This window comes from Perognathus longimembris, chromosome 8 (genome assembly GCF_023159225.1).
Source record: "Perognathus longimembris pacificus isolate PPM17 chromosome 8, ASM2315922v1, whole genome shotgun sequence".
NCBI lineage: Eukaryota > Metazoa > Chordata > Mammalia > Rodentia > Heteromyidae > Perognathus > Perognathus longimembris.
Window position 1 is genome coordinate 74646821 of NC_063168.1, and position 284402 is coordinate 74931222.

Below are 284402 nucleotides of genomic sequence, written 5' to 3' on the forward strand. Positions count from 1 at the left end.
CGTCGACGCAGACGCCCACAGATGACAGCGGAGGAAGTGGCCCGCACGTCACGGCGTCGTTCCCCGGGGGCTGGATTATGCACGTTTCAGATTCAAGGCTCAGAAGCAAAGGCCAGAGCCCACGCCTCAACTCGTCACCGCCAGGATCCACCTGGCTCTCCCCGCCATGCCCCGGTGCCTCTTAGACACAAAGACGGAGCACTTGAAGGGCTCAAACATTAATCAAGAGCCCCATCCCGTCCTCTTCCTGCGGCTGACAGGGAGCACGAGCGGCTTGATGGAATACCCACTCCCACGGCGGTCGCCAGCCTCACTCTGACGAGAGGGACGGGTTTTAAAAGAATCTTGTTTGAAGAGAAACAAAGGGCATTTAACAGCCTGCTTTCTGATCCCAATCTGTCACCAAGAAGGCACATTATAAAAACATTAGCACTCCACCAAGGCCTGGGCAGCCCCCGATTGCACGGCAGGGGCGGCGAGGGGGTTTACCCGAGGCCGGGCCCGCAGCCCGGCACAAGCGATTCCCCACAGTCCCAGAGCCCCCACCCTTGGGTGCCGCCGGGGTCCGGAGCCTGACATCTCTGCATATGGCGTTAGAGGGGTGAGTCACAGGCCCGGCTTGGGCGAGAGCGATGGGCTGAGGTTCTGTTTCCAAAGCGAGCAGATGGTGCAACCGTGTTCCATGTGCGGGAGAGATCATGCCCAGCGCACACGAGCCTTTTGACAGAGCACGGAATCACGCATTTATCAACGCTGACACGCTCTCTGACAGCCCGGCCTGCCGGCCCCCACCTCTCCCAGCACGCCGGAGCCTTCCAATTATTGAGGTCACAGATGTCAGAGCCTCCCTAGCACATATTCTAAAATGTCAAAACCACCCCAGGCATCTCTCTCTTTGTTTCACTGAAATAAAACTTTAATCTCGCATCGCATAACCCAGCCTTCACGGGGAGTTTGGGTCTTTGGGTGAAAAAAAAAAACCAAAACCGAGTGCCATCCCTCTTAGCTTGGTGTGAGCTAGTCGTGCTTCTGGGGCACGAAGCACCCCTTCCCTCCTGGGGAACGGACTTCCGTGAGAAGCAGTAGGGGCCTTCCCTGGGAATTAGGAGCCCCAGACGCTGCCGGACACTGGCCTGTTTGCTGAGGAACGTGGGAGGCTGCTTCAGCTTGAACAGGAATATACTTGGCTAAGGTGGCGCTCAGTGGTAGAGTGCTTGCCTAACATGAACCGGACTGTGGATCCCGTCCCCAGCACTACAAAGGGAAATTTTAAAAAGCCATAGATGTCACGGAACTTGTCCGGCTTTCCACGAGGAGCGCCACAACCACTCCGCGCCACAGGAGACAAGCTGAAGGAGGGCAATGGCTCCTCAGGAAAGGGCGAGGCCGGGTCCTCTCCGGCAGATGGCGAGACGGGCGCAGGGGCCGGCCTTTCCCTCCTGAGCTCTCAGGGCAGGAGTCGGCGAGCAAGGAGGGCTTGGGAGGAAGGCTGGGCCTGGCCAGCATCAACGGGCACACGGCTAGGATGAAGATGTCCAGGACGTGGCGTGAAGAAGATGTGGGAAGGAAGGAGGGCGAGACGGGGGAGGGAGAGGAGAGACCGAGCCTGGAAGCACTGGGCCCATGGCGGAATGGGCCCTGGGCCTCTGCCTGTGCAGGAGGGGTCAAAGGTCTGGGCCGCCCCAGACTCCACAGAGCCAGGCCGGAACACGGTGCTTCTGCTGGCACGGGCTCTGCGGTTTGTGCCCGCCCCGCCTTACTGCCTCAACTTCCTCTTAAGACATACATTAAGCATCCTTGTTCAATGCCATGTGTTTTGTGTGGTTGCATAATAATATACACCTACGGTTCAGGACATGTGCATCTCATACGTTATTAGGCACGTTGGATAGGTGTTATTAAAGCTATGCAACCCTCTTCATTGTTCCATTCCACGCGTGTCTATAGAGTGCCCGGATCAAAGGCCCCTCCGGGTGACTCGGCCTGTGACAGCTTCGGTGGTTTCCATCCTTCCGATTCCGCACACCGCTCGGCACGCTTCTCTCTGGCCAGCCCCTCCCCCGCTTCCCTTCAATCCCGTCCCCCCCCCCCCCCCCCCGTCACATCCATGGGTGCGCAGGCTGGGGGTAGGTCTTTTGGTTTCTTTGGGGTTTTTCCTTTAGATCTAGAGTTGGCAGTGAGAGGAAACAGACCTAGAAGGAGGCCAAACGCCCGGCCCCCGCGTCTCGCTTGGCTTCGGCAGCGGTCCTCACCGGGACGCAAGGACACAGGTCCCCAGTGACTTCCTGCCAGGCACAGGAAGTCCCGCAGGCCCTGAGATCCAGCAGTAAACGCGAAACGAGGACCACATCCCTCTCCGTGGTCAGAGTGTAACAAAGTTCAGCGTGCTGATAGTCTGTGGTAAGTACTTGATGAATCTTTGTGGAAAGGAGAAAAGGTAGAGAAAAAGAAACGAAGACGGGAGAACTCACGACTGGGTTCCTAAGGGCAGTCCGTTCGAATCCTCCCTGCCTCTGCCTTGTCAGGGCTGAGTGTGTTTACCCCACAGAATATAGGTGTCATTACTGTTCCAAAAAAAATTCAACCAAATGTTTTGTTGTTGTTTTTCTTAAGGCAGGAAAACCAGATGTAAATACGATCTCCACCAGACCCTGGTGAGAAAAAAGAAAATGGAGAAATGATTCAACTTCTTTAAGCTTTAATTTCCCATCCACAATTAAAATAGCAATGCTCCTTCCCTTTCTCCACAGTTGCTGGCATGAGGGAGAAACTTAGATCTCCTCTCCGCAGCCTCCGCGGTCTGTGGGAAACCTCTGACTGGCCTGTGGCTTCTGTGACATTTAGACACCTACCCCTTGTGTTAGTTCCGTTACAGATGGACAAGGGAGAATTCTTTATCATGCTACAGAAGGTGCAGCTGAACTGCCCAGGTCATCCCCTTGGTAAGGAAGCCGCGTCAAAGTCTCCTCATCAGTCATTTCAAGAGAACGAGCAAGGCCAAGATGGCTCCAATGCGGAGCCCCGCTTCCCTCCTGGTAATCGTGGCTGCAGCCACCGTGGATGGGGTGCAGGCAAGGGTCTTCTTCGTGTCCTCCATCTCACAGACAGTTTCAGAGACACGTGGGCATCGCCAGGCTGGAGCAGGCAGGAGGGTGTGGACAGCCAGCCTCAAACCCCAATGCATGGAGGCCGAGCAAATGTCAAAGGGGCGGCGCAGGAATGCCACCTCGGCTTTTCCTTGAACTGTTTACTCTCAGATCTGTAATTTGATTTCCATGGCATTTCTCATCTAAAGATTACAAGGGCCCTAATAGAATCGTTCTCTAAATGTCACCTTCCTGAGTAGTCATTTTGAATAATCCAGAACCTTTTGACTTTACTTTGTATAGTTGAAGGTCTGTCTCTCAATACAAATGGATATTCAATAGATGTGCCCTTGCCGTAAGCACATCTGAAATTAGTCTTAGGGGGGAGCAGAGCAGATAGACCATTTGTAAATGTACATTTTCATATGTTTATTTAAATGCCACTAGACGTTTTAAAGCACAATAACATTGTGTTCTATTTATGTATAACTTAGCTGAATATTTACTAGTTAAAATGAGAAATCCCATAGTTTTAGATACCAAAATAATTTTCAATGTATCTATGTCAAATCCTTTATTTGGCACTTAAAAAATTACTTCATGGACCTTTATTTCAAAAATCATTTTAAAATGATTTTGTGACAAGTAATTGGCCAAGCCAAGAATAATGCCCTCATTTATTATATCAACATTTTTCTAGAGACCAGTCAAGTATAAATCACAAAACAGGTTCCCTTCTATGTATTCCTTCAGTAATCCTTAAGAATATTACTGGGTCATCGTAGTTCTGGTGTTAACCCGTAGCTCAGTGGTTACATCACTCACACACACACACACACACACACACACACACACACCCATGCACATACATACACACAAATACACATGCACATGTACACATACACACAAATACACACATACGCACACACATACGCACATATACACATACACACATATATAAGCAGAAGTCTCTAAAACAGATATTCCCTTCCTGAATCCCCAAATTCTGAACACCATTTGATATTACAGCAACTAAATTTTATTCCCTAAGTCTTATTGTGCCCCTTCTCCCCTTACTGCATTGTGGAAATGTTTTGGCAAGGGACATCTTTCTTTCTGTATCCTTGAGAAATACTCGCCTCTCCTCGAAGAGAGGTGGCCAGCTCACCGGACTGTCACTCATTGCTTACTTCAGCCTCCAGGTGAGAAAACTGAACATGTATATTATGGACAGTTTCTGAGGTATTAAGGATCACAAAGATAGCAGAAACGAAAAGCTCTCTTCTGTCATATCAGTAATTTTTAGTAGGAATTTTATTTGTCCTGTTATTCGTGAGGCATTCTAAACAGGATTACATCATCATGGTATTACAATGGGGTGATTATGATTGTATTGATTAAGCTTGTTATTTTGAAAACCACAGTTTTCAAAAGACTCAGTTTGCACTGAAAACACCACCATTTCCAGCTCTGACTTTGGTTTCTCCTTCCAAATAACCCCGATCTAATCGTGCCTTGCTCCCCACAAAAGATACACCCCAGAACATCTAATTATCAATTGCCTGTCAACCATCTTACTTTCCCGAAGCAAATGATGCCGAGCAGCCCTGCATCACTGCAAACCTTCACAGCCCTCTCCATTACTGCACCGCATTCTACAGACTGGACACCTGAGGTGTCACTGTATTGGAAAGTCCGTGCTGCACATTTTGCTCAGTTGGAAAAGACCAAGAGAGGGAGGAGGTAGTGCTCCCAGCATCTGCTCAGGTACACAGGGATGTCCGTGACCCTGTAATGTGCTCCCTGCTGGCAAAGACAATGTGACACTTTCCCATCCACTCCACTGAAAACAGTTAAAAATGAGACATATTACATCTCTGAAAGGCAATTTCTCCACATTGTATTGCTTCTTTATCCTATCCAAGCTGCCCACACAAACAAGCAGAAACCTGTTTTGTTTGATTTCTGCAAATGGAAGTCTCTGCCCCCTGGAAACAATAGGCGCTCAGAGGGAGCCGACGGGTTGAGTTTGTACAATACCCATGCAGCCACCGGAAAACAGAACCACATTCGGAAAATAGGCTGGCAGCTTTGTCTTCTTCTTGATAAACCATTGCTACACTGTTGTTTTCACTGAATTGACAGGATTGAGTGGTGCTTTTCTCTATGTCTATTCATGTTCAAGAGTTGGTTCAGAATGAATGCTTCGTCTCCAAGCAGCCTTTAGAGAAAATTTCTAGGCCCTCGCCCCATCAAATTCCCAGTAACTCTCCACAACCGCTCCTGATGAGATCCTCCACCATTTGCTCAACTGCTACTTCTTACAAGGAGCCAGTCCAATTCCCAAATTACTGTATTTCTAACTCTGTTACAGCTCCAGTGTGTTTGTTGGCTTTCTGTTACAATCTTTACTTCCTTCCCACTATATTATAAACATTGCATGTTTGCCTCTACTAGGTCAGGAGAAGCAGTATCATTTATTACATACATGTTGATGGTCAGTGGCTATTTACTTCACTAATTCCACAAAGCTAAGAAGTAGGAAGCTAGAAACATTCTTTTGCTCCCCAAGGAAAAGTTGCGCTTGGCTCTTTCTCAGCTTCTCAGCACTTGGCTCTGCTTGGTCCATACATCGCACAAGGTCTCTACGTGCCCAACTCTGAAGAACTCAAAGGGACCCAGAGCCAAACAGAGCTGCTTTTGTTCGTGTGTGTGTGTGTGTGTGTGTGTTCATTTGTTTGGGTGCTTGTGACCCACGCTGCTTGATGATAGGTAGATATTGCGTTCCTGATCGGGTCTCATCTCCGTGTTGAAGATCTGAGGGCAGACGAGGCAGCTACATCAGGACAAAGTGGCCTAAAATGCTCCAAGAGGGAAAGGAAGTAGTACATAGAGTAAGAGTGTATAAATAAATGCCACCTAGTTGGAAGAGTCATAAGGATACCGTTTTCAATACTTTTCTAGACAATTATTTCTTTTCTAAACTCTATTTTCTTCTGGCCCTCCTACCACGTCCATTTCTGCTGCTACATGGCAGGGTCGCCTCAGCAGAATTCCTCTCTAAGCTCTGGCGTGAAGCAGTGGTTCACAGTCTTTTAAGGGAGCATGTCGATTTGCTTATTTGCAGAGTCATTTTCTCTAACTTCTGTGATCCAATATGCTGGAACTAGGTGATAAAAATCCTTCATGTCTTCCTTCTGAGTCACACAAGATTCCAGGGTCCTGCTTCCCCTTCCATCCCGGAGGCAAAACCTGGTCAATCTCACGGGTAATGAACGTCAATGGTCTTAAGTTTCTGATCGTCGCCCCTCCTTTCTTCTTTTCCTCACACATCTGTGTTCTTCCCTGTGTCCTGGCACTGGCATTAAGCCATGCAGGCGAGAAACCTAAACACCAGCCTCAATCTCCTCTTCTGTCCTCATTCCACCTCTGATAACCACTTCCTATTGACCCCCACGACACACGTGACTCCCTCGTGTACCTTCTTCTCTTTACAGGCACAAATACGACGAAGCTGGGCCCCCAAGGATGGTTTGTCTAGAGTCCTGTAATAATTATCTCCTCTTCTCTGCTTTTTCAGTAAGCTGCCTTGCGAAAACGGAAGAGTCTCAAAGTGATTCGCATAATTCAATAAACCTCCAGGGGCTCCTCTGAGCCCATTGGGTCAAGCCCTAACTCCCTCGGAAGGTAGACGAGATTGACCACAGTCCCCCATCCCCAGAGCCCAGCCTTGTGACAACCTGGACCACCTCCAGTATGAGAACATCCGGATGCGATCTCATCTCCTCTCTTCCTCTGTGCTTCCCGCTGTCTACATACTTCTGTTTCTTTTATTCAAAGTAAATTAGAAATTCAGGGGAGACGGGAATGGAAGACTCGTAGGACAGCAGAAGCTGTGGGGATGCTGAGGAGGGAGTCGATAGGAGCCACGGTGCAGAGTTTAAAACGCCTGGTGAGCAACCTTTACAGGTAAGAAAAGACACACTGTTGTTTGTGGTACCCATAAGAATTGAGCGTTGGGAGATGGATGAACTATGTTGTCCCAGTGGCGCAAGGAAATGTGGGAGAAGATGGAGCTAATCCAGTGGCTACTCTTCTGTGAGTCACTGTTGTCTTTGTCACACCATGGTGGTGAATCACAAAACCGCCATGGAATTCCTGCGTGACCAGGGCAGCCGTCATCGCGTCAGCCTTTGCGGGACTGCAGTTAGCACAGAGCACAGAGTCCTAGCATTCTGGCTTTTGGAACTGGGTGCGGTGCCCATCTGTTTCGTCAATCACAGAACAGATGCCAGTGGAAGGAAGAGGAAGTATGTGGCCACAATCTGAGATAATAATAAATATTTAAATGTGTATCTGTTCTTTGCAATAGATTTAGAAGCTGAGGATGAACACCCCCCCAAATCAATAACAACAAGGACGAGATGCCTTTATAATGGATTGCGTGTGCATTTGGGTTTATCTTAAGTGCGGAGCCTTCAGTGCGTTGAATTTCTTGCTTGAATGATGTGGAACTCCCCTTGAGCGAGGAGGAGGCACCGCCGGCCTGGCCCCTGGGCTCCCCTCTGACTATAATTCCGCAGGGATCATGCAGAATGCCATGTTCAAGTCCTCAAACCTGGGACCCGGAGAGAGACTGCAAGCTCCCTGCTTGGAGAGAATTCCACAGCTCAAAGTGTCCTCCTGGGAAAGTGCTCCAGCAGAACATTGATTTCCAAGGAAATCGAGGAGGGTGGGCAGGCAAGGTTTGGAAGGGGAAAAAAATGTGTGATGTGGACAGTTTTAAGCATGGTGGTAGGAGCTGAGGATTGGCAGGGGTGCATTGTTCCTGTTGTACTTTACATTCAAGAACAGTGAGGCTCTGGGGGGATCATTTTTGCCATCCATGCCTTTGGAGTGCAGGTCCGTGTTCTGGGAGGGGTGGGGGTCACTGGGACCAGGGCCTCTGCAAACCGGGGCTGGTGCCGTCCCCATAACTATAAGGAGGAGACACGTGTGCACCCAGCTTTGCCTTAGGATACAAATGATACCGGGTTTTAAAAAAAAAACAAAACACAAAAACCAAACAGTATAAGTCTTTTGCCGCCAGCCCTTCTGTCCTAGTTCTCCTCAAAATAGCCAGTCCCTGGTGTCTGGTGCATATGGAAGCTTCCAGAGTGGAGCCCTACAGCAGACGCGCACATGCGTACTGCGGAGGCGCGCCACGCGGCTTCCTGGGCTCACATTCATAGCCGCCATTCAGAAAACGGTCACCGAAGACGCCTTTGAGAAGAAAGGGCCGACCGCTGCCATCTTTCCCCAGATCATATTAGCAGCGAGTGACGCTCATTGCAGAGGGCGCAGGCGGGCCACAGGGTTTCGAGTACAAAGTCTGTTGCTGGTTGTTGTATTTTTAAAATAATGCTTGAGTACTTGAGCCACACCCTCATCCCCTTTCACTTGCATCGTTTTGCACATCATTTTATTTTTAACTAAGTTTTTTTGGTTTTATTTTTAACCAAGATGGCCCCTTTGAATCTGGCAGGTTTATTCTGCTGGAGAAGAATGTGAAGCGTTTTGCCTCAACCTTAGCAGCACGCCTTTCTTTCAGAAGTTTTTTTGGTTGGGTTTTATTTTTAACTGTATATCTCTCTCTCTCTCTCTCTCTCGATAATGGGGATCGAACCCAGGACGTTGCACTTGCTAGGCAAGTGCTTTGCCACTGAGCTACATCCCAGCCCAGACGTTTTGGGATTGGATTGGATGAGAGAATCTGCCTTCCCCGAGCTCCTGTCCAGCGGGTGACACGGCAGACAGTCAGCGGCTTCTCAATTCCTTCCACTCTGCAGGCTTCTGTGTCACTCACCAGCTCCTCCGCCAACGCTGGCCTTTCGGTTTTAACCTCTCCTAAAAGGACCACTGACAACCCCTCGGTCTGTCTCACTCCCTACTTGCTGCAAGAGACGGGATTTCTAAGTTCTGGAGGTTCTGCCATTGACCTGAAATTTCAATCAGAATGGAGGAAGCTTTTGTTAAAAATAGTAGCTGTTTTGAGCTGCATCAGAACGGCCCACAGTGAGTAATTATAATCAAGTCCCCCCCCAAACGGCTGCCAGATTCCAGGAAAACCACTTCAACTTTTGCATGAGATGTACTCAGGCCTGACATTATCAAGATATCTCCCATTTAGTAATTTTCAATAGAATTCACTCGTCAGGGGAGAGCTGGAAAAAAGTCAAGTGCAGCTGGAAAAAGAAAGACCCAACACTGGTCAGCCTGAATACCATCATGGTGCAGGGAGAAAACAGATAACCACTTCCAGCAAGGTTTATGAATCCGAGTGTTACTCCAATGCTAGTAACGTTGGGGCTTGCGTTTCTGAAAAGTAAATGTGGAACTGATAGTTGGCTGTTAAACCTCACTTCACATCCCTGAGGGGTGAGCACTAAGATTGATTCCATCCTTCTTTTTTTTCGGAAGGCAGGAGGAAGACAGGGGAAGGAAGGGGGGGGCGGGGGACAGCCCTAAAAAGAACCACAATGGGTAGAAGGAAGAATACCTGCCCGGGTGCTTTTCTTCTGCGCCAAGGACTCCCAGGCAGGAACCTCACGACAGGGAGTCCAGTGAGTCTCGGCTTCCTACTGAACTGAAGTCCTTTTGCACACACACGAAGTGTTAGGAAAAGCTGAGGTCTGTCTGTGGCCCCCGGAGAGTGGGGAGGGAGCGGAGTGTGGTCAGCCTGGAAGGGGGAGGGTGCGGGGTGCGGTCAGCCTGGAAGGGGGAGGGAGGGGAGTGAAGTCAGCCTGGAAGGGGGAGGCCTCTGGCCCTGCAACGTGTGGAGTAGCTGAAAGCCTGGAAAGCAAAGCATCCTTTTAGCAGGGAGCAGTGTGGACCCCACAGTACATGCATCTCATGGACTTCCAGACCACCCCCCCCCCCAGCTGCTTGCGCACAGCACCTCTCACGGGCCCCGCTCCTGGACCCCTGTTGCGTGCCCAGGCTGCGTCTCCCACACGTGCACCCAGAGAATCTCATCCAGGGGGTGGGAAATGCAGGAAGCCCCCGAAGTCTAAGTGAAACCCCTAAACCTGGAATGGGGTTCTGGAAAACTCCAACCGAGAGCAGTGTGGCCAGAAAAGCTGGTGCCCAGGAAAGGGGCCCCTCTGTCCACAGTGCTTCCTCCTGTCCACTCCCTCCTCTGCATTCAGTCCTCCAACGAGGCTATGGTCGAGGACGGTCTCCGCCTGGCCGAGGATCGGCCTTATTGAAGCCCTTGCCGCACGGTCTCCTTACGGTGACACTGTGGATTCACTCCGCCGGGTTGTGCTTTGGCTGGCTCGCATGGCTTGGCGCGGCTGTGCTGTGGATTAGGTTGGCTTGGCCTGGTTTGACTTGGGTTTGGGTCTGGTTTGGTGAGACCGGGTCTCGCTGGCCTCTAAACCCCATTCGCAAGCAGACCTCCAGCCTCAGCCTCCCGAGCGGCTGATTCTGTAAACCATTGCCAGGGGAGCAGCGTGTGACTATCTTGGACAGTTGTTGAAACCATCTCCTGTGGTGTTGAGTCTATGACAGGACAACGCACTTTTCATGACATCTCTCAAGCTTAGCAAGAACACTTTTTTTCCGTTTTTATTGTTTATTACGTGTCTGACCAGATCTCTAGAGTGACTTTAGACTGAAAGAAACATAAGGCTTTTTTTTCTCCCCCTGCACCTTAAATCCTCAAGCATTCTCAGAACTCAGCTAATTTAGAGCGCTAATGTCAAGGGTTAAATTCAGTTTCCCCTCGTGCCTCCCCTTGGCTTTTCCAACTCCTCCCACTGGGTTTCCAAGTCCTTGGCTGTAGCTCTTAGACAGATTACAGGGAGGAACTGGGTCCAAGTGGAACAGAGCCGGAAGAGGACCTCGTCCCCCAGACCTCTGCCAGCAGAGAAGTCTCTGACGTTCCTCAATGGCGTCTTCTTTCCATCGCTACTGAAAATCACCAACTGCTCTCTTCTTGGAAATTTAGGTTAACCTTAGCACAGTGTTCTGAGTTTTACCCCCGGTACCAGATAAGTGGTGTGTGGGAAGAGTGGGTTAAATGCCATGTGTTTTAAATAAGGTAATAGAAATTGTGAAAATACTTCAACCTTTAAAGAGGCCACTTATCCGTGGTCCAGATTCATCCAGCAAGCACTTGCTGAGGATCACCTATTCACAGGCCATTGTGTTAAATTCTGGGACTACAGAGAGGAGTGGGGAATGAAATCCAGGATGTCAAGATGAGGTTAAGGCGAGTAAATTCAACTAATTATCCCGATACATTTCTCTACTCCAGCTACACTGTGTCTCCTGCTGGAGCTATCTGCTGGGTGCCATCCTTGCCAGCCTACCTAGAAAGTTTCTACTTTGAAATACAGCTCTTCATCTGTGAGGCAGCCTCTGATTGGCTGGATAGATTTGACTAACTCTTCCTTCCCCTCCTTCCCCCCTTTCATCTATCATAGCTCCTTAGAATTCACAAACAGGAAACTTAGTCACAGTTAAGTTTACCAGGATCCTCTTGAGGGAGAATGTTTCTTCTGAGCATTATCAGGCGGTGTCTGCAAGACTCCCTATATTCTCAGTGTGTTTTAAGGTTCATTTTTATAGACACCATGTTACCACTAGAGATGAGAAACAAGCTCTGGCATTCTACTGCAGGGATGGGAGATGATAGTTTTAGCAACAATGTCCTACACATTCCCAGAGTGACTTCTTAATAATAATTATCAAGTGACTGACTAATCCACTCTACTTGGGCACTGAGTTGCAGGCACAGAGTCACATGTATGCATTCCTATGTGTGTGTCTGTGTGTGTGTGTGTGCACGCATGCACACGTGTGCAAACATGATGTGGAGGGTTCTGGGAGTATACTTACTAAGGGTTCTAAGTAATAGATTTTATTCAAATGCTTCTTTTTATCTCCTAGAGAAAAATCTCGAGAAATCACTTAAAATAGTTACAAAAGAATAGAAATACCTGGATCTCACCTCAACATTCAACTTCAGTATTCCCTCCTCATAGTATTCTTATTAGATTGTTAATTTGCCTCTGCTACGAAAGCAATATTTGACACGGACACCCTCATGTCTGCGGCTGCACCTGTGTGAGGCTCTGGTGAGAGATTTTCCTTCCAAGGCTTGGAATTCATCTCTGATAAACTGCTTTGTGCTTAGCAGTTTCCCGACTTGAGCCAGTCTGTACCCCTGTTTCACCTGCTTCTTTCTGGACCTCCTCTATCCAGAGTTCAGGCGCCGGAGATCAAACACAGAGACTCCCAGCGACCCTCCCAGGCCACGTCCCGGGCCGCGTGCTCCACCTCAAAGCCAGAGGGACCCCAGCTCCGTGCCCGTGACTCCCCCCTTCTGGAGCTGAAGGAGAGGCAAGGGTGGGGATTCTCTCTGAACGGGAACTCGGAACCTTTCCACAGATGCCTTCACCTTTGGAGGAGTTTTCCGGACCTGAGGACAGAAGCAGGTGACCTGGTTAAGCAGGACTGAAGTCACTGGTGACTTTGGCTTGCTTGTGATTATGAATATGAATATCGGAAAGAGGCGATTCCTACTCCCGAGGACTTAGGTGGTTTGCAAGGAGATTCAATGCTCACCTCCCACCCCCCTTTGGGTCTTACTTTCTATCTGAGCCCCTTCTCCCTTCTTCTTAGCACAGGACTGTCTCCTTGGGCCCCGCTCTGCTGTTCTGGGATGTTCTGTTCACCACTCTGCCGGCCCTCTAGGGGTCCACAGAGGAATGCACCCATACAAGTGTTACCAGGGGCCCCAGAGTGACCAATCCCAACCCCCAGCCACGGCCAGCTCCTCCCCACACCCGCCCCCAGGGGCACCCCTTCCCTTCCACAGTGGCTGCCTGGAAACCGTCAATAATGTTCTCCTTGCACGTCCTTTGTTTGCAGGGAAGGCTGCATGCGGCACACGGCTCTCCGGACAAGCGAGTCAGAGCCAACTCAGCCTTAGCCATCACCGCGCTCAGTGACACACGAGAAGTGGAAGGGCTCTGGATCTCAGGGAGAGCCCTCTGAGGCAAAGGTTCCCAGAAACTCCTGACACAACAGTGCCCCACAATAAGCAGAATTACAAAGAAGACATTAAGCAGGAGAAACAGCAAGCCGCACACGAGCACATGGAAATGCATTTTCAGAGGAGGTCTTTAAAACACAGAGTGGCTGAGGACAGTGTTTTGGAGAGTCCTGCCAGGGACACTTTGGTCGTACGCTGGCTTGAACTGTAAGTAGCAGGAATATCACGCCCCATCGAACATCAATATCAGGGGGCACTCGTGGACAGCGATGGGGAGGAAGAATGCGTCTGGCTAGAGACCCCCATGATTAGCCTCTCTGCTTGGGCCAGCCCAGACGGGGAGGACCGCACGCACTGCTCCGAGTGGCCTCCAGGGGGCGCTGCATACGAGGTCGCAGGCTGTCCGGGAGAGGATTGGAAACCTACATGTTCTTTCCCATGGGACACGAAGAAACATCTCATAAAGGGAGTGGGGGACAGGGAGAAGAATAGGCAAATAATTGATGGTATTAATGCACCAGGGCTTCATCAATACCCATCATCAATACCCAGGACAGTGACCCAATGGGTGAGAAGAACGTAAATGTCTTATTTCATCGGATTCTGAGTTAGAAATAATTTTAGCTAAAAGGTCAGTCCCTGCCTGACTCATTCCCTGTGTAAATTGTTATCCATTAAGGACATAATAAAAAATGTAATGCTAGCTGACTGGGCTGAGGTTGGCACTCAGAATGAGTTATCTGGTTCTTCTGGAAATAACTGTCAGGGCTCTGCCACACTTCCAAGTTACAAAGGTACTTATAGCTACAGAAAGCACTCTTCTATTTAACCTTAATTTCCCTCAATTATTTTAAATTCCTACTTCACCTCAGAAAAACTACAGGACTGGTACGGAACATGTTCTTTCTAGCCCAAGATTTAAATTGTTGCCTCGGTTTCTCCTGCTTTGCCTTTGAACCCATCGTGGGTCTTGTCCTCCCATCCACCAGCATCCTGGAGTCTCCCTTCTCCACCACCTGACACGGAGAGGTGGCTCAGCTTCTATGGAGGTGGATCATTGGGAGGATACAGAGTCAGTGTACACAGAGAATCCTTTACAATGAGTTATGACCTCCAAGTTTTATCACTTAGAAAAATCCGCTCTGAGCGCACACCTGTAATCCCAGCCACTCACAAGTCTGAGCTACGGAGGCTCGCAAGTCCAAATCTGCTCCAGCAGGACAGCCCACCAGCCTCTGTCTCTAACTATCCAGCCCCAAGCTGGGCCGGAAGTGTGCCTTAAGATGGGAAAATGCAGGCGGAACAAGGGTGAGACAGTGAGTCCAAGCCTCCGTAGTGACTGAGAAAAAAGGATAAGAAAATCCACCCTGTCCCTCCCTATAAATATGGGCCTGTATCCACACTCACAACCCAGCTGGAAGGTGAGGGTGGGGGACACAGCACCCCAAAAGCAGCACTGTGCACTTACCCGCAGAGCACTTCACCCAGACCAAGTAGTTAAAATAGCCTGTAACTGTCATGCCACTCAACTGTCATTTTCAAGACTAGTTTCAAGGTATGCATTTGTCTTCGACCTCCTTTCATGTTTTTGAAAATACTTTAAACTTTTAGTTCGGCTGAACACGGCGATCTCAAGATTCCAAAATTAATGTGGATGTTCTGTTGCGTTTGAAGGCGCTCTGGTCTACAGATGTCTGCAAGGCAGCTCCGCCCTCCTCTTGGAGAGGAAGTGGTGAATGACGTAGAGGCCATGTTCTCCTATCCAGTTATGGATGGAAACTGAGACTAGGTTTCTCCACGCGTGAAGTGGGATAATTGTAAGAGTTACAGCTATTATGTTTTCATATCATTGTCTTTATGACTGCATACTTGTAGTTCCACAATCCTCCATCAGTCATAAACTTAGGGACTGTCCTTCCTTACTTTATACTGAATTTTGAATAAAAAGTGTCATCATTCCTTCTCTGAATGCGGCTCCTTGAGCTACACCCCTTACTTACACCACCATTAAGTATTTGATCTACATTTTCCCCATCCATTGAAGAGCACAGGAAGCATAAAAACCAGTCAACCCTTGCTAGGATATTGGCTTTGGCTGGGTTTGGATTGGTGTAGTTTTATTCTGCAAATGTGCCAGTTTTGTAAAATCACATAAGTGTATGAAAGTAAAAGATAAAACATATTTTGACATGTTTTGATATGATATGAAAATGAATGTTAAAATTATTTGGTCATTCCCTTTCTTGGTATTCACATGTACAGATGTACACATAATTGTACTAATATAAACATATTAGTATTTTATTATATATATACATAAGTATTTCCTTTGCTTCGGGGAATAAATGTCAAGTGACCTTATTTTTTAAAAAAAGAAAGAATTTCCTTAGCAAAATGCAAGCCAGCTCTGGGTCTCTGAAAGCTTCTTCGCAAAACTCTATTCTTTAAGGCTGATTCCTAAAGACTGCTCTAAAATTCAGAGACTGTGTGGGATGGTAAAGCAGGAAATGGAGGCTTTCTGTCCTCTCCTCTAAGAAACCCCCAAACAGAGGTCGAAGTCACCTTGCCTTTGTCAAAGGTGAGCCCTGGGCAGACGCGGCGGCTTCGAAGGAGAGGGCGGACACTAGAAACTTCTGTGGGCATGCGTGTTTGCACGCTCACAAACCCCCACGCTGAACTCTCAGCCCCCAAGGGCAAGGGAGTTGGGGCTTTGGGGGTGACTAGCTCCCAGGAAGGGAAACCTCACAAATGCAATGCTGTCTTCACAAGAGAAGCCGAAGAAGCTCTCCTGGTGCTTGATCCTCAGGGAGGACACAGCCCAGCCGGCAAGCAGCCCCACCCAGGAGGCGGGAAGGAGCTCAGCCCCGCCTCCGTGGGTCCTGGCTGGCCAGCCCGCAGTCTACAATCCTGAAACACGCCGTGTGCGGGCGTCCGCTTGGTGGTTTTGTTTGTTAGGTCGGGATGGACAGATGGACGCAGCATCTTTTTCTGATCCTTCACTTCCATTGATCTGTTGCTGTTGTTTTTAAAATATTAGGTGGAATTCTTTATGTCCAAAGACTAATGATCTATTCTCTGTGTCCTGACTTCAGTAGGAGGGTCCAGAGTGAAATAAGGAGAAAGAATCCTAAATGTCAAGGCAGATACAGTTCAGGAATGCTGCTTACTTAGATAATTAGAAATGAAACAAAGAACAAAACTCCTAAATCAGAATTGCCAAACTGGAAGAAAAGACTAAACTGAAAAAAATAAAATAAAATCCCATCGTGAGATTGGGCACATCAGTTTCTCTTCATCCACCTGTTCTTTTACCACCCCAGTCCCAAGCCCTTGGCCTGCCTTCTGGGGTTGGGGGGGGGGGGGTGCTGGGCGGTGAGCTCGTGTCTGATGATCTCTCCGGGTTTTTTCTAGGCACTGCCATTCGCAGGCTAGTGAGGCTTCTGGGCTGCCAAGCGTCCTGGACACCGCCACCATCCCAGAAGCCAAGAACGCCTTCTGCCCTCTGACGGGGGCACAGCAGGGGCCTCATCCCTGGGCCGGGCGCCTCCCCTCCGCCAGTCCTGCCTGGGCCCGCAGACTAGCGAGCTGCAATCTGGTCTACCTGGGGCTACACCTGAGACCATATGGACCTTCAGCTGCCGCCATCCAGGGCCTGCCTGCGGGAAGGCGGGACCAGATGGAGCCGCAGATACCTGTGTAGGGCCGTCTGACTCCGCACTGCTGGGGACCCGGTGTGCGGAGAATGGCAGACTATAAACATTTAAATAATAATGCTACAACACATGTTGATTGTTTTCCACCAGGAAGGTAAAAAAAAAAAGAAGAAGAAGAAAAAGAACTTCCTGGGAAAGATAAACTTATCGTGGAGCAGGAAGGAAGTTTCCTTTTTCTCTTTCGCATAGTGTAGGAGGCCAATGATTAAACCCAACCGGGGATCTTAAATGAGGCCCAGGGACAAGCACGAGGCGTGCAACAGCACTGGTGGATGGGGGAGACTTAAGGGGAAGAGCTAGCAAGCTTGCTGTAATGCAGGCTACTTTATCTTACCCATGCCTCAGTGATTCTGCCGATGACCTTAGGGAGTGATCAATGTGATCCACCATGCCTGGTGAAGGAGTTTGTGGTGGGGCATAAAATAATGCACGTGAGATCATCGAGTCTATACACACACACACACACACACACACACACACACACACAGAGCTGAGCTCATCATTGTATCTAATAATGGGGCCTTGTGGTTTGACACAAACGCAGACAATAGATTTCTGGTAAGATTACTTGAAAAATCATGCCAATGGCATAATAGGTTCAGTTGTTCTAACTCCAAGAGGTTCCTGTGAAACATGGTCCTTGACTTAGAGCTGCAAGATGGATTGAACATCATTAGATAAGGAGTTCAAGACCAGTAAGCTGGAAGAGAGGGAATCCCAGCTAGGAAAAGGGAAAGTCATGGGAAGATAAAAGCAACACACGCAAAGATGTACATCACATTAGTGGTGGTGGTCATGGGGCTTGAACTCTGGGCCTGGGCCCTGTATCTGAGTCCTTCAGCTCAAGGCTAGTGCTCTACCACTTGAGCCATAGCACCACTTCCAGTTTTCTGGTAGTTAATTGGGAATTAAGAGTCTCATGGGATTTTCCTGCCCAAGGTGGACTTTGAACCATGATCCTCAGATCTTAGCCTCCCGAGTAGCTAGGATTGCAGGTGTGAGCCACTGGCACCCGGCTTTATTGCTGAATTCTTAAAGTCTACGTATAGAATATGAGAATGGAGGAATTCTCTAGGTCTCTATAGAAGACCTTGATTTCTAAGCAGAGAGGAGTAGAAAACCCCTCCAGGAATGGGCTATCAGATGATAGGAGGCTAAGATCAGGACAATATTTTAGATCTAGCTAGGCAATGCCTTCATGAACAATAAATCTAACTGGAAGGTAGTGACACAGTGTCTTTGAAGACAGAGATGGTAAGACTGTGAAGTAAGAAGAAAAAGTAAGCAGACTTATGAAATAGGAAATATTTCAATGGACTGAATAGTCTGCCCACCACCATTATCTACAGTACCGTGTGGGGACAGCTTACACACTGACGGCTCTGTCAGTCCTCCAGCTCCAGCTCCGTGAGCTCCTGTCATGGAAGGAAGCCTCCTCTGTGGAAAGAGGAGCCTCACCCTTGTAGCTGCCCTTCTCAGGCAGGCACGACTCCATTCCTTCGCACCTGCTAGCTCACGCTTTGACCGCCACTTCTCCTTCAACTCACTTCCTCCGGTACGCTGCCAGTCTTGTCACCCCAACGTGATCATCACCCCCACACCCCGACGGTGACCCGTCTCTCCTTGTCCCTGATTCCACAACCCGTCATGATAATCACTGGCTTTCCTTTACCTTCGACTCCCGCCTCCCTCATGACATCATCTTAACTGGCAAAACCACCCATTCCCCTCCACTCCCACGCACTACGGCGTCACAGCTAATCACTCCGGAAAGCAAGGCTGCAGCCAGATTGACTGCTCTCAAAGGTGTCCCCTGATTGCTGTTTGGCCATCATGCCAGAGTCCCGTAACCTCTGCACCCTGGCGCCCCTCTATTTCATATACTCCCCTTTCACCTCAAACGTTGAACATCTGCATTCCCACTTGTGCTATTAGCGGGTGGATTGCTCAGTATTTTACTGGGACAATTTCAGCAAATGAAAGCAAATCTCCAAAAGCTACCGGCACCAAATCTACCAGTGAGGCCTTAGCAGCGTGAGTCTCTGAGCACCCTAACTACTCTGAGTTACGATTTCCCAGCCCGTGGTTGAGGGAACCCCTCATCCCTACACCCCGCTCCTCCCCCTCCCCCTCCACACAAGAGCATCACGCAGATGAGAAGTGTTCTTTCCCACATCCTGTCTTCACACACCACTGGATCATTGCCATGGTTGCAAGTTTACTACTATTGCCTTTTCTGATCTTGCTAAGAAACAATAAAAACTACGTTTTCTTTCTCTGTCTCTTATAATACCGTGTACGAAACAGGCTAAACGTTTATTATCTATTTATTCTTTCCAATGCTTCAGCTTCCATTTTATCATTGTGGCTTTCCAGTAAGCATTTGGTATTACCACTCCACTGAAATGTCTCTTACGCAGGATACCAATGACGTTTGCATTGTTTTATCCCAAGGTCAGATCTTAATCCTGACCTTTTAGAATATGTGTTCCATTTTTCAGAAATCCTTTCTCCCTCCATCCCCCACCTCGCCCCTCTCCCTTTCTGTGTGTGTCTCTCTCTTTCCCTCCAAAAGGACTATCGTGCTGAAACTTTCACCATGCTTGGGAAATACTCATGATGGTTATTGCCTGAGTTTTCTTGGTCTTCAAAGCACTCAACATTTGGGGAGCACCCCACTCCACATCTGATCTGTACATGGCGCGTGCTTTAACTGCCAGCCTGGCAGTAGCCAATGTAGAGAAATGTTTCGGTTCTTTCACTCAACACTCGTGTGATCCGCAGAAGGAAAACCACCTGCAAGATGATGATCAGTTACGCCCCGCCCAGTCGACACGATGCAGGCCGATCACAACCTTCTGCCCTCTGGTTGTTCGGATTTTCCCAAATCAGAAGTAGGCGCTGCTTCTCTCTGTGCATCCGGCCTTTGCCCTGGGTGCCAGCACTGTCAGCCACACTTGGCCTCCTCGCCCCTCCTTGCTGGGCTGCCCTGGGCTACCACGACTACCTCCTACCGGTGCCTGTCTCGGTCAGCACCGGGGTGTGCCAACAGCCCCGGAGGCTTGTGTCCTAATAAATCAAAAACAGAGTGCAGGTGCATTGCCCTTCCAGAATAAGCCCGGATTCCCCATGACACAAGAAAGTAATGCATAAAGCAAACGTGGGGTCGCAAACAGAATATATTTGCTTAAATTTTTACAACTCCTAAGTATTCAAGATGCACATTCAAAATTAGAAACATGCTTGGGTGAGAGAGTCGTGTGCTCCTGCTGGGTCATGGGATTCTCCTCCCAGAAACTTCTGGCATGGGAGAACTCCTCCACGTCTAAAACCATAAACACACACGAGGCTCCTTAGGATGAACCAAAGGATGAAGAACCACAACGGGCTGAGGGTCTTGTGGAATTTGTTGAAGGCACTCTGGGCGCGCACGCCGTTTCGTTTGGCCTCTGCCTTGCTCTTCTTCGAGCATGTTCAGGGAGAGGCTCGACGTGTCCGCCCGGCGGGCGGGCGTCCCTCAGTGGAGGACTGCACGGGTTCTGCCTCTGGGTGCTCTTGCTGTAAGAGGGCCACACGGCAGCTTCCTTTCGGGTGACTCTGCAGCAACAGGGCTCCCGATGAGCACAGGCTGCAGATGCACACACGCGTGCGAGATTCCTCCAAACACCCATATCGCCCAGTCGTTTTCCTTCGATCTTTTGAAATCCGCCCACGGTTGGTAAAGCGGTTTTCTCTGCGGGAGGAGGGTCTCCGGTCATGAGCGTTCCCCCAGACAATGACTATTTTTCCTATCTTACTTCGGAAGACAAGGAGTTTGGCTACGCTTTCATTGACTCAGCTCCCATCAGCAGTTAATTAGAAACATGATTTGAGTCCGCAAAATAATTGTGTTTAATTCCCAGCAAGAGGAAGATAACGTAAAGTTAGCCAACGCCTTTCAACAGCCCAGGAACGCGTGTAATGGAGGCAGCGTCTCTCATGCATTTCAGACCACAAACGGTTCATCCCGGACACAGCGCTTCCGTGTTCACACGGCTTTCATTTGTTTCTGATAAATGAAACACATTTCTTCCCAAACACGAACACAGACATGTTCTCATTGGAAGCAGTAACCCCTCACTTGGTGGCTTACATGGCCCACAAATCATAAATTTCCTGGCAAATAAAGTCACTTTATAAAACACTAAAATATTTTTTAAGGTGCTACTAAGAACCTTGTGAGATTTGCTGAAATGCTTCAAGATAGATAGATAGATAGATAGATAGATAGATAGATAGATAGATAGATAGATAGATAGATAGATGCATTCCATGTCCCTGAGAACAGGAATGTGGTAATAAGCTCCTAAAAACTCAGATATGTGCCTTTTGTGGTAGCAGCCTTCTCTCTTTCCTTTCTCTAATCAGTAATCAGTTCCTCTCGAGGTTCATGTGTTCAGTATGTAATTTGATTTTCCTCCCTGGCAGGCTCTTACATAGACTGATACAGAGATTAAAAGTAAATATATTTAGCATCAAAAAAAACCCATCATGTATGTTTCTGCTGCTCAACAATGCCAGGCGCCTGTACATTAATCAAGGTAGCAGGCTTCCAGCAAGCTCAGAGAAATAGTTGATTTCTATCTATATAGTTGAGTTTCAGTGTCAGACACAGAACAGGGAGCAGACGGGAGCTGGCTAGCGCCTACCCAAGGGGTTTTCATCTTTGGATGAAAGAGATCCTCTTGAACTCCCAGCCCTGAGCCTTTAGGAAGACATGAGAGGATGAGGCAGATCTATTCCATGACGCTGACATGCAATTCTTGGACTCCTGTCTAGTCCTAGAGATTGCCCTCTTTATTTTTTTTTCCTTTTCTAATGGAGCTGTATCATTAAATGCAGACTCTAGACTCTGTCTTAACACGAACCACCTGTTCGCATGATACTGACTCGGGCACTGTCTCTGCTCTCTCTGAGGGAAAGCAGTGGCTTGACCTGGGTTACAGTGGCCTTAGAATACAGAGCACTGGGGCTGCAGATGAGCGGCTGGGAACCGGTTCCACGCCATTGTAAGCCGGTGTAACTTATCCAATTGACTGACGAACAAAGCACAGCTAAAACTAAGCTTATCTTGATGATTAGACCTGAGTAATAAAACGGCACAAACCGGAATGATGTGTATTCATGGGCAGGCTATGGGGTTTGTGGGTTTTTTTCCATATAATTTAAGGTTGAGTTTTGAACTCATCAGATGAACCAGATTTGTCACTTTCTGTAACAGAGATACTGTGTGTGTGTGTGTGTGTGTGTGTGTGTGTGTGTGTGACTCGATGATCTCATGTGCTCAAAGCTAGTACTCTTAACACTTGAGCCACAGCTCCACTTCCGGCTTTCCGGTGTTTTTTTTTTTTTGGAGATAAGAGTCTCATGGACTTTCCTGACCAGGCTGACTTTGAACCGCAATCCTCAGATCTCAGCCTCCTGAGTAGCTTGGATTACAGCAGGAAGCACCAGGTGCTTGGCTGAAATGCATTATTGCTCTTCTGAAGGAGTTGTACAAAGGGGTTATAATTCCACAAATTGGGTTATGAGTACAATGCTTTATGGACAATGTCACGCCTTCTTTTCTTGTCCCCTAGTTTCCTGAGATACATTTTTTTTAAAGACCTTACTTAACAGGACGCATTCTTTCTCTCACACGTGGAAGTAGGAGAGAGATTTCCCTGGACGGTTTCTCTGAAGCTGAGTTTAAATGCCAGGGCGCTGCGCTAACCATGCCTGAAGAAACCATAGGGTTAGAAATGAAGGAGGACTGGGTGGGAGCCTGAACGGGGCGGCACTGTATTCCCGAGCTGCTCGGTTGAATGGCAGCTCCTTTGTACGACCACCTAGAGACATTCAAATCCTTCCAAAATAAATGGAGTTAACCGGAGACATCCCTAGGGGTGGCGGGTACCCACGGGCAGACCTTTGCTTTGTACTTCACCCACACTCACGTGACCAGAAGAGAGGCGTGTTGCACAGATGTCATCAGGATGCCACATACAGAACCGTGTCAGAGCAGCCGGGGACCCCGGGGGCCACCTTGGCCGCACCCTCTGACCCCTGTGTGCAGGTGACCCTCTGCTGCGCCCAGTTCTGCCCTGGGGAAAGACCTGGGGAACTGTTCCCTAACTTCCAACAGTCCTCTCTGCAGGAAGACACACAGCGGCTTCCGTAAAATAAGTAAATACGTTTCCAATCAGCCCAGCTTCTCTTCAACACGCGCACGTAACGCATTAGAACCATTCATTATTACAGCGCAACTTTAGACCCCATGAAAATAAATCACACTGGTCCTTGTGATCGAAGATGAATGAATATCAAGAAAGCTCAACAAGACTCTCATGTGCTACAGCTAAACAGGCTTGACGGCTCTGGGTGCAGAAAACGCTGGGAAATAAAGGAAGATCGGGGACTATAAACAGCAGCCAGCTGTGGCGGGGAACTCAGTCCACTCCACGGAGTCCAAAGCCGTCACTGGGGTCTCAGGGGAAGACGAGGCCTGCAGGCAGGCCGTCAAGGAGGTCCAGGTGACAATGGAATTTGGGGTATCTTTAGCATCTTGTCCAGAACCTGGCAAATGTATGCAACCCCGAAGTCCTGTGAAGCCAGCACAGAGAAGTCGACCTATGCCCCCGTAGGGAACAGCTTCATATCTGTGAAGAGCAGGGACCATCCCGTGGCCTGGTTGAGGGTCACCGGGGTCAGGGCCCCGGGGAGTGGGCACAGGAAGGCCATTCCAGAATGAAAGCTGTCCCGGTGGAAGCGCTGAGGTGGGAAAGTTGGCGCTAGCGAACAGGGGGTGCGGGATTCCACTTAGCGAAGGACGCAGCGCCAGCCAGCGTCGATCCTTCCTCTTGGGGCAGGGGGTGGGGGGGGCTGAGACGGAGCCCACTGAGCGGCCTGATGACAGATGACAAGAGCACAGGCGGAGGAAGGCCGGCTTTGACTCTCTGGTGTCCCCATCGTCACCAAGCGAGACAGTCACATCGGAAGAGCAATGTCACCAGCCCCGGGACGCACAGATTCCCGGACAGTGGGGAGCCCTGGTGAAAGACGGCAATGCTGAGGGGTGCCCGCAATGCTGTCTAAGGGCTCCGGGAGCCTGAGACGGGTTTCGGAACAAGTACCCACTCCAGGCTCATGATCTTGCGCAGAAAAGCTGGGAAAACAAATGGAAACGGTGGACGGAGAGGAGAGCGGAGGAAAGGCAGGAACGCGTGCAGACCTGTGAACAAGGAAGGCACCCCCACACACGGTCTGGGCACCGGAGACCCCAGCCCCGAGCCTGGAAGCCAGGGTGCCACCCAGACACCTGCCCCCCGCCCCAGCTGCCCGCCTGCCCCACGCTCCTGCCGCGGCAAGAGGGGAGCGGAACATGCACGTCTCCTCGTGCCACTTCCAGCTCTAAACCCCGCCGTCGAGTGCTGGGCCGTCCTCAACGAAGCCCGAGCTTCTCAATGGCTGCCTGCCACTGGGCCAGGCCTGGGGCTGGCCTTCCTAACCTGCTTGCTTTTCCAGGCTCTCCTTCTCCTTGTCTACCCCTTTCTCCTTTGACTTCGCTTCCCCTTCTCCTTCTCTTCCACCTTCTCTTCCTATTTCCCCTTCTCTCCTCTCTCGCTTCCTGCCTCTGTCTCTCTTCCTCTCTTTCTGTATCTATCTCTGTCTCTCTCTGTATCTGTCTCCATCTCTGTCTCCCTCCCTCATACACACACACACACACACACACACACACACACACACACACACACACACACCTCTCTGCTCAGTAGTCATGGTAGGCTTACAAGTTCCTTTGCTTTCTCTTTATATCTTTCTGTGTGTCTCTTACTCCAGGTTCTTTGCTTGATTGGATACTCCAGTCCAAAACATTGTTACCCATTCTTCCTCTGCTAATTCTTTCTTCTTTCCTCTCAGGTCTCAATCTCACCGCCGCGTCCCCACCACGAGGCCCCTTCAGAACGCTGGGTCACTTACTACCCCAGCTAACTTTGCCAAATTTGCTAATGCATATGGTTTCTCCTCCGCCAAATTAAAGCAGCGTAGCTGTAGGGAGCAGCTTCCGGTGCAGGGGCTGGAGGAGGGAGGCATTTGATAAATACCGGATGGGAGGAGGGAGAAAAATAGCAGGGAGGGAAGGAGCCAGATTACAAAGGTGCTGCTCTTCCCATTGTGCTATCATTCGTGGAGAAAACGGGGCAGAGGGCCTGATTCCTTCCATTTGAGAAACGCTATTTCTGCAGAGGGTGATGTGAAGTAAATGGAACTTTGAAATGTTTGCGGTATAATAAGGTACGACTACATTTGGTATCATGCAATAACAAAGCAAAACCTAAGAAAACAGTGACTTAAAACTCAGTATGTAACTTCCTCAAATGATGGAAGAGTCGGGAGTTGATTGGCGGTTCCAAGGGACAGGTGTCCCGCGTGCCGCCATTGCCTCCCTCCAATGGATCATCTTCCTCATCTCCCGAGACCCACAGCTCCTTCTCCCTAGGACAGGGGAGGGAGGGAGAACGTCTCTCCCGCCCTGCAGAGTCTCCGGCAATACGTGGCCATCCCCGCCAGAAGAAAGACTGGAAAATGCAATGCTCTCTCAGGCACACAATAAAACAAAAATCAGCTCCGTTCCCAAGGAATTGGAGCAAACAGGTCTAGATCAACACGCGATGGCTTCCGGCCATGGTGGCTGGTTCTTCCCCCACCGCAATGTGAGGATTCTCTTCTACAAATCTCCAATAAAAACAGAGTCCCAAGAAATGTATCCAATGCCTAACGTATGAAACTGTAACCTCTCTGTACATGTTTGATAATAAAAATTTGGAAAAAAAAAAACAGAGTTCCAGACTCTTCACATTGAAACCAGTCTCAACCGCAAGGCTACAAGGAGCAAAAGGAAACAAAAAGAAGTAAAATAAAACAGAAATGGAAAAACCCAAAAGTGCAATCCACAGAGAGCAGCCACTTGACCCACAAAGGGACACGACCATGGGAAATGCGTTCCTGCGGAACCTGCTGTCACCCACAAGCACCCGCTCCTTCTAATCGGGAAGCACTACCCAGGATCAAAGTTATGCACTGCCCGGCCGTCTCGGCCAGCCAGTCGCCCGTGTGCCAGGCTTCCTGAGAAGAGCAAGGATCTGATCGATCGCCTCGCCTGGCGCACGCCGAGCCGAGCCTCCACTGCCACGTCCAAGCCTGGCGACGCGGAGTGATGCTTCAGCGCCGTTCCAGGGAGGGGGCGCGGGCGGGCAGCCCCAGAGGCGCCCGTGCGCTTTCTCCTCACTTCCCCAAACGGCTCCGCCAGGGCCAGGCAGCTGGGCTGATGGAGTTCTGCGGCGCATTCGTGGGGATGGATGGCAGAGTGACAGAAACGCGAGTGTCACAGGTGCTGGGCGGCCGGGGCCAGAGGTCTGAGAGATGGGCTGCGGTGCACCATCTGTCTCCCGGGGCAGGGATGTTCTCCACCTGAGCCGTGCGAGCTGCCAGGTCTCCACCGGATGTCAGACGGCCTGTTTCTTTATTTAAAAGAAAAATCACCGGGGCTGGGGGCCAGGGAAGAGGCTGTGGTCCCTCACGGGCAGCCAAAGGAAAGCTCATTAGCTTCATCTTCAAGCATTCGTGATCGAAAGCCAGGCAGTTCCAGAGAGAAGGGCGGGCTCTGCTTGCCTCCTTATGGCCTAGGACGCTGCCCTTCTGGGAATTTCTACCTGGCGCCTGGCATCTAACCCCTTGGTTCAGACTGACGAGCCCATGCCTGCCCCCCTGAGCACACCACCCTTTCCCTCCCTGCTTCTGAATCCCATTGTTGAATATTAGAACAGCCAGTCTTCGTGACTGCCTATGCGTAGGGCAGCTGCGGTGTACAAACGTGAGCTTATTTGTCGCTCTCTGTCAAACCCATAGAACAAGCAGGCATTTAGGAGTCGCGTAGGCGTTGGCTTCAGGGAACGAAGGGCTGGCTGCCGGAAGCCCTCTGCTTCCTGCCTGCCTTCCTCGGCTGCGTTGGAACAGCCCTCGGGGCTGCACTTCCTCTCAGCCCAGCAGCCTCTCTGGTGGCGCAGGTGCATGAGGAAGGTAGAGGCCTGGGCCCTGCACTCCGCCACCGCCCGCAGGCCCCCTGCAGAACCCATCGTGGAACACAAAGCTCTCCCCACCAAGCGGAAGCCCACTCCCGGCACACACCGGCTCTTCCCGTAGCCCTTAGCACCTCTCTTGCCAGTAGGTGATCTTGCAGCCATTGAACCAGGCAAGCTCCTTCATGATGGCAGCACCCGGCTCACTGGAAGCCAAGAGTCCTGTGCCTGGTGCTTGCGACACAGTAGCTTAACCCACCGGTGGTGATCTGGCCCCAAAGCGTGGGCTCTCGGTGAGAAGAGAGGTCCCTGTTTTCTCCAGCCTTGACTCCTAGTCTCTGTAGAAGAAGATCCGCCATGTTGCTCTGGGACAGCCCTGGGGAGAAGTGGGGTGAGGGAAGCTGCCCTCCCCGGGTGCCAGACAAAGTCAGCACAAGAACTTGGGGCGTCGTCCTTCTTTTCTGTTGTGGTGTGTGCCACATCTCGTGGTAAAGGTGTGCTTCTGGCATGGCGCAGCTGGGTGGCCGTGGACACAGACGGGGCACGGACGCGCGGTGGCCGCTGGTGGTCAGTGCGTCGACGCCTTTCCAAACGGGGGTCCTCTGGTGTCACCCCACGAGGAGTTTGGGTGACAGACACACACACAATGGTGGGCCAAGAACCAAAACGCCTTGCTCCTCAGATCTGTCAAACTGTCGTGGTGGGGGGCCTTCTCCTAGGAATGGCGTGGAGCTGGGAGGCGGCCTGGAGACCCCCCAGCCATTAGCGAGAGCCCCGACCTGGTGCAGCACGGAGGGGAGGGACCGGCGGAAGCCAGGCCGTGGTTCAGAGCCAACCTCAGACCGTCCAGTCACCCTTTGCTGCTCACCTCGGATCCCCACACTCAATAGGAGGGCCATTTTTCTGACTTTAAATACATGCTGATTGGGGATGGAAGGGGAAGAGAGGGAAAGGGATCCCATGCAATCAAAATAACAACAGCAGCGCACACTAAATGCTTCTCCGTATCTCTAATAGAAAGAACCCTTTTCGATACTGAAAGACTGGTGTGTGGTAAGTGGAGAGTTCTGCTGTTCCCCCAACAGCCAACAAGCATTGATTTGGAAAGACGATAAGGAAGACCTAGCTGTCAAGGCGCTGCGTTACCCCGACATCACTCTGGGGCGCTGCTGTGCAGGACCGGCCAGGGCTGGAAGGACGTCCATGCGGAGTAGCAGGTGGATCACAAAATCCTGTGCAATCTTATCTTCTGTACACATCCACCACAGCCTTTCCACACCCAGAAAGTAAATGAAACCCAGACCCTTCTGACCCAGGATTGGGTGCTCGGGGTGCCCAGGACCGCCCTCAGAACACAGCCCATTGGCTCAGCCCTGCGCCAATCAACACTCCTCACTAAGAGACCTGCCTTGGAGCTGGCCAGTGTTCACCAAGCTCTGACCCCATGGGACTTAAAATATTGCGTCAGCCTCCTGGAAACTGGCTCACGCTTACGTGTGTAAGGCTACAGCGATAGCAAATTGGGGAACTGAGATTCAAGCTGAGATAAACGAGAGTCTGGTGGGTTTCCTGCATAACCCCACCGAAGCACCCCTTCCCACCGCCGTGATGACCTAGCCCTTCGTGCTGGGGTTTCCCTGAGAGAGAAGCCCCGGTGAGTGGCCTTCTGAGCACCCCTGAGCACGTGGTTCCGCGAGGAAGAACTGGGCATCCAGTCGAAGCCAAGCCCTGAAACGTGGAGACGCAAGCATGAGCTTTTTTCCTGAAGAAAGCTGGCCAGTCTGTTAAGATCCCAGAGAAGACCTACAGCCCACCACACTCTGGAGGAGGCTTAGTGAGTCACAGCCTTCACGTCTCCTGTAGTGCAGACATGATGAGCCCCACGGGAGGAGAAGGAGCTGAGTCTCACGCCACCGAACCAAACGCTGTAGAGGATCCTCAAGAACGGGCAGAGATTCACATTCAGGACTTTGGGGTCCGGGTTAGGAGTCTGTCTTCACTCACCTCTCACACACACAGGATTGTCCCGGGAGAAAGACCATAGTGTCAGAGAATTCCTGAGTGTGGAAACACCCCTGCACAATCGCACACAGTCGACCCAGACACTGGCCATGTGTGAGCCACTGTCGTGGGTGGTATCTGGCTCGGGGCACTGGCTGCTCTGTCTGAGCTCACCTGCAGCTGCTGCGTGGGGCCAAGAACGCCACGGTTACCTTCCTGCCCCTCGGCTGACCGTCGAGGGTTACGAGGTCCCACCGCCCCTTCCGCTGAAGCGGCCCCTGTTGGCCAGCTCCCAGCAGAGTCGCCCCTCCCACGTCTAACTGGAGCCCACCCGGCCTTCCTGATGGGGACCTCACCGGCTCCTCTGAGGGATCTCCTGGTCCGGGCCTCTCATCCGCCCCGTTGACTAACCAGCCATGCACGTCCCAGGGGTCCCTGGGATGTGTCCTCGGTGATGGTCAAAGGAAAGCCGCAGTGACAAGTCCTCCCCACGCCTCCCACGAGCACCCACGGCTGGGCCTGTGACAGGTCCACCCCACCACTCAGGCCGCTTGCCATGCTGCCTTTGCAGACAGCAGAGGGCCCACCATCACCTTCAGGGACGCGAGTCCGCTTTCCTAGCAACCAAGCTCCTCCTCGGGCAGGCAGGTCATCTTGTTCAATCGTCCCAACCACGTGACGTTCTTCCAGCCCCACCCCATTAGTCCCACTCCTCACGTTTCTTTCTTTCTTTGTGCACGCAGTGGGGCTTGAACTCAGGGCCTCACGCGCCTGCTTGTCTTCCTCTCTGATTGGTGCTCTGCCGCTTGAGCGCTAGCTCCCCTTGCTCGCCCTACTTTGCAACGAAAACACTGAGTATCAGAAAAGCAAGGGCCCACTGGTCTGCGGGGACCCCACGCGAGGAAGGACATCACCATAACGAAAGTAGAACGTGGTAAGAAAAAGATTGTGTTTTCATGCCTAGCGCCCCAACAGCGATCGGGATCAGCATCCGAAAGCCACATCACCCGTCAGTCACGGGAAACGTAATAAATAAAAATAAAACGTGGCCCACCAGGCATGCTGCACCACCTCTTATTCTGCACGCCTCTGTTCCTGAAATACAAAGAAACAGAGAATGTAATGTGTTGCATTAAGATCAACATCTCATGATTTATACTGGTAAGCCCTGCTTTGGGACTAGGGTTGAAGTATTTTTAACCTTTTCCTATTTTTACAGATGACTAACATCAAGCCTTGTGCAGAATAAGCCTTTAGGTTTTGGCTCCCATTTTTCTTTTTTATATCTGGGAAGATATGAAACAAAAGCAACAACAAAACCCGGCGCAGTGCTGTGCTCTCGGCCTTGGAGTGCGGCCTTGCGCTGGGGAAGCTCTGTGTTACGCATGGACACAGGCTGGCGAGGGGTGATCCAGTCTGTCCGGCTTTGCTGAAGATAGTTTCAGGGTAGAGACTGCGTAACGTTTATTTAAGTACACATGAAAACCAAATTTCCTTCCACCGCCTACCTTTCCCAAGCAACAAAGAAATGCATTTTCACTTGAGAGCTGATCTCACACTCGGTTCTTTCTGCACCACTTTGCACTGGGAGGTTGGGGGGTGTCGGCCAGCCACGGAACCGGCATCCCCGGGGCTCCCGGTGCCCACCAGAGGCCCAACAAGCCTATTAGCAAGAGAAACGTCAACACATATCAGATCCAACAGACACACACCGATGCAAAGGCCTTGCAACCAGTCATCTTGAAGCTAAAACATGCAGTGGAAGGTCAGAGACTCCCGTCTATCTTGGATGCTAATTGTCGTAGTAAGTCTTGCAATTTTTGTTAAAAATCAATAGCTTTATAAATCCTGTTTGGGGATCCTGTTTGCACCAATCAAGAATGAGGCTCTTCTTTGAGAGTACTGATTTTATTTCTCAGAAGCATAGTTTATCCTCAAGTGGAAAGGCTTTGATTACGAATGGATCGTACCACAGAACAACAAAGAAACTAAAAAATTTAGACAGTGAAACAATAACAGATGCCGGTGAGGATGCGGCCGAAAGGCAACTCTGATACACTGTTGGCAAAAATGGAAACTTGCCCAACAACTCTAGAAAGCATTCTGGAGGTTCCTCAAAAGATGAAACATAGAACTACCCTATAGCCCAGCAATTCCTAGACATTATCCAAAAGATCACAAATCAAGACTCAGTAAACCAAGCATAACCATGTTCATTACAGCACTATTCACCATAGCTAAGGCATAGAATCAGCCCAGATGCTCCTCAATGGATGAATGGATCAAGAAAGTGTGATGCTTCTCTCTCCCTCCCTCTTTCTCTCTCTCTCTCTATATATATGCATATGTATATCACATTGTGTATATATGTATGCACAGTGGAATTTTACTCATCCATTAGAATAATATTGTATCATTTTTAAAGAAACAGAAAGACTTGGAAAAAAGTCCTATTAAATGACTTAAGTCAGGCCCAGGCCCAGAGAAACAAAGGTTGCATCATTTTCCTCATATATGCAATGTAGAATTAGCCCATGATCCTGAAGGTAAACATGTGGGGTGGTACGCAGGTAGTTACAAATGTATTGGAGATAATTGCTTAGAAAGGCAACGTCAAAGCTCCAGAAAATAGTCACCAGGAAATGGGTACTTGCAAGAGATAGAGTGCGGCTAAGGGGGGAGCAATAGACAAAGCAAGAGGAGAGAAGGGGGAGGAAATGTATTCAATGCATATACTACAAAATTAGGAAAAGTAAGGGAAGGGTTGGGTTAGGAGGGATGGGTGAGAATGTTGAAAGGGGTAACATGGATGAATCCGCATCATATTCATAAACTGCTTGGTTACATGGCAACTCCTTTGTACAACTAGCAAATTCAGGCACTGGCATTTTCTACACACAGGATTCTGCATTTCTTTATTATTATTGTTTATCAGGAACTCGTTCATTTTAAGCTAAATTCACCCTTTTCCTCTACATCAAGTGGGAAGAAACAATAAAATGCCATTGAAGAAAGCTAACTACAAGCATTTCTGGGATCGTGGCCACAACATTGGCTTTCTTTCCCCCAAAGCAGAAACCAGCTTATATTATCTTATGCATGTACTGCTATCTTAACTTTGGAGGGAAGGTTAAATTATTCCGAAAGCTATGAAGCATCTACATATTTATTCTTTTTAAAGGTTCTGTGGTGTGTTAGCATCTGTATTGCCAGAAAACAAAATTTTCTTCAAAGTTATTCTCGGGCAGGGCTGGGACTCAACTCCTATGTCTCCCAGCAAGTGGCAGCTGGAGGCTTTAATTTCTGTGAATCGTTCCAAACTCGGCTGCCATGCGATTTGGTTGGATGAATGTGTGGCGCCACCTAAGGGTAGGACCTCAGAAGCTCACCCCCCTTTATCTAAAGGGAGCCTTTCCAGTATTTCACAAACAAGTATTTCATGGTTTTTGAGAGTCTTCAGTGTTCTAGAGTGTGTGAGTGACAAATAAAGAAAGCACTGCTTTTATCCATTTATTTTTCCCTGCAGTCTTTGGAGAAGAATTTCTCTTCTGCTTGGGCCCTTAGACCGGGTGAACTCATGGAAAAAGACAAAGGCGTGCTTTCTGATCTCATCTAGCCTCTCTGAAATACGTCCCTCGTCCGTCCCCGCCTCTCGGAGCTACCTCTTGGGGAGGTGGAAAACGGGTCTGTGCTCCGGCTGTTCCGGAAGAGAAGGGGATCAGGTCAGGAAACGATTAGTAATCTAACACAAAACAGTGAGCAGTGGGGTAGGCTGTTCTCGTCCTCTCACTTGCTCAAATATGTGGAATGTAAAAAATCCCCATGGATAGAAGCCGAGGGAGAATTTCACAGCACGCTATCCTCACACAAGAACGAGCTTCCAGAAAATACTCACAGCCCATTATAACCTTGGAACTCGGAACCATCCCCAAACACCCTGGGCATACGCACAGGTGCACACACACACACACAAGCCCACACCCACCACCCCTATACACACGGCCGTTTACACCATGTCCTCGCTCCTCCCCAGTTCTCTAAGCTACTATAAGCATCCAGCTGAGGAAACAACATGGACTTTTCTTCTTTAATGAAGAGGAAGAGAAAGCCAATAGAAGCAAAATGCTGTTTCCATTGACATGAAGCACCTTGAATCATACCTTCCTTCACGTCTTTACAACAAATATCGTGGTGTGTACATACACTATCCACACTTCAGAATGCATGCACTACATGGTTCTAGTGTTTGCATCGCAATAAAGCTTTCAAAAATCAGGCGTTGGATGGCAAAAGGAAATTATTTTTGATATTTCTGTTAAACCCATCTGCCCAAATGATGGCCATCTTTTTTTTTTTTTTGCCTTTTTCTTTCTCAATCCTCCACATAACAAAGAGCAGTTGGGCAGCTACTGATGGCAAAACTCAGCAATCAGCTATCTTGTAAATTAGAAGCTGTGGCTGTAAAAATGGATTTGTATATCACCGGGAGTGGCAAGTGTGTCTGTCTTGTAAATTTAATTAAACAGCAGGTGCAAGAATCAGGTCATATGGCTTTGATGTGCCCCGTGCGAGGATGACAACTAGACAATGATTCTAATATGGAGACATTTGCATACATTTGCATTGGATTGCAGGGAGCTCCGCGGCTCTCACCCACTTTTCTATTTTATTTCTAGGAAGTTGAATAAGATTTAAATGAATGATTTCTATTTAGACACTGCAGAAAAATGAAAGCAAGGTTTGAGCACTCAGGCAGGAGACCAGGATAAGGCTCCATCCTCCCAGGACACAGTCCACCCTGGCGGATACACGGAGAACGTCTCCAAGTGGAAGCAAACAGACAGTGGGGTGGGGGGGAGCGGGAAAGTCCATACTGTGTGGACTTGCACCTAGGGTCTCGGTAGAAGGTGTAACACAGAACGAGCTCTTCCTCTAGAGGATTTACCCGGGGTGGGGCACAATTATTGTCTTTGCTCCTATCATCGGAGCTGCAAATTCTGGAATGTAAACACTTCAGATACAGCAGTTGGCATCTTGCAGAGTTTTCTTTCATTAAAAAAATATAGCATCGGGGCTGGGAAGGTGGCTTAGCGGTAGAGCACTTGTCTTGTATGCATGAAGCCCTGGGTTCGATTCCTCAGCACCACATGAACAGAAAAAGCTGGAAGGGGCACTGTGGCTCAAGTGGCAGAGTGCTAGCCTTGAGCAAAAGGAAGCCAGGGACAGTGCTCAGGCCCTGAGTTCAAGCCCCAGAACTGGTAAAGAAAAAGTAAAACACATTTTTCTGCAAGTAGCCTCTTTCACGCCTCATGTTCTGTTGCTCTAGCATTAGAACAGAGTAAAAATACCACTGCCCATGGGTGACTTTAGCTAAGGCATTGTGGACCAAACCTGACAGGTGCTGCAGTCCTGAGGAATGATCTTCAGAGGAAACCACTCGGGAGTCTACTTGCGTGCGGGGTCTTCTGCGTCGGATTCCCTCCTGGTCTGCAGGCTCACAGTCCCTTGTCACAAACCCCCATCCCCTCTGCTCTGACACCCACCTCCTTCCCGGACCTGGAATTCCTAAGGCTTCGCCAGGCTGATCCCCACAGTCCATTCCCCTTCTCCCGAGTGGAGCCTTTTCACCCACCGAAGACACGGCACAGATCTTCACATTAATTCTTCTGGGCATTATCAGAAGACAGGATGTCAGAAAAAAAAAGATGCAACTGGCTTTCTAGCAAATTTGCTTTGGTAACCATTTATATTGTAACCAAATCCTGTTGTTGGGGACAGTGGGAAGGTCAGCTTTTGTATATGTATCACTTAAACTGTGACATTATACAACTTATGAGTTGTTCTCATGAACTCGCTACTGGTTTCCAAATGTGGTTTTAAAGAAAATCTCTTAAAACGCTACATGTTGAAAGCGGAGCGACCTTTGCTTTTACCGTTTTGCATGGTTCCATTTTTTTTTTGTTGTTGTCTCTGGGTAGTTGAACAAAGGGTTTTCCATACAGTCTGTCAGGTCGTGAGCACAGCTGCATCTTGATCAAAGCCACCCTCCCCATCCCTCTCCCCATCTCTCCCAGTCCCCCGACCCCTTCAATTTTCCTAGATCCGACTTCACGTAGGTACACTGACTATGGTGACCGCATTCCCCAGCCCTTCTCTCCTCTCGTCTCCCCGTCAGGTCACTGCTCAGACGCTCGGCAGTCTGCCTTCTAATTGCATGCCAGGTTGGAAGGGCCCGTGTTGCCCGCTGTGTGGCGGCTCCCTGAGGGCAGGCATTGCTCTGTGTCACTGCTGCCTCAGCCTTCAGCCCAGTGTCCGGGGTGTGGTAGGAGTCGATAAATAGAACTGAGTAGGAAAAAAAATGACAAAATATTAAAAATATAATAAGAAAAACTAAGACTAAGTGTAGAGGACAGGCCTCTGAGTAACAGCTTATCCTGGGTGCAAAGGACACAGGAGGAGGTGAGTTCAGCCCTGGGAAGAGCGAGTCAGGAGGACTCCACAGTCCCTGCTCCATGGAGGACAAAGCCACCAGGGAAAGGCCTGTGGCCTGCGCGTGTGCCAATCCCCACGCGGCTGCTCAGGAATGGTCCAAGACCAGCTATGCTGACAAGTCTGAGAAGAGATGCACCTGCCCACCACATTCTCAGGACTAGAGGAGAGGCCAGCCGGAGGTCCAGAGAGGCCCTTCTCCATCAGAACAAGGCCTGGCGGCAGCTAGCTATACCCCCACCTCACCGCAGGTTACTGTCTGCATCTCCCAAGAACTGTGGCTATTTTGATGGCCAGAATTGTACCCCCCCCCCCCCCCCGCCTAAGACAGAGCCTGGCACAGAAGACATGCATGGTGTTCATCCCATGAAAGGCTAGACTCAAGTCATGACAGCCACAAACTCTGAAAGTCCTTGCACAGTCCGGTGATAACTAGAAGAGGCCCCGCCACATCAGGACCACAACATCTACCCACTATCTCCATCAGGCCCGGCCACAGCAGAATCCCCCCACCATCTCCTTCAGACTCAGACCAGCCTTCTCAGGAGCGGGAAAGGTGTTGCACACCCCCTGGAACAAGCCGAGTGGCCTCTCCTTCCTTCACTGTCACTCTCTTTGGGTTCGAAGTTGTCTCGCTCACATCTCCGTCCTGGACTCCAGCCACAATGGTCCTTGGGCCCCAGTCCCTCCCATTTCACTGACATCCTTTTGAGAACGGGACCAAAGTGTCCCCTGACCTGTGGCTTCTGTGTGGAATCCAGCATCTGTCTGAAGAATGTGGGTCCAGCTGGCTCGTGTGGACAGCCAGCAGCAGCGAGTCCTCTCTCCCTGCTTCTCGCCCGCAGAGCCTCACGAAGGAACCCACCGGGCGTCTGGCATCGCGCTCAGTGTGGCCTGATGGTCACCCTACCAGCTGACAAGGGCAGCAAGAGGCCAACGGGGACTCAACCGGGAGTTTCCCTCTTTCCCTTGCAGAGCACGATCCCCATTCCATTGTCTGCCCCCACGGTGACCGCGCACAGCGCTGGAAACCCTCCAGCATCCTCTCTCCTGACGGTCAGTTGCAGAGGGGCGGCGTTCACTTGGCGCAGCTCCTTCCCAGACACTAACAGATTCATTCTGGAGAGACGGGGGCCGCGGTGCCGTGCAGAACACGTCACCCGACTTCGCTCCAAGGGGAGCACGCGCCTCGCACACAGCAGGTGCGCAAGCCGGCGGCTGGATTTGTGTCTGGCTTCCGGCCGTCCTCCCAGCCCTCCCAGCCCTCCCTCGGGCGGGCCGCGTCCTCCGCCTTCCCCTCACGCGGTGGGATGGGATCCACGCTGCGCACCCACCTTCGCTCGCTGCAGTCCTCCACAGAGCCCGGGACGGATCCTAAGGAGCTGCGAAGCTGCTGCGGTTCGGGGCGGGCAGGATCTGAAGGACGAGCCGGCCCCCCGGAGGAATGCCGCCGGCCGCGCCGCTCCCCGGCTCCCTCGCCAAGCCACGGGCTTGACAGCCGCGCGATTCAAGGCAAGTGAGGCCGGACAGCTGTGTTCAGGCGACATCCTCGCGTCCTCGGGGTGTAGCCGTCTCCTAAGGAAGCACAGTCCCTCCACGGCCTTGGATGGACGCTATTGTCCTTCCCCGAGTCCTCTGGCGTGGGGAGTTGGGTTTTCTTCTTTCTGGGGCCCGTCTCTTCCAGGGGATCGTGGACAGCGCAGGGAACACAGATGCCGGTTCCCCCTCACCCCCACCCCAGTGCTGTGTGATGGACAGCTCTGCTCTCCCGAACTCCACCGGCTGCTTGGGGACCCCGCGAGTGAAAAGGATAGCAAGCAGGCAACGTCCACGCCACTGCTCAGAATGAGGACTTCAGGAGTGGTTCGTGACAGACCCACCCGTGGCTTGCTGCACGCTCAGTGCTGCGACCGGAGGCGGTGGGAATGAAGCGGGAGGCGGAGGGTGTAGACCAGGAAGATGCATCTTGTTGCGGACTGCAAGACAGGTGTTGGAGAACTTGACTGTTGTGAGTAACAGACAAGAAAAACACAAGAGAGACAACGTAGGCCCCTACAGCCTTTACACCATTCCTTTTAGGTCCTCAGCCTGACCCTTACTGCTTACCCAAACTTTGTACGTGTCAGTCATTACAGAAATGTTTCCTTCTGCCAGCCCCTGCCTCCCACCCTGATCTGAATCTGCTCAGAGTGAGCGTCATGTGACGTAGAAATGGAAAATGTGTTACTAGTTATAAGTGGACCCGCTTCTAAGGCAGCAGCCTTATCTCTAAGCACTGGAGAAATGTAAATTAAAACCACAGTGGGATATGCTTCACTGCCGATAGGTTGGCCATGATCAAAAAGACAACAGATAAGAAGTGTCAGTCAGGATGTGGCGTGGGGGGCAAATGCAAGTTAATGCAACCAGTATGGGAAATAGTACGGAGTACCCCCAAATCTAAAAATACAGTTGCCATATGGTCCCAATATAGGGGTGTGTGTGTGTGTGTGTGTGTGTGTGTACACAGAGAGAGAGGCATTGAAACTTGTATATTGCTGAGACAACATGAGCACTGTGATGATGGAGGCTTATTTCATCTAACGTAACTATTATCCTTCACAAAACACTGTAGTTTCAGGGACTTGTCTTCTATTTCCCACAGTAATGTGTGGGTAAGTGTCTTGCAGGTAGACATTGAGCAGAACCAACCATAGCAAAAGCTAATACGACAGAATAAACTAGTTCTTAACGATAAAGTAAAGTCATGAAGCTAAAGACCTGAGAGAATGCCGGTAACGCTGCCAGCTGTCCTAGGAGTCACAACAGCCAAGGCACAGAGTCCATCTGCGTTTCCACGAACAGATGAGTGGATAAAGAAAACGCCCGATGTACATGACCTTACGATTACAAAGGCGATCCTGTTACCTTCCGCAGTGTAGATGGATGAACGTGAACTCGAGCCTGGAAGGCATCATGTTACGTGAAATAAGCCAGGCATGGAAAGGGCCATCCTGAAATATGTTCATCCATGTTGGACTTGAAAAAGTGGAACTCATAGTTCAAGGATGGACCAAGGAAGCCCTTGGCTGACAGCACTCAGGGCCCCAGAACGGCCACCGAGCACAGCCATCAGAGCTCTCCACCGCCTCCGCCTGCACCCAGTCTGTCCACTGCCCGTGTGGTGAAGGCCCAGCATGGCACTGGGGGGACGTAGGGCCTTGACAGAGGCCTCCGGCCATTGGAGGCCTGCCCTCGAATGGGACCCCAGCCCCTTCTGTTTGTATCCTGGCCATGAGGTGGATGGTTCTGTTCTCCCGGCTCCCAACCATGATACAACCCTGCTACAGGACCAAAATGATGGAACCGGACTCTCCAAAAACACGAACCACAACACACCTCTTCTCCTTAGAAGCAGATTAGCTTGGAGACTTGTGAAAGCGTCAGAAAGCTAACACGCCAACGGATAACGGAGGGTCCACATGACTACCTGCTATCACAAGACAGTTTGAATCTTTGACACATGTGTGATTGGTTTCAGGTGCCTCAGCCACTCAGACCTGCTCATCTCAGTACCTGCCCTTTAGTGCCACATTGCTTTTCCCTTCTTCTTGTTGCTAGAATACCAGTGGGCGTCATGTTTATAGATAGATATCAAGCAGTTATCCTGGAGGAGAACTGTGTTCGACCAACCATCACAGCTTCCTTTCACCAAGAGAAATGAGCATGGCGTTTGAGTCAGTTGTTAGGGGATCCTCTCAGACAGTGTCTGTCTGTGTTCATGCTACTTGTCGCGGTGTCTGACATGTGAGCTAGTTTCTGAATGGCAGAGAGAAGTGAAATGCATAGCATTTGTGCAAATGAAACTTGAGCAGAGATCCAAATGTAATGGCAATATAAAGAACGCCCAGGAAATCTGTCTCGTTGGAAAGCACAGTACTCCAGTCCAGGGAACAATGCTCCCCCACTCATTCCTTGTTGCGATCCACAAGGCTGGGACTGTAGAATAGACTGAAGAGCTTTTTTATGAAGCATTTTATTTTAACTCAGCATTGGATTCACAAAATACAACATGAAAATAGTCCAGGAACCATGTAGGTGCCCCGTTCTTAATTTCTCCGTTATCAACATCTTATCTCAGTGTGGTGCACATTTGATGCAACTAATGAATTGCAATGAGCCGACATTAACACACTATTATTATCTAGTTTATTTAGATACCCTTAACTTGACCTCAGTGTTCTCATTATACAGGATCTAGGGGAGAAAATCCTAAGATTTCCATTTATCACATCTTCTTAGACTCGTTGGAAGTGATACCTTCTCAGCCTTTCCTTGTTTTTGATGACTTAACCCTCATAATTTTAAGGAATGCTCGCCAACTACTTTGCAAAGTATCTCTCAATTTGGGCTTTTTCTGATTGTTTTTCCCATGACAAACTCTGGGCTTTGAGAAGGAAGATGGTAAGGATGAGATATTGTCTCATGTCACTGTGAAGGATAAGTGCTTTCAGCATGATTGGTTATTGTTGACGCATTTTTTCAGGGGGTGGCGTTGTTTGCCTGTTTGTCTCTCTTGGCATCTGGGCTTGAACTCAGAACCACTCTTTGAACCATTATCCTTCAGATCACAGCCTGCCGAGTAGCTAAGGTCATGGGTGTGAGCCACCTGTGCCCTGTTATGGTTTGTTACTGTTGATGTTCACCTGATCAACTGGCCAAGGTAATGGCTGTCCCTCTGTAGAGTTTCCCTCTTCCTCTTTTCTGAAATGTACTCTCTGGAAGGAGTTCCTCTATGAACCCATATACAAGCATTGGGGACTTGTCCCTCATCTGGGGGTAATAGATCTACAAAATAGATCTACAAAACTCTATAGATTCATCTCTTACCCTTTTATCTATTCATCTACCCATTTCTATACTCTGTATCAGTGAGTAATATTCACTATTAAGTTATGCACATTCATTATATAACATGCATATCAATTCATATTCACCAGTACTCTATAATACACTACTAATTTATTTTGTTTTTCAACATTCTACAGATTTCAGAGTTGGAAACTTTTTCATTGGACTTTTAGGTCTGTTTTGGCATACTCTTATCAGTGTGGGATCTTCATGTGTTGTTTTGGTTCTTTACAAGACTGGACTCCAACTCGGTACCTTACACGTTTGCTGTCCTTCCTGAGAACGGAGGATGCACAAGGCAGAGGAATAGGGATTTAAGAGGAAATGGAAATAGATACCTCGTTCCTTGTACAAATAGAGAAACATTGGGCTTAGGAACTTTTCGCTGTCCCCCCCCCGCCCCCCGCCACCAACGTCTCTCGAGAACTGCCAATGTGAGCATGCGATCTACCATGACAGCTCACTGGAGCCCCAAGTGCCCTTGGCACGGGAGTCCTTTCCCACGTGTCTAACTTGCCAGGTGGAAGTTCAGTGAGCTCAGTCTCGCCCTCGAAGCTACCGCCCTTCGCATGTTGCTGAATGCTTAAATGGCTCTGCACTAGCTCTGTGGCATTTTCTCTCATGCCCCATCTTGCTTTGTAATCACTTTGCCTTTAGGAAAGAAAATTCCCAAACAAGATACATGCGGACAGTGGAAAGACTTTATGCCCAGGAGTCAGACAACCAGTTTCCACTTCTATCCCCGTTGTGACACTGGATGACCCATGTGGAGTTTCCATCTGGAGGTCATGGTCTGTCATATGACGAGCAAGAAGAAACCCTTTCTGTTGCAACATTTTAGATATTCTGAATAGCCAGCCTGAGCAGACATGAGTGTGTGGCAACCCCAATCCCCCTGAATCAAGAGAAACACATTTTCTTTCTCTACAAACAAGAAGTCCGGTTTTTCAAATGCTGCACTTAGGTTTCTGTGATTTATTGAAATGCTATGGAGCCTAAATATTTGCCCATTCTTGTCTACTTTCCATCTTGGAGCTGACATAGTGCATTTTAAACACAGGCTCCCCAAAGTCTCCCCTCCGTGCTCAAATTAGCTCTCAGCCATGGGTCCAATGCCCCACTCAGATTCTTAACATCTAAATGGTTGAGGTCTTCCTTATGCCAAAGAAGCCTCTTGTCACTAATGTGACAGAGCTTTTCAGTTCAACACGGGCCTGATCTTAGAGGCAGTAGCCTGGAAGTTGGCACCACCGACCCCCAAGGAGTTAGTTCACTTGGCCTCAAAACTTCCAGGCTGGTAGTTGGTGGATTCCTCAAATCCTGTCCTGCAGTTTCTTCAATTCGCCAAGAAGAGAAAAACTAATAAAGAAAAAAGCAAAAGAATGAATACCAGTACATAAGAACAAGATGATATTCAGGTCATCTACTTGCCAGGTAAGTGTTTAGGTACTGAAGTGGGGCAGGGGACCAGGGTAGGAGAGATGATGTATAAGCTAGGCACTTCACTTGTAGTTGTAAGGAGGGTATAAAGGTGGAGGAGCTATGGAAAGGGTTGGAACTACATTCAAAGGAAAAACTAAAAGACAAATAATAAGTTTCAGATGTGAAGGTTTGGGGTTAAAGGGAATGAAACACAAATTCTGATGTTAAATAGGAGGGAATAACTGGTTGTATGCTAGAACTGCTACATCAAGAGATTGAAAAGTTCCCAGATGCCCTCAGTAGATGAATGGATCAAGAAAACGTGTTATAGTTTCACAGTTCTATGCTTCCATCAAGAAGAATGGCATTGCCCCATTCTTAAGGAAATGGAAAGACTTAAAAAGTCATATTGAGTGAAGTAAGCCAGACCCAAAGAAACATAGACTCCATGGTTTCCCTCATTTGTAATAATTAGTGTATGTCCAGGATAGTCCTAGCAGAGGATCATAATAGCTCAATAGCTATGTACATACAACCATATTATAAGATGATGCTAATCAAAATGAACACCAAGATATGGAAACAAGATATTTTTCTTTGTTGTTGTTGTTTTTAATGCACTCTGTGAAGTTATTTCTTTCTTCCTTCATTTTTCCCCTTTCCCCTTTCCCCTTTCGTTTATCCCCTGTTGTCATTGTATTTGATTTTGATACCCTGTGTCTTGTGTATGCCTTTATCTGATTTGGGGAAGGGCAGGGAACAACAAAACAGTAAGACAAAGGATAAAGAGTGAACCAATGCAACAGTGATACTCACAAGACAATATGTTGGAAATGAACTTTACAACTTGTCGGGGGGTGGGGGTGTTGAGGGTGAGGGAAAGTGAGAGATAAACGAGGGAGGGGGTAGCAATGTTCAAGAAATGTACTCATTATCTTATGTATGTAACTGTAACCCCTCTGTACATCACCTTGACAATAAAATTAAAATTTTAAAAAAGAAATTGAAAAGTAAATGGTCTTTTTCTAATCAACAGATGGATTGACCATATTGTTAAGCAAATATGACACTCCACTCAAAACAGTTGAATCAGTCCAGGAACAAAGGCAAACAGACAGACATATAGTAATGGTGAATTTTTAGTCATTCTTACTTGTCTATATGTAGTACATTTATATAGAGACTTCTTAGCAGGTTTCAGTGGCTTTAGACCAAACACACCCACTTTGCTTCCCTCTGAAGACCTTCCATGGTGGGAAGACGTCAGACTTCAAACGGATGGCAGATGATGGACAACTGATGTCTCTACCGCTTGGCTCAGTAGAGACTCAAAGACACAAGGCTGCCAGGCAAGGCATGGCTGGCTCTAGGGAGTGGCAGACTCTGCTGGGCTTTTTTGAGCTAGCATAGCTTAGTGGCACTCCCCACATTTGCTCTGACTTTAGAGGCCTTATCACTTTCTGTAGTGGGAACAACCACTCTGGAGCCTCTGATCTCCCTTCACTGGTATTCCCAGGCTATGGTCTCCCTCAACAGCCCCCATAGGTGTCCGGAGCTTCAAAATTGGTGGATGTGGCCTCATTTCCTGCAGCTTACACTTTACTTGCTCTCTGAAAGCCATTTGCTCTTCTTTCCCAAGCCTCTTCTAACTTATCTTAAACAAGTTCTATGGCAAAGTGCCCTGTGCACCACCAAATTGGAATTGCCCTTTATCCTTGAACCTCTGGTATTCCTCCCAAGCTGGTGGCACCCTGCCACTTCCCAGGACGTGGGGACACAGAGCAACCCACTTCCCATCAGTCCAGCCGGTCACAGAAGACCAGTCTCTACCTTGCAAGTCCATGGGATAGTGGCAAACTTGCGAGAAAAAAAAATGAAAAACTGGGATTCTTAATAGTTTTTATCTCTCTGGATGTGATATGATCATGCATCCCTCTAATTTATGATTTTATTTTTGCGTCCAACTTTGTCTATTGGACCAGAAAAGTGATAAGATTAACTTTTTCTCAGATGTCAGAAAGCATTATGAAGTTGAGTATGACCGGAGGAAGTTTACCAAAAGGGTGTAATCTGCCAATCCTAAAGCCAGGTAAGGAAACGAAAGGCACCAAAATATCTCTTCCATTATACTTTCCATGGAAATGGAAGTATTTCCTCTGTGGATGTTTTATCCCAAAAAGATAATGTATAGCTCTTTCATTGCAATCAATAAAGTAACCTACCTTGTGTCCCATATTTGTTTGTTTCAAGCTGTGCTGAGAAAACTTCCATTTTCAAAGGGCTCCAAAGAGAAAAGAGGGGGAAAAAAGAGAGAGTGATGCCAAACAAAGTTAAACTCACTAAAACTATTGTGCTTCCTCTTTTATTTTAAAATATTTTATTCTCACATTTCAAAGCAAAATATTCAGAATTCCCCAGGTGCCTATACAAAAATATATATTATTTGTAGACTAAACAGAAAATACCCAAACCCTTTTTGCACAGAATATTTCAGGCAATTTTATTTTACACTCTGATCCTGAGTTGAGACAGAAACTATGGGCTAGATACGAGGGACTATAAAAGTGTTCAACAAGAACATTCACTGTGACACAAGTAAATGGAACCAAAGCCAGTTAGCACTTTACACTTTGTGTCTAAAAGCTCCACCCATAAATTTAAGGCCATGGAGAGTAAAGATCAATGAAATATAGTAATTACAAAAAAGCTCTTATATTTTATAATTCTCAGGACTGTAGTATTTAATTATGCATAGGTCATAGTGCCCCTAGTATAGTACAAAAGCCTGCACAATTATGTTTGGGAATGTGTTCCCTAAATGGAATGGGTATGCAGAAAGGATGAGGGAGGGGTTATCCTATAGTGCCTCAATATTGAGCAAGAATGAAAAAGAATCTTTGCATTTCTCAAAAAGATAGTGAAAGGCCATTCAGTCTAGGGAAAAAGAAATAAGCTGTTTCAAACCCTGGCTGTGGACTTTGAGGCAAATTAACTTATCTGTCTTTGTTAGTAAAATGAGGATCATTAAACTAAACCCAAAGAGAAAAATGTGATAATTGTGAGATAACCATTGTGTTAATTTTTATTACTATATGTGTGCATCACATGCATTAGAATAATATTGATAATAAGCAGTGTTTAGCACACTGTAGCAGTTATTCATTCATTAATTCTATTTTCTCATTGCAATTTGTGGCTACTTCCTCAACTTAACTCACATTCTTCCCTGCTGTGCCAAGGCTGCAAAGTTCAAAGTTTATTTACTTGACTCTCTTGCAGCTATGATGTTAGCAGTGAGTGGGTTTCTGCCAGTTGGATGCTACTCAGGAAATGCTCATGTAAAAAACATCTTTCTAAACTGGATGTGGTGGTGCACACCTGTACTCCCAGAATTTAGGAGGCTGATAAAGGAGGAAGATGAGTTCCTGTCCAGCCAAGCTATATAATGAGATTCTGTTTCAATCTCCTGCTAAGAATAATGAAGCTATTTTTGTATTCAACCAGTGTTGCACTACCATTTATGAAAAGAAAGGTAAGCTATCTAAAATTATGTTGTGGGGTCCCTGACTGAGAAGTATGTGACAGCAGAGAGTCTTGTGTTCCTGGTAAATACACCAAGGCTCTATTGCATCTGACAATGACATGACAGGTAAATATCTGTGAAGGATCTGGTGATAAAGCCTACACTTTAGGTTCCTGCAGTGATGCAGGGACATGTCTAGTTGTCTAATAATTTAAGTTTTCTAGAATTCATTTCAGTGAAAAGTGGCTTAGATGTTTTGGAAAGTATCTAGGACATGCATTTCTCCAGGGGTTGACACTGAATACATTTAAATATTTTTAGTCAATACCTCAAACATGGGGAGGAGATGTGTCAAACTTGGTGTCAGTGTGCAGCCTTCCAGGTAAGGGGTACTTATTGAATACGCAGGTGCTTCTGATATGCCTGCTGGCACCCCCAAACTTTCCTGAAAACGGCCTTTGAATAAAAAAAAGAGGTAACTGAACTCCCTCCCTTTGGGCTGAAGGGTGTTGGCTCCCAAAAACACAAACATCCAAGAAGATTCCTGTGTCTCCACACCACAAGTAAGTACCCTCGACCAGGTGAGAGAGGCCCAGTTCAGTCTTTTTCCAGAAAGGACCAATGTACACTCCCAGCTAGTAAGGACCAAGGTCAAGGATTCAGGATGGTATAAATCCTTCTTTAGCTTTCCCTTTGTCTGACTTTCAGACAATGCTAGATTTATCTTTCATGCTTCTCGGATGTCTTCCCTTCCAAATCTTCCTCCCAGCCTCAGAACCTCTTGTCACAGCTGTCAGGTTCCGGAGTGCTCGGTGGGTTCCATCCTCTGCCCAGGGCCAGGTCTCACGCCCTATTTTTGTCCTGGATCCTTCAATTCTCCAAAATGGACTCTATAAAATATCTTTATTTTGTTAGAGAAGAGTGCACTTCCCTCAATACTGCTCAAAAGAAAAGTCTTCAATATGTCAATGAAAGAGACAGAGAAAACAGAAAATGAAGTAAAGAGGCCCAGAGTGCCATATAACCTCTTATTACTTTTATTTTTTGAAAATACCAGAGTTTGAACTCAGAGCATTACCCTTTTGAAGATGGCACACTATCGCTTGAGTCACACCTCTTTTTGTTTTAGTTTTTCATGCAGGATCTCATATTTTTGTTTTTCTTTGCCTGCACTGGACTTGAACTGTAATCCTTCTATTTCCATCTCCTAAGTAGCTAGAATGACAGAACTGTACCTCTTTTGATATTCTCTCTCTCTGAAGCTCTTTCATATTTCATTCCACTAGAACCATGGCCCTCTATCCGGCCTTGGCTTCCTCTGTGTATCCAGCCCCCTCCCACCTCCAATGCGTCACGCACTCCCCTTCTGCACGTGCTCTTCACTACTCATCTTTGAGGACCCTGTGGAGTCTTGAGTTCAAAAGTGAAGTGACTATATGTGATTAGGCACTGTGGACAGGCCTTATAGAATCCATGTCAGATGTGAAGCACTTTAAACCCTGTACTGGAAGCGAATCCCAAGCTGTGACACCCATGACAGGACAAATGATGGGGAAGAGCTGAAAACCAATTCACTCCTGGAAGCAAATGATAGATCCAAGCTGGCCTCAACATTCCTCCTGGACGAGGCTGTGGCTCACAGCCGTTGCCCTCAGGGCTCCATCTCCATGTCTGGACACCACTCTCTGAGCAGCCTTAGCTTTACATTGCCCATGACCTCCGAAATCAACATCAGGTCACCAACCAGGCACCTGCTCTTCCACAGGGCATTTCATCTTCCATGTCCAGAAACCAGCCCTGAGAACCTTGTTCTGTCTGCACACTTCCCTCCCTTTCCCATCCATAGAAGAACTCACAGGAAAAACAGAAGGAAGAGAAAATGGTTGGCTCTAATCATTCAACGGGAGTCAGGTACACCCAAGTCCCACCTGGCAGTGGTGACCTGAGTGTCCTCCAGGTCTCGGGAGCTGAAGCCCGCAGAGAGGCCTTCCGAATAGCCTGGGGGTGGGGCTCAGCCCCAGCTCGGCCACCTTGGCTCTGACCCTCCTCCCTCAGCCCTGACCCTCCTCCCTCAGCTCCGACCCTCCTCCCCGTGCTCTGCAAAGGCACTGCTGCCGCCTTGGATGTGTTTCCATTTCAGGCACAGCAAACATGTGTAAATACTTTATTAAAATTAAAAAAAGAGCCCAACACATGAAGTGAAAGCTGTTCCCCTCTGATTGATTTTTCAAAAGCTCCCTAGACTGCTTCTGTACAGATGTCTGCAAAATGATTGGATGCAAAGTGGGTTTAATTCATAAAAGCAATAAAACGTTGCTTATTGACTGAACAGATGAACTAGCTGAGGGGGGATAATTTGGAGTTCTTATTGGAAATGCTTTGAAGAAGTGTAATGATAGTGGAGAGGCAGAGCCTTATTAGCTGTGGTAAATATATTTTCCTGCAGAATGCTTAGGAGATTTTGACAGAACTAGGAAACAACCCTCAGATCCTCAGTTATGCCGACTTTGGGGCCGAACATGTATCAAGCAGTCTCATAAATCACAGCAACCCTTGATTTTCCCCCATTTAAAATCCTTATATGAATTTCTGGTCTGTTGCTCCTTCCCCATTGGTTCTCAAGCACAAACACGAGATGGGGAGATGACGAGCAGAGCCGCGTGGCCGGGGCACTCCGAGGCTGCGCAGAGAGCTGAGCTTCTCTGAAGAGCAGCTCTCCCTAGAGGGATGGGTCAAGTCTGCTGAAGCTGAGGGACGTCACGTTCCTCCGGTGTATCAGGAAGCTGTCTGCTTTCCCCGGTCTTAGGGCTCCATATTTAAGAGTAAGCTGCTCTAAAAAGCTATGAATACTGTAGTTGCAAGATAACTAAACCTGTGTTACCTTGCGTGAAAACAGACCTTACACGTGAGAGGTCTGTGGCGAGTGTTCAAGTCTTCCTGTTACGACAAGGAAGACAAAGGAATGCCAGTCCCTTTGCCCTACTTTCCCAGTCTTGAATTCAAATAATGCCATTTAACTATTTTAAACTCTGTTTTTGTATGTCAGTAAGCAGGAGCACATGCAGTGAGTACAACTCAGAAAAGGACCATACTAAATATGGATCAAATAGGTGACTAGACCCATGTGAGCCGGTCTGTCTACAACATGAGAAGGTGTCAGGAGAAACATGGTCCAGGAAGCCTCTCTCCGGATCCCGTGACCTTTTCCTGCAGCGATTTCTGCACGCATTGGGTCTGGAAGACTCACTTCCCCTTCCTGTGCAGTTTTAGAGGTGGATCCAAGAGTAACATTAGACATGTTGGCCCCCTTGAAGAACACATCAACTGCTGGGATTTGCATGCCCTCTGCCAAGGAGACATACGCTCGCCTCCTCTCTGCTTGTCACTGCTGGAGGGTCTTGATCTTCGGGAAATGGATCAAGAGTCCACCTCACCTCTAGAACGGAGTCCTGGGCTTGCTTTGTCAGTTTAGCGCTTAAAATACAGCTTCATTGTCAAACGGAGGCAATGAAAATATTGGAACAAATTGTGAATGAGTTCAAATGTTGGTGGCATGGATACTTGCACCAGATTTTATAACACATTAATACCAGCTTGATTTCCTAGTCTCTGACACATGAGTTATAGAAAACACATCTGGGTTGGGTAGAATACTGCACACACATAACCCACTCTTGCTGCAGGCTCTGTTCCAATGGTCTGCTTAAGAAAAACGAAGTCACTTTAGCCATTCTCGTGTACTTCCTGCCACCTTCATTCTCCAAGAGATGCCGCAGCCTCTCACAATGGCTGCTCTCAGACGGTCAGCTGGGGGGCCGTGGTCCTTTTCTGCATGGACCACCAGGTCAGCAGCTCCTTGAGGAACATCAGGATGTCACAGAACCCTCGCAGCTTGTTTCTACTTCTTTATGCAATCATACTCTGAGGATAATTCCTTCTTAGAACATCAAACCTGCCCTGCAAGTTCATCGGGGAAGAGCTTTGTAGCCCTTCACCTATGAGTCTAAAAGGCTTCATCTTTGCTCAACTCAGGAAACCATTCTCTCTCTCTCTCTCTCTCTCTCTCTCTCTCTCTCTCTCTCTCTCTCTCTCTCTCAGTTTACTTGCCGACCTTCCTTTATTCCTGTTATCATCTGGTCTCTTCTGTTTATTTTCTACCAATTATCTGTCTATCTATCTATCATCTATCAATCTATCATTTAGCTAGTCCAGGAAAATTCTCGTCTCTTTTGCTCCAACTCTACTGCCTTATTTCCACAAACAGAGGCTTTTTCAGTGACCTTAATTATTTGAGAACATACTAACAGGAAATCAGGTAGATTCTTTCTGTTTTCCTCCATATAATAAAAAACCTCATGTGTTCCAAATTAAATCTTATAAAGCGAAACACACAGGAAAGAAAATATCTCCAACATGCAGTTATATTTCATGGAACAAAGAAATGAAGGAACAGTCAGTGCAATGTACCATTAGACTGGTCCGGTCAATTAGACAATTAGACTGGCCCACTTAATGATGGAGCTGACCTTGAAAGCCAGCATGGCTCATGCAGTTAGCTTTTTTTTTTTTTTTTTTTTTGCTTCATTTTAGGACAACTGTGGTCAGTGTAGCTTGAGGTTTATGGAAGAGTTTTCAGATTCATATCTTAGTTGTTCCATTCCCCCAGGACTATGGCACTACACCAATGTTCCGTGGCCCTGCTTCCTATTGAGCAAGTAAGAATAACGTTTTTACCTCCAGCCAGGCATCAGTGGCTCACGCCTGCAATCCTAGATACTGGGAGGCTGACAATTAAGGGTTGCAGTTCAAAGTCAATGTGGGCAGATCAACCAAGAGACTCTTCCCTAACTAACCAACCACGAGCTAGAAGCAGAAGTGTGGCTTGAGTGGTCGAGCACCAGTCTTGTGTGAGGTCCTGAGGTAGAGCTCCAGTACCGGCACAGATTATTTTCATGACTTATGAAATGTTCATACAGTATTAAAAGCTCTTCCTTTATAGCATCTATTATATGTCTTGATAAATAGTGTGCTTCCTGACATAATGATGCACCTTATACTTTTAATGTGAAAAGAAACATCTGTATATACACTTGGTTCTGAAGTGGTAGTCTGGAGTTAAAATGAAAGAACATGCACTGATTTGGTTGTGCAAGGTCTTGGGCATGAGAAAAAACACCTACTCCTCCATGCTGTTCAGAATATCTCTCACAGAAAAGATGCTCAACCTTCCTGCCTCTTCTCAACTGGGCCAAAGTGCACATTGGTTCAGGCAGTGGGTACCACTTGGTTGACCCAGGAGATGGTGTCTTGCATCGAGTCTACAGGGGTGACAGGTACACATGAACTCCATAAGAAGAGAAAAAAAAACCTAGTGAAATATAAACAAATACCATGATAGAGAGAAAATTGAAAGTGATCAGCTTTTAAAAAAATAAGAATTTTCCCTTGAAATTAGTGTACTGAAATTTCTGAGGTGCTAATTCTACAGTAATTTTAAATAAGCAGCCATGTCCCCTAATGCATAAGGCTCACCCCCAAAAGGTTCAATCCAGGAGGCAGAGTGACCGGAATACTTGACTTTTTGTAAAGGTCTCATGGTAATCTCAGTATCTGGCTATGTCAGCAGATTCCTGGATGGGAAGGGATTTTGAAGTAACTTACCTTATCAAATACAGTCTAGATTTTTGAGTGTTGCCATTTATCTTATGAGATTAAAGATAACTTTTCTTATATGGTATTTCCTCATATTCTTCCCAAGTCCCTGTGAGGCTAGGTTTAAAGACCACCAGCCAGAGCAGAAAGTGGAAACAGTATTGGGTTGGCTTAGAACCATTTATTTCTGGTCTTCTATCTGCCACCAACCCCCGATGCATTATGACAAAACAAGCACAAAGCACCACTTTCCTCATCTATAAATGGGATATTTGTTTCCTGGTTGCCTCCATGGTCTTCCAGGCGGCCCGTGAGCTGGGTAGGATTGTGCCTGATAAAACGGAGCGGGAAACAGGAAGGTCACCTTTAGTATGTGCAGACAGCCTGCTACTTGCGTTTGACTCCTTTGAAGTTGAACAAAGACAGCAGCTTCGGAGCTCTGAAATAGAGCATTAGTCACAGCCAGAGCATAAATGACAGCTCCCTTCCATTCTCTTCACCAATTTTAAACAAGTAAAATGAAGAGAGTTCCGTGTGTTTAAATCTCTTTTGAAAGTGTTTTTGCTGCACTTCCTACTGTGTCCAGCTCTGCCTTGGGTCAAGCACCCTTCTGCTACATTTTCCATGGTAATGCTCACTACACGATGAATATTCATCTGATTAATATTTTCAGAACCACGAGTTAAAAATAAAATATCTATTCAAACACAATAGGCAAGTTATTTTATGAGATGGACATATTATGAGATCTGAGTGGTCTATGACAGCATGCGTCCCTTATCCATTCTCATGTAAGAGACAAGAAAGAAAGAAAATCAGAATCAGAGGTCAGCCTTTCAAAAATGCAGCTACCAGAATTTCAAACACTCCAGCCAGCAGAACAAAGCAGAGAGAACAATGCACCTTCTTTGAATGAAGGTGGATGGTTTTAAAGATTGTCTTTGACTCTGAAAGAGTAAATTGTTTCCAAAAATGTGGGATAAGACAATTGATCTCAGTTGTAACTATTGGAGGTATAAATTTCTATAACACTTTTAGTGTTCTTACAAAAGTAGACACAGAGGAAAAGAAAGATATTGAGGATGGGTGGGGCGTGGAAAGGACAGGAGAAAGAACGTGTCAAGACACTTTAAGCAGTACACAGCATTTGTGGAAGCAAGAAAACGCTTCTTTTTTCAAAAAAAATGCACTTCAAAATTGTTTCTATACATTATTAGTGCTACATGAATACTAACATGTAGGCAAGCACATTATTATATGGAGAGATAGTCATATATACATTTGCATGCTCAGACTATCTATAAAATGAAAACATTTCTTTTAACCAGAATGGGACTTCGTGCACATGCATCTATCATAATGGTGTGCATGCCCAGATGGGTACACGTGCGGTTCACATAAATAACTGGCCTCAGAGGACAGATGGCCTTCTACTGCAAAATCTTACCCCAGTGAATTTGTAGGAACTGGGTGTGGACCAGAATTAAAGACTCCTAGAAGGGATAACCTTCAGGAGAATCCCATACTCTTCAGTGCTACCCTAGGACCCTACCCTGTTATCAAGATATAAATTATCTAAAAAGGAATCCCTTGTCTTCTGATAGAAAAAAAAAAGGATAGAGAATAGGGAATACCCAATGAAGAGGGTTCTCTGTGTATTTTTAGATCTTTTAACAAAGGATTTCCCTCAAAAGAAACTACTTTATCAAGGTCTAACATCAGTGGCTTTTATTATCGTCTACTTGATATGGGAGAGGGAAAGTATCCAAGTTCAAGTCCCTTGATGCAGTATTCTTGCCTCAATTAAGGGACTGGTGAGGGAGTAGGGCCCAGAAACATTAGGAAATAGACAGGCCTAGGTTCCCTAAAGCGCCTGGGCTGGTCATAGCAACAAGAAAGGTCTCCCCTTCGCCGTGCCTCACCCGCCCATGCATTGAACACCTGTCACACAATTGCTTCAAAGTAAAGACAATTAAAATAGCAGTGACTAACATTCAAAGGACTGCAACGAAGAAAATGTAGAACACTCAACAACAGATGGATTATGTAAGCAGTAGTTGGAAATTCTGAGGAAGAGCGAAAGGAAGAGCTGGAAATCAGGAACACTGAAATAGCCGAGAGAACGCCTTCCGAGGGGGTATGAGCAAATTGTTTGGTCCAGGAAGGAATCAAACATCTAGGAAACAGGTCGGCAGAAGCTTCTCATGCTGGAAGGAGAGAGGTAAAGAATGGCAAAGGGGAGGGGCTGCAGACTTCCCTACAAATGCTGGGTAATTACGAAAGATATAGCACCGTTGTGACAGGAGCATCAACAAGAGAGCAAACGATTGAAAAGGTGTTTCAAGCACTAAGAACTAAAAATCTTTCCCTAAGTTAATGTCAGACACTAAACCACAGATAAAATAAACACAGAGAACAGAAACTGATATCCAAAGTTTTACAAAATCTACAGTCAGGTGTATGGCATTCAAACAGAATAAAGTGAAGGAAAAAGAGAAAAAAACTTGAAACAAGCCAGGGTCAGAGGAAGAGGATGAAATTCGCATTAGCTTTTTCTTAAGATCCTTTGCAACCAGGAAGAGAATGGAGTGAAGTATTCGAAAGAAAAGAAACACTTCATGAGTTCTATATTCAGTGCAAGTATTCACTTGAATTGAAACTCAAATAAGGACTTTTTAAAGCAAACAAAAACTGAAGAAATTAATCAGCAGTAACTTTGTGAAAAGGGGAAAGGTGTTTGAGGGTTAAATGAAAGTAAAATAATACTACAATAATACTTCTTATTTTTCTCATTTTCAGTGGGTCAAACAGATTCGTTGTTCAAGGTAAGTTTAACCATTTGTTTTTGCTCACAGCTTATGGGTAGTAAAGTAACTAATACAAGAACCTGGGAATATTCTGTTATAACTTACAAATCCTAGAAGCAGTCATGGTGCTAATAGGAAGTAAACTGAGATAAACTATAGATGTAGATTACAAAACCCAAAGTCACCACAAAAACTTCAGTGAGTCTAAAACCTGGTCGTGTCCATTTCCTTATCATTTGTATATGAACGTGTGAATTGTGCACTTGTCAAAAACTGAAGACAACGCATGCTACGGGATGTACTTTAGTGCAAGTTCACTAACAACGCAAAACTCGAGCCAGATGTCAAGAAACCCAAAAATGGAACACCAAACGTCCAACGAGTCTGCCTGCTATTCAGATGCAGGAGTCACTCTTGCTAAAGGTGTAACAGGTGCTTAGAAACTGCTTTTGCTACAAAGCTCCAACTCCTGGCCCATGCCTGCGCATGTCCAACAGGTCACAGTGAGCAGGATAAGAGCTATGCATCTGTCCACGCCGAGCTGTTCACGCTGCCGTCATCTTGGAGCCATCTCGAATCCAGGAAGGACAGGACTCTCACCACAGGACGGGTCAAAACTCCAGACACCAGAGCTTTGTGCTTAGATGCTGTCTGACCATCCTAACACAATTACCAACCGGACCACATCTGTGGCCAGTACTATTTCACGTGTGTGTGTGTGTGTGTGTGTGTGCACATGCCATGCATATTTGTGCAAGTACTGGTAAGCATATTCACACATGTGGCCCGGCTCTGCCTCCGGAGAGGCCCTCGGCAGCTGGCTTGACTGCGCACAACGTTTCCATCTGGGTTTCTCAATAGCCGTCGGCTATAAGAGGAGCCAGGACTTCCAGGAGAAGCATGTGAATCTAGGACAGGGCTGGGGAATATACAAAATAAGCTTATGGCAGCTCATTGCAGAAAATATCAGTGTTCAGTAAGCTCAGGAAAGGATAGGAATATACAGGGCCAAAGGGAAATAAAAGCTGACCCAACAGAGCTCCCATTTATAAAGCTAGAACCACTGTAGCCCCTAAACCCTACCCTACAGGTCAACTGCTCATGGGTATCTTGAAGCTTGTCGTTCTGTAAATCCCCCTTTGGCCTAGTTGAAAACTGTGTTCCCTGGGGTGGCCCTGGGGGTGGAGGGGACCTCATGCTCCAATCCCCCAAACTTCAACAATTACCTGTGTCCGCACGAACATACTTTGCACCCTAGAGAGGACAGTCTGTGGAAAGTATTTTCTTTTCCCGATAAACTTTTCTATCTCTGCTTGCGAGTTGCAGGAATTGGGATAGCGGTGCTGAGTTCCCAGTAACAAGGGATGGAATCCACTCATGAGAAATGCGTTTCACGAAACGTCTGGCCAGCATTCCTCCAGCCACCAAAGCCATCATGGCCGTGGAGAGCCTCAGGAAGTGCGACAGGCCCGACGAAGACAGAGAGCGCACAGGTCAGTGCCCCGTGGAACCTTCCCCATCCCACGTGGAACCTTCGCCACACCCCCAGAATAGGAAATGGCCGGCAATGGACACTGGTGAGGTCCAAAGGAGGAATGGAGTTTAGGCGTGGGTAGTGAGTCCATACACATTTTGACTCTTTTTTTTTTTAAGTTTTCAGGGGAAAGTTTTAATGTGAGTATATAAAACCGCAGCGATACAATTAAACTTAACCATGAAAATAGGAAAGTTTCTGTTACTATACCTGTGCACCTGCACTGTAACAAAAGATAAAGGCATTTTCCCCTGCCTTGATTCTGTGCTTGGGGTACGCACCGGATTGCTTGTCTTCTTCCAAGTCCCATCATGGCTTTGCCACTGGTAAGCCAGCCCAGCAGTGAACCTTGGTTCTTGTGGCCGAGGAGAAGAGAATTCAAGCAAGATGAGAAAGGCGTCGGACGTGGTGGGAGACTTTACTGTTTCGTCGTCTGCAGGGGGCACGCGAGCACGTTGCTGTTCCTGGGTGAGACGCTCCGGGAGAGGAGCCCCCCGTTGGAGGCCCGCCTCGGACTCCCTTGTGTGTGGGATGCAGCACTGAGCGGGACCTGGCCGGCAGGGGACCGTTAACGTATCCCCCCCATGGGAGAGTACTGGGACTGCCCTGTAACCTTTCCTTCTGCCTCTGGGGGGGGAGGGGGGGTGTGAAACAGCCAGGGGTCATTGGATGGCATTTGGGCACTTCTTCTGTCTGTCTGATTGACAGGTGCAATTTAGATAGCGGATGTGCACTTGCACTTGGCAGGGCTTGTGGGGGCCGCTCAGAATAAGTGTGCAGGCTTCTTCTCACAGATGGTGCATGGACTCCACTTGAGGTCCTGAGCCCTAGGCGGCCAAAGGGCATGGCGGATGCATCGTCCTTGTCCCCTGTGTGAGTGCACTGGCTGGGGACTCCACGTGGCTGGGGAAATTCCCTGGTTATTGGGCCATGGGAATCAGTTTGTCTGGCCCTGGGACTTTGAAGCACCATGTGGTGCTTAAAGGTCAAAGGGAGATGGAATAGGTAGACACAGGGCCAGCCTTCACTAGGGGTGCCAGTCACCACGAAGAGTACACGCTGCCTAGAACCCTGGAGCCCATGGGCCCGTCCCGCCTGCCTGCCTCATCTGGCTTCTCGGAAAAGACAACTCTTCAGACCCAAAAGGGTTAGCGTCCCGGTACACTTGCCAGCTCCAAAGGAGAGTTTGAAATATGGTGTAACAGTGTGGCCCTGCAATTCCTATGACCTCCCCTGGAAAACACTGTTGTTACTCCTCTTCTCAGTAGTAAAAAGACCCGACTGCGTTCTTTCTTGCGCCACACATTTTTGTGAGCGTCAGTGAATTGCACAAAGAGGTTTCATTTGGACTTGTCCATCTGTGCCTGTAAGGCGCTCTCATGAGACTCGCTCCCCCTCAAGCCCTGGATTCTTCCTGTGAACAAGCACACAGCGATGACCAGCCCAGACGTCTCTTCCTGGGACAAAGTTCCTCAAAGAATGACTTAGAAGGGCTGGGGATATGGCCTAGTGGCAAGAGCGCTTGCCTCGTATACATGAAGCCCTCGGTTCGATTCCTCAGCACCACATATACAGAAAACGGCCAGAAGTGGCGCTGTGGCTCAAGTGGCAGAGTGCTAGCCTTGAGCAAAAGGAAGCCAGGGACAGTGCTCAGGCCCTGAGTCCAAGCCCAGGACTGGCCAAAAAAAAAAAAAGAATGACTTAGAAGCCATTGCCTATTGACAGTCTTGAGGCTGTAATGGTGGGGCTGAGGAGGGTCTAGATCTTTCTAAGATACCCGAGGAATCTTCCCTTCACCCATGGGCAGTGTCCCTCACTTCCTTCTAACGGCCGTAATCTCATCAACAGTCCCTCTTTTCTTGGTCCCAACTTTCTTTTTTTTTTGCCAGTCCTGGGGCTTGGACTCAGGGCCTGAGCACTGTCCCTGGCTTCTTTTAGCTCAAGGCTAGCACTCTGCCACTTGAGCCACAGCGCCGCTTCTGGCCATTTTCTGTATATGTGGTGCTGGGGAATTGAACCCAGGGCCTCATGTATACGAGGCAAGCACTCTTGCCACTAGGCCATATCCCCAGCCCCTTGGTCCCAACTTTCAATAGGCTCCGTTTCTAACTCAACCACATATTTTGTTCACATTTTGCCTTTCACTCCCAAATCTCTGTAAATGGGGCCAAAGGCAGTCAGTCATCACTACTCTGCCATGGTGTGGCTGCCAGGCTTCTGAGATTTACTCCTCCTTCCTGCACTGCTGTTCAACCCGGCCTCACTGGAGCTGAGGGCACAGATGTAGGCAACTCCTGCGCCAGAAGGAAACATGCACGACCTCAAGTCAATTCCGAATCATGTCACTTGCTCCCTAGGAAACCATTGCACAAGAGTCTTTACGGGTCCCCAAGGCCACAGGCCTTCTGCCCTGTGTTCCCTGCAATCACCCCCCGGAGCTCTGCCCCACACTCTCAGCTGGCTGGAGCTCACGCCTCCAAATGTCCCCGTGTTCCTCCCATGTGCCAGTTCCCAGGGCTCAAGAACCACGCCATGGTCAGGTGTTGTCACCGCAGTGATTCCTTGTCTCTGACACCCACTTTCTGTCGGCTGTTCCGGCATTGCTATGGTGAAGCCCTGGGCATGGGTGGCTCCACTGTTTCCGGGCCTGCGGGTGAGGCTCGGAGCCACGGTGGGCGTGGACGTCCACCCCCACTCCACACTCCCGTGGACACTGACAGAGGCACTTTGGGAAAAGTGTCACTGAGCTCATTGCTCTTGTTTCACTACACAGGGGACATTTGGATCATTCATTAATAAAGCTTATAATGCGTTTCCTTGTTAAGGGAGAGGAATAGAAAGCTCAATTTACATCCCAGTGTTACACCATGTGTGTAACCCAGGTTCACTAATATACATGTGTGTATATATATATATATATATGTATAAAGAAGGATTAACAGAATATTAAAATTCTCCCACCCCATTCTCTCCAACTTTTTGCCTCCCATGCAGACTGCAAAGATGCTTCTGGAGTGAGGGATATCTTGTTTCTTAGCTGCAATACAATTTCACAGAACATGGAAATGAGAGACAGGAAAGACCTATGAAATCATCATGTCTGTTCCCTGCCGGCACAGGATTGCTCCCCGCAGTCTATTTTCCGTTGCTTTGTCGATGTTGAAATGGCTCAAGCAAGGAGGTTCCTATCTCCTCCCACAGGAGACTTTTCAATGGCTTAATGGCACTCGCTGCTATGATGGCTTTCATTTTCCTTCGCTCCATTTTCCTTTGCTTCATTTTCTTCTGTCTTTTCCAGTTACACTCCCATGCCTACGCTCCCCACACCCCGGCACTTTGGGGGGCGGCAGCCTGTGTTAGTCAGCCAGGGTGGGAGTGTGGCCCTTGTCATCGCTGCTCTGAAGCCGGGCACTGCGGCTCCCCTTTCCTTGGGCACAATTTGACATGGCGCCCGTTAACACCAGAGCAACTTAAGCAAAGTAGAGTTACATTATTTGGATTCCATTTATTCCAGAACTCCATGCCATAGGCTTTGTAGATATTGGGATAAAAGTGGGCTCTTCTGTAGTCATTTTTAACATCTGTGTCATAGCCAGCGATGAGCTGAGGAGAACCACAGACTGCTTTCCTCCAGATCTAAACACCCAGCTCAATATATCGCAGGGCAGCCCAAAGGGCATGGACAGCCCTGAGCTGACAAACACGCTGATTAGAGGCAAACCAGCTTCTTAATCATGCACACATGTCCATGCTTCTCTTATATAATTTTAACAGCATATACTGTTGCTTATTTTAAATAAGTACAGTGTAACGTGGCTACAAATGTAATAACACATTCAGTAACGTTGCCTTTTGATATTAGACACTTAATTGTGATACTTACCTTTATTTGTGTTGCTAGGTGAGTACCCCACCACTTGAGCCACTCCTCTAGTACTTTCCTGTGTTTAGTGTTTTTCACTAACTAGAGTCTTGAGTTTTACCCAGGCTGGCCTAAAACCATGATCCTCCTGTCTCTACCTTCTGGGTAGCTGAGATTACAGGCATGGACAGCTCTCCTGCCCTTCGAGATCTTTGTACTATGGAAATTAGCAGCCTTATTCTTTGAAGGATTGTGAGCTCTGAGCCACCAAAAACTGAGCGTTTGCCTGAAGCAACTGAAGTCGGAATGCTGCTCAGTTCTTGTTCCCTTTCTTTCATTAGTGGCCGTAGTTGCTGGAAATCTTCTCTGGGATGGAAAGGAGGAAAATGTTCAACGTGGAAACATTTCTATGTAAACCTATCTGTTCAACTGTCAAAAGTCTGAGGGCTAATTATCCAGTGTTGTTGACACTTGTGCCTATTCATGTCTTCACCCTAAACGAATATGCTATTTCTTATTTATCTTGTGTTTCGTTTGGGGAATGCTTTACTTCCCCAAGGAGGACCAGTGGAATCACCTAGGCCTCCCTGCAAACCCATCTTGGCTTTTTAAGATCGTGACAATGGACTCACACCTGGCCTGCACCACGGCCAAGGTCCAGCGACTGGCCGGGGTGGAGGGAGGTCCTATTTCTCTGCCAAGTGACCAAATGCAGAATCCCAGAGGTGTACCAAGATAACTAAGGGATGAAATCAAGAGATCATGGTTTGATGCGTCACTCTAACCCTGGAATTATTACAAATACTAATAGACAGTAGGTATTACCTTAAGAAATCAAAATCTAAATGGCCTTCTCTAATTAATAAATTTCTGATCTGCAATCTAAGTGACTTTCCATCATCAAGACTTTCTGAACTAAAGACCTACCCTTACACACACACACACACACACACACACACACACACACACACACCACTACTCACCATTAGCTGATGTAATTAATGGGACTGGTTCCACTGCAGCAGCCCCTATAAATCTAGCACAAGGCTCTTTGCAGAGTAGAAATCCAAGTATGTATTTGATTTATTTAATGATTGGATTTATTAAGAGATTAAGAGAACCAGACAGTAATCTTCAGGAAGCTTAATAAACAAAGAGCCCCTACTCCTTAATTGCTACATTGGACAGACTCCATGCAGAGATGGGGGGGAGTGAGAGGTGGCAGCTGTTTTATTCCCCCTGCAATGCTGTGTGGTTTGGGGTCTCTACTTGGCCTTGGGTCTCCTGTCCTTGAGCGTACCATCCCACCAGAAGTGTACTACTGGGCCAATCATCCCATTTGTTCCTCGGACCTGGGCAACAAATCATGCAGAATTACTGTCAGCCTCGAACCCCACCAGAGGTTCCTTGAGATGCCATCTGGGCTGGTGTGACTCATCCAGATGTATGTCTTAAATCTTTAATTAGCAACAGGTTTTGCAGGAGGACAGAATGCAACCTCTGGGCTGCTTCAAATGCCAGTGAATCTCCTGGGAGGGAGGGCTTGGATCCAAATGCCTTCTCCTCATTCCCTCCCTCCATAAACATTCTTTGTTAGAGATAAGAAAATAAAATAACTTTCCTGGTGCCCTGGAGAAGTCTGCAGGTGAAAACCAATATATATTTGTAGGATCCGCACAATTTCTTCCACAGATTCAGAGACTCAGGACAAGGACCATGAACCTGCTGGTCGCATGAGTACTTTGGTCAATTTTTGAAAGAGGGAGATTTAAAATCTCAGACAATCTTTCTTAATTACTTCTCACTGTAGCTCTTTCAGCTTCTCAATACTGTTTTGAAGTTGTGCTATTAGGTATATTATATAAATTAACCTCATGAAAACACATGCTTATATTCTCTAGATGAATCCACCCTTGCCTTGCTCCAGTAATCCTTCTTTCCTCCAGAATATAATTTCACTGCAACTATAATCACTCCAGTTTTCTTTTCCAATCATGTCCATTCTGATCTACTAATATTGTTTACACTTTAGGGGCACAGAAGCAATGAAAGTCAAGCCAGATGTATTTTGATCTTTTTCTCAATCCAATATGACAGTCCCTATCTTTTCATTGATTGTTTAGACCATTTACATTTAATGGAATATTTACTAACATTTGGTTTAACTATGTAAGGTTATTACTTGATTAATCATTGTTCTATTGGTCCTAATCTTTCTTTTATTTAATCTTCCCTGCTCTTTAATTTTCTTTTTGTTACTACTTTTGAGAAATTTGACCATGTTGTGCCTTGATGTGGCTTTCTTCATGTATCTGGTACTTAAATCTCACCAAGCTTCTTCTGTATAGCAAGTTATGGTCACTGAAAATAAAACCAATTATATGTACATTTACTAATGTTCTTTCTACTTTTCTTTCTTCTCTGACTGTTCTTTCTACTCTGATCCAATATCTTTGCCACCTCAAACTATCTTCCCACAAAGAAGTGTATTTGCAATTCATTTCTCCCCTGTGAATAAAAACTATGCACAATAATATATATTATATAATTTGAATATCATTCTTTTCCAATTTGAAACTGAGTTAGTTCTGACCAGTTTTTTGTTTGTTGATTGGTTTTTCTGTTTTTTTGTTTGTTTTATTATTCCTTTTCTTTTGCTCTTCTTTTGTACCAGTACTAGGACTTAAACTCTAGGCCTTGTTCTATCACTTGGCTCTTTTTGCCCATAGCTGGTTCTCTACCACTTAAGCCACACCTCTACTTCTGTCTTTTTTGCTGGTTAATTGCAAATAAGAGTCTCATGGACTTTTCTGTTCTGCTGGCCTTGAACTGTGCCTTCTGAGTAGCTAGCATTATAGGTGTGAGTCACCAGCACCCAGCTCTGTTTCCCTACCTGGAATTTAGCAGAGCATTGTCACCAAGTCTGGTTCTAAATTTGAACATATCTACCCTAGCACCCACCTGACTCAATGTGCCATTTCTGCTTCAACACCTTTTCTCACTCAAATATATGACTCAATAAATGGCTGAAAAAATAGCGTAGTAGTAAACCTCACAGCTGACTGTAACCATTGCCTGGAAATGTCAGCTGCTCATGTTCATGTGCACAGGACATGCATAAAGGAGGAACCTAGTACTTTGTCTCCTGAGTACATCCTTGGGTCCCCAAGGAACCAGCCTCTAAAGATTTAATTCTAACTCCACTCCTAATCCAGAACTTAATAGGATACAATTGGAAAAATGCTGCTTTTAGCTATCCCAAAGACATGCACAGACATTAACTTTCTGCCAAACATCTTCCTTCACCATCCACCAGGAGCTAACCTGCGGGGATCAGCACTGGAGGCTAATGACCAGTGGCTGCAGAGAAGTCACGGGGTGCTGAGTCTTCACATCTTTTCAAGCAGAGTTTGTCAACAGCCAGGAAAGGACAACACTAAGTCCAGGGATCCAGGCCAAGCTTTGCTGGCATCAATAGCAGTGTGGAAACAATACCACTGCTGGCAGAAGAATGAGTGTGAAAAGGCTATTTAATGAAGACAATCGGGTAGATTTCCAGTCCTCCCCTTCTGTGGAAGGAAGCTGAAATGCTGACGAAGAAAGGGAGGAAATCCACCTTCGATTTCACATACTTGATTCTAACATCTAGATCATGTTTGGCACTGCTAATGGCCCTAGAACTTTATTATAAGACTTACCAAGAAAAAGAAAGGAAAAAAAAAGAAGGAAGGAAGGAAGGAAGGAAGGAAGGAAGGAAGGAAGGAAGGCTGGCTAAATGCAACACAATGTGTTTAAAATCTGTGAGTCTTATTTCTGGGTTTCCAAGGCAGGACTAGAAAGCCTATGTTCACCCTGTCACATCTCCACAGGGGAGGCACAACATTTGACTAACACCCCGTGCACAGGCTTCTGTTTCTGCCACGTGGAGCCCGCATGGTCATATGAATTCCTCCACCCACTAAAGTGTGAGGAGTGGGCATCAATAGCACCGGTGTGAGTTCTGGCCTGCAGCGACCTTTGGCTCCATTTCTCAACAACGTCGCAGACCATGTTTGATCTGACAGCTTCATGGAAAGAGAGGCAAGTGCTCATATGAACATCCCATAAGAGGGACAGCTAATGCCCTTGGAATCTGTGATCCCTTTGTTCCATGGTATGCCCTAGCCTCTCCTGACTGATGACCTTGTCTGCAGACTTCTACACACTACCTTACCAGACTACAAAAGCTGTCTCACCATGACCCCTCCCCTTCCATTTCTTCATCAATGCTACTGTCTATATGGATGCAAGTGTGGACCTTAGGGAATACAAACGTATCTGTGCCTCACTACAACCATTCCTACTACAATGTAAAGTTAAAATCTTTGGCATTGAAAACCAGCCACAATCTGCTGCCTGCCATCAAATTGGCTTTTCCTCATCTCCCTACATGGACAGCACCTGCTAATCGTGCCCTTACAGCCTGGGTGGACCGCCTCCATTTGTATCATCACAACTTGCTCCTGGGCTATCCTCAGTACTTCCCGCTCATGGCTTATCCTCAGATTAGAGGATCGATCTTCCCCAGTCCCTTCCACAAAGCCTTGCTGATTCCCCAAAGCTCAGCTCAGATCCTTTCAATTCTGTCAAGTCTTCCCCTGGAGTAGGCAGCCCTATGATCACCACTAACACTACCAAGGCATGGCATATAGCTCAATGATCACACTTGGCATTTAGTTTTATGGGGTACTTATCAATCACCTTATGAAGAATACATGTTCTTTAAAAACACTTTTCCAGTTAAGAAAACATGATTCAGATACCAAGTGTCTTGCTTAAGATTAAGCAGTTCCTAAATTGCAGCATTACAACCAGAGCCAGATTGTCTAGCAGAGGGACTTCCCTCTGCCCCCTGCCCCTTCTACCTGAGCTTGTCCTGCACTGCAGGCTCTGCCAGAGCATTGTGTCCCCTGATGCCGGACTGCATGACACACTTGAAGGCAGAGTACGCTCCCCTTTCTTCATGCTTCCTCCTCTATTGTCACGTGATCGGCACACACAACCCACAGGGTGTCCTTACCGGGCCAGGGGGAATCAGGAAAAAGCCTAGAGATGTTAAGTCTCTCTTTCTGGTTGTTCCTCAACAAGACTTTTATGGATTTACATCCACATTATTTTATGGATTGAAAATTAATTGGGGATACCATTGGGGTTCCCAAGCCCTTTGCAGTAAGGTGGAATTCATGGGAGGTCTTTCTCGAAAGATTTCTATCCCAGTACCTTCCTAGAGCAGTCACTGACTAGGCGGTGCCCAGGGTCTTACCTTTGTCATTTGGGTGAAAATAAAAATAAACTTTTCTTAAATTGTCTCTTATAATGCCAATATCACCTTGCTGTTCCACAAATAGCCAAAACAACAAACAGCAGAACCTTTCTTCAGGGGTACTGTGCACAAGGTCTCAAGGTCAAATCCAAGGACCTGCTTTGTGAGCATTTTAGTCTGGGGTTCTCATACAAAGGCATTGTTGAGAAAATGCATGTGTTTTTCTCTCCTCCACCGCCCTGTCTGTACTCCAGGTTGGAAACTGTGCAGCCTTGCTGGCCTGTTGATCGCCGTGGGCCCCTCGGCGGCTCCCTGTCGAGGGACTGTGGGGCAGTCAGTGTTTTCATGCTGCGCACAATCTTTCAAAGAAAGTTCTTGCCGGAGACAAATGTTCTGCAAAGGTTGTAGTTAGTAATTTTCTTCCTGCTAATAATTCCACACGCATTGATCTCACAGCAGCTGGTGATTATTTGGCACAAAACACGCTAGAAAAAAAAAAGAAGAAGAAGAAGAAATTTGCTCCAGTACCTGTTTCCCACTTGGGCAACTCCTGGGGAAACGAGAATGTTCCAAATAGCTTGGTGAAAATGGCAAGTGTTCTCAACAGCAACAAAGCCTCAAACTTTTTATCCACCTGCCCCCAGGAACAAAAGGAAAATGTTGTTGTTTTTTTTTTTTCTATTCAACTGAATTCCTTTAAGCAGTTTCAAGACTAAAGCCATGGATTGCTTCATCCCGGTGCACGGAAGCGCACACCACTGAACCAAGGCAAGTGCTTTGCAGGACCAGCTTCTCTCCCCGGGCCTTCACAGCGGCCCACCCCCCTCCCCCCTGCCCCGGTGCCCTGCCACGCGAGCCTGAGGTCTGCGCTGGGAGCCGCTGGGAGCCGGAGAAGCCTCTCCATTGGAGCAGCGGAAGGGTGGCTGCTGCATCTTCAGCAGCTGAGTCACTGGGGAGACAGTAGGCGCTCAAATGTGACTTGTCAAGCAAACCAACATGAACTTCTTGGACAAACATCCTTAGCCCTGGTCAAATATCCAGAGGTAAGTCGAGGTGTTTTCATATAATTATCATCGCTGCTTTTCCAAATCGTCTGAAAGGACATTGGGGGCTGGTCAGCAATATCATACCCGGATGGGTTTCCTGTCCAGTGACCCTGCTTTCCGCTAGCTTTATCAATTTGCCCCACTCGCCACCTCCAAACCGGGGTGCAGCTTGGTACAGAACGAACTCATGGCAGGGATTGTTTTGTTCTGAACCCGTGAAGCTCCCCGGCTTCTCAAGGTGAATGGAAACTCCAAGCACCGAAATTATCCCCAGCCAGGCGTCTCATGGCCCGAGTGCTGCACGGGCACACGTTTATCTCGTTCCAGAAAAGCCTTCTCGTGCGACGGTTTCCATCCTCCCGGAGGTCTCTCCGGACAGGGACTCTCAGAAGCCGCCGCTGACCACGGCAACGAACGCCGTTCCGCGGCCTCCCAATCCCAAGGAGCCACCTTCCCTGTTCATTGGGGTTCAAAAAGTATGCTAACGAAAGTAGTCTCAGAGAAACCAAGGGCACAGATTCTTTCCTCATAGGTGGAAGTCATATCTAAGTTACAGACATATATAAAAACATATATAGGGTCATGGGCATAGAAACATATTATTAAGGTTTGCAGTGGTGTAACTCCTTCAAATAGCTGACTCACATTTAACAAAATAAATACCAGGAAGCTTACATATATGTTGTCAGGAAAGGGAGAGGTCAAGGGAAGGGAGACTGAGAAATACAGCGAGGAAAGGTGGGCCAATACCATTGTAATTCAATGTCCCCATGTGAAAATGGAACCAGGCAGCGTAAGAGAACAGACAGGGTTGGGAGAGATGGGGGAGGGGTGTCATTGAACAAGACGGACTGTACTCCTAAAATTACGTGTTGGATGGAAATCCTCTTGTACCACTACTTAAAGGTAAGTTAAATTTTTTTTGAAAAGCATACCAGTTATAGGAAATAAAATTCAGTCCTAAATATGGCTCTTGGACAAACATGGCGGCGCCACACCTTTAACGGTAAGGTGTGCAAGTGTGAGCTCATCCATTACCCGAACAAAGGACTCTGACCGTTTCCTCCAGTCCTGCTCTCAGTCTCACAAGGACCTGGGATCGAACCCGAGTGAAATCGACGTGCGTCTCAAGCATCGCTTTGGCTTCCCACCTGCAGCCTGCGGGGCTCGGGCACAGCGACGGTGGGGCAATGAGGTGAGGAGCGGTGTGCCAGGGGAGGGATTTGGTCCTTCGCGGGGACAGCACGCCTTCCAATCCACTCTACCATGACTGTGACCAGGACGAAGGACGCACTCGTGGGGAAACCAGGAGCCCCTCGCGCCCCGGAAACCCATGCGGGGGATGGTGACATCCTCAGCAATGCCAGGCAGGTTCGGGCCATGACGAAGAGCGCTGCGGTGGGAAGGACTCACCGGGAGAGAGGCCCCAATAGCGGGGAGACCTCGCGGCACGCTCAAAAGGAGCTTTGCCACCCTTGTGCACCTTTCTGGTCCATTTTCCCAGGCTGACCTCCAGCTTCCCTGCTTCTTACTCCTCGTCTGTGCTTTGTTTTCCACTCTTGAACTTGACACAGAACCTTCTGGTCCCCAATGCAAGACCTCCTTTCCATACAATTCTGGAATCACTGCACGTCTCAGATCTCTTTTATTTTCAGATACAACCTTATACGTACCCCACCCACAGGAAAGAAGTACCTCTCGAAGCTCTGGAAACCTAAGTCAGAAGTTGGCCAGATTTTCTGTAGGGGGCCAGAGATAAAATCTTTTAGCCTCTCTGAGCCACCGCGGGTCCTGAGGAATGAGTATGTCTTGGAGTTCCTTTGTTTGAGATCATGGGTTCGGGTGCGTCCATCGATTGAAAACCCCACCGTCGGCGGCTTTGGCTGCGGTTTCCCACACTCAGTGCTGCCTTGAAGCTGCAACCTGAACCCACGTCTGCCAGGTGAGCAAAGGTTCTCATGTTGGTGGCTTACTCTGTCACTATGCTTATCTTTAGTTTCTGGGTGGTCCTTACTTTCATTTAATTATTCCTATAACTGAACGATTTTATAGGTACCTAGGCCGACCATAAACAGATGCTTCTGGGAAAATATATCTTTATGTTCTAGTCATTTAAACTAATCAAGATACATACTAATGGGATCAAATCTCAGCAGTAAGTAGGTCAGTGGTCACGTGCCAAGGTGAGCTCCTGGCACCACATGAAGGATTGTTATTGAGTTAAGACTAATGGCCACTGTGCGTGAACATTTTGTTTGGGAATGAGGCTACTCCTGTTTTTTTTTAATATATTATTTTCAGATTTAAACAGTTGCTAACCCAAACCAGCTACTGTGGGTTGGATACGGTGTCACCTACTGAAAGAAGTACTCTTGAAAGGACTAGGTTTTAACTCTGAAGTTTAAGGTCATTTGCCTTGTGATATTCAAGCGCAGATGTTAGCCAATCTGTTAGCTTGGGCTCAGAAGAGAAATGCGGGCTAGAACCATAACTGTGCAACCCTTTGGGACGAGAGGGAGGACAAATATTTCACCTTGTCAGCTAGAGAGAACTGTGGGCTGTCACACCTAGAGAGGAAATGTTAGCAGAAATTCACCGAGGGTTGCAGGAACCAGAGACTCATAGCGACATTTGCATATAGCAAATGTATGCACACTCAGTAGTAAGGTTGCTCTAACGGAATTCTGACAGCAGGCGCACCTGAGAGGTGGGTGAAGACAGAGGTATTTGTTTACCTCATTATCGCCTTGCAAAAAAAATGGAAAAAAAATTCAGGATTCACTTTATTTTCAAATGGTATGATGTTGTATGAGGTTATTTAATCTTCCCTTAAACAAACAAACAAAACAAAAGGAACAGAAGGTAAGTACCATAAACAGAAGCTGGAGAAAGCTCCAGAAAGGTAGTGTGCTGTACTGTGAGATGTTACCTGGTCTTCTTTAGCTAGCTCAGCAACAGGTGCTGCCTGGTGACACCTGCCGAACTCCAACCTGACGGAAGAGACCACTGGAGCAGAGTCTGTGTCCAAATGGGGAGGTCCGCACCTCAGAGTAGGGGTTTCCTGGGACCCAGCGTCTGCTCTGCAGATCCGGCAGTGCCCGCTGGGGTCCTGTGACCCAGCACTTCCCCGTGGGCCCAACCAGAGCTGGCACCGTCCGTCTCCACGTGGGGCCGGAGATCCTGACCGCTACCCAGCTCTTCTCTCTCACTACGCCCAGTCATACTCTGCCTTCTAGACTGAAATTCACGCTTGGTTCCTTTCCCGCAAACGTTGCCTCCTGCATCCCACCTTGGGGACTGAGGCAGCCTGGATGTGGATCTCGCCGTGGGCCAAACAAAAGCTCGCCATCGCTACTAACCGCCCAGAGCTACCCTGGAGCGTCTCACTCTCCTCCACGCTCTGAGTTCTGAGGATCTAGAGTTAACCCAGCAGCCAGATCCTTTCTGCTCCTGGCCTCCCTCCTCACAGCTCAGCTCAGGCCGTCGTCCTGTCTGTGTCCCAGGCATGCCCAGGTGGCGGAGGCACGTTGAGGGGGCCTCTGTTCCTGGAAAGAGGGAGGTTTCTAGAGAATTCCTCAATCCCGTCCACAGATATTTTGTGACATACTACTCCATAGCGGCAAAAACAACATCCTTGTACAATCATCATGACATCCCAATAGGGTTAGAGCAGGAGGGGATGGGGAGAGAAAGCCAATCCATGGAGCCTGTCCAGTGGTATTCACTGTCAAGAAGAACAGCAGAGCGAGAACGGAGAGGAGGGATGTTCAGGAGTGGTGAGGAGGAACGGCACACGCCTCATGTCCAAGGATGTACCCCTGTCCTTCTCACTGTGTTCACACGGAGATCTGGCTGGACAGAAGGAGCCATGGAAGGTCTGAAGGCCACCCGATCCCTCAGAGAGAACCCTCGTGTGAGGCTCCGGGGCTGCCGGCGTGGCACATTCAGAGAAGAAAGAGGACGGCGTGGTGGCCACAGGGAGCCGTGCACCTGCTGGGAGCTGAGGTCCAGGCAGCACCGCACTGGGAGCTGGGAGGCCTGGAAGAGGCAAAGGAGGGATGGACCGCCCCCGAGAGGTGAGAAGCAGCTCTGCACAGGGAAAGACAGCTGCCCAGGTTGGACACCACAGGCCCAATGCTTATCCGATGTCCAGCAGGACCTCTGCCCAGAGTGGACACCACAGGTCCAGTGCTTGTCCAATGTCCATCAAGAACAGCTGGCCAGGGTGGACACCACAGGTCCAATTCTTGTCCAATGCCCATCAAGAACAGCTGGCCAGGGTGGACACCACAGGTCCAATGCTTGTCCAGCCAGAACCTCCACATAGACAGACACAAACATTCAGAGTTCGGGGCAAGACACAGAGGTGCGTCTGAGATGAGAGACGCCATTTAATGCAATAGACAGAGAAGAACGTGCAAGAAAAGGAGTAAACTGAGAGGAAAGGAAGGGGCTAAAGGGGAGAAAGGCAAGACAGCCACACTGGGCACTGCTTTGAGCGGGGGCCACCTAAAAGGGGAGTTCATGGTGGAGTTGAGGCCCTACTTCTATTTTCAACAATGATTGCCACCATTGTGGAAAGCCTTACAGCATAATGTTTCCACACACGGTAATGCCAAAACACCGCATTTCACTGCATCTTCCACCATTGCAAAGGGGTTCTGCCTTGGACATGGCCGTTTACTGCTCACCACCTTGGCTTCTCCATCTATAAACTAGGATAACACAACAGCCTGACCAAGCTTGGGGGTTTGCCATGGCGAATAACGTGTCAACATAGAACAAGGCTCCAAGTGTGCACTGTCAAAACAGACATTTTGTACCTCGGGGTTATAGAAACAGGATCCCTTTGCCTGATGCTGACTGCACACACCTGTAATCCTATTTACTCAGGAGGCTAAGATCTGAGGGTCGAGGTTTGAAGCCAGCCCAGGCAGACACATCTGAGAGACTCTTATCCCCAATTAACTAGCAAAAAAAAAGGTCAAAAGTGGCATAGTGGCTCAAGTGATAGATCACCAGTCTTAAGTGAACTAGCCAAGTAAGAATGTAATGTCTTGAGTTCAAGCCCAGTACTTACATATGAGAAGGAGAAAGAGAGAGCGAGAGAGAGAGAGAGAGAGAGAGAGAGTCAGATTAGATAGACAGGATCTTGGATCCCTTTAGGACAACAAGGTTGAAGGTTGAAAAGAAGTTTGCTCATGAAGAAGGCTAGTACCACCCTAAGCAAGGGTTTATAGTCAAAAGTAAAATATGAACTATATATTGATGACTTATGCATTAATCTTTGCAGGTAGAAAAAGGGTATCTTAATATCAATATGACAAAAGAAAAAAAATAAGTCACACGAAGCATCTCGATTGAAGAATTTTGCTCTTGATAAAAATGGGTAATGTAAATTGCTTGTAAATGTATGCGGCATAAGTCTGTCCCAAAGGCAAAACTGACAGTTGAGTGTCTTTGGGGGTAAACTCTAACAAGCATGCAAACGAGCCCAATGAACATGTGCTGTTTCTAGCTCTGAGAATCTTTTGTTCAGTAGAATCTATACTCTCTTCTGCTCTTCCTCATTTCTTTGTTGAAGAAGTGATTTTTTTTCCCCCAATGTAATCCTAGACTTGGGCAGGTGCAGCTTCCAGAATCAGCTTTGGGGTCAGGGAAGGGAGCTCAGAGAAGACTCGTGGGCAAGGAAACGAGCTGGAAAGAAAATACACCTCGCCCAAGGCCATGGTCAGAACAAGGCAGGGCCAGGTCCCGAACTCAGAACATTAGCTCTTCCCCACACATCATTCCCACTTCAGAGACTTATCATGCAGTGTTTCTCATCACATTCAATCAGTTACACTACCCTATTTTCATAAAGAAATACTAAAATATCTTGGAAATGTTCTTTGGTAATACATCATGCTGTCTTTACCTTGAAGATAGAACCAGTGCAGTGCAACTCTTCAGAGTTGAACAGGATTCTGACAGAAGTTGATGTTTGGGCACGTGTTTTCAGTCTCAAGTTTGCCACAGACAGGCACACGGTCCCATGTGGTGCTGAAGAAAAATTCCAATTTTTAATCTAGAAAGGTAAGAGCCCTCATCTACAAGGACTCCATTTTGAACTCCAAAGTAAAGCTAACAAAAGTAGCACATTTTCACAAAACTGCAGAAGCTTGATTTAGTCAGTGAGAATTTTTCTTTCACACAGATCTTTGTCATCTCTCAGCTCCAGGGGGAAGGGGGGTGCTTAATGACAAATTAACAAGGTGCTACTGTCTTGAAACTAGGAGTCATTTTAGCACATTGGCATTCAGCATTGTGACCTGCTTCTTGCTAGACTGCTAATTAATATTAGCACTGGCTACAGAATTAGCTTGTTTTTCAAAACTATTTCACATTCACAGACAGCCTCTAAGCAAAGCAGGTTTTTTTTTCTCTTCATTTAAGAGCCAACTTTAACTTTTTTATTAATATTTATAAGAAAAACTAGTATGTATCAGTTTTTGCTAGACCAACAGGCAACCTGCATGCTTTATCTCAAGTGTATTACAATTGAGCAAGATAAAAAATAGTGCTTCCATTTTGTGATTTAGTAGATTATCTTTAAAAACTGAAATAATTTACTCAGGAACCTCTAGTTGGAGAGGGTTGGTTATACTTGAAAGTCAGATCTTCTCTCTCAGTGTGAAGATGTTAGGAAACTGACCTAGTCATCATCACCCCTGAAGGTCTACTCCACACAGAAGTCCCGGCCCATTAAAAACATCTAAGCATTGCCGGGGCCTCTGGCTCACACGTGTCACCTGGGCTGCTCTGGAGGCTGGGATCTGGAGGACCTCAGTTTGAAGTCAGCTGGGGAAGAAAAATCCAAGAGGTTGCATCTCCAAAACAATCAGTAAAACGCAGACCGAGGTCTGGCTCAAGTGGTAGACTACTAGCTTAGCGAGCAAGCAAACGGGCCAAGCACAAGGCTCTGTGCACAATCTCAGGTATCAACAAAAAACAGAAATGAATGCTCCCGCTGTTAACTGTTTTATGCCATGCTAGCTTCATATATCGAAGCTTCGATCCCCAGTGTGATGAGCAGAGGGCAAACCTTAGGGAAGCAAACGGCCACGGGGAAGAACCTACGCCTGGGATTAGTGCCCTTGCAAGAAGAGAGAATGAAGAGCACCATCCTTCCCATCTCTGAATGTGAGAGGAGACACCGGGAGAAAGCAGCCAGGAAGACGGCCTCACCAGCCATCCTACAACCAATGCCTTCACTTCACTCTCCCAGCCCCCAAACCTGTGGGCCAAGAGTCAGTCTGCCATGCAGTAGTCTTAGCAGATAACCTGTATTACTATGGTTTTCGTTCTCTAAGAAAAAAAGAAATAAACTGCTCTTCACACCCAAATAGTTTAGCTGGGAGCTATATTAGTACAGCAGATCCCAGACATCCCACGTGCATATGCACATTCAGAAATAATAACTCTTCTTTTTCCCCTGACCGGCATTCATTTCGATTTAGTCTGTGCTCTAGCATGAACCCCACATCAGATACGTTGAAGAACCCTTCAAAAGAACAGGAATGTCTCTTCCAGTGTTCCTTTGTGGACACAAGACAGCTTTCTTAATATCAAGAGAATGCTGTGGAAAACATGAGCATGTGTTCTATCTGATCAACTATGTCTTTGTAAAAGAGCCACAAAGTATAATCACCGTGGCTCACCATAGAAACTCCTCACGGCTACCAGAATGTTAGCAAAACTTAAGGTTACTAGCATATATTAGTTGCATAAAGGGTAGTTTGCTATGACATTTCCATACTTGCCTACAATGTGCCCCTATCAAAGCTGACCCCCTATTCCACTCCCTCATTTCACCCCACCTTTTTACATATAATTCCAAGAGGTTGTATTGCCCTATTTGCATATATGTAAATAAAGTGCTTTGAGCATATTTAATCTCCATGTGGCTTTAGTGTAGCCTTGTTCGTGGTCTACTGGATAAATGCCCAGAAATGAGGTTGCTGGGCCAAAGGGAAGCTCTGTGTTTAGTCTTTTGAGGAACCTCCACACTTCTTCTTAGATTGGTTGAACAAGTGTACAACCTTAAATTGATAAGGAAATCAATTTCTTTTTTTAAAGAAAATGTGTTTGCATTCAAGTTGACATCTCACTTATTTTTTTTTAACTTTCATTACTGTAGTATATAGTTGATGAACACTTAATTGGAAAAATGGGAAGCATAGTAAAGGGAAATGAGACCTAACCCCAAGTAATGGGGTGTTAACATAAATTTGCTTTGACTGATATCAACCCAATTTGGAGGAGATTTAAATCTCATAACATATTTTGAAACTTGCCTATTCTAAGTTTCCTATTAACTTCCAGTATCCCTGTGTGCAGTAGACAATGAACCACACTTCATATGCGATCTGTAAGTGAATCCGGTTTCCAAATCGGTCAATACGTATCTTATCCTTAGTTCAGTGGCTGCGCTGTGCTATCCAGCCGCCCACAGCCACTGTTTGGCTCTGATTATTAAGATGACTGCTGGACATCATCTGCTGTGATTTTTGGGAAAACATTTTGACGTGCAGGTTGAAACTTTCTAAGTAAAGATGCAGAAGCACAACAAATCAAAGAAAGGCACAAGAAACGGAATTGCATCCATCTTAAAAGCTACTACATGGCAAAGGACACAGATAACAAGCTAAAGAGAAAGCTCGCAGAATTGGAGGAGATTTTTACCAGCTATATGTCAGGGAAGGGCCTAATATCCAAAATGTACTTAGAGCTCAAAAATGTAGATCCTCATATTTCAAACCTTCAAAGAAACAAAAACTCAATTAATAAATAGGCTAAGGCCTTGGAGACGTCTCAGAAGAAGTAAAAATACCCGGCAGACCCATAAAGATATGCTCAACATCTCCGACCATAAAGAAAATGTAAATCAAAGCAATGAAATCCAGCCTCACCCCTGTTATAATGGCCATTATCAAGAAAACAAACAATAAAAAAAAAAACGCTGGGGGCGGGGGTATGTGGACAAAAGAAAACTCTACACCATTGGTGTGCATGTAAGCTTGTTCAACCACTCAGGAAAGCAGTATGGCAGTTCCTCAAAAAACTAATCAAAGGGCTCCCCTATGATCCAGCAATTCTACTCCTGTGGATTTATTTATTCACTAGATCACAAACAAGGTTACAGTAAAGCCCATCAGCACAACCACGTTCATTGCAGCACTCTTCACTATAGCCAAGATATGGAATCAGTCCAGATGCCCCTAAATGGATGAATGGGTCGAGAAATTGCGGCATATATACACAATGGAATTTTATGTATCCATCAGAATGATATTGTACCATTCACAAGGAAATAGAAATACTTGGAAAAAAAGTTTTATTAAGTGAAGGAAGTCAGACCCAGAGAAACAAGGGTTGATGGTTTTCCTCATTTGTGGTAGACAGGATATGCATATAAACCTGTAAGTAAACATGCCGGGTGCTAGGCAAGTGTTTACAAATGGACTAACTGAAGCATGGTAAGCTCTATGGAGATTGCAAGTAGTGAAATTCTAGGAATACAAAGCAAAAGCCCAGCAAAAGAAGCACTCAAAAAAGGTACCTCCAAGGTGGGGGGTGGCTTGAGCCACGGGGAGTGGAGTAGAGAGATGAAATGAAGAGGGGAAGAGGAGATGGCAGTCAAGAACCATTGCATATAACACTGAGGAGTAAGGGAAAGCATGAGTTGAAGTAGGTTGAGAACATTAGAAGGGTGACCAAGATGTACTGTATTCATAAGCTGTTTTGTTAAATGGCAACTCCTCTGTACAGCTATTCAGAGAGAACAATAAAAAAGAAGCAATTCAGGGACAGCTCTCAGCCCCTGGGTTCAAACCCCAAGAAAGCACCAAAAGTGAATTAATAAACCACTTTGATGGGTATCTCTGTATATTGGTATTGAGGTATCTGACTAATTTCCTATGATAAATCCCAATTCTTTTTAAACTCTTGATGCATTTCCTAGAAAAGTGGTTTTCACAGAAGCCACAAAAGAATAAGGCTTGATGTTATCATCTTAATTAACCTAACAAATTTCAATCTATATCTGACACACATTTAAAACACAGCACGGGTTTCCAGGATATTTGGGTTTTAGGCTGGACTTTCATGTAATGTTTGTCCTTACCAAGTTTATCCACTTTCCCCTATGAATGCCTAACGTCTCCTTCCAAAAGATCCCAGAGAACACACCACAAGAACTGCCTGCTTCCTGGAGCTCTCTCTTCCTCACAAAAACAGAAACTGCAGAGCATCCAGCCCTCAGGAATTCCTGGAAAAAGTCAGTAGGAACGCGTGACTCCTAAGCTTCTCCGTGGTGAAGATCGCACAGGAAAATGCAATGGTGGACGCCACCAGCAGTCCCACGGGCCTTTTATTGGTCATCATGACCTGATTATCCATTCCAAATTTCTTATTGGTAGTTTTGAAAATAGTCTCTCATTTTCCAGATTAAAGCACTGGGGCTGGCTGACGGAGACGCATGACCCTTGCTCTATCTAGACAGAGTTTCTTCTGGGCAGGGTGTTTTGATATGACTATCTGTCCCCATGCTTGGTTGGGATGGCCAGTAGATACCACCACAAATAGAATTGCTACATGCTCTAGTCAGTGAGTGCCTCAAAACAAGGTGGGCCCTTGCAATGGCGCACTCCTGCTCCCAAAGAGAGTGACTAGAGATACGTGGTGGAACTATGTGATATCAAACCCCTGGGGTATCCCGAGCGGGCTGTTCCTTCCTAAACAGGGTACACAAAACACGGCAGGTCCATGCTGAGGCTGTCTGTGAGCAAATGTAATCCTGCTAAATAATGACCCTCTGGGCTGCTTCAACCAAAAGAAAGGTAATATCCAAAGATGGTACAGTTGACGCTTGCCACCTACCTTGCTTCCTATGCTACCTACGCTTGCTTCCTCCCACCTACCAGATCCCCCCTTAGTGGGGAGTTAGCTGAGCTAAGCAAAGCAGAAGTAGGAGAGGAAATCTTTTAGCATGTTGATGACAAGAATAGGGTACTTAACGGTGACATTTGAGCAACTAAAATGACAAATCAAAGACTTTCTAGACATCAGGAAGAGAATACAGCATTCTTACACACACATTGACATGAGACCAGAAGGCTGGTCAGCAAACTGACCAGCAGAACTCATCTAAAGAGCAAGCGAAATCTAGATGAGACTTTGCACACACAACTCTCTCCATCACATTTGATTATAGAAATTACTGCAAGTGGGCTGGGGATATGGCCTAGTGGCAAGAGTGCTTGCCTCGTATACATGAAGCCCTGGGTTCGATTCCTCGGCACCACATATACAGAAAATGGCCAGAAGTGGCACTGTGGCTCAAGTGGCAGAGTGCTAGCCTTGAGCAAGAAGAAGCCAGGGACAGTGCTCAGGCCCTGAGTACAAGCCCCAGGACTGGCCAAAAAAAAAAAAAAAAAAAAAAAGAAAGAAATTACTGCAAGTATTCCAGCACATCAGTAAAAACTGTACATGAAGAAGTTGTCTTCCCAGCCCAATGTGTGAGTCTGACCCCTTACCAGCAATTGTTTTGCTATTTGTAGGAATATCCCACCCAGGGATATTGTTTTAAAAAATAGAAATTTGATCTCTTAGAAGCTGAAATTTAAACCACTGTAGTCAGAGCAGAATAGGGAGAGAAAGAGGACTAATGAAGTAACCAGACCTGGTGCTGTGGTTTTGCCTGGGGGCTTGGTTCTTTGGGCTGACCATGGTCTACTTGTTCATTCCGCCATATGCTGGAGGCTGTAATTCCTGGAATTCCTCGCCTCACTAAATAACAGGAAGTGAGATGGTCTCCATTGCAATCCATCCTTCCTGCTGCTGTAGCCACAGCTGAGTTTGAGTGAGCAAGACTGTGGCGTTTGAACCTGGACTCTATTAGTTTCCACTTGGATACCAGAATCTGCCTGGCTCATTGAGAACAAAATCTGCCTCAAGCTATCATGAGGCATCGTCAGTTCCTTCCATCCTGTCTTGAGTACTGACTCTCTGAGATGGCCACCTTAAAATATGGGTGTTTGCCCTAGGGAAAGGCTTGACCTGACTTTGAGTCTCAACTCACACCTGCAGAGTGTAGGTCAGCATTTGGGGGGACATGAGCCCAAGCAGTCACTTCCCCGGGGTCGTAGTGGGGATTCTATGAGCCTCCATCCAACCATGAGCCTCTATCCAACCATTGCTCTCCCTTACCATTCTAATGGCCATAGCAGATTTCGCCATGTCCTGGTCTATGCACCTTGAGGGTACAGAGAAGGTAACTACAGAAATGCCACACTGGAGTTAGGGAAGCGAATCGCCAACTCAAGCCACAGGTGAAAACAATTAACATAAGCCTTCTTTTACATGGCGCTTTCTCACTCCAGTACTGAAGAGCAGAGACCGTGGCAGAACTTGATAGGGAATGTCCTGTGGAAAACCTAGAGAGGGATTTGGACTGTGCCTGCCACCGAACCAGCAAGATAGCTAAGGAGGCTCCCGACTCCTCTGGGTAGAGAGGACTGAGGGTGTGGCAGGCACAAAGCCTGGTGCCTGAATTCTCCTTTCCGGGCCTTTGACTGGCATTGATATCTAAGATCAAAATCTTTCCTGAGTAACTGTGTTTGGGCTCGGGGTCCTTCAGATAACATCCCTGCATGCCATTAATCCTGGAGACCTCTGTGCCACAGGGCGGGACTTCCTGTTGCCTCTGACCTCCACACTACAGACCTCAATGTCATTAATCCTGGAGACCTCTGTGCCACAGGGCGGGACTTTCTGTTGCCTCTGACCTCCACACTACAGACCTCAATGTCATTAATCCTGGAGACCTCTGTGCCACAGGGCGGGACTTCCTGTTGCCTCTGACCTCCACACTACAGACCTCAATGTCATTAATCCTGGAGACCTCTGTGCCACAGGGCGGGACTTCCTGTTGCCTCTGACCTCCACACTACAGACCTCAATGTCATTAATCCTGGAGACCTCTGTGCCACAGGGCGGGACTTCCTGTTGCCTCTGACCTCCACACTACAGACCTCAGTGCATCAGGAGCTAGGACATCTTGTGGCCTCTAATATGTCAGCACCCCTCGGCCATGAAGATCTGTGTACCCAGAATGATTAACTCGTTTAGCTATTATTAACCAGACCTAGTTAGCATGTATCATTTGTTTTATATAAGTAAGTAGACATATTCAGTCTCTTCTTTATCCTTATAACAACTTCAACAAGTAGGGGGCGTTATGAATTCTCTGTCTGTCTGTCTGTCTGTGTGCGCCCATTCGTGCATATGAGCACTGCCCCTGGACCTTAAACTCAGAGCCTGGGCACTGTCCCTGAGCTTTTATGCTCAAGGCTAGTGTTTTTCCACTTGAGCCACAGCTCTACTTCTAGCTTTTTGGAGACTAGAGTCTCACAGACTTTCCTGCCTAGGCAGGCTTTGAACTGCAGTTCTCAGATCTCAGCCTTCTGGGTAGATAGGATTATAGACGTGAGCCTCTGGCATGAATTCTCTTCCTCATCGGGGAGGGAGATGGGACTAGGAAAGACCAGATGACTGACTTGAGGCTATACAGTTATCCAAGTCCAGATCAAGTGGTCAAAGCTTGTCTTTGGGAGTCTGCATTCGGTGCTACTCATACAGTATTGCCACCGTCTCCTAGAAAAGAAAAAATGGGTCTGCTCCTGTTGAGGAATGCCCAGCACCTGGGAGGCTTTAGTGAACAAATAGTGTGCTTTCTCCTTCTTTGATCACAACAGTCCCTCTGTCCCTGAGGAAGGGTGTCCTGTGTATGAAGAGTAGCCACCCTACAGAACAGCACCCACAGACCCACCCGCCACCCTGGCCTTTCTATCCCAAATTGTCTGCATCTCTTTTGTTTTCCCTTTCTGGCTACAATATATATGTAATATAAAGTGCATGACCAACATGTCAGCACCTCAAATTCTACGTACTGATGCAGTAAGTTTCCCATCGTGGCTTGAAGTTTTATGAACTCTGACCCCTGGGTAGCATTCCACGCTGTTGGAACGTTCCATTCGCGAGCACAATGGCGAGAGGGAAGTACATCCCACACTGGGCTTCTTGGCCTGGCTGTCCTGAGCGCCCCCACTGCGAGTGTCTGAGCTACATTCGCTGTGCCTGCAGATCTGGGAGAAGCCTCGGCTTCCTACGTCAAGGGCCTGTGGTTCGATCTACACTCGCCCAAGCTCAGAAAGGAAGAGTCAGGCCTGCCCAAGGATGGATAGCTGTGCTTCTGGATTCCACTGTTGCACTTGAATGTCCTGTAACTGAGTTCTGTACTGTTTCTTGCTGACACTGTCCACAGGATATCTGGCTCAAGAACACAGAACACCAGCACACCCACACACGACAAACCCCCTTGTATTCCTGAGCTCTGTGGTCCAGGGACGATCTCAGGTCCTATCTTCCTGCATGAGGGAGGACAGCAGCCTGGACCCGGAGATTGAAATTGTGCCAAGATGGCTGTAAGGCCCTTAGCAGTTACCAATTGGGCCCGGTGTCCCTGCTTCACGCAAAGGAATGGGAACTCAAGGCCAGGGCGCAGCGTTTAAAGACACGCTAATTCATCAAAGACGGCCTTTAATGAGGTTTTGCGTTTGTCCCTGATTTCTTTTCCCAAGGGTTTGTCTCCCTTGGGCTTTTTCTCCTTCAGGTGGGAATGTGTCTGGGGGTAGTGGGGTCCGGGACACTGTGGGGATTTTCCTGCTGCAACAGCGACACCTGCTGCTGAGAACCAAGTTGGCAGTTGCTACAAACAACCACGCGGCCTCGTTTTCTTTTTCAAATTTTTATTATACAAGTGATGTACGTAGGGGTGATTGTTCCATAAGTCAGGTAATGAGTACATTTCTTTGTGAACAGTGTTACCCTCTCCCTCGTTTTCTCCCTTCTTCCCCTCCCAACTCCCCTTCCCCCATAAGTTGTAGAGTTCATTTTCAGCACAGTGTCTCGTGAGTATCACTGCTGAATTAGTTCATCCTTTGTCCCTTCATTTCTGTGCTTATCCTTACTTACCCTCCCCAAGTCAGAGAAACTTGTGCACAGTACAAAAGGTACAGAAATCCAAAAAAGAGCAACAAAAGGGAAAAAAATCAGGAAAACAAACCCACAAAATGTAAAGAAGAACACCTCTTGTTTCCATGTCTTGGAGTTTCTCCTGATAGAACGTGAGCTGGTCTACAGCTCCTTCTCAAGGCCACAGTGAGAATCAAGCTGATTATTGGTCAAAAAGGCATTCATTCGTGCAGAGAGGTAAATGAGTCCTGTTTCAAAGGAAAACGATCATTTGACTTCCTTCGGCCTCCCCCGTCCCAACTATAAATTCAAAGGTTCCCATTGGGTGATCACGGGTGAAACGTTATTACCTCGCACATATGGTAAGCAGTCGCTCCCTGCGCCTGTTACAGCCGCTATCTATGGCTTCCAGCTCTAGCTCTAGGACAAGATGAAGAACAAGCGTGGACAGATTGTGGAAGCCGGCTACCAGCGGGTACCACGTGCTCCTCACCGAGGTCCCACGATTCCTGGTGAAGGCTCCATCCATCACTCCCGCATCCTCGCCAGCACCCACGGTGGCTGCGAGCTCTGAAGGATGCAGTCATCCTCGTGTTCCTAGAGAAGAGTCGTAGCTCTTTCCCTGCGGGTGAAGCAGAGCCTCTTGCCTGCAGAGTCCCACGCTGTGTGCCATGGGAGAAAGGCTGTCCTAATACACCGGGCCACCACAGAGCGCCGGCCTCTGTAGGCAGAGTCCCCTCCAGGCGATTCCTTAGCCCTCCACCGAATCTGAGCAGGCATCTGCAGGGCTCTGTGGGAATGTCCCCGGCCCCCAGGTGCACTCGGGCCCCCTGGGGACGGATGACAGGGAGGGGGGGGACTTCATTTCCCCCCTCTTCCAGGCTAATTTCACTGATCCCCCTTTACACTCCTGCAGGTTCCTCCTCACTGGCATCTGGGCTGCAGGCTGCACCCCACACGCGGAGACCAAATTACAATTTAAAAGGAGAGATCGCGTGCACGGGAGAGACAATCTAGCCATTTCAGATGGAGCAGCAGATGGAGCTCTTGGCACTTGCGAGGGTTTAAGCTGACCCTGGGCGCGGAGCTGGGGAGGGCCCGCCGTCGCTGCCCGCCAGCCTTCCCCTCCAGCCGCAAGGCCGCCATTCTAGTTCCACGCCCCCCACCGTGGGAGGGAACCGTGGACGTGGACGGAGTGGTGTGCGGCCGCGGGCCTCTGCCCCTTGTCGCGGCTGCTGACGCGGCCCGCTCAGCAATCTGCACACAGTAGACGTGCAAGCCCTGCGGCTCTCCTCCTTCCCGCTTGTGTGCACTCATCCACAGTCGTGAATGTCTCCTCGGGGCTCAGGGCTCTCACCCCCGGCGAGGGTCCGCTGAGCAGCGCTGCCCTCCCCCTGGGTGGCATTTACAAAGTGGGCTCGGGCTACACGAAGGACAAGGGTGGTCAGCGCGGGAGACACGAGAGTCTGAAACAGTTCCACGTGGGCATCTTGGCTGACCTTTGGTCTCAAATCTTGAAGCACTGTGCTCCTGTCCAAGGATGAGAAGGTGAACTACTCGTTTTAATCACCATCATCATAAACCTGCCTCAAGCAGCTCAAACTCATTGCCTCTGTTACTTAAAAGCAGTACATGCCAAAGACGGCTAACCTAGTCCATCGTGACCGTTACACATACCGTCAAATCGAAGAAAGGAAATCCCCCGGGCAGCGCGTGAGTGTGAACGGAAGTAGTTCCAGTCAGGCACATTGTGACGGAAGCATGAGAAGAAGAGAGGGGACCCAAGACACGAGCCACGCTAAGCCCTCCCCTCCCCCCCCCGGGCCAGGGCAGGCCATGACCCCAGCACCACCCAGCACTGACCCCAGGCCGCTCCCTGTCACGATGAACACGCAGAGAAGGAACTGCGTGGATGTTTTCCTTGCTCCTCAACAGATCACCGGCTGTCTCCTCCCTCAAGACACTTAAGGAGTGAGGGAAGAAATAGCAAATCGTACATAGAATGAAATACAAGACCCCAGCACACGGGAACTTAGAGGAAGAAAATCACGCTGGCCCAGTCCCTCCGCCAGGCTTCGTGGAGAGCAGCGTGGATCCGGGCTGCGATGGGTCAGCCGCTGCAGTGACGGGCCCGCATCTCACCGCGGGGGGCCCGCGTGCTGTCCTGACCCCGCCTGGTTCTCCTTTGCGCCCCAGGGTGCTCGCGACCCCCCGGTAGTGCCCCTCACGCCCCTGGCACGCGACGGCGGCTCACCCGTGTGCCTCCGGGACGCTCTGACCCACCCCTGGGCCTGGGACGCGTCTCCCCCTCAGCCTGGAGAACACCGCAGGTTTACGGATGTCCACTGAAATGCCTTTCCAGAGACGGTGGAGGGCACGCGCGCTGGGGCTCCTCGGGGCTCTCCGGGGAAGTGTCGCCCCTTTGCAGCGTGGATCAGGGCCCCATGGCGCCCCCGGTGGGCGAAGCTACGGGAGGGCCAGGGAAGAGCCCCCGTCGGTTCCGCTGTTGGTGCCACGGAGCCCAGCAGAGCAGGGCTGTGCGCAGCCCAAGCCAACGTCTCCACCACCTGCCATTGCAGGGCGCAGCTCCGTGCACGTGAACACCGTGCTTCTCTTCATTCAACTTCTCTCCAGGGGACTCTTCTATGTTTGGGGGGGGGGGCAGGAAATTGCCTAGTGATCTGTGTGTGTGTGTGTGTGTGTGTGTGTGTGTGTGTGTGCGTGCCGGCCTTCAGGAGAGAAGACTGAGAGTCCAGACGCCCAGCACCGGCCCGAGTTCCGTTCTGCCACCCAGAGCAGCAGAGGGGCGGCTGGGCCCCCCCGTCTCTGGGCGCGCTCTTCCCCGATGCGGGGAGGAGGAGGGATGGTTCTCCCACTCCCGTTCACGCCAGCTGCCGCAGCGCAGCCACCGAGGCTCGGGCGCAGGGCTCGGGCGGGCTGTAGATCACCGAGCGCCCCTGCTGCAGATGGGCCGGCATCTGGTCTGGAGAGGGGCTGAGCCCCCCCTCCCCCCCACCCCCTTCCCCCCTCCGCCTCGCCTCGGATTGACGAGGCGGGAAGCAGTCAGCCAAAAGAGCCAACCGGAGAGGACCCCATGGTTCTGATGCGGGCGGTGTGCGCGTCCTTCCCACAGCCCACCGGGCGGCCGTTAGACCCCAGCCAGCCCCCGTGTCCTCCCCCTCTGCCGGGAAGCGCGGCCGTCGCGGCCTGGGGCTGCGGGCTCCAGCGCGGGAGGACGGCACAGAGGCCCTCCCCCGGGGGCCCCTCCGGACTGGAGACCCCGGGTGCGCCCGCACGGTGGGCCCGGCGCCGACAGCCCCCCCCGCGGGGCAGAGCCGGTGCGCCGCCGCCCCTCGAGCCCCGCTCGCTCTCCTGACCTCGGCCCCGGCTGAGCCCCCTCGTGGCCCCCCACGACGGAATCCCAGAGGTGAGGCCACCCCGTGAATCCCGGGCTCTCAGGAGGCTGAGACGGGGGACGATCCTGGCTCCGGAGTCTGGGTAAAGCACTGATAGGCCCTCGCCTCCATAGAAAGGCAGGGGCACCCTTGCCGTTCCCGCCGTTCCCGCGCGAAGCGTAACTCGGTGGACCGCGTGGGGGGAGGGGCGTACACGCAGGACCCTGCGTGAAACACAGCTAAACCCTAAGCAAAGCTGCGGTGTGACCCCCCGCCTGCTGGAGCCCCGGCCCAGCAAGCACAGGGCCCTGAGTTCAAACATCAGCCTCCAGCCTCGGGTTCTCATGGGAGGAAACTGAGGCTCCCAAGTCCCAGCTGCGTGGGCCCCTCCCAGGGCGGCTTCGAAGCAGGGTCGAAGCAGGGTGGACTTCCGTGACGCGACCGTCTCTCCCGTCCATCCGTGGGCCACCCCTGGAAGGGACACGCGCGTTCTCGGTCCCCAGCGCCCTGCCCCTGCTCGGAGGCACGAGTCGGAAGGCCGTCCTTGGTGAAGCACTCGCCCGACGGACAGAGGCTGCATTTGGGAGGAGAAACGCGACGGACAGAGGCTGCATTTGGGAGGAGAAACGCGACGGACAGAGGCTGCATTTGGGAGGAGAAACGCAACAGCTCTCCGGTTCTTTATTTCTAAGTGCGAAGGAACTTTGCAGAACTTTTGTCTGGATATCTGAACTTGGGGGGAGGCGGTGGAAATGGGGTGTCAGGAAGAAGTTGGGCTACCGTTCCTCTCCTCTCCTCTCCCCTCCTCTCCCCCCTCCGCTCCCCGCCATGTATCCTGTGCCCAGCACAGAGAAAGCCCTTGCCAATAGTTCTTGAATAAATCATAAATGAATAAATATTTGAAATTACACATGCGGTTCTCCATCCCTCAAGTTCAAGGAGGGTGTGTTGTTGTTTTTTTATTGGTACCTGATGCGGATCTGAAAGTAACCCCGTGCTACGGAAAACGACGTGATGTGCCCACCACGGGGTGGAGCAGTCTCGCTCCGTCGTGGTCAGCATCTCAATCCTCTCACCAGTGCCCCAGGGGCGGGCGTGGGGCTCAGCCCTGCTGTTGGCAAGGTGCTCTGGGTGGTGTGGCCTGGGCCTGTGATCCTGAAGCTCTGTGGATTCTATGTCGCTGGGCCAGAGGCATGCACAGCCCTTGTAGGAAGAAAGCATGGGTGCCGGTGCTGGCGTTGGTGATGGTGCTGGCGTTGGTGATGGTGATGGTGTTAGCATTGGTGATGGCGTTGGTGCTGGTGTTGGTGATGGTGCTGGCGTTGGTGATGGTGCTGGTGTTGGTGATGGTGTTGGTGATGGTGTTGGTGATGGTATTGGTGATGGTGTTGGCATAGGTAATGGTGTTGGTGCTGGCGTTGGTGCTGGTGTTGGCATAGGTGATGGTGTTGGTGATGGTGTTGGTGATGGTGTTGGCATAGGTGATGGTGTTGGTGATGGTGTTGGCATTGGTGCCGGTGCTGGTGTTGGTGATGGTGTTGGCATAGGTGATGGTGTTGGTGATGGTGTTGGCACTGGTGTTGGCGTTGGTGATGGTGTTGGTGCTAATCTTAGTATTGACATTGGTGCTGGTGTTAGTGATGGTTGTTGGTGCTGATCTTGGTGTTGGTGTTGGCATTGGTGTTGGTGCTGATCTTGGTGTTGGTATTAGCATTGGTGATGGTGTTGGCGCTAATCTTAGTAATGACACTGGTGCTGGTATTGGCGTCGGTATAGCTGCTGATCTTGGTGCTGGTGTTGGCGTCGGTGTAGGTGCTGATCTTGGTGCTGGTGCTGGTGTCAGTGTTGGTGCTGATCTTGGTGCTGGTGCTGGCGTCGGTGGTGGTGCTGATCTTGGTGCTGGCGCTGGCTGCAGCAGCTCTTTTCTATCACCCCCCCCCCCCCGCAAAGCCCAGCTCACACACTCAGGTTGCTGCTCCCGGGGGCTCATGGGGCAGCTTGTAGAAGCTTGTGAAGGGCAGGCACACAGGTCTAATGGAACAGGGAAGATCAGAGCAACCTAATCCTTCAATTGGCTGGCACCAGTGAGCACCCGCAGCTTTTCCGTGTTCACACTGGCCCCTCCACACACGCAGGAGGTAAACACATACACAACAGCCCCCCAAAATAAACAACCAGATCCTCGGGCGGCAGCACCAGCACAAAGACCCTGGCCGAGGGGGTCTCAGCTGGCTGCCCCGCTGCACTGGCCTCTGGGGCTTCCGTCCGGGATGCCAGCGCTTTCTGCACAGACTCGTTTATTCTCCCATTAGCCCCAGACACAGCTGCAAGCGCAGGGGAGAGCACCTGCTTTTAAAGGCAAATGACTTTGTGATCATTAACCAAGTCCTAATAAAGCGAAACCTTTAAACCGGCTGCGGAGAACAGATGTTTCCAGGGCTTAATGAAAGGGAATTATGCACCATCATAGCACGAGGCTGACCTCCGCGGCCCCCGTCCGAACAAGGCCACCCGTCCTTGCGGGGAGTTTGGGTGCGCTCGGTGGGACCGGCCGCGGGGGGCTCCCCGTGGAATGGCACGCACGCGTAGACGGCAAGCACGGTGCGCTCAGAAGCGCACACCCGGTGCCGAACGCCTACACACGCAAGCACAGCTCAGAGCTGCCCCGGGGCAACGTTCCCATCAACACAACTCCATCAATAACCCTCCCCAAGGAACTGCTCCCTCCCTCACTTCCAGAGGCCGCCATGGGTTTGGGACGTTGTACCAAGGGATCTAGAAAACAGGAACCTGGCTTGTCAAGATGAGGGCGTCCCAGCTCCCCTTCTCCCTGCTGCCTGCTGCTTCACACTTTCACCTCTGCCGCCGGTCACAGTGCTCCCTAGCCCGCTGGACCCAAAAGTTCTAATTGCCAAGAGCATGGGAGAACCACCTGGCCATGTCAGGTGGCTCCCCTGGGGTGCACTGCTAGTGACTTCCTGACCATCCACCGTGACAAGGGAGCCAGTGACGCCCTTATTGGAAAACCTGTTCTACACCAGGACCACTGCCCAGGCAAGCGATCCAGGTGCTCCCAGCTGCCACGAGAGAGTGACACACACGTGCTCATACCGTAGGGCAGTGTGTGTTAGCACATGTGCACACGGTCGTGTCTACACATAAACGAGAAAGCGCCTCTCTCCCAGTTACCCCTCCACGGTTCTCCTGTTCTCCGTGGCTTTTAAGCTGGCGCCATGAACGCCACCACCTCTTCTAACGTTTCTGTCTCTCGTGATGGAGGAGTGATACTTCCAGAGCTTGCAAAACGTGCCAGGCCCTTAGACAGCCGCGTAGCCTGCGCGGTCAGTGACACTACCCGAGCGCGGCGGGAGGCTTACTGTGATGCGCCAGTCTCTGACAACCTCGCAAGCGTGATCTCGTTTAACGCACAGAGCAGGATTAAACGCTCAAAGCAGGCATAACGGAGTCACAGCGTGCCGGTGGCCTGCGGTCACACTCACGGATACGAGCTATGATACAGCTTGCTCGTGGCATCATTTCCAGCCCCAGGTGGGAGGCTGCCTCCATCCCACAACTTGGAAGGCCCTGGAGACTCTGTAAATGCATACTTCCCTGGGTAATAATAGGTTCGCCAGTGACTTCAGAGTCCTACCTGCCACCCGCAATGCGGTTCCTCTTAACAAGGAGGCTAAGCCTCAGGGCACTTTCTGGAATGGAGACGTGCTTTCTCTCAGCTCCTTTGATCATCTCCCAGAAAGTATTCTGAATTAAATCGGAAGGGAGGATGTTAGAGCACAGAGTGTAAGGACCAAAAAAAAAAATATCTATGACTCATGTACAAGTACACACACACACACACACACACACACACACACACACACACACACACAGAAACACAGATGCAAACCACAGGAAGTGAGCCATAGGGCCCCAATACTGGTTAAACAAAGTGTTGGAGTACCATCTGCTGGTCGCTGTCTGGTACTGCACGCTGGCGCGACACCACCACCACAACAGCTTCCCACTCACTTGTCCTTTCAACCTCTATTACGAACTTATCTAAAAACAAGAAGCAGACAGACCTCAGGCTCCTGAAAAACGCAGTTCAGCTACCCGAAAGTCTTCTGAAGGCAGAGTGACTTCATTTAAATCTCAGCAGAAGCAACTTGGCATTCTCACTTAGCAGTCTTGCTGGGTTGGGAGCGTGGCATCCCCTTTTCCCAGGTCCGTTTCTGGCTTGTCCTCCTCGCCTTTCCAGGCTCCATGCTCGGAGATCCTGGCGGGATTTACACCACAGAGCGAGGCGGGTACCACCAACGTCTGTTGAACTAATCCCATGAAGCGAAAGCTTGCAGGATAAATCCTGGTCAGTGGGGTCTGATGACACACCTTAAGCTGAGAAGTCACAAGTTTCATGCTCTGTGGAGGACCAGCAAGTAAATATTCCAGATCACGAAAGCCACCGTGGTCTCTGGCCCTCAGTCTCCTGAACTGTGGAGAAAAAGCAGTCCTGGATGAGGAGTGTGGCCGTGCTCTGGTCCTTGAAGTTTCAATTCCGCAGAACGTTTGTGTGTATCAAGTTGTCCTTTGACTTTTGTTACGTGTGTGTGTCCATACTGGGGTTTGAACTCGGGGCTTAGGCGCTGTCTCTGAGCTTTTACTTAAGGCTGGCACTCTGTACTTGAGCCACAGCTCCACTTCCAGCTTTTGATGGTTCATTGGAGATTAGAGTCCCATAGACTTTGCTTCCCTGGCTGGAATGACCCGCAGACCCCAGTTCTCAGCCTCCTGAATTGCTGGGGCTACAGATATGAGCCGTGGCACACGTGTCTGGCCGGGTGCCGCTTTTTCAAACAGGCCAACCATTCTCAGTGCTGCAGGATGCCCGGCAGCTTCCTTACAGCAACAGCCTCTATTTTACTGATGAGGAAGGTTTGACCACTCCCATTTTTATGTGTCTCTATCCCAACCATCCTGCCTCCAGTAATTAGCTTAATGGGACATCTAAAATGGAGCAGCCTGCAGCCTTGCACATTTTCGAGATTGTGTTGGTTGTTCTAAGGAGAGCAAACAGGCACAGCTGAATGATGTTAGGAAAAGAAAACAGCCTGGGGGGGGGGAACTCTCTCCCAAAGAGTCCTCTGGTATTCACGCTTAGTCTCAAAATAGGATTGATTTCTTGCTATGAGTATGAGAGGGACCAGATGCTGCACAGCCCCTCCCGGGCCTTCCTCGGGCACCGCCTTCCTGATCAAGTGCAGGAGGCAGCTCTGGCCATTGGGCAATGGCCTGGCCACCGGCGCGTGCGGATTCAGCATCCAGCCCCCCAAGCTGAGTGCCCAGTGGCCACACCCAAAGCCTTGGGCTATGGGGGCTGACTGAGCTGATCGGCTTCCCGGCTGTGCCACTGTGACCTAGGGCAACTTCATCGGTCCCTTGATCCCCACGTCTTTCCCCTTGAAATAGAGACAGAAACTACCCCATGGGGTTGTTCTCAGGGTGCACCACTTTAATCGCATACGGAAGGAGCCGGTGCCGCCGCGGTCAGGCCCAGGAGGTGCCAGGAACCCTGGCCTGAGTGAGACACCTCTGGTGACATCAGCATCTGTTCCGGGAGCACAGGAATCTGAGCACGCTCCAGGCCCATCTCTGGGTTCCGGTGTCTCCACTATGGCGGCACTGCCGCCCCCCCCCCCCCGCCCCCAGTCCCTGTGGGTACGCCAAGGTGAAACCCCCTCTCGTCCCCTCCCCCACTGTGCCTCTTCCAGCCCCTCCCTCCCTTGCTTGGAAGAACTCCTGGGCCTGCAGCTCCTGTTGGTGTTTTCTCCTCCAGCTTTGCTCATCTGACTCTGTCCATCCCGGGCCGCCATTTTGGAATTCTCCTCCTCTCTCCCAGGTAGCCCCATCTAGGCCAAGACTCCACCACTTCCTTTACTCTCTGGCCCTGTGGCTCCCAGTGTCAGTCAGGAATTCCATCCTCCAGGGCTGACAAGGAGCCTCCTGCCCAAACGAACCTACCAGGATTCGTGGTTGAGGACAGACCGAAATGACCAGCCTTCGCTGCATCTATCAAGCCAGCTTTCAGGAGGGTGAAGAACATCAAGTCTGGATAATTCCACAAACATGGAAGCCACGTTGTGGAGTGAGTTCCCAGGTTGGACACAGTGCTGTATGGAATGCACCACAGAGGGTAACAGGACACAACTGGGAACATCATTTTTTTTTTTTTTTTTGGCCAGTCCTGGGCCTTGGACTCAGGGCCTGAGCACTGTCCCTGGCTTCTTCCCGCTCAAGGCTAGCACTCTGCCACTTGAGCCACAGCGCCGCTTCTGGCCGTTTTCTGTATATGTGGTGCTAGGGCCTCGTGTATCCGAGGCAGGCACTCTTGCCACTAGGCTATATCCCCAGCCCCGGGAACATCATTTTGTAACAAGCTTTTGATGAGAATGTGCCTTTTCCAGGTACAACAAAGCAACGTTCAGCGACTAAGCTTTGTTTGAGGGAGCCAAGGAAGTGCCTTGGAGACAAACACTGCCCTGGCCCTTGTGTGTGTGGCTCCCTGACCTGGCTACTGGCTTGCCCAAGAAAATGGCAGTCTCTTCCTCAAGCCCAAGAAGTTTAGGATATTTTAAGAACCTAGTGTTATATGGTGAGAAAACAGAGAAGGCACATTTTGAGAGGTCCAATTTTGGAGTCTTCATTAAAAGGCTGGAGACTGCATGGTGGACTCCTGTTTCAAAGACCAGCAGCCAGCAAATACATTTAACACTGTTAGGAAACTGTGGCATGAAGGCCAGAGAGGAAAGAAAGAACAAAAACAATACTGAGACACCAACTTAGCTCCAATGGAGAGCCGAACTGGGACTTCACGAGGACCGGAGAAGAGCCTGGAGCCGGGACAGGAACATGGAGACACATGGCATGGCGTAATGGCACCTGAGCTGGTGGTCTGGGTCTAAATAGCATCAGGTCAGGGGCCAGGGTCGTTGGAAATTCCCTCTCAGTCTGGACTATCAGCCAAGTGCCTGCTCATGCCTGCAGGGATTCAGGCATCCCACACCTGGCAAGGGGGGCGGGCTCCACTTTCCCCCACCATGAAGACAAGATGTCAGACCCCATCCTGGCCAAGATGGCGCCAGCCATCACTAGGAAGAGAGGAATCCACCATATTCTACAGGCCTCGCGGGCAAGGTCCGAAAGTTTGTTTTTCTAGTCTCAAGTAGCTTTTCAAAAATGGCCAGCTAGCTGTGGTGAAATACACCTGGAATCCTAACACCTGGGAAATTGAGATAGAAGCATCTTGCGTTCAGGACGAGCTTTCGCTATATAATGAAAGGCGTGTATGGCAGGGCGGGCTTTGGAAAGTCTCTCTGTTAAAATTTTCTTATGAAAAATTCCAGCAAAGCAAACTTCAAGAATTCCTCCGTGGTGAACTACTTACTATTCCTGCGGCACTTGGGGAAATAGTCAGGCCACAATTAATGAGATGAAACTTATTTTGCAAATCAATCAGTCCCTTGATTATCTTTGGTGGGAATGAGGATGATTGTAGAGGAAAAATTAGATTGCCGAAGAGAACTACTGCGCACCTGTTATTTAATTCTAGCCCAGCTACTTGAATTTCAAGTTTTACTATTTCTTACAAACTTGGCTCCATCTTGAGTTCCAGGTTTCTGCAATATCTGGTTACATTTCTCCAAACCGATACTTTCAGTTTTCTCTACCCTTTTAACTTGAAATCATTGGGGGTGTAAGGTCAGCCCCCGGGAGGGCTCCATGCAGATGCCCCCCACCTGTTTAAATCTGTGCCCCGTACCTGAGTTACCTAGGTAACTGGCACACCTGGAGGCAGTTACCTCCCCCTTCTCTGAGGTCGCATCCAATCCACCTGGCCACACCTCCCGCCTTTCCCTATATAATCTGACTCAACACGAGTCCTATTCTCCCCCCTCTCTCTCCATTTCTCTTCTCTTCTTCCTTCCCCTCTGTCTTCTCCACACCTCCATCTTGTGTGGGCTGGCAGTTGGCTCTCCTTCCAATAAAGTCCTTTCTCCTGAACCATGTGGTAGGTTTCCTTTCCAGTGAACCTTACAGGGGGGAAACGACAGCAAATAAAACTTCCCAAGCTATTTAAGCTGAAATGTGGCGAGCTGAAACAGACTTTAGAGACACCACCCCGTTCCTGTCCGGACCACTCTCCTGACGCGGAAGCCGCAAGCCAGGGAAATCCATCGCTCTGGCCATCTCTCCCACTACCTCTGAAGAAGCTTCCGGGCCCAGCACCTAGAAATCTTCCTCACTGCCTGCCCTTGAGACTCAGAAACTAGGGCTCCAGCCATCAGTCACTTGAGAACATTATTTTCATAGAAAGCAGCCCTCATGAAGTGTCGGCCTGGTGATACAAGCCCAAGGAACATCCTCTGCTAACAAGCCCCAGCAGAAGATGCGGCTAGTGCCTAATGAAGAAATGCTGCCAAATGGGAAAATGGACCTGTGGTAGCCAAAGGAAACAGTCATGTCTCTCAGAAAAAGAGGGGCGCTTACAAACTTTCTCCTCAGGCCCTTGGACCTTCTTGTGACATTTTTTCATAAAATGATTTTTCACACCTCTGAGTAGTTGTGCAAAAGGAGCTGCCCTTTTCACAAAGCAGTTCATGAGCATAGTGCATCTTGATCGATGTCACTTCGTTCAACCTTCTCCCCCATTAAAGCTGACTTTTATGAAGGATTCTTGCAGTTACGCACGTCTTTGGTGTCTGGTCACTCTCAGTGTCTGACCCATATCCTTTTCCCCTCACATCTTCATGCTCTGGTAGCCCAGGAGTCTTGTAACACAGAAGCAACACATTCCACTGAACAGAACTTTGTCCATGCAGACTCTAAGCTGACAGTGATACTGTGGATACATTGTTCTCCTAAGCTGACAAGGTGACTGACTTCAAGCCTCTTCTAGAACCACCTAAAGATAATAAAAGAGAAAGGAAATACAAAAGGCTTTGGATTCAGGCTAAGTAGCCCATTGTAACTGGACTAAAGGCTGCAATGTGGCAGGTCCGGAGTTACTGCAGGCTCTGGTCAGCAGTGGAGGATGGGACGGGCAGAGCTTTGGGGGGGGGCTGATGTCTTGGGAGGGAAAGCATTGGTCCAGCAAGGGGCAGGGGGAGGGGGAGCCAGACAACTCAGCACTAAATTGGGAACCGTAATTTGGAGCCCCAGCAAAACACGGTGGCCTTTCCCTCCCTCCATTTGATCTCATCTCCGCTCCTAGCTGCCGTCTTGGCGGCAGGGAAGGCTCTAGGCGCTAGTGTTGGCGCGTGAGCCTGTCTGGATCCTCAGGCCTTGGAGGACAGGGGCGCGTGCGGCCGGCCGCCCTCCCCCTCCCGGCACGTGGCAGTGGTTGCTCTTGCCTTTCGTGGACAGCAGACTCCACACGAGACCCCGGCCGGGGAAAGCACACCAGCCTCGCCTCCCGCAAGCCTAGACTATGGAAAACACCAGGCTCCTTGGTCAGCTCTTTAAGAGGTCTGAGGAAAGCATGAGGAGAAGGGCTGGAACACAAGGGGGAGGTGAGGAAGAGGAGCGACGGGACAAGGAGGCACAGGCCGCGGAATCGAGTTCCACACAAATTCACTCCGGAACAGTCTTTTTCCCTTCCATCTTGTTCTGATAGGTTGAACCCCCAGAAAGTGGAAAGTGCTTCCAGACCGTAATGCTTCCCGTGGGCCCGGTTCCCACGGCAACAATGCAAGCGCTGACCACCGCGGAACACAAGCCCTCCCGTGCAGACATCGAAGCAACGTCCCGTGGCTGCAGGCGGGGCGGGTGGCTTGCACCTGCAACCCCAGCTCGTCAGGAGACTGAGATGAGGATGGTAGGTTGAAGCCTCTCAGGGCTAACCAGCAAGAAGTGGGGAGCGGAGGTGGGGCTCAGGTGATAAAGCAGTTAGGGACATTGCCCAGACCCTGCGCTCCAGCCCAGCACTGACACTCCATGGACGCAGCCACTCTACTTGCTCCTCCAGCCTCTGGCACCCAAGTGCAGGTGGGTTGACTCTCACGGCCCCTGGCCGGCAAGTCGCTGTCATCATGGCAAACGTGGGAGTCCGTCGTCGCCATGAGAATGCGGGTATCTTTCATGACCCAGGGGCAGGAGATCAAGTGACATCACAGCAAATGGTCAAGCACCTGTAGTGAGCCAAGGACATGCACGCAGCCATCCGCTCCAAGCACGCAGGTGACCGCAGCGCCCACGGAACAGCTGGTCTGCAAACACACGGGTGCCGGCCATGACCCGGGACACGCTGGTAACTGCCGTGCCCGCAGAGATTCAGGTAACTTGCATCATGCGTGGGCATGCTGGGGACAGCTGCAGAATTCCTGGTGGCACAACAGCTTGGGAGCGTGCATTCCACACCAAAGCACACGCTGGGGGGCGGGGGGGGAAGGGATACCCCAATCTACAGCAGAACGTTGCAAGAAGAGGAGAGAGAAGAGAAATGCATGGCATCAAATAGATAGGCACAACACAAATTGCTCTGTTTGAGCCTTTCTAGGATTGTGATTAAAACCAAGTCATGTAAAGTCTTTGGAGTCCCAGTGGCAACTTAAACACTACAGGCGTGTACCATGAAGAAACAGTTAAGTTTCTTAGATGGGTTAATATTAGCAGAGATATGCTGAAGGAAGAGGAATCTTTATCCCTCAGAATCCTTGAGATTGTTTCAGGACTTCGAGGTTGGAGGGCACGTGCGGGTGGCTGTGGTTTGAGAACATTGAACTTGGGGCAGGGTGGGGGGGATCAACTCAAAGAAATTCCCCCGACTATTCTCTGTGATGCTTGAAATGTTCCGTAGTATGAAGCATCCCGTAATGGCTGCCTTAGGAGACAGCCTTTAACCTGCTGTCTCACAGTTGGGTGCTATTGCTGCCCGGATCACGAGGATATAGGTTATGATTCTCCTCCTTCCTTCTCTTTTTCATTTAATTCCTTGTTTTTACTCCAGTCTCAGCCCTTGGGGCTGCCCCCCAAGCTCCCAGAACAGGCCGCATGAGTCTGTAGCTCCTGCACCAGGGAAGGTCTGCTGGGTCTCGGCACCTGAGCTGCCTAGCACGCTGCCCGGTGCTGGCCTGCTGACACGGGGGAGATCCGGATGTTTCTGCCCCAGGGAAGATGCGATAGCACTGCGGAGCACCACCCAGCTCGCACTGGAGGCCCAGCCGTGACTTCTCCATTCCCCCCGTGCCATTTCCGGCGGCCTGTCCTGTCCACATCCACGCCCCACTGTCTCCCTCCAGGAAGTCGGTCAGAACATCTGGGACCGCTGGCACCTCCGCTGCCCACACCCATCGTGTCCAGTGACGAGTCCCTGCCTCCTGCCTGGCGCGCCAGCCCGCGGCTGTGAGAGACTGGGCTGCGCATCCGGTCCCTCCCCATCTGTGCATTCCAAGAGGTTGTTCCAGTGCCGGTAGGGATGCTTCCAAGCCAGTTAGGGATTGTACAACCTTCATTCTCCATTGGATAAATGGAACTTCTCTCACGCTCGCGTGCGAAAAGCAAATCAGCTTCCCGGCCAATGTCAGCCAAGAGAACGGGAATTACTTGCACAATGAGGCCATGGAAAAACTGGGAACAGAGAGCATGCTCGTTCAAGTTCATGAAGCTAGTACTTGCGCCAAGGACAACCCAGGTCTCCTGACTTCTCATGGACACCCAACTGCCTTCAGGCTAAGAACTCTTCCCCATCCAGCTACCCTCTCATTGTGCTTCTGGAACAAAGCATAGGCCACTCACCCACAGGCTGCTAGCAGGCACAGGAGAATAGAGGGGAACCATCCAATAGCCTAGAATCTGTTGCAAAGAAACATCAGCCAACTCCCTTGCACTTCCTGTATAGTATGGATGTGTCTCTGTACCTTAAACATCTAGCATGCTGCCTGGCACACCAGCCAGTCCTGGGGCTCGGACTCAGGGCGAAGGCACCGTCCCTGATTTTCTTTTGCTCAAGGCTAGCACTTGACCACGTAAGCCACAGCTTCACTTCTGGCCTTCTGTAGTTTATTAAAGAGTTTCACAGAATTACCTGCCCGGACCGGCTCCAAATCATGATCCTCAGATCACAGCGTCCTGAGTAGTTGGGATTACAGGGGTGAGTCGCCAGGGCCCAGCTACGTGTCATTCTCTTTTATAAAGGACACAGAGGACTCTCCAAAGCACAGAGACAGCACCGCGCAGTCCCAGACCTCTTCGTGGCCCCCACCTCCTGCTGGGGTGTGAACAGCTTCTGCCATGGCGAAAGACCACACACCGCACAGGGACGGCGGGATGTGATGTCCTCCTTGCTGCGAGGGATGTGCGGGGGATCGTGCCTGGCTTACAGTGGTCCCCACATTCTCACCGGATTCCGGTCCCTGGGTCCAGAGGTTAGAAGGTCCTCGTCTTGTCAGAGGCCTAATCTCCCGATGTTATCCCGTGCTGAGCCACTGGTGATCGGAGGGGCCCCGTTCATAATAAACGCAATGAGGGGGGGAGGGGGACACTTGAAGGAGGCTCAGAGTGGGGTGGCCTCGGGGGCACCGGAAGGGACACCTGCACAAGAGCTGCGCGGGCGGTGGACACGGTGGCGCGGGCCGGGCCTCACGTGGACGAGTTCTCCAGGGACGCCAACTGCGGGCACGTCAGAGGCCAGTGTGGGATCGGGGACAGCCACCACCCACCTGGCGGGCCATGTCACGGGCTGTCTGATGTCCGAGAGGTGAAGCACCGTCCACCATGCTAACTAACATCAGCTTGTGGAGGGCCATGCCTGGCCACCCCGAGCCGAGCTGGTGTCAGGGGGAGAGAGGCGATGCCTGCCCCTATCAGGCTCCACCCCAGCCAGCAACGCCCCGCCCTCCCAGGACACGCCCCTCCGGGACACGCCCCCACCAGGCTCCACCCCAGCCAGCACACGCCCCGCCCTCCCAGGACACGCCCCTCCGGGACACGCCCCCACCAGGCTCCACCCCAGCCAGCACACGCCCCGCCCTCCCAGGACACGCCCCTCCGGGACACGCCCCTATCAGGCCCCACCCCCGCCAGCACCCGCCCCTCCCAGACACGCCCCCACCAGGCTCCACCCCAGCCAGCACACGCCCCGCCCTCCCAGGACACGCCCCTCCGGGACACGCCCCTATCAGGCCCCACCCCCGCCAGCACCCGCCCCTCCCAGACACGCCCCCACCAGGCTCCACCCCAGCCAGCACACGCCCCGCCCTCCCAGGACACGCCCCTCCGGGACACGCCCCCACCAGGCTCCACCCCAGCCAGCACACGCCCCGCCCTCCCAGGACACGCCCCTCCTGGACACGCCCCCACCAGGCTCCACCCCAGCCAGCACACGCCCCGCCCTCCCAGGACACGCCCCTCCTGGACACGCCCCCACCAGGCTCCACCCCAGCCAGCACACGCCCCGCCCTCCCAGGACACGCCCCTCCTGGACACGCCCCCACCAGGCCCCACCCCAGCCAGCACACGCCCCGCCCTCCCAGGACACGCCCCTCCTGGACACGCCCCCACCAGGCTCCACCCCAGCCAGCACACGCCCCGCCCTCCCAGGACACGCCCCTCCGGGACACTCCCCCATCAGGCTCCACCCCAGCCAGTACACGCCTACCGTGTCCCCGCCCCCACCAGGACACGCCCATTCATGTCCCCACCCCTCTAGGACACGCCCCCAACAGACAGCCCACCCATGCCCCGCCCCCACCAGGCCCCACCTCTGTCAGCACAGGTCCACCCATGTGCTGCCCCCACCAGCACTTGCCCCGGCCTTTGCCAAGCCTTCCCTTGCTGCAGAGGCTTTGCTTGCCTGCCTTTGCCCTGGCTTCCTGCCCTCCTGCTGTTCCCGCCCGCCTGCTGCCACTCCTTTCTTGCCTGGGAGTCTCCTCTGTCCTCCCTCCGGCTGGGAGCCACTCCTGGGGCTCCCACCGTGCTGCTGGAGGGCCCGGGCGGCCCTCGGGATTCAGGGTCCCCGCTGACTCTGGTGAGGGCCGAGACTTGGATCTTGGACCGTGTGCGTGCGTTGATCCGCCCCCTGTGTTGTCAGGCCTTGAGGAGGGAGAGGGGGTTTCAGCCCTTGTCCTGCTGAGAATCGCAGTGGGTCCTGCTGCCCCCGGAAGTCAGCTCCTCATTTGCAAGGTTCTGAAGGAGAGGGGAAAGCAGGCCATCCTGCCCTTGCAGAAGAATAGAATAGAAGCCAGCTGGCTCGCAAGCCTGCTCTGCAGGGGCAGCCGCGGCCCTGGGGGTCCTCCTTCTAGGGGGACATACGTGTGTATCTCAGGACTCCCCTGCGGCCGTGAATCCGGGTACCAGAGCACCGCCAGGAGAGCCCTGCAGGTGAGCTGAGGACCGGGCCTCCAGGAGGAGACCTCCATGAGGTGGTAGAGGAAGGATCTTAGAGGTTGAGAGGAAGAGCCTGGCTAAATCTCACCAGCAGTGGAGAGGCCTCCGGGACTTCTAAGAGGACAGCAGCCTACAGACGGCTGGGGGCAGAGGAAGCAGAAGGACCAGTCAGGAGGCACAAGAAATGGAAGCGCATGTGAACCCAGGCCCGATTCGAGCTTGAAGCCACATCCAGCTTCCAGGGTGCCACGAAATCAGGCGGCTTCGTGGTGAAAGCATCATTTTCTGCAGGAACTGTTCCCGCACTGGGAACACCAGAGCCTGGCGCTTCCCAAATCAGCTGCCGCGGGGCTGATTCACTGTAGGTCTTTGTGGGTGGCACCTGATGGGTTTTCCCACTGCAGGCAGTTTTTTGCAGGTGCCTTTGCTTGCATTTTGCAAAAACAGAAAACTTGCTTTGTGGTAACTTTTTCTTCTTTTGTGTCTGCCTTCATTGTCTGCATCTCCTAATTGGTGTTTGTAATAACTCCCAGTTTCATCTTTTCTTCGAGCTTCGTTCACATGCTGATTGCTCCATTGTCATTAATAAAAACACTGAATTATTATTTAACATTCATTGTGTGCCAACAATGTATTAGGGCTTGTGCAGAATGGACAGCCTAGTTTTCTCGTCCCAGGAAAGTTCTCCTCAAATAGCTGAGCACAGTGGAGTTTTTGTCCTTTCCGGATCCCAAGTGAGTCGTAATTGAGGACTGGTATGTTGGCCGGAATCAGCAAACAGTCTCCAGAGGTTCTTTCTCCTGATAGCGACTCGTGACTCTAAAGCAGCCCTTCCCATCTGCTGCTCTTACTGTTGGTCATGAATATATGTCCTGCCAGTGCTTCTTCATTCCCAGACTTCAACCCTATGAACATACACCTGCTCATTCAAGGAACACACATTAGTTAAGCCCTAACCATGCGTGCTCTGCCATTGGGCACCATCCTTCCCATCTCCATCACCACCTGAGTACTCTTCATCCATAACACTTCTGCCTTTGCACTTGGAGCTTTCCCAGACCCTGGCCCACTCCAACGTGGCTTTCATCCATCCCTCTGGCTGCAGTGGGCCTTCGTTTCCCTCTCATTCGGAGTGTGATCGTCTACTCTACACCCTGCCAGGCTTTGAGCACTGCGGGCACAGGGGCCAGGGAGCACTACAGCTCTTTATTCTGGTTGTCATGGCGATCTGCCTACCAGGTGTCCGCAGGGGAGACCTCGGCATCCAGGCCAGGGGGCACTCGTTCCTGATCTGAGGTCAATCCAGTCCACAGTGCTTGTCTGCACTCTCTTCTGTGTTTTCCAAATTCGTTCTGGCTCACTTCTATTCTATTTCAGGTTGTGGGGCATGTCAGTTTCCAGAATGGTCCTTTCCTATGAATGTGTTTGCTGTCATGGAAACACAACTAGGAAAGGTGCCTTCTCTGTGCTCAGTCCCTGCTGCCCAGACCGCAGCCTCTCTAACACGGCTCTGCAGGGAGAACTCCGAGAGTATGATGTTCAATGATTTGGGGTGTCTTGTGTGTGTGTGTGTGTGTGTGTGTGTGTGTGTGTGTGTGTGTGTGTGTGTGTTGATTGGGGGCTTGGGCTGTGATGGTGGTCTACCAGTTGCTTGTTGTTGGGCAAGGCTCTGAGATTCTGAGCCTCGAAGGACTGTGACAATAATAGTGTCTTCCTCCTCAGGGTGGTTGAGAGGCAGTTCCTCCTCTGGACAGAATGTGGGCCCAGGAAGCAGTGTTTTTCCTTCAATGGGCACCTCTCCTGCTAATGCTGGTCCAGAAAATGCTGGGGAGTGCTGAAGGATCATTTAGGGGTGGATGGTACTTAGTCTACAATACCCCAACGGGAGTCCTTTTTCTTATTCCCTCCGCTGGCTTTAAAAGAGTAGCCTGGCATCTTTTGTCTTCTCAGGCAATGTGCTTTACACAAAGCAGTTTACACAGTCCTAGGCCAGAAAGCAAGCCATCTATATGAGGACGAGGATGGATCAGCAGGTCAGGCGGGGGAGTCAGAAAAGAAAGGTCAGAAAAAGTGTAATGGAAAAAAATACTGGGCCAGCAGCAGGCGGACCTGGCGCCCCCCCCACCCCCAAACCACTTGCTACCGATGTCACTGAGAGAGCTCATTTGCTGTCTCACTGAGGTGGAAGTAGGACTTTCGGGCCTGCCATCCCTAAGCACAACCCATGCAAAGTAGGAAGCAAAGGGTGGCTTGCCATGTGTTCCTCACACAGACTGGGATTATCTTCAACCTACCACGAGGCCTCTGCCTGTTGGCACATCTTCACCCCAAGTTTAATGCTTGCTTTTTGTTTTATTTAGTGTCTGGGGTTGTTTTCTTGTTTACAGGAAGAATCCCGAGTGACAGACCACATGCCCACTCTCGCCCCCACTCCTGGCCAGAGTTTGAGCTTTCGGTTTGGTCGTTGGTGACCAAGATGAGGAAGTCACAATCACCCAGCGTGAATTTCCTAGGACTTGCAAATAAAGCAGACGAGGCAGTCCAAAGGTCAGGAGCTTTTCACGTGTGTGCCCTTTTGCACGATGGACCTTTCACCTGCGCTGCAACGAGCTGGGAAGTAACTGCCATCTTCCTTGTGCTGTGGGAACCACATCACGCGCACAGTGGCGTGCGCCTGGCTGACGGCCCGTGGGGAGGGCAGTCCCACATCAACAAATGACACGCGGGCACATCCGAGAGGAATTGCAACGGAAGAACGCGCCTCGGGCAGCTCAGGGGACGCAGGGCGAAGCCTGCGGCCCGGGTTCCTCACTGGGTGAATTCGGGGGGATTAAATGGCCCTGGGACTCTGCCGTGAATTTGGGGCGTCTCATGGTGGCCCGGAAGCAAGGTGCGCGAGGATGCGCTCAGCGGAGGCGCAGGGCCTCTGCGGTGCCTGGGGGGCAAGGGGCATTGTGGGAAACTCCGGCATCCATCCTCAGTACCGCGCACGCGTGGCTCATCGCCCTGAGCGCGACACATCCTGCGCATGCGTGGTCCACAGCCCGGCCGCAGACGACGGGAGTCGACTGCATGCGCGCCCGGAGTGGATTTTCCACGCCAGTGACAGAAAACAACGTGTGTGTGTGGGGGGGGGGGGGGGGGGGAATCCATGAAAAACAAATCGAAATGACCCAAATAGTTAATTGCCTGGCAAGATGTGTTCCTTGGGGTTCTGGTTGTCACCTAATTTTCCCTTAGATATATTTTTAATCTCTTTTGCAAATAGGGAAAGCAGGGCTGTGCTGGGGACGGGACCCGGTCCCGTGGTCTGCAATGCCAGCAATGCGATCCTCAGGACACCTGCAGACACTGAAGTCAGCTCCCGGAGAAGCCTTCCTCAGAAGCACAGGAAGGAGCCAGGGCCTCCCCGCCCCTCCCCTCCCCTCCTCCTTGTAGGAACCTTGGAGTCTTTAACATCGGGAACCACTGAAGTAATACACCAGTTTTCTCTGCCCTCCCTTCCTTCCCTCCCTCCCTCCCTCCCTCCCTCCCTCCCTCCCTCCCTCCCTCCCTCCCTCCCTCCCTCCCTCCTTAACTTTGACATCAAATGCACACACACACACACACACGCACACACACACACTCCTTTTGCTTTCCAGTGGAGAACTTTCTGATGTAATCCTTCTAATCTTGGCGAGCTCAAGGAAGAAGAGTGTGGCGGGGGAGAATTATTTCTGGATGTTTCCTGCCTTCCCCACCTCCAGCGCCATCTGCAGCAGGGCAGCTGACCCTCTCACCCTTGGTGGGGGTCGGCTTGCCCTCCGCATGGAGAATGTCCACTCACAGACCATGATCGCCACGCGGCGCTGAAGGGGATCCCCCCCCCCACCCAAGAGATGCTGAAACTCTGTTCCCGAGACCCTACGCATTATTTTATTTGAAAATAAGTCTTTGTTAGTGATCGAGTTAAAATGAGGTTATCAGAGTGGCCCGAATCCAATGTCTGTCCTAGTAAGGAAAACCATCCGTGACTCCCACAGGGGCGGAGGATTCCCTGGGAAGGCCGCAGTCAACATCGGGTGCTGGAGATGCAGGTGGGACAACACCAAAGATGGCCAGGCTCCACCGAGGAATCACACGGGCGGGCCCCTTCTCCCCCCACATCAGCTCTTGGACCCCCCCCCCCCCCATGCCTTCGCGGTTGAAACCGCAGCCTCTACTGTTGTGACTCAGTGAGAGCCTCTGTTCTTGTCACCCTGGGCCGTGACGTTTCCTTACAGCAATCCCGGGAGGCCGACACACTCTCTCGGAGCCTTCATAACGGGGCCTCCACCAGAGGCCTCCGGCAACCCCACCCCAACCTGCACATCAAACTCCTTAACACTCACCTGTTGGCTGCAGCCATTTCTCAAACCGCTTGCTTAGCTACGATCTAGCCATCTACAAGCCTCAGCTCCTGCTGGGCAGCATGCCCTGGACCCTCGCTGACCTTGTGCACTAGCTAAAGACCCAGCGTGGCGCCCCCAAAGATGGCTGCACACGTATCTACGACAGCACTGGCCGCTGCTCGTCGCAAACGGCTGTCTTCTTGGTGCGTCCTTCGGATCACGAGCTCCTTGAAAACAGGCATACTGAGTCTCCAGAGCCCACATGGATCGCCACTTAACCACTCCTCTCTGAATGTCCCTGGCTGTGCCTTAGGGAACTCAGGAGACATCGCTAACGCCACACGCAACGCCTATGCCTAGCTTGTAGTCTCGTTCAGCGACTGGGGTGTTTATTCCCCAGCGAAGTTGAGAGGAGGCAATGTGAATGGGGTAAGGCACTCTGCTCTTTGGTTTACCCTTGCAGTGGGTCCTCAGTAGCTTCAGGTTCTGCATCCATGCAGCCAAGCAACTGCACGCTGCAAACACCAGAGGAAAAAAATCAAGGTTGCGCTTGTTTCCCTGAAGTCAGTCCCGAAACAAAACAGTGTCACGACCCTCTACATAGCACGAATGTTGGTGCAGGCTTATGAATGGCCTATAGATGATTTAAAGCCTATAGTAGGGCCGGGTGCTGGTGGCTCATGCCTGTAAATGGTAGCTACTCGGGAGGCTGAGATCTGAGGATTGTGTTTAAGGATAAGACTCTTATCTCCAATTAACCAGCAAAAAGCGGAGGTATGGCCCAAGTGGTAGAGCACCAGCTTTGAGCAACAAAAGCTAAGCAAAAATGCAAGGCCCTGAGTTCAATCCTCAACACCAGCACAAAATGCAACAAAATAAAGCATAGCCTAAGAGTGGTGTAGCTAGCTTACATATATTGCACTTAGGACAGTATGCAAGGGATTTGAGCATATGAAAGCTTTGGTCTCTGAGTGGGGCCCTGGAACCAATCAATGCTCTGTGTATATGGAAAAGATAACTGACTTGGTTAAACCAGAAGTAGCCATGCTAATTCTGCTTTCCTCTCGCAGTATTGTCACGGATGCCATGATGTCCCCTGTAGAGCAGGGCAGGTGTGTCAGGAGCTTATCAGCGGAGGGAGGAAGAATTCACATTTGCCAAAGCGGTAGCACCAAACGGCACCAGGGCATGGTTGGACACGGTTGAGTGAGCTAGATAGTTTTGGCATCAAGGTGGAGACCCCTCTTGGCAGTCTCAGAACCCCGAAGCTGGGTTCCCAGTGGTATACCTCCCCCCTCAGCCTTCCTCCGGCCTATCCCCCTTGTGATGTTCAGGCTAGTGGTCACGTGAGTGTCATCTACAAAAGACAGAGCCAAGCAGGATTTACAAAAGTCACCTGTATTCCAGCCAAAATAGCCTTAAAAAAGAAATCCCTTCGAAAGGGGAGACAAACTACGTAAGACACCATACATTTAAAATATGTATTGAAATTACAAATCAGACTTCTCCATAGGATTCCAAAGTTACAAAACACAACGTGAAAAGGCATTCAGTCTCTTTATACATCACAGTGTGAGTGGCACAACACGTACTGACATCTCAAAAAACACAAACCAAATTTGTTGCTGTTGTTGTTGTTGTTCTACCACCATTTGTCAAATGTATCTACATATGCATGGGTCCTTCATGCATATTTGTATCCAAGATTCAACTACAGCCATGGCAAAGTGAGCAAAGCACAGACAGAGTCAGGTGCGTGGCACAGGGCGACCCCTGGCGGAGGGTCGTGGAATGGCAGGAGACAGGACTCCACGTCAGGCAGGCGGGGGGCTGGGGGCACCCAAAGGGCCTGCGCCCCCCCGCATGGGGAGCAAGGATTAGATTGTAATGCAGGTAACAGGTGCCTTCGCTCCACTTGGGGGTCTGGGCAATCACCAGTCATCAATCCGTTTTATTTAGCTTCCTAAGGGCTTAGGCTAATTCTATGGAATAAACAAGCTTTGGCATTTTGCTTTTTACATGCAGAACGTTTCCCCGCCCCCCCCCCCCCGATGGTTTTGTGGTGATTTACATATGTACACAGGTGTCTGGACCTCTGAATGGGAATCCAGGAACCATACGGAGCCCACCCTGGTTCTTTCCAATCTCATGAGTTTTAAACATTACCAAGGGGAAATTTTCTCTTCCAATTGGGGAAATAACCTTGACTTTTTGTAACAGACAAGGATAAACTCATCTGGAAGTTTTGTTTTGTTTTGTTGGTATCTGACAACTCTGCTCCCAGCGACCAGGTCCCGGGTTCTACCAAGTGCTGGCCGGGGTCTTGCAGCATCTGTTTGATGGAATACGGAATGCGCGGTGACCGTCCGTCTCCGCACACACAGTGCTGGAGGTGTCGCAGGCGGGTTCTTCCGTCTGAGCTCCTGGGAGCTGAGGAGGAGGAACTGCTGTGGACCGGAGCTGGTGCAATTCGAGACTTTGCTCTTGCTAGGGGTTCTAAGTCAGCCTCCGCTCTAGGAACTCCCTCCTTCACAGCATTACGCCCAAGAGGAGGCAGCGCCTGGCTGGACTACAGGATGTACAGCAGAGAGCAGACACACCCAGCGAAACCCACCAAGGTGGTCTGCTGCTAACGGGTCTCAGGGACCCTCCGGGTCAGCCACGTCTCCCCGCAGGGCAGCCCGCAGTGGCCCCGAAGGGCTCTGGGTGCGTGAACCCCACGGGCTTCCCCTGGGCGGGGTGGAGCTCATCTGTGAAAGGTCAGCAAGCCACGCCGAGCGGCAGGAGCGAGTGTGTCTGCTCAGCTCACGCCTCCTCGTGCTTCCCTGGGACGAGACAAGACCCACCCAAGTGTGCAAGCAGGGCCATCCTGCCACGTCCCTGTACATTGCTCAAGCGAGGACCCGATCTGACCCAGTGCCTCGCTGCCACAAGTGGCTGTGGCAATAAGACAAGGAGGCCCGTGGAGGAAATGGGGCTGATGCCCTCAGTGCGCCCTGGCTGGTGCTCCTGACCAACCCGGACTGAGCAAACGGGACCGCGCCGGATGCAGCGGCTCAGGGCAGGGGGGAGCACGTCCGATTGGCCCTAGGTGGCCCCGGCATCACCCTGTCCCCGCCTGGGTGGAGACGTGTGGCTGGGGACTCACTGCAAGGAAAGGCACAGCATGGTGGGCCAGAGACTCCCGTCAGGTACAAGGCGTTTCGCTCCTTACAGAAAAGGGAGCCCAGTTCCAGGCACGCCGGCTCCTCCGAGGCTCCGGCTCCTGCCCCCGCGCCCTCGGGACCGGCTACCGTGGAGTGGACTCGCGCAGCGTGCAGTGTGCAGTATCTACCCTAGGTGGGAGGCCCCCGAGCAGTGTGAAGATTTGCCCCAAGGCACAGCTGACAAAGGGCCAGGCTGACCACAGGGCCACAAGCAGCCAGCCATCCTCACAAGTGACAGATCGAGACCTCTGCCACCCCCTTGAGCTGCCACCCACTCCGGAAAAGCCAACTCGTTCCTTCTCAGTGTCTCAGGGACTCGGGGCCCGAGTGTCACCTGTGAAGACATACGCAGGCATTCTTACCCGATTCTTTTGTTTGTTACTGGGCTTTGAACTCAGGGCCTCCCACTCTGCCTAGACCCTTTAGCTCAAGGGGGAAACTCTACCTCTTGAGCCACACCTTCCTGTCCGGCTTTTGTGTTCGTTTGTTTGTGTTTTTTTGCTGGTTAACTGGAGATAACAGTCTTGTGGACTTCGCTGTCCGGGTTTCAAACCTTGATCCTGAGATCTCAGCCCCCTGAGTAGGTAGGATGACAGGGATGAGCCACCAGCACCCAGCTTCTTATCCAATGCTTGATCTTTGAAGCTGTAGCTACACAGAGAACATTTGGACCAAAGTTTTGACACAGGTTGGATCTTCAAAATGGCTTTAGTTTCATAAGAAAATGGGTTTCAGAGATGGAAAGAAAAATGGTTGTGTTTCTCCTCAGCTATTCACTGTCGAGAAATGCAGATGACGTTTCCAGCCAGGGAGGACCTGAGACGGAACACACATGTGGAGTCACCTACACACAGACACACGAAACCACATTTCAAAAAGGAGCTCGCAAGGAAAACAGAGCAGATTAAAAAGGATTACGCGTTCATTTTCCTTCTTTGCAGATTCCGCGGCAGGTCTTCAGAAACCCCTCCATAGAAACCCTGCAGCGCCTCCTTCGTGTTCCTGGAAAGCACACTTGGCTCTGGGAGTCAATTCGCTTTAAAGAAAGCACTTTGTCCACCTTTCAAATTCCAAGGACGGAGGAAAGCGCGTATTCTTATTGGTCCATGCTTTGGGTTCCCATGGAAACAGCCCCCCACAGCCCTGGGAAAGCCGCGTGGTACAATCCCTCTTGGAAAGAGCTGATTCTGCAAACTAGAGGGTGATGGCCCAGCAAGGGCCCGCTGGTTAGCTACGGGGCTGGGTTCGAATGACACGAGACACAGAATTTCTCCACATAACAACAACAACAAAAAAGTGGAAATCCAGAAAACTCCAGGCCAGCCTCTAAGAGGAGCCCCTCAGACACCGGCTGCAGACCACTTCCAACCGTGTACTCGGAAACCAGAGCCGAGAGGCCAAATCAGTGAATCGGAGTAGAACTCTTTACACACAAAATAATTTGGTTCAAAGATACTGAAAGGTACGCCATGTTGGTGGGCGGGGGAGCCCGGCGAGCTGAATCCCCAAAGAAGAAAGGACGAAAGGCAAACCTAAATGGAGATGTCGATATTTTCCAAGGGACGTAGTGTACAGGACCCACATTTATAAGAGTACACAGCCTACAGCATTCAAAAGTTATCACAGCAAGTTTCAAGAAAAACACAAAGAGTGCATAAGGCTTTCTAAATCTCCTGAACACGGGTCAAAGCCAGAAACGTCGTCTAACTATAACGTCTTAAAATGCACATTTCCAGAAAGGCATAGGATGGCGTGTATGCACCTTGTTGATTTTTTCACTACTCAGTTGGGGGTCGGGGGAAGCCTCCTAAGAAGAGTTTTACTAAATGCCATTACTAATTTAAAAAAAAAAAAACAACAAAACAGACAGCTGTCATAAACAGAGTGCTTGTCTTGAGTCGGAATAACTGGATTCCATCTGAAGCGAGTCGGAATCCTTAAGACTCCGTCTTTCCGCAGCGCGACGCCACCTTGAAGCCAAGGAGGAAGCAGACAGAGCTCTGTCTCCTCGGAGCGCTTACCCCCACCAGACACCCCCGGGGCCGCGGCGGAGGGTGGGAACCGGCCTACGCCGCCGCCGCCCGCCTCGTCTGCAGAGACGGGACCCGCGGGATACCCTGCTCCACCTCGCCTGCCTCCCCGGGGCCCCGACGAGACCCCGGCATCCAGCCCGACACGGCGAAGCTCAGTGGGGCACGTAAGGCAAGATACACGTTTAGTGAGAAGAGGGCCGTGGGGGCCGGGGGGGGCCGCGCTTCTCCACGCAGGGCGGGGGGGGGGGCCGCGCTTCTCCACGCGGGGCGGGGGCCGCGGCGTCTAAGTGGGCAGCGGGTCGTCGTCGCCTTTGCTGCACTTGCACTTGCAGCAAAGGACGAACGGGGTGGCCAGGAGCAGGAAGGGAGAGGCCACCAGGAGCAGGAGCCCAAATCCAGCGAAAATCCCCACCACCTGCGGGAGGAAAACCAAAGACGAGAGGTAAGAAGGGCTGCAGTGCGGCTTCCCTGGATGAAGCAGCCAAGAAACCCCACAACCACCTACGCCCCCATCTACCCATTCAGCCACCACACACCTATCCATTCAGCCACCTAACCGCCCCCCGCCCACCCCCGTCTGCCTGCTCGGCCATTCCTCTATTCTCTTCTCTCCATCCACTGAAACACCCATCCCACTATCTACCCAATCCATGCATCTAGACATCTATCCATCAACTGTTTACCCAGCCGTCGATTTCTCCAACAACCATCCACCCACCCTCCTACCACCTGACCAGCATCGAGTCACCCACCAAGTTCCTTCCTTCCCCCCTCGCTTTCCCTCCTCCCTGGATCCCATTCTCCTGCTTGCTTCCCCTCCTCTTGCCTTCCCTTCTCTCCATCCCTGCATCCAATTAACCAAAGACATCCCTAAGACCCCCCCCACCCGACCTAGAACATAACCTAGGCGCCGAGTTCACAAGGGCACCTGAAACTTGTGCCCTCCAAGACCACCTTGTTTGGTAGAGACCAAGATCTCTCTCATCCGTGGATGAAATACTCTTCAGGTTGCACCTGAGTGATGATGGTGGCTTCCATTTGTGGGTGGCCCCCCGAGGGGGAGGCTGATAACGGGGAGCCCCGGAGGGCTAGCCTACAGAAAAGACCGGGACTGCTCAACTTCTGTGAAGGAATGGGAATGAACCCGATAAGGCACAGCTGGTAGTGATGTCCATTTTGGACTTCCCTAGTGTTCCAAGCATACGAGGGATTGCCACATGGATTGATTGTTGTGTTCAAACCTATTTATCCCTCGCTGTGTGTCAATGCTGAAAGGAACAAGCTCCCAATGACATGCTGTCATCTAAATCAGGCAGCGCCGCTGTTCCGACTAGCCTGTCCATGTTCCTCCTGGCTCTCATGGAGTTAGACCGCCACCCAGTGGTTACAGCAAGAACGTCCGTGAGTGCCCTGGGCCCGGGCTCAGAGGCTAACGTCATTCTCCTTGGGCCTGTTACCTCCCCTGCTCTTCAGCTTGGCCACAGGAGACATCCTTTACAGACCCACACCCATCCACTGTGGGTCACGGAAAGTGTCTGCCTGGCCTTCCCAAGGGCCAGCCTCTGCCTGAAATGAGCCGCTTATTAGCCAAGCTAGACCTGGGCGGAACATCTTTCTTTATTGCTCCGAAGAGCCCGCATCGGTTAGGGCTTTCCTCTGGCAGGCGCCGGGGCGTCCTGTTAAGAGAATATCAACCTGCCAGCTCTTCTCCCTGTTGGCTTGACTCTGGGATGGCAGTTGGGTAATGCCAACAAGCCCTCCACAGCTCAGCAGTGCCGGTGTCCATGGTGAATGTGCAAGAGGGCGGGCGTCATGGACTGAGGCCCACCTAGGGGACAGTGGCACTAGAGAGCTCGTGGGAGCTACGGCTGGGAGTAAGAAGAGTAACGGGAGCGTGTGTGCGGAGAAAGCCCGATGCCAGCAGAGAACTGCTGCCGGGCGTTTGCATGATCCTGGGTGTGAGCTGAAAGCAGACAAGACACAGGATGCTGAGGGTTTGACATCACACAGTGCTCTTGTCCCAAGACAGGCCAGGGCCTGCCCTTTACTTTCCCTGATCTCTACTATATCCTGATAGCCTTTATTTATCTTCTGCAACATGCCCTTCGACCTGTGAATGGAGACGGCCCCAGGCTGACATGTATGCCTCTTATCCTTTAAGAGGAGACACTGAGGAAAGCTGGAGTGCGGTCTCTTCACCATGGGTATTGCTTACGTGTCCCCAGTGTCCCTTTCTCCTCTCACTATCCTCTGGACAGATCTGGCAGGGAGTTCAGCAGCTAGTGACACGGGAGCCACCTCTCTGAGCAGTGTGACATCAAGCCTGCCCAGCCTCCCTCCCCCCCCTGCACCCCGGAGATCTCTGGTTTCTCTCAGCCGCGCTGGGATATCAAATGCAAACTGTTGCCACAGGAAACCGTACAAATCACGTCAAGCCTTGAGAGGAGAGCGACGCCATGTTTTGCTGGTTGTTTGTTTACGGCACTCTGTCTTCTTGCTCGGAAGGGTGCTAATACAGTGAGAGCCATTTGCAGGAGTGTCCGGAGGCGCGGGAGACCCACATCTCCTGGAGCCATGTTAATGACTTTCACGTGTGAGGGCGAGAGACGCGTCACAGAGACAAACCCTCACACGAGTGACAGGCGATGCTGTGAGGACGTCACCCCCGACCCGGAGCGGCAGCCCGCCCGGGGCGGGTGGGGGGTGAGCCCCGTGGGCACCGTGAGCCGGGCGTGAGCCTGCGTGGTAGAGGAGCCGCCTCCGCGGCGCGCAGGAAACTGGTGAACGCTAGGCCCGCGGCCCCCTCTCTGCCGGGGGCTGTGGACCCCACCCCGCGGGCGTCACGATCGGGACTTGGGAAGCAGAGCAGCCTGGGGAGCCAGAAGGCTCGGCAGGGCAGCGCGTGGGGTACAAGGTACAGGCAGCCCGGGTCTGCCTGACCCTCAAATAAACGTCAATGGCCGCTGCTTGCAGGCTGTTGGGGCCGGGCCGGAGGAGGCGGCGAGAGCAGACCGTAAGGACAGACGGACGACATCTAGGTGGGAGAGACGGGGAGCAGAGGGGGTCAGAGAGGCCCGAGAGAGGGAGAGCTAGGGAGAGGGAGTTCCTCCGAGACTCGGGGCCGGCCCTGGCTGAGGTGTAGAGAGATGGTTGGGGTCACGTGCAACGTGGGGACCCAGAGCGCCGTGAAGAAAGCCTTCTGAGGCCGCAGCCCGGCCCTTCGCGCCGCTGCCCTGAGGCCTTCGGTGGCGTCTGCAGGCCCAGGCGATGTTCCGCCCCACGGCGGCCAGGCCCAGGTTCTGAGCCCGCGCCGGCCCTGGCTCCTCCCCCGAGGTGAAGCCCGCTGAACCCCAAGCCCCGTGTGCTGGGCCTCGCCCCGATCGTCCGCCCGGTGGGTCTGTCGGTGAGAAGTACGTCCTTGCTCCTGGTGCTCGTGCTGCCTCGTGATCTTCGGAGCTCCCAGAGCCTGGCCCCACACGGGGAGCCCTCCCTCCCTTCCTCCCTCCCTCCCTCCCTCCCTCCAGGCCACGGGCGCCGTCTGTGTTGGGTTTCGCTAGCACAGAGAACACCGGGGGCCCCGGGATGGGGGGGGGCCTTGCCTTGATCCTTGATGGTAAAGGCGCACCAACCCGCAGGGGGGGCGCCCCCCCCCCAGGACCCGGGTTCCTCAACAAGTGCCCGTGCGGGGACCTCACGTCTGCTGTCTTGCCCGTCACAAACGTGGGGCATTTTTGGGATGCACCACATAACCCTCTGGAACCTTCATGGGGTGGGGGGCTCCTGCCCGCGCCCCCCCTCCCCCGCTGCGTGGCACCCGGTGGACCACAGGCAGTGCTGAGGTTTCCCGGAACCCTCTGCTCCTCCTCTGACCACACAGGAGGGCACGGCAGTGTGGACAGCTTCCGGACAGTGTCCACGTTGCTCAAGCGCCTCCTCTTAGCGGTGTCGCCGGAAGCCACTGCTACCAACGGCCCGAGAAGACATGGCTCGTCTCTAGCCAATGCCTGTGCTGCCGGCACTGTGTGGCCGCCCAGGGGACCCAGAAAGGGCGGCCACCGTTTATTCCTTCCTCTCCCTCTCTTCTGTGGCCTCCGCCCTGGGAGCCCAGCCGCCATCTTGGTGGGAAGCTCAAGGCCACCTGAGGAGAGGGAAGAGGATCTGGCCGACGGGTTGCAGGTTCTGTCACGGATGGAAGGCTGTCTACCCAGATGGCCTAATTCAACTTCTCATCTGCGCAGCCTTTGTGGGTGTAGTCAAGCGGAGACATGTGAGGTGCGCCTTAACCCACTAGGGCTGGAGTTCTTACCTAGGTGGAGAATTTGACCCCAGAGGCTGACGCAAACACACACACACACACCCAGAGGGAACCAAGCGTGAGGCTGTGGACAGAAGATGGCCACGTGCAGGCAGAGGGCAGGAGTGACGGGTCTCAAGTCCAGGACGTGAAAGAGAGTGGGCCGGGCTCGGTGCTGGAGCAGGGAAGGAGGAAGGAAGGGGGAGGGAGGGAAGGAGGGAGGGAGGGAGGGAGGGAGGCCAACCCGTTCCAGAGGAAGCACGGCCCCGGCCAGTTTGCAGAGCTTCGTCCCAGCGAAGCGGACACCACAAAAAGGGGGAAGGAAGGAGCGGCACTGAAGCTGAAGGGGCCCCAAGGAAGGGCGACGTCGGCGAAGTCAAACCCACTCTCTAGACCACCGGCCGGCACACAGGGGCCCTCGGGTCAAATCAGGCCACTGTCCATGACAAGTCTTTGCGGGACAGGGAATGGGACTTGCTTGAGGGTGTGGTTAAGGAGGGGACAGCACCGCAGGCCCTCACTCTTCGAGGGAGCCGCAGCTGGGGGCGGATCCAACCCTGCCGCCGTCTGCCCGGAGTGTGCAGACCGCCTGCAGAGGGCGCGGCCCCGGCCCTTCCCGGCTGCCCCTCCCACGGCAGGCAGCTGGCCCACTGCGGGCACGCTACCCGGGAGGCTGAGATCCCACGATCGCAGTGCGAAGCCAGCCCAGGCAGAAGAGTCCGCAAAATGCGTATCTCAAATTAACCCCACACAGAGAAGCTGTGGCTCAGGTGGCGGAGCGCCAGCCTAGAGCGAAAAAGCCCAGGGGCGGTACCCAGGCCCTGTGTTCACGCCTCAGCACTGGCTCGAGGAGGAGGAGGAGGAGGAAGATCCGACGATCCGACGTCTAAGCACGGCTTCGTACGAGAGCCTTTATCAGCTCCCCGTGTGGCGGAGACATCGAATCTGGGGTGCGGTTCTTCCTTGCTCTGTCTCTTCCTTCTTACCAACTTGCTGGCCTCAGCCCCGCTAGAAAGCTCGTGACGGGGAGCACCCGGGTTCACGAACCACGGCGGGCAGGCGGAGCGCCGCCAAGGCCACCGTCGGCGTGACGTCAGAGGCCGTTCCAGCGCCAACGGGGAGAGACCGCCCGAAAGCCTGCTGCAGCCCGGCCACGGGCTGAACCTCAGCCCGGCGAGACGCCCTGCCCGGAGTTCTTTCTGTACGGCGGACCTGCGGCGCGCCGGCAAACCGAGAAACACACACACGCACCGCACACGTACGCACACGTAGCACACACACACACTTCCTCTCTCCTGGGAAGAGGGAAGTCGCGAAGAAGCGCGAGCTCATCACCTACCTGCGTCCGATGCCAGATCACAGACGCCCGGGAGTGGCCCAGCTTGTTCCGGCAGGGCCCCTTGTCATAATGGATCAGGAGGAAGTCGTCCTGGGAAGCGCAGACAAGGCGGGGGTGAGTGGGGTGTGGGCTGGCTGGGGTCCCCCCATTGAGCCTTCTCTCCGTGCGTGCTAGGCGGTGGCTAGGCGCAGGGCAGGCCTGCACCTCCCGCTCCCCGCCACCAGAGGGCGCTGTCCAGCCCGCACGCTGCGGCCCAGAGGCTCGGGAGGAGGAAGAGAGAAGGTTGCACACACAAAGTGCAAACAGGCACCGGGGCTGCTGCCTCCTGGATCCCACGGGATGAGTCTCCACGGATCCTTCCAGCCCCCCACGGGGGAAGTGCTGCCCTTCAGCACACACCCCCAGGGCTGCTCCCCGTCCCAGGGGCGGCCCGGGAAGCGCCTCCCACCACGATTTCTGGTCAGACCGAGCTCGATCCCCTCCAGGCTCAAGGAGCAGCTAGTTCGCGCCTCCTCCTGCACCCCAACTTCCCATCACCAGACCCTCCGCGGCCTGGCCCCACGCCGCGGATCTGCCCCTGGCCCATCACCGCCTGGCGCAGAAGCCGGATGGCTATTCCTGAACACAGAGAACACCCCACTCGCTCCCTGGGGCTGCCCTCTCCCCCGCCCCCCCGGGGCTCCTGGAACCACAGGAGAGGCCCTGCCCACCCCTAGCCGACAGCAGCACCCGCCAGCACAGGAATGTTTACTCATGAAACTGACAGCAAGGAAGCAAGAGCCCAGGGTGATAAGAGAACCAGGGAAGATGCTTTTCTGAAAACAGGCGGAGGTGGGGAGCAGCTGGCCGCTTCTGGCCTGCAGATCACCACGGTGCCAGCAGCCCCCCCCCCCCCCCCCCCCAGAGCCGGCGGCTGGTCCTCCACTGCGGAGGGCCTCACATCCCGGAGAAAGTTATTTTTCTGGGGAAAAATTGTGGCGGCAGCAGATCAAACAGTCTATGGTTGCTATAAGCACTTACAAGATCCTTCCTGCCCGGGGAACACCCCAAGACTCCGCCTGACTCCACACCCAGGACCGACATCAGCTCAAAACACCAAAAAGCACCCCCGGTAATGCCCTCCAGCCAGATGAACGGGCGACGGGGCACACGCTTGCTGCGCAAAATGGAAGGCCCACGGATGGCGCATGCGCGGATGCGTGGGGGAGACCCCTGGTGGAGGCACCTGCTGTGCACCGCGTAGCATGCACGCCACCCTAAGAGGATGCACTGCGGGAACTGCAGTTCACCACCCCTTGCCACTCAAAGCTTCCCATCCTAAACCTCCCGCTTCCCGCCCAAGAGAGAAACCCGCTGACCCTGCTCTCATCTCCTGTTAGCCTTCCATTGTCCCCATGTCACCCCGCAGGGCCTTGGGACTCCCGTGCTCGGGTCTGCTCCCGTGCCGGGGAGCACACTCCCACCGTGGCCCTACTTTACTTTTCATGCCAATAAACCCGGGCTTTCTCTTATTACTTGCATGCCTAACAGCTACCACCACCCCCCCCCCCAGTACCTGTGTAAGAAAAGGACTTTTGCAAATGGGTATGTAACTCTTCAGGAACACGTATATGATTTATACAAACAAAATACTCAATACTTTTAAGAAGGGCAGATATTTGTCCCGTCCAAGACTCACAAAATGCTTTTGTTTGATACATATTACTTCTCTTGTTCTTCTACCATACATGAATTATGTTTTATTGTGATTTTCCTTCCCTGCGAATAATAGTCTGATTAAATTCACTTTCTTTATTACTAATTCTTAGCCTCTTCTTGATGGTGCTGAGCTTGAATCCAGGGCTCTGCACCTGCTAGACGTGCATAACTGGAAACTTTCTACTGAGCCGTTGCCTCCGCTGTCTGAAAGGTTCTGGATTGCTGGGTTTCCATTTTGATGTGAGTCTATGAATTTTATTGGGTTGGAGTCCACTTGTGCTTTTATGACTATGATGTTTGTTTTATGCAATTTGGTGTGTTGATGCCAAGTACAGATGTGTTTACAGTCATTATGTCATGATGAATCATCCCTTTACCATTATCAAGTGAAATTCTTTGCCTCGTCTAGTTTTGGCTTCAGGTCTGCTTTCTCAGAAGTGAAGACAGCCAGCCATTCTTGCTTATATCCAGGCTATGCATGCTTGGAAAATCTCTACCCATACTTTTGCATTAATTCTGTCTTTACCTGTATCGCATATTTCCTACAGGCAACAGATGGTTGTGGGTTGCTTTTTAATCAAATCTGCCGCTTTTGTTTATAGAACTGAGAGCTGGGGCATTCAGAGTTATGCCTGAGAGGTACATAATAACTTGTCTGGTTATTCCCTACTCCCCATTTGCTCATGTACTCATCTAAAGGTGATTCTTTCTTGTATTTTCATTGTTGTTTACACAGTTCTTCCTCTGCATATAGGATTTCTTTAAGTATTTGCTCCAGTGCTGGCCAAGTGACCATGAATTAATTCCTTTAGTTCCTCTTTATTCCGTTGCTTCTTCGTTTACAAGGACAATATTGCTTGGATACGGTTATTTGAGTTGGCAGTTATTTTCTTCCAAGCCTTGTAAAGGTGGTTGCATGCGCGCCTTGCTTGGGACACTCATTTTGAGGCATTTGCTATTATTCTGGTAGATGATGTGGTTCTTGTATTCTGCAGCTTTCCTTGTGCTTTCCTTGTTTTGTATGCCAGACATTTTATAAATTGCTTTTAAGAAGTGTTTGTTTTTTTCTTGTCTTTTTCCTTTAGAGTCCCAGGAGCGGCTGTAGAAGGACAACCATCCGTTTCTCAAGACTTGGGCTAGCTGCTGCTGTTCATTCACTGTATATACTTTTATGCCTTTTGCTGGCACCTCCGCGGCCCTCATTCACAGGTTTGGTCTTTGACCAATGTCCTACATATCTTGCACATTTCACTCATGGTTCTTTTTTTCCTCTTGTAATCACCTGGATATTTGAGTACATCTGTGCATTTTTTTTTAAGTCCTGGGGAGATTTTGAACTGAATTTTATTTGATTTATTGGGGCTTTTAGTTTCAAAATTTTGACTGACTCTTCAGAATCTCTCTATAGTTAAATGTTCTTTCATGTCCCACATGGTCTTCATTTCTTCCAGCCCTTCTTCCCCAACTTTTGGAACGTTCTTGAAAGTCAGGTATTTGCTCATGTCCTCTGTAACCAATCATCCTTAAAAATGATTTTTCTGAAGTGACTGAGACTTTGCCGCCTTCCCCATTGCTAGTGTGCTCTGGTGTGTAGCTGGTGAGTTTTAGGGGACTCATGCCACCTTGTTTTTGCACGTTTCTTTGGACTGGTATTTGTGCACTGGCTGGGAGGTAGTCTTGGCGTTCGGAGAGGACCATGAGTGGACTGAGCTGCTATTTCTCACCACGGGTCAGGGGTGTGGCTCAGTAGCCTAGCGTTTGTTCTCCGGCAATGGTCCCAATGGCTGGAATTGCTCCGATTAAGGTGAGGCAAGCTGCGGTCTTCTATGGAAGGGCTTGGGGGCCACTTTCACTATAGAACTTCCCTTCTTTATGAACTAGAAACTGCACACGGCTACAGAGACACTAACAGCCTATGAGACAGGCAGTTTTCTACTTGCTCCAAGAGCTCCTCCCTCCCCTTCCACTCAGTATGAGCTTGTCTTCCTAGAAGCAACAAATATCCAGGCTTAGGAGTGTTCCCCAGATGTGCCCCAAAGTGTGTGTGTGTGTGTGTGTGTGTGTGCATGTTGGGGGAGGGGCAGGGAGAACAGAGCACTGAATTCCGCACAGGCAGACAATGTCCACCGTCTGCTTCCTGCTGGCAGGAAGAGGAAACTAGATGGTTTTAAAGACTCAGCTCCACCTGCTAGTAAATCCTCCTGGGAATGCACGTTCCAGAAGCAGGTTTCCACGGCTTTCGATCCTACCCAGACGTTGCCTTCCCTGTGGGATGGAGGAAGACGGGGACGCCCCGAGGCCCCGATGGCTGGCCTCTGTGTTCTGGGCTACAGGGCATTTCTAGGAGAACGGACACAACGCAGCGTGCGGGATGCCACGTGCTGTGAGGACCTGGTGGGAGAGGACGAGCCACTCCCCGCTCGGGGAAGGAGCTGCCACCCCGCCACTCCAAGTGCGTCATGCCGCGGCCGTGTGGACGGCGGAGGGGCGGCGGGGCGGCCTGGGGAGCCCCGCGTGTGCCCCGAGTGACCCCGGCGGGCTCCTCCTCCCCGAGCCGCTCGCCCTCCACAGCCCTGCGTGCGCGGGGAAAGCTGGGGGCTCCCGGCAGGGAGGAGGCCCCGCTGGAGGGGGAGGAGGGCAGGGCCGCCCCGGTGTGTGTGTGGGGGGGGGCAGGAACTGGGCTGTGGGGGCCAGGATGTGCGGCGAGGGGACTTCAGGGCGCACGCGCCCACTGTTGCGGGGACGGGACGGGTGGGGGCGTCCCTCTTCCTCCCGGTCACGCGCGCAAGCAGCAGGAACCACGACGGCTCCAGAAATCAGCCTCTGCCTCCCTCCGTTCCTACCCCGGCTGCGCAGAGTCCCCGGGCCTTCCCTCCTTCCTCCCGCCAAGGTCACCAAGACGGGTGGACCGCAGGCCAGGCACGCGCCATGGAACTCAGCGACCAGCTCTCAAAGAGCCCAGAACACAGGGAACGGCACGGAAGACTATGGAGGGCGGAAACGATGCCGCGGCGCTTCTGTTGCTATTCTACGCATGCCCTCCATCGCTGCATAAAACCAGAGAACGGAAGATCCGACTCCGCCTAAAGCCAGAACGGAAGATCCGACTCCACCTAAAGCCAGAACGGAAGATCCGACTCCACCTAAAGCAAACAGATCCTGTGACCGCCCCATGAGGCCTGACCCACCAGCGCAAAGGAAGCCTCCGAAACAGAACCACGGCCACATTTTCCCAGGGTGGTTCAGCTACATCAGATTTCACAGTAAGTGCAAGCCGTCTAAAGCTGATACAGAGACAACAGGCTCTGCGAAGCACCGCCAAGAGGCGCGGTCCACCTCGTTTGGTCCACGGTGGCCGGTACGTCGCACATCCGTTCCTTCATTGGAGATTCTGTTCCGAGAAGGACAGGCAAACTCCCCCAGTTCTTCCAGGCCGCCGGGTTCCCTGGGCACTTTTCCGTCGCGTTGGCGGTCTGGGCCGACTGCTGAGATCCATCAGACGCCGAGCTCAGCCTCTCGCCTTGCACAGACACCCAGCCGCCGTGACACCAGGCAGTGAAGGGAAGCACAAGCGGGCCAATGGCTCCTTCACACAGGTGAACCCCGACGACGAGACAAAGGGACTGGGACCTCCCCCTTCAATCAAATCCCATGGCTTCATACTAATGTTGAGGAATTAGATGCACTCATGTTTGACTCCGGGAACAGAAGAACGATATCTTTATCGTGACACCGGACTTGAGTTACTGGGACTTTTGCTAATTGCCATGCTCAGTACATGGACCTCTCTGTGATCACCTCATCGTTTTGGAAAAGTAGGCACAGATACGCGCTTCTCACACCTGACGCGATCCGTCGCCATTTGGGCAGGATTCCCCGTTCTAATGCGAGCGAGGGAGGAGCACCTGAAGCGCTCAGGACAGCAGGCCTGAACTCCAGGGGAAGTGCGGACTTGGCCCGGCGGTGGCTTCTGATACGAACGGTCAGAACACACTCGTGTGCTGCACTCTAAACTCTCCTGTCAAAGCCTGGACGGGCAAGTAGGGGCTGCACACTGAGGACAGAAGAACTGTGGGGGAACCCACGTTAGGCTCGAAACCTTCCCGCACTCAGAACACGGTGCCCCGGCCTCGCCCCGCCTGCCTCGTGAGGACACGAGAGGGGGCGCGACGTGCCCAGGCCCCCGTGGCCCCCGAGCCGCGCTGTCCCCCTAACGGTCCCGGCCCAAATCCATCGAGTGGGCCCAGCTCTGCCCTGGGGGTGTCGGGTTAGATGAGACAGTGAGTGAGGGACCCCCCCCCCACCGCCACCTCCCTCCACCGCAGCCAGAACCTCCCCCCTCCCCTCCAGGAAACGGCTGCCCTCCCCCCCTCCCCCCCAGCCTGCCGCTCAGGGCCCAGCACCGCCCACCCCCCCCCCAACCCCCGGCCGCGCGGCACTCACGTCCAGCGACTCCAGGCAGTACCAGCAGAAGGCGTGCTTGCAGTTCTTGCACATCATCTGCGCGCAGCCCTCATCCCGCTCGATGTACACCTTGCACTTGGGGCACCGCTTGATGGGCGCGTCGGGCTCTTCCATCTTGAAGGCAGCGCTGTGGGGGGGGGGGGACACTGCGTGAGGGGCCTGTGGCAGGTCGGGCTGTCCCTCATACCTGGAGCAGGCACCTGAGACCCTCCCCCGCCCCTCCCAGCTGTGCGGCTCTCTCTATCCAGCGTGGCCTCCCCTCGGGACTCACCCCCCCAGTCTTCTGCAGCGTTAATGCTTTCTTCCAGGTCGTGGCTTCTGCCCCCGGCCCCCTGCGGATGGAGTTGGACTGCCCTCCTCCTACCTGCGACTTCTTCATAACTCGGATCCCGTGAGCTCTACCACGCATGCGGGGCTGGTTGACATGGATCTCACGCGTGGGTGAGAGCCAGCCTCAAACTCACTGCTCCCCATCCCGGCCTCCCGAGAAGCTGGGATTACAGGCGTGAGACACGGTGCCCAGCCCGAAATTCTCTTTAATTAATTTAAAAGCCGACTTCGGGCCAATCTGGGCTCACAAACTGTCGCCGAAAATGGACCGGGGCCGTCGCTACAGCCAGCGGTGAAAGTGCACCGTCCAAGTCCCAGGCCTTACGGTCTCGAGCCAGGAGGCCTCACGAATGAGCCACCCAGGAAAAAGCACTCTCTGCGGCACCTCCCGGAAGGAAGCACCCCGCCCTCCTCCGAGGCCCCGCCCTGGCCCCCCGCCCACGCCGCCCGGGCGGCTCCCCCGCGGGGCGTACCTGGTTTCCCCGGGCAGGAAGGTGATGGGCATGGTCTCAGAGCAGCCTTGGCCAGGGTGCCAGCTGGCTTTGCAGACGGAGCAGAACTCGGCGCTGCAGGCTTTGCACTGCACCTGCTGCGGGGTCTGGAGCCCCAGGTCCTGCAGCTGGCACACGGCCTGGCAGGTGGGCACCGGGCACCACATCCTGCAGGGGTCGAAGAGCACCTCTGGGAGAAGGACGCGGAACGGGCACATCAGACGCGGCGCTCGGGTCCCGGCGGCGGCTTCAAGGGGCCCAGGAAGCCGTCGCCCGCCGCGCTCGGCAGGGAGGAGGTCCGGGAGGGGCCGGCGGCGGGGGGCTCCCCTCGCTGGTGCCCCTCCGGCCTTCCTCCCTGGCGCTCGCGGGCGGCGCCCCCCCCCCCATAGGCCGGCGTGCCACGGCTTCCACGGGCTTCTGCAGAGCCGTGGCCGCCCGTCGGGCTGGGCTCGCTGCACACGGCACCACGACTGCATGTCGGCCTCCTTCCTGGAGGACGCAGCCTCCTCGAGCCGGGCCCGCACCCCCTCTTGGGTTCTCACCGCGAGGCCCGAGGCTCCCACACACCCCGGGCGGATCCCCCCCCTGCCCGGGGCTGTCCCCCCCCCCCCCCCCGTGTAGCGAGGAAAAGGAGCAGCGGGGTTGACCTCTAGGTTCACACCCAAGTGACTGAGAAGCCTGACTTAATGCAGCCAGTCAGGAAGTGTATGTTGAAACACAGGATGCAGAGCCACTCCTGTTCCTTCACAACCCGGCCCACAGGCCACGCTCCGAGAGAAGGGCCCGCGCCGCCCGTCCCGGGCAGCCTGGCTGGGGCTTCGCTGCCTGCCTTCCGTCTGACCCTCCGTGCAGCCGGCGCTGGATTTCCATGGGGCTCCGGCGGGGACCCCGGGGACCCGGCACGCCGCCGCCGAGGGGGCTTAGGAGCCGGCTTCAAAGGCCTGCAACTGGGCCCGGGTCCCGGAGCGTGCACGGGGCGGGGTGCAATCTCAGAACAGGCTGACTGTCACGGGCACCCGGCTCCTTGCCACCTGGGAGAACTCAGGCCAGGGAGGGAGGAAGAGTCTGGACACTTGCGTGGCCCGGGAACCCCCAAGTAGCCCAGTCCGCCCGGCAGAACCCGCCCCCCCTGCTTTCGCCCGGGACCTCCCCCTCCCCCTCCCCCTCCCCCTCCACCCCCTCCCTCCCCGTGCCTGGCACAGCGAGGCCCCGGACCGTCCACGCAGCTCCCCACCCGCGCTCCGTCCACGCGGCGGGGAAGGCGTCCGGTGCCGGCTTCCTGCGACCCCGTGGTCAGAGCCCGCCCGCGCCCGGCGGCCCGCCTCGGACTCCGCGCCTCCCCGAGCAGATCCGCCTGCTGCCTGGCGTCTGCGCACCGGGGACATGTTTTCAAACAAGGCCAACGACGCCTTTTCCGGAACGGCAGGAGACGCGGCTCCTAATGCCAGCCCCCCGGGGCGGCGGCGGCGCGGGCACTGTAATTTGTGTTCCGAGCTCTGTAATCCACGTCACGCCGCAGCGATGCGTGTGCGGGAGACTGGAATTACGGTTAATTTCTCCACTAACCTCGATGAGGCGAGCCCCCCACGAGAGCTCTCCTTATTAAAATGTCTGAGTTTTCCTGAAACAGATCTTACTCCCCAAAGCCTGCTGCAGGGACAAACACTGCACACCCCCCCCAACAAGCCCCCCCCCACGCTGGCTGCCACTGTGGTGCCTGGCTGAGAGGGGGGCTGGGGGGGCTCACCTCACGCACTGTGTGGGGGTGGGGTCCTGGAGCCGCCGGTTCTCCTCAGGACCCCGTCAGTGGTCAGTGGTGGACACGGCACACACCCCTTAAAGCTTTCCTTTCTAACCCCCTCTCCTCCCCTCCTTCCCCTCCCCTTCTCCTTTCCTCCCTCTCTGCCTTCCTTCCTTTTTCTGTTGGGCCAGTGCTGGAGCTGGAACTCAGGGCCTGGGCACTGCTGTCCCTTAGCTTCTTTTTAAATTTTGCTCAAAGGCTCCATCACTTGAGCCGTAGCGCCACGTGTGCCTTTCGGCTGGTGAACTGGCGAATCCGTCCTAGAGACTTTTCTTCCCTGGCTGCCTTCCAACTGTGATCCACAGAGCTCAGCCTGCTGAGTCGCTACGGCTAGCGGTATGAGACATGGGTGCCCGCCTAATTTTGCTTCCTTAAAAAAAAAAAAAAAAGTCAAGTCTTAAGCCAAGATCCAACGTCAGCCCTCCTGGGACCGGCGCCTCGACCGTAGGTAGGTCAGAGAACTCGGGCAGCCCCATCCCTACGCGACTGGAGGAGCTTCCAGACAGACAGATGGACGCGGAGAGAACACACCCGGCCGCGCACAGGGGTCCTGTGAACAGGCGCCGCGGGGCGGGCGCGCTCGGCCCTCCCCGGCTGCGGAACAGCCAGCCGGTGGAGGCAGGAGCTCAGAGGAAAGAGGAAGCCGTCTCTCCACCTCCCCCAGCTTCCGCTGGCCAAGGTCTGGGCCAGGGGAGGAGAGAGGTGGCGGGAAAACCCAGGCGACTCCAGACACACAGGACGATGCAAAGACATGGCCGTCACTTAACCTCTCTCTTGGGCTTGGCGAATGCTGCCAGGAGCTCATGGACCTTAGTTTCCTCCTAAGACCTCCTCCACCGACGGCTGGAAGGGAGGGAAGGAGGTAAACACTTGCTTTCTGGGGATATCTCCCAGCTTGTGCAAGGGCCCGGATGTAATCCAAAGCTGTGTTTTAACTTCCAACACTCTCACATTGCATTTGGACAGCACTTTCGTGGCAACGTGTCTAAGTCCTTTATTTAAAAAAAAAAATAAACGTTTAGCATAACGTTTGTAAAATATTTTCAAGGGAAGAGGTTGGAGGGGTATTTTTCTAACCGAAGTCAAATTGGCTTCACTACTTTAAAAAAAACAACTACTTTTAAAAAGCTAAAATTATTAGATCGGAAAATTTACCCAGTTGCATTTTAAAATTAATTTCCACGTCATAAAAGTTCATACTCTTATAACTCAGACAACCTCCCAGGTCCTGTCAAGATTCGCTCCAGATAATATTTTCAGAGCTCCAGAAATCCATATTAGTTGACTTACACATCACTGTACTCAATTTAGCACTGTATCACATTATATTTAAGGTATAAACTTCTACCAACGCTAGCGATATACACCTCTTAAAGAAATAGTGTTCAGGCATCAACATGCATGCCTGTAATGTCAACTAATTGGGAGATGGAAACGAAAGGCACTGCTGGAAGCCAGCCTGTACAAACATACCACCGAGATCCTGTCTCACAATCAAGCGAGGCGTAGTGCTGCTACACACACACACACACACACACACACACACACACAACACACACACACTCCCAACAAATCAAGAGGCAAGGATTGTGGTCCAAGGTCCAAAAGTAGGTCAGCAGCCAAGGCCCCTCAACGGTTCAGAAATGCCAACGTCCACAGAATCTCAGGAACTCACTCTCCTCCTTCGCTTGTTTTTCTTTCTCCGCCCACCCCCCCTACCCACCCACCCTCTTCCCTCTTCCTGCCAGTACTGGGGCTTGAACTCAGGACCCTGCTCTCACTTGGCTTTTTCACGGAAGACCAGTGCTCTACGATGTCAACTGCAGCTCCGCCTCCAGCTTTTTGCTGGTTCGTTAGAGATGATAGTCTCACAGACTTTCCGACCCGGGCTGGCTGGCTTCAAACAGACCTTAACCCTCCGATCCCAGGCCCTGAGTATGCAGGATTACAGCTGGGAGCCACTGGTGCCTGGTTTCCTGTAGTTACTTCACGGCTGTCAAGTGACAGACACTCTTACCTCCCAGACAAAGCCCCCCTCAAAGCAGCGACATCCAGCTACAGACATCACAACTGGCTCATGTCACCGGGCCACCTACCTCTTTCGAATTGCAGCTTTCGATATCTTTGCATAATTTCAGCTGCGACCATGCACTCAATCTACAAGAAAAACAAACAAACACACGAGCAGTTGTGAAATTGAGCAGAGTGCAGGAATACAGTGCAAGCCTCGGCCACCCCCAGAAGCCAGGCAGGGCAGGGTCTCCCGACACGGGGGGGGGGGGGGGTCAGCCAAGGGCACAGTGCATACCCATACCTCGTTTTCCTGAAGGTGACCCTGTTTCGGGCAGGCAGCATCAGGGCAGCTAATCGCCGTTTCCAGTCCTTCTTTGATCAACAGCTCAACGTACTGTTTCAGGCACTGATTAAAAAGACAAAACACGGAAGAGAGTCTAGAACATCTTTACTTCCTGAAAGCCAGAGGCATGCGATGCCTTAGGAACAGCGTAACTGACCACCCGCCAACCTTTCCTTCAGGGTGAAATGGGAAGATCTGAACGGGGCCATTCACGGGTGAGGACATCGCACACGTCAGTGGGAAAGATTCTGTGGCTCTTCTCAGGTCTGATTTGCTCGTGCTTTATAAAGCATGCCAGTCTCAGAAATAAAGCGTTTCACTGAAAAGCATATCCTTTTTTTTTTCCTTTTGGTGCCAGTCTTAAGGCTTGAACTCAGGGCCTCTTGCTCTTGTTTGGTGTTTTTCACTCAAGTTTGGCACTCTACCACCCCAAACACACCTCCACGACTAGGTTTTTTGCTGGTTAACTAACGGGAGATGAAAATCTCATCTCATGGGCTTTTCTGCCTGGGCTGGCTTTACACCGTGATTCTCAGAACTCAGCCTCTTAAGCAGCTAGGATTGCAGGCGTGGGACACACTAGCTCCTGATAACCATCAAATCGTAGAGAATGAGGAGGGGAGAAGAACGTCTTCCCTGGCTAAGCTCACTTCCACGGGAGACCAGAGGCCTGGCGAGGTCACGCCAGATCAACTCGTGATCAGAGTCCCGGGCCGATGGTGACATTCACAACCCTGGTGTGACATTATAGCACCATCAAAATACTGAACAATTCATCAAGGGAAACGCTCAAGCTGCACCCCTAAGCCATCCCCTCCCCCCCAAAATACAGACTCTCACTTCACATGAGGGGCTGAACCAGCCGCATTTCCTGCTGCTTCTGTGTACAACAGCTCTCTTAGTCGCTCTCCTCCACGAGTCTTATGTTTCTCATCTGCAACCCGGAACCATTTCATCTTCCTTACAGTGGAGCTGTACAATGAGCCAAAACCATATGCTTAGGAGGTAAAGAACAGCTTCATCGAGATGGGGAATTCTCTCCATTCCAGCAAAGCAGGGTATTTCATTCATCTAAGACTCCAAGCTAGGTATGGTGGTTCCAGCCTGTAATCCCAGCGGTCCCGGAGGCAGAGAAAGGGACGATCTTGGCTTTAGATCTATCCAGGCAGAGCGTTAGCCAGGCTTCCTCTTAAGCAAGAGCTGCGAGTGGTTGTGCGTTCCTGCCGTCCAACGCCGAGGGAGAGGCGAACCGGAGCTTGTTGGTCCAGGCCAGACCGGGAAAAAGTAAGATGCCCTTAGAAAAACAATGAATGCATAAAGGGCTGGGAGAGTGGTCCAAGTGGTAGACTGCCTGCCTAGCAAGCACAAGGTCCTGTGTTCAAAACCCCGATGGGGTTCAAGGTGGAAATTGCTTTAGAAAGTAGAAACCAAGGCCATCCTCCAAGAGCCATTTCCAAGGACTGAGAAGAGGCGTCAAGAGGCCTGGGCTCAGCCCAGCCGGGTGACCGTAGTGGCCTGGAAGGTAGATCAGTCCCCAATGCACCTAGGCGTGACCCAGCGTGGCGTATGACTGAGCCGGCGGGGGACAAGCCCAGGCCATCGGGGCATGAGATGGCAGAGCTGTCAGAGAGGGACAAAGTCACCATCACCAACATAAGGTTCTCCCCAGGTGAGAGAGGGCGCAGGACCAGGGAGGACAGGAGCGTCGCTGAGTCTCCATCAGGGCCCAGCCCCTCGCGGCAACATGGCTGATCTGTGACACGGTGAGGTGTCTGGGATTGGGGGGGGGGCGGGGAAGGGCTACGCTGTTCACAGCTGGCAGAGCAGCAGAATGTCCAGTTTGTGATCTGCGTAACAGGAGGAAGGAGATGTGGCCCTGGGCACTGCGAGTTTGCGGCTAGACAGGCTCAAGCAAACCTGGTCCTTCTGGAAGGTTCCCAGGGCAGGCGCTTGCTGCCTGTGGGCTGCTTGAAACGATTCCTAGAGCACAGAACCACCATAAATGGCTGATACCTCATCCCTCCGCCTCTGTGATGAGCTTGTTACAGGTACAAACCCTTCGCAACAAGATCATTATTTGACTTTCTCTAATTAAGTTTGTCTACATGGGGTCCCTGGAGGATAGTGGGATGTCTCAAAGCCATGGAACGCTGAAAACGGGCGATTTTGGACAGAGCCGTCTATAATGACAGGACAATGTTCTCCCGAAGAAGCAAAATACAACAATTAAAGCTGGTGGGAAGGCTACCCCCCAGGGAAGAGCGTAAACAGCCATTGTTCAAGAGCTTGCGTACCGCAAGCAGGAGTGAGTCATGTCTGGCTGACAGCTACTGCACAGGGCTTGTGGGCCCTGAGAACACAGCTCTGTGCAAGACACACAGTAACGACACCCATCTGTTTACTACACAGAGACCGACGAGGGCTTCGCGTTCCGACCCTGCCCCCAGCGAAACAGCAGGACTCTTCCCGTTACAGAGCGGGTCCTGACTCACAGGCCGTGTTTCCCAATCTAATAGCAAAAAGATGTCGTGAACGAAGTACAGAACAACAAGGAAACAGAGAAGCATCCGCTACACTAAATAGGCAACTCTCGAGTACAGCACCGGCAGCTTTCAGCATCCCAGGCTCTGGGTCAGTCGCTTTGTCTAGCTCGGCCCAATCGACAGGCACGGACACTGTACATGTGCCGGCACCACTGCGTTCTACTTGTGAGAAAAAAAAAAAAAAAAGAAAAAGAAAGGCAGTGATTAGGGAAGTTAAAGCCCAGTGCTTCAAGCCCTGCGCCCCTGACTCCAGGTTGGAAAGTCCGTGGGCTTTGGGTTTTAATTGCCTGCTGTCACTCCCGTTAGGGGGAGAACACAGGGTTGGTGTCCACCGAGATGCGTGGCACTGGTTCGTTGGCAGGCTGAGCTGAAACCCCTCTGCATGCCCAGCTAACGGTGATTTTCTTTTTTAACTTTTGAAGAACTCTTCTGTTGCGTGCGTGCGTGCGTGTGTGTGTGTGCGCGCGCGCGCGTGTGTGTGTGTGTGTGTGTGTGGCGTGTGTGTGTGTGTGTGTGTGTGTGTGTGTGTGTGTAGCGGTACATGCTTTTAATTTCAGCCCCTGAGAGACTGTTTGAGGCCGGCAAGGGCTACACAGCAAGACTCTACGTCAAACAAATCAAAAAAAGGAAAGAGGGCAAATAAGGGGGGACAGAAGGAGGAAGGGAAGGAGGGGATAGAGGGAAGGAGGGAGGGAGAAAAATCCCTCCTCTGTACATCAGGCAGCGTTGGAGCTGTCGTAGTGGGAGGGGGCGGGCTACCCAAGAGGGTGGGAGGACGGCCACGTTCAAAAGAGTCTGTGTGCACCTATAAAAATGGGACGTCTCGCACATGCCCCGTAGGGGCTGTCCACAGCCCATCCATTTAACTGGGTAGCAAGGAGGGTTTTCTGGGTAGGATCAGGGAAGGCTTAGGAGATGGGGGTTTGGCCAGAGGGACAAAGCAATTCCAAGAAAAGGCGCTTCCGCGGTGCGCAGGGAGGAGGAGGGGGAGGGGCCGCGAAGCCACAGAATGTTCCAGGCATCTCCTTTCCCACGGCGCCTTCCAGCCCTTTGAAACCCAATGAGGCGACACCGCTGCTGATGTGCAAGTATATACCTCCACCGCATCCCGAGTTCCCCGCCAACCAGAAGTGGGCCGCAGAGACGGACCCGCCCGCCTCGCCCACGCTGACAGCCGGTCTGAAGCGTGTCGGAGGCTCCTTGGATCCTACCGGCCTCTCATCGCCCTTTCCACAGGAGAGCTGCTCAGACACGGGGCCCCCTGGTGCCCCAGTGGCTTCGGCTGATCAGGAATCACAATCCACACACCTTCTACGCAGGCAAGTGCACACAAAAGCAGCCAGGCCCTCCACAGCCACGGGTAAGGAGCCAAGGCCTGAGACCACAGAGCTGGCTTGGACTCCCAGCTCACCGGCTTTACCAGCTGTGCCACGAAGACCAGGGCCTTCCTCTGTCAGCCTCTGCCCCCAGGGTGAGGGGCCAGTTGGATGGTTCTAGAGCTCAAGACCCTGCTCTCCGGAAGATCTCCAGGCAGCACCCAACATTCCCGGAGCAATCGATCAAGAACGGCTGATCTGTGGATGCTTCGCCTCTATCAGATGTGACATCCCTTGAATAGAAGAACCACTCATGGTTTCTCTAAAGGTCTTGTAGGCAGTGAGCAGCCATCAGTGAGGGATGACGGACAGGTGGGCAGATGGGCCCGGAGTACCAGACTCGGGGCAACCCATTGCTCCGCATCTCAGCGAAGGAGCCGGAGGCCTGAGCCAGCAGCGAGCCATCTATCCCCACACCGCCACTGCCAAGCGGCTGAGCTGTGGAGGCCCAGCCCTGGAGGCCGGCGAGGCCGAGCCCCTACCCCAACAGCCTTCACAGGGGCCGGCGACTGACCAGGGAGCCCCATGGCACACTCGCGGGGCAAGGAACCCAGCGCCGACCACCACAAGCTCCCGTGTCTCTTCTGACACGAATCGTCAGTCTCGAGGCTGCAGGACTGGTTTTACTCACAAGCCAGGAAGTCTAAACTAGGAAGAATGTTCCTGGAACTTGTGGGAATGAAAACAAAAACATACGGCTTACATATGCATGACTCTCCGCCCGGCCAACATGACGACCCTCTGTGTCCTACACAAGTGCGCCCTGTGCTCTCTGATACCACAGCTCTACCACTGGCCACGTGCCTGCCCCCGCTGGCCGCAGTTAGGTCGCCATTGTGGGGAGGGGTCTTTTCCCCGAGGCTTCCAGAATGTTCTCCCTCCGATGAACTCCAAGAAACGGAAACAGGAGAGTCTTGACGGGTGTTGTTGCTGTCTTGGTTTGCTTCGCCTTTTGTCTGCTTTGTTCATTCATCTGTCTTTGGGAGGGGAAGACGGGGACACAGAAAAGGTGGGACAAAGGGCGAACAAACACAGCAATGATACTCGCCAGACACGGTGTGGGAAATGAACCTTACCACTTGTGGGTGGGGACGGGAGGGGGACAAAATGGTTGAGAGAGAGGTGACGTGCAAAATAAATGTACGCGTTCCCTGACTTACGTAACTACAGCCCCTCTGAACGTCACCTGTACGACAACAATGAAATCTATTTTGTTCAATGGCAAGCGTCCTTGGCAGATACTATCCTGGGGGCAAGGCCTGGATTTTAGACCCCCCACGAAGGAGAGGCTCTATTGGGGGCTTATGGGGTCCCTCCGGCACAGGCTCCGCCCCCGCCCCCCACCCCCCACCCACTTCCTGAAGCTATTTAGGAAAAATCCCTGTGGCCACCAAAGCTCCACCGCGCAGTAGTCCACAATGGAGCGGGCCTCACCCTGTCAAGGCAGATACCACGTGTTATGGGAGCCCCGGCGCCCCGCGGGGAGCGTGGACACACCGTCAGCCCCCACTGCGGTAAGGCGAGCCCTGGTGATGTGTACAGCTGTCACCTCCCTGGGGACACGCGGGGCTATGGCCGCGGGTGCCCGGTGAAGGTGTGGACGTGACCAGCCATGGTGGGAATGCCTCCTTAAAGGACACAAGGTGGGGATGGGTGGGGTTGGGGTCTGCTTCTTGCCTGGGCTTTTGGCTGGACTTAGGGAGAGTCCCGAGCTCTCCGGCCTCCCGGGGGAAAGTTTCCTGGAGCTCGGGGCGGACACGGGCTGGGAGGATGGGAGCCCTCGGCCCACAGCCATGGAGGGCCCCCGGGAGCAGCACAGGGACGCAGGAGGAAGGACGCCGTCTACTCAAGGAAAAAGCCGTCCGCTCCGATGCCAAGTCTATCCAAGACAAAGGATCACGAGAAGGGAGGCAGAGGGCCGGGCCCCCCACCATTGTGGGGCCCCGGGGGGCACAGGAAACGCATCACGAGCAAGGGGCAGGCAGGGAAGCAGCCCGGCGTGCTAGGTAGTGGGAAAGGAGCCGCCGAGGACGCCAATCCTTGAACCTGTGCGTCGTGCTGCTGCAGAGAACTACGCAGGCCCCTTCTGCTTTCCAGAAAGGGCAGCGGGGTTGGGGGCTGACTGGGGAGGAGGGCCCCTGGGAAAGGGGTACACTGGACCCTCACCTTGGTGCTCCTACGGAAGCCACCGGAGCAGCCTTGGGTGTGGCCAGCAGGTTCCAGTGGTTGAATATGAAAGCACACGCAGTCACAAGAAGCCAAAATTAATATTTAACCTAACCAAGGATTTATCACAAAGTCTTTGCAGTGGAATGTCAGAAACCCACTGCAAAAAAGAGGGCGTGAACATACAGCACAGCAGACGGCTGAAGTACTGAGGCATCGATTTCAAGATGGTTAACCGTCTAGGTAGCTGCAGGTAAGGGAAAAAAAAAACAACACTCAAACAGATCAAACCTGGGTTGGCTTTGTCCAAAGGTGTGTGTGAGAGGTTGTGATGGGTAAACACAAGGGTATGTTCTCAGAACTGTCAATACTCAAGGATTAAGCAATAGGAGGGGAACTTCACAGATTTAGCCTTACCAGGGAGCCTCAGGAATTTCCAGGCAATGGAGGCTCAGTCCCCTCCAATGGTGAAACTAACAGATTTTGTTTTGTTTTTTGTGGGAGGGATAACTGTTTTTGCAGCTTTTTATTTTGTTTTTTTTATCTTGTGCTAGTCCTAGGGTTTAAGTTCAGAGCCTCAAGCTCTTGCTTGACTTCTATGCTTAAGGCGATTGCTCTACCACTTGGGTCACAGCTCCATTTTCAGGTTTTTGCTGGTTTATTGCAGATAAGAGTCTCATGGACTTTTCTGCCCATGCTGACTCTGAACCTCAAATCTCCGCCTCTTGAGTAGCTAGGATTACAGGAATCAGACCCCAGCACTCCGCTTCATCCGTTTTATCTGCTTGGTTCTTCAGCAACAAGGAGTTGAGAGACTGGCAAATGGGCCATTTGATATTGTGTCAATAGTGGGGCGAGATTCTACGTCCTTACTGCAATAGGTCCTGGAAAGCTTCCTGGTAAGGAATGAGGAAGCCAGTTTGGGGGTTGAACAGCCCTTAGCACAAGGAGAAAGTAGGGGACCCCAGCATGCTTCCTAGGTGGACAGGCGCTGGGCCTGGGGAACCTTCACCTTGACCCAGGAAGAGCAGAGGATGCCTCAGCTCAGTGCTAAGCGGGCAGGGGTGAGGGGTCAGCGCTTCCTAAGGACTGGGATCGGATAGGACACGGACTTCACAGCAGGAGCCCCTCGCCCGCTGGGTAGGAAACGATCTCATGTCTAACTTATGGCAGGCGAGCAACAAGGATGCAGAAGAACCATCGGGGTCTCTGGAGAGGACAGCAGCTGCTAAGCCGGTCCTGGGGCTCCAGGGTAGAAGGCGGCACTGGTGAGTGAGCAGTGGGAGGGTGGCACAAGTGACACGTCAGGGGCGTGTCCTCTCCTGCCTGCCGTGGGACCCGGGACCTTCCTGATGCTCAGGCCCTGGACACAGGCAGCTGTCCCTGCACAAGGCGTACCCAGGAGCTTTGCTGTCCTGCTAGTCCTGTATCCTGTGCTGTGAGGATAGGAACTGCTGCTTCTGGTGACCTGGTACTATTGTACTAGAGAGTAGCAAACACGGACAACAGGTTGGTAAGGGCTGTAAAGCACCCACAGGTTCTGAGGGAGCTCCTCTGTGAGGAGTGAAGTCATCACTGAAGAGGAAAGGCCCCCATCAAACTGCCCTCTCCCCCTCTCCACCTCCCCATGTTCTAGGAGAAAGGCTTGCGGAGTCGAGACACCACCCAGAGAACATTCCAGAGTGTGCAGTGGGCTCCCTCCTGCGGGATACAGAATTCTGCCAGGTCCACAGGATTTTAGAAGCAGGGAGGTGACACCGAAAGGCATTTGCACGCCAAAAGCACATCAGGAAATGTTTCTCCCCAACTCTGTCTAGCAACAAGCTAGTTTTAGAAGCACCAGAGGTAAAAAATGAAGAGCTCTGCTTGGGGCCGGTGAGTCTCGCCAGTCGAGAAGCAGAGGAGCCCGGGTGCCCTGGGAAGGCACACAGGTTGGGAAGGTGCTCTGGGCAGATACAGAAAGATGCCGCAGGCCCCTGAGCAGCAGGAAGTCAGATGTCAGTGCATTTTCAGCTCTGTCACATGCTCCGCACTTTGGGGGCTTTTTACCACCTGGAGAGTCAACGCTGGAGTGCTCCCTCCATCCTAATCCTAGGAGACCCCATCCCTTCACCTCGCACACCACAGAGAGGGGGTCTGTGCTTCTGGAGCGGGACACAGGGTGTCTGACCCAGGTTAGGCAGTTCAGGACTGCAAGAGGTGATTGTGACTGTCCACATGGCAGGAGACAAACACACAAACAAAAAAGAAGCATAGATCATCTTTCTTGTCCAGAATGGGAGGGGCTCAAAGAGGAACTTACATCCAACCAGATAGATCTGGGGCAGCGAACGAACCCCACTTAACAAATCAAAGCAAGGACACATCCCCTCAGAGGGAGGCGGGTAGGGACCAGCTATCTAGTGGGACCCGTGGAGACATCCGGTACTCCCCTCCCAGGGCGAAGGGAAGCCTGCTGTGCTGGGAATGCCTCCCAATTCCTTTCTCTACTTTTCTTCCTGGGCTTTCCTTCCACTCTCAAGTAAACTTAACTCCATTACCTTAAGACACTTTCCAGCCTTTTCATTCCTTATTTGGCAGAGAAAAGGAGCCCCACCCTTGCAGATAAAGGGAAGAGCCGGTCCTCACCTTCCCCCTGGAGACCCCAAGCAGGGCGGGTGAGGAGTCAGGCCTAGGCCCTGGACCTCTGAGCTACTGAGCTGTCTGGTTGGCTCCAAACTCTATGCACTGTTCTTACCTGTTGGCATTCTTCTGAACCAAGGAGCCATTCGCTCAAGAATATTTGGAAAAGTACTTCCTGCAACTGCCTTTCTCCAGGGCAGGTTGACCCCACATGGAAAGATGGACATTTCCTTTCCTCTAGACCTGACTTCTTATAACCCATAGAAGAGAGGGGAGAACAGGGCAGCGGCAGGCCCAGAGGGAATCCTGAATTCAGAGGGAGGAACACCTCTCTCTTACTTGCACTGAGCCGCACGGACCGCAGGCATACCACAATAACCTTCTTTAGATGGCATTATGTGTCAGCTATGGACAAACACAACATAGCCCTGTTCTACCAACATTCCCACAGTACAGGGTCTCGGCCACACACACTTCTACCAACTAGCAAATGAGTGTGAGCTTAGGCACCAGATGGCTAGAGTCAGGAAGCTTCCGGCAATGTGACATGGCTAAATGTGGTAAACTGAGGCCGTGGGAAGAGCCTAAGAATGGAGCTATGGGGCTGCCAAGGAAGCCGAGCCAGAAGAGCCCTGGGCCTCACTCGGCCTTGGTGTGGAAGAAGCTTCCACCCTCAGAGTGAGCGGCTGACTCCCCCCAAGAGGACACTCGGTGCTCCCCTCCCCTCAGGACTCGCCTGTCCTCCCGCCTGGTGGCCCAGGGACCTGGCCCCTCGATGCACGCCAGGTTATAGGCCATGGAACTGGCGTAGCCAGTGAGTGAACCCATTTCAATTACCCGGGAACACCTGAGGGCCCTAGAGCCAAAGAGGCTGACTGCACGCCTGGGAAGGAAAGTGTCTGCCACACAGGAGTCCCCTTAGCTCTTCGGCCCCTCCTCCACGTGGCAGGGTCACAGAGGAAGAGATCCACAGTCAGCCCCAGGCTCACCACCAGGAGGCCCACTGAGGCACACCGACAAGGCACAGTGCCTCGGGCTGGGGCCGTGCTGCTGCTCTCTGCCTTCTCTTCACGACTCAGGAGATCCTGGGGTGACAAGGCGGCAGCATGCCGCAGCGAGCAAATGCACTGAGCCCCCCAAAATGAACCTGGAGCACCTCCTTCAGGACCAGGGTCCGTGAGGACGCTAGCTAGCTCCTCTAGAACAATCTACCCCGACTCTTTTCTCCTTCTGTAAGTTCCAACTCAGGTAAAATGAGGAGGAAGCCAGCCCGCAGGGGAGCCTGGGACGGAGCCGCACGCGCCTCCTTCCCCGTGAACCCCTCTGCAGCGCCCAGCCACGCTCGGTGAGGCCCCCGCACGTCCCAAGCAGAGCTGGCATTTCAGGTGGGGAGGCCCGGCTCGCTAGCTCACGCGCGCCTCTCTAGTTCTGCCTCTCTTGTTCTCTGCGACAGTTTCCTTTGGAATTTGACTGTGATTCTGAGTCAGTATTGGTGTGTGTGTGTGTGTGTGTGTGTGTGTGTGTGTGTACATAATATACCCAGGGACTAGGGGTCTGGGCACTGCTCCTGAGCTTCTTTTTGCTCAAGGCTAGCACTCTACCACTTGAGCCACAGCGCCACTTCCGGCTTTTTCTGTGTCTGTGGGGCTGAGGAATCGAACCCAGGGCTTCATGCATGCTAAGCAAGCACTCTACCAGTAGTCCATATTCCCAGCCCAAGGCTGGCTTCCTTTTTCAGTCTGACTCAACACTTTCCCTTTCATCTATCCTACCAGAGGCCCCTGGTTTCTCCCCTGCCGGACCACAATGGGGTGATGTAAGGACCCCGTAAAAGGAGGGCTCTTGGCAGAAGGTGTCTTGGCACTGGCACATCTCCTGCCCGTTCTCCACCGGCCAACAAACAGGAGCCCCGGCCCCTTCCCACCGCAGCGAGCGACTGGGAGGGGAACAGTAGTCAACACTTGAATGGTTACTAACCAGTGTGCAAGCAAATGACAAAGGCCTGCCCTGCCCAGCTGCCTTTTGGGGGGGGGGGGCGCCTCAGTGGGAATGCAGTGCTGGCTTTCTCCTTTGGCATTCCTTGACTTAAATGTAGCTTTCGGATTGAATTAGGGTTGCTTATTTATTTATACTACAATTCTCCAGAAGCCACCAAAACAAAAACAACCCAATGAAAGCCTGGACACAAAGGCAGGAAGAACGGGATGTTTTAGGAAGAAAACATGCAGAGCTCTGGCAGCTGGTAGGTGGCTGGAGACATAGCAAATGTGCAGCCAGGCATCTGCAGGACAGAGGAAGAGCGACGAAGAGGGGGCGTCTGGACACGTTCCCCCCCCCCCCCCCAGGCCAGAAGGAAGGTCATTATTCATTGCATCTCCGTTCACCTTCCTCAGCTTCCTCTAGTGAAGCTAGAAGCCCTGCTCACTGTGCTCACTGGCTAGAGCTCTCCTCCTCCACTTCTCCATCTTGGGACAAGGTTCAGAGCAACCTCCTTCCTGCAGGCTGTAATGAGGTGCACTTCTTAGATGTCAGCTCCCACAGTGAGATCAATTTACTCCAGAGTTCAATTCCGGAGGCTTTATTGATTAGCTATTACGAGCGCCGCACTCAGTGAGGCATTCTAGGGGAGATGGAGAATGCGCCAGACAGTCTTCTTCCCTTCGGAAAGTCAGATCCCAGCATCCAGATGAAATGAAACCACGCGGACTTCAATGAAGCCTGGAAGGTCTGGGTTCCTTCTCTATGAAACAGAGATGATACATGTGCTGAGCTCCGAGCCCACAGCCCCGGGCTGGGGTAGCCTGAGTGGCATCGAGCCTGCCCAGGAAGGAACACGGAGAGGAAGGAAACCCACCCCGGGGCAGGAGGGCAGGAGGCGGCAAAGACGGAGGCAGGTCTAACTGCCACATCAGGAAAACCCACAGACCGCGCCAGCCCTGCGCATTGCAGCCGCACTCAGGCTCAGAGCCGATGCTGTGGTGTGCATAATGTCCACCAAGGTTTCCCCCTTCTCGGTGCTTTTAAAATTTATACCTGTTATTTTCTCCATTTTCAAATTTATTGAAACAGAAGTGACAAGATGATTGTGTATTTAAGGTGTATAATTTAGTAGTTTGTCTTTTGTTTTCTGTTTTGTTTCATTGTTGTTGTTGTTTTTTTTAAATGGGGCAAGTGGTTCTTGCTATATATCCCAGGCTGACCTTGAACTTGTGATCTTGCGGATCCAGAACTCGGTTGCCTGCCCCTCTCCGTAACTGAAAGCCTCTAATCTGCCACTATCATCTCCCAAAGCGCCTAGTTCTAGTCCATAGTCCATAGTCGTGTCACAGTCCTAGCCAAAGTCCTCATGAGTTGACTTCTTTTTTTTTTTTCCTATTCTAAAATCAAGACAAAGCGGCATTACAAGCAAACCATTTTCCTGTTTCCCTTACTCATTCTTCTTCTCCGTAAGAAGGCTTTTTATTTGTTTTCGGACATATAGAGATCCTGATCCCCCTAGAACCTCTCATATTCATCAGGACTCAGTCATTGCAAGGCCGGTGGTAGCTGACACCCGCAATCCTAGCTACTCAGGGGGCTGAGACTGGGAAAATCATAGTTCAAGGCTCGTGTGAGCAAACGCTTGAGAGACTGCCCTAACCAGGGATGATGGAGTGAATCTGCCATCCTTGATAAGCAAGGAACTGTAAACTAGGAGGATTGAGGTCCGAGCGTGGGCCAGGGAAGCCTGTGACACCTGCCTTGAAATAACCAGCATCAAACACAGGCCAGAGGTGTGGTTCACGGGCAGAGTGGCTGCCCAGCAAGCGCAAGGCCTGAGTTCAAACCACAGCACCAAACCAAACCAAGCACACAAAAAAAGGCCTTCACTCCCTGAGGCCCTGCGCTCCCTCCTCGGGGCTCCAGGGACTTCAAGTCACCCACATCCCAGGTCCGCACGCACGCGCCGACGGCGACACCCGACCCAGACGCGATTATTAAGTGAGGTGTGAAACAAGACCCTGCGTCGAGCCTCCGGAGGCGCGAAGCTCGCGGAGTTCCCAGCGCCCAGGGCCGGCCGCGGCCTCGGCGGCCCAAGCAGCCGTCGTGGACCCCTTCTCCTGCGGCCATCTGCCTGGCGCCGTTCCTCCAGCCACCTCCTCCCGGCGCGGGAGGGGACCTAAGCCTGGGCGCGGCAGCCCGCGGAGTCAGCCCGCAGCCAGGAGTGGAGAGCCGGGCCGGCGCGGCTGCCCCACCCCCCACCCCACGTGACCTCCCCCCCGGGACCCACCAGGGTGCAGAAGATGCACTGGCACTGCGCGATGGTGGTCATCTGCTCCACTGGGTACTCCCCGAGGCACAGCTTGCAGGACACCAGCGGGTCGAGGGCCAGGTCCCAGGTGGGCCGGTACCTTGCTGTGGTCATCGCAGAGCAGCCTGGAACGAGACACGCACAGGGTCAGACCGCCCTCCCGTGGCCTCCACCACAGATGCCAGCACCCCCCCCCCACTCTGGAGGGCCCCCCCCGCCCCCGTGCTGCGGGTGGGGAGGGGGCGTGACACACGATTCCCTGCGGGCCCCTCGGGGGCTGACCCCGGCGGCTGTGGGCAGGTTTTCACGTCTATTCTCAAACTTGAGGAAAGGAACCCCACCCCCGCCCTCCGTCTTGCCCTTCGGTACGCAGTTCATAATTGCACGGTCTTTCTAGCCCTCAGCTCGGGGAGGCAAGGCCCCCGAAACTCAGAGAAGCTGCATTCACACATCGGCTGCTATCTGGGGGGGCCGTTCCAGGCCCGCTCGGTGCAGCCCCGGTCCGAGGCCCTCGGTGCCTGTACGCCCCACCCGGCTGCCCCCCCCGCTGCCCCGGGCCTCTGGAAACCGCCCTCTCCAAAGAAAGAGCTCTGCTGCTTCTATGCTTTCCGGGGGCCCCTCCCGCCAGTACCGTTCCCTTCAACTCAAGACAGGTGTTCTACGACTTGGGCCACCACCGCGCTCTTTTGTGGTCTGGTTTCCAGACAGGGTCACACTTTGGTTTTGGTCCACGGTCTCCCTACGACGGCGCTCCTCGTCCCTCTGCCTCCCCCACAGCGGAGGCGACAAACGGCTGACCCCACGTCGGGCTTGTTGATGGAGATGGAAGGGTCTTGTGGACCATTTTTACCCGAGCCGACCTCCAAGTTGAATCCTCCCGTCACTTCTACTTGCCCCTTCCCCACTCCTATCTGCATCGAGATCCAAGATTTCCTAGAATATCAAATTCCAGGAAGGCAAAGGTGTGGGAGGAGGCAGGCTTGCTTATCAGTTCCGGGAGGCATAGAGCATAGCTGAGAAAAGGAACCTCAGCTCTTTATCGGCCCAGAACTTTCTCCAGCCATGTGCTAAGGCACCAGCATCTCGTGTGATTTCTTACCGCACCGCGCTTACACGACATTGCCTGTGCTTGCCAAGAGCGGTCTCTCCCGAAGCAGGCAGCCAGTAAGCCAGGAGGCGTGAGGAAAGACAGACAGAAGACAGCCCTCAGTCAGCACCTGCCCGTCAGTTGTTGCAGTGATTCCCAGGTGATTGCACAAACACATCCTTGCGCCGGGGTTAATTAATATTCACACTTTGAGTCCCTGCCTCTAAGCCTCTTGCATTCGTTTTGCATCTGAAATCAGTATGCATTGCCTTATTCCTGGGGCCCTCGCTGTCCAAACTCATGGATCCCAAACTCTGGACACTGAGTAAGATTCAGTTGCACTTTCATACAAAATGGACGGCCCTAGGCCCTCCACCTGCTATCCAAACCTTAGGCACGTTCCTTATCTAAACTCCCTCTCTGGGCAGAGGAACGAAACCGATTCAGACAGCAAAAATGCTTGCATTCCATGCTGGATTGTAAGGTCACAACACAAAGGGGACTTGTCCCATCTCGTCTTGCATGTGGAGCAGATTGCAATGCATGTAATGACAAAAGAGAATGAAGAAGGAAACACCCAACCGCAGCAGCCAACGCCAAGGGCCCTGGGATCCCGCAGACTCAAAGGTGGACGCAGAAGGTCCTCACCCAGGACCTTAAGATGCAATTCAGGGTAAAAAAAAAAAAGTCAGCCGATGGCACAAGGCGCTATGTGATTCCATGCGAAATCAGTGCTAGGGATACTTGGCAAAGAAGACCCTGTCCAGGCAGAGGGGGCCTGAGTGTGGGGGGGAGGTCATGTTGGGAAGGGGAAGTAACTATGCAATCGGGAGGAAGTGACATCTAACAGCTTTCACTAGACCCAAGGGGCTGAGCACCGTGCAGGCTGAAGCATGTGATGGGACATTTGCACACCGTCTCCGTCGCCAGCCCACACCGCAGCGGAGCCACTGCGGGGCTCGGTGTAGGGACCCGGCGTCCGGACACCAGGGTGAACAAGCCCATCTTCTGGAGGTGGTGTGGGACTCAAGGAGAAGTCCTGGCTCCCTAGTACATAGTCAGTAAGAACCTCACAACGTCCAGCGAGTCATCACTTCACGAAAGAAGACCCGAGGCGCTGCCATGTTCTGATACCAGGTACCAGATCGCGCTGCCATTTAGATCAGCTACTCTACAAACAGAGAAAAAGCTTGGCATGCCTTTCTCCCATCCAGCACTCCCTGGGTGTCACCGAGTAGAAGTCACTGAGGACCAAAGGCCCTTCCTTACGTTCTTCCCCAGGGCACTCCGGGGGGCGGGGGACCTGCTTGACCTGAAAACTCACCCAGTGAGCCGAGAAGACGCAGTGGGCCACGGCGGTGGCCACGGCGGAGGGGCAAGGGGGCAGAGGCGTGCTAGGCAGGCGAGACAGGGCTGGAGGTGGGGTAGCAGCTGCAAGGGTAGACGGGCGTCTGCAGGACCCTCAATGCCTGGGACTGAGCCGGGCCTCCGGAGGCCCTGTCGCCACTGCTGTAGGTCTACCACGACAATCCACATGATTTCGGGGTGCAACCTCCAGGTGATTTAAACAAGCTAACCTGGCTAAAGCCAGGGAGGATTCTCAGGGGCTCAGCTGTCTGGGAGTCCATCGCCCCTGACCCCCAAAGTGGTGCTCATTTGAAACATGTCTCTGAACCTCGCACATGCCGCTATTACTAAGAATATTATCATTTAAAGTTCCCTCAAGGATTCTCTTGGTCCTGTATTCATGGAACACTCTCTCTCTCTCTCTCTCTCTCTCTCTCTCTCCCCTCTCTAGGTTTCTACATTTTCCCCATTTTAATCCCCCTATTCTTTCTCCAGGTAGCATCTGTGCGCGTCCGCTGTTCACAGCAGGTTTGTCTTGTTGAGGACGTTCACCGGTCCTAACGCACCGAGGCCCCGCCGGCTTTGGAAAGCACTGGAAATGTCCCTGGGCCGTGGCTGCCTCCTGGCCGCGCTGTGCCGGGGGAGGGACAGGCTGCAGCCATCCGTCAGAGCTGGACAGCCGCGGGGTCCCGGTACCTAGCAGCATGGCGGGACTCCTTTTAGGAGACAGGCCTCAGGCAGACCTGGGTTCGAGCTCTTTCTCTGCCACATGGCGATGTGATGTGGGAGAATTTCTTACCCTCTTAGGTGTTTTTTTTTGTCCCTTCTGCCAAAACCTACACACAGTTACCACAGGTGTAGACCGGTAGACAGTGAGAGACAAATAGCATCTTTAACATTCCTGGGCATAGGATGGGCTTGGGAGAGATGGGAGAGAATGACCCCAGGGGTGACCTTGACCAAGGTGCTCTGTATTCATGGGTGTTACACCCGTGTGAACAACCCCTTCAAGATGAGAATGAAATAAAGAACTCAAGCATTCGCCGCAGATTAAATTCAGAAGAAAAGCTGTGTGGAAGGGAGGGAAATGACCTGACACACGTGTCTGTCAGAGAGCAAGGGCTGAGCTCCTTGGAGAGCCAGACATCAGAGCCCCCAAAGCCCCGGCGTGGGAGCTGGATGGGCGTGGACGTCGGCCCAGCGGCGGCCCAAGGCAGCAGAGCACTAGCTCCCCCAGGGTCTTCAGGCCCCACCTCAACCCCGAGCCCTCGGGCCTGGGCGTCCCCAGGAGCAACTTCCCACCCCGTGAATCCCCGGCCAGCCGCTACCCCAGCCGTCTCCCAGGCCACGCACTGCCCTTCCAGCCTCGCTCGCGCCCAGTCCTCCCGTCCCCAAAGCTCGGAAGCCAGGCTCCTCTTCCTGTTGACAGCTTCTCACGGCTCCCCGCGGCGGGGAGGCCCTGGCTTCCTTTCTTTCTAGAATGGGATTTCCACTTGAACCCCAGGGCAGATTCCCGCCTCCACGCTTCCATCTGAGGACGGTCACCTTCCCCTCACTGAGGTCCCGGCTGTCTTTTGTTCCCGTCCACATTGCACCGTTTTCCTCGCCACGCTCAAAGCCACCGTGACGATGGACGTAGGCAAACAAGGACGCCCTGTGTAAGCAAATCACGGCCGTCGCTACGCGCCGCAGGGCCTTCAAACCCGACCCAGCTGCGCACCCGGGGCAGGAATTTGCCCACAGAATCCCAGCACCCGGGACAAGAAGAGAAAACAGTCTCCATCTCCCTAGTGTGAATGTCAAGCCGTCAAGCAACAATAAGCTATTTTAAGAACATCTGGACGATGTCACGATTCCTCCGCTTAAGGAGTTCAGAATGTCTATAAGCCAAGTTACTCCGGAAGCATGGCCGTGTGCAAAAGGCCGTGCGCTGTGGGGAGAGAGAGAGAGACGTGTGGACACGAGAACGAGCCGGAGGAGCCGGAGGAGCTGCCCCTGGGGCCTCGTCGCTGAGCAAGAGGCTGAGATCGCAGGGCTGTGGTTGGAAGCCAGCCCGGGCAGGGAAGTCTGTGAAACGTTTACCTCCAGTGACCCACCAAAAAGCCAGCGGCAGAGGTATGGCTCAAGTGGTAGAGTGCCAGCCTTGAGTGACAAACCCAAGGACTAGCACCCCGGCCCTGTGCTCCATGGCACCGAACAAGAAGGAAAGAAAGGAAGAAGAAAGAAGAAAAGGGAGAAAGAAAGAAGGAGGGCATGAAAGAGAAACAGGGAAAGGAAGGAAGGGAGGGAGGGAGGAAAACAGAAGCAGACAGCACGAGAAAAAGGAGAGAAAGAGGAGAAAAAAGGGAAGAATGAAAGGAAGGTGGGCAGAAGAGAGAGGAAAGAAGGGAGAGGGTGAGCCAGAGGGGGCAGTGCCATTGTCTCCTAACAGCCAGCCTATCCCAGGGGGGAGGAAACATGGGGGAGGCCTTGCACTTGACCCCTGAACACACAACCGGGAGGGAAGTCGTCACCAGCCCTCCACAAGCCCCTGCGGGTCCCATCCTTGCTCCTTCCTCCCTCCTGCTCTGCCTCCTCCTCTTCCGACCTCTTCCTCCTCCTCCTACTTCTACCTCCTCCTCCTCCTTCTCTTCCTCTTTCTTCTTCCTCCTTCCTTCTCCTTCTCCTTCTCTCTCTTCTTCTTCTTCTTCTCCTCCTCCTCCTGCCCTTCTCCTCCTCCTCCTCCTCCTCCTCCTCCTCCTCCTCCCTCGCCCTCTCCCCCCCTCCCTCCTCCCGCTCCTCCTCCTCCCCCCTCCCTCCCTCCTCTTCCTCCTCCTCCTCTTCCCTTCTCCTCCTCCTCTTCTCCTCCTCCTTCTCCTCTTCTTCTTCTTCTTCTTCTTCTTCTTCTCTTCTCTTCTTCTTCTTCTTCTTCTTCTTCTTCTTCTTCTCCTCTCCTTCTCCTCCTCCTCCTCCTCCTCCTCCTCCCTCCTCCTCCTTCTTCTTCTTCTTCTTCTTCTTCCCCTCCTCCTCCTCCTCCCTCCTCCTCCTCCTCCTCCTCCTCTTCCTCCTCCTCCTCCTCTTTCTCCTCCTCTCGTCTCCCCCCTCCTCCTCCTCCGCTCCTCCTCCTCCTCCTCCTCCTCCTCCTCTCCTCCTCCTCCTCCTCTTCCTTCTCCTCCTCTTCTCTTCTTCTTCTCCTTCTCCTTCTTCTTCTTCTTCTTCTTCTTCTTCTCTTCTTCTTCTTCTCCTCTTCTCCTCTCCTCCCTCCTTCTTCTTCTTCTTCTCCTCTCCTCCTTCTTCTCTCTCCCCTCCTCCTCCTCCTCCTCTCCTCCTCCTCCTCCTCCTCCTCCTCCTCCTCCTCGCACACCAGTTTCCTCAGCCCTCCTGTCCCCAGGCCCGGCCTTGTCCTTGGTGCTCTGTCTTGAGCCTCTGCACGTGGCCCGCTGGGCTTCGTTTGCCCCTTAGAACAGCAGCCGCCACATCCCACGAGACCTCGCTCACCGGCAATTTCCTGGGCTCCAACACAGACCCGCGGAATCAGAAATCGAGCAGGGCCGCCGGGCAAGCTGTGTGTTGGCTACGGGCAGCCCGGCGCCCAAGGGCAATCCCACCACCCCCAGTGCGGGGCCGTTCTACTTGACAGCATCTCCACCCACACCGACCAGATCCCCGAGTCACGCGGGCTCAAGGCCACGCCACGCGCGGCTCCTCACCAGAACCGAGCGACCTGGGCCGCACGCTGGCTGCGTGGGGGCCGTGCGTTGCTCTTGGATCACAGCTCTTTGGGGTGGAGTGAGATTTCCAGCGTTGTCAATACGTAGGCTTGCTCTGCTCTCAGCGGCAAGATGGTTATGCAGGAGAAACCCCCATGCTCCCCCCTCCCGGATGGGCTGGCACAGGAAGACGACCCAGAGGGAGAACGGCGGTTACGCGAGTGACACCGGCCCAGCGGGCCTCGGGCCTTGTGCTGGTGGTTTGCCGGCATTTCTCACGGCCCTGCGCAGTGGCTCTGACGCTTCTCTGTGGGGTGGGAGGCGAGGGATGAGCGAGAGAGGCACACGGTGCGGTCGCCCTGCTCTGTCTGCGGAGAGCACGGGAGGCGCGGCCCGGTGCGGCTCACGCACAGGGTGGTGCGCCCCTGCCGCCACGCCACTCGGGACGATCGGGACGGTGCAGCCAGCTGCGGCTACCCAGTGAAACTCTACCTCCACCCAAACCACGGTGGCGCGAATGTAAGGAACCGGGGTTCGTGGGGGACAGGGGTGTCGGCGGCAGCACTGGGTTCAAGAAATACCCCCAGGGAACGCCAGGGGTACCCACAAGCAACAACACCCTCCGGGATGGCTCAGAAGCCAATCCCAAGAGCTCCGAGGGCTAACACCCAGCCACCGACGGCACCGTCCGTGGATCGTAACTCTTAATACAAAGCAAACGTCCACGGGATCAGCGAACGTCGCTGGAGGAAAGGCGGCTATCCGGTGTGGGAAAGCTCTGCGTGGCTGTCCTCACCACGTTCTCTTCCCTGGGGGCGGTGGGGGGGCGTCAGGAGGTGGAGCACAACTCCCAATCAAGGTGGGCCACCTGCCGGGGACCAGAGGGCGGACAGGGCGACTGCGACGTCACAGAGAAGCAAGACTCACACTCTGCCAGGCAGAGGACCACCGTCAAGGTCACAGTGGCCAGGGACGGTGACAGGGACCCGTCCTGAGTGGATCCGACGAGAAGGACGCGTCACCTCTGAGGTTCTACTCCCCAAACGCCTCGCCCCATCCCAGGCAAGCAGTAGAGCAGCACACAGATCCCAATTCAAGACAGCTAACCACTGACGACGCCCCTCGCCACCAAGGGGGTCCCAGAAACTCACCTCCCGGACACACGATGGGGGACCCCGAGGCAGATAAGAAGCTGGGCGGAAACGAAGCAAGTCCACACACAGAAATGAAGTCGTTCGTGAAGAGCGTACTGATGCCCCCCACCGATGAGGACAAACAGGCTGTAGTCATGCATGATCCCAGAGGAGAGGAGATTCCTCCCCAGGAGCTCCCATCTTCCAGGTCCCACGGTCCTACCTCCAACCAGTGGCGGAAGAAACCTATTGATCTAAATCCCAGCTGCCCTGAAATTTAAAAAAAGCCTACTTTCTATTAAAGATGTTCATTCAGATGTGCTTCCAGACCTACGACCCCGCACTGGGGAGGTGTGGGGGGTGGGGTAGTTCAAGCGGGGAGGGAGAGAGGGAGTTCAAGGCTGTATCGCGCGCATCCAGGCTCCTCAGTGCGGCTGTAATATCTCAAAGCAATGACAAGAAACACTGGCTATTTCCACTTGAATTCAAAGAGACCCCACTGCCCAGCAGACTGAACAGGGAAGAGTCACAGTTTTAACTCGCTGCTAATGATGTAGCGGTCAGCCTTAAAAAGAATCTGAGAAAGCCGCAGGATCTTTTGACATGCTGATGAATAATGAAAGCGTGCACAGCGGGGCCCAGCTACACCACGAGGCAGCCTCTCTAGGAGCTCTCTGTCACCTCGCCTCACCAAGCACCTCGGAATTCAGGTGTTCCAGGGAGTGGGGGAGTCAACGGACCAGGAAGGACCGCCCTCCCCGCCGCCCCGGCCTGGAACGCCCCGTCGCTCAGGGCCAGATGGTGACAGATGTTCTGGAGGAACGGCCCGCGGGGACTGAACAGCGGCAGCGGGCGCTTCAGACCTTTCACGGACGGATACAGCCGGCCAGGTGAGGGGTCGGGGGAGCGGCGCGGGGGAGCCCAAGGCGAAGGGCAGCATCCGTGACTCCACGGGGAACCTGCAGAACCAGGTTTCTGCCTGTGAGACGGGCTGGATCGAGACGCACCTCGGAGACGAGGACCGTGCGCTTCTGGGCGTGTTTGTGAGCAGATTTCCAGAGATGATTAGAGAAGGCTCTGACCTCCTCAGTGGTGTATTCCACTGATAGAGCCGAACATTCCCCCCAGGTCGGAGGAAGCCGCGGATCATGGATGGTCTAGTGGGGTCCAGAGGGAGGCGGGGTCGCTAGGAGCTGCGTTAGAAGGGCATATGGCGGCCCTGACCCTGCTTGTTACTCATTCTCCTCCAGCCACCAATGGAGTAAGACCTCTACCCCTCGACGCCACCGCCGCGACACCCCTGCCTTCTCGGCTCACAGCCATGGAGCCAGTGGACCCAGACTGAAACCTCCACAACCGGAAACCTTTCAAAGTGAGTCTCTCCAGTCTCTGGCAGCAACCTGGCAGCATCGTCCATTCCCTGCACCCACTCTCTCACCGAAAGCTCAGTCCTGAGTGCAGCCGCCCCCCCCCCCCCCCGGAGCACAGAGGACACTCCACGCTGACCAGCTCGGCATTTCTCGGAGGCCTCCACGGGACAGTCTGCTGCCCACACCGGGCCCCAGACACAGCCGGCCTTCTGACCCCCCATTCAGGAATGAAACGCAGAGGAAGACATAAAAGCCCCACTATTCCAATTCCAATTCACGGGCCTGCTGGACGCGACGCCCTCGCTACCAGGGGGCAGCGCTTGAAAAATCAAGCATCAGGACATCACATTTTCAAGTCGAACGGGTTCTTTGGGGTAACCCCTCCTTGCAGGCAGAATCTCCTCACGCCCAACCACGTAGAGCTTTGCTAAGAAGTCACCACCACCCACCGCAACACCATGGTGACAAACCACCCTCATGGCAAACCTGTCGGGTTCAGTGACACGGTTACAACTGCTTTTGTTTTGTTTTCAGATAGGGCACCAAGAGAACCAAGCGCAGCTATGATAGAGCCTGGACAGCCAGCGCGCCAACGTGATCTCATTTTCATCACTCTGCTGCACAAAGAGCCATTGATGGGGTGCAGGGCAGGAGGCTGGGGCCGGCGGGGGGGGGGCTCGTTTCTTCCATTATCTGCAGTTTTTGTACTTCTTTAAGTCAGTGTTTGCGAGCGTGGTTCGGAACAGGCCCGTGGCCAACTCGGCATGCAGCACAATGGTTGCTTCCTTCAGGGCACCAAACACCAGCCCCGCTGCCAGGGCAACCGCCTGGGAAGTTTCTGGGCTTGGAGTCTGTCAATCGTGTAGTCAATGGAACAGGATGTAATGGACGCAGTAGAGGGGCGGGGGGCGGGGTGGTCAAGTCAGGTGGAAATGGACTCTAGGGAGAGTCAAGCTCTGGGGACGCTGACCAAGCAACCCCTGTGCTCACTGTACCTGCAAGGACCAGTGGCCTCACCGAGTCCTGCGACTCAGCTGGCCAGTGCAAGGAGAACGGATCTCAAGGCGTGGAGGCGAGGGGGACAGCGAGGGAGAGACGGAACGCACAGGTGTAAGGATGAAAAGCGGTGGACCGTAACGTGGCAGGTAACAAGTGTCCTACATAACGGTGCTTCTTCTTCCCATAGTGCCTTGGGCTCCTGCTCAAACGCTGCTTCTTCCCACAATGCCCTGGGTGTCCATTCAACCAATGAAAAGAGCAAGGTGACGCCCACACAAGGCCAGGACGGGGAGATAGAGGAATGTCCCCATGCTGTCATGACCACCCTCAGAAAGGACCCCACGCGATTGCTCTTTGGGCCCCTCTGGGACCGAGTGGCCCTGCTCACCTTCCAGGGCTTTCCTTTCACTTTGACATACGCGTACTCCGCTTACCCTAAACACTTTCCTGCCTTCAGTTCCTTAAGGGCTCCAACACTGATGACCAAGACCAGCTCACAAGGATGCGCCCCTGTGAGCTGTGTGAACAAAAAGACCTTTGGGGCAAATCCAAACTCCACACGTCTCTCTCGTTCTTATTCCTACATTCCCATGCCTCCACTCTTTCTCCTTACTCCTTGCAGGAGTATTATGTTTCTAGAAAGTTCTAAACGCTTGTAGCTACAGGTCAGCGTCAGCGTCTACACCCGCAGAGCCAAGCCTAGCCATCTTCACAAGCCCCCTGTCCAGCTGAACACTTGCCTTTGAAGAGTTCAAAGCAGGGAGAAGGGAAAACCCTCATGGCACCAAGTGCCAAGCTCTCTGTTGAAGACAGCTTTGGAGAGGCAGTGGACAAAGCCTTTCCCTTCAATGTTAGTTTCACCCTTCACTGACCTGACACAAACTTCCACCAAATACAAAGCAAATCCCCTATTACCCCAAGTTCTAATCAAGTGTATACTGCTGCTGTCTGGTTCCTGATAGGTAGAGAGGGCTCAGAGGAGCCAGTGGGCGACAACCCCACCGGTTGAAAACAACTGATCGATGCTTCTGATGAGGGAGACAGAGGACTAGAAGGTTCTCCACAGCCCTGTAGGATAAGCTCCAGACTCAATGAGGAGTATCACATTAAAAAAAGAAAAAGAAAAAAGAGGAGGAGGAAGCAGAGGGGGAGGGGGAGGGGGAGAATGGATCCTGTTCCCAGAGTCCTGGACCTTTGCAAGCCTGACTTCAGGGAGTCCCAACGATGTCCAGACACGGGCACCAGAAATTAAATGGAAAAGTAATGGTGAAAAATCAGGAAGAGAATGGAATCCGTATAGCCCTAGTAGGAAGGGCAATGTCATCAAAGGGGCCAGCCCTGTCTGAGTGTCCAGCATGAGCCTTAGGTTGAAATGGGAGAAGAACTGGGCGGGCCCGCTCGCGGGACTCGAACACAGATGAAGCTGTGGTCTGGTTCGTCGCGGTCTCCGCCTGGGTCACCGGGAGTCGCTGCCTGAAGGAAATGGAGTTGACGAGGGAGGAGGAACCTCCGCTTGGTGTTGAGGAAAAGTGTCCCTGCTCAGACGTCAGTCTCTCTGTGCTCTGAGGGGGGCTGAGGTTCTGGATGGGGGCAACGTGCTCTCTCTGACCTGATGCTCTTGCTGCAGGTAGGGGTGGGATCTGCCTTCAGGTCTCCGCTGTTCCTGGAAGGTGTGGGGCACCAACTGAAGACCCCCAGACGCCCCACCAGGGGTCTGGATGCTGTAAGAGCTGGTGTCTGTGGACCCATGGGGAATACCTCAGTTATCTGCACGTCTTCAGCCGTGGAGGGGAGAGGATCACTAGCGTTACACGGACACTCCTGAAGGCCTCCCCGGGGCCCGGTGGACAGAGCTGAGCAGGACTCTGCCGACAGAAGGCGTAAGAGGCAATGTAGGAGCTGCGCTGGCTGGTCCATAGATGAACTAAAAGCGGGATAAGAGCTTAGCAGCCAGACCCCTAATTCACATCGGTGTCTTTTGATCAGTCAGTGTCTCCCGCAGTCACGTTACAGTCACGGCCACGAAGGACAAGATTTACCGTGGACACGCATGTTGTGATGAGAAGCAAACTGTCCCCGGGGCTGGCAATGTCCTCTCCCATCAGAACGCACCGCCCGAGGAGGGGGCGGAGGTCTTCGGCGGAGACTCGACGGGGTTCACCAGGTCCTCCAGGGGCGAGGCAGAACCCTCGGGGGCACGCTGAAGCGGGGCGCAGAGCCTCGCAGTCGGGGCTCTGAGAATATCCGTCTTCATCTGACTTTACCACACCGGGCTGGCTTGAACCCAAAAGCTCGAGGCCAGGCTTCTCTCTCTCTCTCTTTCTCTCTTCCTTCCACTTTCCCCTCCTTTCCTCCCTCCTCCTCTTTTTACATTTTTGGCCAGGCCACGAGGACTTTTTGAGTAATGCTCCAAAGGTAACAAATCACAAGCAAACAAAAGAAACCGACGCCGAGGCAGCCTAAAATATTTGCCCCCGCGGTCCCTTTCTAGACCTCCAACGTTCCAGCCGGAATCCTCCAGGAGAGCGGGGGGAAAGGTCAGGGCCCAAGCAAGGCAGCCAGACACCTGCTTCCTGAAGCTGGTCCTTCATGGTTTCCTAACAACCAGAGGCCCTGGGCAACCTCTTGCTGGGGCCCAGAGAGGCTCTGTCCTGTCAGGTTCCAGCCAGAGGCTTAGGGGTGGCAGGCAGCTGCACACAGATTACCACCCCTCCCCCCGCCCCCCCCCACCCCCGTTCAGACCTCTGCACCTGCTGCCTGACCACCCTGCAATTCCCAGTCCCAGCTCGGAGCTCTCCAGCTCTGCAGGCCCCCAAGGGATGATTTCAAAAGAGCTCACAGTTCAAGCACTGAGCTGCCGGGGGCACCCCCCCCCGGCCCCCCTACCTTTTACATTTTCATTCGTGTGTATTCGTTGTACCAACAGGTTACCATTGTGACTAGGTCCATGCATATAGTGGACACCCCCCCCCCCCCCGCGAAATTCCTTCCCCCCCCCCCCCGCTGCCACTCTTCCTCACCCCCCTTCCCCCGCCCCGATTCTGCACTTCTTAAAACAATTTCAGTAGGAGACTTCCGAAGGAAAGAAACCAACCCTGGAGGGTGGACGTCCGTCCGTCCATCCACTCTGTGCTGTTGGAAGCCAGCCCAGGGCGCGGGACTCCCGCTGGGGCCCGGCAGGGAAGCTGGAACATTCAGGATCGAGCAGGAGACGCAACCCCCCCCCCCACCCCGGAGAGCGCCCCTGGTTCACCGACCCGGAGACGGCAGGCCCTCCTGACACAACCGTCCAGTCCAACCCCTCCTCCTGCCCGAGCGTGACCCCCGCGGCCTCCATGGCCTCTCGGTGAGGACCCGTGGCACCGCAGGTAGGCAGAGGTAGAGGGTGACTGCGTAGGGCCTCCTCAACTCGTTTCCAACGGTACAAAGGCCCGAGAATCATCCAGATGCCCTTCGTTTTAGAAAACGAGCACAACGAGCCCAAGGACCCCAGGCTTGCTCAGCGCTGGGACGACCACAGGGAATATCCCCGCATGGAATCTTCCAGACCTCACCGCCCCTCCGGGACGGTGTCCCCTTCCTCGGCTACCGTGTCGCCTGCTGACCTCGGCCCGCGCCTCTCAGAGCTCTCTGCCCCGCCCTCATTGCTCTCTACAGAGGTGTCCTTGTTTATTGATTGTTTTCTTCCTTGTCAAAAACGTCGGCTCCATTACAAAGTCAGGAGTCATGTGGCTCAGTGCTGAGGAAAAAACAAAAACATGGCTGCACTTTGTTCTTTCTACTCCACCCTGGTTCACCAAGCTAGGAAGGATAGCAGTCCTCCGGCTAATGCCTCTCCCCTGGCTGAGAGCTCAGGGATGCCTGGGGGCGGGGGGGAACCTCATCTTTCCAGCACCACAGGTCCAGCAGGTGTGGTGCCAGGGTGCCCTCCACCGCTCAGACAGAGGGCAGCCCCACTGCATAGGCAAGCTGGGTCTCGCTGGCCCCGAGTTACCCCACCGCGTAGAGCAGCAGCTTATCCCGAGTCAGTCCCTCCACTCCACTTGGGGTGTGAGTGTCAACGTCGGGGGGCTCAACACTCCGCCGTGCGAGTAGAGCTCCATCGGTCTGGGCGGAGGCGACCAGACGCACCCCACCTCACCAGGCTCATCAAAACACACATCAAGATCAGACACAGTAGAAAAACCATCCGTACCAGGAGAGGGATGATCAAAGGGATGCAGCCAGGACAGAGACTCTTCAGGCGGTCACAAGGCAGCCTTCCTCGTCCTTTGTCACAGCTCACTTCCCTGAGCACATCACCGCGTGAGACAAACGCCAGGTTCTCTCCAGACAAGGCCATCCTCTCAAGACCTGGCCTGCCCTGGCATGGTCCAGATCTCCAGCTTCAACATCTCTGTGACAGGCAACCCTCACCGGAACACCTGCTCTGGCTCTTCTGCGTTACCCTTTTAAGTCCAATAGCTCCGCAACCCTGACTGTTCAGCTTTTAGGGCTTGGGTGCTTAGTAGTAATTAAGAGTAGAGTGCAACAAGGAACTCAGAATTGCCAGTCGAGACTAAACGAGGAAAGTCAATGAAACGGATAACAAATTGTGACTATACTGATATTAAATAAATTCAGACATGGTGGAATGACACAAGTATGATAGTCTCTAAATATGTTCCTAGGCTGTGCACGGTGCCCATTCTGATACTCCATTTCTGATTTAACGGTGCCCTGTAGCATCTTGTGTAGCCTTACAATAATAACATCTGTATTCTACTTTACGTTTTGCGATGCGTCATCAACCCTAGAGGGAGAGATGAAGTCAACGCAAGTACCTTCACTTAACAGATAAAGAACTGAGGCTTAAGAACGATACCCATTCACCCAGCAGCTTCCCAGTGTAAGGAGGGCCAAACGCAGAATTGAAAGTCCAACGCCCCTTCTGTGCCCACTGTGAGCACAGCCTTTGTTCTTTTAAACAGAAGCAGCAATTCCTTTGCCCACACCAAGGAGCGATGGCTCATTAGCCAGTTTTCACCCGTGTGAAACACTGAAGCTGTTGCCTTTCTAAGAAAACAAGTCCTTCTCTTTCAACTTCTCACAGAAGAAAAGCCTTTTCTCCATCTTAGAGTCCCCCAGGTATTGGCATACAGGCGACAGTGGCAGATCACGCGGTTGATGGTCGTGTAGAAATGAACCCAGTGCTCAGGGCCCAGCCAAACTCACCCAGAAATCCTCTCACAGACAAACCCCGAGAATGTGTGTCCCGCCAGCGAGGACGGTGGGGGTTGGGGAGAGGATCTGCTATCTAGTTTGAGTGCATTTGTCTCTCCACAAGGAAGGCAGGGGTATGGAAGGCTTCTAGACAGGACTGAGGACCACAGACATAGGCCCACTGGCCACAGTAACATTCTACCCCATCCAAAACACGTCTCTTCCTAACATCTCTTAGCCGCCACCTCTACTGCTGAACACATATTCCAACCTGCACTAAGGCATCGCCCAGGGCTGCTACACCCCTCTAACTTCTGGCCCTGACCGAGGAGAACCCAAGGGCGAGGAATTCATGAGACGGCAAGGTCCCAGCTGCAGCAATGCCGTCACGGGCGCCCTCACGGCCCTCTCCCCCAGATCTCCATTACCTCCCCTCTCCGTTCCCCTTCTTTCGGGAGACGACTCCGTAAAACGAGACTACGGAGAAAAACAAGGCAGGGAACTTACTCAAAATGAGTTCCGACATTTCGACGGCGACCTCACGGTGCAGGGCGTGAGCTCAGGCTTCAAGGGAATCGTCCCAAAGAGAAGAACAACCCTGAACCAACAGCGAGGGCTCGGGCTGCACGACTCACTCAAGGTGTCCTGAGCACGAGGCTTTGTACAGAGCCCAACCTGGAGGGGATTGAGCAAAATCAGGTAAGCTGACGCAATTTTTCCTGAAGGAAATCAGCTGCGAACTTCCAATTATTCCCAAGAAAACCTCCGTGACGACCAGGGAACGGTTGCCAAGGCGAGAGGCCTTCCTGCTGGGAATACCCCTGGTAATGGAAGTCTAGAAAGCATACTTCTTCCCAGCCGCGTTGCACGCGTGAGCTCTCCATCGCACAACAGTGGCAAGGCGGCTGTGCGCTGGGCGGGGACGCGGCGGTGGAGGTGGTAATGAGCCCAGCGGGAGCAGGAATCCCGGAGGGCCCGCAGGCCCTCGGTCACCCGAGAATCATTAGTACAGCCAGAGCGCACACAATAACAAGCCCACGATGGCCAGGCAGGTCCTCCCCGCTCACCCGCTCTCAGAGGCCCCTGCGACGGGAAGGCCGGCCGTCAGCCCTCGACAGGACGCCCACAGGGCCGCCTTCCCTGTGCCCAGTGGGGCGGGGGGTGAAGATGAGGAGCGGCAGAAGGCTGGGAGGTGGCCTCTAAAGACCCCCCTGCCGGCCTGACACCCGCCAAGGACAGCGCCCATCGGTCCTCTGGGCGCGCCAGGGACTGCAAGGCCCCCCCCAAAAAATGCAAAAACCACTGCCCACAGCCGCGTGCCCTCGGAGGGTAAGGACTCTTCTGGACCCCACTTTGGGAGCCTCTCCAAGCAGTCTCACGGCTTTCCTTTCGCAGCTTTCCTCTCCTTTCCAAATAAATTGGCTCTGTCTGCTCGGAACCCCTTCCCGCCTTTCAGTTCCTTAGTGGGCGGGGAAACGCATGCCCTAGACATCGTCGAGAGAACTAAAGCTCTGAAGTTCCGCACATCGCCCGAGGTGACAAAGTTCACCGACGGAAGAGGCAATCCGGTTCCAGAATCCCATTCCTGAGACCCAAACCTCCGGCGCTCCCGGGCCTGGTGAAGAGCGGTACCCAACGCGGTTCATTACTACGCTGCCACGGCGTGAGCGGTCACGAAGGAGCCTGGCCGGCAGCTCCCACCTGCTCACCTGCTCTGCCAGGTGTGGGCCCCGGCGGGCCGCCTTCCTCTGGGAGTCTGGGTCTGGATGCATCCCTGGAACAGCACCAAGTGCTTGGCCTCATTAGCTCACCCAGTGCGCTCACCTACGATGGGACACAGCCCCGGGGCACAGCCGGCAGCCTTGTTAGCTGTCTTCCTAAAAACCCCTCCTGCGAACAGCGAGCCTCTAAGGGACAGCAGTCAATATGCTGGAAGCCAGGAAGGGAAGGAGCCAGAAAGGAAGCTGGTCTCTCCCGGGACGCCTCCTAGCACCACAACCACACCCCAAGAAACAGCAATGAGCCAATGCACAGAACAAACCACCCCGGGGCCATCTCCACCCAGCCCCACCCGCCTGGACAGTCCTTCCAAAGCGCACACCGGAAGCCACGAGCAGTTTAAGCGGGTCAGCGGAGGCGAGCACAGGGGGTCACATCATCTCATTTTGCGGGGTGGGGGGGGGGAGTTAGGGACAAAGAAGCAAAGCTGCACCGGACACCGTCACTGGTGTCGCTGCAGGAGGGCCCCAGAGCTGCCGGGGTTTGGGGGGGGGGGGCAGCCCTGGCTGCTGGCCACGAAGCGGCGGAGGTAGAGCAGAGATGAACCTGGGAAAAGCGAGGCCTCTGCGCTGTTTGCTTCTGCTGGGGCTTCGGGGGAAGCAGGTGTGTTTAGGTGATGCGGGACTCACTCGCCTTCCCCTGTTATCAGGCCGCTAGAGGAGGGTGGAATTCTCCCCCAGGAGCCAGGGCCGGGGCAGAAAGAAACGAGGTCCCTCCCCCGGGACCCTGGGCTTTTGAGCCAATCTGCCATCTTTCTCCTCTGCAAACTAGCAAATATATATATTTCCTTATACATGGCAGGAAAGAAAACTGCATTAGGTTCAAAAGAAGCAAAGCAAGCCTTGAGAAAGAGACATTCTGCGCTTTCTTAACGCACCGCGGAGAAACAGCCCAGGCCTCTTTGAAGAGGCTCAGGATGAGGTGAACGGAGACGGCGAGTTTAATCTGTGCCGCAACCAGGCACAAGCTCCAAACGCAGAGCAGGTTGCGGGCATCCTCCCAAGCGGCCCTGGTGTTAGAACACCGCACGGGGCCGAGCGGCAGAGACGGACGATGAGGCGCGCGTGGCTGCTCACCGCGGGCTCCAGGGCCAGCGGCGGCTCAGACGCGGGGCGGGAGACACGAGGTGTGCCCGGGAGGAGGGCTAGGAAGTCCTGCTCGCCTGCAGCCCTCTTGCTCCTCTCAGCAAACCTTCCTGGGGACTCGGGCACCTTCCCAGTTGACCGGCGGTGGGCAGGGCCCTCCGAGCTTCAGCTTTGCACGTTTCTCTCCGGCACCCAGGCCCAAGAAGAGCTCGTCGTTCATGCCACAATGGGCCATCACCGGGACCGCTCCCGACCTGCCCGACTGCCTCATCTGCCCGGCCGTACCACACACACCGACGACACCAGGCAGCCTCGGGAAACCAGACAACTGCGGCAAAATTGAATTAGGTAACGGCTCACGGGCCTGGAGACGGCAGGAGACGCTACGCGCGGCGGCGGCACTCTCGTTCCCAAACGGCCCAGCAGCGGAGCCCAGCCAGCGGGGACTCCCGCAGCCAGGACAAGGCAGGCCAGGGGCAGACAGCGAGACAACAGAGACAGACAGCCGGCCGCAGCGGCGCATGTCCGTGCTCCTAGCTACGCAGGAGGCTGGGGTCTGAGGACCGTGGTTTGAGGTCAGCCTGGACGAGAAAGGCCACGAGACTCTCATCTCCAATAAACCACCACCTTTAAAAAGCCAGAAGGAGAGCTGTGGCTCCAAGTGCCAGGGTCACGTCCACAGACCTAAGGGACCGCATCCAGGCCCTGAGTTCAAGCCCTAGTGCCGGCCCAGAAAAGAGAAAAAGAGAGGGAGAGAAACAGACAGACAGAGCTAGGAACAGAAAATGGAGAGAGAGAGAGAAAGAGAGACGCAAGGAAAAGGTGGCGGGAACAAAATGCTTAGGAGTGCAAAATGGCGCCCCAACTGACTTGCGTGAATACAATCCACGTCCTCAAAGCCTCTGTGTCTATTTCTTTCTTCCTTATAGATGATTTTGTACTCTAAAATCTGCGTAGGTCATGGTCTGAGAACCACAGATGAACTAGAACCCCCAAGCAGGGACGAGGGCGTGGGCCTCAATATCGCTGCGCCCAGATCTCACCGGCCGGGAGACACGGCCTCCCTCCCTCGGCCGCGGGCCCCATCGCAGACCCCGGACACCGACAGCCAGTGAGCGAGTGGCACGGGAAATGGACGTCCAGCCGCTGTCACCCTCCTGACCTTTGACCCGAGGGTGTACTGGCAGCTGCAGGGCCAAGGCGCATCGAACATGGCGGCAAAACCCGTGTGTAGGGCGCAGGATGACGGGGGGCAGGGCGGGCGTCCCCCGGGGCAGGTGTTCCTCCTCACCTGCACCTCAGCACCGAGCCACCAAAGCCCGCTGGGTGGCGGCAGGCATCTTTCCCGCGTTCCAGATGACCTCACCGGCTGCCCCAGCCAAGAAGGCGGGGGAACAGATGGCTGCTCCGTGTCTGGCTCCACAGGCCAGGAACCTGGGCTGCAGTTAATTCCGACCCACTGCCGATCCGTGAGTTCTCCGGGCCCCACCTTCACATTGACCATCCAGAAAAGGACTCTGTCCACCCCCCTCTCCCCAGGCATCCCAGGGGATGGGAGGACAGTCCCACTCTGTATTGCCTAATGCACATGCCTAGAAGGTTCTAGAATACACCACAAGCGTATCCTCAGAGAAGACGAGGATCTTGGAAATGATAGGCCAGGATGGGATCTGGGAAGCCCGGCGCTCGCCAGCCTTGCTGGTCTTGCACAAGACCATCTTGGTCCACAACCTTCTGTCTTCACCCCCAGTTTCACTTTGCTCCCGTCTTCGCTGCAATCCCCTCGGGAAGAACAGCCACAGTGCGGGAAGGACACACAGCTCCAAAAACCACTGTCCCACCGACGCGCAGCTGTGGGAGGGAGCCCTGTGCCAAGGAAGCCATCGCCCCTTTCCCTGCGACAACGCACAGTTCACAGAGCGAAAGATCCACTTCTAGAAGCCCTCGGTGTCCCCCGAAACAGTAACAGGACCCGTCCACAAAACGACTCCCCAAAGGCACACGTATACGCTCTGACCGCGTGACCGGCAGGAAGACTCCCACCTCCCCGCCCTTTGCACACGAAGGACGGAAGTCCACAGAAGGATCTTAATGTTGCTTTTTCCCAAAAGCAGATCCCGGGGCAATGGTTCCTGTGGGAGCCATCTGAGGAGTAGGAAACCCAGTGGCAGACATGGGGAGGCCAGGACAGGAGCGGATGAAGAAGCCATCTCCCTGGACGGTTATCCCCACAGGACAGCTTGCAAAGCCATCGCCACACCCTGCCCCGTGGGCAGACCCGGGCAGTGGCAGGGACCTGCCCACTGTCATCCACCAACGGAGGGCTCTGGGCAGGCCCCAGGCCCCTCAGGGAGCACCTCCGTGCCCAGGAATGCCCGTCCCACAAGCCGGCCACAGCGGCACACAGGAGTCAGCCACAGAAGGTCCTAGCAGGCTTGGGCCCCTCTCTTCCCCTTCTACCTCCTCACGGTTTGCTGTGATCAGTGACACGAGGAGTCGGATTTCTCCCGACGGCCTCAAAGTCTGATTTGTAGGAATGTGGTGAGCTGAACGACCACACTGTCGCTGGAGGAAGAGTGGTCTGAGCACGCAGTGATGTTAGCGCCGCGTACGAGCCAGGTGTTGGTGGCTCACTCCTGTCATGCCAGCTGCTCAGGAGGCTGAGCTCTGAGGACTGCTAGCCTGGGTAGAAAAGCACGCAAGACTCTTGTCTCCAATTAATCAGCAAAAAACCTGGAAGTTGGAGGTGACTCGCGTGATGAGGGAGCCAGCCTTGTGCACGAGCGCGAGGCCCCGAATTCAGCCCGCCTGGACGAGCGTCTGCCCTTGCACCCGCAATCCCCTGCCTCCCCGCGCTGCCCACTTCCCACCCACCGTTGAAACGGCGTCAGCAGCCTGCGTTCCCTATCACGATCCACTGCGCCTCCAGCCCTCCGGGGCAGAGGCCGCCGTGGGGAGGCAGGCCGCACCTGAAGCTCGGCCTCGCGCGGAGTCCACCGGGACGTCCTGGCGCTTGAGATTCCCCCCACCGACAACTGGGCCTGCTCCCTGCACTCCCCTTCCCCGGCTCTGGGAAGACGCCTCCGCCGTGCCAGCCGCAGGCCGCTGGGGCGTCCTGGGGGGGTGGTTGTTAGGAAGCGAACGCAGCACATTTGGAGAATACTTCCAAAATGGACGGGAGGAGTTCTGCTCCACACTGTCACGACTGCGCCCACCCAGCCGTCCAGCCGCTCCCGTGTCTCACGACTAAACACACAGGGCAGGAAACCAGGCAAGCCCGGCACGGGGAGGCACAGCGGCTCTTAACATCTCCTGCCGTGACGAGGGGAGTTTTGCCATTTGGGGGGCTCCCCCTCCCTGCTTTCTTCCTTCTTCCCTTCTTTCTTGTCTCCTTCCCTCCTTCCCTCCTTCCCTCTCCCTCCCTTCCTTCTTTCCTTTTGCTTTGATCTTCCTGAAACAATACTAAACTTATAAAAACTTAAAAAGCTTCTCAGTGCTAAAGGCATCACCTTCTCCGCGCACGTTTTGCTCTCACCATTATCCTGACGTCACTCCCTTCAAGGATCAACACGGCCAAGGGCCTGGAAAGGGTGCACACTGCCGGCAGGTGTGACTGTGGAGGACGCCTGGACTTCTAGCCGTCCGTTATCTGTACGGCCTCACGTGAGAGCCCGATAGCCGTGGGTAGGACGTCAGCCTGCCTCAGGAAGGTCACACACACACACACACACAGTATATACAAAACTACACAAACCGGCAGGAGGAGAAATAAAGGATACTTCGCTGGTTGACTCCTAAACAACAGCTGCTTGTTTACATGAGCTTTTCCATCACCAGCATTCAGCAGGATATGTGAGTTCACAGGTAAGGAAACGAACCGCCAGAAAGCCAAGGAGGTCATGCAAAATCTCACACTTCCTCGTGAATTGCATCACATGCTGTTTCTGTATCACACACACACACACACACACACACACACACAGACACACACACAACGCCTAGGCCAAGGGACAGAGGTCTTGTAGGCCACCACTGGCAGTGCCCTGCCCAGCACTCCACGCTGGGCTTCGGGAGAGAGAACGAGGTACCGTGTGAGGGAGAAGAGATTTCAAAACAATGATCAGACAGCGGTGGAGCTCGAGAGCAGGCTCAGCAAGCGCCTGGTTCCCACAGGCCCCTCTCCCGGGACCTGCGACTCTGGAAACGCCACAGCCGTCACGTCCTTGTTCAGATTTCATCTCCCCAGACCCGCTACGGTCTCCACAGCCTGGATCTCGTGTGGCCCCCACGGGCTCCTCCCAGCGCCCTGAGCACACGAGGTTTGCAGCAAGTCTACGTAGCTTACAGGTTGGAAACGGACTTGTGCTGGCTAACACAGCTCCACCACTGAGAAAAGCACAGTGTTTCCTGGCTAGATCAGGCCTACACAGGACCTTTCTCGTCCTAACATCTGAGTTCATTCACGACCCGAGACGTAAGCTCAACAGACACCAGCTACCTGGGGGGCACTGAACAGCCTCCCTGTGATGCAAGAGGAAGGACTCCATGGAGCCCGAGGGCCCGTCCCCTGGGCGGCTCCGGAAAGAAACCCACCTAGTCCTTCTTTCCCAGTTGCACAAGCGCCACACGCTCACGTGCAACAGAAATGGAGAGAAAAAGGTGTAAGGAAAACAAATCGCAAATCCACGATCAAAGAAAAGACATCCGAAGGACCCCTGACTTCATTCCAGGCACTACCGCAGGGTTCGGGAGAGATTCTTCCCCACAGGTAGTGCCACGTGCGCACGTGCGCAGACACACTACCTAAGGCGAGGTATCTGCACGGCGGCGCTGCGGTGAGGTAGCCCCTTGGAGCGGCTGGCTTCCGGTGTAGCAGAATGAGCGGCAGGAAGCCCACCTCCGTGTGGCTGGGAGGGGAGGGGGAGGGGGGAAGAGGAGAAGGGGGAGACGGACGGAGAAGGGAAGGATGAGCGAATGCAGTCGGAATATTCGATGTGCACAGGTGAAAATGGGAGCCGGGTACCTGGAGGGGAGGGGTGAGGCCGTGCCCGCGGGGCACATCTTCTACCGGGCACCCCACCCCCGACACAGCTTCCAGATGTGCACAGACACTTCCTCTCCCCGCTGGGGAAGGAAACGCCTCCTGTAGGCGGAGGAAACCGGAGTCCCCCGACGTCCACCACCGCCCCTGCACTGTAGTTCTCCCACATGGGGAGGTAATTGGCGTTACACACTGGACCCTTCCCTGCCTCGAAGGTCAGATGCAAGGAAAGCGAGAGTGATTCCCAGAGTTGATCTGGAAACTCCCAAGCGTCTGGCTCTGGAGTGGATTCCACTGCGCAGCGAGGCACTGCGCCATGACAGCTGCCCCAGCCCACACCCCAAAGGGGATGGACAGGGCGTGGGGAGGGGGATGGACAGGGCGTGGGGAGGCTGCCCATCTCCCCGAGCTCCCAAGATTCAGTATTCCAGGGGCTCCGTGGCCGTAGAGCACGCTCCCACAGACTGTGGATTCCTAAAGAAAGCAAGCGCTCCCAAACTGGGTCTCCGGAAAACAACAGGAGAAAGCAACACAGAGAGCGGGCGATCTCCGTCCAGGGCAGGTGTGGGGAATCCCAGAGGCCACCCGCGGCCCTGGGCTAGACACGTCCTGAGGAGACCAGGAAGCTCCCTCTCCACCAATGCACCTGTAGACCGAGTCGCCAGCCCTGGTTTCCTACCCAGCTCTGCACAGAATGGTGGGAAGCACCGTGTCCGCCTCCTGTTTTGACCCTCCTTCTCACCCCCTGGCTCCCACTTCCTGATCCCCGCCCCCACCCCCCCAACCACCCCAGGTGTCCTCGTGGCAGCGCAGGCTGCTGCGACTGGCCGCCTCTAGGCTGGGTGAGACACACCCTGCGGTGGGGATCAGCGCGCCCCGGAGTCCCAGAGGTGCCAGATGCCGGGGTCATCTCAGGGCCCGAAGCCCCATGCCCTGGGGTGGGCTGGAGGGGAGCACCCTCTCTCTCTCTCTTCTCCCAAAGGCAGCGAGGAAGCGTGAGAAGAGCAGACCCGAGGCATGTGGCCGAGGAGCCCGGCCGCGCGTAGAACGCAGGCGCCTCCGTGGTGGAGGATCACCCGCCGTGCGCGGCACCCCCCGGCCGCGCGCCAGCACCCCCCACGCGAGACTCCGGGCCTAGGTCTGCCCTCGCGGGCGGCGGAGCTTCCTTAATGCCGCGGATGTCCTTCGGGGCTCTTACAGGCGTCTTCTCAACGCAGGAGCCACGGAGGTCGGTGCTGCGTTGAAGGTCGCCCACGGAGACTCCTGAGAGGTGGAACATAACCACCCCGGAGAAGACCGTGACAGGTGCGCGCGTGCAAACACACACACACACACACACACACCCCAATGGGTCCCCCAGTAAGGTACGAGGCGCTAACCTACATGGGGACAGCTCCTTACGATGTCACACATCAACACGTCTCACCTAAAGCGCACACGCTTGTGAGAAGCGGCTGAGGGGGCTGGCTCCGTGGTGGGTGTGTGACTGCGGGGTCTCCTGAAGGCTGAGGGACAGCTCATCTAAGGAGGAAGGCCGGGAGGCACCTTGACAGCGGGAGTCCACCCACCGGGCTCCGGGGTTAACTCCCTGAAGCCCAAAAATGGGCACGGACAACACTGCCAGGACCTGAGGACAAGCAATGCCGGCACTGCCCTGGAACCCCACAGGCCCGGGACACCCGCACAGAGGCCCCGGACACCCCTACAGGCCCCAGACACCCACACAGGCCCTGGACACCTGCACAGGCCCAGACACCCACACAGGCCCTGACACCCGCACAGGCCCCGGACACCCCCACAGGCACCGGACACCCGCACAGGCCCCGGACACCCGCACAGAGGCCCCAGACACCCGCACAGGCCCTGATACCCGCACAGGCCCTGGCCACACCCACAGGCCCCGGACACCCGCACGGGCCCCGGACACCCCCACAGGCCCCAGACACCCGCACAGGCCCCAGACACCCGCACAGGCCCCGGACACCCGCACAGGCCCCGGACACCCGCACAGAGGCCCCGGACACCCCCACAGGCTCCAGACACCCGCACAGAGGCCCCGGACACCCGCACAGGCCCCGGACACCCGCACAGGCCCCAGACACCCGCACAGGCCCCGGACACCCGCACGGGCCCCAGACACCCGCACAGGCCCCAGACACCCGCACGGGCCCCGGACACCTGCACAGACGCCCCAGACACCCGCACAGGCCCTGACACCCCCACAGGCCCCGGACACCCCCACAGGCCCCGGACACCCGCACAGGCCCCAGACACCCGCACAGGCCCCGGACACCCGCACGGGCCCCGGACACCCGCACAGGCCCCAGACATCCGCACAGGCCCCGGACACCTGCACAGAGGCCCCAGACACCCGCACAGGCCCTGACACCCCCACAGGCCCCGGACACCCCCACAGGCCCCAGACACCCGCACAGGCCCCAGACACCCGCACAGGCCCTGGCCACACCCACAGGCCCCGGACACCCGCACAGAGGCCCCGGACACCCGCACAGGCCCCGGACACCCCCACAGGCCCCAGACACCCGCACAGGCCCCAGACACCCGCACAGAGGCCCCGGACACCCGCACAGAGGCCCCGGACACCCGCACAGGCCCCGGACACCCCCACAGGCCCCAGACACCCGCACAGGCCCCAGACACACGCACAGGCCCCGGACACCCGCACAGAGGCCCCGGACACCCCCACAGGCTCCAGACACCCGCACAGAGGCCCCAGACACCCGCACAGGCCCTGACACCCCCACAGGCCCCGGACACCCGCACAGGCCCCGGACACCCGCACAGGCCCCAGACACCCGCACAGGCCCCGGACACCCGCACGGGCCCCGGACACCTGCACAGGCCCCGGACACCCGCACAGAGGCCCCGGACACCCGCACAGAGGCCCCGGACACCCCCACAGGCCCCGGACACCCGCACAGAGGCCCCGGACACCCGCACAGAGGCCCCGGACACCCCCACAGGCCCCGGACACCCGCACAGAGGCCCCAGACACCCGCACAGGCCCCGGACACCCGCACGGGCCCCGGACACCCGCACAGGCCCCAGACACCCGCACAGGCCCTGGCCACACCCACAGGCCCCGGACACCCGCACAGAGGCCCCGGACACCCGCACAGGCCCCGGACACCCCCACAGGCCCCAGACACCCGCACAGGCCCCAGACACACGCACAGGCCCCGGACACCCGCACAGAGGCCCCGGACACCCCCACAGGCTCCAGACACCCGCACAGAGGCCCCAGACACCCGCACAGGCCCTGACACCCCCACAGGCCCCGGACACCCGCACAGGCCCCGGACACCCGCACAGGCCCCAGACACCCGCACAGGCCCCGGACACCCGCACAGAGGCCCCAGACACCCGCACAGAGGCCCCGGACACCCCCACAGGCCCCGGACACCCGCACAGAGGCCCCGGACACCCGCACAGAGGCCCCGGACACCCCCACAGGCCCCGGACACCCGCACAGAGGCCCCGGACACCCGCACAGAGGCCCCGGACACCCCCACAGGCCCCGGACACCCGCACAGAGGCCCCAGACACCCGCACAGGCCCCGGACACCCGCACGGGCCCCGGACACCCGCACAGGCCCCAGACACCCACACAGGCCCCGGACACCCCCACGGGCCCCGGACACCTACACAGAGGCCCCAGACACCCGCACAGGCCCCGGACACCCCCACAGGCCCCGGACACCTGCACAGAGGCCCCAGACACCCGCACAGAGGCCCCGGACACCCCCACAGGCCCCAGACACCCGCACAGAGGCCCCAGACACCCGCACAGAGGCCCCGGACACCCCCACAGGCCCCGGACCCCTGCACAGAGGCCCCAGACACCCGCACAGAGGCTCCGGACACCCCACAGGCCCCGGACACCCGCACAGGCCCCGGACACCCCCACAGGCCCCGGACACCCGCACAGAGGCCCCAGACACCCGCACAGAGGCCCCAGACACCCGCACAGAGGCCCCGGACACCCCCACAGGCCCCGGACACCCGCACAGGCCCCAGACACCCGCACAGGCCCCGGACACCCCCACAGGCCCCGGACACCTGCACAGAGGCCCCAGACACCCGCACAGAGGCCCCGGACACCCCCACAGGCCCCAGACACCCGCACAGAGGCCCCAGACACCCGCACAGAGGCCCCGGACACCCCCACAGGCCCCGGACACCTGCACAGAGGCCCCAGACACCCGCACAGAGGCTCCGGACACCCCACAGGCCCCGGACACCCGCACAGGCCCCGGACACCCCCACAGGCCCCGGACACCCGCACAGAGGCCCCAGACACCCGCACAGAGGCCCCAGACACCCGCACAGAGGCCCCGGACACCCCCACGGGCCCCGGACACCCGCACAGAGGCCCTGGCCACCCCCACAGGCCCCGGACACCCGCACAGGCCCCGGACACCTGCACAGAGGCCCCGGACACCCCCACAGGCCCCGGACACCCGCACAGAGGCCCCAGACACCCGCACAGAGGCCCCGGACACCCCCACAGGCCCCGGACACCCCCACAGGCCCCGGACACCCGCACAGAGGCCCCGGACACCCCCACAGGCCCCGGACACCCCCACAGGCCCCGGACACCCGCACAGAGGCCCCGGACACCCCCACAGGCCCCAGACACCCGCACAGAGGCCCCAGACACCCGCACAGAGGCCCCGGACACCCCCACAGGCCCCGGACACCTGCACAGAGGCCCCAGACACCCGCACAGAGGCTCCGGACACCCCACAGGCCCCGGACACCAGCACAGGCCCCGGACACCCCCACAGGCCCCGGACACCCCCACAGGCCCCCGGACACCCGCACAGAGGCCCCAGACACCCGCACAGGCCCTGACACCCGCACAGGCCCCAGACACCCGCACAGGCCCCGGACACCCGCACAGAGGCCCCAGACACCCGCACAGAGGCCCCAGACACCCGCACAGAGGCCCCGGACACCCCCACAGGCCCCAGACACCCGCACAGAGGCCCCAGACACCCGCACAGGCCCCGGACACCTGCACAGGGGCTCCGGACACCCGCACAGGCCCTGACACCCCCACAGGCCCCAGACACCCGCACAGAGGCCCCAGACACCCGCACAGAGGCTCCGCACACCCGCACAGGCCCTGACACCCCCACAGGCCCCAGACACCTGCACAGGCCCCGGGGCCCATGTCTGACTGCAGGCACAGAAACAGGCCGGGGCCAGAGGTAGATCAGGACATAGGAAAGCGGCTGCCTGTCTCCTACCCCAGACCAGTCACACATAATATTTGATCTGAGGGGGAAAAAAATTCAAAACCTCTGCTGGCCAAAAAAAGTCTGCACTGGTAAAAACCCAAAGTAAATGTCTGAGCCCCATTAGCGAAGAAGGCCCAGTAAGACGAGAATACCAGGATTTCACCCCACAGCGGAGGATCTGGGGTCCTGTAAACAAAGGAGCCCACATAACCAGACAGCCGTGACGCTGCTCTAAGATCTGCGCATGTGCAACTGGCCCACTGGAGAGGCAGCACTCGGGCACACCAGACCGGGCACCAACACTGTCCACGCCAGCCCCGGACATGAGAGCACGCCAGCCCAGGGCCCTCGCCTCCTCGTGCACCATCCACACATCCAACTGTGGGCCTTGGAAGGAGTGGCCGGCAGGGGCGCTCTGGGAAACCAATGACGGTCACGTGGACATTCCCAGAATAGTGGACACGGGCTGTGGTTTGGCACCAAAGCGGCCACATCAAAGTTCCACAAACTGGCCACGATGATTCAGAAAAGCGGCTGCCACATAAACGGCTGGTGGTGGGCGTCACAGCCCGGAGCAAGGCAGGGTCCACCAAGGCTGCTCTCCCAAGACAAATGCCCAGCTCTAGAACCTTCCCTTGAAGGTTCGCGGTAACCAGCCTTCTTTTCTTTTCCTCAGAGGTTGTGATGACCCGAGAGGAGCGAGGGTCGCCTCGAAGGCTTGCCCTGGCGGCTGAGCTCCCTGGGTGGAATCCTCGCGTCACCCCTTCCTGCCCTCGGCCCTTCGCAGCCCTTCCTTGGGCGCCGCCGCCAGGGTGGCATCTTCAGAAGGGACAACCCCGGCCACGCACGGTCGTGACTGAGCTCCAGCTCCAAGAGGAGGAAGCCACCGTGTGGCTCAGGAAGACAGCGCGCACCTCCATCTGTCGCCTTCCGTGCAACGTGACTGAAGCCCCCGAGTTCCGTGCCCACGCCCCCCTCCCTGTCCCCGAGTCTCGTGGCCTCTCTGGGTGCAGCCGAGATCGGGCAGCCCCCAAAGGGAAGCTGGGAGCCGGGAGCCTGATGGGGAGCTGCGGAAGCCGACGCACCGCGCTGGAGCGGAGGCCCGCCAGCCCCTCGGAGTTCCCCCCAGTTCCAAGGCCGGGGAGGGGGCGGGGGAGGGGGTGGGAAGCAGGCAGGACATTTCTTTCCCTTACAATAAAAGCAGGGAGGAGGCTCCCGGCATGGCTCGGGTGTGCTCCAGGGAACCGGAGGCGCCGACGCTCATGAAATCCGGCTCCAGGAGGGACGGGAGGTGGACGGCACGGACGGCCCCGCCCCTGCTGATGCCGTGCGGTGTGGGTTCTGTGAGCCCGGGGACCGCCGACGCCGAGGAGGGCGTCCCTCTGAGCATCCCACCTGTGCCTGTGTGTGCCTGTGTGTGTGTGTGTGTGCACGCGCGCGTGCGCATCTTCCCAAAGCCACGCTTCGCCCACACGTGAGGCAATTTTGGAAAACGTTGCTGAAAGCTTTTGAAGCTACCAGCGTCCCCACCGCTCAAGCTGACAGGGAGCTAGAAAGCTCCACGGCCACGCAGCCAGAACATCAGTGAGAAGAGGGCGGAGGGATGCCGGAGCTCAGGGCAAAGGAAGGGCCTTCCAGAGGGCGCTCGTGCCATGCTTCCTCGAGACCCGTGGAGAGTCCCCCCTGGCTTCCCAGGGTGGGCTGAGGGCGGACTCCTGGCCTCCCTTTCCTCCAGTCTGGAAGCGCTAGGTGACCAAGAGGGAATAAGACCGCAGCTAAACGGAGAGCTGCTTCATGGGTTCGGAAAAAGGCCCAACTTCCTCCCACAAGTCCTGTTAGACACAGATGTCGTTTGCAACACAGTGTGCCTTGTTGTTTGTCCTTTAGGAATGGGTCTCCTATAATAAATAGGAAGGTGTCCCAAGCAGTAGAACTGCCTGCCCCCCTAGAAACCACAAGCCTAGGACTTCACACAAGAGTACCAGCCAAACAATAATCTCCGCCAAGTGGGCAGAGCCGCCTGTGCGAATGTGGCTGCAGGCGGAGACGAAGGTGAAGGCTCCTGGCTCATCTTCCCTAGCGCGTGCATGAGCTGAGAGGCTCTCGGACCCTGAGTGAAGGCATGATATACATCTCCGAGCTGCCCGCAGGAGCGGGGCGGGTCCGTGGATGGAAGCGGAGCCTTGTCTCAGGATGTCTGTACAATAAACAGAATGTTCTCGAGGCAGACAGACCTGAGGTCCTCATGAAGCAGACAGAAGCTCTGCATCTGAGATTCGCAGACTGAAGACCCAAATGCGAGTTACACTCGTGACATCTGGGATCATCACCCATGACGTGGGCTCAAAGACTGGCCCTGCCTCTCTGAGGTTGTCATGGGATGAAGGAAATGACCACCAGAAATGAAGGGCAACAAACGTGACAATGGGGCTGGGAAGGTGGCTTAGGGATGGAGTTCCTTCCCAGCCTGCGTAAAGCCCTGGGTTCGATTCCTCAGCATCACATACACAGAAAAAGCAGAAGTGGCGCTGTGCTCAAGAGGTAGAGTGCTAGCCTTGAGCAAAAGGAAGCCAGGGACAGTGCTCAGGCCCTGAGTTCAAGCCCCAGGACTGGCAAAAACAAAAAAACAAAACCAATACACACACACACACACACACACACACACACACACACAGTGTACAAATGAGGCCATGGAGGAACGAAGCCCTGGGACTTCGCTCTGGGCACTGATTCCGAGTTGTGGTACAGTCCCTGCAGGCTGGGATTCTGATAATACTTTGGAAGGCTGTCCCTCAGGGAGTTCACGGGGAAATAAATGACTTCCACTGAGCATCTCATCCCAACAGAAGCAAGACAGGAATTCACCAGCGGACAGCGGAGGCCTGCATGTCAGACACAGTCCCCTGTGAATCAGCCCCTCACCTGTGGTCTGGCTATTTTGGATCCCTTAAATGAGCTTTGAAAAGGCAAGAAGAAGGGATCACCTTATTTTTAAAGGCCCCAGAGGGCTCACGGCCAGGTCGTCATGTTTTTATAGCTTCTTTCGTGGGTCGGGAGCTGTACGGATTTTGTGCTCACTGGGAATTTAACCCATATTTAAGTGTGCCGATTATAGCTGCAAGCACACTCTAAGTTCCAGTGTGTGGTTGGCGAGGTGGACAAGGACACGGCTCTGGAAATTTACAGCCCAGAAATAGCAATGTGGTCTGTCTGCTTGAGAAGGGCCAGCGCCACAAGGACCAACAGGGAGAAGACCCACAAACAACAGCCAGCAAAGCAAAAGGGGGTTCTGTCCCCCGCCTGTCACTGGGCACCTAACAGGTTCCTCCGGTGCTGGAGACACAGAAGGAGGCCACGGTGAGCTCTCAAGCTGAGAACCAGCCAGGCTGCTGGAGGTGGGGCACCGTCCTGCAAAAGGCCCAGACCCAGGACTTGAGTTTACAGGAAATAATTAAAAGGGAATAGGGACCGAGCATTTCCTGACTGGCTTGCTGTGCATGGAGTAGCAGCTCCACTTGGTGAGGGCGCTGTGGGCAGCAGAAAGGCCTAGAAGGGGCTGTGGAGACCTGGACTCTACGGCTCCATCCACGCCGGTCTTGGGGCTGATTCAGCTCCCAGTTCCTCCCCTGATGAAATGGGGGTGTTGCGTGCAGAGGGTCGGCGGGGGGTTCTTGGGCTCCTTAGCTCTGTGTTGGGAGCCAGAGAGGGTAGGACTCAGTGGACCTGAGCCACAGGGACCCCAAGCTGGTTCTGAAGTGAGCATGGAAAGAATTCTGCCTTGTCACATCTCGTGACAGCGGGGTCACGGCAGCACCTGTGGTTTCCTTTAAGCCAAATGTCCTAGGATCTTGACGTGGCACATCGGTGGTGCTGTATAGTAAGGCACGCACAAGAAAAGGGCTCTCCATTTCACCCCCAAAGGGCCACAGACACCTACTACACAAGGTCGGATAATGAAATCTTCCCGTCTTCTAGAACTTTAAGTCACTGGGGGAAAAGCAGGACAAGGAAGTTCCATGGAAAGGATATACAAGCTAGGTTTTGAGGGCCAAGGTCTTAGGCATCTTTGGAAATGCTAAGACACATGTACCAAAAAAAGAAGAGTAAAGAACATGTAAAGTGATGGAATCGATAGCTCTAGGCACCACTTGGAAACTGCCCATTTTAATCTTCTCCACGAGTGCGTACGCGTGGAGATGCTTGCTACTGCACACAGTGCGATCAGAGCCGTCCACCCTGCTCAGCCTGGCCAGAGGCTTTCTTTCCCGACCCCACCCTGACAGCTGACCGCTGACAAGCTGCCGAGGGGCCAGCACAGCCTCCCTAGGGATGGCTCCCAGGCGCTTGCATACCCGGGATACAGAAGCGGGCTTTGAACCAGGGCACACGGACACACCCTCAGTAGCTTCAAAGACCACCCTGGAGATGCCTGCTTCCCTCTCAGTCTGGCACTGGGGCCTCCCACTGGGATGAGGGGGGTCAGGCTGTCCTTGAGCTCAGAACCCTCCTGTCTCAGGCTCTTGGGTGCCTGGATTGGAAGTGTGAAAAGATGAGTGAGTATTCACAAGTGGCAGATACACAGAACGCTGTAGCAGACTAAAGAGATGGGCAATTAAGAAATGGAGAAAAGTGGTTATGCAAAAAAAAAAATAAAAAAAAATAAAAAGCCACGGAAGGAATTAGGCTTGCAAGCAAAACAGTGTAACGACAGAGGAAGAAGAAATACTGAGGTAGATGGTTCAACTCAGGATGGAGCCCCGGTACTTTTATAGTTACATGCATCAAGCGGTTCCAAACCAAAGAACAATGAGAATCACTTAAAAAAAGGATAAGCAACTCAACCATCAAGAGTAGGAAACCCACTACACATGGCGAAACACAGCAAACATGTCATATTAGTAAAACTACAGAAGATAGTAAAAGTATATAAACAGTCTTGATTTTATAGGTAAAATCTATAGCCAGCAAACTGAAAATTCACAATCCTTTAAAAATATATATATATATATTCATATGTATGTATATATGTATATATACATATATTTGTATAGCTGATAACTTCTACGTCTGTAGGTCAAATACAGAGTTTAAGGGTTTTGTGTTTAGGGAAACAAAGGAATTAAAGGAAGATACATATCTTAATATGTATACTAATATTACATATTATAGACATATAATACATATACTCACAAAAGTACAAAACCAATTTCAAAGAATAGATGCCAGCAAGCCAAGTAACCTTAATGTCAATGCAAATGATACAGGTTTCAGTAGTGGAAGAACTGTTCACATTTTTCTTTTAAATCTGAAAGATCAATCAGGGATTGCAGAAGAAACTGTGGAAGTTGAAGGCCAGGCGCTGGTGACTCATGCCTATAATCCTAGCTACTCCGGAGCCTGAGATCTGAGAGTCGCAGTTCATAGCTGGCTGGAGCAGACGAATCTGAGAGACTCTTTCCTCCAATTAACCAGCAAACAGCCAGAAGTGGGGGAGTGACTCTGGGGGTGGAGCACCAACCTTGGGTGGAAAAGGCCAAGGAAGAACACAGGGCACTGAGTTCAAAGCCCAATCACTGATACACAACAAGAAAGTTTAAAAAAAAAAACAAAAAGCTAAACGAGAATATACGTTAACAAACCCATGAAATGCCGTTAGTGCAGCACTTAGAGAAAAAGTCATCCTCCTAAATACTTACACTTTTTTAAAAAGAGGGCTAAACATTATTGAACCATTTCCAGATTAAGGGGGTAGAGAAGCAACTGGTGACTAAATGCAAACAGAATGATAGGAAAGGTCTTGAGCATACGAAAACAAAAATAAATAGGGGCTGGGGATATAGCCTAGTGGCAAGAGTGCCTGCCTCGGATACACGAGGCCCTAGGTTCGATTCCCCAGCACCACATATACAGAAAACGGCCAGAAGCTGCGCTGTGGCTCAAGTGGCAGAGTGCTAGCCTTGAGCGGGAAGAAGCCAGGGACAGTGCTCAGGCCCGGAGTCCAAGGCCCAGGACTGGCCAAAAAAAAAAAAATAAAATAAAGCACAAAATACATTTACCAATAGACAGAACCACAGAGTCAAAATAATCGTATGGTACGCACTCTCTGGTTGGGAGTGGGGGTAGGGACTCTGCAGACAGAAGGAGAAATGCCCTGAATTATATCTGTAATAAAAAAGAGATGTCAAACTATGAGTTACTCTTATGTTCACCTAACTTACAAAAGAGGGAAGTATGAATATTTTCCTAGAAATATAACTCAAGAAAACTGACTCAAGAAAAACAGACGTGCAAAGAATCCTATAAGCTTTGGAACCAACACAGCAGCTAGAAACCTCATGATGAAATCCCAACTTTTCATTTTCAGCTGAGAATCACCAGTTCCAGGAACAAATTAATTCGCATCCTGCAGAAAGTCTTCTGGGAAATAGGGGGAAAGTGAGAAACTGAGAATGGGGGTTGGGAGGTGGGGGGAAAAACCCTCTGTCTTAAATCAAACAAAAGCAGTTACAGAAAAAAAAAAAAGAAGAAAAAAACCTAGGCCAAACTCTTTCATGAGTAAAGAAGGAAAAAATGTAAAACAAAATCAGAGCAAATAGGATCCAGATGTGTATCAGAAGTGCGTTTAAACAAGCTAGGTTTGCCAAAGAGTACAAGAGAGCTTGACACTGGAATAAGCAATCGCTCACTCTAGAACAGAAAGAGAAAAATGGTGGGAACCAGGAAGTAATGCTGGCAGAGCAAGCCTCCGATTCCTCTCCCCACATAGCTTGCAAAACAGCAAGATACATAGAACAATGTGACCATAAAGATCATTTGTACTTAGATCATCCTTTATGAACGTCAGGAGTAAAGAAAGAATACCTTCCATGGCTTCCACCCAGCCCTGCACTATAGGCCCCCGTGCAAACCAGAAAAATCATGAGAATTGATCAAAATGGAGCAAACAGGTTTTTGTAATCCATAACTGACTTTTTATTGATAGGTAGGAGGACGTATAGTCACAATATGTATGAGCTGGGCTCCAGTAGCTCACACCTGTCATCCTAGCTACTCCGGAGGCTGAGAACCAGAAGATCACAGAACGAAGCCAGCCAGCCCAGAAAAGCTCTCAAGAGTCCATCTCCAATTTACCAGCAAAAATCTGGGCTGGAGGCATGGCTCAAATGGTAGAGTGCCAAACAAGAAAGCAAGCTGAGTGAGCATAGTGCCCGGAGTTCAAACCCTGGAAGAAAAAACAACACACTAAAGGTTTAGTAAAAAGGCAAGAAGCAAGACTAACATTTTAAAAACCAACACTTATATACTGCAGTAATATACCATTTCCAAAGACGTCAAACGAGACGGAGTTGGCAAAAGAGAAATGGTAACACACTTTATGAAAGGTGAGTAGAAACCTAGAGGAATGTACAAAAGTTTAACAGGAAAAGAAATTCAGAGATGTAAATACCTAGATAGCAGTGCTAGGATACTAAACACACAAAGACATCAACATCTTACTGTTTATTTATTATTTTGGGCAGTACCGGGGTTAAAACTCAGGGTCATGCACTTGCTGGACTGGCACTCTACCTCCCGAGCCACCTCCCCAGCCTTCTTTGCGCGTAGTTATTTTCCAGATATGTTGCAGCCTTTTCGCACGGGCTGGCCTAGACCACGAGCCCTCTGCCTCTGTTCTCCTCCACAGCTGGGGTGACAGCCTCCGTGTTTTCTTAGTTGACCCACTGATCCGCAAGCTACAGACCTAAGCAAATTCTCAGTGGGGTTTGCTACTGGGGTTCTTTCCTGCTGATGCTCTGAGTTTCATAAATTAGCTCTACAATTTTGTAAAAGGGCAAAAAGTTAAGTACACACAAACGCCGCATTCTGAGTAAGAGGCTGCAAGTTCTACTGGAGATCAAATATCAAGGCTCCTTTGAGAACTGCAAACTGTATGGACACAGTGGTGGGCAAATCAACCAACAGAGAGGGACAGAAACAAACCCTTCAAGCCAAGCTCGGGGGGGGCGGGGGGTGCATACCTATAATCCTAGCTCCTGGGGAGGCTGAGATCTGAGGATCCCAGATCAAGGCAGGACAAGTCCAGGAGACGCTTATCTCCAATTAACCAATAAAAAGCCAGAAGTGGAGTTGTGGCTCAAGCGACAGAACATCAGCCTTGAGAATAACAAAAAGCTAAAGGACAGTGCAGAGGCCCTGAGTTTACAAACAAAAAGAAACAAACCAACTTTAGCCTATGGTAACTCAACACGTGACCGAGTATGATTTCGGATTAATACAGAGATAAAAAGAATGATTCAATAAAAGGTACTTGGTATTATTCTTCCACATGGATAAAAGCTTTCACAGTGGAAAAATGAAGGAACAGGTTTGGCCTCAGAATACAGAAGGCTATATTAACTCTAAGCCCTATCAGTGGGCAGCACTATTCACCAGAAAGACCTGTAACAGAAATTGCAAACATAGGACACAGACTGGAAGATGGTATTTTTAGCACATGACACACTCTTCAAAATGGATAAATACTACTTTCAAATCAACAACACAAAATACAATCTAATGGAAAACTAGACCACAGGGATGAGCCACACTTTTACAACAGACAAAACAAAGGTAGAATAAGCATTTGAAAAGAACAACACTGTAACTAAGTTAAATTCACTTTACTATTGATCTGGCAAAAGTGCAGACCCAAAGATTGGCAAGTGTTGGAATAAGGAAAGCACACATTTAAAAAAAATTGTAGTACTTATGAAGATGAGGTACAGAGGGAGGGTTAACAGTTCCATAAGTCAGTATACTTCTTTTGGGACCAAGTCACCCCTTCCCTCCCTCTCTCTGTTTTTCCCTCCCCTCCCCAGTCACAAATTGTATAGTTCATTTTCAACATTGTGTCCAGTGAGAACCACTGCTATATTTGTTCAGCCTTTGTCTTTCCATTTCTGTGCCCCTCTCTTACCCCCCAAAGACAGATAAAGGAACCAACAAGACAAAAAGAAAAAGAAAACAAAAACAGCAACAAAGAAAAACAAACCTCTTATTTCCATTTCCTGGAGTTCATTAGGATGAATACTATTTTGTATGATAGGCTGAAGGGAATGTTCATTCAGTGTTGCTGACAATGCGTATAGGTACAAGAATACTGCAAAATCACAATGGCATGTTTTTGTAAAACATCATTAATTCACCTTAGTTTGGCCCAAATGTGCTTCCTAGTCAATCAATCAAGTGGGGAGGAAACGCACTTATGGACCAGGAACATGCACAAGAACACCAATAGCTGCGTGCTTTGTGACAGCAAAGATGGAAATGAACCCCAGCATCGGCTGTTAGAATGGCCGCACAGCTAGAGAAAGGAAACCTAGTATTTAATGCTGGGATGAACAGACACTGTCATTAAACCCTAGAAACAGCGCACAGAGAGAAAGGTCCACGTACAGAGGATGTCACTACTCATGAGTAAATGAGATACAGTTTAATGACTCCGTCAGCCTACAGTCGCATGGTAAGATGACTAGGTATTCAGGATAAGGCGCCCACCGGGCAGCCAGTGATGAGAGCAGAGAGATCACCGGACACAGCAGTACTGGATGATGGCCTGGTTTGAAGGCAGGCGGGTAGATGGTCAGTGATTATGCTTCACAGCCTACGTGCAGGAAACGCCCTACCCATGACAGCCCATCAAATAGGATTGCTTCAAAGCATTCCCCAGGCCGGGACCTGGTGGCTCACCCTTGTCACCCCCGCACCGCAGGAGGCTGAGATCTGAGGGTCACAGTTGGAAGTCACCCCAGGCGGGAAAGTCCCTGAGACTCTTTGCTCCAGTTAAGCAGTAAAATGCCAGGAGTAAAACTGTGGCTCAAGTGGTAGGATGCTCGCATTGAGCAGAAATAAAACTAAAGGCTGGAACCCAAACTCTGAGTTTGAAGGCCCAGCAGAGGCACACACACACACACACACACACACACACACACACACACACACACACACACACACCTGTCCTTCTAACAGCTAGCTGGGAGCAACCTTGCTCCCTAGCATCTTGTCGGTTGCCTGGGTGGCACCTTGGGCATGGATGCCAGGGATAAACACACTCCAATCTCTGTCCCCTGCCTCCGTGCCCCGGACGGAGCTACAGGTGATCGTGTCCCTGCCTGAAGCTCTGACCATGCTCGGGTTTGAATGCCTCTTCTAAACGTTCATGTTCCGGATATCCAAGCCCCTAAACGGAGAGGCTAATGGCCTTCGGCGGTGGGGTCCCTAGGAGGCTGGGATGAGGGGGGCATGAGAATGGAGCCCCCTCGATGATAATGGAATCTTTAGAATAGAGGAAGACTGACTCGGCTTCACAGGCTCCCGCTGGCTCTCCGCATTACGCCCTCCCCCGCTCATCGGGCGTGGCACAAGTCCTCACCAGATGCCAGGGAGACAAGGAGCCGCACCCCACCCCAGATGCCAGGGAGACAAGGAGCCGCACCCCACCCCCACCCCGAAGCTAAGGAAAGCTCCATTCTTTACACATTACCCAGACTCCGGTGTGTTGTCATGGCAACTGAAAACAGACTAAGCCTTCGTCTATAATTGATATTTGAGTGACTAATAGCTCAGTGGGGCTTGCATGATATGAAAAAAACTTTCCCCCTTCTTCTTCTTCTTTTGTTTTAATTTAATTTCTTGCCGGTCCTGGAACTTGAAGTCTGGGCCTGGGCATTCTCCCTGAGCTTCTTTTGCTCAAGGCTAGCTCTCTATCACTTGAGCCACAGCACCGTTTCCAACTTCTGCTGAGTAATTTATGGGAGATGAGCGTCTCGTAGACGTTCCTGGCGAGGCTGGCTTCAAACCGCAATCCTCAGATCTCAGCGTCCTGAGTAGCTAGGATGACAGGCGGGAGCCACCAGCGCCCAGCTCCCCCCATTCTTTAACACCTCACCTCCTCACTAACAACGTCTGTACGCCTAAGCTAGAAGGAAGGGCTAGGGCCAGGTCTTGCACACGCCGTGAGTCGCGATACCCATCTCACAAAATACACCCAGAGAGCCCCTCACACTGTGTGCCCTTAGGAACACCTCATTTCCTTCTGCCTTGAATTCCAACGAAAACAATTTGGGGAGAAGGGCTAGAATGTAGCTAAGTGGCAGAGGACTTGCCTATTCAGCCTAAGGGCCACAGTTCAAACCTCAGTCCTACGGACAAATACATAAAACACACTATTTTTAACTATACACGTTCTATGTATATTCTATCACCAATCTTTTAAAATTCCTACTAATTTGAAGCTGGAATATAGCTTCAGTAGTGGAGACTTGCCTGACACATATGAAGTGCTAGATTGGATCCCCAGCAGGGGAAGAAAGAAAGTGCGTAAGAATTCCACATAGTTGAAAAAGATGACAGTTCCGGCCTTCTGGTAATAAAAAGCCTCTTTAAAAGTAAGTCAATCACTGGGTGTCGAGGGTTCACGCCTGTGACTGGGATCTGAGGATCGCAGTTCAAAGCCAGCAGGGGCACAAATGTCTGTCAGATTCTTATTTCCAAATGAACTACCAAAAGAGCCAGTAATGGCGCTGTGGCTCAAGTGGTAGAGTACTAGCCTTGAGCAAAATGAAGCTCAGGGACAGCGCCCTAAGTGCAAACCCCAGGGCCGGCACACACAAGAAATAACAAGCTTCACTAAAAGACGGAAAGATTCAAGGTTTTTTCTCCTGAAGTTTGTGTACTCATAAATAAAAATTATTTATATGCGAAATTAGGAACCAATTTAAATACGAATTTCATTCGAATTTTTCATCTAATGTAGAATATTGAGCAACTCTACTGCCGTGCTCACAGACACGCATTGCTGGGAAAGGGAATGATGTCACCTGACAATGAAACAACTCACTCTTCCTAGACAGAAGCGAAAAATCAGTGCGATAAACTGAAACCTAATTTTAATGAGCCATCTCCCACAAAAGGCCTTTGGAAAGCACAGATTTGCTCAAGAACTGAAGATCATTCCAATGCCCAGGGAGGTACAGAAAAAGGGTCCACCCAGTTTTGAATTACAAATAAATGTTTTAAATCTTACTGAATATGTATACAAGCGTATATATGCATGTATGTGTGTATACATGTTGACTATATATGTATGTATATATGTGTATATATATATACATATATAAAACTGGAAAAGGAGAAATACTTTAATCCACTGCAGATTCTTATAATCAATACAATCAGAATTAAAATGAGACTGCAGCAATTGAATCATGTGATCCACGTTTATAACCATTACAAGGCAAGATAGTAATGGTATTCTCATTCATGTTTAATAAAGCAATAGAAAATGAAGGGACAGTTAGAAGTTACTTATGAAAGAAGATTGCATGCTACTTCTCTGGTAAATGTGTGCACCCGTCTATGAAACTCTGTCGTGAAGTCCCTGGAAATTGTTTTTTTGAAAACGTGTTTTTAACCTTGGGGGAAAGCTGAGCCCAGGACCCCCGTTTTCCTTCAGGGCACTGCCCTTGCCCCCGCTTGCTCCTCTTTCAGGAAGCAGGCAGTGCACAGGTCTAGACACGCCCTTCTTAAGACCACCAACGCCCTCGCGTGCTTGGCGGGCTCTCCCGGGCATCGGGGAGCTTCTCACCGGGCAGCGGGCATAGCCTGGGCTTCGGGCACCCTCAGCCCCCAGCACTCCCCTCTGAGGTGTCCACCCCTGCTCCCCTCCTCCCCTCCCAGCAGGATCAAGGCCTGAGTTTCAAGAAGACTTTTCTCCCAGCGTGCAGCCACTTCTTGGGGCCTTAAGAGTCGCTCTGGGCCGTGCTTGGTTTCGGAGAGCGGGGGACGCCTCCAAGAGCACAGAGACCTTGCTCGGGGGCACACTGCTCTTCCACCTGCGCGGGGTCCTGAGCGAGGCTACCCATCGTCACAGGACAAGCCCCCTCCAACCTGTACCGGGCCCCCACACCTCCATTTGGGGGTGCACGAAACAACAAGAAATCTCCCCCAGAAGCGCACACAGATGTGGAAACGGCCCAAAGCACTCCCGAAACAAAAAAAGTAAAACAGAAACTCTAGCCAAGCTGCGTGCGGAGAGCGAGGCTGCCGTGATTCCTCTTAACCACGCTCTCAGAAACTCTAGCTCCAGCCCTTTCTCTGCCTAACACGGAGGAAGGCTCCGCTGTCCTCGTCGGCAGCTCGGCCTGCACCCGTGGAGAAGCGGACCGGCGGGCCGATGGTTGCCTGCCTAGCGGGCATTCGAAAGTGGCCTTGGTCCGTCGGCTGAACAGCTCCAAAGGGCGCGGCGGTGAGCAGGAAGCAAACAGCTGTGCCTGTCCAAGGCCCAGCGGTCCCCAAGGTCAAGTGATGCTCAAGGTTGAGCCAACGTTTCTCATTCTCATGTTTAAATTCCTTGGAGGCAGGCAGGAAAAAAAACACAAAAGCCTGTCTTTTGGATTCAGCTACTTCAGTCACGGGAGGGTGACTGGGGTGTTTGACAGCCACAGGGACTGTTTCATTTCAGTCCGAAAGGAGTGCCAACATCTTTCCTGGAGCAGGACCTTCCCTGGGAGGTGGGCTCCAGCAGGCACCCCGTCATTTTCTGCCACACCTTAACACCATCCGTGCGCCTGGGAGCGTGCAATCTCGGGAGCCTAAGTGCATTGCACACGAACATGCAGCCATGCTGGGGCGCTAAAGTCAACTAGCAGGAGATAGAAGATGAGAATGCACTTATTTCCCAAGGCGTAGCAAGCAAGGGTCGCGTCAAACGCCACCTTTCATTGTGCCATAATCCCGATCGCGGTGACTCGGCCAAGAAAGGCACCGGGACAGGAGAGGGGCCTCTCAGCACGGGTGAGCCCGGCTCCCCGATCACCAAGGGCCACGCGGGGAAGGCGGCTCTACAGAGCACAGGTCTGCAACCACTGCTCGTGGCTCACTGCTCGTGGGGGGCCTCCCAGCATGCACTGCTCGTGGCTTCCCCCGGTGGCCTCCCAGCATGCACTGCTCATGGCTCCCGGGGGCCTCCCAGCATGCACTGCTCGTGGCTCCCCCAGAGGCTCCCTCCCCAGCATGCACTGTTCTTGGCTCCCCAGGGGCCTCCCAGCATGCACTGCTCGTGGCTTCCCCCGGTGGCCTCCCAGCATGCACTGCTCGTGGCTCCCCGGGGGCCTCCCAGCATGCACTGCTCGTGGCTCCCCCAGTGCCCCCCTCCCCAGCATGCACTGCTCTTGGCTCCCCGGGGGCCTCCCAGCATGCACTGCTCATGGCTCCCCCAGTGGCCTCCCCCCATGCACTGCTCTTGGCTCCCCCAGGGTCCGCCCCAGCATGCACTGCTCTTGGCTCCCCAGGGTCCTCCCCAGCATGCACTGCTCTTAGCTCCCCAGGGTCCGCCCCAGCATGCACTGCTCGTGGCTCCCCGGGGGCCTCCCAGCATGCACTGCTCGTGGCTCCCCCAGGGTCCTCCCCAGCATGCACTGCTCTTGGCTCCCCAGTGGCCTCCCAGCATGCACTGCTCTTAGCTCCCCCGGGGGTCTCCCCAGCATGCACTGCTTGTGGCTTCCCCGGGGGTCTCCCCAGCATGCACTGCTCTTGGCTCCCCAGTGGCCTCCCAGCATGCACTGCTCTTAGCTTCCCCAGTGCCCCCCCAGCATTCACTGCTCTTGGCTACCCCAGGGGCCCCCTCCCCAGCATGCACTGCTCTTGGTTCCCCGGGGGCCCCCTCCCTAGCATGCACTGCTCTTGGCTCCCCCGGGGGCCCCCTCCCCAGCATGCACTGCTCTTGGCTCCCCCGGGGACCCCTCCCCAGAATGCACTGCTCTTGGCTCCCCCAGTGGCCTCCCAGCATGCACTGCTCTTGGCTCCCCCAGTGGCCTCCCCCCATGCACTGCTCTTGGCTCCCCTGGGGGCCCCCTCCCCAGTATGCACTGCTCTTGGCTCCCCCAGTGGCCTCCCAGCATGCACTGCTCTTGGCTCCCCCAGCCCGCTGCCGGTCCTCTCATGTCTCTTGCTGGCTGGCCTCACTTCCTGCTACTCAGGGCTGGCATGTTCTAGGCCGACTGGACCTAGGTCCGCTCTCGCTTGGGGTCTGGTCTGATGCCTTCCCTCTGGGAACCTCCTCCTCCTGGGCGCTCAGCTCGGGACACAGAGGACACCCAGCAGCGTGGAGGCTCCGACCCCTCCCCAGCCTCCTTCCCCTCCACAGCTGCAACCCAGACACCCCTCCAACCCTCGACGCACCCTGCCCTGGCCCCTGCTCAGGGAAGGCTCCCTTCCGGTCACCCGCCCTGCCCAGCACGCTCCCGCAGCTTGCCACCCTGCTGGGCGCCCAGCTCCCCTTCTCTCTGCAGTGCCCGTGCCCCAGGGCTCTGCCCTGGGGCTCTGCAGCTTCCTGCAGCCCATGCTCAGATGTCACCCATCCAGGAACTCCCGACGGGCCTGCCCCGCCCACAAGGCCGGGCCCCCTCCCCACCTCTGTGCCTTGTCACGTCTTCACACGCGGGCTGTGCAAGGCCTGCCTGCCTCCCGTGCCTCGAGGAGGTGCCTCGCTCACACCTCCGGCTGCACCGTCTCCCCGGGGGCAGGCTTGGAGGGTGCTGAGCACACGTGGGGCTCAGTCCACGAGTTGTCAAGGAGTGGCTGAGTGCCGAGCCCTGCAGAACCGTTACCCATCTCCAACCTGAGACGGGCGGCAGTCACCTTGCATGACCGTTGGGAGCAACAGACGGGACTGGAGGAAAGACTGTAACGGCGTCACGTCAGTGCGGAGGACAGTCCTTCGGAAGGGACGAGGGATGGAGAGCTCCATCCAGGAAGGCCTACTCGCTCCCAACCCAGGCCGGAGCCTCCGCGAGGGCGTGGTAAAGGAAGGCTTCCCGTTCGCAGCTACCTGTGAGCGGTGTGGAGGAAAACGGACGGGTGTCTTCCAGCCGGGCGTGGGGTCCCACTGTGATTACTTGCACACAGCTGGCTCTTCCCTCCCTTCAGGAGCCCACATGGGGAGGAGAAGAAAGTGTCTGGAGCCAGGTGTCCCTCCAGGAAGGGGGAGCCCCGGGGAGCATCCGACTCAGCAAGGAGGGAAGGACCTGAGAAGCAAGAAAAGGGCAGTCAGGGAACGGGAGGAAGGGCGAGGGAGGGGCCGGGTCAGCCACAGAAGCCAGGTCCCCAGGACTGCCCCTCCCAAGCCCAGCCCAGAGGGGGAAAGGTGGAATCCGCACATTCCACAGCACATTCCACACCTCTGATGCCTTGGGGGTTCAGCAACACAGACAGCGCTCAGAAAACAACTCAGAAAACAAACGGCCCCTGCCTTTCCTTAACCACCCAGCTTTGCCCCCGGTGGGGTTCCATTGGGGAGTAGTCCACAGAAAAACTTGATCCCCACAGCCAGTCTCAGAAACTGTAACTCTGAAGTGCAGAATAAAATAAATACAAGTAAAAGTAAATGGTACATTAAAAACATTTCTAGGGTTAGAAGAGGCAGCCAGGCACTGGTGGCTGATACCCATCATCCTAGCGACACAAGAGGCCGAGATCTGAGGATTGTGGTTCAAAGTAAGTCCAGACAGATAAATCGGAAGGAACTTCATCTCCAATTAGCAAGCAAAATGCCAGAAAGGGAGGGACGGCTCAAATGGTACCGTATCAGCCTGAGCAAAAAAGCCAAGAGCATGAGGCTATGAGTTCAAGCCCGAGTAGCAGCATGCATGTGTGTGTACGTACATGTGTGTGTATATGTGTGTGTGCATGTGCACACACACAGCAAAAGAAAGATCAGAAGTACCACAGGGAAGAAGCAGTGAAAGGAAAGACGTAAGACTTCACTATTAGTCATTATAGTCAATGGTCTAAACATCCCAATGAAAAGGAAAAGGTTGATAGTAAACAGAGCTGTAGCCTTTGCATACGCCACACGTTCCAACAGCACCGACATCAGTGAAACAATTTAATGACAGAGATCTAAGACATGCACATTAAATCAAAAATATCACTGAAACAAATTAAGCAAGACCTACGTAATAGAAAGAAATACACACACACACACACACACACACACACACACACACAGACTGAAAACTAGGGTTAAGATAGACTTCCAAGACTGATTAATAATTGCCAACTAGATACAACATAATCTCTAATGTAACAATTCCAGCTGCCTTTGATTTAGTTTTAGCAACTAGCTGATCAAATTTGTTCAGAAATCCAAGAGGCTTTGAATCTCGGAAAGTCTTGGAAAGAAAGTTGGAAGAGTAACAGTTCCTAACTCTAAATCTTGCTACAAGGTTCTGTGAATCAAGATTGCATCACAGTGGCACAAAGACAGATATAAAAGTTGGGTGTGGGGGAAGGGGAGGAGGGGAAGGAAAGTAGAGGAAGAGAAGGAACAGGAAGGGAGGGAGAAGGCAGAAGGAAAGAAGGGGGGAGAGGGATGGAGAGGGAGGGGAAGGAAGAGGGAGAGGAGGGAGTGACTAGAAAACAATAATAGAGTAAGGGAAGATTACATCAGAATTTCCCAACTTTTGCTTTCCTCAAAGGACAGCTTAGCTGACAGGGATTGCGATATGAGTGTGTGAACTCTGCTTGTTTTTGTTTCTGATGAGGGAGAAAGAACAACGTCAACGTCAACAACCTTATTCCCTTGTCCAATCGTGTGGCCCATCAAGCCTCCTTAGAGCCACAAGGGACCACAGACACATCCCCCCAAGACAGAGCCCCAAGCCGCCGGCTGACCCCTGCTGTCCTGCTCTATGGCTAAAGCCGCAGCTTCGCCGACTCTCGTGATGCACGCGCGGCTCGGGAGCTGACTGGCGAGCCTCGGTGTGCACGCTACCTCCCCAACGCAGCCCACCCGACGCCTGGCCTGGCGCGAGGCTCGCTCCCTACCTACGACCGCGCCTCTGTCCTGAACAGCCGCTGACTCACATCGCTCCACCTCTCTGCCATTTTTCTTAACGTAAGAAGAGCCAGTTCGCAGAACTGTAGCATCCAGCAGAAGGGGAAGGAGCCTTGGACACCCTCTGCTTAGCTGGTATACAGGTGAGGAATCTTCTAGAGGGGCATCATGAACAATATGGCAATATGTACACACACACACACACACACACACACACACACACACACACACACTGGCCTTCGGATCTCTGCGGAGAGGCTGTGCTGGGAGCCTGGACCCCCACGTCTCCGACTGTTGGCAGGTGACCAAGCCCCCCTGCCCCTCATCCCCATTCCGGCAGCCCACTGTCACCCAACTGGCTTGCATCTTCACTGCCTCAGCCAGAAAACGGGTCGACATAAACTGTCATTTCCCTGGGGCCATGTACACAGCGTGTGTGTGTGTGTGTGTGTGTGTGTGTGTGTGTGTGTGTGTGTGTGAGCTGGGACAGGTGGCATGCAGTAGGCAGGTAAAGGACGGCATGCTCCTTCCCTAGAGCAGTCCTCCAGGCCTCTGAAGACGTTCTATTTTAAGTAATAACTGGATGAGATAAGGAAGGGGAACATGAGGGCAGCGACTGAAATCCTGCTCAACCCAGAGCAATGGAGGCTGGGCCTAAGGGAGCTGCGGTGGGAAGAAAGGAAAGCCAAGCCCTGATGGATTCGGAAGGATGCTCTGAGAGCCACGGATGGAGGGAAGGATGGAGGAAAGGGGAAGGGACAGGGAGGAAACAAGGGGAGAGAGACAGAAAGGAAAGGAGCAAGGGATGCAGAATAGGGCATGGGCAGCAACCAGCAGGACAGAAATCTACCTGGAGACCCGCCCGAGGAGTCCTTGAGGATTTCACCCGGGCAGGGTCCAGGTGCAGGACCGGAGGCTCCTTCCAGCCTCATTCCCCCAACTCAGGGGCAGGCACAACAAATGGTAAACCAATCAAATAACAAAATAAACCTGCCTTCAGCCCAAACTCCATCGCTACCCGGGCAATGAGGGAGATAGGAACACGATAGACAACATCCCAGAAAGAAGAGCAAAGACAGGCAAGCATGTCGATGAACACAGAGCCGGGAGCAATCAGAAAGAAGGTTGCAGGGTGGGCAAGTAGTTCCGAAGACCAGGAACAAAGGAGAGCTGGTTGCAACGCCAGCAAAGGGGTCTCAGAAAGAGCTGCCGGTGCCCACGGTTCAGAATCCCTGAGTGTGTTCTACGAGCAAGAGTGGATGAGACACCAAATATGGATGACGGATCTTGGGGTGCGGTGGGGAGACCATGGGACAAACCAAGGGTCCTCATTTCAGGGCTGCCTGCTCTGGAGATGGTTTCAGCTGCTGAAACCCTCAGGCAGCCTGGAGGAGGATGGGCGGCAAGGCAGAGAAGACTCACACAGCAAGGAAGAGGAGGGAGGGTGGCAAAAGTCTGAGAACTCGGTGTGGAAGCCTCTGAAAGACCAAAATGGGAGGAGGACAAGTTGTATAGATAAAGGGATGACAGCTACACGGTGGAGAATGAGCTGGCCCTGCATGCATCGAGATGCAAAATGTGGAAGACATGCCTGCAAACAAAAAGACACAATACAAAGCAATGCATAAGGCATGCTTGCCTCAGAGCACAACAACTTCTCCAGAAGAGTGCAAAGAACAAAAAGATGGTAGCCAGGAGCCAGTGGCTCATGCCTGTCATCCTAGCTACTCAGGAGGGAGATCTGAGGACCATGGTTCAATGCCAGCCCTGGGAGGAAAGTCCATGAGACTCCTACCTTTAATAAACTAGTAGTGCTATATAGCTCGAGTGGTAGAGCACTAGTGTTGAGCAAAAGAAGGTTAAGCAAAGGGCCCAGGGCCAGAGTTCAAGCCCCAGGACTGGCAAAAAAAAAAAAAAAAAGATTTAAAGAAGATGATAATCACATTAGACAAATTGAAACTGACTTTTTGGTTTATTTCATTTTGAACTTTTCTCATTGCATTTATCACTTTTAAGTGTTCAGAGGCGAAAATACTTTTGCTGTTGTAGATTATACTCAACTCACTAGGAGAAAAGTCATTTTCTGTTTTTCATTTTTATTGTTAAAGGTGATATCCCAAGGGGTTACAGTTACATGAGTCATGTATCGAGTACATTTCTTTATGAGCAGTGTCGCCCCTCCCTCATCTTCTCCCCCTTTTTCCCCTCCAGACCCTCCCGCCCCCCAAGTTGAATAGTTCATTTCCAACATAACATCTAGCGAGTATCACTGCTGAGCTGGTTCACCCATTATCCCACTGTGCCTGTGCTTCCCATTCCCACTATCTCTTTCTTTCTTTCTGACAAAGGATCATGTAACCCTATGTTATAAAGTCTGTATCATATGATATAGATAAATCCAGATCATACATCATTTACACTAAGCATAATACGATGTGAGTTAGACTCATCCAAAGGCCTCATTTCTTTGCATCCCAGCCCCCTGAAGCAACCCTGTAGCTCAGGCCTCAGTGGGAGCTCCAGGGCTCTTCCTTCTGACTGCCTCTCTCCATGGTGAATGGGCATTGTTGTTTTCAATAAAATAGTAATGTTTATTGTTACTATAAAGGTGAGATCCACAGGGGTTTCAGCTATCTAGGTCAGCTAGTGAACACATTTCTTTTTGAACCCTGTCACCCCTTCCCTTGCTCTCCCAATTTCCCCACCTCCCATTCTCACCCACAAGCTGTGTGGTGGACATTGGACACAGTGTCTAGTACCGCCGCTGCCTTTGCCGTGAATGGACATTTTAGACTCTGCTTGCCAGCTCACTAGTTATCACTCCCAAACGCTGCCCGAGAGGAAAGCCTCACACCCGCTTATCCACAAATACAAAAGGGGGTCCAAAGGAATCCCGGCGCTTCCCTCTCAGCCCCCCCGTTTCCAGATCTAGGGCTCTGACCCCGCACGTCGGGATGTCGGTGCGGCTCTTCCCCCGCACAACTCCTGCGGCCGCCGTCAGCGGGGCTTTTCACATGTGTGATTTGTTTGACTTTAATATGAATAGCGGTCTTGTCCCACTTGAATAAAGCACCTCTCTGTCCGCATGCATCGGATACTGGACTCTTGTGCACTGGGAAACACGAGGCCCCACAGGCCTCCCTTCAGAGACTTTGCAGTTACTTATTTTCCATTTGCCTTCTCTGAGGGAAAATAAAACATACTCTTCGGCAATGGAGATCACTGTCAAATTACAGCAAAGGCATACACTCGCTGGCTCACTGGATACCAATTCATTACATGGGGTTAAGTTGATTTTTGTATTTACTCTCTCGCTGTGATCAAAGATGGGTCGCTAATTCTACCACCCCTCCTAATTCTAAGAAATCTCTCAGAAAAAAAGAAGCTGACAAAGGAGCAATTGATTTACCCAACTGGATGCCAAACGGGACACAAAATAAGAAGGTTGTTGTAGAGGAGCCATTACCCCTGGTACGGGAGGGAGGGGGGAATCTAATAATTTATCTAGAAGGGTGAGATGAAACACACACTACAGAGGACTCAAGAAGCAACTGCTTTCACTACACAACTTTCGGGCTCGGAAGTCAGGACGGAAGCGAGAGCTCCTGCAGACCCTGGGTTTCTGTACCGTGACCGTACTTGACTTTCCTCATGTCTGAGGTGAATTCTAATCGTGAGGGTGACGTTCATACGGCATATCATTGTTTCCACCTTCGCAAGTCAGCCTCAGGCATGGTGTTGTGAGGCCATCGGCTTCCCTCCCTGAACTCTGTCATCCCCTAAAACGAGGATCTGCCTGCCGGTCCCCCCACGGGCCGCCCCCCCCCCCCCCGCCCCAGGCCCAGCAAACAGCATCTGCTCAGGACACAGCTAGGTTTGGTCCCCCTCCCCATCTCTCTCTCTTCCCCCCTCTCCCTCCCTCCCTCCCTCCCTCCCTGGCCCCCCTCCCTGGTATTTTTACTGTCTTTAAGTAGTTGTACAGAGGAGGTGCCCTTCAACAAAGCAGTTCCTAAGCACACTGCATCTTGCTCAATGTCACCCTCTCAACATTCTCACCCTCCCTCCCCACCCACCCCTCGGCTCACTTTTCTTAATTTGTAGGCTCTTTATTGAGTTATTTTGCCATTGAACAAAGCAGCTTATGTATACACGACATCTTGATCTGCGTCACCCCTTCAACATTTTTATGCCCCTTCCACCCTCCCCTTCCCTCATTTTTCTTCATTTTGTGGTATACCTACACGTTGAATACTTGACAGCATTCTGGTTCCCCTGCTTTGTTTGTTTATCCCTCTCCTCTTGCCCTGCCCCCTTGCAAGTACTCATTTGGGGGTAATTACTTAGTTGAGCTTTCACTTAGTCTTTCTAAAGAATGATTGGTTTGATGTCTTTATCTCTTTCCTATCAGGGCAGTCATACAGTAGCTCACCTTTTTAGGTCTGGCTTCTTGTGTAGTTCATATTTTCAACTAAACTAGAATTTAAGTAACCTATTTCTCTATTTTTTATCCCGTAATATTTGGGTGACGAACGGCCATAAATCACTTAGGCCATGTCCTGTAGGTGAGAGGGGAAACTTTCTGATAAAAGAGTAGCTACTTCAAAGAGCACTTTCATCCATCCATCCGTAGAAACACTCTGAACCTCCAACCTAGGCAGGAAGACCATGAGAAATTCAAGAGAGGACTGTCAGCGTCAAAGCTGATGGGAAGAAACGGGGGCTCGTGAAGGTCACTTCCGGGTGAGAGGTCGTCTGGGAACCGTGCCACGGCCTAACGCACAAGGCCTGCGGACGGAGCAGCCTGCAGCGACTGCAGCCCCACGCTGGCACGTGGCCCACAGATGCCACGGGAGGGGGTACACGGCTCCGCAGGGGCTAAGACCACGTGAGCAGAGACCCAAGACCGCAGCTCTCCCCCATCAAGAGCCACAAGGCTGACGCCGCCACCTTCGCACGAGAAGCGTCTGCGAGACGAAAACCTGTCACGTGCAAATTCTAGAGTCATCACTAAAAAAAAAAAGATGGCAAAAATAAGGATAACTGGCCTGCTAGTAGAGGAAATGGTCTGGGGTGACAATATTTAACCAGACAAGTAAGAACAGAGGACAGAGGAAAAGAACATGATTGGAGTACTTTATGTCCATGCATGAAAACAGAGTAACACCCATTTGTAAATGTTTTGAATAGGGCAGGTGGCAATAAGAGCAATAGAGTGGATCTGAGCTAAGTACATTTTACATATATATATGTATGGAAAATGACAAAAATGAAAGCTCTTTATAAAATTAATATATGCTAATAAAAGAGAAAGAAAAAGGAACAGATGCAGAGTTGGGGATTTAGCTCAGTGGAAGAGCACTTGCCTGGCAAGTGCAAAGGCCCTGAGTTCAAACCCTAGCTCAAAAAAAAGTAACCTATGCAAGAAATGGAAAACTGCATCAAATAATGCCAGTACTAGTCAAGCATATGAAAACTCACATTGAACTGAATAGCCTAGACATGTCAATAAAAGAGACACAGATCTCAGCACAGATTTAGAAGGCAAACCTCGGCTGTATATTGTGTCCTCTGCAAGAAACCGACTTTAAGTATGCAAGCGTAGGTTAAAAGTAAAGGGGTGGAAAGGATACACTAAGCTGAGACGAATCAAAACAAAGGCGAACCAGCTACGTTCGTGTCAGAGGAATCCAAGAAAAAAACAGCAGGGACAAAGAGAGACACTACAAAACAATCGAGCAGCCAACTCTCCAAGAAGGACAAAAACCCTTGTCACAATCAGACACTTGAGGAAGAAGTGCAAGGAGAAGCAGGGATCAGCGCGGAGTCGGAAGCACTGACGAGCGCGCAGCCTCCACCAGCCATGCTCGAGGCCAGCGGGACCCACAGGACGCGCCTGCCGGCCTGCCCCCAGCTCGGGTCCCGGCGGTCACAGTGCGCTGCCCTCCTGCCTCCGCTCCTACGACCCACCGGCCCCAAGACACAACGCCACCGTGAAGACGAAGCCATGGGATACAAAACCACAGAGCCCGAGGTGGAGCTGGCGGCGTGGTGGACACCCGCGACGGAAACGCGGCTGGAGTCTGGTGGCCACCGCGCCCCACGCCTGTACCGTGAGATCGGGGGGCTGACCGCTCAGGCCAAAACCTCCCAAGCCATCCCTGACGGCTGGTGACCAGGGCTCAAGTCTGCCCTCCCCGCCCTGTGGCAGGATCCCGACTCCAGACCAGCTCGGAGAAAAAGGCTCACCAGAACCCATCTTAACAGAAAAGGCCGAGCGCGCGGGGGTTCGCCCGCCACCTCCACCGCGCGGGAGGCACAAATGAGGGACTGGAGTCAGGCGGCTCGGGCCAAAAGGAAGACGGTGTCTCAAAGCTAACCAGAGCAAACAGGGCTGGGAAGAAGAAGTAGGAAAGGGAGCCTCTACCAGAGGGGAGGGGGAGGGGGAGAAGGAGGGGAAGGGGGAAGAGGGAAGGGAAGGGAAGAGAGTGAAAGGGGAAAGGGGAGGAAAGGGGCAAGGGGAAGGGAAGGAGAGGAAGGGGGAAAGGAAGACCCCCCACCCCCATATCTGGACACTGAAGATGGACCACAGGCCTTTTCACTGTAAATTTACCACAAAACGGCAATCAAGGCAGAAAACAAAATAAACAGGAGAAGGGAGAAGAGTCGCATTTCATTTTGCTCGGGCTGTTCTGTCTTGGGTGAGAAGCAGGAGGAAACCGTCCGCAGCCGGGCTTGGGTTCGGCGCCCCCCTTGGCCGGCCCGCTTGTTTTCGGGGTGGCTTGGGCAGGCTGGGCCCTGGCGGCTCGGACCCGCACCCGCCCTGAATCTCCCCCCGCCGCGCGCGCCCCCTCCCCCACGGCAGCCCACGCACACAGTGCTTCCGGAAATGCTTTCCACGGCGCGCACCGCCCCTTCCCGCCGCCCAGCCTCCGGGCGGCTCAGGGCCCCCTCCCCGTGGCCCCCACGCCACCCGTGGGGCTCCCGGGGCTAGCCGTGGGCTCGCCACGCTCTCCATCAACCTCCCCCAGGTGCGATGGCTTGGAAGAGCCCCTTTCGAGGTGAGTAAAACGGAGATGGCGTCAGAGGAGCGAAAGGTCACCGCGCAAGCCCCCCGGGGGCGGAAACCTGGGCCGGGGTTCCCCCCTGCCACCACCCCCGTCCCCGTCCTCACATCGGGCCTTATTCTACCCACGTGCTGACCGCTGCAGCCAGGCCGGGGCCCAGCATGCAGGAGAACGGCGCAGCTGCGTGGCCGGGTCTGACCCTGACCCTCGACCTCCACCCCTGCGGGCGCCTGGGCCCCGAGCTCGGCCTCCCGCTTCTGCCCAGCAGGGGCCTCCTTCCTGGCCTGTGGCCCGTTATCATCACCTGGGTTCATCCTGCCAGTAACGGATGAACCCAGGGTGGACAGGTACTGTACTCATACACTGACACCAAATTGAAACCCCTGGGTGAAAAATGGTTTTTAAATGGTGGGGGGGTGGGGGCACGCTCTGGGTTTATATCTAAAAATGGTTTAAGTGAATTAATACAGTTCACTGGGAGACAGAAACCCAGGGATCACTCAGCGTCAAGCCAGAGATTCGTTCTGGTGTCCCGCAAGGACAGCGGAGTCCAGAGCCGGTCAGGGGCCGTGCGTGAAGGGACACGGCGTTTGTTCACGAGCTGGGAACGCCCTTCCACAGATGTGAAGGGTCACGGCATGTGTTCACAGCCGGGCACATCCTCCCACAGACCTGAAATCGTCTGTAGGCAGGTTAACATCCCACGCCATGTAACCACACCATGTAGGGAACGATGACATGGAAAAATGTCTGTACTCGCTCTGCACAGAGGACTCGTTCCCCCCCCCCCACCCCACACACACACCCCAAATCCTTTCTATCCATGGCTGCCGACTCTCAGGAGACAGAGAGAGAGCCAGCTGTGACGCCACAACAAAAAGCCCAAAGCAGAAAAGGGGGAGGAGAAAGATGGCGCCGAAGCAATAGGGAGGCACCCCGACTCGCACCAACTGAATAGCGAGCTGGGAACTCCAACACCCAACACTCCACCAAGAACCCAGCAAAACCAGCAGCCAGAAGCAGTGGAGAAACGCAGGAAAACAAAAAGGAGCAAAAAAGAAGAACCGAAAACCTACACGGAGCCGGAGATTCATCGGGGCACCCTCCCCCCACCAGCCGACCCTGGCCCAAACAGGGTCAGGCTGGGAAAGGGGAACCCGGCGATCGGCAGACAGGCTGCCAGGAGCGCAGAATCCATATAGCGGGAGACCCCACGGACACAAAGCAGGGTGCGGACCAAGACACACCCGGCAGCGACGAGAAGTTCGGGTCCACACCGGATTCGGACAAGGGAACCCAGCGCGGCAGAAAGAGGGAACGGGGGAAGCCACCACGACACTTAGCCAACCCCTGAAGGGCCAACGGCGGCGCGGGACACACACACAAAGCAGCAAAAGTGAGTCCCCCATAATCCCTTCCCCCAACGGGAGACCCAAGTCCGACAAAGAAGCTATATCTCTCTCCCTCCCCCTCCCCACTCCCGTGGGAACAAAGGACCCCCAAATCAGGCGGGAAGCTCCCATCAGGCGCTGGGAAGCCAGTCTAGCAGGGGAAGGGCGGAACAGCCCCAAGCCCCCAAAGGTTCCTGAACTGGCAGAACCGGCCCCGTCCCCTTCCCAACAGGGGCCGGGGACGGCCGGCAGGGCAAGCCCCACCCGAGGCGCCTAGACCTTGCGGACTCTTACAACTAAAATCACAGGCGCTGGTGGGCAATACCAGCCCAGCAGGGTCACCTGAGCCTGATCTCGTTCCCCCTCCTCGCAGCGGAGGCGAGGTCTGAGGGGGCCAAGCCACACCCGGACAGTCGATCCCACTGGGCCCCACACATACTGCCTCCCCCCCCAACGGACTCGCGGGAGGGCGCAAGCACAACCCAACAACCCAGGGCTCGCTCTGGGAGGCAGACCCCACTAAAGTGCCTGTTGTAGGGGACTCACAGTGCACAGGAGGGCGGGGCCCCGGCGAAAGCGCCCGCTCTGGTAGGCGTGCCCTGCACTGGTGGGCGGGGCCACAGCGACAGCACCTGCTGCCGTAGACACGCCTACACAGAAGGGAGGGACGATCTACACAGACCTCCAGATGCGCAAATCACAAAGAAACATAACTCAGTTCATCAAAGGACAAGCCAACTCGCCAGCTCCAAAAAGCAGCACGACTGAAGAGGAGATGGAGAATAAAAAAGCAAATGAGGACATGTTAACAGGAATGATCGAAACCGTCAGAAATGAAATCAGAAAACAATTCCAGGAGTTTAGAGCGGAAATCTGGAAGGACACCCAGGAAGCCAAGAAAGAAATGGAAGCAAAACTGGATACAATGCAAGCCTCGTTTAAAGAAATGGAAGCAAAAATGGATACAATGCAAGCCGCCTTTAAAGAAAATCTCCACACCCTGAGAATTGAAATGCATGAAAAAATAGATTTAAAATACAACTCTTTAAAGGAAGAAATTTCCACGATCAGAGCTGATATGACAACCATGAATAGCTCTCTGACATCCATAAACTCCGCAATTGAAACCATAACACAAAGAGTGGACCATATGGAATCCAGAATCTCTCGCCTGGACGATGAAGCAGCTGACAACAACCAGAAAATGACCACACTCCAAGAAAAGGTGAAGCTTCAGGGAAGATTAATCCAGGAACTAATGGACAAAGACAAGAGATATAATCTGCGCATAACTGGAATAGAAGAAGGCGCCGAATATCAGAGCAGAGGGCTTAATCATGTTCTCAATAAAGTTATTGCAGAAAACTTGCCCAATCTCACAGGGGAAACCATCCAGGTAACCGAAGCCTATAGGACACCTGGCAGGCCAGACCCCAGGAAAACCACCCCAAGGCACATAATATTCAAGACTACAGACCTCAAGATTAAAGAGCAAATTCTGAATTCAGCCAAAGCGAAGAAGGAAACTTTTTTCAATGGGAAGAGGATTCGAATAACATCCGACTTATCCACACAAACTTACCAAGCTCGAAGTGAGTGGAAGAACACCATCCAAGTACTTCAGAATAACAATTTACAACCTCGGATCAAATATCCAGCGAAACTGGAGTTCACATTCGAAGGGAGAACCAGATCTTTCCACACCAAAGAGGAGCTAAAGGAGTATGTGAATAAAAAACCAGCCCTACAGCGAATATTAAGAGGGGAAGCCCACCCAACAGAGATCGTAAAAGACACACAGACAGAATCAGAAAGAAACTTCAATAGCCAAAGTCCAGCAGAAAGACCAGCTCACTAAAGACAAGAAGAAAAAAAAAAAAAACAGGAAAAAACAGCCCAACAAGAAAATGGAAGGAGAAAAAACACCCTTATCTTTGATCTCTTTAAATATAAATGGCTTAAACTCCCCGATCAAGAGGAGCAGACTGGCAGAATGGATCCGCAAACAAAAAGTTGACATCTGCTGTCTACAAGAGACCCACCTTACAGCAAGGGACAAAAACAGGCTTCGAATGAAAGGATGGAGCAAGATCTACCAAGCAAATGCACCCACTAAAACGGCAGGTGTAGCCATTCTGATCTCAGACAAGCTGGATTTCTCTTTAAAGTCCACTCAAAAAGACAAAGAAGGACACTACATATTAATACAAGGAAAAATCCAGAATCAAGACATCACGGTGATAAATGTATACTCACCGAACAAAAGAGGCCCGACATATGTCAAGCAAATTCTCACAGAATTACAGAGCAAGATAGATGCAAACACAATCATAGTGGGTGACTTTAATACTCCTCTCTCTCCAAGAGACAGATCCAACACCCAGAGGATTAGTAAGGGAGCTGAGGACCTAAATAACACCATTTCCCAAATGGATCTAACAGACCTATATAGAACCTTCCACCCTACAGAGACCCAATACACCTTCTTTTCAGCAGCCCATGGATCATACTCCAAAATAGACCACGTCATAGCCCACACAAAGAACCTCAGCAAATACAAAAGTATTGACGTCATCCCATGTATTATATCTGATCACAGTGGATTAAAGGTAACCCTCAACAACAAAGGATACCACAGAGCCTATACACACTCTTGGAGGCTAAACCCCACGCTGCTATCCAACACTTGGGCCACAGATCAAATTAAAGATGAAATCAACGAATTCATAAGCCACAATGACAAAGAAAACACATCACAAAGAAACCTATGGGACACAGCTAAGGCAGTACTGAGGGGCAAGATCATTGCACTCAGTACCCACATTAAAAGAATGGAAGCAGAGCAGGTGAATAACCTCACGATGAAACTAAAACAACTGGAGAAACAAGAAATGACAGAATCTAAAACGACTAGGAGGGGGAGAGATTACAAAGATTAAAGAAGAGATAAATCTGATTGAAAATAGAAAGACCATTCAACAAATAAATAAGACTAAAAGCTGGTTCTTTGAGAAAATAAACAAAATTGACAGACCCTTTGCAAGACTCACAAAAAAAAGAAGAGAAGAGACTCATATTCGTAAAATCAGGGACTCCACAGGAAAAATTACAACAAGTACACACGATATCCAAACAATCATAAGGAGCTATTTCCAAAACCTCTACTCAACAAAAAACAATAATTTTACAGAAATGGATCAATTCTTAGAGAAGTACAAACTGCCCAAACTGAACCAAGAAGAAATAAATCAACTAAATAAACCAATAACTTACGGTGAGATACAGGAGGTAATCAAGAACCTCCCTACTAAGAAAAGCCCAGGCCCAGATGGATTCACCAATGAATTCTACAAAACCTTTAGTGAGGAGCTAATTCCAATACTCCTCAAACTCTTCCGCGAAATAGAAACGGAGGGAGAAATCCCGAACTCATTCTACGAAGCTAATATCATACTCATCCCCAAACCAGGCAAAGATCCAACAAAAAAAGAGAACTACAGACCAATATCACTAATGAACACAGATGCAAAGCTCCTCAATAAAATATTAGCTAACAGGATCCAGAAAGTGATCAAGAATATCATACATCATGACCAAGTAGGCTTCATCCCTCAGTCACAAGGATGGTTCAACCTCCGTAAATCAATCAATGTAATTCACCACATAAACAGAACTAAAATCAAGAATCACATTGTTATCTCAGTCGATGCCCAAAAAGCCTTCGACAAAATACAACATCCATACCTATTAAAAGCTTTGGAGAGAACAGGAATAGATGGAACATTCCTCAAAACAATAAAAGCCATATACAACAGACCAACTGCTAATATCATATTAAATGGAGAGAAACTTAAATCATTCCCCCTAAACACAGGAACAAGACAAGGATGCCCACTCTCCCCACTTCTGTTCAACATAGTACTGGAATCCCTAGCCATAGCAATAAGGCAAGAGGAGGACATCAAAGGGATCCACATCGGCAAGGAAGAAATCAAGTTATCCCTATTCGCAGACGACATGATCTTATATCTCAAGGACCCAAAAAACTCAGTACCCAAACTCCTACATCTAATAAACCAATTTGGCAAAGTAGCAGGATACAAAATCAATCCACAAAAGTCAGCAGCTTTTCTGTACACCAGCAATAGACAAACAGAAAAGGAAATTATGGAAACAATTCCATTTACAGTAGCCAAAAAAAGAATAAAGTACCTAGGGATCAACTTAACCAAGGACGTGACGGACCTATTCAATGAAAACTACAAAAATCTAATAAGGGAAATCAAAGAAGACACAAGGAGATGGAAAGACCTCCCATGCTCATGGGTAGGCAGAATCAATATAGTGAAAATGGCCATATTGCCCAAATTGTTATACAAATTCAATGCAATACCTATCAAAATCCCAGCCACATTCTTCACTGAAATAGAGAAACCAATCCATAAATTCATATGGAACAGCAAAAAACCTAGAATAGCCAAAGCAATTCTAGGCAAAAAACATAGTGCAGGAGGTATCACCATACCAGACTTCAAGCTCTACTACAAGGCCATCATAACAAAAACAGCATGGTATTGGTATAAAAACAGATCGGAAGACCAGTGGATTAGAATTGAAGACCCAGAAATAAAACCGCACTCTTACAGCCAACTGATATTCAACAAAGGAGCTAAAGACATACAATGGAATAAACATAGCCTCTTCAACTACTGGTGCTGGGAGAACTGGGCAGCCATATGCAGAAAACTCAAAGTAGACCCAAGCCTATCACCATGCACCAAGATCAACTCAAAATGGATCAAGGACCTCAATATCAGACCTGAATCCTCGAAACTACTGAAGGACAGAGTAGGAAAGACACTAGAACTTATAGGCACAGGAAGGAGCTTCCTGAATAGAGTCCCAGGGGCACAACAAATAGGGGAAAGACTCAACAAATGGGACTACTACAAATTAAAAAGTTTCTGCACAGCTAAGGTCATAGCCACCAAAATAGAAAGACAGCCAACGATATGGGAAAGGATATTTACCAGCACAGCAACAGACAAAGGCCTGATATCTGTCATCTACAGAGAACTCAAAAAACTAAGCCCCTCCAAGCCCAATAAACCTATTAGGAAATGGGCAAAAGAGCTAAAGAAAGACTTCACAAGAGAAGATATAAAAATGGCAAAGAAACACATGAGGAAATGCTCAACATCCCTGCTAGTAAAGGAAATGCAAATAAAAACAACCCTGAGATACCACCTCACCCCAGTTAGAATGGCCTATACTCTGAACTCAGGAAACAACAAATGCTGGAGGGGCTGTGGGGAAAGAGGAACCCTTCTCTATTGTTGGTGGGAGTGCAAATTAGTACAGCCACTTTGGAGAACAGTATGGAGGTTTCTCAAAAAGCTCAATATAGACCTACCCTATGACCCAGCCATACCACTCCTAGTCATCTATCCTAAACAGCAAAACCCAAGATATCAAAAGGACATTTGTACTTCCATGTTTATCGCAGCACAATTCACAATAGCCAAAATTTGGAAACAACCCAGATGCCCCTCCACAGATGAATGGATCCAAAAAATATGGTACTTATACACAATGGAATACCACATAGCGATTAGGAATGGTGAAATATTGTTATTCGCAGGGAAATGGTCAGAACTCGAACAAATAATGTTGAGTGAGACAAGCCTAGAACACAGAAAACAAAGGGGCATGATCTCCCTGATATATGACTGTTAACAAAGGGAGATGGAGAGACAGTAGAGACCAAGTCTGTGAACACTGTATATGTGCTTGATACATTATATATTGCATATGGGTCTACCTGACCTAGACAAGGGATGGGAAAACAGGTTGTAAGATATCACAAGAAATGTACACACTGCCCTACTATGTAACTGCACCCTCTTTGCACAGCACCTTGTAAAAAAATTTTATGTTCAATTAATAATAAAAAAAATTTAAAAAAAAAAAAAAGCAGAAAAGGGATGCCACAGTCCCGAGAGTTACCATTTCCCCCCGAAGCATATTTTTCCATGCTTATAAATCAAATTACATAAACAACTCTGCCACACAATTATTTTTACTTAATAATATAAACATTTTCCCATGACCACAATCTCAGAAATCTTATCTAACCAGAGCATGATATTTACTTAAGCAAACTTAGATGCTTTCCATTTGGGGCTATTTCTTTTAAATGAAAGCATTTGTGCATAAAGCATTGCTTTAACTCCCTCCGCTTGGTCACGTCATTCCCTGAGGCGGGGTTGCAAAGGAGGGAAAATGCATCTCTCCTTGAGCCATCCCTTCTCCCAGTTTACGCCTGAAAACTCATTCCTTCTGCTGAGCCAAACTCATTTTTATCATTTCCTTCCTGTTACAGAGCCAGTTCATCATGCTAGAAAAAAGTCCCATACAGCTCATTTCTCTTCCAGAAATATTTCCAAGTAATAACAATTTCACGTTGACCAAGAAAACCTTTATCTTATCTCCCTAGCTATTTATGACGGCTGCACAGAGTTACACTGTAACTAAGTGGTTCCTACATAAACAGTATGGTGTGGAAAACTACTTACAGTCGGGTCAAGCAAAGATTCCATCCTAACGTCCAAGTATTTTTGTGTGAGCGTCCCAGTAAACATGATATTATTAGCTGCCCCTTGGAAATCGGTTTCTAGTAATGCATGGATTTGAAACATCACCTGGGATGCTGTTCAGGGGAAATGAAATATAAAGGTTCGAGCAAGATCTCAATATCCTTTTCGTGTGTATGTGCTTGTAAGGAGCCCTACACTCAGGGCCTTGAGTGCTTGCTTAGCTTTTGCTCCCACTTGAGCTTCACTTCTGGCTCTTTTGCTAGCTGATAGGAAGGAAGAGTCTGTAGGGTTTATCTGAATCAAATCTTGATTCTCACATCTCAGCCTCCTGAGCAGCTAGGCTTCCTCACTAGCACCCAGCAAAATCCTTTCCTATTAAAAACAACAACAACAATGCCACATATCATGTGTTCAAAGTCCGGCACACTTGCATTTGGTGTCCTGGGTCGTGTTGTAGAAATTCCAGAAAGCCGCCCCCCCCACCCCCAACTCCCAGGGCCCCCCGGGCTGTTCATTCCTGGATAGGAAGTGGGAATGTGGACGTCTGGGCGGATTCCTGAGTGGAGAGGAAGGGCAGGAGGCCGGACGCCACGCAGGAAAGCCCCCCTTCTCTCCGTACCTCACAGCGGAAAGCCGTCAAGTGTGGGGGGAAGACGTGATTTCTCTCCCAGGGTGCATGAGTTTTCAGTTGCGTCCGTGACTGTTACATTTCACTGACGTAACCGAACGCGCACGCTACGATCGGTCCCGGGTGCTTCGTCTCCTCTCGTCTTGCACTTCAAGGCTAACAACTTGTTTCCCGGCTGGCGAGGTTCACAAGCGTGGGCACGCTGACCTCCTCCGGTCCCCCCTCGCTGCCCAGCGCCCTGGGAAAGGACCAGGTGCTGGGGTCCCCGGGGACGCCGCAGAGCCCAGGCCCCGGGCCAGGGCGGGAAGATGGCCAGCCAGGCTTTCACCATCTGGACAACAGGGCGGGGGCGGGGGCGGGGGCGGGGGGCCAAGGCAGAGGCCAGCCACAGAGACCAGGCCGAGGAAAGCCACAGACTTTAAGAGCGGGGGGGTGGGGGGGAAGCGGGTCGGCTGTAGAAGCAAGGACACAGACGAGGACTGCAGCCTTCCCTGAAGGAGGTCAGAGGCCGGGAGGAGGTCGGTTCAAGGACAGCAGTGCTTGGCGAGGGCGTCCTGGCCAGGGTAACAGCTGAGAGCTGAGGATGTGCAGAGCTGGGCTGGTGCGGTGGGGGGGGGGGGGGGGGAGAGATGGAGAGCCAGGCATGGGGGAGTGGGATCCCCTTTAACCTCCCTGGCTAGCTCCATCTACAGGGATATGCAGGGCCACTGGTTGGCCCCAAAGGGCCCAGTGCCAGCAGAGACTCCCTGGACTACGAGAGAGAGACGCGGGCCAGACTGCAGACAGATTAGGAGGACGTGTGGCCACGGGCCTCATCGCAAAGGTGAGCAACGTCAGGGTCTATTTCTATGGTCAACACATTCTGCAAGGAGGAACGTGAGGTTCGGCTAACCGTAGCGTCCCCCTTTACACATTAAACCCAACAACAGCCATAACAACAGCAAAAGTCCAAGGACATTTGAGTCTGAATGAACAGTCAGATTTAATAGGTTCAATAGCTGAGTCCTAATTGTAACCGGCTGCAGGGAGACATTGCCCAAAGAGGCCAGAGGGCAGGAATCCAGAACCTCCATTCAGACTGCAGACCTGGGGGCAGACAGGGCCAGGCCATGGGGAGGGGGGCCCCCGGAGTCAGCCCCAGGCCCCAGAGGGGCAGAGCTGGCCCAAGGGCCTTAAACATCCAGAAAACACCGTCTCCGATCAGAAGCACACGGGACAACACAGATGCAAACTACATATGTAACTGCAAATGTTCTGGTTGAGGAAAAAAAAAAGGAAAGGAGGGAGGGCGAGAGGGAGGGCGAGAGAGAAGGGAGGAACTGGGGATGGAGGGGAGTGAGGGAGACAGCCTCTATCTGCCAGACCAAACCCCGCTCACAAAGCCTCCAGCAGGTAGGCAAGGTCCGAGCTGCTGCGGCTCCTAGGGAAATCTGTCTGTACTCCGTGCCCAGGGCCTGGCCAGGGAGAAAGCCAGGACAGAGTCAAGGAAGCCCGGCAGCAGGCCTTTGGGGGAGGGCTCCTCGAGTGATTGGCAGGTAGGAACTTGCTGGCCCGGGGCCCAGTCTGCCTACAGGAGCAGCAGGTGCAGCAGGCAGGAGGAAGCGGAGACAAGGCCTCTCCGGATGGGAAGGGCCAGCACCCCTGCTAATCAGGATGCCTTGTGCTCATAAACTCATCTTGAATGGCAACCCCTCTGTACAGCTACTGAAAGACAGCACGTTAACATAAAGCCCAGCCCTCGCTAGCACAAAGGGTGGCCAGGGCGGGGCTCGATGAATTTTAGTTCCAGTATCACAAGAAGCCCCTCCTCCCGCCCCCTGTGTGTTTGACCCAGGTATTTCCCTCCCCTCCCCCCACGGTGCCTGGCCCTATGGATGTCACAGCCGGCCGGGTGCCAGGAGAGCCCCCCCGGTGCCAGGAGAGCCCCCCCGGGAGCTGGGAGAGCCCCCCAGGAGCCGGGAGAGCACCCCCCCGGGAGCCAGGAGAGCCCCCCGGGAGCCGGGAGAGCCCCCCGACCTCACCCCTATCTAGAGTTCCCAGTGCACCTTCCAATGTGCAGAACTTTACCTGAACGAGGCAAAACAGGTAATAACAAGGTAAAGGAACTGCACTCTATCCATGACTGTGCGGGTGACATGATTTCTCAACTTTGCCAACATGGGGGTTCAGCACAACTAGCAGAGAGGGAGCGCCTACTGTGCGCAAGCCAAGCACCTGTGCATCAGCACGCACAAATACACACAGACATGTCTACACTCTCACACACACGTGTGTCTGTGTGTTCCCCACAAGACATGCTCGACTGCCCACCAAGCCCTTGGTTAGGGTCTTTGTAGGCCCCCTGAATGGAGAATGGGAGTCCACTTCCTTGCGGAACCCGTCTGCATCTTTCTGGAACCCCCTCCACATCCTCCAGGACTCCACCCCTCTGTGTCCTTACAGACTCCACCTTTGTCTTCCCGCTTCTTCTCTTTCCTTCTCCCTCCCTCCCTCCTCTCTCCCCCCCACACCCCCGCTTCTCTTCGAATCTTCTCTCTCTGCGCGCCTCCATTTCAAGCCAGCCGGCAGTTTGCTCTCCCCCCCCCCCCCCAATAAACCCTTTTCTTCTTGAACCATGGGGCGGTCTCCTTCCGCTGAATCTTACAGTCCCTAATCCCGAATGGCTGAGCCCTGACGAACAAAGGAGGCAACAGAGGCCGAGAGAAGGAGCCGGGGGGCCAGGGGACCCCTCTGTCCCATGAGTGAGCTCTGAACCTGCCTCTCCCCCGCAGGGGCTGGCATCACCCCAAGTTCCCTGCTGACTCCCTTCCTAGGACAGCAATGCATCGCTGCTCCGTACCTGGACCCCGAGGCCGGAGCAAGAGCTCCAGAGTTGGACCGAGGATGGGGAACAGGCCAATCAGCCCCATGTTAGTGCCCACACTTGCGTGGGATAAAGGTGGTTTTTCTGTTTTGATTTTTCTGCCGCATCTCAGCCACCCAAGGCCCGTGATGACCGTGCTCCTGTGTTCTTAAAAAAAACAAAGGCTCAGGGCTCCTAGAGTCCGTTCTGAGCCATTCCTTCTGGAGACGGGGAGGGTCTAACACCTGCCAAGTGGTCAGGAAGAAATAGACAGGTTTCAGACAAAAAAAAAGGTCCCACCCCGGGCGGGGAGCTGACTTGAGCAGGCCTTTCCACTCGGCTGCCCTACGCGGTGTGAGTCCCGGGCCCCCCCCTTCCAGGATGCCCCAGAGAACAGGTCCACTCGGGACCGGCGCCTCCAGCAGCCGCTGCTCCGGAGGCAGAGACAGGAGGATCGCAGTTCCAGGCTGGTCTGGACAGAAGGGCACGAAACTGAAAGCAAAAAACCAAGGGAGAACTGAGGCATGGCTTCAGTGGCAGAGAACTCGTCTAGCAAGCACAGAGCGTTGAGGTCAAACCCCGGTACCACCGCTACAAGAAAAAAGAAAGAAAGAAAAGCCGTTTGTTATGCTGGAACTGGTCTAAACCGGTCTGTAGTTCGTCTACAGGGCCACAGGACCGGAGGCCACGGCACTGTGCAGCCACCAAAGCCCCTGGCTTGTCATAATGAAGCGCGGCATGGCTCCGAGACCCAGCCTTCCAGAAAGGCCCCAGAGGGCCCGGCATCGCCAAAGGTGCCGTGCTCCCCCTGGAGAAGCGAATCCCAACAACCCGTGCGCCCACAGCTTTCCTGGGGAACAAGGGTGTCGTCGAGTCGAGTCACAGAAGCTCGCCGAGGTGGCACTGGCGTGAGCGCGTTCCTGCCTCGGTGGCGCTTGTACGTGAGTCGAGGAAATACTTCCTCTCTCTAATCCCAGCCCCAGAAGAGCCGACCTCAGCGGCCGCCCCCACCTAAGCTCCGACAGCCATGAGGAAGGGGGGGGGGCCTGGGTGCGGGGCCTTCCAGATCCCCGGGGATCCCAGGCCCGACCGCGGCGGCAGGCAGCGTGCTCCACACCGCCGATGGACAGCCCTGGGGAGCTGGGGGGGGGGGGCTGGGGGGACATGCTTAGGCCTCCAGCATGCTCCCCCGAGGGCCACCACGGAGCTTGGGGCGATGGGGTACTGCGCGCGGGGAGTGAGGGCCAGCAAGGCAGGAGCCTGAGGATCCAGCCTGGAATGCGAAGGGTCTGTCCACCCTGGGGTACGGCGGGAATGGAGGGGGCGGGGGGAGGAGCAGGCCACAGGGCCCCGGCGGGGGGCTGGGGCACAGGTTTGCACACCGAGAGGTGCTGGCAAAGGCGAGATGCCGCCCAGCCAGCGGGGCTCGGCCCGGCGAGCATCCCACACCACCGAGCAGGTCCCGCTCTGGAGGCTGCTAGAAGATTCCGCTTCGGAAGCCTGCACAGCTCTGCCCAGGGCAGGGCGCCCGCCGTAGAGGCGCCGGCGTCCCAGGGCGAGACACAGAACGGCCCGCGGCGGCACCCAGCACGGAGCGACTGTCGCGACTGTCCTGCACGCTCAGAACCTGGGCTCCAGCCCGCGTGGAGAAGATCTGAACGTCTGGTCTGCGGCTCCAGGACCTGGCGAGTCCCCCCTCCCCAGCCCCCTCAGGACGCCGAACCAGACAACAACGTGCCTGGACTGACCAGGGCAAAGGCTGCCGCATGTCCCTCCCCAACTCTCTCCCCCACCCAAAAGGGGTGGGGAAGGAAATGGAGGAAACACAAGGAAAGGAAACAAGACAATTATAAGTGCACTGGTAGAACCTTCCAGAAGATACCACGAACGAAACTACAGGCCTTCAAAGGGAAGCTTGGGTGGAAGAGCTGAGTGGCAAAGGGCCTCTCTCCACCATACGAATGTTCAAGGCCGGCTCCGAGTTCCCCGGCTACCCTCAAGGTTGAGGCCCTGATTTTGACCTTGAGCCTCTAATTCATTTGCCTGGTGAACTTGGAATCCAATGGATCTGTCTTTTGAAGACGTCCTCATGGAGGCAGAGAGACTTTCCACAGCCTCCTCAAGGTCAGAGAAGCTCCCATTCCCTACAGGCCTCTGAGGTCAAAGCCAGGCTTCCCCATTTCCCACGCAGGGCACCTCAGATGCCTCCTCTGCTTGCTCTAGAAGTAGGGGTGCTGAATCTAACTTGGTGTAACTGGCGCCATCTTGTCTTCACGGTAGAGGCAGGAAGTCCCGCCTCCCAGGTAATGGGCGTGCCTGAATTCCTAGAGGCTGGGGCATGGACTGGACAGTAAGTTGCTAGACTCTTAAGGTCCCTGTGACTCTGCTCCCTGACCTGACCCTATTTAGGCCCAGACCAGCTCAGGCACCATTACACCTTGCCCCTTGTCTCCATGTTTGCGTCCTGACTCCTGGCTCTGCTCCAGCCACCATGCATCCAACTTGAGCTCTCCGTTGGAGCTGATCTGGGTTGTTGGGATTGTTTCTCTGCTCTTTCTTCCCTCTCCAGCTCTCGTGGCTCGGTTTTCTGCCAGTGTTAAGTGCATTCGTGGAGCTGCAGGTCTTTGCTGCAAGAGTCTGCCAGCATTGGCTAGCCTCGTAATAAAGACTCTCAGTTTAACCTCTCAAAATGTGGCTTCTGTTTTCCCGCAGTATAACAGGCATTTGTGTCTTACCCTCCCCCCCCAAGGTGGGGGTAGGAACACATACCTGTAACATGACGGAGACAGAAATCCACACAAAGCACTGACGCCCAGATGCCCAGTGCTGCCCTAGCCACGCACCCTGTGCTCAATGGCTATGAACTACCGTCTCCTCCAGGCAGGGACCAGTGCCGGAGATGATCAGAGAGCGCTGACACACCTCCCCGGGCAGCAGGAAGCGACTTCTGTCTGTCCCAGCCTTCAGCACGTAGACTTGCTCTCCAGAGGGCCTGGCAGGGCAGCCAGGAGGCCATTTCCAACTCAGACTTTAGCTTCATGGGAGGAGGATGGAAACTCCTCCGCCCCAGACTCATTTCTCAACAAACAACCTTGGAGCACAGCCGCCCTTGTAAGAGTTAGAATATATCTTTTCCTTTTTTTTCCCCCCTCAAACAAAAACAAAAGAAGGTCGCATGTGGTGAGATGTCTAGAAAACACTGCTGAGTAGGGCATTCTTCCACTCTCGTGTCACACAGGAAAGCACTCACGCTAACATCTGCCTTCCTGAGAACCAGGCTGTCCTGGGAGGGGGGGACGCGGTTGGTGGACCAAGCTCGAGCACCTGAGGGGAGGGTGGGGGAAAGGAGTGATGTGGCTAACACCCTGCAGGGAAGGGAACAGTGGCACCAATTTACTGCTCTATCTGATGAAGAAGAGGTAGCCATCGGTCAGCAAGGCAGAAACAAAGGAGAGAGGAGGCCGAGCCCGGACCACCGCACAGGACTTTGTCAGCCTTGAAGGAAGGAAAGAAAGGCACCGGTTCTTGGATCTAAAAAAAGCCCAAAAGGGGGCTGGGGATATGGCCTAGTGGCAAGAGTTGCCTGCCTCGGATACACGAGGCCCTAGGTTCGATTCCCCAGCACCACATATACAGAAAACGGCCAGAAGCGGCGCTGTGGCTCAAGTGGCAGAGTGCTAGCCTTGAGCGGGAAGAAGCCAGGGACAGTGCTCAGGCCCTGAGTCCAAGGCCCAGGACTGGCCAAAAAAAAAAAAAGCCCAAAAGGTCTCACGAGCAGGGATGTCGTTTCCTAGGAAGACACTGGCCTGTCCACAGCCTCTGAGCGGCCTGACTCCAGGAAGATGGAGTCCTTGCTTGGTCGCACGCCCTGGCATATGTCCCGATCCCCAGCGTGGGTGCAGACCGATATTCCCATCCCATCCCCAATATTCTCGCAGGAGGGAAAGGAGCTGGGACGCCCAGCCAGGCCCAGCGCAGCCCCAGGTGGCCAGGGCAGCTGTTCTGTCCTGGGGAAGGGGGAGACCTACCTAGGCCAATGGACACCAAGGACCCACCTACTTCTGTCAGTCTCTGTGGGCCAGGCCAAGCTTCCCTCCCATCTCTACCACCAGAGAGAAAGGCTCCCAGGAGGGAGGAGAAATTTGAACAAAAGAAGGCAGCAAGGCCAAATTAGGAGCCACAGTGGAAAAACCAGCCTTCTCTGAGTCAGACAGTGTGGTTGGTTGGTAGAGTCTGGTTCTGCAGGAATCTTGTGGCTCCAGGCTGAGCAGAATTCTCTCTCCGCGCCAGCAGCCTCAGGTGAAGTGTGTGACATTCTTTCAAAGTCCCAAACCACACACGGGTCAAAAAAAAACCCTCCTGGAAATGGGTATTCCACTCCAGCATCCTGAGGGTGCTGGAACGTATCTACAAAACTCCGAAAATGAGCAGGACTACGGGGGCGTCCAGACCCGCAGTCCCTCCCTCCCACTGCCCTGCCTTCCTTCCCACCCCTTGGCAGGGAGGGGCAGGCTGACACTAGAACCTGTGCATCTGAAAACACAGGGACTCCAAAACTCCAGTCTCAGGAGGGAAAGGTCCCACCTTGTCAGAACTGGGTCATGTGGACCCACTGTGTCACCCAGTCCTCAAGTCACCTAGATCTGCTGCAGGATGGGGGGGGGGGGGAGGCTCTGAATCCCACAAGGAAGACCCTGAGCATGGTCCTCCCTCCCCCCCCCCCCCCCACACACACACTGCTCAGGGCTCCCACTCCACCAGGCCAAGCCCACCGTCTGGGTCTGGAACTCCAACACTTATCCCCAGCTGACCTCACTCTAGCCCGCGTCCTTGGTACTCTCCAAAAAGGAACACACTCACGAGCGGCGGAGAGGACACAGTGAACACAACTTGGATTTAACGCCCAGGGGAAAGCCAGGCACAACCAAGCCACACTTCCCCTTCCCCTGGTCTGGGTCTGGGCAGGTCCTTGGGGAGGGAGAGGGGAACTCCCCACCGGATGCCCCCCCCCCATGTCTGGACTCCAAGGCCCCTCTCCCTCACAAAGGCCCCCGACACCCCCCTTCTGGTCCCCAGGGTCCTGAGCACACCCTTCCCTTCTGCCTGGCATTGGACTGGTGCACATTCACTTGCAGGTCGACTGGGACCTGTCCTTGATCTCCTCGGCCCCCCACCTTCTCCCAAACGCTGCAGGCACGCAAGCGGGGGGGCCCCGCTGGGAGCGTCTACCTCTGCATCCTCTCTGGAAACAGAGCACCAGAGCCAGACAGGGCAAACTTTTGGAGGAGCATCCTGAGACCCGCCCGGGAGGACGGGGACGGGGGCACAGCCCGCTGTCCATGAGTCCCGAGGCCTCCAGCTAGCCCGAGGCCCAGACGGCGGGGTGCCAGGGCCCGCGCAGGGGGCGGGCGGGAAAGCGGGGCGCCCGGCCCCGGGCCGAGGTGGGGGCGCGGAGCGGGGCACCCCGGACTCCGGCGGCCCCGGGTCGCCTCCGAGGCCGCCGCCCCCGAGCCTTCCCGCGCTGCCCACCACCCCGCAGCGGGCCGGGGCCGGGCCGGGGCCTGCGGGCGCCCCCAGAAGGGGCGATGCCCGGGGGAGGGCCGGGCGCGGCGCCGCAGCCCCGCGTCCGGAGGGAGCCGCGCGGCCGCCGCCCCCGGGCGACCTCGGAGCGGGCCCGGGGGCGGAGCCCGCGCGGAGCCCGGACCCGGGCGCCCGGCGAGCGGCGGGCAGGAGCGGGCCGCTCGGCGCCACCGCCCCGCGGCCGAGCGCGAGCCCCGCCAAGCCCGTCCCGCCCCGGGGCGCGCGGCTCCTCCGGCGATGCCGACACAAAGAGGGCGCGCGTCGTCACCTACCTGGCCGCGCGGTCCCGGCCGGCGCGCAGCTCCGACGGCTCCGCCTGGCGCCGCCCGCGGGAGCCGGGGCCCGCCGTCCCCGCCGTCCCCGCCGTCCCCGCCGTCCCCGCCGTCCCCGCGCGCCTGCAGCCGCCGCCCGCCCGCCCGGCAGCCCGCCCGCCCGGCAGCGCCCTTTATCCCTCCCGGCCCACCCTCGGCGGAGCGGGCACGCGGGCGCGCACCGAGCGAGCGCGGGCACCGAGCGCGGGCCCGCCGGGGCCCCGCCGCCTCCCCGGCTCGCCGGCGCCCTCTGCCGCCCGCCGGCGCCCACGGCCGGGCCCGCCGGGTCCCAGCGCCCGCCTGGCGCACGAGGGGGGGGGGGGGGGCGCGCAGGCCTTGGGCGGCTGGATGGGGAGGGCGACCCCGAGTCTCCTCCTCCCTCGCCCTGGGAGGCCACGCTCCCGTCGGGGGCTCCGGCCCCGCGCCCCGTTCCCGGTGCTGGGCACCGAGTCCGATGGCGGCGCCTGGGGCGTGGCGGTGGATCCGCGCGCGCAGGGGCATGGGGACCCCCCCCCCCCGACAGACCCCCCCCTTCACCAGTGCTCCCTCCCAGGGGGAATCGGCCGCTCTGGGACCCAGCGCCCCCCAGCAATGCAATGCGCAGCGGGCTCCCAGGGTCGTGCCCACCCACCGAGCTGGCCTTTCCCTCTGCGCCCCCCCACCACAGACCATGACTAGCCCATCTGCCCCCCAGCGTTTACAGACACCCCGCTCTTGACGTCTGTGCCAGCGGCAGGGGTGGCTCCCGGCTGGAGACCTGGCACGGATGCCAGCGGAAGATGTTCTTACAGACACAGGTGAGGGAGTTCGGGACCCACACTCGCGGCTTAAACCAGCAGACCAGACAATGGAGGCTGCGTGGATGTGTGTTCACACACGCCGTCGCCTAGGAAATCCACCTTCTGCTATCTTTACTGCCTCACTTCTAGGGGGTGGTAAGAAATGTGAAAAGTCTTCCGCCTGCCCCTCTCCCTGGTGGCACGCGGGACCCATGGTGCTCGAGGTGAGGGCGTGACTTCCCATCTCTTACCCAGCTCCTGGCAGCGGGCTGCTTTCCTCGGGGTGCAGCTCCCCCGGCCGAGCCGACCGCAGGAGACGCATCCCCACTGCTCTTGGGAGCTTGATGAGAAACTGCCCCCGACTCCGCTCACCTCCCAGCACCCGCACGCACCCTTCCGTCCTCACCCTTGACAACCGTGTCTCACCAGTGAGTGTCGCGTCCACGTAAGATGGGGCGGGGATGGTGCCTTCCCACAGTGTCCAACACAACTTCACGAAAGAAAGCACGCGTGAAGAAGACAATTCACGGTCCCCGTCATGGAAGGACACTGGGATGTCACGAATCGTGTCCTCTCTCTGCCCCCCCCCTCCCCACCCCAGAAAAGCGGTGTGGTGATGGTAACTTCCGGGAGCTCAATGCTGGGGTGTGGGCCCGTTGCACATGGCACTGCTGAGGGTGAAGTCACACTGGAGGAGGGTGGGTCCTGCTGCATTGTGACTGTTCTTACAGAGGAGGGAAATGTGGACACACACACACACACACACACACACACACACACACACCCCACCCAAGGAGAAAACGACATGCATGTGCAGTCAGCGGTGAGGTAATGTTTCCTACATACCAAAACCCACCAAAGATGGTCAGTGAACCCCTGGACGCTGAGGAGAAACTTGGGACCAATCCCCAATGTCCCAGAAGGAGCAGCCACACCTGGGTCACAGACTTTCTTTCCCCGGCGTCGGGGATGCCTGTCGACGTGACTGGGCTGTGCGCTGCCCACGTAGCTAGCACAGCATTGTTTCTAAGATACATCATCCAGCCCACCAAGGGCTCAAAGGGAACAGGAAGGTGGACCAGAAGTGACTTTGCTCTCTGCTGGGGGACATTGGTCTTCTCCTGCCCTCCATGTCAAAACGCCTGGCGTGGGCTTCAGATTCTAGAACCTACACCAGTCTGCACGTGGACTGCCCACCCCACCTCCAGATTAAAGCTTGTGACCGCACGCTGAATTCCATCACCATTCTAAGGCCTCTGGGCCACAGAGGGCTGATCGCGGGACTCGCTTAGAACCACAAGTCAATGCCAGCGGGTACACATGCACACATGTGAGTTCTCTGCTTCTCCCAGTATCTGCAGGGACTGAGCACACCTCCACGTCTGTGAGAGTACAGTTCTGCCGCTCAAGAAGCCATTAGCTTAACAAACTAAGGCTAGCACCTAGAATGTGTTTATATGTGACTGCAATCCAGAGTGTTTAAGTGTGACAATGAAAATCAAAGTGCCATCCAAAGATGAGAAAATACAAGGTTAACAGGCTAATAAAAAAGTAATGCTGTTTTTCCTGTTGTTATTCCAGAAAGTAGAAATGTTGTCACTTGCCATTAAACTCAGCACTGACATTTCATAAATATTTCTCAAGTGAATAGACAAATTTTGCTCTCTACCACTCTCTTCTCATTCAAATGCAAACATCATAGACTCTAAATAGGCATTTTGAATCAAAAAGAACCAGAGGGAAAGTTTTGTAATTTCACATGAAGATTGTGAAGAACAACACTGGCATGATAACTCATCGGTAAGTGATGTTATCAGAGGCAGATGGTCTTCGGCTTGCCATGGGAATAAGTGCCAATAGGGCACCAGAAACTGAGAATATCCTAAGTAGAAACTCTGTGTCCCAGCCCCAGCCCACAGAGCCTCACAGCTTGGGACTGCAGCCTGCTGAAGTGTCAGGCGCCTCTTCAGGGGCTGGCGGGACACACAAGGGACCACATTTCCTAGCCTGGGGAAGATTAGAAGCCAAACTTGGAAGGACGATTCCTATTGAAGCACATACATCACTCCCATAGCCTTGTCACATCAAAACTTGTGATGTCAAATCTGTGTATGTCAGAGACATCCACGCCCGTCGTATTCTATTTGTATAAGTAACTCAAGTCCTTCCGTGCATCTCAGTCTTAGAGACCATCAGCTTCTTCTTGCCACCATGAGAGAATACTGGAGACAAACCACTTCAGTGAGCCTTTATCTAGGCTCCGTTTTAGAAGTTGTCCACAGCCACACGGCTCCTTCGCTTTGGGCCTGGGCTAGGGAAGGAGGGCAGCAGGCGGGAAGGCCGAGAGCAACAAAGCTGCTCACCCAAGGCAGCCAGGAAGCAGCGAGGAATGAAGGGCCAGGGACAAGACCTGCTCTCCCAGGCACGCCTCTAGGGATGCCTTGCCTTCAGTTAGGCCCCGCCTCCTAGCTCCCACCACCTCACAACGATACCACCGGCCTAGGAGCCCATTCCTGCCCGGTGCTGATTGGGTCAGAGCCTCCCTGATAGACTCACTTCCCCCAATCCCGACAGCATCGTCCAAAGCGTCATCACATGGGATGTGAGTCCACATCCAGCCCTCACGGACACTCAACATCTTGCTGACACGAACCCGAGCATCTCACCCTTAATCACACAGGAAGAAATCAAAATAATCTTGGGCTCAAGCCAGCAGCTGCAAAGGCTTAGCCAGTCTTCTGGATGCTTCGCCTGTCTGTGACTTACCTGTCTGTGTGCCTAGCTTCTATCCTGAATTTGTGAGCTTCTCAAAAGTGGAAATGCTGACTCCTCGACTTTGATATTTCCCGATGATGTCAAGCTCAGCTCTGGCTATACCAAGCCATTCTTGAAGTAAACTTTCGGGTCAAAACCATCCTGCCAGCTGTCACCTAGTTAGGGAAGGCAAATGAATAGGAAACAGCTCATTTCCCTATCGCCATCTCTACTCCCCTAGCTCAGCCTGGACCTGGGAGAAAGGCATGGTCTAACCAGTTTCCAGCACAACTTAACAAAAATAAGATGAACGTTTGACATTTCTTCAAACTCTTCGAATTTTATAGGAAATCAGGGGAGAAACCACAAGTTCCATTGTAAGGAAGACACTTCAGGCTGTGTCACAGTTGATGGAAGGTCAGATTTAAGAGAACTAGTTTAAGAGTCACCATGTCTTCCTCCTCCCTGACCTTGCTCCCATCGCACGGTTGAGTCATGTGGATGCTAAGTGAGACTGAACTGTGCCCACCAGCTTCATCTGAGGGGGGAACCTGATTGAAAAGCAGCTTTCCGGAAGTTTCCCAGCCCCTCCAGGAGTGAGGATTCAGTCCGTGGGTGCTTGGTACAGCTGGTTTTTGGAGGGGCGTTGTTTTGAGGAGGCTCTTTTTGAACCTGTGACAAGGAAGTAAGTGCACCATGGCAGAAGCACAGAGTATGGAAGCAAGAAGGTCAAAGTTCGGAGTCCCAAATTTCTCTAGGCCCGCCCCCCCCACCCCCGTGACCTCACTTCCTTTCCGTAGACCCCGCCTCTCCGAGGTGCCCGCACCTCCCGACCTCCCGCGTTCCTATGGGGTGGCTTCAAGCCTTTGCCCGACCCCTGGGCCTTGGCTGGACACTTCAGATCCAATGCACAGCCGTGTACAGACACATCCACGCGTGCGTGGGAGCCACGTGACGTGAGCCAGCTGTCAGTGGTCCCTGTCGGGGATCCCACCTAGCGCCTTCACACGCATTCGTGTGACCCATTCGGAGCTGGGTTTTCTGATTAAAGCACAAAATGCTCGCTGGCCGTGAAAACCCTCCGAAGGTTTCAGGCACTCCGTTTTACTCAGCACCCTGCGCAACTGAAGCCACCTGAGCTACGGTAGCCCCCGCCTCTGGGTGATGCAATTGCAGCCAACTCTTAGGTTCTTCCTTTGGCCTCCTCTGCCTTTCAAATATTCTCCAAGTGCGCGTTTCCTAGAGCTATGGAGGTCACACGATGTCCAAAGAGTTCTGCTCCGTCCAGCTCATCGTGTCCGCATGGGGGTGGGGATTTGCTGTGACTGGCTAGGACACGCGCCCGTGGGGGCTTGAGCTGTGACCCTGAAACGAGGACTGGAGCCTGGCCACAAGGACCGCAGCCTCCCGCAGCCTCCTGCGTCTCCGTGTGTTCACATCCCCGAAGCCCTGCCCCCTAGGAGAGCTAAGGACCAGGAGGCATCTGGGCGGGCTTCGGGGGGTGGCCTGCTCTTCTGGTTTTACACCACCACAGTCTTTCGAGGCCTGCAGACTCAACAAGTTCTTCGGTGGGAACTTGTAGCCCCTGGCCCCGGCCCCTGGCCCTGGTCCCTGGCTCCTGACCCCTGGCCCCTGACCCCTAGCTTGCACTGCGCTGCTACTACCGAGGGGGAGACACATTGTGCAGCTCGCCTGGCTGTGGCTGAGCTGCACGGGGATGTCTTCTGCTTCTAGAGTCTGCTCATGACAACGCCAGAAGCACTGGTTATGCAGGGACTGGGTACTGAGGGGCAATTGGTTTCATCCTCGCCGCTGTTCCTTCCCAGGCTACAAAAGAGCAGCAGCACCCCCACCCTTGTGGCCCTTGGGAGGGCTGCGGGGCCTTTGATATCAGCGGGGGGCGGGGGGGATGGTGGGATGGTGCTTTAAGACTATCAGATCTGGGTGTGCAGGGTCCCCAAGCCATTGCCTTCTGCTTTCAAAGAGTGTCTCCCCCAGGGATCATCTCCACACAGTATTTCTGCAGAGTGGGCTCATGAATCTGGGTCACCTTGATGATTCTTAATGTGTAGTTCCCTTTCGTAGTCAGTGTGTAAAAGCACATGATTATTCTAACTATAGACCAAGGAGAGATCAATAACATCAAACCACTGAGAGAGAAGGGAGCTGCCAACATACTTGAATATATTCAACACCATGTTACAATATATTAGATCAATGCCCAAGAGTATCCTATATGGAAATGTGTATATTTCCCTAAACACTAAACTTCATTTATTTGCTCAAAGCCAGCACGCTCGGCCTCGGTCCAGTCACATTTTTCTCCACGAGAGGGGAGCGTGCAGGAGGAGCTATTTTTGAAAGGAATCTGACTGTGAGCGTGTTGGGTCACACGCAATGATTCGACTCCCAACTCCAATCATAAAATACAAAAGAGCCCCTTGTCTTGAGATCTCGGCCAAATGACGCTTCTCACCCTCCCACTGGAAAGAGCACCAGCCATGCCACTGAACGCTACATATGGAGAGGACTAGTACTTGGTACTCAGTAAGTAATTCTCTTTGCTCTGTCCATTCAGGCTTCCTACGTTAAATCTTATTTACAGTATTACTCTAACTTAAGCAAGACTTAGGCACACAGTTCGCTCACACTTAAGAAACTGCAGCATTTAAGGAAGTGCAATTTCCTTTTACTTAATACAAAGGGTTTCACAAAGCCAGCAGTCATAAGTGAGAAGGAGAAAGCGGAGGGAAAACACTAATCCACACTTGAAGTTTGCTCGGAGGCTAAAAGATCCTATTTCTCTCATTTCCCCAATTCAGGAAAAAGGTAGGTGACCCTTTTAGAGAGCCAAGCTTTACCAGGGGTGAGTAGACAAAACAGCTAGGAAGTGTCCTGAGAATGGCTGGCTTCCCAAGGGGCATTTTGCTTTGTTTTGCAGATGTTTCCTTTAGGGGAAAGAGAGATGTAACTTCCTCAGCTAGAAAGAAGTTCACTCCAAGACTGGGATGTAGCTCAGGGGCAAAGAAAGCGCTTGCCTAGCAAGGGCAACGTCCTGGGTTCGATCCCCAGTACCAGAAAAGCAAAACCAAGAGAAGCAAAGAAAGAAGTTCACTGCAGCTTGGATCCAGGTTGACCCTGAACCTGAACCACCCTGGCGGCAGCCCTGGTGTCTCGCTGGGAATCACAGCTCACTCACTCTTACTAGGTTTTATGGTTATGCGGGTTATAGGGAGGTCTGGCAGAGCCTACGTAATATCCAAACACAGAGAGAGAGAGAGGGAAAAAAAAAAAAATCCTATCTCGGAGAGGGTGTAATCACAGGCCAATCATAGTGACAACTGAATGTGGAGCACATTTTATAAGAAAAAGAAATCACAAACCCAAATCTTTTCACATGACCAAAGGTCTTGGGGTCAATCCCCAGCGCCCCTTCTCCAAGCCTTTTCATGCTATCAGACGCCACGCGCCCTCTACTGATGCGCACTGGGATTGCGCCTACATCAAATGACTCCTCTGGGGCAAAAGAAAACTTTCCATGATTTTGCTTCTCTGAAACAATGATAGGAAATCGTTATGTTCCAGGCGGTGGGATGCTTTCTAGGTTACGTAACCAAATGACATGCAACAGAAAAAACACAGAGAAGCGTTCGGTGTGAAGTAACGTTCTCGTGTTCTCTCTTTGGGGAGCTAGAACAGGGACCGACTGCTCTTTTCACATTGCACTGTATCGTATTTCCACGGGGATGGGATGAACTGAGGAATAGAACACGGTTCTGTGACTTCATTTGCATGAATTACAGGCACAGTGTTCTCTAATCCTGGATATCACTGCTTAGCTTCCAGGCTGCGGTGAATAGCCAGTACAAAGCTAGAGACTGGGACTGCACAACAAGAACACAGTCACCTACTCAAGAGAACGCCCATTTGTTACTTGACAGATGAGTGTGGACCCAGAAACCGGTTGGCATAACCATGCCGTCACCGCCCTTGTCTTATCATCAAGGACGTAAAGTGGATCTTGGTTTTGCCAGGAATCTTGGAAGAGACCCTGCGGGAAGTCCTCCTGATGACAATGACATTCACATTTGGTGCTCCTTGAGCTTATCTGCTTACCCTTTCTTCATTTCTGGATAAAATATTCCCATGGCATAAAGGCAGAAGCGTTTCAACAAACAGAAATTATTGGCGAAGATATTCGGTAACGTTTCCAGACGGCGAAGCTGGCATCTCAGTCTATATTTAGTCCCCGAAGGAACAGACTCTGAAATTCTTTTAAAATACTGTAAAATAATAGCTTCCAAGTGAAAACAAAGGAATCACAGTAAAAACACTCAAAGGAAACAAATCCAAAGTCATATTAGACACTGGCCTCACAGAGACTGCCGGGAGCTTACTTCCCACAGTGCGTCTGTGAAGTGGGTTATGGGTCCTGAACACAGGCGGTCCATTTGTGCTTTCATTTGGCTATCCTTCTTCTGTGCCTTTAAAACAAAACAGAAAGGCACGCCAACATCAAGCCGCACGTGCTTTCTCCAAAGCCGACCAGCTAACGCCGAGCCGCGGTGAGCACTGTCCACGGGCTGCAGGCCCCCACGGGACCCTTACATCCGCCGGCAGTTAGAGGTGGTGTTGAGGAGAAAACCAAACCTGCCGCCAGGAAGACGGAGCCGCCCTTGGCCTCTCTCCGCCAGAGGCTGGCGTCCCGTCCCCTCCCCACGTCACCAGTCCAACTTCAAGTCTGCCTTGCTCCACACGTACTTCCCTCCTCGCTTGAGAAACATCTTCTCATCGAAGCCGCTGAACTGGATCGCTTCTTCCACCCCCACATCCAGGATGGACTTGGAAGGGTCCTTGCGTCCATGTCTGCAGTTCAGAAAACGCATCTGAAAAAAAAAATAGAGTAAGAAACAGGGGTTCCCCACCCCCCACCCCCGGGTTTATCCCGTAAAACTTGATTGGGGGTGGGGGGGGGCGGCTCCATCCGAAATAACACCTTTAATGTCCGAATCGTGTCCACAGATGTGTGGTATGGTCTAACCTGGGTGGCTCAGTCCCCCCGCTCATGTGCTCGAGCCGCGGGGAGTGGCTGGCCCAGACACCCCAGACCAGCCCCGCTGTCGGGCAGGGCCGCAGGCCGCGTCGGAGCACGAGCCCCTCGCAGTCGGGCTGCCACGCCCCAGAACGAGGACATCTCCATCGTGGTTTCCGTTTTTAAACGGGAGAGAATCGTCGTATGCGAGCCCGGGAGCGGGGACGAGGACCGTGTGGCCGGGAAACCGCAGCTGGAAGACCTGCTATCTGTGCATGGACGGGCCGATCTGAATTCCCCTCAGCACCTCAAGGAATGGAGGAGGAGGCCAAGGAGCCGTGTGGCAGGAAACGCCCAGTCAGAAAGAATCGCGCGCGCCCTTGAAGGGGCTTCATTTCCATCTGTCCTTGCTATTGCATTTTTTTTTTTTTGCTGTTCATTTTTCTCCTATTCTTTTCTACATCGTAGGTAGGAATGAGGTCTTCGAACTCCCCCTTCCCCCCCCCCCCCCGCCCCGCAAGGAACATCGTATAGGTTAAGCAATAAATGAAGAATTAAAAGGTTATTCGGTGGGCAGCTGGAAACGTGGGTTCGACTACGCCTGCTCCAGCTGTGTTTATCACGAGGAAAGGGAGAGCACAGTTTGGGGGGATCACTGTGGGAAGGTCTCGTCCATCGGGGCAATCTGCGTGTCACATGATCCCCGTGGGGGCATGAACTCAGCGTTGCCCCGATCAGTTTCCCCTTGGGCTCTATAAATACTATGTTGGCGACAAAATGAATTTCCTACAATAATTCTCACTGACAAACTTGGGAAACACGTTTCTCAAAAGAAGAAAACCTCCTACGTAAACACTGAACCTGTAGTTCTTGTTAGAGATTGTGTCTAAAAAACACACAAAAAGCCACTTCCCCTTTGAATGGAATTATCTGACCTCTGCCAGAACCACTGACAAGATGGACACGTCCAGAATAATCACAAAGACGAGGGAGCTGGGTGGCGGAAGGGGCAAGGCGGCTCGCTTTTCCTCCCCTGGGCAGGGGGGGTGGAAATCACGACAATGGTGCCTGGCGAGCCCAGACCCCCCTCCCAGCTGTCAGTGGTAATCAGGGAATCAGAGCGGGCTGTGGTGGGGTTGGCGGGGGGGGGGGGGAGAGAGATGGCTCTGCTGCCCAGCCCGCTCCTCTCTGAGTCGGGCTCCAGGTGACAGCCACACCCCAGGGGCCAGTACAAATCCACAGACCCAGGGGCCAGTTCAAGCCCAGGGCGTTGTGAGTGCAGAGCCAGGCACAGGACAAGGCTCAAGCTCTTGGTGGGACGAATCGCCACCGTGAACCCAGGTATTGCCCCCCGGGGAAGGATAAACCGGCATGAAATGGCCGTGTTCATTTCAGCCCACGGACATTGCCGCTTAATCGGTTCTTCAGCAATCCTTTCTAACTCACGAGAGAAATACTCACATATTCATCCAAAATGAGGTAGGAGTCCTTCATCTGCAAAGAGAAATCAAGGGAAATTTTAGTGTTCATTCCACCTATGTATTTTTCAGCGTGTGTGCGCAACTGTCTGTCTGTCTTCCAGGTGAGGGCGTGTGAAATTCCCCTCTGCTTATTCCCAGGCTCGTGGCTTGGATCGCAGACTAAGAATTGCTGGACCAGTCACAATGGTAAGAAAACTTGGCAGGCTTTTAGGGAGGAAGCAAGCAGGCACGGAGAAAGACAGAGGCACACTAGAAGGGAGACAGTGGGGTCTTTGACATCAGGTGTGTGTGTGTGTGTGTGTGTGTGTGTGTGTGTTAAAGGCACAGTAGGTACATTTAATCCCTTGGCCTTACACTTTTATCACTTGAGCTGCTCGTTAAACTTAGATGATGATTATGTTTGGGCATCCATTCAAAGACCCAAAAAATGCATTCTTCCTTACATTTTAAAGACAGATGTTCATCCTTGAGATAAGTACTTTGTGCCAGGAGGGGTCATTCTGCCAAGTGTCTGCGTTTCTAGGATAGGATACGCACTTTTTTTTTTTTTTAATGATGTCGTTGCTGAATTTCCAGAGCACACTAATTGGGGTAGCAGGCAAGGTCAAATAAAGGTGCTCTTTCTCTTTTTTTCTGCTTGTACTAGTATTACAGCTTAGGAAGGAGTGTCAGGACTAAAGTAAAAAGAGAGTTTGTTTCTGAATTCCTAGCTGCTGTTTACAGTGCCTCATTTTCCCTAATCTACCCTGCCTCACTTTCTTTAAATCTCATCTGAGTGTTAGGGTTTGAAGAGGAGAGGGTCAATTCCTGTCCCTTCAGATTCTGGCTAGCCTAGATTCCCTGCCTCAGGCTACAAGTATCCAGTACAGAAATGTCACCCCGAGGACTTCTCCGGCTGGCTGCCCCCTCCAGGCCCCTTCCCCAGCACTCGGAGATGTGGGCCCCTACAATGAAGTCCCTGTTGCGCACTATAGAGAGCAAGATTCCCTTCAGTGTGGTTCTCATGGGGCTTACAAGTCGCTTTGCCCAAAGACACCGATATTACTTCCCGGGGACCTGAGGTCCGAGGGCCCTGTGGGCCCACGGATAGCAGGCCCGCGCTTTGAATGTTTAGGCTACCTCGTCTCCTTGCCCCTATGGGAAGGGACAGGCCAGCATGTTTATGGAAATGGCTAGGTAGTAAAAAGAAACATTTTGTTTCATAGACCACAGCTAACCAGCTCCACACTGTACCCCAACAGCGACGGTGAAAGACTACGCAAGGGAATGAAGCTGGCAGAGCTGTGTGCCGACGACAGGACACAGATCCTGAAAACGGAAGGCAGGCTATTTTCATCAGCCGTGAATATTGTTCTTGGCTGGCTCTAACCCTGCCCTCCCCCTCCAGGGTTCCGAGCTTGCTCGGGTGCTGCGTCGGGGGGCGGGCCGGGCTCTCCCTCCGTCGTGGGCCGATCGGCTTCTGGACCGGCCGGCTGGAGGCTGGCTGTGGGCCGGCAGCCGCCTCTGACCACTGAGTCGGCATCTACGCTTGGCCCGCCCTCTCTCCGGGGCCTGAGACCTGACACGAAGGCGTGGAGTGAGCTGGCCACACGGACCGCGCACTGACTCAAGCCAGGCCGGTGAACACCCAGGGCTCGGTCACCACTTCCTGTGCACACGGCGGCGAACGTGGGCTACGCAATCTGTGGATGAAATTGGTGCTCATCGGACGCATCCAGTCGTACGTACGGGAGACGACGGGCAAAGCATTTCCCCTAGCCAATCCAACATCCTAAGTTATCCATTCAAGTAATTTAAGTAACTGCTACGGCAATGCTGGCAGAAATAAAGCAGCATTCATTAGTTCCTCCTATTGTCTGGACACTGAATCACCTATCTGGCACACAGAGGTTCTGTATCTGTGAGTCACTGTGTCAAGGTTGTGGGTGTGATTGATTGTGTAGAACCACATCATCTCCAAGGAACGCGCTACCTGTCTGTGCAGAGCAAGAGTAAAACGTACCCAAGACTGTGTGTGGCGGCCAGGCAGCCGTGGCGAATCTCAGCCCCCTCTCTCCTGGTACTGCCCTCCTCCCACCTCCCCACGCTGGGACCTCTAAAAGAGCAACGCAAAGCTCGTGGGTGAGAGCTCTCTCCACCCTGCGATTGATGCGACCGTGTGGGAGCAAACGAGGCCTTCCTGCATCATACAACCTTCTGGTTAGACTCAGGCACCAAGCAGGGCACGTCTTTGTGGCGCTCCAAGAATTCCTCAAACTCTTCATCGCTGATGACAAACCTTTCCGCCTCTCTCAGCGCATCCTGTCCAGAGTTTTCGCCCTCAATTAAGAGGCACTGGAAGACCTGAAAGACGAGGAAGAGCTGCTAGGCACAGGCCTTTCCACCATTGTTCACCACAAGCCTCCAGGCAGGGACGAACCCCTTTTTGAGAGCTTGCCCTCAGGTGGGTTCAATACTAGCACACCAGCCGGTGGGGGCCAGGTACCCAGCCTCTCAGAGGAGAGGCAGCTCGGGTAGGCAGGCCTCGAGCCGCAGGAGCGACCGGACTGAGCGTGGTGCCTGGCCTGGGGCCGCCATTCCATAACCATCTTGGGGAGCAAGGTTCCTCCACAGGCGAGAGCCAACGCCCTCCCCTTGGGGTCACGAAATGGCAAACTTAGAGTGATTCAGAAAGAGAGGGTAAGGGCTGGGAAACAAGAACAAGCCAAAGAGAGAAAACACGGGAAGTGACAAGAAATCCATGGAAGAAAGCAGCTCTCCATCCCTCCGTGCAGGGGCCCCAAAGAGGAGTCGACAACTCTGTCCTACGGAGGGCCTCCTGTGTCTTCACTGGGTGAGCAGGTACCCAGGGCATTGTGGGAGGAAGAAACGTTTGCACTAGCACCCAAGGCACTGTGGGAACGAGACAGCACCACGTGGACACCTGTCATCACCCAGGTGTTACGTCCTCCACTTTTATCCCTATCTACCTAACAGCTCCCCTTTCTCTCTCTCAGGGCTGCACAAACGTTGATCATCTGTGTGAAGCAAGCAAGTGTGTCATGGTTGGCATCTGATGCATCATGACACTGAAAAGTTACCTCGACAGCAAAAGGAAGTGAAAATAAAGTAATATTTTAGAGTGCTGTTAAAAAGAGAGAGGGAATAAATCTTATATATTTACTATATTATATATATGTAGAGAGAGAGAGGGAATAAATCTTATATATTTACTATATTATATATATGTATGTAGAGAGAGAGAGAGAGAGAGAGAGAGAGAGAGAGAGAGAGGCCCAGCAACAACAAAAGAGCAGAGATGGAGGAGGAGAGGTGGGGTAGGAGTGCTGGGTCTAAATTAAACGCTTAGGTCTTGGAAGTTCTGCTCTGGCTTGTGGCATGAAACCCCCCCCCCCACTTTTAAAAGTCCCTTCTCTTCTTGTCGCTCATCTTTCTTCAGCCTTCATCAACAAAGGAAAGCTCAATGTAGCTGAAAGGATGACCAAGGGCTTGTCCCAAAAGGTCAGATCCTCAGAGTCAGCCTTGCTCTCCGTGTCATTGATGAACCTTTCTCAATGCTCCCTGGATGGGCGATCAAGTCTCTTCGTGTTGTCTGGAGTGTCGAGTCTCTGTTATTTTATTGACTTTTGTCCTGCGCCTGGGTAACTGATGCTTCCACCCATTAGCTGATGCTCTACCAGCTGAGCCACCCCGGCAACCTGCCGTGTCTCTCGGTGGTTGCGGGACCGGTGAGCCTCTCAGTGTTTCCTAGATTGGTGAGCTTCTTCGCGTTTTTCTGGTCTAGCGGTGTTGTCTGCATTGGCAAGCCTCTCGGAGCTTTCTGTGTGGGTGGAAGTCTCTGAATGGTTTCTGGATTGCTGAATCACTCCACGCTTTCTGGATGAAAAACGGGCAGAGGCAACACGGCATACTCACCTTCCAGCGGACAGGGTTCAGGGCTCTTATTTGTTCATTCATGTCTTCTTCCACATTAAATCGATTAATGACAGAGTTGATCTTGAAAGCCACTCTGTAATCTTTGCACCACATCCTCAGCTTTTGAAGATTTTCCACATGGTTCTTCTTCCCCTGACCACGGCCAATAAGGACGTTGACTTGCTCCTCGAAACTGTCACAGGAGATGGCCAGGATGTCCAGATAGTCACCTGCGGAGAACAGACATCTGAGCTCTTCCATCAAGGCACGAAGTCGTTACTTCACTTAACGCTCATGTTAAAAAGGTAACTCGTTTGCTTCTGTGCCTTACGTGTTAAGTGGCAGCTTTCCTTCTACCTGAGAAAATTGCTGAAGTTTGAGTGGTAGTTTTACAAAACAGTCATTAAAAATAGAACCTGATGAACTTATTTTAAGAAGGGGGAGTGGAGAGGGTGAGAGAGAGCGATGGAGAAAGCGAGGTTGGGGGGGGGACATTGTTTACATGGGCGGACGTGCCACACGACCCCCTCGTGCAATTAATGCACACCAATGAAACACTTCTTGCAATGTGATAATACCTATACGTGACCATTCTGAAACTGTACGTGTGTGTGGATGAGTACTTTATTTAAATTAGGGCTTTAAAAAAATGTATTCTTGGGGGCTGGGGATATAGCCTAGTGGCAAGAGTGCCTGCCTCGGATACACGAGGCCCTAGGTTCGATTCCCCAGCACCACATATACAGAAAAAACGGCCAGAAGCGGCGCTGTGGCTCACGTGGCAGAGTGCTAGCCTTGAGCGGGAAGAAGCCAGGGACAGTGCTCAGGCCCTGAGTCCAAGGCCCAGGACTGGCCAAAAATAAATAAATAAATATTAAAAAAATGTATTCTTACATAGAAATCCTATAACTCATGAAGCAATTCTATTATGGAAGTTTCTTGGCTTATCTGTAAGCAATGATAGAGTTGCTTCTCCTTTCCCGTCATCTGGACGACACTGCTTTAAGCAAGACAGGTAGATCTAGTAGCACCCCCAAGCTCACAAGCGTCTTCACATGTCTTGGGTATGCTTTTCCATCTAAATGTTTACAGAGGCTCTGTGTCATGCCAGGTGCAAGAGTAGCAGAAGCTGAGCAAACTGAGATAAACGGAAGCCATCGAGCCAGCCCCCTCCCTGCCAGGCGACCCCGTCGGGGCTCTGATAGCAGGGTGTTACTGGAACACGGAAATACTGGGGAGGGCTATCTCGGTTCAGGGCTCCCTGCCATGGCTTCCGTGACTTCAGGTCTCTCTTTCCTGTGACCCCAGGGACCACTCTTGCTTCCTTCCCAACTCTGCACTCGACGTCTACCTGAGCAGGACAGGTGCTCTCCTGGGCGGTGATTCTTTACAGTTAGCCAAGCATGGCTCGCTTTTGGATACGATGACTTCCCAAACAACTTTCTTAAAATTACTTCCAAATTATAGAAGCTGGGCTGTAAAAGATTCTTTAAGGGGCTGGGAATATGGCCTAGTGGTAGAGCGCCTGCCTTATATACATGACGCCCTGGGTTCGATTCCCCAGCACCACATATATAGAAAACGGCCAGAAGCGGCGCTGTGGCTCAAGTGGTAGAGTGCAAGCCTTGAGCAAAAAGAAGCCAGGGACAGTGCTCAGGCCCTGAATCCAAGGCCCAGGACTGGCAAAAAAATAAAAAGATTCTTTAAGTCACTACGCTCTGCTGTAACTGTCATGATTTTAGGGTTCACTTTGTGTTCCCTCTGTGTAACAAGCATCAAGCACAACCCAGGGGCGGAATAAAACAACCATCTATTACAGAAAGCAACTCAAAATGTCCTGAACATTGCTCTCAAGTAGATTTGCAGTGGAATACCATGTCGGGATGAGGTAAGCCACTGAGCTCGTCCTCTCTCAGCAGCCTTCCGTACTCCTCAGCCAGAGCTCAAAGCCGGAGACGGAAGGAGCCGTCCGTGACAGGACTGCGTCCTCCGGTCGGCTTCCACGTCTGCTACGGCTCGGTGTCCTGTCACTGCCCCAACGCCTGCTGCTTCTGCGCCGTCTGCTCCCCCGTGGTCATGTTTCGCTCTGTGTCCTGGGGTCTGACAAGCCCTACTTATAATGGCGAGTGAGTGGCGCCAGTAACTGTAGCAAATTGTCAGAGTCAGAGCGGTGGTGGTAGCCCACCCACTCCCTTCCTCCACTGTAATGTCCAGGTCCATGTCTGACCCTCCAATCCCAAGGTGGACAAGCAGGAGGGCTAGGCAGGAGCCAGGCATACATATTCTGCCCCTTCCTCAGGTGCTCACAATATTTCACATTATGTATGACTGTCTCTACTTGGAAGATCGAGTGTAGAGCCCAGTCTTTGCGGATCTTGAGTCGTCTGAGGACCTGGCAAGGATCCATCTAAGCAGCTCCTCCCCTCCCCCAGCCGATGAAAAGTCTGTAATTGGCTGTGAACCTGGGCACCACTGCACACAGGACCGCGTGTTTTCCGGTGCCGTTCCCGCCGCCTTCCCACGTCCTGCATGTTTATCTGCCATGCACACATGCTAGCAGCGCGCGGCAATGTCTGCTCCCTTTACTGCACGCCCGGGGGGCAGGCCGGCCAAGCCCATCCTGGAGGGGAGGGTGCTGTCGGAGGTGAGACCCCCCCACGCCCTCATCTCCAGGCCCTCGGCTTTCCGCACTCCCTTCCTGTCTCACGGAATCTGGTTCCCAGAGCTCTCGTGGAGACGCCAAGCCCAGTCCATCGGTGTGGCCTTGTCCCAGAGCTTGGCGTCCTTCTTGCCGCCTAACCTGTATCTGACACCCGGCTCCAAGCACGCGGCACAGCCTCTGTCCCCACCCTGGGAGGGACACCCCACTTCCGGCCAACAGCCCCGGCGCGTGAGAGGCACCAGCTTTGCCTTCCAAGAACTCAAAGCCCCGGTGACTCACCAAGCGAAGAAAGGAGAAGTGTTCTGTAGAGGAGGCCCCGCGTGCCTCCTGAAACGACCATAGTGACAAGCAAGGGCATTTCCAGGAGCCCCCTAGCGCCAAGGGGACCCAAGTCCCAGGCTCTTGACCCTGGCTGCAGACAAGGGCTCCTTGGGACCCCCACCCCTGTCAATCTTAACACCCTGAGCGTCTGATGTAACCGGTCTTGGGTCATGTAGTCTCTACGGAGCTATGTCTCCTAGTATGCAGCCAGAATACAGGCCATTTAAGTCCACAGGACACTTGCTGCAGCAGCAGGCGCGGGCAACTCCTCTTCTCGACACTCTGCGCTGTCTATTCTGGCACGCTTGTTGACTTCGACTCCTGCAGAATTGAAACAGCCCTACCCACCACACACAGCCTGGGGGAGGATTAGAATAAGCAAGATTTGTTTTCCTTTCCTTCCGATTGCGCCGAAGGCGCCGGAGGCCTGGCTGAAGGCCCAGGATGGAAGGAAACGCAGAACCCCAGTGGTATTAATAGCAGTGCCCCTCGTGTCAGGCCCCGACTCACCGTAGTCCTTGAACCACCGCTCCCGGACCAGGCTGCCGTTGCTCACGATGCTCACGCTGGGCAGGCCCAGCTCCGCCTTGCAGAACCTCACCAGCTCGCCCAGGTAGCGGCCTCGGTCATGGATGAAGGGCTCCCCTCCCGAGAAGTTGATCTTCTCCATGCCTGCGGGAGGCGAAACAGACTTCAGGAACGGTCCTTTTCCTCCGTGTTCCCGGCGCGCCCTTGCTGCGTTTGGGTGGGATTCGAGGCGCGGGGCCGAGCCCCCACCCCATAGCTCGTTTTGCTGTTTTGTTTTGGTGCAAGGTCTCACGGCGCAGCCCTGGCTGCCCCCGACCCTCTCCATCCTCCTGCTTCCCCCTCTGAGTGCTGGGATTGCAGGCGTGTGACACCATGCTCGCCTCTCCTCCGTTTCTACTACCGTGGCAAACATGTACTTTGTAAACTAAAAAACAAAACAACAAAACCAAACCCTACCAAACCTGGAACAGAAGCGTCTCCTATCTTCCCTTTCCTACCATCTGTCTAGCTCTACCAGAATAAGCACATCTTTCATTCAAGGTCTAGGAAAAGAAAAAAAAAATTCCTGAAGCGCTTGTTTTTGTTCCTTTTATTTAGCTGCACAGAGGAACGGGTTTGCTGAGGAGGCAGAAGCACCAGAGTTTCCAAGCAGGCCAACGCTCCCCTGGGCACGTGAAGATGAAGACTTGGGAAGATGAGCTTGAACCTGCCTCAACTGCACACTCCTAAACTGGGTTCTGAAGGACAGGTGAGAGTGTTCGCTCCGATGGAAGGTAAATTAAGAGGCCGCATTTCAACGAGAGAGCATTCTTTCAGTTAAGAAAGAAGAAGCGGTGGAATGAATTACCCAAGTCCCCTTGAGGCACACCCGGGAACTTGGGTCAGAGAGCACAGGTGGCAAGGTGCACCTTCTTACTTGCGTGACCAGCGGTGGGTGGGTGACTGAGCACAAAGCCGGGCAGAGGGAGTCGGAGTCAAACACAGACTGTATGGTTGCACGTATAGAAGGCCCAGCACCAGGAAGCACGGGTGGGTGTGCCCACCAGAGGGCACGGTGTGCCAGCCGGGCACCTAGCCTCTCCACGCGTGGAAGGCAAGGTCTGGGCACGACTGTTCCCCTCCAGCCAGTACGCTGAGCAGGGAGACGACTAGCTGCCGGCCCAGGAGATGACTGAGGAAAGGCGAGCAGACAGGATGAAAGTGAAGGCATTGCCTTGGCACTTCACTGCTGTTGGCACTGAAATACCTTCAGGCGATGGACAGGACGGACCGGCCAGGGGCCAGGGGCCAGCCAGCAAGGCCGCAGAGCAAGTGTCCTGCCGTCTTTGCTAAATATCCTGTGCTAAAAGTTTCCTATGAACCACATAGACAGGACTCAGACGTAAGGGCCCGAGGGTTGCTACCACGCGTCTGCTGGAGAATTTTCCAGCGTTCCTCTTTGCTGGACGTGTTGGCTAGCCTGCCTGTCCCAAACGGTTCTCTGAGGATCTGCCTGTCCCAGCCTGTCCTGCCAGCTGTCACTGTCCTCGGAGGGTCACAGGCCGGGGCCGGGCCCGGATGTCCACTCAGTGTCGGGCAGGCCCACACCGAGGCTCCGGAACGGCCGCCCCTCGCCGCCGCCCACCTTGGCCACCTCTGCCCGGCTTCCTGCCGGGAGACGCCGGCCTGCGGTGGGCAAGGGGCGGGCCCCCCACCCCCCCGTGTGGCCTCTTCCCCTCCGCCCCCCTCTGCACGGCCCAGCGCCCCGCGTTCCCCCCGCGCCCAGGACTCACCGGCCTCCCTCAGCAGCTGCAGCCCTCTCTTGGCCTCCTCCAGGGGCAGCACAAAGGACGTCTTAGCGGTGTGGAAGCAGAATCCACATTGGTAGTTGCACTGGCGGGTGAAGTGGTAGTTGACACTGGTGGGGATCAAAGGCAGAGCCCCTTCTCCCTCCTCCTCCTCCTCCTCCTCCTCCTCCTCCTGGGTCCCCCCCCAGGGGTCTCCCCTCCCTCGGGGGCGAGCCTCCTCAGCACCCAGCCCCAGGAAGGCTGCCCGCATCCAGCAGAGCAGGCCGGTGAGGCTGGCCCAGAGGGAGCCCAGCGGCTGCCGGCACAGGCTCAGGAGCCGCTCAGCCAGGGCGGCGGGCAGTAGCCCCCCCATGCTGCCTCTGCCATGCCCAGGCCCACCCCGGCCTCTTATATACCACGCTGGAGGGGAGGCCCTCCCAGCACGCCCCGTCGGGAACCAGGGCCGGGGAGGAGGGACGGACACACCCCCGTGGGGCACGCTCAGCTGGGTGAGTTTCTGTTTTCTCACAAGTGAAAATGAAAGTAGAAACCGAGCCAGGAGCGAAGGCCGGGGCCGGGCCGGCAGGCGGCCTGGCCTCCTGCTGAACCTTCCACCGAGGCCAGCCTGCCTCAGTACTCAGCCAGAGACAGTCGGATCAGCCTGATTGCTCATGGCTGGTGCTTTACCACTTGAGTCATGCTTGCACTCGGGCTATGGACAGGCTAACTGGAGATGGGACTTCCTGGGCTTTTCTGCCCCAGATTGACTGTGAAACACCATGATCTTCTGACCTCACCCCCTCACCTGAGAACGTGAGCAGCTGGAAACGCTGGCATGAGACTCCTGTGCCCCATCGCCACGGCCCGAGGGCCTGTCCTGTGTCCATCGCCATGGCCCGTGTACTCTGGGCACAGGATGAGCTTCCCTTATCTGAATGGCAGGGAAATGGGAATGTTTCAGATTTGTTTTTCTCTCAGCGGGGTATCACACTCCGCAGAATACCATTTAGTTATGAGAAAAGAAGGAGAGCACAGTGTTTGTAGGATAAGACATTGGGGGGGCGGGGGAGTGACCCGAGTCTAAGGGTGAGATTGTCTGTGTTTCTCATTTACCTGTGCACATAGCTAGAAAGCAATGTCATGTGTTTTAATAACTTGCATGCATGAAACCAGCTATACAACTATCGGCGGGATTTTCCACCTGTGGTCTCTCCCTTCAGACTCGGGCGTATCAGGTGTTCTACCTGTGGAACCGCGTCACACCTTCAACTTCATCATCCCCCACTTGGGGGCAGGGGTGGATTCTGGGGAAGCTAGTGATGAGAGCCAAATAAAGAGAGGTACTCTTGGATTCTTCCAAAGAAGTCAAAGTCAGGACCTCCAATAGTCGTATTCACGTTCATTGTAGCACAGCTCACAGTCGTCTAAATATGGAATCCGCACGAAAGTCCTAACAGAGGTGGGGAAGAAAATGTTTTAGACACACAAAGACACAAAGGATGGAATACCATCACGTGTTTAGAAAGGAACGAAATCAAGTCCTTTGACAAACCCGGAGAACGTTATATTCAGTGAAATAGCCGATCTAGGAAGACATGCTGAATGATCACAGTGGCCCAAAGAGCTGAACTCATAGAGTAATGGCTATGAGGTTCCGGGAGGGATGGACGAAGCGTTGTTGGTTGGGATTTCAGTTAAACAGGAGGACGAGATGGACTGTAAGACACGGTGATGACAATTCACAGCAGTCCGCTGTGGCTTGAAGGTCACGTGCTGGAAAGTGGCTTGATTCTGGTCAAGGTAGGACGATGGTGTCATCTTAGCAGCAAGCCCCTTCCCCAAGGCCACACAAGGCAGGAGATGTCAGGGAAGTTAGGTCTTCATTCTTCTTCAAGCCACTCAGCTTAATCTGTGCATTGTGATAGAGTGAAAATGCAGACACTTTTATTTTCCTGCTTCTCAATACTATTTTCAGTAGTTTTTTTTTTTCTTTCAGTTAGGATGACTGGGTGTTTTCCCCAGATGCTCCATAATTAGCAAGAATGACTGCAGACTGTGTTTTTTAGTTCTCTTGTGAAGCAGGTGGAACCCTGAAAGGGACAGCTCCTTTTATTCCCTCTTTAATCAGAGCGGTGCTTCTGTGCATCTTGAGTACAGTGGAAGCATCCAGAAGTCCAGCTCTCAGCTGGCGAGGCGTGTGGTGCTGGAGAGGCTGAGTGTCTTCAAGCTCCGTCTCCTCAGGTAAGCCTCACAGCCCCTCCGTCTTTGTGAAGAGGGTGTGAGTCAGTTACAGCAACGCTGACTGCTGACAGGGCTCATTCAGTCCTGGCCTGAATGGAAACAGAAACAGCTCCTTTTCCTGCACAGGGAAACCGAAAGTAGAGTCTGCAAACAACCAGCACAGCCAGATGATTGCACTTGACTGTTGTTACACAACTGCTGATCTGACTCAAGGGCTTGAAATCTTTTGAGCCAAAGGTGTTGCAAACTCTGGCGTCCTGGGTTAGCCCAACTGAGAAATGCTTTTGAGCCTTGTGCACACAAAGTCAAATATCAGATAAAATATTCAAAGGAAACCAAACAGGTTTCGTGAAGCAAGATATTTTAGGGGTTGAATTGCAGATTGGCCCAATAGTACACAACTGAGAGTGAATGTCTTTACAAGTGTGGTATTGTGACTGCTTCTGGAATCACGAATAGTGACGGCTACTTCATGCAGGTATTTTAAAGATTAAGGAACAATATGGACTGAGCCCTAAGAGTGCTCCCTGTACCAGGCCCCTTCACCAGCTCTCTCTAGGACAACCTGACGTAGCTGTTCGTTGTTGCTTTTCCTGTCTGCCTGGAGTGGAGCCCTTCCAGGAAGGGATACCTTCTGCTGGAAGCTGGGGCTCACATCCAGGCTGCCCTGCTTGCTTCCCACGCCCTTGGGTCGTCCATGTTGAAAGGAATCCACACACAGCTGGGTAACTGCAAAACCTCGCCATTCCTTTTCCTTGGCCAGTGGCTTTTTTTCCCTAAACGCTTGCAATTCCTAAGCGACTCTCTGACAAGTACTCACCTGCAGACAGGGGCTTGACACAGGACTGGGGTGTGGGAATTCTGGACTTAGTTGTACGCCTTGCCTTATTTGTTTAGCACGTCTTTTATTGAAGCACAGCATCTGTGATGCGCATAACTGAGACAGGTACAGCACAATGAGCAAAGCCGCAAGGGGCATTATAATAAAGATATTGAATTCTAGGGCCTGGCTTTGGTAGCTCAGACCTTGAATCTTAGTTATTCCAGAGGCTGAGATCTGAGGATCACAGGTTGAAACCAGCCCTGCCAGGAAAGCGTGTGAGATTCTTATCTCCAATTTGCCAGCAAAAACCTCAACGTGCGGCTGTGAATTAAGTGGTAGAGCATCATTGTTAAGCAAAAAAGCCAAGGGACAGTGCAAAGTCCTATGTTCAAAACCCCAGCACTGGTAAAACAAAACAGAAATAGCACTGAATTTAGCAAGACTTTGAACCCATGAATTCACCTTCTCCTAAGTACTATTCTCTATCTGTGCCCTGAACATAACCCGGTCCTTTTCTGAAACTCTGCTACTCCATGGATAGAATCACGTGGTCTGTATCCTTTCCTGTCTATTTGCTTCCATTCAATGCCATACTTGTAGATTCATCTTTATTCTTTATCTGTAGTTAGTGCATTCCCTAGCTCTCTCGTGTTCCAGTGTATGAATACTACACAGTTTATTAACCATCCCATTATGGTGAGAATTTGGATTGTTTTGGATAATGTGTCACCAATTTCCTTGCAAGGTTCAGTCCACACAAGCACGCATTTATGTTGGTATGCGTGACCATTTAGTGGAATCCAGCAGCAGATGATGGGTTCGTAAGGGATGTGTGTGCTTTGCTCAGAGCAAGGGCTTCTGCAGTTTTCCAAAGTGATGGACAGCCAGAACAGTGGGAGGGAGCTGTTTGTCCCACGTGCCCCCTTCGGTCAGTAGAGCGCTGTTTAAGCTCTGTTTCGTCTGGGTTTAGCCCTGCTGTGTGCTGCTGTCTTCTGTAGGCTTCATTTCCTGAGGATGGATACTGTGTGGCCTCTTTTCATGTTGGTCAGCCATTTGGATATTCTCTTTTCTGACCGTGGACACGCTCAAGTTCTTTGCCCATTCTTGTACAGGGGTTTCTTGAGCTCATCGTGTTTCCTTTGTACTCATTACACTCTAGACTCATTATGGGTGTAGATGAAGCCTTTGTACTCATTACACTGTAGACTCATTATGGGTGCACATGAAGCCCGTCTTCTTGCTTACCCACAGGGTGCCCGGGAAGGAAGGGGGGGAAGATTGGACAGTGAGCAGGCTAGAGGGAGCTCAGTGCAGAGCTGCGAATTACACAGACCTTTATGGAGGGGTGAGGCTAAAACCAGACTGATGAGAGGTCCTTAACCCGACTGGTCGACTGGTCGGTGTCCTTATCACACAAGGGAAGGCTGGTAAGTAAGGAGGCACCTGGAAAGTTGGACAGCAAGTGGGAACACCGCCGGAGCTCTGCAGCTCAGGACGAGACCTCGGGGGAAAGAAACCTGCAGGCACCCTGAGCTCGCACTTCCAGATGCCTGGAGCTTGAGAAAAAGGATTTCCTAGTGTCCATGCGGCCCAGCGCCGGGCTGGTGTGACCGCCACAGACCGGAGGAGGGATGGCCTGGGAAAAGGCCACGGGAGGCTTCCTGGGGGGCCAGCGCCCCCCACAGAACCAAAGGACGCTCAGAAGACTGCCAGGACCACACCTCACGCACAGGCGGGAACACGTCCACCACACGTCACGCACACGTCACGCACAGGCGAGGACATGTCCACCACACGTCACGCACAGGCGAGAACATCTCCACACAGTCAGAGGGCTCTGCGAAAGCCAAGGCGCCCTGAGAAAATGCACACTTACTTGTTTTCAACAAGCCTGTCACAATCTAGAGTTCTAATTCTCAGCCTGTTCTTTTTCAAGATCTTTATTTTCTGCCAGACGAAAACCGTAATCTCAGCTTCAACCCGATTAAAGTTGAATTGCTCTCAGTTCATCTATTATTTTTCTCTTCTTTTACTCAATTCGATTTTTTTTTTTTTTTTGTGGAAGACTATCCTCTTTTGGTCTTTTAAAGAGATGTAATTGCTGGGTGCCTGGGGCCCCCCGCCACTCGGGAGGCTAAAATCCGAGGATGGAGGTTGGAAGCCAGCCGGGGTGGGAAAGGCCATGAGACTCCTATCAACCACAAACCACCCAGAAAAAGCCCGAGTGGTGCTGTGGCTCAGATGATAGCGCAGGAGCCGCGAGTGATACAGCTAAGAAGAGCACAGGGTCCTGGAGTCCAGCCCCAGGTGCAGAAGAAAAATAAAAATAAAACACAACAACCACACACACGCACACACGCGCACACACACACACACAGCTCAGAGCAAACACAGAGTAAAGCGAGCATAAAGAAAGCACGCGTGGGCAGGTGCACACGCGTGTGCTGCCCGCCTCAGTCTGCCTCTGGGCTGCTCAGCTCTAACTGAGAGTGTTAAGTTGTAATTTTTCAGGGATCCCAGTCTGAGAGGCTGGGGAGGGGGCCCGGGTGGGCGTCTGCGGGGTGGCTCTGCGGGGCTGGGGAGGGGACACGGGTGGGCGTCCCCGGGGTGGCGGGGCTGGGGAGGGGGCCCGGGTGGGCGTCCGCGGGGTGGCTCTGCGGGGCTGGGGAGGGGGACACGGGTGGGCGTCCCCGGGGTGGCTCTGCGGGGCTGGGGAGGGGACACGGGTGGGCGTCCGCAGGGTGGCGGGGCTGGGGAGGGGGCCCGGGTGGGCGTCCGCAGGGTGGCTGGGGGGGTGGAGCACCACTGGACAGGGTCAGTGAGGGGGGTCGCCCCGCTCCGCCCCCCCCACCCCGTGTCCGTCTGAGGGGCGCGCGCCCCTCGCTCCCCTCCCCCCATACGTTGGGCTTCAGCAACCGCTAGGCGTTCCGAGCCGGGCTGGGGCCTCGCGCCCGCGGCCTTCCCAGAACCGCGCGGCCCCGAGGGCCCCGGGGGGGGGGCGGTGGCGAGCGTGTCCCCCGCGTGTTGTCGCCGGGCACGCGGGTTGTTTACGGCGGCGCGGATCTCCGGCCGGGAGGCCCCGGGGGATCGCGGCTCCGCCCGCCCCGCCCGCCCCGCCCGCCCCGCCGGTTTCGTTTCCCGATTCCCGGGGGCGGCGGCCGAGATGCCCGCGGCCTTGGCCCGGCGCGCGCGCGCCCCGCTGCTGCTCGGGCGGCCGCTGCTGCTGCGGCCGCGGCTCCCCGGGCGCGGGGCCTGCGCGGTGCCCGGGGCCCCGGCCATGGCTCCGCCGCCCCGCTACGCGCTGGAGCTGCCGGGCGGCGCCCTGCTGCACTTCGCCGTGGGGGGCGCGGGGGGCGCGGGGGAGGCGGGCGCCCCCGCTGCGCGCCCCGACCCCCGCCTGGCCGCGTGGCTGGGGCCCCCGGGACGCAGCTACTCGCTGTGCGCGCCCGCGGGCGCCGGCGGGGAGCGGGTGCGGGCGGCCCGGCGGCTCCAGCGCCTGCGCGGGCAGCTGCAGCGCGCGCCCTTCCGAGGCTGCCAGCTGCGCCCGCTGCTGGGCTACGGCCCCGGCCCCGGCCCCGGCGGCGGCGGCCTGCAGCCCGGCTTCCTGCTGCGGGACCCCCGGGGCGGCGCCGACACCCGCCGCGCCCTGCGGGACCTGGTGGGCGCCTGCCCGGAGCCCGGGCGCCCGCACCTGGGCGAGTTCGAGGCGGACGCGCGGGGCGCCCTGTGGCAGCGGCTCTGGGCGCCCCCGGGCGGCGGGCCGGCGCGGGGGGCCCGCTCGCCGGTCCTGCCCGTCCCGGAGCCTCCGCCGCTGCACCCGGCCGTGCCCGACCTGCACCGCTCGGTGGTCTTCCGGGACCGGGACGCCGCCAGCGCCGTGCTGCGGGAGGTAAGAGCCGCCCGCCCGCCCGCCCGATCGCAGGTTCAAAGCCAGGGAGTTGACCACCCAGAGCTCAGCGGTGTGTGTGTGTGTGCGTGTGTGTGGGGGGGGTGACTGTGGCTCACGTGGACACAGGGAGGGCCCGGACCCTGATTTCCAGCCCCAGTGTCCGCAGGGGCACGCGCACACACGCGCACACGCGCGCACACACGCGCAGCGCACACACCGTCCAGGCCGAGCCGGGTGAGGTGTTTGCTCCCCGGGGATGAATCAGTGAGCCACACTGCACTCTACGCCCCAGCCCGACGCCCAGCCGGGCGATCCACGATGGGCTCGGGCCACCAAGCCCTAGGCTGGCCGCGGGACTGACTCCCCACCCCGGGGGCGCCCCGGCAGCCGAGGGGCCTGGGGCCTTGGCCCTCTTGCATTTCGGTTCCCCATGGCGTCCATTCAGGGATCCCGAGGTTCTGAGGGAAGTGCGTGACCTTCAGGGTGCGGGGTGCCTCCTCCTGCGTGTCTGTGGGTCCCCGGCAGCTCCTCCGGCCCGAGCCCAGCACGGAAGGCACCGATGCCTGTGTGGTCACTCACGGTGATGGAGGAAATGTGGGGCGCATGGCAGGCCCTCCAGAAGGGAGCTGAAGGTGATTTCTGACCCCGCACCCGTTCTGGGGGAGGCAGGCAGCTTGCATACACTTGGTTGCACGCTGGTGGAAAGTTCCAGATCCGTGGTTGGGATTGAATCCAACCACAGTTACTTGCTTTCATTCGGCACTTTCATCAGGCTTTGGAACCCCGCGTGCCTAGTTTCTTTACGTCATAAGATGAGAATAATAACTGTTCTCCCATAGCTAGGAAGACTGACTGGAGGATAACAAAAATATCATTCTATGACTCTAATATATAATCACCTAATATATTACTATTAATTTTGCTTGTGGCACTGGGGTTTGAGCTCAGGGCCTCCCGCTTTTTAAGGTGGGCATGGCACCCCTGGAACCAAGCGCACCCAGACTTCACCTCATTAACTCTCGTGGCAGCCTTCTTGGTTCAGGGTAAGCCCGGTGGTGAGCGTCTGGCCTCGTCTGGAGCTCCTGGGCACCGAGGTCATGCACGCACAGCTGGGAACTTGGCGTTCCCGGAGGACACAGCTCCAGTAGCTCTGGTACTTGGTCCAGCACCCCGAGCCTGCAGACCGAGAACGCAGACTGCAGCCAACGTGATGCCCACACCTGCGCCATCGGGGGCCTGGCAGGGCCTGTAGTTCCGCCGTGGCTAAGTGGCATTACTCGGTGCGGGCATGTCCTGCTTCCCCTCACTCCCGAGCCCGGGGGGGGGGGGCTCTGCCAAGGGATTGATCCACGCAGTCGCAGCTCCGTGGGCTCCGCTTCAGAGCACCGAGACTTCAGCCTGCTGTGGTGCTCAGTTCAATGCGGGCCTTGTCAAGATGGCAGTCTGCCTTCCCCCATGCCCAGCACTCCGCCCTGACGCGGGGTGGTGTTGTTTTGCAGTGCACTTCCTTCATCCCGGAAGCCCAGGCAGTGCTAGACCTGGTTGACCAGTGCCCGAGGCAGGTCCGGAAAGGAAAGTTCCAGGTCATTGCCATTGAAGGACTGGATGCCACAGGTAGGAGAACATGACTGGGTCATGAACAGCACTGGGAGTAACTGAACCATCTGCACCTTTACGCAGAGCCTTGCATGGGGCTGTGCTTTGTGAAGACCTCTTGCGAGGTCAGCCTCGGGCCGCGGGGTGCAGTGGGCATTTGACGTGGAGAGAGGGGAGAGGGGGCAGGGAGGGAGGGCGAGCCACTTCCCTGACGGATGCAGGAAGGCAACTAGTGGCCTCTGTGGGGACACAGAGTAGGATGGACGTCCAGGTGACACCAGGCTGGGGCTAAGAACAGAGAGGGGCGGGGCAGGTGACCGGCGGAGGGAAGGCACCCGGACATTGTTGATGGCCCGAGCATGCACGTGGAAACTGAGCCAGGATGGGTGCACAGGAGCCAGAGGCCGCTCTTGGGGTGGAACGGGAAGATAAGAAGGAAATGGAAAGAAAGAGCTCCCTGCACCGCTCATGAGATGTCAGAATACGGGAAGGGAGGCTCTCCGGAGAGCAGAGTGCAGGGCGGGCGGACGCAGCCCAGGAGAAGGCTGGCACGGAGCTCAGAAAGACCATCGTTCCCTCTCGTGCCCATTGGAGGGGCTCAGACCATGATGTCGAGTGACACAGAACAAAAGGTCGTTTCCGCATGGGACCCTCTGTGTCCGGCCAGGCTGGCATGGCCCGGGCTCCGTCTGGTGATCAGGGAGGGGAGGACACGTAACTGCAAGAGCTATGCCGAGCGCAGCTCTGCTGTGCGTCAGGTTTGTCGGCTGTGGAGAGACTTTGAGCAGCGTCGGTCCTTCGTCCAGCTTGCCCTTTTGGTCATCTTTTTGTACTGTGAGTTGATTCAGATTCTGTGGAATTACAGAAAGAGGCAAAGCTTTCCCTGCAAGGCATGAGTGTGCAAGGTGCACAATCCACAGAGAGCACGGAGTAGAGCAAAGAGCAAAGCTCTTGCCGCGCTGTTGGCATTGTGCGTCTGGCCCTGTCAGCAGAGAGAGTTCAGGAAAACTTCCTGTCTCTGCCCCAAGCTCAGTTTCTTCATTTGCCAGATGGTTAAATAATATTTTGCAGAGTCTCTGGGAGAATTGGCGTGCTGTGTGGGAAATGTCTGTCCTAGTAGACTCGGGGACATGGTTGTGGGTTTTTAGGATCCATCTGGACAACCCAAGGGGAAAAAGAAATATCTGAAGAATAGGTACTAAAGTCTTAATAACTTAACGTGTTAAGTATGATTGAGAAAAAATTCAACGTAAACAGAAGGAGCCGAGGGAAGCTAGAACCCGTGCCGCGGAGTAGATGATATTCTTGTCACCTACTGTCGGCCTGTGCTGCAGGCAGAGGAGACCGGTGAGGTGAGCCCAGGAAGAAGGAGAACACAACCCAGGGCTGAGCCCACGAAGTGGGTGAACACACACCCAGGGCCACGCCCAGGAAGTGGGTGAACACACACCCAGGGCCACGCCCAGGAAGTGGGTGAACACACACCCAGGGCCACGCCCAGGAAGTGGGTGGATACATACCCAGGGCCATGCCCAGGAAGTGGGTGAACACACACCCAGGGCCGCGCCCAGGAAGTGGGTGAACACACACCCACGGCCACGGCCAGGAAGTGGGTGGACACACACCCAGGGCCACGCCCAGGAAGTGGGTGGACACACACCCAGGGTCATGCCCAGGAAGTGGGTGAACACATACCCAGGGCCACGCCCAAGGGGCCAGGCAAGATGGAAGCCACACTGGGACTTGCGAGAGGGGTGAGAAGTGGACACGGGATGTGCAGGCGTCAGCGGGGGGTGGGGGGGGAGGAGACGCCTTTTGCGGGGCTACCAGGCTGGTGTTGGTCCGTGCGGTCAGATCCAGGTGGAGTCAGAGGAAGCTGTCCCAAGAGCTTGGTGGTACGGTGGCACTGGCCACCAATATGGCCAGGAAGCAAAGCAGCAGATAACCCGGGCTCTGGCTTCTGGACTTCCGAGGCCACATAAACAGGAGCAGCGTTTTCTTTGCCCCCTCAGGCTTCTACGAACCGAGGCACCCACAGTTCCCCTGCTTCCACTGCATTTCACAAGAAATCCTATCGTGTAGCCACGTCCCTTGGGTTGCGGGTTGGGAGCGTGTCTGCTCTTTCTGGGTGGCCGTGAGCTTTTGCAGGTGTGGTGGAGGCTGAAGTGTGCTGTCTTCTGTGTGTGACTTGCAGGTAAAACCACAGTGACGCAGTCGGTCTCCGCGTCCCTCAATGCCGTCCTCTTGCAGTCGCCGCCCCCGTGCATCAGGCAGTGGAGGCAAATCTTTGATGAAGAGCCACCCATCATAAGAAGAGCATTTTACTCTTTGGGCAATTACCTTGTAGCTTCTGAAATAGCCAAAGAATCCATCGTGGGTCCTGTGATTGTAGACAGGTAGGTACGAAGGTGTCTTGAGCCAGACACACACGGTTGTTTGTCAAGGGGAAACTGTCTCATGCTTGTAACAGCAATAACGCCTGTGACGTATTCGTTATCTGCACCAGGGAATGAATGGCCTGAGAGTCACCCGCCCCACCTCTGATTACAAGGGCAGGAATAGGAATTCCTGTGATTAAGAAAAAGTTGTGGAGGAAAGGGTCATTTGCAAGAGTAGAGGGAGAGACAGGAAGAACCTTCTAGAAGAAGGCCAGGATGCTAGAAACGCAGTGGAGGAGGGGCACTTTCCGCATGAAGATGGCGGGCAGGAGGCCAGGACAAGTGTGTTCCGTGGCGAGAGCCCGGGCCGCCCCTGAAAGGTCTCAGAGGAGGGAGTGACACGTACTTGAGAAATGGACGCTTTGGAAATGATGCGCGTGAGAAAGGCCATGCCCGTGACCAGTGTGATCAAGAGGCTCAGATCCAGAAGGTCACAGCTTGGAGCCTCCAAAACCCCACCTTCACGCTAACCAGCAAAGAGCCGGGCTCACAGGCTCGCAAGAATGACGTCCCGAAGCCGTACTTGCGTAGACCCGAGTTTAAAGCCCAGAAACAGAACAACCACACGACATTAAAAAAAAGAAAACACCTGAAGAAGCAAAACCAAACCAAACCAGAAATAGCTTCAAATACATCAAGAGCAAAGAGCACAGCAAGCAGATCATACTTAGAGTCGTCATGATCCAGGGGCACGCGTAGTGTCGCCCTAGCGAGATTCGAGCCTGGCTGGTGGAGACAAACTAGAATCACCTCTCATCTACAGTGCTCACGTGGGTGGCTAGACAGCCGGATTTGGGGGGCAGGGGGCGCTGGAGATCAGTGCTGGTACAGTCACCTGCCAGTTGAGATGTAGCGAAGGAGAGGATGCTTCCACCTCCCGAAGAAAAGGGCTCATCCGAGTTTCTTCTAGCTTCGATGGTGCTGGGCGGTGTTTGAGAAGCCGGGAGCCCAGCAGGGGAAAGAGTAAACACGGGTGGATTTACGAAATCGCAGGCCGCACAGCCGCACGCACAAGTGCGGTGCTTCTGTGTGCGGAGGTTCCAGTCCTCGTGCTGACGGAACGGAACGGTGTTTAGAAAGACGCCCGACTGCCGAGAGGGGAGACGTGAGGGACACGGAAGCCCACGTTTGAGGGCACTGTCCCCCAGTGGACATGAAGAAGTCGGTGAGGTGGGGCGCGGGCGGCTCACGCCTGTCACCCTGGCTCCTCAGGAGGCTGAGGTCTGACCGTCATGGTTCAAAGCCAGCCCAGGCAGGAAAGGCTGGGAGACTCTTACCTCTCCTCACCTACCAAAAAAGCTGGAAGTGGAGCTGTGGCTCAAGTGGTAGAGTGCTAGCTTTGAGCAAAAGAAGCTCAGGGACAATACCCCGGTCCCTCTCCCCTTCTCCCCTTGATTTTTCTTCCTTGCGCCTGTGAATTGTCTGCGATTTCGTTGCGTGGGGTGACGGTAACACCTCGTCGGAGGGAAAGGGCAGCCGGGAGTTGTCTCGGGGGTTTGTTCACGTTTGAGGATTGTGACGAAATCCATTCGCGACACCACCCTCATCTCGCTGCAAAACGTGGAGGCAGTCTTTGTGAAGGCGACTGTAGTCCAGGGGATGACCTTGCTGCTTCCGTTACTCCTCGGTGACGTTTGCTGCGACCGAGTCGTGCTGTGCAGCCCAAGTGGGCCTGGAGTTTGCGGGGTTCCTGCCTCAGCCTTGGAGCGCTGGGGTCACAGGTGTTCTGCTACCATGTGTTCAGCCCCAACATTACTACTTGGAAATGTCTATTTTTATCGATGGTTTTTTTTTTTTTCCTACAAAAAGAAGACTGTAAATTAAGAGAAGAGCCTCTGTTTTTGTTCTGAGTGCTTCAATCAGGGAGTCTGGTGATTGTTCTGAGTACTCGAATCGGTGAATATGGTGCAGGTACCAAGCGTGGCCTGGGCACCGAGGGAAACAAAGTCTGGTTCCGGGGCCTTGGCAACGCCAGAAGGTGTCAGGTGGACAAGGTGGAAGGGTAGGTTCTGATCAGTGATCCATAGGAAGGGACCCAGGGGGAGAGGATCTTGGGGGGCTGGAATTCTCAGAGCATGTGTCTGGGGGAGCACGCAGGCTTGGAGGGCGAATGACAGGAGGACCCATCAACGCCTTGCAAGGTTTGTCCTTTTCAGCGCTCTCAGTACCGGTTACCGGAACCTGAAGCATTGACTTGTGTCCGGTAGGGCTTGAGTCTTGTCTTATAATGACAGTGTGACAGGAGGCTGTTTTCTTTTTTCATAAAGCCTTTCATTGTTTTCGCAACAGCTGTGGAAGGAGCGGGAAGCTCTTGTGCCTTCCGCGGCGCGGGTGAGGACACTGCGTCCATGCGGGCCCGAGTGGCCTTTAATTTAGCAGTGTGTGTGAAGCCAGCAGGGCCGGCGGGAGGGCTTCACACCGTGAGCAGAAGCCCAAGCCTAAACCCGTTCAGCGATTAGGATGTTTCCGCTTAGGAGCTGGAGAGGTGGAAATCAGGAAGGGCGCGTTTTTGAAGCCGGACAGGGAAAAAGCAAGTTTGCTAGAGCCGATCACGCGGTGGCTGGGTGTGATGGCACGCGGCTGTCGTCTGGGCGACCGTAAGGCTTGTGAAACAGGAGGATCGCAGTCCCGGCCAGCCGAGGAATAAGAGCTAGACGTGGTCTCACGGAGAACCAGAGCAGAAAAGGGCTGGGAGCGTGACTCGAGCAGTAGAGACCTGCCTAGCAAGCATGAAGTCCCGAGTTCTAACCCTCCCACTGCCAGAGAGGGAAGGGGAGGGGGAGATGGAGGGAAGGAGAGAGAAGGGAGAGGAGTGGGGGGGGGGGAGAGAAGGGGTTTTAAAGGATGAACTTGAAAATGTAGAGCAGGAAGCATGGATGCCTCTTTCTGTCAGGAATGCTCGTAGGCAATCATCCTTTGACGACCAATTTGAAGTTTTGCATTTAGTCACTTCAAATCAGAATATGACATGACCAGGGCAAGAGGATTATTGTTACAGGGACCAAGAAGTTCCCCCCCCCCCCCCCCCCGTTTAAAACCACCAGCGCTTCACTTGGGCCTGCCCATACCCGGTGAGTGGCTAAAAGCAGAATAAAGGTCGACAGGTCTGCCTCCAGCCTGCTCCTGTCTCCTTCGCTCAGGGTCATGCTCTGACGATGGGTCTGATGGATCAACAGCTTGTGACAAGACCTGAATCTACCTGCCAGGCCGGGCTGCCTTGCTTATCTCAGACAAGGCCCTGCTTGGCCAGACAGGACCAGCTACTGTGCACACACTCCTCCTCCTCCTCCTCCTCCTCCTCCTCCTCCTCCTCCTCCTCCTCCTCCTCCTCCTCCTCCTCCTCCTCTCTTCCTCCTCCTCCTCCTCCTCTTCCCCCTCCTCCTCCTCCTCCTCCTCCTCCCCCTCTTCCTCCTCCCCCTCCTCCTCCGTCTGTGAGCTCATGGGATTTGGGGAAAGGCCAGGGGTCTTCTAGCCCAGGGTTTCTAAATGAAGATTTCACAGGCCAGGGGCTGGGAATATGGCCTAGTGGCAAGAGTGCTTGCCTCGTACACATGAGGCCCTGGGTTCAATTCCCCAGCACCACCTATATAGAAAAGGGCCAGAAGTGGGGCTGTGGCTCAAGTGGCAGAGTGCTAGCCTTGAGCCAAAGAAAGCCAGGGCAGTACTCAGGCCCTGAGTTCAAGGCCCAAGACTGGCAAAAAAAAAAAAAATGCACAGGCCAGTTCAGTTCCACAAGGTAGGCAGTAGGTGGGCTTGCTGGATTTTATTTGGTCAGGACACAACAGGAAGCACAAATGAGCAACCAAACAGATCTGTCCCTAAATGCCAGAACACGGCTCCCCCAAAGCCTGGACAGTCTGACCTCCCCGGAGACGGGGATTTTAACTGAGCAAAGGCTTCGTCAGGAGCCCGCTTGGCATTTATTCCTCGCGGATTCTGGTTTCTTACATTTGGTAAGTTTTTGAAGATGACGCGCAAACGTGTGTAGCCTGTGGCTCTCCGGGCAGCCTCCCGCAGCGCCGGCCGGGCCTCCGCCTCCGCGTCCGGAGCGGCCCCCGCCCCGGCGCCGACCCCCGGGGGGGCTCACGGCCGCTCTGTTCCCAGGTACTGGCACAGCACGGCCGCCTACGCCATCGCCGCGGAGCTGAGCGGGGGCCCGCAGCACCTGCCCCCGGCCCGTCACCCCGTGTACCAGTGGCCGGGGGACCTGCTCAAGCCCGACCTGGTCCTCCTGCTCACCGTGAGCCCCGAGGAGAGGGTGCAGAGGCTGCGGGGCCGAGGCCTGGAGCAGACCCGGGAGGAGGCGGAGCTCGAGGCCAACAGCATCTTCCGTCAGAAGTAGGTGCTCCCGAGGGACGGGCGGCCCTGCCCGGAGGGGAGCCGGCCGGGGCGGGCACCGGCTTTAGCCTCAGCCCTCCTCTGCAGGAGGGGGGCGAGGACGGCTCCCTCCCCGCTTCCCCCTGGCCAGAAGCACGGGGAGAGTGGGACTCCAGCGTGGCAGGTAGTAGGTGTTCAGGAAATGCTGGCTACTGGAGAGTGGATGGACCCCACTGGGAGGTTCCGGGGGTGTGTGTGTGTGGGGGGTCACTGGGCGGGAGCACTGAGGAAGGGAGCACCGAGCACCTGGCCTCAGGCCGCGAGCGTGGGCTCCGCAGGGGCGGCTGCGCGGAGCGCGGGGCCAACCCCTCCTTGTGCCTGGCCAGGGTGCAGCAGGCCTACCAGCGGATGGAGAACCCGAGCTGCCTGGCGGTGGACGCCAGCCCCTCCAGGGAGGAGGTCCTGCAGACGGTTCTACAGCGGATCCGAACCCCCGCCGATTAGCCGCAGCCGCCGGGACGGACGCCCGCCCGCGTCCTCTCAGCCAGCCGTCCGCCGTGCCGCTCCCCTCCCCGTCCGTCCTCCCCGCCCGCCCTCCGCAGGGAGGGATCCGGAGCCCCGGTGTCTTCATGTCACTCCCTCCCCCCCCCCCGGGGGCCGTCCCCCCGTGGCTTCTGCCCCAGCCCCGTGGACCACCTCCTTGGAACGGGTCTCCGGTGTCATGACAACCGAAAGCATCCAGCGTCCTGGTCCTGAGGCGGTCGGGAAGACCTCCCGGCCCGGGGGAGAGCCCTCCCTCCACCCCGGATGCAGGGTGGGGAGGCCATTCCCGCAGAGCCACCGGTGCTGGGGACGGCGGACACGGAAGCCGCTGCCCCGGCGTCTGAGGCTCGGGCTCTTGAGCGCGCAAGCGCAGGGCCGCCTCTCCCTCCGCTCCGCTGTTCCCACCCCACCCCTCTCCTCAGCGCTACAGCTCCGGATGCAACCAGCCGTTTGCACTGAACTCAGCCAATCCAGCCATTTATTTATGTTGATGTTTACATCGCGCGTTTCCGCAGTGTAGGAGCGATGAGTCACTAATTAAAACCGAAGCCAAGATGCTAAGTGCGGTGTTTGTGGTGTGTTTTCATTACACGCATTTGCTTTCTCTTACTCAATAAGCACAGTAGATCCGAGAATGGGATTTTTTTTTTTACGAAAGTATCTTGAACTTGAATAAGTCTTATGATTACATATGAAATTGGCTCTGAGATTTGTTTGACTAGAGTAAAGTAACTGAGAAAGGGGAAATTTAGTAACTGTGTGTCCTTGGCTCAGTCATTTTACATCAAATAGCCCATTGTTACTCAGTCCAGAAGGGGGCAATAATTCTGTCTTAAGTAGGAGGCTGAGCCAGGTGATTTATTTAATTTCTTTCCAGTTCTAACCATAGATGGGTCCATAAGTTATTTTGATCTTGCCTACCATTTCTTAAAGCAATTAAATGTAAGGCCTTATCAGGTTTATCATGTGGAATCTTAAGCTACACTGAAGCGTGGTATTGACATTCGGCTGTTTTTCAAAAGAATTGTAGATAATTTTTACATAATGTGTATTAAATGTGTCCTTGGTTTCAATAGAAAACAGTGACAACCACAATTAGAGTTCTTTGCAAAAATATGGCATCTAGTTATACTATTGGCTTTATTTAATTAAGATGTTTTGAAAAATTCGCCCCGATGGCCATGAAGACTATTCCGGGCATTCTTTATGTTCCTTGCAAAGGAATGAAGTTGCTGTGGCTTCGAACCCATGGTCACGGTGGGTGTGGGCTGGTCTGTCAGGACTCTGCAGCTGCTACACAGAGGTGCTACACAGGGGTGGCAGAAGCAGCGGAGTGTGAGCAGGAGGCCATGTGGAGTTTGTGGGCTTCGTGGGGAAGGCAGGGGGCGGGGGGGTGGGGTGGGGGGGCTTTGCCTCTTGAATGCAAACAGTAACAAGATTTAAAAAAACAAGTCACTCTTGGTACGCCTGATGGCACCTGTTAGCTGAGAGGCGGCCTCCTACCCAGGACGGATGACAAGAATCCCTCAGGCTACACGAGCACCATTCCTCATCTGTGATGGACCCCACGTGGGCCTAGCTGGCACCAGGCTGCGGGAAACGCAGAACGCGTTCCGCTGCTCTCCTCAGCCAGCTGTGAGCACCTGGCTGGGCGGCTGCCCTTAAGCGGGAGGGCCGCGCGCCCTGTCAAACGCACACTGTCCCCTTCTCCTTCCCTTCCTCATTCCCTAGCGGGGAAGGCTAGGACAGCGCAGAGACCGAGAGGAGCAGAAGAGGTGGCCGTCCGTATCCGTCGCACGATGGAACAATGCGCGGTCCCTCTTCTCTTTGCTCCTCTGCACACAGCCTGTGCTCCGTCTCTGGTGCCTTTTCTCTTCTTCACTGGTGGGAATAGTTGGGTTATAACGGGCATTAGTGGCGGGTTATGCCCTGCGATCTTGTTGGCTCTGTAGGTCTCTAGTTCTCTTGTTCAGTTCCTCTGTCACTCTTCTCCCCGCCCCCATAAACTCCAGTTGCATATTAAATTGCTTGAAGTTGTCCTGCCACTCACTGGTCATCGAGGTGAAAATTTTTTCCTTTTCGATTATGTTTCATTTTGAGGATTTTTGTTCTATATATGTATATATGCATCTATATGCATATTTGATATGTACATACATGTCTACATTTATCTTATATAAACACATTTTACATACACTTATGTATTTCACATATACATGCATATTTAATTATGTATAATGTGTGTGTGTGTGCATGCACGCATGCACATGCGGGTCCTGGAACTTGAACTCAGGACCTGGACTCTGTCCCTGCGATTTTTTTTTCCTTTTATGCCGGTCTTGAGGCTTGAACTCAGGATCTGGGTGCTGTCCGTGAGCTTTATATTCGAGGCTTGTGTTCTACCACTTGAGCCACAGATTCACTCTGGCTTTTGGGTAGCTCACTGGAGATAAGAGATTCATGCAAGGCCTCCCGAGCTTCCAGAGCAAGGAAGGTGGCAAGTATGGGCAGAGAGTCTCCGGACTGGACGGGGGCCCTGGCGTGCCGTGGCCCTCCACGAGAGGCCCCAGGCTCCTGAGGATTTTAAGGTTCTAAGATCCGGCGGCGTAAACCTGAGATCCCAGCTACTTGCGTGGCTGACACCTCTTCAGTAGAGGATCTGGCTTGAAGGCAGCCCGGGCAGGGAAGCCCACGGGATCTCTATCTCCAGTTCCCCAATAGAAGCCACGCGGTAGAGGGCTAGCCTCGAGCGGAGGCATCGGGGACAGCGCCCAGGCCCTGAGGTCAGCCCTCCCTCAGGCCTGGCACAGAACACAACAAAAACCACCACCACCAAAACGAAAAACGATGATAAAGACGAAGCCGGATTTCAAGGTTGCCGTGAAGTATCTCTGGATAGCGTCCCGGTGTCTCATCGGCTTTTCCCTCCCTTTGATTTTTAAGCAGGACTGCCCGCCGCTCGCACGTCCGGCTGCGGGTTTCTGAGAGGCTCCCCGCTGTGTGATGGAGGGGACCCCTGAACCGGTTGTGCCACGTGGCGTCAGGCCATAGCGATCACGGGCCGATTCCCAACGGGCACGGTTGTGCGGTGTCGGCCCGCTGCAGCGGCGGGCAGCTCCGGGCCTCGTCGTCGGGCGAGCCCAGGCGGCCCGGCCGGCGGGTGTGGCTCTGGCTCTTTGCTCTCTTCTCGCTCAGGCTGCTGCTGGGGCTCCGTTGTGAATGAGGCTGCCCTCCGCATCGCACACGTGGGACCGGGAAATGGGCTTTCATCCCCAGGCTATGTCATTCGCTGACACGGTTCCTTTGTGACGAGCCGTGGAAAGGAAAGAGGCTGCGTTCCAGGGAGGCATGACTCCTCCCCTTTCCAGAGTGTACTCCAGTCGCCAGTCCCTCCTGTTGCAGGGGCGCCGCCCGGGGTGTTCACAGGAAGCCTGAAGCCTCCATATATTCTTGACCGTAGGTGCGGTATATAGCCTTGATCACAGTACGTTCTATATATTCTTTTTTTTCCCAGTGCTGGGGCTTGGGCTCAGGGCCTGACCACTGTCCCTGGCTTCTTTTTGCTCAAGGCTAGCACTCTACCACTTGAGCCACAACGCCACTTCTGGTCGTTTTCTATATCTGTGGTGCTGGGGAATTGAACCCAGGGCTTTGTGCATGCTAGGCAAGCACTCTACCGCTAAGCCACATTCCCAGCCCTATATTCTTGATCATAGGCATTATAGGTATGTTTCTGTGCTACACTTTTCGCGTAAAGAAAGCTCATGATGACTTCTCTTTGAAGTGCCTGAAGGATCAGTGTCACGATTGTTGCCCTTTATGGCCATTATTAAGTAAATTATAGTTCCTAAATACCTGCCCGACAGCACTGGGGCTGCTGTGGTCACTGAGGCAGGCTCTGAGGATGAGGAACACTGGGGTAACTTACACAGGGTGGGCAGCCTGGACCAAGGCGCTGTTGGTGGCTCAGCTCAGAGGTATAGCGGAGGAGAGCTTCCATGGCACGGCTCTGCACACTTGAGGACTTGATGGAGTTTCCCACGTAACGTTTCCTGGTGGAATCGTAGTCTTTGACAGTTCCGTTCGAGATCCCACAGTCTGTCCGCGCGAGCCCGAGATCTCAATTCTCCCGAGTCCCCCAGGCCTCGTGGCGAGATGACAGCCGGGCCTGTTGGGTCACGCGCGAGCTTGGGGTGTCCTCGGACGAGCGGAGCAGGCGGGGGCTCAAGCTCTTCTCTGCCTCCTGCGTGTGGACGGCTGCTGGCATAGGTTGCCGAAAGTCAGGTCTGCGAACCCTCCTGGGTCAGCGCGGTCTCATCTCGGTCTCCTCGCCCCTAGGGTTTCTGGAGTGCCTCCTCCTCCCTCCACCCAATGCCGAGACCTGCCGCCAGCCATGCCCCCCCCCCCCACCATGTCGCCATCTTCTCCACGAGCAGAGTTCACTGTCATACCCCGGGGGCCTCCTCTGGGGCTCACAGGCCTCAGGGCGTATCCCCATGTCCGGGCACTGGGGGTAGTTACGACCTCTTGCGTTTAGTCAGCACGCACTAGAGCCGTTTGCGGTGCGACCACATTGTAGGCTCCATTGAAGACACTACACCTCCACATGGGGCTGAGGAGAGCTTCTCCGGTCCTCAAGTCTCTCCCTACCCCCCCTCCCTCCTTCCCACCCTTTTTCCTTTCCTTCCTCTCTCCCTCCTCCCCTCCCTCCCCGCTTTGCTTTCATTGTCTAGACACCATTTGCTAATGCCTTGTTTTTACTGAGTGTTTATCATCTGTGCTTATAGTTATTATTCCTATAAGATGTCAATTTCCTCGAAGCCGGATTTTGCGTATCTATATTTGCATTCCCCAGGTAAATGCTCCTCTCAGCTTCTGGTCATCCTTGCCAACTGCTCGTGATTAGGAGCAAATCTAAAGCTTGTAAGTGAGTTCTTGCTTCATTTGTATATAACTCGCACCCACGGGTCATCGCAGGAAACCCACAACCGACCTGGTATCTTGCATTCCTCCCGCCCGCTCGCCCTTTGATGCACCAAGGTGACCTGCTCATAGAACAGATTGAATGCCTGCTACATGGAAGTAAAACAGGTGCATTCTGCTATATGCTCTGATTTGGAACATCCCTTTTTGTTGCTTTGCATTCTATTATCTTGATCTATTTAGTGACATGTTTTGGCTCATTGATTTTTCACAAGAGAACAGATTTTTAAGATGCTCTGGGAAAAATTAGATATTTACCATCTCATTTAGGTCTGTGTCCTTTATTCAGAGATCATGCGTGGGTCGAAATCGACTTTGCAGCTTTTCATGGCGAACCTTGAATGGCTTTCCGTGAGGGAGAATATTAACGACATTTCTATGGAAACCCGTAATGTCAGTCCCTGGTTATGACTTGGTTTGCTTGCTCTTTTCCTCGTCTTTTAAAAAATGTTTTCATTCTTAAATTATCTTTAAGTCATTGTACAGAGGAGTTGCCTTTAAACATGCAGTGTATGAACTCAATATATCTGGATCCATGTCACCCCTTTCCACGCTTTCACCCATCCGTCCCTCCCCACCTCCGCCCTCATTCTTCTTAAGTTCATAGGATACACATTGGATTTAACTGTGTTCTCCCCCTGTTCTCCTGCTCATTTGTTTGCCCCTTGGCCCCACTCCACCCCTTTCGAGTACCCCCTTCCTGGTGTTTTATTTCACTGGACGTTGACTCTGACATTCTAGTGAATTACACGATCTGAGGTCTCCTTTGAGTCTACGGTATTTCAGTGAGTACATTTGTATACACTTGCCTATCACCCAATGTACTTACAAGCGTAATGACCAAATCTCTTCAGGGCGAGCGAACACGGGCCGTGTTTCCACTAGGGGGAGAAAAAGCGCTAATTTTGCGCATTTCCTGGGGAGCTGAGCCTTTCCTGCGCTTACCGCAGCTCCCCTCATTACACACAGACTGCTTGGAAAACACTAGAAGTTTCATTTTTATTTAAATGTCTATCCTAATGAAAAAAACAAAGGACAAAACATGGAACGCTTGTAGGTCACAAAAGCAAATCTGTAAAAGTGGCTAATTTCTTGCTTCAAGAATTCTAAATACAGCCCTAGGGTCAGAAAAATATTCAAAGAAAGCCCTTAGTGATCACAGAACCCCGTCTCTTTCTTTAATAGTTGCACAAATGAGGCCCGCAGAGGGGCCTGCTTGCCCTGGGTCATACGATTTGTTCGTAACAGACGCACTGAGGGAGGGAAGTAAGTTCTGCCGGTCTTCCCCTAGTGTTCTTCAGATGCAGTGTATTGTGTCAGCAGAACCGATGCGGTAAACAGCACACGTGAATTTTTGCGCACATACACGCGTGCATACATTTTCCTCCCGGTGCAGCGTATGATGTGGGAGCCGTCATTAAGAAACATTCTGGGGGTGTTAGGTGTCCTTGTTCGTTTGCTATTAGACCTCCCCACCCGACACCCCCGTTCTGTGGTGCTGGGCGGCCATGGTGTTGCTTCTGTTGGACCCGGCTCATGGAGGCTGCTGGGTCCGGCACTTGTAATTATTGAGTGGCTATCAAAATACCATGGCTAGAACGCACACTGTAAACGTTTCTGGGGAGTTCCCGAGTTTCGATGTGAATATACACGACATTAATGGTTTGTGCTTGCTTTGCCATACTTGAGGGTGTGTCTGGTGTCTCTGAAAGAAGAAGGGATTCCAGGGTGCGATCACATTTCACTGTGGGCGGAACCTGGTCTGCTAGTTCCTTCAAGCCTCCTGCATTCCGAGTTCATCTCTGGGAGTGGGAGGGAGCGGGGAGGAGACTCTAGTCCCACTTTAATTAAAAGAAAATAAAGACTCCATGCCTTTTATGGTCAAGTTGTAGCAAAAAAAGAAAAAAACGAAAGCAAATGTGAACTTAATGAAGAATATTTCTCTCAGTATTTTCCACAGTAAGGAATCTCTTGGAGGAGTGAAGCTCATGCCTGAAATACTCTGACAAGTAGTCCCGGTCTATTTTTATTTGAACAGAACTTGCATTTAAAAGTTAGGGTTTTGGGGGGCCAGGAATGTGGCTTAGTGGTGGAGTGCTTGCCTAGCTTGCATGAAGCCCTGAGTTCGATTCCTCAGCACCACACACACACACACACACACACAGACAAAGCTGGAAGTGGTGCTGTGGCTCAAATGGTAAGTGCTAGCCTGGAGGAAAAAGAAGCCACGGACAGTGCTCAGGCCCTGAGTCCAAGCCCCAGGACTGGCAAAAAGAAAAGTTAGGTTTAGGGCCTTGGAGATACACTGTAAGATCTGGGAAGACTGTGGGCCTCCTTTTAGTTAAAGCGATGAATGTCTCTTTTCCGATGTGCGTGGGCACAGGGTGACAGACGAAGGAAGGCGCTGCAGGTGGCGGGCACCGATAGGTATCCCTTGGTACTAAGTGGCTATGTGACCTGGCGGAGCTGGACAGCAGTTTGCTATTCGAATCACGCAGCTCCACGGTCCCTCCGTTTCTACTGGGCCAGACTTCATGTGCACGATAAGGGTTTTCTCAAAACCTTGAAGTAAATCAACCTGTTGTTTAAACAAAAAAGTGCACTTTGAGTTCTCCACTGGCCTCAAATCATCCTCTGGTCACCGAGAGCGAGCGGACTGACCGCCACCATCGCTTCCTTCCCAGGTGTCTCTGCTTGGAAAAACACTCTACTGCCCCCTACAGTCTGTTCTTCACACAGCACTCATGACGAACCCTACCAAACCCAATTCACATCCGATCACCCACCCGCTTAGCGGCCACACTTGGTGCTTCCTAAAAGTCTTTATTATCATCACTCCTACTCCACGGGCTAAAATGGTGCCTTTCACTAGCATCTTCTTCTCGCCTTCCTTTGTCTGGATGTAGGTCTCCACCCGGGCGAATGTGTATGCCTAAGGCTGGTATTATTATAATTACACCTACACCCATTCATGACTCCACTTACCTTACGTCCTACCATACCCACACCCACGTTGGCAGCAACCTCTGAGCCCATGTCATCTACCTGCTTATTTCTCCTACTGCAGTAGAGCACAGACCCCATGACGTCAGGAGAGGGCTCAGCCCCTCTGTTCTCCCCGGGAGGCCCAGCATGCTTTCTGGCGCCAGGCCTTCCTTTGCAGCAGATTGCACTCTTCCTGGCAGAGACCGCATTTCCCAGAACCCCCGATCCTCGTGTCCATCCCTGTGAATTATCTACAGAGCAGTTAAATGTCATGGAGCGGCACAAGCCTTTTTAATTAATAGGATTCGTAAGTGCTCTGTGGAAGTCGGTGTGATGAAATCCACTCTTTTCCTATTTGACATTTAGGTGGCACTCTTTAACATTTAAAATATAGGATCTCAAATGACTGTCACAACAGCCCGTGAAGGAGCCGAGGAGGGAAGATCCTTTCTCCCGTCCCCCCCCTTTCCTTCCCCCTTTCCTCCTGCCCTCCTCTCTCCCTCCCTCCTTCCTTCCTCCCTCCTTTCCTTCCTCTTCTCCTTCCTTCCTCCTTTCCTCCTGCCCTCCCTCTCTCCCTCCCTCCCTCTGTTCCTTCCTCTTCTCCTTCCTTCCTCCTTCCCTCCTGCCCCCCTCTCTCCCTCCCCTCCCCCTCCTTCCTTCCTTCCTCCTTCCCTCCCTCCCTCCCCTTTTTCCTTCCTTCCTCCCTCCTTTCCTTCCTCTTCTCCTTCCTTCTTTCCTTCAAAAATGGAAAAGTCTTGGAATTCTAGTGACCCAGTCCTACAAACGAGGAGACGCTTTTCCAGCTATGAAAACTGAACCAGTATCTCAAGAGCTGTAAGGTTTCCTGGCTGAGATTACGCGAGACAGCAAACCCTGCCGTGGGAAATGCACACGGAGGCAAACTTGGTGCAACTAGAAAAAAAATGTATCGAGAATTTTTTTTCAAAAAGGTGTTACCCTTTTGACATAAAAATAGTATTTATAAGGTTTTTCCCCAAAAGAATAATTAGAACTATGAGAAGAGAGTACTAAACAAAAATTTCCAGTGCTGTTTATAAGAATTATTTTAAAAAGCGAAATGCTTAAGAGTAGGTACGTGTCTTGGGTCTGACATAGGATGGAAGGGGGTAGCCTGTGGACGTGGAAGGGGGTAGCCTGTGGACGTGGAAGGGGGTAGCCTGTGGACGTGGAAGGGGGTAGCCTGCGGACACGGGGGCAGGCTCTTCCCCGAGAGGCTGGCGGTGTCCTGGTGTGGTCGGTGGCCTGGCTCTGTCCTCGCCCCCTGCGCAGGCAGAGGTCACGGGGCCGGGCACAGGTCCTCTTAGCTGCTGCAGTGGCGGGGGCTGGGGGAAGCAGCTCCTGCTCCGCGTGGGGGGCCGGCTGGGCTGGAGGTCCTTTCTCCGTCTGGGGTATTGGCGGGGCGGGTGCGGGTCTCGCTTGCTGGAAGGCGTATAGAATCTGGAGAGCCAGACTCCGAGGCCAGATGTGCCCCTGGGAAAGGCCCCGGCACGCGGCCCGGCCCCGGCTCTGCCCCGCTGCTTGCCGGTGGTGCCCGGTGCTGGCGGAGCAGCAGCTCCTTGGTGCTCATCTCACCTTAGGTGGAAGGAAGCCATCTACTCTGTCTTCCTCCTGGGGAACCAGCGCAGGGGCTTCGTTTCACCTGCCCAGGGCCGTGCGCTGGGGCTCGAAGCCCAGACTGCAAGCTCCGTGCCTACACAGTCCTGCTCCTGCCGGCGCTCCCGTCGGGGGAGATCCTCCCGCTGGTGCTCCCGTCGGGGGAGATCCTCACCGAGGGCGTCTCCGTGCGGCCGGGAGACCCCTGCCCCATCCCGAGTCCCACTCTAGTCCCTGACCCCTCACTCCTTGTCTCAGAAGTCAGCTGAAACAAATGCTCGCGGCGTTTGTTGGTGAGGATCTGAACTCACGCCCAGGAAGCGTGGCGAGGTCACCAGACGCCCCCCGGGCTGCTGACCGAGACCCTGAGTGCCCCACCCCCACCCCAGGGCCCCAGCCTTGGGAAGCCAGAGCCTTGGGGCTGCGGGCACTCAGGGCGGGGGGGGGGGGGGGGAGGCTGGCGGCTCTGGTGCCCCGGAGTCCAGGGTTAGGCCCCCGTGAAGCTGTCATCAGTCTCCCGCCCGCCCTCTACCGCAGTGACCTTGGAAACGCGTCCTTCCCCCGGGCTTCCCCTTCCCACCCTTCCGCCTCACTTTAGCGGAGGGCCCTCTCCCGATGGCGAACGGCACGTGGGCGTTCCTCTGAGATCAGCTGCACCGCTAAGCTGTTCCTTCCTTCCCCAGGTCGGTGCGTGCGCCCCCCTGCCCCCCCCTTCCAGCCGGGGTCTCAGCCATGCATGGGGGTGGCCACTGGGTCTCAGTGCCCCACTGCGCTGGGCCCCGCCCCTGCCTACTGGGCATCTCTCTACTCCCCCCTCCCCCTCCCCCCCCCGCACCCCCGGTGTCTGCATGGCTTGGAGCCCACGCCGCCTTTCTTCCCGTCATTTATCACGAGACGTCTTCGATCTGCCACCATGACATCTTGGTTGGCCTTGGCCTCACAGCTGTTCATCCTTTTCAAAATGTTTGGTGAAAGAACACTGAAATGGGCTAAAACACGAGAGAGTGCAAGGCGTTCCTTAGGCGCGGACAATGTGACACACACACACACACACACACACACACACCCGCTGCTCCTGGGCCCTGCATAGCAATAGACTGCTATTTGTATCTCATTCCCACAACACTTGGAAGGCTTGCAGGCATATTTTCTGTACTTGGATTTTCACTGAAAAATGGAGCTTAGAAAAAAATGCATAGCTTGGATTTTTTTTTTTTTACATGAGAAATAGCTACTTCATTTAAAGACACGTTTGTACGTTTCCTTGTATGGATAAATCACTATTTAGTGGTTCTCCGCTTTCTTTAAGTGATTCTGCTGCCTTAAGAGGATATCAGTCATCCTCGTTGCCACAAACGGTCAGGGTATACGTGGCGTGTGTGTGCGCGCGCGCGTGTGTGTGTTCCTGCTCACGCATACACACATCCGCGCACCTCCATGAGCTTGTCTGTAAGTGTATAACAAACTGAACACGGAGTCAAAGAGCACACTTAATTCACTCATTCCTAATTTGTTCAGAAAGGATCATTTTTGCTTCTAGCACAGTTGTATCAATCTAGTGATATGAACTAACAGCGTGTATTGTTCTCCTATTCTAATTTTGAGAGACATATATATAATTCCATTATATTATTTTAATTTATATTTTTAATATCAATGAACCTGAGTGCCAACTTATATTTCTGAGTCTTATGTGTGTCTATTTCTTTGTCTTTTGCTGCTAATTATCCTGTTGGGTTTTTGTTATCACAGAATGTTGATTGTAAAATTCCTTTACGTATTTGTCATATGTGCTATACATTTTTTCCACTTGGCTTTATGTTATTTATTTTTAGGGGGAAGCATCTCTATTTATGTATTAAAAGCTACTAATCTTTTCCATAGTGGCTTTTGACTTTTATGCTTTGCTTGGGAAGTTTTCTCAACTGTGTGTGTGTGTGTGTGTGTGTGTGTGTGTGTGTGCGCACTTATACATATATACGTACACACACATAATGGGACTAGGAAAGTATCTCATGGTAGAATTCTTCGTAGTATGTGTGAGACCGTATGCTCAATCATTACCATTGCTCTGTGTGTGTGTGTGTGTGTGTGTGTGCGCGCACTTATACGTATATACGTACACACACATAATGGGACTGGGAAAGTATCTCATGGTAGAATTCTTCATAGTATGTGTGAGACCGTATGCTCAATCATTACCATTGCTCTGTGTGTGTGTGTGTGTGTGTGTGTGTGTGTGTGTGTGTGTGTGTGTGTGTTTCAGAGCTGGGGATGGAATCCTGGGCCTGGTGCTTGCTAGATAGGAATTTAACCACAGTGGCATATCTCCAGCCAATGAATAGCAACTTTTTCTTCTTTCATGCCTTTCTTTTTATCTTTTCCTGTTAAGATACAGGCTAATTTTTCTCTTCACCCATCTTGTGACTAATTTCGACGGCAGGGGCTGTATTTGCATTTCAAGTGCGCTGAAGATGTGGGGTTCGTGGCGTAACCATGTCCTTGCAAACCCCTCCGATCCGCCGTGGTGGGAGTCTCTGTGTTAATCAACGCGGGGCCGTGGCTCCAGTCAGAGCTGCTCACCGCGCGGCGACTGCGAGCTGCCGAGTCCTCTGCCGGTTTGGATCCCAGGGCCCTGCGGGGCTGCGCCAGGCCTTCTCAGCATGCTTCGTCAGACCACGGGCGATCTTGACAGCCCATGTCATAGTCGTGGCAGGACAGGGATTTGAACACGAGTCCGAGTGTTTTCAAAACCCCACGATTTCCTAGTCTCCATTCCTGACGGTAAGTGTGGAGGGAGAGGGGACACGGCTACCCCCAAGGGCGGCTTTCTGGCCCACGGAGTGACATGTACAGCCCCACGGCTCCTGGCTTCGCACGCCATGGCGCGTGGACGTGGATTTAAACCTCTCGGCACCCGCTGACCCTGGCGAGGTAAGGCTCGTGAACGCCCGCCTGGCCCAGGCCCCGGCGCGGGAGCGCCCGGGCACTTCTCGGTGATAATTCCCTCCTAATTGGTTGTAACGAATGCGCTGTCATTCCGGAATCCGTCACTCACTGAAATGTACCTTAGCAAATGGAGCGTGTTCCCCATCTAAATGTAAATTTACACACACTCAAGCGCAGCTCGCCCAGAGCCCAGGAGAAGGTGACCCACAGGCCCCCGAGGACCCAGAGCCGCCACCTGCTGGTCCCCACGTGGGGAAGGGAGGGTGGGGACGGGGGGGGGGGGACTGAGGAACAAAGCCCCGTGGGATGGAGGTTGGGCGTGTCCCTTGGGGGTGTCCCTTGGGGGTGCCTGGCGGAGGTCCGGGGCCGGGCTCCAGGGCAGAGGGGCCCGGAGACCCTGCCCTTCCTCGCGCAGGTCTCTCAGGGCTTCACGGCGAATGCAGCGCGGAAGCACAGATTTGAACCCACGAGGGCGTCCGCTCACAGATTCTGAGAGTGCGGATCCGCACAGGTGCTCGGTCCTGTGCGAAGCTCCGGGAGGTGCCAGAGGCGAGGGGGCCTCGGCCAGCAGCTGCCCCGGGGCCAGGAGGCCTCCGTGCTCAGGAAGGGCCCTGAGCAGCCCCAGGGGCGGGCTGGACGCCTAACGAGCGTGAGGCTGCTGAGACCATGGCGAGAGCGCTCGGTGCGGGGGGGTCTTTGCTGTCTGCTTTCTTCCTTTCCCCTCTCTCCTTTTTGTCCATCTGTATTCAGAGCTGTGATTTTTAGGACCTCCGGGATTTGTAGGATTTCCACACCTGGTCACGTTATCCGAGAGTCAGGGTCAGGCGAATTCTTGTGGCTCAAACCACAGATTTAAAGAAGCGGACTGTGCAGGGGAAGTTTCCTTGTAAGACAAGGGGTGTGTGTGTGTGTGTGTGTGTGTGTGTGTGTGTGAGAGAGAGAGAGAGAGAGAGAGAGAGAGAGGGAAGGAGAGAGAGAGAATTAACAAGGATCTGCAAGGGATCTCATTTCTTCATTTTATGAGCTGGTGAGAAATTAGCAAGTGACTTAAGTGGCTGATTTCCATTTTCCACTTCTGTAAGAAGGGGTTTTGATTAGCTCTCCATTCCTAGAGCTGATACTAATATCTGCCTTCTAAATTTGTTTTGAGAATTGTTAGGAAGGGCTTGTCTTATCCTACATGTAAAGAGCGTTTGTTCAGCAGACGGCAGGTGTGATTTTACACCAGGTTCACGTGTGCCCTAACGGGTTTATACGCATGTGGTGGCAGTTACCTTTATTTAATTTCTGTTTTATTCCCTCTGGGCAGACAGAACCCATCATGCACATACTGAGTTTTGTCAGCTGGTGATTTCCCTGTTCTTGTAGAAAGGTCAAGAATACGATGTTGGAGACACGCTTAACTATCCAGCTTTCTACCTTCCTTGCTACCCTTTCCGGTGGATTTCCAGCCTGAGCAAGGGGCCTGTCTGCTTCGTGCAGAGTTCGGGAGTCTGTGCTGGCCTCAGAGGACCCCTTGCCCACCTCACTATCTTCTGCTTGTGGGGGACGCTTCCTGTTGGGTCTTTCTTTTCCCTGTTGGATATAACGATTCCTACGTGTATTCAGTTCTTAAGGAATTCCCCAAGTCTCTTTTCCTGTGTCCTGAAACCATGGTTTCTAGACCAAAGACCCAGAGGCAGGGGCAGGCCTGAACTTTCAACGGAGAAACCTGACAGCGGGGTTTGCAGTGGCAGTAGCCCGTGGCTGGGCCCTGGCTCGAGCTTTGCTGGCTGTCTTGAGCTCAGTTCCCAGGCCCTATACTGCGACGTCTGTCTCGTTCTCCTTTGTGCTTTGTGTGGCCACCTTGGTACTTGTGGTTCCCCAGCTGCTCCTCTAGGCCGGTGTGAGTCAGTCTGCGCTATCTGTTCGGTGTTCACAGGGCAGGTCCCGGAGCTCACAGGACCGCCTGGATTTCCTCGCGCACGCGGAGTCCTGCCCTTCTCCCACGCACCGAGTCAAGGGACATGGCGGAGGACGGGTGACTTGGCGAGGGGGGAGCTGCTGCCAGGGCCCGGCAGGCTCGAGAAGGCAGCGTTTCAGCCAACCTTCAGCCGTCTTCTGGGTACAGACGTGACTCCAGGCGTAAGTAGGAAAAGAATCGAGTCAGAAGGTGAAAGGCATCAAATGGTGATACCTCACACACAAGTGAATTTCCCTGGATCCCTGCCTCAGGCTTTGCTTTGAGAAGGTTCTGGAAAAGCTGATACTGCTGTCGTCACTAGAGGAGAGCAGGGAGGGCGGGCCTGCCTGGCAGTTCTTCCCCATCCCTCTTCGCTACTGGCAATCTCCTCCTTCCTGGACTCGGAAGTGATTGCAAAGTGACTTGGGGAAACGGCGTAGACCATGACAGACACACAATCGAGTGAAGGATGCCGAGCTTTCCTCCTGCTCCCAGCTAGTTTTGGGGGCCCACAAATGTAGTTAGTATTTTTCAGCAGAAGTCTAAGTACCAGATACAGAAACGCATGGTAGGGCTCTAATACATCCGTTTCTAATACGTGACTTAAGCCAGAGAAAGCATTTCTGTTAAAATTTCAATTTCAGTCATTGTGTTCTTGGTATTCAGAATTTATAAATTTCCATCACTGAACGTGAATTGTAAGAACTTTTAGGTGTAGATACATGTAACAAGGAATTTATCATGTCCATGTTTTTCTTTTATAGTACTTTTTCTTTTAGCGTATTTCTTTTTTCTTTTATAGTACTGGCATTTGAATTCAAGGCCTTGAATGTGTTAGGCTGGTACTCTTTCACCTGAGCCTTGCTCTGGCCCTGGTTTTCATTGTTCTTGGCTATGGTTTTTGTGCACTGGTCCTGAGGTTCGAGCTCAGGGTTTGAGCATGGTCCCTCAGCTTTTTTTCCTCGAGGCTAGTGCTCTATCCTTGGTAGCTGGATTTTTTTTTTCTATATATGTGCTACTGAGGAATCGAACCCAGGGCTTCATGGTATACAAGGCGAGCACTCTACCACTAGGCCATATTCCCAGCCCTGGATACTTTTGAGATTGAGTCTCGTGGACATTTTTATCTGGGCTGCCTCTAAGTTGGCTCTTTCTACTCTCAGCCTTCTGAGTAGCTAGGAACATAGGCATGATTATAGTACTAACTATCTTAAGAATTTCTAGGCCTATAGTTTAGCAGTGTTGAGTACTAAATCTGTATTCGGAATACTAAATATATCTAAATCGATATTTGTTAATCAACCCACGCTGCCTCCTCTTCTCAGCCCCTAGCAGCTCCCCGTCTGTGTTCCGTGTCTGTGATCTACTGCTCTGGAGTCCTGTGTCCATGAAATCGCAAACTGTGACTCCTCTTGCGTCCATCTGAGCTCAAGGCTCAACTGCCTGTAACGTATTTCAGAATTTTCTTCCACGTGAGGTCGAATAATATTCTGTTGTATGGATATAGCACAGGTTGTTCATCCACTCATTTGGTGAAAAACATTTGAGTTCCTTCCTCCTTTTGGCTTGTCTTCATAAAATAACAATTGTGCTTCAAAAGAAATAAGAAATTGGTTTATTTGGAGCCAAATTCAAATAGCCGTGACCTAGAACATGGCTTCAAGTTACTCTGCATGGAGTGTGCCTCCATGGGAAAGGTTATGTGGACTAGTAGAGCTACAGAACCAAGAAATCCATAAAGCCATACAGTCAAGTAGACAGAGGATAGGAGAGGATGGAAACGCTCGCTGTAGGTTTCAGATCCTACAGGATTCTTAGCTTTAGGCTGATGTTCCTGTTTACCTAACAGGACGTTTGGGACGTTTGGTCAGAGGAGAGGTTGAAAGCAAGGTTTATCAAAGGGGCTGAGGTAGCCCAAGGCAAGGCGACGAAGCCGGCAGCATTCTGCCACTCCGTGCCAAGGGGGTTCCTGTCAGCCCAGCTCAAGTCTGCTGTAGGATTCTTAGTACAGATGTGGCTTCGGGCGTCAACTCCCTGAGCTGTTGTGAACCAGGGTCCCCTTTCCCCTCCAGAACATTCTATTTTCAATAACGGACCCAACGGCTGCCTCCTTGTCCTTTCTTGGTTAGCAGTTACATCATATTTTCTTTTTAAAATTAATTTTATGTATCTTTCTGTTTATGTGGTACCCAGGAATCGAACCCACGCACGCCAGGCAAGCACACTACCACAAAGCCACAGGCCTACCCCTTTCTGCACTGTTTAAAAAGAAGTTTTCTCCCCCCCTTCCGCCTCTCATTTTGCTAATGTTCTTTCTTTCCTTCTTTTTCTTCAGGGATGGGGTGAATGTTAGATCCTACGACATCGTTCTAGGTTGGACCCCAAGAGGCTGCCCCGTTCATATCTATAGTGGATATTAAATCGGGGATACCAAGCGGAGGTCATTCTGGGTGGCCAGGGTGAGCCTAAGCCATGGGCAGTGTTCTCATCAGATGCTGGAAGGGACGGGAAGAGGGCTGTGTGTGTGAGGACCCGCGTGTAGCCAAGGATTGTGCTGAGCGAGCCGAGGCGGGGTGGGGGTGGGGGCAGGTCCTCCCACAGCCGCGTGGGAGGGAGGGCGATGCGTCCCAGCCCGGGGACTCTTCTTGACAGCAAGCTTTTGTCCTGTTGCCTTTGTCTTTATTTTATGTTTTTTATTTCTAGTGCTTTCTCCTTATTGGCTTTGAATGGAAAGAAGTACACACACACACACACACACACACACACACGCACACACACGCGCGCGCGCACACGCCTACTTACTGCTGACTTAACTTGGTGGTTTCAGGACAGAGTCAGCTTCCATGTGGCGATGTCCTCAGCCACCACACACCGCTCCCCTCCCGAACTGAGCAGCTTAGGAGACACGCCCCCCCCCCCCCCCCCCCCCCCGGCTGCCACGCTCCTCAGACGGCATCACAAGCTGCGAGCGTCTCTGGGCTCACAGTAAAAATCCACCGGTGCCAACTCGTTCCCTCCGAGCCCAGGATTCCATCTACACCCGCCGCCATCCGCCCGTCAGACAGAGGGACGGTGGCGCGCTACCCCGAGACGCCGACGTCCCTTCCCCGCCTACGTGGTCTCTGCCGACGGGCGTGCTCTCCTCCGTCCTTCCCTCCCTTGTGCTCACGGTGCCTGTGACCGGCCTCCGTGGCACTCTTCCAGCATGGTGACACCAGCCCGGCGAGCCTTGCGACCGCAGGCCCCCGCCGGCTGCTCCCATGAGGCCTTCGTGGAATCAGAACTGGGGGAGACTGGTCCAGCTGCGCGCCTCGGCCAAGGAGTGCGGAGTTTGGGGCTGTAGGGCAAACACGTCGTGGTCAGCCCCCTATCTTCACCCCCGACTCAATGCGTGTGCAAGACAGACACACAGGAACGCAGGGGCACGATGGCCCTCGGTGGCCTGCCTCAAAGCTGTGGGAAGGGACAACCTCACTGGCTTTGCTTGTGGAACGACTCAGCTTCAGTGCTGGGGTACAGAGACTCATTCACCTCTCTCTTCTCTTTAGAAAGTGATTTCCAAACACTGTTGGAATAGGACCTAGAAAGATGTGAGTTAAAATAAAGCTTAGCTTCTGGCTCTCCGGGCTTAGAGTCTACCAGGGGAGGGAGGAAGACAGACACGGAGCGGGTAACAGAACGGGCAGCTTTGTGCAATCCTGAAAAACAAGCAACCGAGGCACAAGTGTGGGGAGGAATGGGAAGGCCCCACGGGGGGAGGAAGGAACTCCCCGAGGGGGAAGGGTTCAGAGAGGCGCTCAGAGTGGATGGGGGAAGACGGGAGGGAGATTTCCAGGAAGGGCAGTGGTGGGGGAAGTTCTGGAACACTCTGGACACCACGGCACTGGAGTTGTCTCCGGCTTCCTGAAGAAGGACCTCACCCTGGGGCCCATGGGACTGGGTGTGGTTTCTGTGGAACTCTCCGGATAGAGTATGTGTGACTGACGGGGAGGGAGCAGAGGATGGAGAGAGGCGGAGGGAGGGCTGGGCTTCTCCAGGGTGACTACAGTGGAAACAAAGGCCAGCTTCTTCAAGACGTCAGAGGAGTTGACGCTTTGTGCTCAGCTTTCAAAGCAGCACGTGGGGGTTGAACATTTTTACCAAAAATGGGGACCATGGTCTGTGATGCCTTCCTTGTTGGAAGCCCTTTTGGCTCCGAGCATCTGAGGAATGGAAGGAGAGGCATAAAGCAGTCACTCCGGTGCTCTCCATGAAAACCTCATTAATTTAGAACACAAGGGACCAGGCAAAATAGATTCTGAATTAATTAGGTTTGCAATATGTGAAGGTTCACTCGGAAATATAGGGCATCTCCTAGATCAAGGAGTCCCCATTCATCCTAGTAACCGATGCTACATTTGAGTTCAGCTGTATTAATGAGAATGAGGTTCTCTCTATTGGGGGGAAAAGGAGAGCTAGTTCGGGGCATATATCCCTCAGCCTTTCTGGCTGTATTATGGAAACCCACCCATTGGATTCTTGCCTGTTATAACTGTGGGTTGTGTCTTGTCTTCTTTCAATGCCTATACTTTAGAAATGGTTCTCTTCCTTTTTCAGCTCTGATCAGTCTGATGGCTCACCAGATAACCTACATTGCCCTCGGGTTTGTGGATTCCTGAAGATGCATTTTTTCCCCCTTATTTTTCACGTCAGCGTCTTTCATCTTTTCTTCAAAGGTGGCTTGTGTTTCTCAGACAGCCCTTGGTCCCTCAAAACATCTTAAGGGCCGTGGGATTTGCATTCCATTTCCAACCCATGCCCCGCGTCTAGCAGGTCTCCAGCACACAGCTGGCTCTGGGCTGTCCCGGAAGCCGCGGCGAGGACCTCTCCCCGTCGGCTTCCCTCGCTGCGCCGTGGCTTCCTGGGCACGTGGGTAGCCGCACCGGCCATTATCATATCGGCTCACGTTAACCTTTCCTGTCTGGGTGGGAGTCATCTTTCCAGGGCTCCATGATGACTCAGCCGCCGGGAGACGGAACACCACCCATCTCGGGGCTGGGAATGTCTGGGGGTCGGAGGAGGAATAACGCCGAGTAGAGAGGGCAGGTCGCGGGAGGGTGAAGAGCAGCCAGAGTGGAGCCGGGGCTGGTGATTCTTCCAGTGAATGGCAAATGCCCCCTCCAGCCTCTCAGCTGCCTTTCCTCATCTCAGCCTCGACCCTGGAGGCCGAGGCTTGCCTGGGCTTTCCCCCAGGCCGCCCCTCGGCTGCCCCTGAGCTCCTGGATGGTTGCTCTGCCTGACACTTGAGATGAGCGCCTCCCCTCCGACAGCTCGGGCTCACGCTTCTGCTTGCCACCCCCAGAGAAGGGCCTGGTGGTCTTGATGCGCCCCAAAGCCACTGGCCTCGTAGCACGCCCGGGAAAAGCCCAGTGCGGGGTGGGAGGGCCACGCAGGCCTTCTTTGCTCCACAGGGGCCTGGGGGCTTCTTCCCCCTTCGTGGCCTCTTCCCTCTGGTCGGGCGCCCTGTATGTGGGTGAGGCCTAGCAAGGGGCACCCCCGCCAGCCAAGACGACGGCTCCCCATAAAGCGGGGGAAGCACACTTCTGGCGGCTCTCCAAAGCGGCTGGCTTCCCGTTTCCCGCATCCTTTATCCCCGGCTCCTTGACCTAGACTCGTGCTCCACCTCTTGAGCCATACCTCCACTCCTGGATTGTGGGTGGTTCTTTGGAAATCAGAGCCTCGGGACGTTCTTGCCTGGGCTGGCCTCACCCGTGGTCCTCAGAGCTCAGCCTCCCGAGTAGCTGGGATGACGGCGCGAGCCACCAGCGCCCAGCGGGACTCCTATCCTTGGATTGGTTTTTAGTATTAGAGGGAGGGAGGAGAAGAAAAATCAAGAGCCGGAGCAGAATTAGACGTGGAGAACTTTCGTTTTTCTCCTTCTTCTTTTTTGTTTAAGCTGACCAACGGTTTAGGAGAGTGAGTAATTTTGAGTGTCAGTGAGAGGAGGAGGAAAGAGCTGAAGGTCAACGGAAGGAACATAGATCTGGAGTAAAGACCTGAAATTTAGTGCAAAAGTAATATACCTGGGGTTTGGCGAGGCGCTGGGAGAAAGAGGTTAGGGTGGGCGGGGAGGTTATTTCTGTCTCCTATTGGCTAGCAGTGTGTCCTCCGATAGAGGGCCCTCTCACTTTGGGGACGAGGTGACAGAGGGGAGAGAGGGGAGCCCCCCTCCCCCCGCTCTGTTGTTTGGGTGACCCTCATGGTCTAATGGATTCAGAAAATAACAAGCTGTACCTTCGCCAAGCTACTTCAGGCATCTTACCCTGAAAGCACTGGGGATTGTGTTGTTCTTGAGAACATTGTATAATTAAATGCAAATTCCCTGTGATTTTCCACAATCTGCAAATAATGTCTTCCGAAGGCAAAGAAAGAAAATCTATGAAGCTTTCCTGAAAGCTGTTTATGAAACCCGCACAGGTTCTCCCCCCCCCACCCCCCAGCAGTGTGGCTGGTGTGAGCAGAATGGGGACGTCCTCCAGCACCTGACCCCCCCCCCCCCCCCGACACAGCCCTGCCCCCCTCACTTGGAAAGAAGGAAAGGCGCAGATGAAAGGCTCACCCTGCCTGCATGTTGTAAACTGGATTATCATAAGCTTCCTGCCAGCAAGAAGAATCAAAAGTCTGGCTGAAATGGAGCCAAACCGAACTGGGTGAAAACCTTGAGCTTTGCAGAATCTGTGACTGCTGAATGGAAACAGTTCTCTTGTGGTGCGGAGACATGGAATACTTGCCACCCATCCTCTTCCTCTTCCTCCTCCCCTTCCTCTTCCCCTTCCTCCTCCTCCTCTTCCTTCTCTCCTTCCTCCTCCTCTTCCTCCTCCTCCTCCTCCTCCTCCTCTTTCTTCTCCTCCTCCTCCTCCTCCTCCCCTTCTTTCTCCTCCCTCTCCCCCTCCCCCCCCCCCAGCACCGGTCTCTGCTCATTGGCACCCAATTCCTGCTGACATCCAGACTTGAAGTGAGTGGAACCAAGATCTCAGCCTCTAACCCTTGTGGGTGACTAACCTGATGCTGGAGCCCCAGTCCTGGGAGAAACCAAAATTCTACCTTCTATTTACTTATTTAGATCTGCTCTCACGGTGTAGTCTCACTATGTGGCTCCGGCTGACCTTCAGCTTTCTATACTTCGGCCTCAGCCTCCTGTGTGCTGGGACTACAGGCAGGAACCACCACACTCAGCCCTCTTATCCTCTTATCTTACCTGGCAGAATCTCCTCAAGTGCGTTTTTGTGAATAAACAGCCCCCATAACATTCATCCCACCACCTCCGCTGGCAGCAGCCAGGGGGGCATCTGAAGACTTTCTTGCCTACGAATCCAAACCAGTGGAGTCCTCCGAGGTCCCGAATACGAAGGGCTTGTTTCCCGAGCAATCAGAAAATTTGCATAAGCAAATCTGCTTCTTTGACCACGGGGCACACAGTGCTGCACTCTGTAGTAAACCGGAGAATCCTGCGTCCTCCTGCAGAGGGACTGGGAGAGGAATGAATGATTGGAGGGTGCACTGGGTTGGGGCCAGGCTGGCAGCGCCCGGGCACAGGGAGCCGGGGCCCGAGCCGGCCTCTGGATGTCAGGGATTGCCTGTGCAGCCGGACAATGCAGCTCTGGCCCCCCTCACCCGGGGCGGGGAGCACTGCGGCAGAGGGGAGCGAGCTGTCCCAGCAGGTGACTCCAACCCGGTTCTGTCAGAGGGCGAGGGCCGGGCGCTCGTCACATCGCCACACGCCTGTCACACCAGATCCCTCTCCTGGACCAGCCGCCCCTTCTGCGGACCACCTGCGCGCACCTGACCAAAATTTCCTTCTGTCTTATCCTTCTTAATGAGTCACGTTCCAGAAGGATCAGGTTCACCCTGGGGGCCACTGGCTCCTCACATCCCCGACCAGAGGTGGGGCATCCTGCATCTTCTCTCCGGCCTTCTGGTGCTCTCTAACTAGAGCCTCAGCAGGTGGTTCGGCGAGGGTGAGGCAGAACTCCCAGAAACACCTGCAACAGGCAAATGAGGCAGGGAGCCCACGGCGGCCAGGGCTGCCCTTGGAGGCCCCTGGCCACGGAGGGCGGGGAGGAACCGACTCTGCAGGAGGCCTCCACCCTTACGCAGCGGTGTCTGGGGTCCTCCGAGCACCGGCTGCCGTCTCCGGGAAACAGTGGGAGCCAGCTCATTACTGGCTGATTGGCCCTCTCTCCTACCAAGGGGCTAAGTCTGATGCCCTTGCCGTGCCCTTGTCTCCCCGCTGTGTTATAAACGGCCTGTGTGGATCTGACCTCTTAAATGCTGATTTCCAGCATTTGCAATTTGCCCAGTGGAAGCAGAGAAGGTCAGCTATTTCAGAATATGCCAATACAATGGCTCATGGGCTATAAGAGCCACCGGCTCTCCTGATTTACATCAACACACAGCGCTGTATGTCAAATAGACTTGCAGGCTCTTCTCTCAAAACTTGAAGCTGTAAAATAAGATGGGTATACTTACCTAGGGAATACTGGCCTCTCTGTACACCAATTTTGATCATTAGTATTTGAAATCAATATGGAGGAAACTGAAGGCTGACGAGATGAGAGACGGGGTGGCTAGCGCTTTTATTTCACCTTGCTTAACAATGGATGGGAGGTTCTAGGTTGTGGGGCATGCCGGATGCCTTGCATCATTAAGAGGCAATTAGCTGGCCCTGCCTGTTTCCCAGCACTGGGGTCACGTGTGGCTGTTACGCCACAACCCGGAAAGGCGGTTCTAACTGGCCCCGCCTCCCAGCCTTGGGACCACGTGTGGCCAAGATGGCGCCTGGTGGTGAACCTGAAGGCGGTCCTGTGGGCTGTGATGTAGAATTAGGCTGCCTCTTAGGATTGGTCCCTCGGCCCTCCACCCTTGACGGACAGCTCAGGCGTCCTAGATAGGTGCACGTACACCCCTCCCCTTCCTGCCGATCTTTGACCTGATTGGCTCCTGTGCCTTATTTAATAGAAGGATCTAGCTCAGTAAAGCGAGACGCGTGCTGACATCTCTCCTGGACTCCGTCTGGCTGTCCTCCGGCGAGGGCGGGCTGGGTGCGTGTAGTCCTGCCCGGGTTGGGGCACGCTTCCCCATCTCTCCCGCAGGTCGGGAGAGCGCCAGGGGCTGAGACCCCAACACTAGGTGACTAGGTATAGGCTATTATTTGATCGCTGTTGTACATTGCTGATTCCTATTTTAGAGCCAGTTTGGGGACTTTGCATGTCCTCCGTGGCCCCAATGTGAAGAAACAAATCACATTCTTGCAGCACTGGAGGGTAAAGTTTCAGGTCCACGCAGGGAGTGTTTCTGCATCGGGCAGGGAGTCCGCCCACCTGCATGCAGCGCTCTGTGATGGTGGGGTAAGTCCACTGTGGGTCTGCTCTGAGACCACTAAGGATTGAGAGTCTCCAGATTTGCTCCAGTCACAGGCAACAGAAAAGCAGAAGATGGAATGCGGGAGGTGTCCAGTTTGGTTTGCCTGCCACTTTTTCCCAGAAAGCAAAGCCACTGAGATAAGAAAATCAAATGAAAGAATACACACATAACCACTGGACTCCTGACACAGTGAAGGAAATGTAGACATCTTCATAATCTTATAACAATCATTTACATTTCTTCTTTTTTTTTTTTTGCCAGTCCTGGGGACTGAACTCCGGGCCTGAGCACTGTCCCTGGCTTCTTTTGTTTTGCTCAAGGCTAGCACTCTGCCACTTGAGCCACAGCGCCACTTCCGGCTTTTTCCATATATGTGGTGCTGAAGAATCGAACCCGGGGCTTCGTGTACACGAGGCAAGCACTCTTGCCACTAGGCCACTTGAGCCACAGCGCCACTTCCGGCTTTTTCCATATATGTGGTGCTGAAGAATCGAACCCGGGGCTTCGTGTACACGAGGCAAGCACTCTTGCCACCAGGCCACATCCCCAGCCCCTCATTTAAATTTCTTTAGATTCAAATCAAACCTACAATTTTCGAGTTGCCTGACTTTTGTGCCATGGTAAACATGGCACATGGGACAGAGCTAGAGTTTTGGAATTGACGTTCTGATGGTTCATATGGGACTTGTTCCTTACACCTCACTTTCTGCGAGAAGTTAAGAGAAAGTAACATTGCTGTGTGGAATAATGGAATTTTGTACACATAGGTGTGAATTAGTAATGTTTGTGTTTCTCTCAGTTTTGTCTAATAATCATTTTTCTGGGTTCACAGTATCTATGCGTGTTTTTCTAAGCTGGAGAATCTATGGCTGTAAACCATTTGAAACTGTATATAAATGTTTACAAGAATGTCTGTAGGCTACACGAACACACACATAGTTTATACACACATGCACACAGAGACATGAAAATACCTGCACACAAACGCACTTACATATACACGAACACATACACATAAATGCATGCACGTGCACGTAGACAAACACACACGCACACTTTGGTCCTGACACGTTCTTAGTCTCGCATCTCCTCCTTTGTTTACATCCCCCGCTGCCACTCCCACGGGAAGCACCTTTCCTGCCCTTTACTATCTGGTCCTCTGGCCTAGGACAAAGGCCTGATGTTGGGATGCTTGGCTCCCGGGTCGTTTTGTTCTTCATGGAGCTGTGCTAGCAGTTACCAAAGCCCTGTGCGGATGATCGCCGCTGAATCCACACTCTGGGAGAGAAACGAGCTCACGGAGAGGGAGGGCACCATATTGCTTGTATTGAAATAGAAATAGAATTGAAGTAGAATGTAATAGAATAAATAGAATAGAAATGGAAATAGAAGCTCATTTCTGTACCTGTCATGCTATCGCATGAGCGTCGCTGCGGTGCTGGGAGAGAGGGCCTCGGTGTGAGACCCTGGACCGCGGGCGGGGCGCTCCCGGAGCGTGGAACCTGGAGGAGCTGGAGCCTGGTGGGAAGCGCTCTGGTGGTAGGGGAACTCCGGAAGGGGCGGGTGGGACCCGGCCTATCCGTCTCTCCCGTTGGCCTGTGAGGTGAAGGGAGGTGAGAGGTATTTTCTGCAGCAGCGCAACGCTCACGGTGCAGCCTCCTCTTGCCCACGCGGAGCGGTGGGAGTCGGCGGGAGGGCGGTCACGTCCTTCCGCTTCCGCCACTCTGGGCTGCTTCGCGGAGCTTGCTTAGTCCTTCCCTTTCCCCTTGCTTTCTCCCTTCCCCTCCCCTCTTCTCTGATTTCCTCTCCTCTAGTCTCCCCTCCCTTCTCTTCTCCTCTTTCTCTTGCCTTCCCCTCCCCCTTCCTTCTCTCTCCTTCCCTCCTCTCCCCTCTCCTCCCCTCTCCACCCCTCTCCTCTCCTCCCCTCTCCACCCCTCCCCTCCCCTCCCCTCCCCTCTCTGCTCTTCTCTCTCCTCTCCTCTCTCCTGTGTTCCTCTCTCTTCTCTCCTCCCTCCCTTCCCTTCCCTCTCCTGTGTCCTCCCCTCCCCTTCCTTTTTCTTTTCAATTATCATTTTTAGAGTCCTGGATATCAAGCCCAGCACCTAGTGCCTGCGACACCCAGTTCGTGTGAGGTAAGCACTCAGCCGTTGAGCTACACCTTCCCCCCACGCCCGGCCCTAGCACGGTGGGTGTTGCTATTTTTAAGTTTCAGAAAGCTTCTTGGCATAATCGATTAATAACTTGATGCGTGCTATTTTCTGAGATTTTACACCTCCTCCATCTGCTTTCTGTTTGTCACTTGTTCAGATGCGTTCTATTGATTAGAAGCACTCAGAGCGCTCGTCGGGCCTTCCTGGAGAAGCTATAATTTCCCCATCGCACACTGGCGGAGATCCAGCGGATGGGATCCATTTGTGCGGGGCTACACTGGTGCTTTGGCATTTGCAAAACATTCTCATTTTTACAAAAACCTGGCAGACGGCGTTGCTGCGTCTTCTGCATGAGCTCTTGAGCCGAGCTTCACTGACGTTCTCTCAGGAATGGTTTCTAGGAAGAACGAAGTTTCGTGCTGGGATCTGCGCCTGACGTTGTGCAAACTGTAGCCTTGGGGAAGCGGGTGGAATGCAGAGCACAAGGCAGACCCCAAGGCCCGACCACCACCCAGCAGTGGGCTACTCTGTGTTGACACGCACGCGTGCACGTGTGCAAACGTGAATCCCGGAGGTGGCATCGTGCGGAGGAGGACGGGAAAGACCAGAGTCAGGCTGACGGGGACAGAGAATGGCGAACCGGCTGGATTCTGCACTGTCCCGAGACGGGGCGCCGCAGGGGCGAAGACAATCGCTCGCCGGTAGGAGGGAAAAGATGAAACAGGAGTCCACCCGGGCATTGAGGGACACGAAGGCGTCGCCCCACGGGAGATTCTACACCCCTCTTCCACAGTTTAGACCACTCGGTCTAAACTGACTTCTTAGAAACCTAGTCTTGGCATCACTCAACGAAATAAGCCAAATGCTGGCACGGGGTGAAGATTTTAATTTGTCATTCGGTGGAAGAGTCCCAACCTCAGTAGGCGATCGCTTGTGTTTGGCGTGCAAGCCTTCTGGGTGCACACTCAGACGTTTTCCACAGCAGCCCTCCCCCACCTAGGCGAGTTCTCCCTCTCCCCCGGCACCCCCCCCCTCCTCGTCTTTCCTTTCCCGGGGGTGAGAACAGATGGGGGAGCGGATCCCGGGGGTCTTCGTGCCTCCGTGCGATGGATGTGTCAGACGGTTGGAATGCCACCCCGCTGCTCCAACTTCCCCACCGCGCGTGAGCCCTCGCCGGCATCACACGCGGCGCGCGCGCGTGTTTGGGTGGGAGCCGTGCGGGCGTCTTTCCACGTCTTTCACGCCCATGGAGTCGCCAAGGGTCGATTCGGGATCCGGGGCCGCTAATGTCAGCGGAAGTCAGGGTTTGGGGAGAGAGCGCTGTCCTACGGTAACTTTCTCGCGTGTGGCCACGTGGCTGTGTATGTTCCTGAAACCTTGTGTATCGTATGTATGTCTACGTGACCTAGAGAAGGGATAGGAAAACATGGCCTAAGATATCGCAAGAAATGTACACACCGCCCTAGTATGTCACTGTCCCTTTGTGTCACAACACCTTGCCACAAAACTGGTGTGTGATTAGTAAATAAGTTACATAAAAAAGTGAGTCTACAATCCATTAAGAGGAAAGTGTGAAAAATTGTAATCCTTTAAAGGAAATCCGTACTAACCTCCTAAGATTCCCCACGTGTGATGGGCGTGTTAGATCAGCAGTGTGAGCCATGGGCGTGCAGCCCCCTGGAGCTGCTCCAGGGGCCCTGCCCCAGCACTGTGCCAGCCCGGAGATCCCGCCCCAATTTTAAACATCTGTTGGTGCTGGTGTAAAATGAAGTTGGGATTGTTTTTCTCACATCCTTGCAAGTGCCTTACACTGTCATTGAAGCCGGTGATGGCCGGCACACCCCGTCTTTGGCTTCGCAGCCGCACCTGTGCATACAGTTGGTCTCTCCTTGGAGATCAGTCATGGAAACCCAGAGACATTTCAATCTGGGGTCAGCCCTGAAGCTTTGTTCCAAAAGTGAGCAAAATCTGTCCCCCAGACCTACTGATGCCCAATGCCTCCCTGTGTCTGCTTCTATCCCTAGCCTTCACGGAGCCTTTAAATAGGCCCATGTCCTTACTGTCCTGAATCCCCACCGGCTACCAAAGAAAAGTGTGGTATGTGTCTCATCGCAGATCCCCAGCGTCGATAGGAAACACTGTCGCATTGAGACACGAGCTTTCGTTCACTTCAGTTTTATTGTGCAGAAGGAGGTGCTCGTGGTGGGTGGGCGTTATGTGTTCGTGCGAGGGTCCCTGATGGCGGTGAGGGATGAAGGGGGATGGAGGGTTTGTGAGGCATGCGTGGGCAGGCAAAGGAGGGGGCCAGGGTTCGTGAAGGCGTAGGTGTCCGTGGGGGGTACGGGGGTACTCGCCAGGCATCGCTCGAGGGTTTTCGGGTGGTGGCCGGGGTTGGTGCGGGCAGGGGGCGGGGGTGCCCGCGTCTCGGCAGTTGGGGCCGGTCATGTCTCCAGCGGCGGCCGCTCACTGTCTCCTCTAGCCGCTCACGTCCTTCCTCTGCGTCACAGCCGTCCCGGTCGTGCCGGCCAAAGCGCCGTCGACTTGTCCCTCCAGGCGTGGCCGGCCGAAGACGCCCTGCGCTTCTCCCTCCGTGCCGGGCTGGCCGCAGCGGGGCCAGGATCTGTGGGGGCAGGGGTCGAGGTGGGGCCGGGGTCTGTGCGGGCAGGGTGGAAGGGGGGCCGGCCGAAGAAGGGCTGTGAGGGTCGGTGCGAGCAGGGTTGTTGGTGGCCCGCGTGTCGGTGGGTGGGGATGGAGCCCGAGGTTTCGTCAGCCAGGCCCGCCGTGTGACAGGCCGCTGTGTCCTACCTGCTCCCGTCCTTCCTGTCTCGCACCGCTCTCCCGTCCGTGCTGTCCGGGCTTCCCCCTTCATGGAAGATCAGCCGAACATGCTTCGGGCTGACCTCTCCAGAGGATGGGCGACGGAGGATCGCCATCTCCACTACCCGCTGACGTCCGGCCCGGCCCGCGCCGCTCTCCAGGCCGGCCCGGCCCAAGGGGCAGCGGGCTCCCCCCTCCGTGCCGGGCTGGCCACCGCGGGGCCTGGATCTGTGCGAGTAGGGGCCAGGGTTCAAGGAGGGGCCGGGATGAGCCAGGCAGGCCGCAGCCCTGCCTGGGTGTGTGCGGTCCGGGGTCAGGGGTCGAGGAGGGGCCGGGGCGAGGGCAGGCCCCGGGGGTGGAGGAGGGGCCGGGGTGAGGGCAGGCCCCGGGGGTGGAGGACGGGCCGGGGTGAGGGCAGGCCCCGGGGGTGGAGGAGGGGCCGGGGTGAGGGCAGGCCCCGGGGGTGGAGGAGGGGCCCGGGTGAGGGCAGGCCCCAGGGGTGGAGGAGGGGCCCGGGTGAGGGCAGGCCCCGGGGGTGGAGGAGGGGCCGGGGTGAGGGCAGGCCCCGGGGGTGGAGGAGGGGCCCGGGTGAGGGCAGGCCCCGGGGGTGGAGGAGGGGCCCGGGTGAGGGCAGGCCCCGGGGGTGGAGGAGGGGCCCGGGTGAGGGCAGGCCCCGGGGGTGGAGGAGGGGCCGGGGTGAGGGCAGGCCCCGGGGGTGGAGGAGGGGCCGGGGTGAGGGCAGGCCCCGGGGGTCGCGGTGGGCCAGGTCGAGGGGGACCCGGCGTGGCTTTTGGGGTGGGGTTGGGGGTGCAGGGCGCGCTCCCGTACCTGCTATCCTGTCCCGTGGGCGGCGGCGCCGAGTCGGCGGCGAGGTTCCCCGGGCCCGTCCTCGGCGGCGGCTCGATCTGGACCCGCACCCAGCGGCGGCCGTCCTCTCCGGGTGTGGTGGGAGCGGAGTCGGGGTCCCGGGAGTGGAGTTCGCGCCGTTCTCCCCTCTCTTCCTCGGCCGAAGCCGCGGAGGCGCAGTTCCCCATGCTTTCCTCGATCGGCGGCGGGCCTCCCTGCACGAGGCGCGCGGCTTTCCCGGGCCCCCGGAAGTCGGCCCGAGCGTCGGGAGCGTCGGCGGGGCTTCGCGTGCGGCAGGCCTGGCCTCCGCCCCCCCGGAAGTGGGCCCAGCGTCGGCGGGGCTTCCCGTGCGGCAGGCGGCCCCGCGTCCGCCCCGGAAGTCGGCCCGAGCGTTGGCGGGGCTTCGCGTGCGGCCGCCGGCCTGGCGTCCGCCCCGGAAGTCGGCCCGAGCGTCGGCGGGGCTTCGCGTGAGGCCGCAGGCCTGGCCTCCGCCCCCCCGGAAGTCGGCCCGAGCGTCGGCGGGGCTTCGCGTGCGGCAGGCGGCCCCGCGTCCGCCCCGGAAGGAGGCCCGAGCGTCGGCCGGCCTGGCGTCCGCGGCGTCCGCGGTTTTTTTCAGTCGTCGCGGGCGAAGCGGCGCTGGGCCGTTCGCTGCGGGCGCGGCGGGCCTGGCGGAGGAGGCCGCGGCCTTCTCCAGGCCCGCCACGGAGGCTGCGGCCTTCTCCACCAGCGGAAGCGGCGGCGGCGGCGCTGCCAGGGGTGCCTGGGGGCGGCGGCGGGACCGCGGTTCTGGGAGAGGGGGTGCCGGTCTCCCCTTCCCGCGCAAGAGGCGGCGATGTTCCCCATGCGGCGGCCAGGTTCCCCCGGTGCTCCCTCCCCCTGTGTCACTCCCCGGGTGGGCCTTTCCGGTAGGCGAGCCCTTCTGGGCGGGCCGGTCTGGGGGGCGTGCCCGTCATGGCGGGCCGGTCTGGGGGGCGGGCCTTTCCTGGAGGCGGGCCTGTCATGGCCGGCGGTCTGGGGGGCGGGCCTGTCATGGTGGGCGGGCCTATCATGGCGGGCAGGCCCGGGCCTGTCATGGCGGGCCGGTCTGGGGGGCGGGCCTGTCATGACGGGCGGGCCTGTCATGGTGGGCAGGTCTGGAGGGGCGAGCCTGTCATGGCGGGCCTGTCCTGGCGGGCCGGTCTGGGGGGCGGGCTTTTCCTGGAGGCGGGCCTGTCATGGCGGGCCGGTCTGGGGGGCGGGCCTTTCCTGGACGCGGGCCTGTCATGGCGGGCGGGCCCGGGGTCGGGGCGGACGTACAGGACGTACAGCTTCTGGTTTCCGTGGATTGATTTTCTACCCCGCTACTGTACCAAGGCCTTTAATGAGCTCTCGTAGCTTTGGGGAGGAGTCCGTAGAATCCTTTCAATATAGGGTCAAGTCATCTGCAGATAGGGATGGTTTTCCTTCTTCCCTCCCTAGTTGGATTCCTTTTATGCCTTATTGCTCTTGCTAGGAATTCCAGTCCTGCATTGAAGAGGATTGCGCTTTTCCTTCCAGTGCAGTTCAGAGATGTTTCTTTCTCCCCACAGTTTCGTGGCCCATTGTTACACGAGACTGAGTAACGCTGGCAAAACCAGCAAACCAAGAAAAGCCCCGGTGCTTTTTCTGTCTTTACTTTGTGGCGATGAAAACACACAGGTCGGTAGATCAACCCAAAGGAGAAGAAGACAGGCTCATTCACACCACCTGTGTGCTCCTGCAGTGGTTGTGTCTCAGGGCTTTGGGAACAAGTGACTTGCTCCGTCGGTGTAGAGTTGCACCACACACTCGTCCTCCCGCAACTTGTTCCCTTTCGCTTCACACGCAAGAGCAACCAGCGGACATTTCCTGCGTGGCCTCCTTGTCTTCATCGGTGGAGATCCACAAAGGATGACCCAACCCTCGCCAGCTCACTGTGATAAAGCAGAAAGAGAGCAAGACACAATAGCGAGGCTTCCTTGGACCTTGGCCCAATGGGTTTCACTATTACAAATGCTCCTGAGTGCTTTGGTGTCATTCCTGTCATTTGTCATTTTGCCGATCAAAGAAGGTGAAGTTCATGAGCTTTAATTTGCCCTGAGATACGCAGCAGGAAGTGAGAAGAGCAGCATCTAAACTCCAACTGACCTCCTGACAAATCGGACCCCTTTCCCAACACCGCAAAGTGTCCCTCCCGCCGGGGCTGAGCTTTAATACTAGGTAATGTTTTTGGAGTCCTTATTCTGGTGTTCTCTGTCTATACACTATCTTCTCCGTAGTCCCACGGGAGGAAAGTCATAAGGCTACCCTACCAATTCATATTGTGTTGTAAGGGTACTACACCGCAGAGCAGGTAAGTAGCTTGCTTAAAGCAAGACAGTGAATAGTGCTAGGATCAGCACTAAAAGCAGGCACACTTTGTCTTCTTAACCTCTAGCTCTGTAATCTCTCTTTCTTTGCGTTTTCTCTCAAATATTCTTGGTCCGGTCACAACTTACATCTCTATTGACAAATTGAAGCAATTATCCAGTTTTCTGCCCTGGTTTCTTAATAATTCATGGAAAAGCCTCAGTCTGCCAGTGAGGATAACACATTTCCCTTATGGAAAATGAAGGAATCTATTCTTTAAAAATATGAGCATCAAGGAACATACCCAAAATCCTTTCTTTGTGTGTTCAACTATGCATGACCTGAAACCAGTGAGGTACTATTTATGAAGCTTGTTGATAGCTCCTTGTCTCTTGTATCTGTCGGCATTCCCGGGTTGAATGAAATTCCCAAATGGACTCTAGTTCTTCTTCTTTGCCATGCCTCAAGGCTGAGAGCGACAGCACAAATTGCACGTGAGCAGCAATCGGAAGGGTCCTCATTTCGTGTAATTTAGAGACAGAGGCAGTCTGAATGGCTCGCTGATTTAATTACAGGATGTGAAATGAGGGACGCACGGTGCACAACTGACAGCTGACAGAGGCCTCCACTGTACGCCCTTGTTTGCATCTCCTGGAATCGTGCAGACACATCTCGGGGGGAATTCTGATGTGACAATAGTAAACAGACACTTTTCTTTAACTGCCAGGGTCGATTACCAGGTAAGTTTGGTACGTGCATGTGTCACTAGCACATGATCTCGGTTCCTGTCTGTCTTTCCTTCTTTTTCCTTTTCTGCCTCTTTCTCTCCTCAGAAGACTTGTCTCTTAGCAGGAAAACTAAGAGGCATAGACATTTCTCTTTTTATTAAAAAAAAATGTTCTTGAGATATAATTTTCTCGTCTGCAGCCATGTGGCACTGCTGAGCAGATTATAAATGCAGGAGTCCAGGGAAGGGAAAAGTGGTGCTCACACACAATATAACTTCTAGTGATGTAGCTACCCTTGTAAAGACTTGACTGTTCTCTGTTCCTGGTTTTAATTGCCCTGATGGTTCTCCCCAAGGATAGAAGAGGTAGAAGCGGTAATATCAGATTTTGAGGGGGGTAACAAAAGAACCAAATTTCATTCCTGAAAACATAGTAACCCCCCCTCCCTGGAATCTACCAAATGTCAGTTAATAGATTTGTATATACTTGTAAACCACCAAACATAGTTACTTATATGTGTGTAAACTAAACCTATCTTTCACATATAAGGGGAAACATGCACCCCGTGCCTGACTTACTTTACTTAACATACTTTATTTTCAAATGGTACATTATCATTCTTTATAATGGCAGTAAAATTCCCTTGTGTATATACACCACATTTTCTTGATCCAGTTGTCCATTGAGGGACATCTGGGCTGATTTCATACCTTGACTATGGTAAATAGTGCTGCAATCAACATGGTTGTGCTGGTGGCTTTACTGTAACCTAGTTTATAATCTTTTGGGTAAATGCCCAGGAGTAGGATTGCTTGATCATATGGTAGTTCTATGTTTAGGTTTTTGAGGAACCTCCACATTGCTTCCCAGAGTGGTTGAACAAGTTTACATTCCCACCAACAGTGTAGTAGAGTTCCCTTTTGACTGTATCCTCGTCAGCATCTGTTACATGTTGTTTTTTTTTTTTCCTTCTATTTTTATAATGGCCATTCTACCAAGGGTGAGATGGAATCTCAGCTTTTTCATTTGCATTTCCCTCATGGCTAGAGAGGTTGAGGATTTCTTCATGTGTCTGTTGGCCATTTTTATTCTTTTTGTAAAGACTTTGTAGCTCATTAAGCCCATTTATTAATTGAGTTGTTGGTTTGTTGAGAATGCTTTATGTTCTGAATATTAAGTCACTCACTGATGTGTAGTGACAAAAATCTTCTTCCATTTTTCAGGCTGTCTTTCTATCTTGTTGGCTATGGGGGATGCCCTTTGCCATGCAGAAACTTTCAGTTCGATGCAGTCCCATGTATTGAGTCTTTCTTTGATTTTCTGTACTTCTGGATCTTTATTCAGAATGTTTCTCCTGGTGCCCACGAGCCCTAAGGCTTCCCCTACTCTTTCCTGCAATTGTTTCATGTCTTATATTGATGTCTTTGATGCATTTTGAATTGATGCTGGTGAAAGGTGAAATACAAGGATCTGGTTTCCATTTTTTGCATGTGGATATCCAGCAGCATTTGTTGAAGAGGCTCTATTTCTTCCAGTGTATGCTTTTTGCTCCCTCATTGAATATTAAATGGCTGTAGGTCTGTGAGTTTAGTTCTGGGTCTTCTATTCTTTTCCATTGGTTTTTAGGCCTGTTGTTTTTGTTGTTGGTGGTGGTGGTGGTGGTGATGGTGTGTGTGTGTACTAGTGCCAAGCTGTTTTCATTGATATTGCTTTGTAATAGAGTTTGAAGTTTGGCATTGATATTCCTTCAGCACTATTCTGTTAAAGATCACACTTGCTATTCAGGCTGTTTTGTTGTTTTATATGAAAATTTGGATTGTTTTCTCTATCTCATTAAAGAACAACAGTGGTATTCTGATGGATATTACATTAAATTTGTAGATTGCTTTGGGCTGTGTTACTATTTTCAAGACATGAATTCTTCCAGTCCAGGAGCATGGAAGGTCTTCTATTTCCTTAAGTTTTCTTCAATTTCCTTCTTTAAATTTTGAAAGTTTTTACTATAGAGGTCTTTCATATCTTTCATTAATTACTAATTATTTCATTTTTTGTAGTTATTACGAATGGAGTTGCTTTCCTGATTTCAGTCTCTATCTTCTCATTGTTGATCTACAGAAAAGCTACTGTTTTTTGTGGATTTATTTTATACCCTACTACTTTACCAAAGTTTTAAATAAGCATTGGTAGTTCGGGGAAGGAGTTTGCAGGGTCCTTTAAATACAAGATCATGTCATCTCCAAAAAGGGACAGTTTTACTTCCTTCTTCCCTATTTGGATCCCATTTATGTTTTTCTCTTGCCTCATTGCTCTTGCTAGGAAATCTAGTATTGTACTGAAGAGGGACAGACATTGCAGAGAGAATGGACATCACTGTCTCGTTCCCGATTTTAGAGGGATGTTTTGGTTTTTCACCATTAAGTATAATGTTGACTGTAGGTTTGCCATACACAAACCTACATGTATTTCTAGCTTCTCCAGAGCTTTTCTCATATAAGGGTGTTGAATCTTTCCAAAGCCTTTTCTGCACCTGTTGAGATGATCCCGTTTTTCTTGACCTTACTTCTGTTTGTGTGTGGCATTACACTTGTTGACTTACTTATTTTGAACCAGATTTGCACCTCTGGGATGAATCCCATTTGATCATAGTGCATGCTTTTTTAAGGTTAGTTGTTAAATAAGGTTAGCCAACATTTTACGGAGAAGTTTTGCGTCAACGTTATCAAAGAGAGGGGTCTATAATCCTCTTTCTTTGATGAGTCCTATCTGGCCATGGAAGGAATGTTATGCTGGCTTTATAGAATGAGTTTGAAAGTGATCCTTCCATTTCTATTTCATTGAAAAGTTTGAGGAATACTGATATTAGTTGATACTGATATTAGTTGATTACTGATATTAGTCCTTTGAAGACCTTACAGAATTTGGCCATAAATCCTTCAGGTCCTGGACCTTTCTTGCCCAAGATATCTTTCATTGCCATTTCAGTTTCGTTGCTTGTTATGTGTCTATTTAAATTGGTTTATATCTTATTGATTCAATTTAGTTATATTGATGGTCTCGAGAAATGCATCTACTCTTCTAGATTCTACAGTTGATTAGCTTAAAAATTTGCAAAGTTTTTCCATATACAATTCTGAGTTTTTCTTGTTTCTGTCATGATGTTTCATTTTTTCACCTCTTATTTTGTTTATTTGAGTGATTTCTCTTCTCAGGTTTGCTGAAGGACTGTCCATTTTGTTAATATATATTTTTTAAAAACCCTTTTTGTTTTGTTGATTCTTTGTGTTTTTAAAAATTTTCAAATTCATTTTCCCCTTATCTAATCATTATTATTTCTGTCTACTGATCTTGGGTTTGGCTTGTTGCTGTTTTCCTAGGAACTTGAGGTAGATAATTAGAGTATTGGTTTGATACGTCTCTAATTTGTTGATGTAGATACTCATAACAATAAACTTTCTTCTAAGTACTGCCTTTTCTGTGTCCCACAGCAGCTGATATTTTGTATGTTCATTTATATTGAATTCCAGAATTGTTTGAATTTCCCTTCTTGTCTCTTTCATGACCCACTAATCCATCAGCCATGTATTCATTGTTCAGCTTCCATGAGTTGTAGCATTTTTCTGTGATACTTTTTGCTGTTGAGCTCTAATTTTATTCTGTTGTGGTCTGACAGGATACAGGGAGTAATTTCGATTTTCTTGAATTTGCAGAGATTAGCTTTGTGACCTAGGCTATTGTCTATTTGGAGAACATTCCATGGGTTGCTGAGAGAAACATATATTGTGACACTGAGGAGTGAAAGATTCTGTTGCTGCCTGTTAAGTTTAGCTGGCCGACACAGTTACTTAGCTCTGAGGTTTTCTAACAGTGTCTAAATCCGGAGTCTGTAAACTCTCCTTTTTGCTCAGTACAGGGGGCCACCAATGCTGGTACTTGGGAGGGGTAGGCAACTAGAACCAGACGTTGGCATCTCCCTGCTCCCCAGAATGTACATCACAGCACGTGGGGACATCCCTTCGGGGAGCCCAAATGGAGAGTATTTCTGTGGCCAGATGTATTCCAAGTTTCCTTTACAAGCCTGACTCTGCTGCTTGCTGGAGCCACTGTGCTTCATGCTATTCAAGATTCGACTAGAGTTTTCCTTTTTCCCCAGAGCTAACCCTAAGCTGACAGCCACCTCAGCTACCACTATCTGTCCTCACAATAATGCTGTACCATGTGATTATTGTTATTTCCATATCGTAGGTAAGAAATTTGAGTCTCAAAAAGGTTATGATTTGCCTAGATTTGGCAATTGAAACCCAACCCTCAATTCAATAACAGAAAGAAGGCTGATGTGTCTATCAAGAGCTACTCAGTGAACTAATTTGTTCACAGATAATCTCATTTAACTCCTTAAAATCCCCATGCAAGAGGCAGTTCTACCTTCATTTTACAGAAGAGGCTACGAGATGAAGCAACAGAACCCGGCTTTGGATCTTAATGATGATGTCGGTTCAGGCATGTGCTCAGCTCCTTTATTTTCCCAAAATTTGTGCCAAGACAAGTCAGGAGCTGACAGGTATTATTATAATGATTTAAAAGTATTTGGGGATATCTTCACCATCTTCTGGTTTCCCTCAAGGTTGTCCTCACTTGTGAGAAGTCTTCCTAGATATTGCAGGAGGCAATCAAACTTCCGGATTTCCTCTGAGACAGGGCTACTGTCAGGCAAGCTCGGCACAGGTGGACTCAGATCCCAAGTTGCCCACAAATCAGTAAAAACGGAACCAAATAAAACAACACGTTTCTTATTGTGTTTAATTATCCCGGCTGACATGGGAATGCATTGCTAAAAATACTGCTTCTCTTCACTCCTATTTTGCATCTTGATTCCTTCAGTTCAGTTTTCTTCTGCCCCTAAGTAATTCTTACATACTTCAGTGCTTTAGAAATAGCCTTATCCAGGCTAATGGCACGAAAATAAGGAGTAATGCATACTCAATTGTACGTAATAGGGCTATAATTCCACAGAGGGACGCCTGAGTGCTTTGCTAATGCCATGAGAAATTCAACGTGGAGTTTCAAGCTCTGGTTACCATGTGGGAGGACTGGATTGGTCTGTATGGGGGCTGGATGAGCCAGCTTTCCTGGGAGTTGCTGGAAAGAGCCAGGAGCCCTATAAAGCTGGTAGGCAATGAGGACGCAGAGGCTGCTGGGGGCTGATTGCTCTTCACGATGCACCCAATTATCACGTTCCTCTCACAGATCTGCCTCTTGCTCAGTCTCATGCTGTCTATAAAGAAGACAACACCTGAGACTTTTGCCATGTGAAGTATATTAAATGGCATTGGGCATTTCTAGGCCCTAGTGGCACAGCGTTATTTTCAATGTGTTATTTGCCCACGTTTTATTAGTGATCAGAAATGGGTGAAGTCACTCCTGCCTCCCAACCGCCAGCAGAACTTCCTGCCCTAATTAATAAGCAGTCAACCACCATGCCAGGGTGAAATGTATCCAAGTGCTCCCTGGAAAGGTAAGGAGGGCAGGAGAGCCTGGGATTGTAGAACTGAGTCCTGGGGCGACGGATGGCTGGGAGAGGCAGAGTAGTTGTCAATAGGAGCCAGAAGTACTAGCAGAGGTACATGCCACTCACGGAGGGCCAGGGAGGAGATGCAAGAATGGGTATCCAGGGCTGATACTCATCTCAGAAGGGAGGTGGGTTGAGATGTCTTCGCTGGCTGAAGAAAGCAGTCAGGTCTGAGGGCAGGGCTGGGGCAGTAGCCCCGGAGTGAGTGCTTGGCCCGAGGCAGCCACGCCGGGGCCGACCAGGAAGGAAAAGTCAACGGTGGGCAGCAGTCATAGCTTACAAAGCAGTTCACCTTCAGGAAGTCATGCATTTCTTACAAAAATCCATTTTAGTAATAGCTCTGGAGGCCTTCAACTGGGATCTCGGTGTCTTTTGAAATACCTTGTGAAGGCTTTTCAGCTCATGTTCTTCATACCTACGGTTGGTTACAACTTACAGTTCCACTGCCTTGAATTGCAGTGACGATGCAAAGAGATTCCAGGTGGGACCCCCCCAAACACCACCGGAGGCCTCCTGCCCTGGCGCAGCCCGCTGGCTCCCTCCTCCTCCCTCCCGTCTCTCTTCACTCAAACCCCTCGGCAACTGTTCCTCGCGGTCTTCCCTCCCTGAGGTTTGTTTTCATTTGGTTCTATAATGGTAGAGCAATATGAAGGCAGAAGAACCAGTTCCTAGGTGGATACACTGATCTCATGTGTCAGTTATATCATGGCTGTATTCTCCTTTGTTTAATCTTCTAAGGATGTGTTCGATAGACAGCATTTGTCTTCCTTTTTCTTTTTGCTCTGTGTGCCTATTGGACAGCATCTTCGGTAGTATCCTTCACGGTGTAGATGCTGAGGTGTGGGTTGGTGCTGAAGGTCACGCAGGAAGTGACATCTCAAGGTCACCTGGTACGATGGCCAGGTCTTCGGCTGCCGGCGCAGGGCTCTTGTCTCTGGCAGATTTAACGAATCTCAGTGCGAAGCAGGGATGACATGGTCAGGAAACTCGTAGCTAAATGCTCAGTAAAAGGCTGTGCACCTCCCGAGGAGTTCTCCTTTCATTAGAATGATTTACACTGGGTATTTCATTCTCAAAAGCTGCCAACTGTGGAATGATATTTGTGAAATCCTTAACCCCATGGGGATTTCTTCTTATATGCAGACCCAAAAAAACACACAAAACCCACCATAAATCATTTTGTTTCCCTGTTTTAAAATGGAAAAGACTTGAATTGTGCTCTTATGAGGTGTGCCAAATTAAGTGCACAGGAAAATGCATTTTTATTAAAAATTTTGACTGAAGAACGCAGTAACCCGATAAGGTTTCTGTTTCTCTCTGCACAATTCCCTGGAGAGTGATGGGGTTGTGGGGTGGGGTGGGGTGGGGGGGGAGTCTCGCCTTGGCCCAGGTTTCGGGGCAAGACCTGCAGGTGCCTGGCTGTCATGGGGTGTGGCTGGGCTGGGTGGGGGTTCAGGGATACGTTTGACATGCCTGCACCAGACCAGAAAACCCACATGGGCTGTCAATCAGAACAATCTTTGGTCCAAAGAGAAGAATGCAAGCGAAAGATGAGAGCCGGTGCATGTCCTAAGTGACAAAGAACAGGGAAGGAAGCTCAGCTCCTTTCCGGGCCCTGGGCCCGACTGTCCTAAATGGATGGGCTCGTGTTTGTTTTTCCCAGGGTCCGTGTGGGAATTTGACGGTGGCTCATGGGTACAGAGGGAGGAGAATCTGTAGCCCTGCCTGGGTGAGGTCGATTCTGTTGTGTGCCATTCTGATTTCAAAGTAGTCCCCAAAGCTACAACCCCAAAGGACCCAGAGCAAACTGCCCTTTCTCCTCTAGACCATCCACGCATCTCCAGCCAATAGCAGCCTTTGAGCCCGCAGTGTCTGGCAGCATGGGCCCGCCTTCTGGTCCTCAGAGCTCTGCTGACCCCCCCCTTATGAGGAGGGAAGGCGTACACCTGGGAGACAGTGGCTGGACTTTTCATCCCTCTGAGTCTTGCTAAGCAAGCCGTGTGTGCCGGCGGTGGGCGAGGGCCCGCAAGCAGAAGCTTCTGGAGGTTGATCCAGAGCGTTGCAGATTAGGAAAGATTAGGATTAGGATCCATGCTGCACCGCGGGCGGCCCGAGGTTGGTCAGAGTCGCGGTTCCACAGTGCATGTGCTTGGGAGACTGGCCTTTGCGGGGGGGGGGGCTCCCCAGTGAGAGGGGCAGGTCAGAGAGAGAAGGCTCAGTACTGTCCCCGCCGCACCCCCAGAGAAGAGCCCTGGGCAAGGACCCTGCTGAATGGGTACCGAGTGTGTGTGTGTGTGTGTGTGCGCGCGCGCGTGCACCATGCAGGTGGGTGGTGTAGATGACTGTCGTGCACGTGTAAATGTGAACACATGCACGCAGGCGTGTCTAGAGTGGGCTCCCCTCCCTCTGCTGTCTCGTGTTCTTTATGGCTGCTGTGGCGTTATGGGTCCCGGGGCTCTGAGCATCTGCCCAGCAGCCTCTGCCGTTCTACCCACGTCCCCGGGCCACACCTGGGCCGCCTCCCGTGGCTGGCCAGCAGGCTGGCGAGGGCACCGAGCTGCCACGGGCCGCCACGCTGGCACGCAGCCCGCGCTCCGTGACAAGCACGGGCGGTGAGCGCCGGTGAATCTGAAGTCCCTGCCGTCCTCCTCGACTGCACGACCTAGAGTGACGGGAGCACCGAGGAGGGACGTCCTCCCTGCGTCTCCCTGAACTTGCTTCTCACGGCCTTCTCGGCCTCTCATTCGCAATTCTAAACAGGGGTGCTGCCGAATGAGCTGTGAATAGGAACATCATGGAGCTGGAAGCTTCTATGAAGTGTCATCAGAAGAAAGTGGAAATGCACAAGCCGGGGCCCAGGAAGGGCTGCCAGCTGAGCGAACCGGCTCCATCTCAACGCGTACACTAACTGTGCAGAGCCTCTCCTCTCCTCTCCTCTCCTCTCCTCTCCTCTCCTCTCCTCTCCTCTCCTCTGCTCTCCTCTCCTCCCCTCCCCTCCCCTCCCCTCCCCT

At 53.1% G+C, this 284402-nt stretch overlaps 5 protein-coding genes across 8 annotated transcripts; 2 read left to right on the top strand and 3 right to left on the bottom strand.

The window, feature by feature from the left end:
- Nucleotides 1-108164: 108164 nt before the first annotated feature.
- Rnf144a (ring finger protein 144A) lies at nt 108165-208010 on the bottom strand. 4 transcript variants are annotated; one of them, XM_048353461.1, is made up of 9 exons: nt 207940-208008; nt 181560-181755; nt 137675-137820; nt 124656-124760; nt 124438-124498; nt 120523-120730; nt 119699-119846; nt 113558-113647; nt 108165-108339 (listed from the first exon to the last, which is right to left on the bottom strand). In XM_048353461.1, the coding sequence occupies exons 3-9, from the start codon at nt 137807-137809 to the stop codon at nt 108208-108210; spliced, it is 879 nt and encodes a 292-aa protein (XP_048209418.1). In that variant the 5' UTR covers nt 137810-137820; nt 181560-181755; nt 207940-208008; the 3' UTR covers nt 108165-108207. The 4 variants fall into 4 exon arrangements, with proteins under 4 accessions (XP_048209418.1, XP_048209419.1, XP_048209422.1 ...); XM_048353462.1 differs by lacking the exon at nt 181560-181755 and having other exon boundaries at nt 207940-208010; XM_048353465.1 differs by lacking the exons at nt 181560-181755; nt 207940-208008 and adding an exon at nt 181143-181176.
- LOC125356017 (extensin-like) lies at nt 156598-165302 on the top strand. The gene is made up of 4 exons (XM_048352238.1): nt 156598-156855; nt 159633-159733; nt 163137-163392; nt 163587-165302. The coding sequence occupies exons 1-4, from the start codon at nt 156598-156600 to the stop codon at nt 165300-165302; spliced, it is 2331 nt and encodes a 776-aa protein (XP_048208195.1).
- An 8156-nt stretch (nt 208011-216166) lies between the features above and the next one.
- On the bottom strand, nt 216167-227622 carry Rsad2 (radical S-adenosyl methionine domain containing 2). Its single transcript, XM_048353460.1, has 6 exons — nt 227223-227622; nt 225433-225594; nt 221940-222169; nt 220218-220367; nt 218005-218037; nt 216167-216397 (listed from the first exon to the last, which is right to left on the bottom strand). The coding sequence occupies exons 1-6, from the start codon at nt 227587-227589 to the stop codon at nt 216233-216235; spliced, it is 1107 nt and encodes a 368-aa protein (XP_048209417.1). The 5' UTR covers nt 227590-227622; the 3' UTR covers nt 216167-216232.
- Nucleotides 227623-233557: 5935 nt separating this feature from the next.
- Nucleotides 233558-243814, top strand: Cmpk2 (cytidine/uridine monophosphate kinase 2). Its single transcript, XM_048352177.1, has 5 exons — nt 233558-234169; nt 235669-235783; nt 237960-238161; nt 242308-242541; nt 242907-243814. Exons 1-5 carry the CDS (start codon nt 233558-233560, stop codon nt 243022-243024), a joined length of 1281 nt encoding a protein of 426 aa, XP_048208134.1. The 3' UTR covers nt 243025-243814.
- Nucleotides 243815-271194: 27380 nt separating this feature from the next.
- LOC125356018 (basic proline-rich protein-like) lies at nt 271195-273800 on the bottom strand. The gene is made up of 4 exons (XM_048352239.1): nt 273637-273800; nt 271894-273537; nt 271439-271781; nt 271195-271323 (listed from the first exon to the last, which is right to left on the bottom strand). Exons 1-4 carry the CDS (start codon nt 273798-273800, stop codon nt 271195-271197), a joined length of 2280 nt encoding a protein of 759 aa, XP_048208196.1.
- Between the last annotated feature and the right edge of the window lie 10602 nt (nt 273801-284402).

Bases quoted from the DNA above. Each gene is read 5' to 3' on its own strand.
- Rnf144a (XM_048353462.1), bottom strand. From the start codon at position 137,809: ATGACCACAGCAAGGTACCGGCCCACCTGGGACCTGGCCCTCGACCCG. The intron at 124,499-124,655 runs GTATGGGTATGC...TTTTTCTTGTAG, and splicing joins GTCACCTTCAGGAAAACGAG to ATTGAGTGCATGGTCGCAGC. The intron at 108,340-113,557 runs GTAGGTGATGAG...TTCCTCCCGCAG, and splicing joins TGATCTGGCATCGGACGCAG to GTGGTGGGGATTTTCGCTGG.
- LOC125356017 (XM_048352238.1), top strand. From the start codon at position 156,598: ATGGCGGCAAAACCCGTGTGTAGGGCGCAGGATGACGGGGGGCAGGGC. The intron at 159,734-163,136 runs GTTGGAAACGGA...ACACCCCCACAG, and splicing joins CAAGTCTACGTAGCTTACAG to GCTCCAGACACCCGCACAGA. The intron at 163,393-163,586 runs GCCCCGGACACC...ACACCCCCACAG, and splicing joins CCCCGGACACCCGCACAGAG to GCCCCAGACACCCGCACAGG.
- Rsad2 (XM_048353460.1), bottom strand. From the start codon at position 227,589: ATGGGGGGGCTACTGCCCGCCGCCCTGGCTGAGCGGCTCCTGAGCCTG. The intron at 222,170-225,432 runs GTGAGTCGGGGC...TGTTCTCCGCAG, and splicing joins GCGGTGGTTCAAGGACTACG to GTGACTATCTGGACATCCTG. The intron at 218,038-220,217 runs GTTGTATGATGC...TTCTCTTTGCAG, and splicing joins TGCCTGAGTCTAACCAGAAG to ATGAAGGACTCCTACCTCAT.
- Cmpk2 (XM_048352177.1), top strand. From the start codon at position 233,558: ATGGCTCCGCCGCCCCGCTACGCGCTGGAGCTGCCGGGCGGCGCCCTG. The intron at 234,170-235,668 runs GTAAGAGCCGCC...GTTGTTTTGCAG, and splicing joins CCAGCGCCGTGCTGCGGGAG to TGCACTTCCTTCATCCCGGA. The intron at 242,542-242,906 runs GTAGGTGCTCCC...GTGCCTGGCCAG, and splicing joins AACAGCATCTTCCGTCAGAA to GGTGCAGCAGGCCTACCAGC.
- LOC125356018 (XM_048352239.1), bottom strand. From the start codon at position 273,800: ATGATAGGCCCGCCCACCATGACAGGCCCGCCCCCCAGACCGCCGGCC. The intron at 273,538-273,636 runs GTGACACAGGGG...CCCCTCTCCCAG, and splicing joins CGGAAAGGCCCACCCGGGGA to AACCGCGGTCCCGCCGCCGC. The intron at 271,324-271,438 runs GTACCCCCGTAC...CACCGCCATCAG, and splicing joins CCTCGAGCGATGCCTGGCGA to GGACCCTCGCACGAACACAT.